The following is a 288358-nucleotide window of genomic DNA, read 5'->3' as shown; positions in this document are numbered from 1 at the left end:
TTTAGTCATAGTTTAGTATGACGTCCAAAACGTGAAAAATTTAGTCATAGTTTAGTATGACGTCCAAAACGTGAAAATTTAGTCATAGTTTAGTATGTCGTCCAAAACGTGAAAAATTTAGTCATAGTTTAGTATGACGTCCAAAACGTGAAAAATTTAGTCATAGTTTAGTATGACGTCCAAAACGTGAAAAATTTTGTCATAGTTTAGTATGACGTCCAAACGTGAAAATTTAGTCATAGTTTAAAGTATGTCGTCGAAACATGAAAATTTAGTCATAGTATAGTATGACGTGCAAAACATGAATATTTAGTCATAGTTTAGTATGTCGTCCAAAACGTGAAAAATTTAGTCATAGTTAGTATGACGTCCAAAACGTGAAAAATTTAGTCATAGTTTAGTATGTCGTCCAAAACGTGAAAATGTAGTAATAGTTTAGTATGTCGTCCAAAACGTGAAAAATTTAGTCATAGTTTAGTATGACGTCCAAAACGTGAAAATTTAGTCATAGTATAGTGTGACGTCCAAAACATGAAAATTTAGTCATAGTATAGTATGACGTCCAAACAGGAAAATTTAGTGATAGTTTAGTATGACGTCGAAAACATGAAAATTTAGTCATAGTTTAGTATGTCGTCCAAAACGTGAATAAAATGTAGTCATAGTATAGTATGACGTCAAAACATGAAAATTTTAGTCATAGTTTAGTATGTCGTCCAAACGTGATAATTTAGTCATAGTTTAGTATGACGTCCAAAACGTGAAAAATTTAGTCATAGTTTAAAGTATGTCGTCGAAAACATGAAAATTTAGTCATAGTATTGTATGACGTGCAAAACATGAATATTTAGTCATAGTTTAGTATGACGTCCAAAACGTGAAAAATTTAGTCATAGTATAGTATGACGTGCAAAACATGAATATTTAGTCATAGTTTAGTATGTCGTCCAAAACGTGAAAAATTTAGTCATAGTTTAGTATGACGTCCAAAACGTGAAAAATTTAGTCATAGTTTAGTATGACGTCCAAAACGTGAAAATTTAGTCATAGTTTAGTATGTCGTCCAAAACGTGAAAAATTTAGTCATAGTTTAGTATGACGTCCAAAACGTGAAAAATGTAGTCATAGTTTAGTATGTCGTCCAAAACGTGAAAAATTTAGTCATAGTATAGTGTGACGTCCAAAACATGAAAATTTAGTCATAGTATAGTATGACGTCCAAAACGTGAAAAATTTAGTCATAGTTTAAAGTATGTCGTCGAAAACATGAAAATTTAGTCATAGTTTAGTATGTCGTCCAAAACGTGAAAAATTTAGTCATAGTTTAGTATGACGTCCAAAACGTGAAAAATATAGTCATAGTTTAGTATGACGTCCAAAACGTGAAAAATGTAGTCATAGTTTAGTATGTCGTCCAAAACGTGAAAAATTTAGTCATAGTTTAGTATGACGTCCAAAACGTGAAAAATTTAGTCATAGTATAGTATGTCGTCCAAAACGTGAAAAATTTAGTCATAGTTTAGTATGATGTCCAAAACAGGAAAATTTAGTCATAGTTTAGTATGACGTCGAAAACAGGAAAATTTAGTCATAGTTTAGTATGACGTCGAAAACATGAAAAATTTAGTCATAGTTTAAAGTATGTCGTCGAAAACATGAAAATTTAGTCATAGTATAGTATGACGTCCAAAACATGAATATTTAGTCATAGTTTAGTATGACGTCGAAAACATGAAAATTTAGTCATAGTTTAGTATGACGTCGAAAACATGAAAATTTAGTCATAGTTTAGTATGTCGTCCAAAACGTGAAAATTTAGTCATAGTATAGTATGTCGTCCAAAACGTGAAAAATTTAGTCATAGTTTAGTATGTCGTCCAAAACGTGAAAAATTTAGTCATAGTTTAGTATGACGTCCAAAACGTGAAAAATTTAGTCATAGTTTAGTATGACGTCCAAAACGTGAAAATTTAGTCATAGTTTAGTATGTCGTCCAAAACGTGAAAAATTTAGTCATAGTTTAGTATGACGTCCAAAACGTGAAAAATTTAGTCATAGTTTAGTATGTCGTCCAAAACGTGAAAAATTTAGTCATAGTTTAGTATGACGTCCAAAACGTGAAAAATTTAGTCATAGTTTAAAGTATGTCGTCGAAAACATGAAAATTTAGTCATAGTATAGTATGACGTGCAAAACATGAATATTTAGTCATAGTTTAGTATGTCGTCCAAAACGTGAAAAATTTAGTCATAGTTTAGTATGACGTCCAAAACGTGAAAAATTTAGTCATAGTTTAGTATGTCGTCCAAAACGTGAAAAATGTAGTCATAGTTTAGTATGTCGTCCAAAACGTGAAAAATTTAGTCATAGTTTAGTATGACGTCCAAAACGTGAAAATTTAGTCATAGTATAGTGTGACGTCCAAAACATGAAAATTTAGTCATAGTATAGTATGACGTCCAAAACAGGAAAATTTAGTGATAGTTTAGTATGACGTCGAAAACATGAAAATTTAGTCATAGTTTAGTATGTCGTCCAAAACGTGAAAAATGTAGTCATAGTATAGTATGACGTCAAAAACATGAAAATTTAGTCATAGTTTAGTATGTCGTCCAAAACGTGATAATTTAGTCATAGTTTAGTATGACGTCCAAAACGTGAAAAATTTAGTCATAGTTTAAAGTATGTCGTCGAAAACATGAAAATTTAGTCATAGTATTGTATGACGTGCAAAACATGAATATTTAGTCATAGTTTAGTATGACGTCCAAAACGTGAAAAATTTAGTCATAGTATAGTATGACGTGCAAAACATGAATATTTAGTCATAGTTTAGTATGTCGTCCAAAACGTGAAAAATTTAGTCATAGTTTAGTATGACGTCCAAAACGTGAAAAATTTAGTCATAGTATAGTGTGACGTCCAAAACATGAAAATTTAGTCATAGTATAGTATGACGTCCAAAACGTGAAAAATATAGTCATAGTTTAGTATGACGTCCAAAACGTGAAAAATGTAGTCATAGTTTAGTATGTCGTCCAAAACGTGAAAAATTTAGTCATAGTTTAGTATGACGTCCAAAACGTGAAAAATTTAGTCATAGTATAGTATGTCGTCCAAAACGTGAAAAATTTAGTCATAGTTTAGTATGACGTCCAAAACGTGAAAATGTAGTCATAGTATAGTATGACGTCCAAAACGTGAAAATTTAGTCATAGTTTAGTATGAAGTCCAAAACGTGAAAATTTAGTCATAGTATAGTATGTTGTCCAAAACGTGAAAAATTTAGTCATAGTTTAGTATGACGTCCAAAACGTGAAAATTTAGTCATAGTAGTATGACGTCCAAAACGTGAAAATTTAGTCATAGTATAGTATGACGTCCAAAACGTGAAAAATTTAGTCATAGTTTAAAGTATGTCGTCGAAAACATGAAAATTTAGTCATAGTTTAGTATGTCGTCCAAAACGTGAAAAATTTAGTCATAGTTTAGTATGACGTCCAAAACGTGAAAAATATAGTCATAGTTTAGTATGACGTCCAAAACGTGAAAATTTAGTCATAGTTTAGTATGTCGTCCAAAACGTGAAAAATTTAGTCATAGTTTAGTATGACGTCCAAAACGTGAAAATTTAGTCATAGTATAGTATGACGTCCAAAACATGAAAATTTAGTCATAGTTTAGTATGTCGTCCAAAACGTGAAAATTTAGTGATAGTATAGTATGACGTCCAAAACGTGAAAATTTAGTCATAGTATAGTATGTCGTCCAAAACGTGAAAAATTTAGTCATAGTTTAGTATGACGTCCAAAACAGGAAAATAGTCATAGTTTAGTATGACGTCCAAAACAGGAAAATTTAGTCATAGTTTAGTATGACGTCGAAAACATGAAAATTTAGTCATAGTTTAGTATGTCGTCCAAAACGTGAAAAATTTAGTCATAGTTTAGTATGATGTCCAAAACAGGAAAATTTAGTCATAGTTTAGTATGACGTCGAAAACAGGAAAATTTAGTCATAGTTTAGTATGACGTCGAAAACATGAAAATTTAGTCATAGTTTAGTATGTCGTCCAAAACGTGAAAATTTAGTCATAGTTTAGTATGTCGTCCAAAACGTGAAAAATTTAGTCATAGTTTAAAGTATGTCGTCGAAAACATGAAAATTTAGTCATAGTATAGTATGACGTCCAAAACATGAATATTTAGTCATAGTTTAGTATGACGTCGAAAACATGAAAATTTAGTCATAGTTTAGTATGACGTCGAAAACATGAAAATTTAGTCATAGTTTAGTATGTCGTCCAAAACGTGAAAATTTAGTCATAGTATAGTATGTCGTCCAAAACGTGAAAAATTTAGTCATAGTTTAGTATGTCGTCCAAAACGTGAAAAATTTAGTCATAGTTTAGTATGACGTCCAAAACGTGAAAAATTTAGTCATAGTTTAGTATGACGTCCAAAACGTGAAAATTTAGTCATAGTTTTAGTATGTCGTCCAAAACGTGAAAAATTTAGTCATAGTTTAGTATGACGTCCAAAACGTGAAAAATTTAGTCATAGTTTAGCATGTCGTCCAAAACGTGAAAAATTTAGTCATAGTTTAGTATGACGTCCAAAACGTGAAAAATTTAGTCATAGTTTAAAGTATGTCGTCGAAAACATGAAAATTTAGTCATAGTATAGTATGACGTGCAAAACATGAATATTTAGTCATAGTTTAGTATGTCGTCCAAAACGTGAAAAATTTAGTCATAGTTTAGTATGACGTCCAAAACGTGAAAAATTTAGTCATAGTTTAGTATGTCGTCCAAAACGTGAAAAATGTAGTCATAGTTTAGTATGTCGTCCAAAACGTGAAAAATTTAGTCATAGTTTAGTATGACGTCCAAAACGTGAAAATTTAGTCATAGTATAGTGTGACGTCCAAAACATGAAAATTTAGTCATAGTATAGTATGACGTCCAAAACAGGAAAATTTAGTCATAGTTTAGTATGACGTCGAAAACATGAAAATTTAGTCATAGTTTAGTATGTCGTCCAAAACGTGAAAAATGTAGTCATAGTATAGTATGACGTCAAAAACATGAAAATTTAGTCATAGTTTAGTATGTCGTCCAAAACGTGATAATTTAGTCATAGTTTAGTATGACGTCCAAAACGTGAAAAATTTAGTCATAGTTTAAAGTATGTCGTCGAAAACATGAAAATTTAGTCATAGTATAGTATGACGTGCAAAACATGAATATTTAGTCATAGTTTAGTATGACGTCCAAAACGTGAAAAATTTAGTCATAGTATAGTATGACGTGCAAAACCTGAATATTTAGTCATAGTTTAGTATGTCGTCCAAAACGTGAAAAATTTAGTCATAGTTTAGTATGACGTCCAAAACGTGAAAATTTAGTCATAGTTTAGTATGTCGTCCAAAACGTGAAAAATTTAGTCATAGTTTAGTATGTCGTCCAAAACGTGAAAAATTTAGTCATAGTATAGTGTGACGTCCAAAACATGAAAATTTAGTCATAGTATAGTATGACGTCCAAAACGTGAAAAATTTAGTCATAGTTTAGTATGTCGTCCAAAACGTGAAAAATTTAGTCATAGTTTAGTATGACGTCCAAAACGTGAAAAATATAGTCATTGTTTAGTATGACGTCCAAAACGTGAAAATTTAGTCATAGTTTAGTATGTCGTCCAAAACGTGAAAAAGTTAGTCATAGTTTAGTATGACGTCCAAAACGTGAAAAATTTAGTCATAGTTTAGTATGTCGTCCAAAACGTGAAAAATTTAGTCATAGTTTAGTATGACGTCCAAAACGTGAAAAATTTAGTCATAGTATAGTATGTCGTCCAAAACGTGAAAAATTTAGTCATAGTTTAGTATGACGTCCAAAACGTGAAAATTTAGTCATAGTATAGTATGACGTCCAAAACATGAAAATTTAGTCATAGTTTAGTATGTCGTCCAAAACGTGAAAATTTAGTGATAGTATAGTATGACGTCCAAAACGTGAAAATTTAGTCATAGTATAGTATGTCGTCCAAAACGTGAAAAATTTAGTCATAGTTTAGTATGACGTCCAAAACAGGAAAATAGTCATAGTTTAGTATGACGTCAAAAACATGAAGATTTAGTCATAGTTTAGTATGACGTCGAAAACGTGAAAATTTAGTCATAGTTTAGTATGTCGTCCAAAACGTGAAAATGTAGTCATAGTATAGTATGACGTCCAAAACATGAAAATTTAGTCATAGTTTAGTATGACGTCCAAAACAAGAAAATTTAGTTATTTTAGTATGACGTCCAAAACGTGAAAATTTAGTCATTGTTTAGTATGTCGTCCAAAACGTGAAAATTTAGTTATTTTAGTATGACGTCCAAAACGTGAAAATTTAGTCATTATTTAGTATGTCGTCCAAAACGTGAAAAATTTAGTCATAGTTTAGTATGACGTCCAAAACGTGAAAAATTTAGTCATAGTATAGTATGTCGTCCAAAACGTGAAAAATTTAGTCATAGTTTAGTATGACGTCCAAAACGTGAAAATGTAGTCATAGTATAGTATGACGTCCAAAACGTGAAAATTTAGTCATAGTTTAGTATGACGTCCAAAACGTGAAAATTTAGTCATAGTATAGTATGACGTCCAAAACGTGAAAAATTTAGTCATAGTTTAGTATGACGTCCAAAACGTGAAAATTTAGTCATAGTAGTATGACGTCCAAAACGTGAAAATTTAGTCATAGTATAGTATGACGTCCAAAACGTGAAAAATTTAGTCATAGTTTAAAGTATGTCGTCGAAAACATGAAAATTTAGTCATAGTTTAGTATGTCGTCCAAAACGTGAAAAATTTAGTCATAGTTTAGTATGACGTCCAAAACGTGAAAAATATAGTCATAGTTTAGTATGACGTCCAAAACGTGAAAATTTAGTCATAGTTTAGTATGTCGTCCAAAACGTGAAAAATTTAGTCATAGTTTAGTATGACGTCCAAAACGTGAAAATTTAGTCATAGTATAGTATGACGTCCAAAACATGAAAATTTAGTCATAGTTTAGTATGTCGTCCAAAACGTGAAAATTTAGTGATAGTATAGTATGACGTCCAAAACGTGAAAATTTAGTCATAGTATAGTATGTCGTCCAAAACGTGAAAAATTTAGTCATAGTTTAGTATGACGTCCAAAACAGGAAAATAGTCATAGTTTAGTATGACGTCCAAAACAGGAAAATTTAGTCATAGTTTAGTATGACGTCGAAAACATGAAAATTTAGTCATAGTTTAGTATGTCGTCCAAAACGTGAAAAATTTAGTCATAGTTTAGTATGATGTCCAAAACAGGAAAATTTAGTCATAGTTTAGTATGACGTCGAAAACAGGAAAATTTAGTCATAGTTTAGTATGACGTCGAAAACATGAAAATTTAGTCATAGTTTAGTATGTCGTCCAAAACGTGAAAATTTAGTCATAGTTTAGTATGTCGTCCAAAACGTGAAAAATTTAGTCATAGTTTAAAGTATGTCGTCGAAAACATGAAAATTTAGTCATAGTATAGTATGACGTCCAAAACATGAATATTTAGTCATAGTTTAGTATGACGTCGAAAACATGAAAATTTAGTCATAGTTTAGTATGACGTCGAAAACATGAAAATTTAGTCATAGTTTAGTATGTCGTCCAAAACGTGAAAATTTAGTCATAGTATAGTATGTCGTCCAAAACGTGAAAAATTTAGTCATAGTTTAGCATGTCGTCCAAAACGTGAAAATTTAGTCATAGTTTAGTATGACGTCCAAAACGTGAAAAATTTAGTCATAGTTTAGTATGACGTCCAAAACGTGAAAATTTAGTCATAGTTTAGTATGTCGTCCAAAACGTGAAAAATTTAGTCATAGTTTAGTATGACGTCCAAAACGTGAAAAATTTAGTCATAGTTTAGTATGTCGTCCAAAACGTGAAAAATTTAGTCATAGTTTAGTATGACGTCCAAAACGTGAAAAATTTAGTCATAGTTTAAAGTATGTCGTCGAAAACATGAAAATTTAGTCATAGTATAGTATGACGTGCAAAACATGAATATTTAGTCATAGTTTAGTATGTCGTCCAAAACGTGAAAAATTTAGTCATAGTTTAGTATGACGTCCAAAACGTGAAAAATTTAGTCATAGTTTAGTATGTCGTCCAAAACGTGAAAAATGTAGTCATAGTTTAGTATGTCGTCCAAAACGTGAAAAATTTAGTCATAGTTTAGTATGACGTCCAAAACGTGAAAATTTAGTCATAGTATAGTGTGACGTCCAAAACATGAAAATTTAGTCATAGTATAGTATGACGTCCAAAACAGGAAAATTTAGTCATAGTTTAGTATGACGTCGAAAACATGAAAATTTAGTCATAGTTTAGTATGTCGTCCAAAACGTGAAAAATGTAGTCATAGTATAGTATGACGTCAAAAACATGAAAATTTAGTCATAGTTTAGTATGTCGTCCAAAACGTGATAATTTAGTCATAGTTTAGTATGACGTCCAAAACGTGAAAAATTTAGTCATAGTTTAAAGTATGTCGTCGAAAACATGAAAATTTAGTCATAGTATAGTATGACGTGCAAAACATGAATATTTAGTCATAGTTTAGTATGACGTCCAAAACGTGAAAAATTTAGTCATAGTATAGTATGACGTGCAAAACCTGAATATTTAGTCATAGTTTAGTATGTCGTCCAAAACGTGAAAAATTTAGTCATAGTTTAGTATGACGTCCAAAACGTGAAAATTTAGTCATAGTTTAGTATGTCGTCCAAAACGTGAAAAATTTAGTCATAGTTTAGTATGTCGTCCAAAACGTGAAAAATTTAGTCATAGTATAGTGTGACGTCCAAAACATGAAAATTTAGTCATAGTATAGTATGACGTCCAAAACGTGAAAAATTTAGTCATAGTTTAAAGTATGTCGTCGAAAACATGAAAATTTAGTCATAGTTTAGTATGTCGTCCAAAACGTGAAAAATTTAGTCATAGTTTAGTATGACGTCCAAAACGTGAAAAATATAGTCATAGTTTAGTATGACGTCCAAAACGTGAAAATTTAGTCATAGTTTAGTATGTCGTCCAAAACGTGAAAAAGTTAGTCATAGTTTAGTATGACGTCCAAAACGTGAAAAATTTAGTCATAGTTTAGTATGTCGTCCAAAACGTGAAAAATTTAGTCATAGTTTAGTATGACGTCCAAAACGTGAAAAATTTAGTCATAGTATAGTATGTCGTCCAAAACGTGAAAAATTTAGTCATAGTTTAGTATGACGTCCAAAACGTGAAAATTTAGTCATAGTATAGTATGACGTCCAAAACATGAAAATTTAGTCATAGTTTAGTATGTCGTCCAAAACGTGAAAATTTAGTGATAGTATAGTATGACGTCCAAAACGTGAAAATTTAGTCATAGTATAGTATGTCGTCCAAAACGTGAAAAATTTAGTCATAGTTTAGTATGACGTCCAAAACAGGAAAATAGTCATAGTTTAGTATGACGTCAAAAACATGAAGATTTAGTCATAGTTTAGTATGACGTCGAAAACGTGAAAATTTAGTCATAGTTTAGTATGTCGTCCAAAACGTGAAAATGTAGTCATAGTATAGTATGACGTCCAAAACATGAAAATTTAGTCATAGTTTAGTATGACGTCCAAAACAAGAAAATTTAGTTATTTTAGTATGACGTCCAAAACGTGAAAATTTAGTCATTGTTTAGTATGTCGTCCAAAACGTGAAAATTTAGTTATTTTAGTATGACGTCCAAAACGTGAAAATTTAGTCATTGTTTAGTATGTCGTCCAAAACGTGAAAAATTTAGTCATAGTATAGTATGACGTCCAAAACGTGAAAAATTTAGTCATAGTTTAGTATGACGTCGAAAACATGAAAATTTAGTCATAGTATATATATAGTATGACATCCAAAACATGAAAATTTAGTTATTTTAGTATGACGTCCAAAACATGAAAATTTAGTCATAGTTTAGTATGACGTCGAAAACATGAAATTTTAATCATAGTTTAGTGTGACGTCCAAAACGTGAAAAATGTAGTCATAGTATATAGTATGTCGTCCAAAACGTGAATATTTAGTCATTCACTAAATATGAATTTAGTAACGTCGAAAACATGACAATTTAGTCATAGTTTAGTATGACGTCGAAAACATGAAAATTTAGTCATAGTTTAGTATGACGTCCAAAACGTGAAAAATTTAGTCATAGTTTAGTATGACGTCCAAAACGTGAAAAATTTAGTCATAGTAGAGCATGTCGTCCAAAACGTGAAAAATTTAGTCATAGTATAGCATGACGTCCAAAACGTGAAAATTTAGTCATAGTATAGTAAGTCGTCCAAAACGTGAAAATTTAGTCATAGTAAATTTGAAAACTATGAATATTTAGTCATAGTTTAGTATGACGTCGAAAACATGAAAATTTAGTCATAGTTTAGTATGTCGTCCAAAACGTGAAAAATTTAGTCATAGTATAGTATGTCGTCGAAAACGTGAAAATTTAGTCATAGTTTAGTATGTCGTCCAAAACGTGAAAAATTTAGTCATAGTATAGCATGTCGTCCAAAACGTGAAAAATTTAGTCATAGTTTAGTATGTCGTCCAAAACGTGAATATTTAGTCATAGTTTAGTATGACGTCGAAAACATGAATATTTAGTCATAGTATGGTATGACGTCCAAAACGTGAAAAATTTAGTCATAGTATAGTATGACGTCCAAAACGTGAAAAATTTAGTCATAGTATAGTATGTCGTCCAAAACGTGAATATTTATTCATAGTTTAGTATGTCGTCCAAAACGTGAAAAATTTAGTCATAGTATAGTATGACGTCAAAAACATGAAAAATGTAGTCATAGTTTAGTATGTCGTCCAAAACATGAAAAATTTAGTCATAGTTTAGTATGTCGTCCAAAACATGAAAATTTAGTCATACTATAGCATGACGTCAAAAACATGAAAATTTATTCATAGTTTAGTATGTCGTGAAAAACGTGAAAATGTAGTCAGTTTAGTATGTCGTCGAAAACGTGAAAAATTTAGTCATAGTTTAGTATGACGTCCAAAATGTGAAAATTTAGTCATAGTATAGTAAGTCGTCCAAAACGTGAAAATTTAGTCATAGTAAATTTGAAAACTATGAATATTTAGTCATAGTTTAGTATGACGTCGAAAACATGAAAATTTAGTCATAGTTTAGTATGTCGTCCAAAACGTGAAAAATTTAGTCATAGTTTAGTATGATGTCGAAAACATGAAAATTTAGTCATAGTATAGTATGACGTCCAAAACCTGAAAAATTTAGTCATAGTATAGTATGTCGTCCAAAACGTGAAAAATTTAGTCATAGTTTAGTATGACGTCCAAAACGTGAAAAATTTAGTCATAGTTTAGTATGACGTCGAAAACGTGAAAATTTAGTCATAGTTTAGTATGTCGTCCAAAACGTGAAAAGTTTAGTCATAGTATAGTATGTCGTCCAAAACGTGAAAAATTTAGTCATAGTTTAGTATGTCGTCCAAAACGTGAATATTTAGTCATAGTTTAGTATGTCGTCCAAAACGTGAAAATTTAGTCATAGTAAATTTGAAAACTATGAATATTTAGTAATAGTTTAGTATGACGTCCAAAACGTGAAAATTTAGTCATAGTTTAGTATGACGTCAAAGACATGAAAATTTAGTCATAGTTTAGTATGACGTCGAAAACATGAAAATTTAGTCATAGTTTAGTATGACGTCGAAAACATGAAAATTTAGTCATAGTTTAGTATGACGTCGAAAACATGAAAAATTAGTCATAGTTTAGTATGACGTCGAAAACATGAAAATTTAGTCATAGTTTAGTATGACGTCGAAAACATGAAAAATTTAGTCATAGTATAGTATGTCGTCCAAAACGTGAAAATTTAGTCATAGTAAATTTGAAAACTATGAATATTTAGTCATAGTTTAGTATGTCGTCCAAAACATGAAAATTTAGTCATAGTATAGCATGACGTCAAAAACATGAAAATTTAGTCATAGTTTAGTAAGACGTCGAAAACGTGAAAAATTTAGTCATAGTATAGTATGTCGTCCAAAACGTGAAAAATTTAGTCATAGTTTAGTATGATGTCCAAAACGTGAAAAATTTAGTCATAGTTTAGCATGACGTCCAAAACGTGAATATTTAGTCATAGTTTAGTATGACGTCGAAAACATGAAAATTTAGTCATAGTTTAGTATGACGTCCAAAACGTGAAAAATTTAGTCATAGTTTAGCATGACGTCCAAAACGTGAAAATGTAGTCATATTTAGTATGACGTCGAAAACATGAAAATTTAGTCATAGTTTAGTATGACGTCCAAAACGTGAATATTTAGTCATAGTTTAAAGTATGACGTCGAAAACATGAAAATTTAGTCATAGTTTAGTATGACGTCGAAAACATGAAAATTTAGTCATAGTTTAGTATGACGTCGAAAACATGAAAATTTAGTCATAGTTTAGTATGACGTCGAAAACGTGAAAATTTAGTCATAGTTTAGTATGACGTCGAAAACATGAAAATTTAGTCATAGTTTAGTATGACGTCCAAAACGTGAATATTTAGTCATAGTTTAAAGTATGACGTCGAAAACATGAAAATTTAGTCATAGTTTAGTATGACGTCGAAAACATGAAAATTTAGTCATAGTTTAGTATGACGTCGAAAACATGAAAATTTAGTCATAGTTTAGTATGACGTCGAAAACATGAAAATTTAGTCATAGTTTAGTATGACGTCGAAAACATGAAAAATTAGTCATAGTTTAGTATGACGTCGAAAACATGAAAATTTAGTCATAGTTTAGTATGACGTCGAAAACATGAAAAATTTAGTCATAGTATAGTATGTCGTCCAAAACGTGAAAATTTAGTCATAGTTTAGTATGTCGTCCAAAACGTGAAAAATTTAGTCATAGTTTAGTATGTCGTCCAAAACGTGAAAAATTTAGTCATAGTATAGCATGTCGTCCAAAACGTGAATATTTATTCATAGTTTAGTATGTCGTCCAAAACGTGAAAAATTTAGTCATAGTTTAGTATGTCGTCCAAAACGTGAAAAATTTATTCATAGTTTAGTATGTCGTGAAAAACGTGAAAATGTAGTCAGTTTAGTATGTCGTCGAAAACGTGAAAAATTTAGTCATAGTTTAGTATGACGTCCAAAATGTGAAAATTTAGTCATAGTATAGTAAGTCGTCCAAAACGTGAAAATTTAGTCATAGTAAATTTGAAAACTATGAATATTTAGTCATAGTTTAGTATGACGTCGAAAACATGAAAATTTAGTCATAGTTTAGTATGTCGTCCAAAACGTGAAAAATTTAGTCATAGTTTAGTATGATGTCGAAAACATGAAAATTTAGTCATAGTATAGTATGACGTCCAAAACCTGAAAAATTTAGTCATAGTATAGTATGTCGTCGAAAACGTGAAAATTTAGTCATAGTATAGCATGTCGTCCAAAACGTGAATATTTATTCATAGTTTAGTATGTCGTCCAAAACGTGAAAAATTTAGTCATAGTTTAGTATGTCGTCCAAAACGTGAAAAATTTAGTCATAGTTTAGTATGACGTCCAAAACGTGAAAAATTTAGTCATAGTTTAGTATGACGTCGAAAACGTGAAAATTTAGTCATAGTTTAGTATGTCGTCCAAAACGTGAAAAATTTAGTCATAGTATAGTATGTCGTCCAAAACGTGAAAAATTTAGTCATAGTTTAGTATGTCGTCCAAAACGTGAATATTTAGTCATAGTTTAGTATGTCGTCCAAAACGTGAAAATTTAGTCATAGTAAATTTGAAAACTATGAATATTTAGTAATAGTTTAGTATGACGTCGAAAACATGAAAATTTAGTCATAGTTTAGTATGTCGTCCAAAACGTGAAAATTTAGTCATAGTAAATTTGAAAACTATGAATATTTAGTAATAGTTTAGTATGACGTCCAAAACGTGAAAATTTAGTCATAGTTTAGTATGACGTCAAAGACATGAAAATTTAGTCATAGTTTAGTATGACGTCGAAAACATGAAAATTTAGTCATAGTTTAGTATGACGTCGAAAACATGAAAATTTAGTCATAGTTTAGTATGACGTCGAAAACATGAAAAATTAGTCATAGTTTAGTATGACGTCGAAAACATGAAAATTTAGTCATAGTTTAGTATGTCGTCCAAAACGTGAAAAATTTTGTCATAGTTTAGTATGATGTCGAAAACATGAAAATTTAGTCATAGTATAGTATGACGTCCAAAACCTGAAAAATTTAGTCATAGTATAGTATGACGTCGAAAACGTGAAAATTTAGTCATAGTATAGCATGTCGTCCAAAACGTGAATATTTATTCATAGTTTAGTATGTCGTCCAAAACGTGAAAAATTTAGTCATAGTTTAGTATGATGTCGAAAACATGAAAATTTAGTCATAGTATAGTATGACGTCCAAAACCTGAAAAATTTAGTCATAGTATAGTATGTCGTCGAAAACGTGAAAATTTAGTCATAGTATAGCATGTCGTCCAAAACGTGAATATTTATTCATAGTTTAGTATGTCGTCCAAAACGTGAAAAATTTAGTCATAGTTTAGTATGTCGTCCAAAACGTGAAAAATTTAGTCATAGTTTAGTATGACGTCCAAAACGTGAAAAATTTAGTCATAGTTTAGTATGACGTCGAAAACGTGAAAATTTAGTCATAGTTTAGTATGTCGTCCAAAACGTGAAAAATTTAGTCATAGTATAGTATGTCGTCCAAAACGTGAAAAATTTAGTCATAGTTTAGTATGTCGTCCAAAACGTGAATATTTAGTCATAGTTTAGTATGTCGTCCAAAACGTGAAAATTTAGTCATAGTAAATTTGAAAACTATGAATATTTAGTAATAGTTTAGTATGACGTCGAAAACATGAAAATTTAGTCATAGTTTAGTATGTCGTCCAAAACGTGAAAATTTAGTCATAGTAAATTTGAAAACTATGAATATTTAGTAATAGTTTAGTATGACGTCCAAAACGTGAAAATTTAGTCATAGTTTAGTATGACGTCAAAGACATGAAAATTTAGTCATAGTTTAGTATGACGTCGAAAACATGAAAATTTAGTCATAGTTTAGTATGACGTCGAAAACATGAAAATTTAGTCATAGTTTAGTATGACGTCGAAAACATGAAAAATTAGTCATAGTTTAGTATGACGTCGAAAACATGAAAATTTAGTCATAGTTTAGTATGTCGTCCAAAACGTGAAAAATTTAGTCATAGTTTAGTATGATGTCGAAAACATGAAAATTTAGTCATAGTATAGTATGACGTCCAAAACCTGAAAAATTTAGTCATAGTATAGTATGACGTCGAAAACGTGAAAATTTAGTCATAGTTTAGTATGTCGTCCAAAACGTGAAAAATTTAGTCATAGTTTAGTATGTCGTCCAAAACGTGAAAAATTTAGTCATAGTTTAGTATGACGTCCAAAACGTGAAAAATTTAGTCATAGTTTAGTATGACGTCGAAAACGTGAAAATTTAGTCATAGTTTAGTATGTCGTCCAAAACGTGAAAAATTTAGTCATAGTATAGTATGTCGTCCAAAACGTGAAAAATTTAGTCATAGTTTAGTATGTCGTCCAAAACGTGAATATTTAGTCATAGTTTAGTATGTCGTCCAAAACGTGAAAATTTAGTCATAGTAAATTTGAAAACTATGAATATTTAGTAATAGTTTAGTATGACGTCGAAAACATGAAAATTTAGTCATAGTTTAGTATGTCGTCCAAAACGTGAAAATTTAGTCATAGTAAATTTGAAAACTATGAATATTTAGTAATAGTTTAGTATGACGTCCAAAACGTGAAAATTTAGTCATAGTTTAGTATGACGTCAAAGACATGAAAATTTAGTCATAGTTTAGTATGACGTCGAAAACATGAAAATTTAGTCATAGTTTAGTATGACGTCGAAAACATGAAAATTTAGTCATAGTTTAGTATGACGTCGAAAACATGAAAAATTAGTCATAGTTTAGTATGACGTCGAAAACATGAAAAATTTAGTCATAGTATAGTATGTCGTCCAAAACGTGAAAATTTAGTCATAGTAAATTTGAAAACTATGAATATTTAGTCATAGTTTAGTATGTCGTCCAAAACATGAAAATTTAGTCATAGTATAGCATGACGTCAAAAACATGAAAATTTAGTCATAGTTTAGTAAGACGTCGAAAACGTGAAAAATTTAGTCATAGTATAGTATGTCGTCCAAAACGTGAAAAATGTAGTCATAGTTTAGCATGACGTCCAAAACGTGAATATTTAGTCATAGTTTAGTATGACGTCGAAAACATGAAAATTTAGTCATAGTTTAGTATGACGTCAAAAACATGAAAATTTAGTCATAGTTTAGTATGACGTCGAAAACATGAAAATTTAGTCATAGTTTAGTATGACGTCGAAAACATGAAAATTTAGTCATAGTTTAGTATGACGTCGAAAACATGAAAAATTTAGTCATAGTATAGTATGTCGTCCAAAACGTGAAAATTTAGTCATAGTAAATTTGAAAACTATGAATATTTAGTCATAGTTTAGTATGACGTCGAAAACATGAAAAATTTAGTCATAGTTTAGTATGTCGTCCAAAACATGAAAATTTAGTCATAGTTTAGTAAGACGTCGAAAACGTGAAAAATTTAGTCATAGTATAGTATGTCGTCCAAAACGTGAAAAATTTAGTCATAGTTTAGTATGATGTCCAAAACGTGAAAAATTTAGTCATAGTTTAGCATGACGTCCAAAACGTGAATATTTAGTCATAGTTTAGCATGTCGTCCAAAACATGAAAATTTAGTCATAGTTTAGTATGACGTCGAACACATGAAAATTTAGTCATAGTTTAGTATGACGTCGAAAACATGAAAAATTTAGTCATAGTATAGTATGACGTCCAAAACATGAAAATTTAGTCAGAGTTTAGTGTGATAGCAAAAATATGAAAACATTTTTCATAGTATACTAAATAGGCTGAACTTATTTAGAACTTTTCCAGACATATTGACCATTTAAAGCAATTTACAGTGTAGCCACATTCAGCCTTTTGCACTCGGTCACATTATGAAAATTAAACAAAATCTAAATTCATGGTATCAATTTAACTGATTTTAAAAAAGTCTGATTTGATTCTCCAGCACAAATAAGATTTCCGACCATCAGCAGGGTCATAGATTATCATCTGCTGCAGGTTTAGGCCTGATAAAAATCGACCGGGTCTTAATCAAATGCCTCCCACGTTCCTCTGGGTTGGAGAGTCCTGCTCTGATTGGCTGAGGGCAGTCCAGGCATTAGTGCCCTTGGAGAAAACATGTCGGCGTTAATATGCGTAAAGATGCAGAGGAGTAAATGAGGGTGAAGGTTAACTGGTGTGAAATGAAGCAGCCAGACAATCACTTGCATCACTATCTGAACCTCAGGTCCTATAAAACAGACCCAGGTTAATTTACCGCCTTAAACTTTAAATATTTTACCTTTTAGATCAGTGAAAATAACATCTAAGCATTTCCAGGTCATATGAACTGTTTTTCCATCAACATTTTATGCTCATTTGAAAAGGTTGATAGAAACAGCAAAATTTGGAATAACTTTCTCAATTTTGCTAAAAGGTTTTTACAATCGCTTGTCATTTTTTAAAACTTTTTTATAAAAGTTGATATGGAGACACAGTCTAATGCAGAGAACTTTCCCATCTACTGGTGCCTTACCAGAGACATGAAACGCAGCAAAATCTCTACATCTCGTTTGTTACGTCATCATCTGTTGAAAGCGCACTTTTCACAGCCTGGTTGATTCACTTCAAATCAGTAGGAGGAACCACTCCTACTTCATATTTTCTTTTTCTGTCTCTTTTTTTGCCATATTTCAAGTTTGTTCCAAATTCAAATGAAAATAAATTTTTATTAGTCGTATCTCCATTTACTAGTTTGAAGAGAATCTACTAGGCTACGTAAAGCGAGATTCCTCAGACGTTGACGCTACGCATGGCTGTAACAAACAGGAAGTAGAGGCTGCTAACTAGCATTGAGAAAAACGGAGAACTCCAGACTTAAAGATTTCAGGAGTTTTGTGCCTCTGGTAAGGCACGACTACATTCGCTACATCAGAACTTATTCTGCAAATGTGTTTCCGTTTCCCCTTTAGTGCATTAACTTTATCGGATAAACCACTCGAGTGTAAAATGTTTTTGCGAAAATTAGAAATTATTTCAAATTTTACTGTTTCCTTAACCTTTTCTAATGCAATACTTCAAAATGGGTTTAAAAACATTGATGGAAACACAAATTAAATTTATTTAACATTTGAGTTAATACTTTGTTGAAGCGGGTGTCCATACTTTCTGTATTTACTGTTACTGCAGATACTCAGGAACATCGGTGTATCCGACGTTCTGCAGGGCTTGAAGCGTCAGGTTGAGGCTCCACAGCTCAGTCTGTCGACCAGATGTTGAGGTGAAATATCTAAAAATTCATCTCGGTTTGCCCTGCCAGCATGTTCAGGGGTGGCTCAGCAGAAAGTCACGATTTTAAATAAATAACGAAACTCATGAAGCTTTCCTTCCACCACAGGAGAAAACCTGACAGGAATTATTTCTGTTACAGTCTGGTTCCTGGTGAGCTCCGGGTTGACCGGGTTCTGAGTGGATCAGGTTTTAACTCAGATGGATCCCAGCTGGAGAAACACAACAAAGATCACTGAAGACGAACTGATCCGATCCGATCTGGATCTAGAACTTTTACTCTGATCTCCATCATGGACTCTTCACTGCTGATGGATGGATGGATGAATGAATGGATGGATGAATGGATGGATGGATGGATGGATGGATGGATGGATGAATGGATGGATGGATGGATGGATGGATGGATGGATGGATGGTCAGAAAAAACGAATGAATGGATGATTTGATATTTTAATAGGTTTAAATAAAAATAAATAATAAAATTTGATCCTTGTTTTATTGTGAATTCTGCAGAAGAAAACTTCTAATTACATTTTATTTTATTCCAGTTCATTATTTTTCTTAAACTAAAACAAATTTCTCTTTTAAGAAGTTCAGTCCAGCTCTGTGATTGGTCAGCTCTCTGCTCAGATTAATGTTGTTTTCTATGGCTCTGCTCCAGCCGGGAGGTCTCACTCTGAGCGTTTTCCGCGCTGCGTTTCCATCAGCCAAGCCTCATCTGGGGCCGCTGCCTCTCAAACGCCGATTTTACAGCCGTGTGAGCGGCGGCACGTCCTGTGTTATCATTGTGTTTTACAGGCAATCTGGCCCAGATTTACGGCGGCGCTGACCGCGGGGCTTTTATGAAGCCGGAAAGAAATGCAGCAGCTGAAGCTGCAGAGGGAGTTCAGCCGTTACCTTGTCATATTTGGCGACGATTTCGGCCCGTTCCTGATCCAGTTTCAGCGCCGCATCCTGATCAGAAGCTGCAGACAAAGAGAAAAAAAAGATAAATTACAGTCCAGAAAAACAGCTAATTCACCATAGGAGTCTGCAACTGTTTGGTCAAACTTCAGATCAAGATCTATAACAAAATACACCGGTCAGGATAAGATATTTTATTCTGTTTCGTTGCAAGAATAAAGTTGTAATACAACGAGAATGAAATACTCCAACACAAAAAATAACAAAAATTACTAAGCCACGTTCCTGTAATTAAGCAAAACGTCTTGTGGGGCGTGCCGTGGTGGCGTAGGGGTTAGCGCGACCCACATTTGGAGGCCTCAAGTCCTCGACGCGGCTGTCGCGGGTTCGACTCCCGGACCCGGCGACATTTACCGCATGTCTTCCCCCCTCTCCCTCCCCCTTTCCTGTCAGCCTACTTCATGAAAAGGGACACTAGAGCCCACAAAAAGACCCCCTGGAGGGGTTACAAAAAAAAAAAAAAAAAAAAACGTCTTGTACAGCTGACAGGAAGGATGACTGGAATAAAAGCCACATTTTTAAAGCGTTTTCTGTCATTTGTAATTTATTTTTTTAAAGTAGGAATGCATTTTTTTTCCACTCTCAATATTGTTCTCCTCGTTAGTACAGTGGTGAGTATCCCCACCTGTCACGCGGGAGACCGGGGTTCGATTCCCCGACGGGGAGTGAAGTTTGTTTCAGGTCCCTCTTGAAAATGGTTTACCTGATTAAATAAAGGAATATAATATCGATATCTGAGGCTTGGTATCGACACAGAAACTTTTTTTTCCAAACACAGACATAAATGTACTGAATTACAAATTTACTTTCTAACTCTGCACCAACTTGCCCTCTTTTTCTTACCCACATTAACAAAATCAAACACAATTGATATTTGAGGTAATAATAGAAGAAACATTCTCAAAGATCAATAAACTTTACTTTCTAATGAACATTTAACACTGGAACTGGAAGATATTTTAGATTTCCAAAATAAATAAACACAACAACTAATAAAATAAATGATAAAACCTCTGTAAACAAAATTATTCTTCAAAAAAAGGCCTAGTTGAAACCAAAACACCAGACTGAAGAACGACAGAAAAGAGAAGAACTATAAAACATGCAAATGGAAACTATTGACCTCATTTATGTGATAAATTGATTTATTGCTTATAAACTCAGAACTACAAACAAGTAAAAATAAAATGCAACAAACTGCTGGCAAAAGCAGTTAGGAATGCAAAATATAACGTTGAATAAATAACAAGGGTTAGAATTAGACTAAATAGATTTGCACTTATGGATCCGGAACATTGTCTCACAAACAATGTTTGTGAGACAACATTGTTTGTATCTGTATCGGGACCGATACAGATATCAATATCGGATCGGTCCATGAAACATGAAACATTTACAGAGAAGAAGTGAAAATAAAAATTAGGTTTAAGACTTTAATAGAAATGAAATCTGCTAAAGCCAGACATTGAGAAATCGGATCGGTTTCTGATGGATTGGTGAGCTGCAGAGTTCCTGCCTGTGGTTCTCCGTCCTCGACCCGTCGGATCGTTTTCCTGTCACGGCCGCAGAGAGTCGGCCCGACCAGCAGCTCAGAGTTTCTCAAGCACTTCCTGATCGGCGCGGCGCTAAACACGGAGGATGTTGAGTGGGGTCATGTTGTGTTGATGATGTGTTAATGGAGGCCGAGGATAAATCACGGCTTCCTGCAGGGAGACGGCGGAAAAATCTAAACCTTCAAGGTTTTATTTCTCACATCAGGCAGTAAAATTTATTTAGTTATTTAGAGATTTATTTAGAACCTGAGAAACATTAAGAAGATCCTGATGAGATTGAACGAATTTATATCAACTGAGGACGGACGGACGAAACTTTTATGTTTCATCTCGACTTGTCACGATAAACTGCTCCAGTAATTATTGCGATAAACGATAATATTGTTGTTTTGTGACATAATAAAGGAAGTTTGTTCTCACAGACCAATAAACTTAATTTAATAAAGAACCTTCTGGAACTGGGAGACATTTTAAACATCCAATATAAAACACAACAACCATAAACAATAAATAAAAACCAAACACAACCAGAACCATAAATAAAATGGATTACGAATCTCTGTAATTAAAATTTCCCGTCAAAACAATATTAATCATCAGAATGAAAACTTTCAAGCTCATTTTAATTTATGATGCCTTTAATTGCTGATTGCGACAGGCTTATTTCGCTCTCCAGAACATTTCTCTAAGCCCAGTTCTGATGTTACTGGACCACTGGTTCCTCTAACTGGACTAACTTGAACAAACTGGCTCCGGTTCTGCTCCTCCGACCCGTTTCGGACTTTTATTCGAGTTGCTCTCTGACTTCCTGTCCGGGTCTCCAGGGTCCAGCGGGAGGAAACAAACACGCTCCTTATTGAGCCGGCTGGCATTTTTATGACAGGATGGTGTGTGTGTGTGTGTGCGTGGGTGTGTGTGTGTGTGTGTGTGTGTGTGTGTGTGTGCGTGTGTGTGTGTGTGTGTGTGTGTGAGAGAGAGAGAGAGAGAGAAACGATCTGGGGCAAACAAACAAATACAGTGAAGTTTTTTCTTCTTCTTCTGGGATTCCCAGCCCTGGAGGCCTGGTGGTTCCCATGGAGACCAGACTGGAGTTTTTTTAATGTTTAAATAAGTTTTCAGGATGTTTCATCCGATGAATAATAATGAAATGTTTCCCACAGAGGCCGATACTCTGAGGTTCAGCCACTAAACTGAAACCGGACACAAATCGCTCCAGCATAAAAAAATGAAACCATGCTCAATAATTTCACAGATTTTTTCTTTCATTCATTCTGAAAATTAGCAAAATATTCCAGAAACAAAAAAATATGACCTGCAAACGTTTGCACACTAAGCTACAGTGAAGCTCAGAAATATAACGACCATTAATGTATTAGCTAAGTTACAAAAAAAATCTTTAACAGTTATTAATAAAATGGGATATTGTGAGCCAGGTAGAAAACCTTTTATTCAAACATGTGAAGAAATAATGTACAAAAGTTTTCCTTCTGAAACTTAGAAAGTTGAGAAAGTAAATATAATTTGAGGTTCGTTAAAATTTGAACATGCTAAATAGGAAAGTAAATTAAATCTAGATATGTTTCAGTTATCGGCATGAAAATGTGGATCGAATTGAATGATGATCTCAAATGATTTGCTTTTCAGAGTCTTAAAATGTAAAGTTACAGAATTATATATGTCAGCCTTTTTTTTAGTAAATTATTGGTTCGTAATGTAGAATTTAGTTTTGTCTTCATTTTTGTAATGTTGCTAATTTACCAAAATAAAGTGAATCTGAAGCATCACTTTAACGACTCACACTGATGCAACCGGCTTATCTGCAGAGGTCAGAGGTCGCAGCTGTAAGTGATCAGGATCGAGCTCCATCAGACGAGTCGATCCAAAAGTTCTGCAGCTTCAACACGTGAGTCGGGTTCTGGTTCCTCCTGAAGCGGAACTGAAAGCGTCCACAGAGAGGAAGTTCTCACGCTTCCTCTCAACCATCAGCAGGTAAATGTCACCTGAAGTAGCGGCTCGGTTCTTCAGAACCTCCACCGTCAGCTACTGTAGGAGTGACCCATCCAGATGACCAGAACCGATCGGCCGGTCCAGTCAGAACTTTTAGTTGTTAAAACTAGAACCGGATCTGGATGAGTTTAACCTGGAAGCCGAAGCGTTTCGGTTCTGCTTCTGCGTTTCAGGCAGCGTGACATTTTAAATAAAGTGGTAGGAATAGCGCCTGGTTTGGACCTCGGACCTCCACACAGAACATTCAGAACTTTCAGAGCATAACCCACTTTCTGCAGAACCAAAACGGGTCAGATGAATCAACCCAACAAAGCTTCAGCTGCTTCAGGGAACGACTTATTCATGGAGAATATCTGAATATACATTGAATTCAAGGTTTTATGCCCCCTTGAATTCAATGTAAGACTGAAAAAACTAAACAGTTCTACCGTTACGAAAGCCTTTAACTGCCAGAGCTACGAAATCAATTCAGAAACAGCATCTCTTCTCTAACATAATGAGATAAAAAAATATCTTATTATGTTTTTAAAGAGATAGAAATCACATAAAACTCGTTTTCAAAAGTTAACCTCTGGCGAGAGTCAATGTCGACCAATAACTGGCAATAACTTCGCACTTGCAAAAAAAAGTTAGCTAGCTAAACGGCTAGCAAGGGTATATTAGCAGCTAGTTAGCATTAGCTTCAACTGTCATGAGTCACAGAACACAATGACGATGTTTGAATGCAAAACCTTTTGAACGACAGAAAAATTCCTGCAATAAAGTCAAAAATACGTATAATGCCAGATTAAATAGTTCTGTCGTGACAAAATTTAGGAAGAGTAATTAAGGTATTTAAGGCTAACCTGCATTTTAAGAACATCCTGTCAGAAATAAACATTTAGTATCCAAGGTATTTACTAAAATTATTTCTTTAGTTTGCAATCAATATCTCAAGTTTCATGTATTTAACAAAAATCTGTTCCTTGGAGGCTAAAGTATTAGAACCATTTACAGAATTTGACTGGATAATTCAAACTGAAGAAAACATATTAATTAGTTTTCTGTTAATCTAAACTCTGCAAATGCTAATCTTTAGTTATTTTAATTTAGTCAGAAACATGAAATAAAACGGTGTTAAGCTTATTTGACTTTTAAAACTTCAACCTTTCAAACTCCAGACAGAGAAACCAGACAGCAGGGGATTATTATTGGTCATAATTAACCAGACTTTTCTGCTTCTTTGCTTTAGCTTCTTTCATCATAACCTCTGAGATGCTCAGTGACTAAAAGTAAACATTATCGATGGGAAATTCCTCCAACAGGTCAGATATATTGGTGCTATGCAGAATTTGAATGAAATATAATATGCCACCGGACGCAGCAGCCAAGCAGGACTTTGTTTTTGTCATTTTGCACAACCTGCTATAATTTGGTGCATCTCTACAGGGGATATTTTTCAAACTGGCAATAAAATAAGACAAATGTACAGCAGAATAACAGCAGGAAATAAAACACAATTGATGCTTTCAGAGGCAAACCAATCAGGTTTATGCTTTAGTTACTGTTTTTTTGAAATTTCAGAAAAACCAAAATATTTTAAGACTAAAATTTTTTTTTAAAAACAAACATATTTTTTTGCGTTTTGTCCAAAAGTTAGGGGGAAATGAAGCAGGAGGTTTATTGATGCGTCCTATGCAGTAATGCGAGTCTGAAGTAGTTTTAGTGAAAGAGCTAAACTAGTTTAGTGATTTAACGGTGGGAACGCAGATCCACCGTTAAATGGGAGGGAAAAAAATCAACTCACATAAAAACATAATGTTCTCATTATGTTTTTAAAACGTCCCAAAATCAATTTTAAAACATGAAAATAAAAATCTAATCAGTCAGTCGGCCTCCATTTTGTGTCTACGCGGGACGTCATCACGCAGCCAGTAGCGGAACGCACGCATGCGCATACAGCACCACAATAGAGCGACAGCTACAGAGATGAAAGAGGGAGATTCAACCGGCCCCAGCAAACATTTGGACTTATTTTAGTTTTTAGATCAGTCCAAGAAGACTGATGTTGATTAGCTTAACCGAGCTGATATCGGTGAAAATGAAGATTACTTCGTAAACATCATAAATGAACGGCGCTAAGCTACAGGCTAAGGTAGACCAATACGCTGTGATTGGTCAGAAGTTTGTTGCCATGTTTCATGCAGAAATCCGCTTCCACCATCGGTTTTGCATGAATACGGCACATTTTTAGGATTTTTCAATAATAACTAACAAAGCCTGTCAAATGGCTAAAAACTCCTGTAAGGAAATTTCAACGTCCTCGTCCACAGAGGAGGCTGTTTGTAGAAATATGGCGCTCTCTCTGTGACAGCTTCATGACAAAATGGAGAAAGGGAGTAATTCCGTCTACATGCAAAAAATAAGTTTCAACGTCTTCATTTGTCATTTTGACTTGCAAAGCAAGCATTAATGCACACCATTAAAGGGGAAATAATTGGGAACAATCGTTTTGAATTGAATCGTGATACAGTAAATAATTCCCACCACGGGGCGTGCCGTGGTGGGGTAGCGGTTAGCGCGACCCATATTTGGAGGCCTTGAGTCCTCGACGCGGCCGTCGCGGGTTCGACTCCCGACGACATTTGCCGCATGTCTTCCCCCCTCTCCTTCCCCGTTTCCTGTCAGCCTACTGTCATATAAGGGGCACTAGAGCCACAAAAGACCCTGGAGGGGTAAAAAAAAATAATTCCCACCACTAGTTTGTATCATCTCAAACAACAAGGTCTTAAAATAACAATATTCCTGAGGAACTTTTCCAGCAACCATGAGAGGAGATCTGGGCTCTTTTATTGGGATTAAAACTATAATTTAGCGTTCAGGAGGATTAAATCTGATCCAGAAACTGTCAGCTTTCACGCTTCCTCATTATCTGCATTCTGTCACCAGAGTTTTACATATGAAGGTGAAGTGTGAACACATCACACACTGCAGCACTACATCACATTTAAATTTATCATTCCCACATGCAAAAGTTTCTAAATCTGCGAGTTGAGGTCAGTTGAGATAAGATCTGCACAATGAGCCTCATTTAAAAGCAGAACATCAAACATCCTATCAGACAGATGAACTTTGACCCTGCAGGAATGCCCTGGAGCTCCTCAGGCGTTACCTCTTTTAAAGTTGTCCAGCGGGTCGTCCATACGAGCCTTGGCCCGCATCGATCCTGGTTGCGGCCGATCCGCAGAGTCAGAAACACGAACCGCCTCACGCCATCGGCGCTGAACGCCGCTCCGACACAAAGGGAGGAAGCAGCAGCGCGGGGCAGAGAGAAGTGAGATCAGAGCCGCTGCTGTCACAATGCTGCCGTTTCAGAGTCGCTCCCACTCGCTGCATTCCCCCCCACTCCCACTCCACACCACAACGAGCCGCTTTCAGAACCAAGCAGGACCGGACTGGAGATTTATCAGCTCCCAGCAGGATTAAAACATCCAGAAACTTTTCTGTTTTGCTTCTTTTTTTTCTACTGATGACAGCTGCATGATGAAGAGCTGCCGTTAAAAGCTCGTTAAGAGGCGGCGTGATGAGGCGTTTCACAGATCTGAGAGAAGGAAGGAGTTCTGCTCTAATCTGAGCTTCATCTGCTGCATCAGAGCAGCGGATCCCTCTGAACTGATCCAGGACCGCAGCTGGACCAGACGAAGGCCGGCCGGCGCAAAGATCCCTGATCCTGCTGCTGAAAGTTACTTTTTATTCCTTAAGAGGAAAAAAAGGTTAAAAACTTCAATTCTACTGCAGAAAATGCAGATTTTTTCACATCTGATACCGATATCTGTTTAGTATTGGCTGATACCAATCGATACAGAAAAGAAATGCTGAATTGACTACAAACGTTTTTTAACACAAACACACTGTAAAAACACAAAATCTTACTAAATATTTTTGGTGTAGTTTCTAGTGCAAATATCTTAGTAAACTTGAAATAAAACCAACTTAAAAGTAACTTTTCAGCAAGATATAGAGGCTTGTTTTACGTAAATAATTCCTTAATATTGAAAGAGTCCTCGGTCCATTGGCAGGTAAATTAACTGACAACAAGGGAAAATATCTTATCAGTGAAATAATAAAAATAAACAGCAACAAAATTTTCCTCAAATGATTAAGAAAGTACAGTTAGATTCTAAATCAAAAATAAAGATTACAGTCAAACGCAAAATTATTCATAAAGACATACAGTATATCAGTTTAGGGCTGCAGCTAATAATTATTTTAGTAATAGATTATTCTTATAATGAATCGGATGAAAACATTGGCACATTCTGCAGATTTTTCATTTAACCATTTTTTCCCAGTACTATTTTTTATGTTTTAATACATCTTACAAACATATTTAAATTAATTTCTATCTTCACACATTTTTTTCTATTTAATATTTATTTTTTAATGATTTGTTTTCAGTTTTTAAAACAAATAGTCTTTTCTGAATTTATTTATTAAAATATTCAGAAAGTAATGACTGGAAACTAAAGCGATGTAAATATAAATATTTTAAAACGACTGTGGAAAACATATTAAAAGAGATTTACACAGTTATTTATTATTAAAGAAGCTAAATGAAGAGGAATTGGGTGTTGTGTTCAGATTTTAGGAGAAAAATAATCATTTTATCTGTTTATGTTAAGTAAAAACAACTTTAATCTCCATTTATTGCAGGACAGAAATAAAAACTTTCACTGTTCCTCTGCAGCAAACAGATCAACTTCCTCTCAACTTTCAATTATTTCTTCTTCTTTTTGTCAGGAAAAGCAGCACAGCTAATGTTGGTGTCATTTGAGCTTTAATCTTATAATTCTGCTCACTAACAGGAAACAGGAAGTTGAAGCAGACCAGAGATTCTCTGCTACAGAAACTAAATCTGACCTAATGCCTTCAAGCATTAGATCAGAAATAAATCTGTTTTATTTAAGCTCCACACCCTGGCCTCGGTGGGGGAGGCAGCAGTTTGAGGGTCTGGACCACCGGAGGCATCAGATGGGCTGAAACCTTGTTCTTCGCCCACGTGTGACAAGGTCACAAGCTGTTGTTGCACAAAGGTCACTTAAAGAAGGTCAGGCTTCTCAGATTGGCTGCTACGTGGTGCAGTTTGGAAAGTTACACACTCAAAATTTAACAGCAATAATTTGGGTAACTTTTTTCAGACAAAAACTTGAGGGTTACATTTTTATGTTATATACGAAATATATCGCTCTAGCTAAGAGTCTAGCACCAAACCAAATATTTAGTTGGCATGGTAAATAGTTAGTTGGAAGGTAAGAATATAATTAGCAAGCTAAAGATTTAGTTAGCTCAGAGCTAAATAAGCATTTAACAAGCTCAGAGTGAAATATTAGTTCATTAACTAAATATTAAGCTAGCTCTTAGCAAACTGCACATCTAACTAGCTCAGAGCTAAATATCTAGTGAGCTTATAAATATTTAGCTAAATATTTAGCTAGCTCAGAGCTATCTAAATGCCTAACTAAATCTGAGATGGATATTTAGCCTAAGCTAAATATTTAGTTCCATAAATAGTGAGCTATCGAAATTTAAAAGCTAAATATTTAACTAGTTCAAATCAAAATATTTAGTCCCTAAGCTAAAGATTTAGCTAGCTCAGAGTAATATATTTAGTTAGCAAGTTAAATATGTAGCTTCATAAATATTTAGTGAGCTAGCTAAGTATTAAATAATTAGCTCTAAGCTAGCTAAATGATTAAGTACTTACGTAGTTTGCAGCTAAATAGTTAGGTTGCTAACTTTGGTTTGTTTATAAATTAATAAATAACATGATGAAATAAGAGCTTTGAAAAAAATTAACCCCCATTTTTTCTCTCGTGACTGGCGAAATAATCCAAATTATTGCTGTTCATTTTCAACTGCAACTTTGCAAACGGCCCCCAATGAGCTGCTGTGTTCACATTAAGCTGAGAAGCAAAATATTAACAAATTCTTTGTGTGATGTTTCATGATCTGCAGGCATCTGATGCATAATTGAATAAGTCAGGAGTAAACAGGGATCAATATAAATATAAAAGCAATCCTTGGAGAATAAACAGCAGCTCTGGCCTTAAGGAACAACAGACAAGCTGAGCAGAGATGTCAGCAGGCGGCTGCAGGGTTTCCACTGTTCCTGACCAGCATCCATATTTCATTCACACACGCCTGCTAACTCGCTTAGCGCCCAGAGATGGAGCACAACGCACCATGAAAAACGCTGCTGCAGTCAATAAATACTCCAAGCTCGGTTCTGTCCGACTGCTGCGGAAAAATGCAGAAAACAAGATGATCTGCAGAGACAAGAATAATCAAAATTTTACACATAAAACAATGATGAAACATCCAAAAACTATCAAAATGTTCAATGAGGAGGAGTTCAGACCCCGGAAACGAAGCGGTGGATTTATCTCCAGGCAACATCTCAGCAGTTTGGGAGTTTTGGGTCATTTAAAGTCATTTCCTGTTTATTTGGGATCAAAACCCCAAAATGCTGCAGTAAGGTTATTTATCAGAAATCTATGACATGCCTTCAGCTGCCAGCTCTTTCTTCAACACTTTATTGAAGTAAAAATCAAACCTCCTGTTTCTTAAACTGTTTATTTTTTATAAGATATTCATATCCACATTGTAATATTTCAGATCATTTCTGCCCCAAATTAAAACAGAACTATCTGTTTTTGATGGAAAACGTAAAAAAATCAGGCAATATTATTAATCTTATCAATTAAAGTTTTCCATCTATTACTATGATTTTCACAGTAAAAGAGAGACTGCAATGGCTGCTGCAGCGTCCTGTTTATTAGAATCATGCAGCCTGTTCTGCTAGTGAGGCTCAGATGGAAGATGATGTAACAGAGAAGGCGGGGTTTAGAAAAAGCAGCTGAAACACTTCTAATTAAACTATACGACGTTCAAAGCAATTAATTATTCACCACCACATTTCAGACATAATTTATCAAATTATCTGCAGATACTTGAACAGTAGGTTATATCCATAATTGTCATTTTGATTTTAAACTAGAGACTTCTGTCAAAAAAAAATAAATATTAAGAAAAATGCTTAGTATATTGAATGTTGAATCCTTTTGCTCTTATTGGGTAAAACAGAGGACATAAGCTGAAATAAGTTGAAGAACATGGCCGCTTCAAGAAAAAGGAAGTGGACTACAGCGCAGGGCATTCTGGGTAAATACAACCAAACCAAACAGTCTTTCATTAGCGAGAGGAATGGCTCATGATCTTTTGAAATTCTCCAACCACTAAAATCTGACGCCTCCATTTCTATATCCATTTGGAGAATAACGAAGTTTTGGAGGTTTTTGTGTCCAAGAACCTTCAGTGGTTCTTGGTGCAGCGCCCCCACAGGCCAGGAGGGGAACAGGTTTGACTCAGAGCAGATAGAAAGAACCACAGAAGCTGGAAATGGAGCAAATGTTGAAACTTTGGTCCAAAATCAAACCAAATCAACCGGACTATCAGGTGTTGCTTGTAAAGTTAACAACTCTGATTCCTTCTCTAGCTGTGAGGCCGTTAAATGTCCTGAAATGACGTTTAAAATCCATCTGCTTTCTAACAAACAACTGAGTTTGTGCTGCAGCTTGATCCTCTGCTGGATCTCCTGATCCTAAGTCCAGGTGGAGTTAATGAGGGCTGAGCTCCACTAAGCAGCAGTAAGCCTCCAACAGGGATTGTTGAGAAACGAGGCGTGCTCCCAGCAGCCTCCTTTCTCAACTTTATACAAAACAAGAGATCTGACCAGTCCGAGCACAGTGACTCTGGAGGAGCTGCAGAGGTCAGAACTCCAGATATCCAAACTTTATATCCTGTCATGATAAACAATGATGGTGGATGAAAAAACTGTGCCAAAAATGATTGTGATAAACAATATCGTTTTGAGACCATTTTTAAGTGGTAATAATTAAGATCAATAAACTTTCATTTCAGACAAACTGGAGCTTTTAAGACATTTAAATATCCAAAATAAATAAAACACATAAAATAAAGTCTCTAAACAAAATTGTTTATCTAGCCTTTGGTGGAAAGATAAATGTGAGTAAAAAAAAAAGATTATACAAATGGAAATTATTGAGTTGTTTTTAATTTGTCCTGTTAATTGATTTACTGATTATTGCAACAGGCTTACAAGTGGCAAGAAGACAAATGTCTGCCAAGTATTGATAAATTCATGCCTCACATTTTTATGTGTAAAAACAAAGAGAAAAAACTAAATTTAAATTACTGTAGAAGTTGATTTGAGTTTTTATTAGCTAAATTATCACCGTTAACAGAACTAATGGCTTTAAAAACATCCCTCTGTGTGAAATTAATCCTCATAATTTGTATTTTTCAACAATCAAACTCAATAAATGATATTTAGGACAAATAATAAGCTGTAAAAGTCGTATTGGAATCATCCGGTTTGGTTGAGTCGAGGTCACAGCGTCCCGTCAGCAGCAGCTCCATCATTTATCAAACACCAGAGAAACGCGACACAAAACCATCTACAACCCAGACGGAGACGCGTCCTGCAGCAACACGGCCGTCTCCGGGGGACAGGTCCACTTCATTCAGACAAACGACAGAGCGACGACCTCTGCAGCACAAAACGATTAATTTCACTGTTAAATCTGACCACATTCACTCACCAGGCTCTGGATTTAAATAAAACACTGATGGTGAGATCTCTCAGAGACGTTATGGAAAGAAGAAATTAGTTTTTCTCTTCACCAACAGCAGCTACCAGCTGTCTGTTCCCACAGACACAAAACAAGCTGGACAGATTTCTGTCCAGCTCCATTAAAGCCGAAGAGTCCCTGGGTGAAGCAGCGGACGGACCGGAGAAGACACGGACAATTTTAGCAGCAACCTTTTGTTTTCAAAAAACAAACTTAAATTTAGATATTCCTTCAGAGAAAAACAAAACGCCATTTAGAAAGGACAACCAGCAAGTCCGCCTTAAAGTGGCTCAAAAACAAACAGCCGCCATGTTTCCATCCAATCGTCACTTTTAAAATGTCGCAAAGACAAACGAGAAATAGTCGCATTTCCATCTGCTGGTTTGAACGAATCAACACAGAGCGAAATTTCATCAACAGATGTTAATAAACAGGAAGCAGAGAGTGCAAACTAGACCATGTTAAAAAAAAAAAGTGAATTTTGGTGCCTCTGGTAAGGCACAGAGTCACCAGTGGATGGGAAACATGTTTCCTTTTAGTGTATTAATTTGTTTTTGGTAAATCCAAAAACTTTCTCAAGAGAGCATAAAACTTTTTTTGTGAAATTGTGGAAATTATTTAGAATATTGCCGTTTTAATCGACCACAAATTAAATGCTTAAATATAAAAAAGAAAGTTACAAAAAAGAAGAAATCTAAAGAAATTAGGAAATATAAATAATTTTGGTCCCAAAATGAGAGAAATTTATGATTTGTGATTGAAAAAGGTAAATAAAATATACAAACGAGTTGAGGCGCAATGCGATGCAGGATAACTGCAAATAGCCACACAAGTTTACCGCATTTAAAATCTGTTGAATCGATTCACAAATCTTCTTATTTGTGCACCTCGAATGGAAACTGTAGCCGTTTGGTGATTAAAAACCAGCGCACACACCTCCAAATCGCGCGGCTGCCCGGTGCCTGGATGGAGACACCAGCTCCTTGACGATCTGCAGGACCTGCATGCTTATCCAGTGGGAGGAGCCATGAGGCGGCGGCTCTGGCGCCCCTCAGCCTCATCGCTCATCAGCTGGCCCGCAGCATGACTCCTCCAGGATGCTGGTTTCCAGTGAAATCAAGGCTCTCTTCCTGCTTCCTGGGTGTTGGCGTCTTCAGTATTTCCTCCACTAACCGTCCGTCATGCTGCTTCACCTGCGTTGAGCGACGCCTCGGGGCGACAGGAAGCAGCAGCGCGGCGATGCCCTCTCCGCTGCCGGCCTCGTCATGCCGCGTGCGATCCGGAGCGGAGCCGTCCTCCGCCGGCTTCTTTCTGTCCCCGGCTGGATGCTGCAGATCAAAAGGTCCTGAGCGGTGGAACTTCCCGCTGCAGCTGGCTCCTCGATCCGCTCTTCACATCCTGCAGATCCTAATTAACGAGCCTGCAGCTCTTCCCTCCTCTCCTCTCATCGTGTTTCTGCTGTGGAGCGGAAACATGAGCAGAATGCAGACGGCTGAACGAGCACGGATGATTTGTACCACCCAGGTAACGCCTTCTCGCTCCATCCTGCCTCCTTCTGCTGCTCTGATCATTTTCATCCAACAGCCATGAAATTAAAGCCGTTAAATTAGCTGTTTTTACTGGAATGAGCCTCAGGAAAAGCTGCCAGTTTTCCATCTGATCATCAGAGTTTCTGCAGAAATTGGAGCTTTTATTTCATCATTATTGCAGAAATGAGTCGATACAGATGAATTAAAGGATCATATTTGATTTGCATTTGTTAAGATAAAAATAATTCATCATTGTCAAGATAAATTTCAGTTAATGATGTTTAAAATTCCCCAAATCTGACTGTAATACCAGGATTATGATAATACATCATTCTTATCCCATTAATCTTGCATATTATTGCAAAAATTAGTCTGTCATATTAAAAATTAGGTCATATTTAATATGTAGAAATAATTTTTTCTCATGGCTATTTATTGTATCGTTTATCATTTATAATATTGTTTAAAACTGTCCGTAATGTTGGGATTGTTACTTTTATAATTATCTTGTTTGTTTGCTGAAAAGTTTCAATAAATACCAATAATTCTGAGTGTTTCTCATTATTCTTGCAGAAATGATTCTTGCTGCAGATGAATTAGAAGATCGTATTTGAATGCGACGTTTTTTCGTATCATTTATCATTTATTGTGATAAGATTTGGATTTATTGTTTTCATGATAAATTCCAATTAATTTTGTTTAAAATCCCCCAAAACTGTCTGGAATGTTAGTTTTACTATTTTCTCTACTGTTTCAATGAAAAATATCAATAAATACCAAAAGATGCAAATTATGATTAATGGGAATTACTGAGCAGATTAGTGGTTCAAATCACACTTTTTTATGTGACTGTTCTTTAACCACAATACAAAAACTTTCTTATTTCCAATTTTCAAATGTATTTGATGTTAACTTTATATGTCTAATTAATTCAATAATTTTCACAGCAAAAATGTTTTTTGAATTGAAAATATTCCTTATTTTGTTGATATACAAGCTGCACTAAAATTAATTTCTATTTTTTAAAAAGGAGAATGTAAAGCTTCATGTGTTGGATGGAGATCCTGCAGCAGCAGAAAGCGTTTCTGGTTCCAACAGCCATAAAACAATGTTCAAATGATCCAAACATGAAAACCAGGCTCAGTTTCAGTGTGACCACACACACACACACACACACACACACACACACACACACACACACACACACACACACACACACACACACACACACACACACACACACACACACACACACACACACACACTGCATGAAGCTCTGTGATAAAGTGTCAGTGTATTTGTCTCCTCCGGCTGTTCAACAGAAAACCCAATTACTGCATGGCTGGACTCTGCAGCTGCTGTTGCTACGGTTACGACCCGGCGTTGCTAGGCTGTGACCCCACTCAGCGAGGTGAAGATTGTTACAAACACGAAAGCGAGAAGCTTTTAGTGTCATTTATGAAAGCATCACATAACTGACCAGAAATGACCAGAAAATGTTTCATTTTATTTCCAAAAGAAAAAACAGGAATCTGGAGCGAAAGTTTTAATTTATCGCATATTTTCAGAAACATTCACGATAAATTCCTCAAACATCTGAGCAAATTCTGTGAAGTTATCAACAATCTTCTGGTATAAATCTATTTTTCTATGGGCGGTCCAATAGGAACGAAGATGTTAACAGGAATAAGCAATAAATCAATCACACACACAATAAATTCAAATAATAAAAAATGTATAATGTTATTCTTCCCTTTAATGTAGATGCAAAGTCGCCATTTTGATAAACGCTGCAAACATTTAACAACCAGTATGAAGTAGTTACTTTTCACTTCCTGCCACTTTTTCCTGTCTAAGCTCAATGATTATTATTCTTCTTTAAATGCAATTTTAGATTTTATAATTCACGTTTGTTTATTTTGGATTTTTAAATTGTTTTCCAGTGTGAAATGGTCTGTAGAAATTAAAGTTTTTAATAATGTAGTGTTAAATTAGTTTAAAATGGTCTCAAAATGATAATATTATCATTTATCGCAATAATTTCTGGCACAATTTATCATCCAGCTAAATGTGTGATTGTGACCAGGCTAAACGGACTTCTACTGCCCCCTAGTGGTGCGTTAAAGTCGACTCACATGAGTCAGGACTCATTCAATGAGATTCAGAATCGATATACAAAAATAATAAAACCAATCCGCAGTCTGTCGGCATCCATTTTGTAACTACGTGGCACATCGTGTAGTTGTCATGGAGACGGTACACAAACGCAAAAACTACAAAATGAAAGAGATTTAACCAGCCCAGTCTTTCAATAGATTAACCCAGAAATCATTTCTAATACTCAATTGGATTAAAAATTGATCTTGGATAAAATCGTGAGATAGTAAAATATTCCCACTGTTAGTAAAAAAATTCTCTCCCAACTCAACGTGAATATCTGGAAGTTTTCAACCAACCAGGAAAAGGTCATCGCCCTCCTCGTTAAATCAGGACTTATTGATTAAACTGATATTTTAGTGCAAATTGTCTCAAGAAAATTAAACAGAACCCTTCTGTCAACACGAAGTAGGCAAAAAGATGGATGTGAGGGAACCATCGAGCTACACCTATTTTTATCCGCCTCTTTCAAGCCTCAACAAGACAGAATCAATCAATCTGCATCTCCAGAGGATCGGCTGAAGGTCTGGATGAGAGCGGAGCGAGCAGCGGGCCTCCTGAGGCGAAATGGATCTAGTTTCGACCAGGAGAGGAAGCAGGACGGAGCCGACCAACAATCAGCAGGTCAATAAATTCTCATCAGATTTTCCTCAGCAGATTGGAAGGGGAGAGAATCCGTCGGTGTGTTTTAATCTACAGCTGGAGGTCAGGATGACGGAGGTGAGTGAAAACAGATCAAACTAGAGCCGGAACAACGTTAAAAACACAGAGGTAATTAATTACATTTCTAAAAACCATCCAGGACTCTTCAGATCTAAACTAGTTTACTGGTTTTATTGAGTTTAGGTTCAACGTCTGGATTTTTTACTTTGTTAAAAACATAAAATATTCCATTTATCTTATCTCAGAATTATTCTAACAAGTCAGGATGGATAGATGGATGGACAAATGAAAACGACGAACCATTGGATGAATCGATAGCTGGTTGGATGGACAGACAATAGTTGGATGTATAGATGGATGGATGAGCAGATGTACAGATGGGTGGATGGATGTTTAAACATCAGGAATGTTTCTTCCTGCTCTCCTCTGGATTCTAACAACTTCCTCTCCTCGCAAATGTTTCTCAAAAACAAAAAACATTTGGTTTGAGTGATGCTGACTCCCACCTGCAGGTGGCAGTGTTTCTTAATTCTACCCACTGCTGCCTCAGCCATCTTGTTAAGTTTCCGTCCGTTATCAAAATGGCGAGTACCAAAATCGAGCTATCTATGTTCTTTAATGAGTTAATATGCGTCTGCTCATGTTTTTCTTCAATATGTGGATTTTTGGATTTAATGGGGAAAAAATATTGCAAATATTCCTAAAGTAGCGCCACAAAACCCAAGATTTTGATAGTAAAAAATCAAAGAAAAAAGTGTTCAAAAGGTTCCTACAGGCACCTATTTTCCTTCCACCAAACTTTCCATGAATATGCATACAGCACTCTACGTCACCATTATGGAGCATTTCTGAATGAAATATCTTTTTTTTAATTGGGCTGATGTAATATTTGTTATTATTGCTTAATTGTGTCTCCTAATTACTCCTCAGATGATGACATGAACATCAGTGGTACTAAAAGAAAGTCCAGCTCCCTGTTGCATTCAGCCAGAACTGAAAGCTCTCGTGGTGCATTCAGGTACAGTTGGAAACCAACTGCAGTCAGTTCTGTACTGGCTGCAGGCCAATTCAAAACCAGGCTGAAAATCATTTAATATTCTGTATTTTAACTTTTCCGATTGCTAAAATCAGTAAATATCTGTTTATGTCTGCCAGAACTGATATGTTATGATTCTCATAAATATTCTTTAAAAGTTTCAATCTAAAATATTAAAATGTCTTAATAATTTAAACCATTCCACTGGTTTTATTTAGCTTTTTAGCAGAAGAATAGAGAGTCTGGATGTTTTAGTTGCACTTATTTTTGTCCTCCCTCAACCAGACAGAATCGACACGCAACAATCTGCATTTCCACAGAATCTGCTGAAGATTTCAAAATAAAAGCCTCTGGAGGAAAAATGGAAGCTTTTACGATAACAATCACGTTTCACTTCCTTCACCTTTATTTTCTGTCATATCTGAGGTGAAAAACGAACCAATCTGCTCGGCAGCCATCATTCGTAACGTCCATTAAATGTTGAAGGGAAGCTAAATGCTATCTGAAGCGCTGACTCGACGTTTCCCTCCTCACTCCGACTTTCCCGCTTCCTGTCCTGCTGTTCTGCCTGGCACACTTCCTGTTTGCCTGCCCCCGTGTCACTTCCTGCTCAAAGCAAGCAGCTTTTTTATTTCACGTTTTTCTATAATTGAGCATTGAAAAGTCGCTACATTCATCCAACACATGAATAATAAATCTAGAACTGTGAAAACAAAAACAAAGAGAAAAGCACAGCGTATATAAATGTAGAAGTTTTAAAAGAAACAAAATTATTGTGTTAATGAAACAAAACTATTGTCTTAATGAACATACAAAAGGAAAAAAGATCAGGACAGAATTTTCTGAGAATTATAACTTCATCGAGTTCCTAAATAAATTTAAACACAATCCCATTTTATTATGAATCATTTCTGAATTAAAATCTTTTTTATGTAATATATGTAGTAACGGCTTCCTACAATCTAAACATCCTGCTGTGGAGTTCCTCAGGGCCGTGCGCTCGGTCCTGTCAGTAGTTTGTAATTATTGTGCTTGTATCTCTGGCGGTACATCAGAGTGAGTTCCTCCTGCTCTGCCGTGTTTCCTGGGTGTTTTTCAGGACCAACTCGCTCTGACGCTGGAATAATTACAACACCAGCTTCAGGTCTGCAAGACGCAGCTTGTCCAACGTCTCCACACTGAGGACGGATGGATCAAACTTTCTGAGGACAGCAGATAAAAACACGGCAGAGCCGCTCGGCTCACCATGGCAACCAAATACAGAGCGACCATGAACGGCTTGCGGAGAGGAAACACGTCTCTGTTTGTGTGAAGGGTGAAGGAAACAAGCTGCAGCTCCAATCTGAGGTGTTTTTTATTATCTGTAGCAAAGTTTCAGCTTTTTACTCAAACATCTGCAGCTGAATTACCTTCAGTTTAGTTTCCCTGAATCTGCAGGGAGTTTCAGCTGTAATAAAAGCTCGATTTTATCCTTTTATGGCCTGATAACACGTTTGTTCCTCAGTCCACAGAAACCGAGACTAACACTCAAGGTCTGCTGGAAATGTAGCAAACACCGAGATTAAAGAGCAAATTCATCCAAACATTCAGCGTTACAGGAAAACTGCGCAGGCTCCTTTCACTCTTCCTTTCTTTAAAAGCTGCATCAGATGTAGAGAAAATTTAAACACTCAACAGATTCTGACTAAAATAATCCTGAATCTGAACGTTTCCTGTTAAAAAGCATCTAAATTCCCAAAGTTAGGATGATGGATCAGCAAGTGGAGTTCAGAAATTAAAATAAGCAATAAAACAATAAATGTTTGTAAATATTTATGTTACAATGCTTAAAGAGATAAAAATAAAACTGCTGTTTGTGTTATTATTTTACCAGTTTAATGGGGAATTTGCTGCTGTTACCAAATTTATCAAACAGACACACAAGATCCAATTAATCAATGACAATAATTTCTAACAACTTGAGATCATTTTAATTGCTGATAAAGATTTTTTGACATTTTGTCGATCCATTTTTGCTTTCTGAGCAGCAGTTTATTTTCTACTGCATCTTTTCAAGCCGTCACAGGTAGAAACTGAACTAGGGCTAAACCGATTGGTCGCGATTAATCGATTATTGAAATAATCGTCAGCTGATTTAGTAGATTAATCGCTAGACTCAGAAAAAGGCTGTTTAAATCAGTTCTACACTGAACTAAAGTAGCAGTTTTAGCTTCACCTGCTTTAAATTCTGTAAACAAATAAAATAAAATCCAATATTAATGAGCTTTTGCATCCATTTATTAAATTAAAAAGTAATCAATATATCAAATGTTTCTTTTCTTATTGGAAAAAAAGGATAAAATTGCTTATTTGCATCTTTTTTCTAATATATAAAATAAGCTTAAGTGGTTAAATAAAAAATCTGCTTTTTTATGTAACTACTTGATTAATGGTGAGAATAACTGATTACTACAATAATCATCAGCTGCAGCAGTACATTAAACTCATTTCTGTGACAACTCAGAGTGGAGATGGAGGTAAACAGACCACAGCCAGGACTCTAAATGGAAACAAAGTGAAACATAAACTAGAGTCACACCCGCTGCAAAACCTGCTTCTGTAAAGGAAACTAAACTTTGAGCTGCATGCCAGAACCAAAGACAACTAAATGTTTCTGTACCGAGGAGTTGGCCAACATCCCTCCAGAGATCCGACTCTTCTGGTTTCTAAGTCCCTTCCATTGAACTCTGGAACATTTCTGACTTTATTTGATTTTAGTCATGGATCCCAGGGTTTGGAGCCTCGGTTTGCTCATGGTTCAACAGGTTTGGGGTCACTGGACCAGCTTCCTTCTGCTGCCCTGATAACTCCAGCAGAGCTTCCTTCCTGTAAGACCGACCAGTCACACCTTTAGCACATCGTTTGACATCCAACGCAACGAGTGAAGCTGGAAAAACGGCATTCTTCACTTCAGACACTGGGTCAGAACCTGCAGCTTCCAGTCTTCAAACGTCACATAAAACATTTAAAGGAAAAGGAATGGTCTCTGAAATTACAATAGTGGGTACATTTCTGCTAAGCCGCTAATCCGCTAATAGCTAAGCTAGCTTTGGAAATGATTAGCGCGCTTAGCTTCCCCTAAATTATTTTTCAGGGTAAATTCTAAAGCGTTAATTCAATTAGCTGTTGTATAAACAGTTGAATAAAGTTTATCATCCTATTCATGCTCTTATTTTGAAGGTGGTGATGCTGCTGTTCTCTTTCCTGTCTTCCCATTCTCTCCTTTCTGAAGCCCTGCTGTCGATCACTGTGAACAGAATTACCAATACTCAACAAATATGAAACTGAAACTATGAGTGAAACATCTGTACCAAACAAACCGTGTAATGACAAATCCGCCCCTGTAGGGGGCGATATACGACATTGTAGCATTTGTTCCTGAGACAAAATGGGATCAACATTTTAATTGGCACGTTAGCATTAGTTTCTGCTAGATACTATGTCATTGTAGCTCGTTAATGAGGCTAGCTTTTTAGCTAACGGCGCCCACATTTGAGTAATTATAATACACATTTATTCCATTTTTCACTTCAATATTTCAGATTAAACACATTTTAATATTGAACAAAGATAACCTGAGGAAATATAAGATGTTTTGTAAAAATGTGATAAGGGAAAAATAATCTATCCACACCAAACTGGCACCGTGTGGAAAAGTATTTACCCCCTAACCTTCGTTCTGCTCTGCTATCACCAGCTAGCGGTTTCCGCTGTGCAGAAGCTCAGGCTTCAGAGGACAGATTCCTCTCAGATTGCTGCCGAGTCGTGTGGCTTTAAAGAAGAATGGGAGGAAACTCTCCGAGGAGAGATAATCAATCTGAAGGTTTATGCTCTGCGGTAAGTGAATTACATCTCCACAGCTTCTGCTTCAGAGGAATCTGTGCCACGCTGATAAAACAGCTGGCAAAACAAGGCGGTTTCTGGAAAGACCGACCACAAAAAAAGAGGTTTACTGCTGCTGCTGGGAAAACAGTTATAAAAAACCCTCTAATGTTGCTACTGTGCGCTTCAATGTGTCATCTGGTTGGAAATCTGCTCTGACCTTTAACCTGCTAATCCTCATTCAAGTTCAAATTGGCAGCAGGGAATGCTGGAGGGGATAAATCCTGGTGGAGGCCAGGAGGAACCCGCCCGACTGGTGCAGCCGCCTCTTTCCTCAGATGTTTCCCAACAGTTACCAACCTTCCTAGCAAGCAGACTTGAGTCACTCTGGGCTGAGACGTGTCAGAGGAGGCCTCCGAGTGCAGCCGTGCAAACAAAAACAAAGCAAAAATAACTGGAAACACCAGGGAGCAATTTGGAAATGATGAGGCAGCCATAACAACCACTGCTGCATAAACGCATTAGCAGCGGCGCTATTAGAGAGGAACTGTGGAGGAGTTATTTGGAGCTGCAGTGAGTAGGATGCTGAATGACAGGAGCTGCAGGGACATGTTGGGCCCTTCAGCCGACATCTACCCAACACAACAAGCACAAAAGGCTCAGCTGAGAGCAGCACACCCCCACTAAACAACCAAAACAAACCATCTGAAGCCTTAAAGGGACCCAATACACTAAATTCACATTTTGAACGTTTTTATTCTCCCAGTCGGGTCTCCACTGCTTCTAAAACAACACCAACTACAAAAACAGCTGTTTTTGGCCAATAGGTTTATGATTTCTGGTGTCTGGAAAATGAGCCGTTACCTAGCAACCAGAGTTTGGTCAGCTGGTACAATGGCTGCTGGAAAAGACAACCGTTTTGCTGTCGACTTGCCATCCAGAAACTACTTACTGCATCATTCTGTTTGGTTGTGCAGAAGGCTCTACTTCTGCTTTTCAAAGACATACGGTTGTATAATTGTGCATCTGTTTGCAGACATTTTCACATGTAGAGGACGTCATCTCTACATGACCACAGATGTTTTGTTTGTTAATATTTCCAGCATGAAATCAGGTCAAAACTTTTATTTTGCTTAATTTTCCTCGTCCTTATCCACCTGACTAAACCTATCAACAGAGTATCTATTTTTAATTACATTAACAGTGATTATTTCTTTAAATTTCACCAATAAACAAAACTAGCATCACTAACAAAAACACTAATAACAATAAACAGTAATTATATTAATAATAATATTTTCTATGAACAGTTTCAATTGGGATTTTGCTCAATTTTCAAATTATTCCACAGTTTGACTCTAATTTTATTCGAATAGTTTCGAATTTGCAGATTTTAAAACTCTGATTCACTTATTAACTTATAAATTGTCAATTAGTTTTAAACAATTTTTGAATGTTTTCTGGTAATTGTTTGTTTTTGGCTGCATAAGGAACTAGAGCTGTTTCACTATACGAATGAACTTTAATCATTTAGATTTTATAAATAGTTTTTTTCTAAATATCGATTAGTATTATTGCTCTTTTTTCTAGTATTGTAAATCTTGTACTGTAGTTTTGTAATTACTGCCCAGGTTTCGGGTTGGATTAGTGGTTTTGCGATATTTTTTGAGAGTTTGACCATATCTGATACTCCTGTGTTTTCTAGCTTTTAATCAGAGCTGCAGGTTTTTGTGGAAAGGCGTAACGACCTGTTTGGTCTGAGCGCTGCAGCGCAGCGAACGCGGCCGAGTCGAGCAGATGGAGACCAGATGAGGCTGAGCAGCAGATAATTACAGCCCACTGCAGCCAGACGCACCGGCTGACATCCGTCTGCCTCCGACAGGCAGGGAGGAAGGTGTGAGTTAGGTGAAGGACAGATCGGTGGGTCTGACCTACAAACCGTCCTCCTACTGAAGGAAACGCCTCAAAATGTCACATTAGATGATTTACAACATGCAGGAGATCAACTTCTAGCTTCATTCTGACATTTTTTAATCAACAGAAAGGAGTCCTGAGTTTAGTTTGGTTGTTTTCTGGACAGAATAACCAACAGAGCTGTCATTAACTTTCTACTGAGTCCATATAGTGATATTAAAGTACAATCCTGCACTTTTAAAGTAAAACCTAAACAGATTCAATACACATCTTTAAAGAACTTGTGTCTCTGTTGTGATCTAAAAGCATTTAAAGAGTAAAACTGATATAAACTGGTTTTATTCTACATAACTCCAACAAAACGATACGAAGCGTCTCTTCCTCATTTCTCAGGTTGTTCTTTCGAAGATGACAAAGTTCTGGTTTGATGGGACCAAAATGGAGCTTCATCAGACAAACGCTCCATCAACACCGTAAAGCACGGCGGTGGCAGCATCATGTCAGACAGAGAACATTTATTTTCCATCAGGACAACGACCCGAAGCATTTAGCTACAGCTGAGCGAAAACAAGGTGCAGGTTCTGCAGTGGCCTAGTCAAAGCCCAGACCTGTTCACAGCTGAACAGTTTAGCAGGAAAACTGAAACCAATCCAGGTGTAAACACTAAATACTGAATATTTATGCAACGACTTATTTTATGTCACATATTTTATTTAATTGTTTTTATGTTACAGAAATCAGTTTTCACTGAGTTTTCTTTGACAGAAAAATCTTTTTTTTGCTCATGATTGATTCAAAAAAGCTGAAACTTCACTGGGAGTGAAAACTTCCTACAGGCTTTGGAAGTTAAGGAATGGTTTTGGGTGAGATATGAACCAACTGGACCTCTTCAGGAACCAGATGGTTGGTTCAGTGGCGTTTCCAGAACCAGAACCAAACATGATCATAAATCCTGAACTGAAGCTGCTGGTTTCTATTCCTGCAGTGCAGAAGAATCAGAACCGGCTCCAATATGAACCTCTAACTTCTCTTCTGCTGATCCTCATAAAAACGTAGAAGCCCCGGCCAATCGGATCCGACCTCGTTAAGAGTCTCATTAGCGGCAGAGTGAGCCAGCTCTCCCCCTCTCTGTGCTGCTGGGGGGTAATTAAGGTAATTAGTTCAGGGTATCAACATCGTCAACCGTCTCCAGGCGAGTCCATCAAAGGTTGGGATGAATAATGGAGGACATGAAAGACCTTTCCTCAGATCTGCTTGCTGAGCTCATTCAGCTCACATTAAAGCAACAAAATCATCGTTGGTTTTGTTGATTTATTAATCAGCGTTTCCAGTTTCAGTCGACGCTTTATAGAAAACAAGATGAAAACAAGATGGCCGCTACTTTTTACATTTTGTCAAATTCTGACCAAAAATATTAGTGGATTTTATGAGACTTAGCAACACATGGTGTAGACGTTAAAGGGTTAATAGAGGAGCCATGCTGGGATGACTTCCTGAAGGCGGAGCTTCAGACAGAGCAGCAGTTTTTAAAGAGACAGGCGATAAATCCAGAAGTTACATTTCTTTGAAATATGTAGCATTTTTATAACAACTGAAGGTAACATAATTACTTGATCCTGCTATAAAATGGCTGCCATGTGTCTGGAAAACACACAATACTGTCCCTTTAACGGGGAAGACTAAGATGGCTGAATCAATACATGCATATTAATGGAAAGTTAAGTGGAAGGACAAAAGTTTGATTATGAAACAAAGATGATTTAAGACTTTGTTTCTGAAGCTTCTGTAAGCTGAAACATTTAATAATCTTAATCATGAAGTGATAATAGATACTGCATAGATACAGTAATAGATATCTGCTCTACTGTAATAGATACAGTGATAACAGATACTGTATACTGCAGTGATAATAGATACTGCAGCAGCAGCAGGATGATGTCAGAGGCAGCAGAACCTCCCAGAGCTGCAGTCCTGGAGGGAAACACTGAACAACTGGACCGTGACACATAAAACCAACCAGAAACAGAAAAATGTAACAGTGAAAAGCCAAAAACAGCAAAAGGAGAAACGACATGTGAAGGGTTTCCAACGCAGCGCTGAGCTGAGACCTGATGATCCGGATCGGAACCGGATGTGAACGAGTTCTGGTCTGACATTAAAAGGAAACTTTTCAACTCAAATTCCAAGAGTTGTTGGTTCTTATTAGAGAAACTATTAAAATAGAAATTAGTTTTAATACGAATCTATGACAGAAATTCCTATAGAATGAATGAATGAATGAATGAATGAATGAATGAATGAATGAACGAACAATATTTCTCTCCCAGAGAACAAGTCTATTTCATTATCAAGTTTCGTTTTCCAAAACATTTTCACTCAGAAAACTGATCATTTCCAGAACCAGAACCAACCAGAACTGGATCACTGAAACAGCTTCAGAGCCAGATTTAAACCTGAGAGCTGATCAGATATTCAGCAAGAAAAACTGCAAAGTGAGTCTCAACCAAAGTGAGCTAATAGAATAGAGTAGAACAGAATAGAATAGAGTAGAACAGAATAGAATAGAGTAGAATAGAATAGAATAGAACAGAATAGAGTAGAATAGAGTAGAATAGAACAGAGTAGAGTAGAACAGAGTAGAGTAGAATAGAACAGAATAGAGTAGAACAGAATAGAACAGAATAGAGTAGAACAGAATAGAACAGAATAGAGTAGAATAGAACAGAGTAGAGTAGAATAGAACAGAGTAGAGTAGAATAGAATAGTATAGAACAGAGTAGAACAGAGTAGAGTAGAATAGAACAGAGTAGAGTAGAATAGAATAGAAATTCTCCACAAGGAATAAATAACTGAGTATTTTTTGCATCAAAACGGTGATGAATATTTCTAGGCAGCTTCTATTAACTGTCGCTGTGTCAGAATTCACTGCTAAAAACTCAGAACAGAATAAAACCTGAACTGAAAAATGTTCTCAGATTTCCAGATTTTTGGACCAGCACCAGTCAGAGCACCAAACTGGTCCCACTTACTCATGGTGGGAGCGCGGGGGCGGGGGGCAGGACGAGGCCTGGGTGGGGCAGGTGAGGCTGATCTCCACTGGGTCCTTCTGAGAGGAACTCATGACCTGCAGAGGAACCAGAACCAGAATCATTCTGACAGCAAAATCACCAAAACTTTGATTCCTAAAGACATGAAACATCTTTAATCTGCCGTAGAACGAAGATTCAATCTGAACTTTGTGTTCAGATTTTGTGTCTGGACAGCGTTATGAGAACAAACATGGCTTCCCTCGGCTGAGTGAAGGCGAGTTTCTGGTAACGACCGCCTTCTCGGGGACAGAAATGTCGGCGGGTAAATTACCCGCTATGTGTTGGAGCCGTTAGCGGCGCGCCAATACTCCGGACCAGATTACAGTAATCTGAGGACGGCGTGTGGTGATGGGGGTAATTTGATCGCTGCAGGGAAAGGATGCAGGTGACGGAGAAACGAAGCAGATGTGAAGGACTGAAAAAATAATAAATAAATCTTTATTTAGGTTAAAAAAATATGATTTTATTCATTATATACAGTAAATGATAATAAATATTCAGTTCTAGTTAAGTTGTTATATTTTTATTTCTTATGGCCCAAACCTTAATGGGGAAGACTAACATAATAATGGAAAGTTAAGTGGAAGGAAAAAGTTCAGAAGATTGTGAAGCAAAAGTGATTTTTTGGAGAATTTGAGCTGCACTGCTGGACTATTTCAACCCGTCACAGAGTGTGGATACTGCAGAGACCTGCCACCATAACAAACTTTACTTTCCACACTTCCTGCCAGGTTGGCGTTTTCTCCAAATGTCTGATCTCACTTCTTTTTTTTAAATGACTAACAGCAACTCGTTTAAAGCCTCTCTGATCTGAACTATGAAAAATTAGGTTCAAAGTAAATGTTTATTTAGTAATATTTAGTTTGGAGCTAAATATTTAAATTGACTAGCAAAAATGCTGTTTGTAAATTAATAAATAAGTAGCTAGCTAAATATTTAGTTAGCTCCAAGCATGCTAACTCCAACTTAAAGATTTAAAACTAAATAGTTTTGAACAACATGGTGTAAACTGTGTAACTTTATAAAAGTCACCTCATCAACCAATCAGAGCAAAGTGTCTGCAGAAGAACCAAACCTGCCAGAAACCCCCAACAGAACCAGTTTCATGCTAAAAGCTTAAAATAGACTCGTGATTTCAGCCGACACAGAAAGGAGAAATATTTTAGTGAAGCGCATTCATATCCAGAATGACGACACATTTCCCCGCGTCGAGTCAAAAAGCTTCAGGTTTTATGAACTGAACTTCAAACTTCCTCAAGCTGCAATAAAACATCACAATGAAATCTTCTACAGGCTCTTAGATTAAAGGAAGGAAACGGCTTTTATACGGTTTCCTGTGAGAGGTGAAGGTCGTCCAGTCCAGCAGAAACAGAACCGCTTTGGTTCAGTGAGAGAAGTGGAGCTCCTGCTCTCACAGTGCGGGTTAGCCGTTACCGATCAGAAACCGGCCCAAACGGACGCATCGGATCAGAAACAGAGCAGCACAAACACAAACTGGCTGGATCTCCTCCAGAGTCCAGCAGGACGGTCAGCATCCGGAGCCGCAGCGAGTCAGAGGATCAACAGCCAATAAAGCCCAACGCCACGGCCGTCTGATGTCACTTAATTCATTATTTCAGTAATAATTTCATGCTAATGCGGTAAAAGATTAACTATTTCTATTAACTATTATCTGTAAAACTTTCACTTCACAAGGTGTTTGACATTCCTGATTCCCATTGTTTATTTCTCATGTTGGAGTTTTCATAAAATTATTACTTTATTCTCATATTATTTCAACTCTGTTGTATTCTGGTAATATTATGACATTGTTCTTGTAATTAAAAATTAAAAAATTTAAAAATATAGCTTGGTTCATCGTAGAGTTGACCTAAAAGTTCAAATACAAAATGAGTATGCTGATGAAAACAAATTCAGATTTTCAAAAAATTAAATCTTCAAAAACCAAAAATGTATCGCCCATCACAAACATATTCTTTCAAAACGACATTTTCCCCTAGATTAGACTCCAAATGGCTCTTGGATTAAAAACCAAACTTTAAAGCTCAGCGAATGATCCGTGATCCAGGTTGAACTGGGTCGTTTTTTTCTGCGTTTTCACCAGAAAAATGACCCAAAAACATCCAGTCACTTCAGCACAGACACCAAATCAACCTTCCTCCACGTCGACTGCAACAACAGGAAGGAAAACTAAGAATCATGGATGAATTTTCTGTCTGCAAAATACAAAACCAAGAAAAACAAACAATTTGAAGACAAAAAGTAAAATTCAGACGAGAACTTTGACAAGTTCTGGATGGAAGGTTCTGTTGCTACGAAACGGACCCTGAGAGTCTGGGAAGCCATGTGACGAACGGGCAAATCCACTGCCCTTTCAACAGGAAAACACACACACACACACACACACACACACACACACACACACACACACACACACACACACACGCACGCACACACACACACACACACACACACACACACACACACACACACACACACACACACACACACGGTCGGGTTGATTCAATTGTCTGCAGCAGCTCTGCAGACCCTGCAGCACAGATTGAAAAGCAACTGGAGGAGGAGATGAACTAATCTGCAGCGGCTGACCCCGACGACTGCCAGCTTTTTCCATTTCCTGTCCGTCACGGAGCCTCAGATGGGCTCGGCTCCGGTCCAGGGCGCCCAGAGGACGAGGGGCGTCAGGGTTTGATTACTTATTCAAGAGTAAGAGCTCAGATGAAACTGCTGCGTTTAAAACCTGATGTTTGACTGGATAATTATTCTAACAGGAATGATGACAAAAACGTATCCAAACCAACATGTCTCGTCCCGTATTTACCTCCAGATTTTGACTAGGCCTAGCCCTGTCACAATAACTACATTTTCTGGATGATAAATTGTCCCAGAGCTTATTGTGATAAACGATAATATCGTTGTTTTAAGACCATTTTTAAATAATATAATAGTAATGACATAATAAAACAAGAAAACATTCTCAAAGATAAATAAACTTTCAATTCTAATGAACATTTAAGATTTTAACATTTTAAATATCCAAATAAATAAACAAAATAACAGAAACAACAAATAAAATGGATTATTAAGTCTGTGGAAACAAAAATAATCCTTAAAAAAAGGTTTAGTTGAGACCAAAGAACCAGACTGAAGACTTTTATCAGCCAGTTTTTGACAGAAACAGAAAAATGATAAATAACGCAGACATTGTTTTAATTTATCATAAGATTAATGGATTAATTGATTTATTTCTTATTGCAACAGGGCTATTTCACTACAAAACATTCAGATGTGGATTTACTGCTGTTCTTCTGCTGATCTGTTTCTCTCTGAAACCTTTTAGCCTACTTCATGTTGTCAGACTGGAACCACTAAATCAAGTTCCTGATTTGACTGGTTTCTGGCTTTGGCTCATGTTGTAAATCAAAGTTATTTCATTGTTTTACAAGCTTCATGCAGGTTTAGGTTGGTTTCAAAAACCCTTTTTTGACATTTTCTTACTGAATAAAACAATAATTCATCCACATTTCTTTGTTTTCCTTCCTGTTGTTACAAGTCGACTGTTTTGCGTTTAAAAAAAAACACTTTAAACTAATTCTTATCTCCAGAAAATGAGGTCATTACCGAGCTAAGAGGAGTATGTTGTGTTTTCAGAGATAAGCAGCAGGAATGCAGAGATTGATAACAGATTCTCTTTGGTGAAAACAATTTCAGATCCAATCTGCAGCCAATATATCCTAATTTCTATCATTACAATAATATTTTATGCATGACTGCTTACACTTTGATGCTGATAGTTTGAAATGACTAAGTGTTTGCTTTATTTTGGTTTTTATCTGCAGCTGAACACAAACGTGTAAAAGTTGAGCTGAATATTTTTGCAGGGCTGTGTATGGAACTCTAAAATGCCACGTCGTACAAAACGCAGCAGGATTAGTTTTTTGGAAAGGTCAGATTGTTGAAAACACGCAGCGTTGTTCTCGTCAGAGCTCAAAACTGTCAGAGAATGAAGAGTAGAGGGCTGGAGTCGATCTGTTCCTCTTATCTTCATACTGTCTGTTTACAGCAGAAGCCTGACATGTTTAGCCCAACAAACTGCCTTCAGCTTTTTCTGTGACAGACAATTATTGGAAAATATGATAATGTAGCTCACTTTTAAAGTATTTCAAAAAACCCTGAAGGCAGTTTAGGAAGCGTTCACACAGGAATGTTTTAGAAACTCTCCTTAATAATGGTAAATTTATTCCTCCTGCTGTTTTTCTGACTTGACTTTCCCAGTTATGTTGATTTGATTCTCTGGCATTTTATCAAAGTTTTAAATCAGAACAGGGAAGAAGTTGATCCCTGCGATGATTCAAAGCTAGAAAATGAAAGCTGGTGAAGCAGAAAGTCTGACCCTGACACATCCATACTTGTGGTGCTGATTTCTGACATCCTGGAGAAGAAAACAATCACAGAGGCAATTAAACCTTCTTCCGGTAGATTGTTTACCTTTTAACTGCTCGGCAAACTTAAAGCTGTTTGAGCCAAGCTACAACACACACCTTGTGTTTTCAAATTGTAAATCTGCCTTAAGCCGCATTATCCTGAAGCAGAATAGGACAGAGTCAAGCTAGCAGCGATTAGGTTATTTGTCTTACCGCAGTTTTCAAAATAAAAATTTAATCCGCAAAACAAGACAAAAAGCCGCTGTGAATTATATCTTAAATCACCACATTAATTGTATTAAGTATTTTCTTTGCATATCTAGCAAAACAAATATAGCTTGTCCAAATTAAACCCTACTTCCCACACAATGTACGTTTTATTTTGAAAGAGCTCCAATCGCTACCGGCTAGCATTTCCGCAAACTTCACATACCTTGCTGCGAAAGGTAACTATCCCGTTTCGTGAAGCAGAAAACATCCCATAATGACCAACTTTATACAACCAAGTCCCGTTAAAAGCCGCCTCCGATAACCGCGGGTGATATCCGCATGAATTCCGGCTTTAAAACAAAAACAACTGCAGTCCTTGTTTCATAAAAAAAACCGCTGAAAAGCAGAAGCAGCTCGGAGCTCATCACTGGGACAGGCAGGCCAGCACAGCCAATCAGAAGCAAGAAGGGATCCGAGTGGAGGCGCTGATTGGTTGAGCACTTTGTATGGAGTCCAATGCAGGGGAGCGAATAAAAGTACAACAATTAGCCCAGTCAGGACCGGAAGTACAATTACTGTTATTTGCTATTCAAAGTCACAACTGCCTGCTGTGGACCCCTACTGTCATTTGAGAAAAATAATAATTATCATTAATTACTAACTGTCAAATGTAACATTTGGGTTTGTTTGTTTTTTGTCTTTACATTTGAATGAATCACTAAATTCTTAAAAAGAAAATAAACCAAATCAACTTCCCTAATATCTATTGTGTTATAACAGATAATTTTACATGCACGTTTTTGTAGCACATTTAGTTATATGCCTGTTATAGTAGTTATTTAAACATTATATGTATGTTTCTCTTTTTATTTTAATAAATCACTTTGGAACCATGTTTTTCCAAGTTCATTCAGATTCCTGAATTTATGAGCTTCAGTCACCACTTTAATTGGCAACTATTGCTACTTGCTAAATTTGTGGCGTAGCTACTTTTCCTTTAACATTAATTTTTAAAATAGGATAATAACTGTGTCTGCAGGAAAATTAAGAACCTTTGGTATTAAATTCAAAGGCATAAGAACTTCTGCTCTTGACACCACTTTGTTATAAATGTATATTCTGTTGTGACACCTCCAGGCGCTGCAACCATCTTCTGATGTCTATTTATTTCTCATTTTGTACTATTTATTTATTTATCTTTGTATATTATGTATATACACATAACCTGCATCTTAACTCGAGTCGAGCAAATCTCAATCTCGTTGTAATCTGTTGATGACAATGACAAATAAATCTTATCTTATCCTTAATATTCTCTCATATTGTTGAACTTTGCTCTAAATGATTTTGACATTTTTTGTACCTCTGTCATAAATCTAACAGGAAATTAAATGTCTCCTTCAGTATTCCAGGAGTTAATAATTAAATGTTTCTTGTTTAGGATGTAGTGTTGATTTCAGATAAAATTTGTGTGATATTTATTTAATCTTTTCTTGTATAATTTAGTTAATATGTATTCTTCGTTTAAGCCCAATTAGCAGCTAATTAACCAAGTTGATAAGACGTTGAGAGTACTTTTATTTTGTAGGTTGCAACCGGAAGTGTGTTAGCGTAACTCCGCTAGCTCCACGGTAGCAGTGGGGGGTTGGCTAGGTAGGCCTCGGTGAATACAAATAAGTACAAAGTTTAAATAATAACACATGAATAACATTTTCAGCACCATATTTAACCAAGCTGAATAAATCCATTCAGATCCCCGGTGGAGAGCAGAAAAGCCCCGGCGCCGCCTTCATCCCGCCCCGCAGAAGCACCACCGTCTCCTCGATGACTGACAGCCGCGTTTGGTGTCGGGGATCCGGACAAGTTTCCGCTCCGACTCCTCCTCGACCTCCCAACCCGCTCACCTTGCTTCCAACTCGAAGGCTCCGCTTGCTTCACATCGCCTGCGGGTAAAATCCCTTCTCATTCCTGGAGTGTTGGCGGTGAGGATCCATGGTCCCGTACCAGGAAGTCCGGAGCACTTCTGAAAGTCGGTGTGTGGGGGGGAAGGATCCAGGATCCCAGCCAGGTAGCAGAAAGCGCCGCCCGCCGGGCTGGTCTGATCCCAGCGGCTGGATCCTGCTGCAGTCCCACCTGCTGAAACCTCCACACCTGCTCAGCTCAACTGAAAACCTTCTCATCCCTCCCAATAAAACACTAAAGTCTCCAGTTTTCATTCCTTTTCATTCTACATCACAAGTTTTTGGATTCATTTATTTAAAAAAATGTTTTACATATAAAACATGAATAAAAACGTGTCTTTTGTTGAAAAATAAATACATAAACTATATTTTAATTAAATACTATTTGTAAATTAATTTAAAAATAATAATTTGTATGAGTATTTTTTAATTAAATATGATTATTTTGTTAACTACATACCTTTTTTGTATTAATTTATTTTTAAATTAATACTATTTGTATTATGTAACTTATTTTTATAAATAAAACATTAAGAATTTACCTTTATTAAAAAAAACAAATTTAAATCAGTTTTTTATTTTTAGATTTTTTTACATTTTAAACTTTATAGAAGTAATTTATTGAAAAAATAAAAATTAATAAGTCTTTTTTTCTATTCATTTATTTTTACATTTTTAGACATTTAGCAATGAATAACACTTTTTAAAAATAAAATGTAATTTTTAAAATTAAGTATTGTCTTCTATTAAACAATTTAATTCAAAAAAGCTTTATTAAACCCAAAGGGAAATTAAATGTTGTAACTGCTATCAATTCAACATTTCTCAAAGAGATATTGTGGATGATTTTTCCACCATTTCTTAAAGGACATAACAGAAAGAAAAACTGTAAATAATTCAGAATCACACAAATCCGTGCGTCAATTCATACAGGTTTGGAGCTAAGAAGGAACTTTGCACTGATTTGGTGTCTAGTGATTGGAGGAATCTTGTACTTTAAATCTTAAATTTGATCTCCCTGCAGATTATAGTTATTTAGAAATAAACCATCCAGAAGGGATGCAGACAGAAACTCCTCAAGCTGAACCAAAACCCTGCAGAGATTTCAAAGGGAAGCTGTGATTTTAGCCTCCAGGTGAATTTCTCCCATCAGCGGCTTAAACTTTCTTATCTCTGCATCTCTGAGCAGCCGGGCCGGTTCTGTGTTTCAGGAACCGCTGCGTCCCGGTCGCCACGTTGCTGTTTACATATCAACATCTGCAACATCTGATCTCCAGTGTCACCTGCAAGCTCTGCAGCCTGGTTTGTTCAGAGAAAACTTTAAATGTGTGGAAGGTAACAAGAAAGGCAGGAATATTTAAAGGAATTAGTTTCAAGTTGATCACTGGGTAGAAAAACTGTAAAATTTCTAAATATTTTATTGTGATTTTAGGTGAAGGGAAAGATAAACAATAATTTGAGATAAACCAATTACAATCTAATTTCATCTCATAAAAAAAACACAATCCAGAGCAAACAATTAGCTTAAAACTCACTTCATTAGTAAAGGTGCAGGTGACTGAACCTTTAAGAACATGAAAAATAACCATCTTTTGTTTTTAAATAAAGATATAACTAAATCCTGTTTAAGGTTTCATATATATTTTAGAAATATCTTTTCATGTCAAGTTGGAAACCATGTGCTTTTTTTACTTTTACTATTTACTTTTTTGTATCCTTCCTGTCTTCCCAAAAGCTTTAAGTTTTCTTATTTTAAAGCAACAAAACAAACAAAATATATACATTTAAAAAAAATAAGATAATGAAACATTTGTAACTCTAAGAGTTTAAATGAGCTGAACTAAGGGTAAAAATGACTGTTCAGATAAAGGATTGTAAAGGTCTAGTCAAAGTTCAAAAAGTCTTTTCATCACGTTGGTCAGAGTTTAAGATTCTGTGGGTGGAAAGGCAGCAAACTGAAAACCAGAAACACAGAATGACTAGAAACACTGAAAATAAACACATTAAAAATCTTTCATAGGATAAATCTGTTCTACATTCTCCAGGTTGTTGAAATACTGATATCCCATCAAAAATATAATTTTATATTCATAATTTTGAATATATGCATGTAAATGTTTATTATATGAATATTATAATTAGTTTTGTTTTCTCTCTGCAATGGACCACGGTACTGTGTCCTTAATAAAGTTTAAAGTTTAATTGAATATAAAGCTTCCTTTAGTACAATTAAGTTAGTTTTCAAGACCCGGGCATAAAAAGCCATGAAGTCATAAGGATGGTTGTCAACAAAACAAAAAAATTGTTTGCTTTATTTTTTTGTTCAGGTCTAAAGTGGAAAAATATTTCTGGAAGGCTGAAAGCGCTTACATTTCATTCCAATCTGACACAATATTAAAAATAATTGTGTTTTCTTTTGTTATTAATTAAAAAACTGTGGCCTTCAAAGAGTTAGAAAAATTGAAATGTGAATATTTGTTAATATTTTATATTTAAACAGTACAGGTGAAATATCAGACTTTAAAGTGGAATTAATGATATTTTTTATTACGTTTCTTGAATTCTGGAGTTCAGCTCAAATTATTTCAACCTTTCCAAGTGATAAAACAGAATCAATAAGCCGCTTTAACGTGTTAAAATCCATTTATAACTCACCATGATGGACTCAGAACACCTGTTAACTGGTTCAGTTCTTCTTCTTCCGTCTGTTGGCAGAGTCGCACCGCCACCTGCTGGTTAAAAGCTCGAACCGCATTTCCAACGTCCTCAACAGTCTTGGATTTTTGTCTCGTCACCTCAGCTCAGATGATTCATAAGTACTGACATATTAAACTGAACGGCATTCTGGGTATATTTAGCGGTGTAAACATGGCTTCTGTTGTAATTTAACAAACTGAATTAAATCAAATTAAAGGGATTATCAGAATAAACAGTCTGTTCTCGGGCAGACCATCGATCTAATTTAATCTGACTCTGGATTGATCTAATTTAATCTGACTCTGGATTGATCTAATTTAATCTGACTCTGGATTGATCTAATTTAATCTGACTCTGGATTGATCCGTTCGTTCACTGCACAGGTTCTCCCTTATTGAACACGTCCATCAGCTGCCAGGGAGCCAGAAGCTGAATCTCAGGAGAATAAGCTATTATTTAAAATATAATGGTTTATTGTATCCAGGGAGGATATTTTAAGGCTGAAAGGTTGATGTTTAATGTTAAACCAGGTCAATGTTTGATATGGTGAAGCAGAACAATAAACTGACCAACATGTTTCCAAGCAGGTCAGAGACTTTCTCAGAGTTCTGAGTCCAGTTTTTAGTCAAAGTTTAACTAGTTAATAAAGTTTCACATTATTTAATGTCAGGTATTTCTACTGAGGTCAGGGTTTAAATATAGAGCCTGGAAAACAGGATGAATGGATAAAAAGATGAATGTTCTCTGTGTTTGCTGTTGTTCAGTTCTTCCAGTGAATCCAGAACCTTTAATATTTGCTGGATCACAACAATCTGATCAGTAATCTGATTAATAATCTAATCTGTTTATAATCCCAACTCTCTCCACATCAGGGCATGAACCCGATTCTTTCCCCCACTTCCGCCTAAACCTAAACACCGACCGGAAGTTCTGAGCAGCTGATCTGAGCTCCCTTCAGTACCGCAGCGCCGCCGCTAGATGGCAGCATTGCATCACATGCTGTGAACTCTCGTGTTTTTGCTGCCTGCTGCCAGCGAGCTGAGTTATTACATAAGCAGAAAAATCAGCAGTATTTCACCGAACAAAGCCGGTGAGTCACTTCAGCTCTTCAAAGCAAACAGAAACGGAAATATGGAGGAAAAAAACGAGAATAAACGGCCTTCCTTTGATCACCACTATAATTTAATTACCTGCATACCGCAGAGGGGCTTTATTTGGATTTTTCGTCTTATTTTCAGATGGATTCAAAGAACAGCTTTTAAAAATGTTCTTTGTTGCTTCTGCGAGCAAAAGCAGGATGTACATGGTGACGTCATAGCAGCTAGAAAACAACAAAACTCAAATCCAATTCCTCTAATACAGAGTCGGAGTAATGATTTTAGTTATTAAACATTCATGTTTTTATTTAGTTTTGACAGGAAGAACTTGGTTATTTTCTAAATACATAAATGTCTGGATGACATTTAGCAGGTTGTAATCTTTACTCAATCAAACCACAAGTATTGCAAAGAAAACTAAAACATAAACTGATTTATTAAACATGGTTAAAATAAACTACATTATTTTCTTAATTGTTTAGTTTTGTAAGCTTCATGCTTATAAACTTTCACCTAGATGTTTTTTTTCTTTATATTTCAGTATTTTATTTTATGTTTACATTAATTTGCACATTTTTCTTTCAGATTTGGACTCAGTTGTTGCTTTAGAACCGTTTTTGTGTGGAAATAATCGGACCTGCTGGTTTCCTCTCCTGGCTCTTAACCTCCATTAGCTCAAAACCCAACACTTATTTTTTTATTTATTTATTTCCTCTTTCAGTTGGTGAATTATTTCCTCCTTTGATGAATTTGCATTATTCCATTTCCTTTCACCTGCAGAAATACGACCCGTCTGAACTCTGGTGTTTTCATTTGCAAACAGTTTCTTTTTGTTTGGAGCATCAGTTCAGCTCCGTAAATATTGGTGCGTTCGTTGTGAGAATTATTCAGTGAAAGCATCGCGAGGCTTTATGATGGCGGCTTCAGAGGGAGGAAAGGTGGCGACCAGGGAAAACATTCACAGAAAGGATTCAGTCACAAAACTTTGATTTGATGTGCAAAAGCTGGCGAATGTATTCACAAACCTTTCATTTAATTCATATTTTATTAAATTACAACAAACTTTTAGTTTTTTTAGGTGACAGACAACATAAAGAATAGTAAAAGGAAGAGAAATGTCTGAGTTTTCTGTTTTTCTTTGAAACATTATTTTTATAAGTTAATTTGTTATAAGTTTTAAGGCTACTTGTTGGTCTGTCATTAAAAAAAAATCCCTCTAAAATGTGTCAAACTTGAGGTTTGTGGGCCAAATCTGGCCCGCCGTAGTTTTTTATACGGTCCTTTAGGCTACAGATGATAAAAATTACATCTCACATAATCAATTCGCAAATCAATAAATTTGCGGATTTGTTACAAATGTTCTGCAGAAAATGTGAAAAACATTAGATTAAGCGATACTAACTCCCACCTGTAGGCGGCAGTATTTCTTACTTTTTAAGTTATCGTCATAAAGTAAAATGTAATATCAGACATAAGTGCAAAAATGACAAAATTTCTTTCAAATATTTCTAAATTAACTCGACTCTGATTTTGATTGTAAAAATTTTAAAAAATCTAAGTAATTGTGAAATCCGGGATGGATGTGAAAAAATGCTCAATATAGTATAATAATCTAATATTAATAAGAACTTATCGAATGCAGAGATGACTACTTATGAATATTTTAACCGTTTGTTAAAGAGTGCCTCCGGCCCTTTAAGAACATTCAGGACCTTAATGAAAATGAATTTGACACAAACGCTTTAAAATATGCTGAATCTAATGGCTGCAACCTGTATTTTAAAATACTTTGAGTTTTTTTTTATTCAAATAAGTAAAACTGATGTCATTAAATTAGCATTTAAATGCAAAAGTAATTAGAATATGGTTGATATTTGTGATAGTCGATCGTTGGTGGTGAACCTACCTGAAGTCCTCATGGATCCTGAAAGCAGCAGAAACTCGGCATCCTGACGCCCAGCGATGTAAAACATTCTCATCTAGATTCATTTTAAAGTTCGACTTGAATAAAGAGGAAAAATTGGAGTTTTTTTCTGCAGATATTGTCTCGTATTAAAGGCCTGTATCTGCCCAAAGGTTGGATCCACAGCTAAAAATGAAATGCAGAATCAATATTTAATAACACAGCAGGCGGGCGGAGCAGTGATGAGAAACTACTCTGCCTTTATGTGTGTGTCTGTTATGAAGACAGAATTTAAAACCGCTTTAAGCTTCTGGTTTTGTTTTTAAAGCAGGCAGGTCTGTTCAGTTTCTGCGAGTGAAAGGTGAAAACCCTTGACCTTTGACTTCTCTTTCCTCTTCCTTCTCTACTGGGGATGCAGTTGTGACGGTGAGACAGCACGGAGTGGATTGGACACAGATTGGACAGACAGTGGACACGTCTCGCCCAGGACAGCGGACAGCACAGGAAATATTTACAATATCAATAACCAATGATCCGATGCAAAGCAGATCAATGTGATGGACGTAGGAAGATTAAAAGTTACTATTTGAAGGTATATTTCAAAACTTTGGGAAATACACCAGTTTATCTAAAACATAACAGGCAGAAATCTAACAATAAACATTTATTTAAAGATGTGCAACAATTTATTTTCCGATCAGTAATTATTTTTGTAAATTTCACTTCCCAATAAAAACAATTGGGGAAATCATTGTTTTCTATTGTTTATGTGGTTGCAGAGCTGCAGCACAGCAGAGAGGGACGGAAACGGAAACTACGTTTGTTGTTTACAAGATTATATTTTTGATTTATTTATCCAAGTCTTGCTTAAATTTTCTTGAACCATATTTTATTAGCTTTGTGATATGAGTTATTTCAAGTAAAATAGATCTAGTTTGTATTCAGACAAACTAAATCACTAAACTTCTTGTTTCACAACTCAAAAGTAAAACAAAACTAAGAAACAAACTCATCAAACATTCTCAGTAAATACTGAAGGAAAAAACAATTACCTACAGGTAAGTAAGTCTGTTTAGTTTAAACGTTCACTTTTAGGTCATAGAGAAATGTTTTCTAATCTATAAAAAAATCTGACTGTGTATAAAATGGTGGATTTAATCATATAAAGGTTAATGTTTATGTCAAACTAGGCTTTAAGATAATTCTGACAACAGTGGATAAATTGCTGGTTGTTACATCGTTGTGGTTTATGCAGAAGCTTTAGCATGTTAGCTATCGTTAGCATCTTGAAAATCTTTTTAAACATAAACAGAATATTGATTTTTTACGTCAAATGCAGAATTTGTGGCTTTAAAACAACAGTGAATTTCTGTCATTATAAGCAAACCCCAGTTGCGAGTTGGAACTAGCCCCTGCTAGCTAACATTTTAGCAATCATTGACATGTTAGCTGCTTCACTAGAATATATTTACTAATAAAAAAGTTTTGAGTCAAATCAGTTTGAGGCTTTGAAACTGATCTTTCTAAACTTGTGACATAATTTGTGGTTCTAACATCATGCTGGCTAATGTTAGCCATCATGCTGGCTAATGTTAGCCATCATGCTGGCTAATGTTAGCATGCTAGTCAAGTCAATGTTTCTTTATGTAGCACATTTTCAACAACCTCATCTGACCAAAGAGCTTCACAGTAATTACATCATAGGTAGACAAATAAGATAAAAATACATTTAAACTAGAATTGGCAGTAAAATACCAAAAAAATAACACAAATAAAAACCAAGAAATATTTAATTTCAGTTGCAGCAATTTAGCAAAAAACTTGAATCAATTAATCTTTAAATTTTTTTAAATTGGTGTAGCTACTTTAGCTACATAGTCAGTGTGCTAGCTACTCGGATATCTATACTGAACAATAAATGAAAAAATGAATAATTTTTTTTGCCAAATGCAGATCAATATGACAATGTTTTTGAAACCATAGACATTACTGGTTGTACTGGTTTTAATCATCTCAGTTTAAGATGGACTCCCACTAAAATGTTCCAGCTAATGCTAGCATGTTTGGTGCTAACAGCAGTTCAGTTCAAAATCAACAATTCTTCCACTTACTGTGCATGTTTCAGAGTTTTAACGGATTTTAATGATAGAAAATATATTAAAGTTTATCCTGTTTTATAGTGCATTTCCCAAAATGACAAATTATACCTTCATGCTGAGAAAGTGAGTTGTTTTCTACGCCCATCCTAAGTTTTCTTCCATCTAGATGAACCGATACAATAACATGTTTTTTCTGACTGTCGCGCAGCAGCTTGGGCTACACAGTAATATACATGCAAACGGTTCGATGTATATTTACTATGTTTAGTGAGAACAGCATAGTGAGTTGTCATTGAGGATGGAGTCAACTTAACTATGTGGTCCAAACAGAAAACACAGAAAACAGGTGGGAGGAACGACAGAATGAGCGAGAGCAAGGAAGGAAGAGAGAGAAAGAAACGGAAGATGAAACGGTACAACATCAGACGGCCACTGGAACATAACAACACAGAGAGAGACAAGTATTAGGAAAAATGGTTTAATATAGGAGACAGAAGCAAAAAACTGCATCACACAAGAACATACGTTTACAAAAATAATTCTGACTGCTTCAGCTACACAGTTAGTTCACAGAGAAGGACAGAGAAACCGGAAAAACTCTAAACAGCTAAAAGCAAAAGGTTTCTAATTAGTTGATCTCTTTATTAAACTAATACATTAATCCACTGAAGGTGACTAAATACTTCTATTCTTTCTTTTTCTATAATTGTCTTATGGTGTAGACGACAATACAGAAGTCAAATGAAACTTACTGCTGTTGTATAGACAAACTTGCTAGAACTACTAATAAGTAAAATGAAAGGTCTGACACTCACCTACCCTCCTCTTTTGAAAAAGAAAAAAACATTAAAGTGAGGAAAAAGAAGTGAAAGAAATAAAGCCAAAGATCTTTTAGAAAATCTTATATCAAAAGCCAACGTTCTTGATGCCAGCTAGAAATCATACTCGGGGACCAGTCGGGTCAGGCCACATCACCAGGCCAGACAGCGTTTTTCTAAGATTTTTTTGTTGTATCCTTTAATCTCCAGTATAAAAAATTCCACTGGTACAAAATGCATAAGTACAATCAGTTGTAGAAATAGGAAAGCCTGCATTTTTTGTACTTTTTAAATCCCATCCAGTGACAGATTTCCAAGTGTTGTCAAACAAACATACATCACGCTTACAGGATCCACTGAAATGCATTGACTTTGGCTTCTCTCAAGACAATAACTCTGAAACTACTGAAAACCATTTTGAGTCAAAATTAACAAAAGCAACAACAGCAACAACAAAAATCTGATTTTTTTGGTAAATTTTTGTAGTTTTTTTTCTTTACAGACAACAAGCTCTGTTTTTACGCCACGGAAAGAGAACACACAAAACATTTTTCTCCTCAAAAAACTTGACATAAGCCATAATGCAAAGAAACAACAAGTTCGATTTTTTTTGTCCTTTCAGATTTCAGTATTTGATAAATAGCACTTAAGATAATTAAGAAAGAAGGAGAACAGAGAAGTGAACAGTGACGAGATAGAAAGATTACAACGAGCGTTGGCGATGACAGCCCCTGAGGTGAGCCGCTCCACAGAAACTCGGCTTCTTGTGCTTCCAAAGGCGAGATGCTTCGAGCTAACGCTGCGCCACGTCGGGCTGTGTGCAAGTTGGTGCAATTTGGCAGCGCAAAATATCATTTTTGGACTTTTACAGGTCTTTAACATCTAGCATCTGCGTTTAAATGAAAAAATACTGTGCAAGAAAGAAGTGAGAGTGAAATATGGAGTTGTACAGAGGATATAAAAAGTTTACACACCACCTTAAAATGGAAGGTTTTTCTGATTAAGAATGACCGATTTATCGGCTAACGTAGAACAATTGACTCGGAAATTTTCTTTTGTTTAGTCCGCTTTAATCAAACTCGAGTTCGAATGAGCAGGAAACTCTGCTCCACCTACAAACCTCAGTTTGGTTCAGTTGAGGTGAACTCACATGTGAACGCCAAGAGGACCAAGGAAGTCAGAATAACACAAAAATACTCGTATTACAAGATTAAAGTCACTATGAGGATAAAGTCGTAATAATATAAGAAAAGTCATTTTACAAGAATAAGGTGTAAATGAAATTGAAATAACATGAGAATATTCATATTATGAGAATAAACTAGTAATATTACCAGAAAAGAAATCATATCGCAAGACTAAAATAATATTCTAAGAATAAAGTCGTACGACAATGAAGTTGAAATTATACGCCTTGGTGCAGCGCCCCCACAGACCTGGAGGGGAACAGCTTGGTTTGACTAAAATGATGCAGTTTTGGTTCCCAGTCGAACCGAATCAATCGGACTATCAGGAGGGAAAACAACCCAGATCTGTCAGATTGGGAAGGAATCAGATTCAGGTCTGGATTCTGGCCTTTTCCTCATTATTTTGTTAATTTGGACGCTTGGAGAGTGTCGTCCTGCTAAAAACTGAAGTTGTTTGTCTTCAGCTTTCTACCAGAATACTGAAGGTTTGATATCTATTTGGGACGGGTCCTGATTCCCTCCACCTTGTCCACCCAGCGTGAGCTGAAAAAACCCCCAACATAAAACCATGACACTGTTTTTCAGTTCAACTTATGATATTTTCAAACCAAAACAAATAATCTTACATCTGTTTTGGAGCCCTCCAAGGCATTGTTGCTAAATTTGTCGAAGCTTATCCCGACTTTTTGTACCATAAATAAATAAACGATGCAGGAGATTGCTGCCAGTTGTACCATAAACAAATATCTCCACCACTTTGTTTTAAAAAGTATCGTACTCATGATGCTGTAAACATACCAAACACATAGGGGGCAGTGCAGCGCAAAGCTAAAACCAGCCAATCAGAATCCTTCAAAACAAAATGACTTCCTGTTACAGATCAAATATGGCGGCAGGAAGTTCACTTGTGTGGACAGATTGAATTACTTTCAATGACCAAAGTTGAATATAAAGACGATGTTGATTAGGAATCGTGTCAAAGAAAGTGAGGATAAATTGAGAGAATCTAAAACTTTTAGATTTAAGAAGACATAAACTGTTTTCTTACACTTTGGTTGGAGTTTCCATAAATAATAATATTTAGGTGGATTAAAGGCCAAAATGCATAAAACTGTATTAATTTTCCCAGATATCGGACGACCTGTGTTCTGGCCAAAAGGTCCGATGCGTCTAATCCGATAAATAATCGTGAGAAAGATGCGTTTTAACGGGTGTGTAAACTTTTTAGGTCCACTGCACACAAATATTCCTCTGTTGGTTCCTAAATGTTCTGGCTGTTAAATGTGTAGTTATGGCTGTTTCTTTCTCCACTTTTGACGTATGCAGCATTAAAGTTCCACAATCAGAGAAATAACATTTCGGTTTGGTGTCGAGCGTCTAATGAAAGCGGCGCTGCCTTCATCTCGGCTCCGGTTGTTTTTTCCTGTGTGGACCTGCAGACGCGACCTCTTCCTCTTAAGCCAACAAGCTTTTTATTTCCCCCGTCGCCGTTCCAATAAGATGCTCCTCCTGTTTCTAATAACCTCGGTTAGCCTGGGAGACAACAACCCGGAGAAGAGCGCGGGACGAAATGGAGGAAGCCCAAACAGATGGGGCGTTAACGGCACACAGAACTGAACCTGGACTTGGCACAACATCCTCTACCTTTATAACACTGGTGCGACTCTCCCTGGTTAAGGCGACTGGTGAGCTTCTGTAGAAAATAATGCTGCCTTTTTTTTTGTCTTTTTTGCAGACCGTAAACGAGGCTTTCAGGGAGGGGCAGTTGAATAGACTGACAACACTGTGCCATGTAAACGGCTCGACTATGTGAATGTCAATAACACACTTTGGCATCTATACATGATTTTGGCCCCTTACACGATGAGACAAAATAAATAAATAAGAGTTCAGCAGCAGATCCGGAGCGTCCCGCCTCCTTCCCGCCCGCCGGCCGGCCGACCCGACGGACGGACCGACGGCGACGTGTGCTTTTTCCTAAACAGACTGAGGCTGAATGAACGAGTCTTGCCCTGTGCTTACATCATGAAAGCGTTTCGCTCCTCGGAGGTGATAAACAGTAACGATTCGCCATCAGATACAAACGACTCTGAAAGGTTTTTGAACTTAACAATAAGGGATTAGACGGGATTTAGAGAAATAAGGCTTCGCGTACGACTCTCGCTTTAATATTTTCAGCTGGGAGAGAAAGCGCGGCGAAGCCTGACGTTTGCGTCTGAGCGCGAGAGATGCTAATAAAAACAGAGAGAACAGGAGTGCAAAGATTTGTGGTAAGGCTTTCATGACTCAAACAGCGGTACAGTGGCTAAAAATATTAAAGTGATGAGTGTGTGTGTGTGTGTGTGTGTGTATGTGTGTGTGTGTGTGTGTTGTTGTTGGGTAGCAGCGGTTGCTGAAGAGGATTTCACGCTCAGGGGCTCTCATGCACATTTAAAAAGTAAACTGTGAGGTCTGCAGGAGAGTGTTTGTGTGTCCATGTGTGCATATGTGTGTATAGATATATTTATATATATTTATATGACACATGGGCACTTTTTACATCTTTACAAAGAAAAAAGCAAACATGACATTGTCAGGCAACAAGACCACAGAATAGCAAGTTAACAAACTCTTTTTTTAAATCTATACTTTAAATATGAGGGATCCATACAAAACACTTATAATAAAATACCCATGTTATCAAATTATTTCACAAGAAATACACTGACGCGCTAGGCAGGAAGTACCTCCAGGATTTGGCACTAAACTCCACTGATCTTGTCTTTTTTTCCTTATAAGACATTTTGCTGAACAACACATCTAAATATTGTTTCCCACGAGAGAAATAAAATAATAATGACATTGATGCTTCACGAGCTGACATTTTATATATATATATATATTTATAGATATATTTATATTTATATATATTTTTAGGAATTTTATATAGCTAATTAACCAACAAGAGATTTAGCAAATAGGGACTCCTTAAAAATAAAATAAAAAAACAAATTAACTATTATAGTAATATGAAAGGCTTTGTCTATTGTTCAAGTAAACTGATTTTTTTTGTCTTCTCTTGAGAAAACATGAGACATTTAAGACCGTTAGACTTGTGATGAAACCACAACTAAACTCACAAGAAGCACCGACGTTAACGTGGGTTACAGGTATCGTAGTTTTTTTCCTCTATACATTTAAACAGTAGAAAATATAGGTAATTTCATCATGTGCATTTAAAACCACGGATTGTCTATCTGTGAGTCAGTTCAGCAAAAGGTGACACAAGTAGGTAGCATTTCTCCCCCCCAAACAGGGCAAATGTCCTTTTTTATTTTTTATTTTTTTTACCTTTAAACTACTCTAGAAAAAAGTGGTTCTATATATAGACTTTGAATGAGAAACAGAGCCACTTAAAATGGCCTTATCAAAAAACTTTACACTGCCTGAAAAATGTAAAAACCATTAGAGAGCTCTGAGAGAGTCTAATATTGATCAGACAGTTTTTATTAAAACTGTGTGGAAGTAGTCTTATTTCTCAGAGAAACTGGCACCAACTGCTTCTGGTGCTGCTTTTTTTGTTTTTCCGTCTGCAACCAGAAGCAAGATGAAGCGCCAATTCCTGTAGTGAACTTTCAAGTTTACGTTAAAATGAAAGAAGGAAAGAAAAAATCACATAAAGAATGGAAATCACTTTTTTAACCACAGGTTGTCATTTTTTTTACCTCAAAAAGAACATTTGTTCATAAAAATCTCAGTCTTTCTAGTTAAATTTCATATGAATGCAGCTTTATCTTTTTCACATTAATTTATTTTCTTACCCACGCCTCCCTAAAATCCAAATGAGGTCACATGCAAAAAACAAAAAAAAGAAAAGAAAAAGAAACACAAAACCAAAACATAAAACTGATATTTAAAAGTCCAAAAAGCTAAAAGCTGAAAAGATCAGTAGGCAGCGGTGGAGGAGAACCAGGTTATGATCAGGTGAGCTCGGAAAAGACATCAGAGAAACAATGACGGGGTAGGAGGAAGAGGACACTTTTTTTGTTTGTTTTTTTGTTTAAAGTTTTTTTGTTTGTTTTTTTTGGACGCCACGAAGACATGCTAGGCAAACGATGAACTAACAGGCATGGAGATGGGTTGTTCTAAAAGGGGGAAAGAAAAAACGGGAGAGGAGAGAGTTACACACAGAGAGCCAGAGCAGCACACCACAACAGCATCATCTTCCAAAGAAAACCAAACCAAAAGTCAACAACAAACAACAAACAAACCGGTAAACAGCAACACAACACACTGGTTTCATAAGCAGATTTAGCATTAATTTTACATTTCTTTACATACTAGAAAACTGACATTAATGTTATAGATCTACATTTACGAGCAACAACGCACATTCACACCCAAAGCCGTATCCATCACGTCCCAGATGGATGGTGTTGTTTGGGCAGCGATATTTTATTTTTTATCAATTTCCTTCTGTTTTAAAAATGTATTTTAAATTTTACAGACGGGAGGGGGGACAGACAGACAGACAGACAAAAACACGTAAAAATTAAACGTTTAAAACAACCCTAACGGAATCGAAGAGGACAAATGGAGAAGTACGGATTGTAAAACGTAACGATGGATGAAGGTCACAGAGACAGGCGGGTTGTGGGAGGGCTTATGAAATCTGTCACCATGTTTCTGCACAAAACATAAAGAAAAACAAAAACAAACACTCGCGTGAAAGGATTTTAAAAAAGGAAAAACACCGGAGAACTCCAGCAGGTTTCTCCACAGGGTCGAGTTGAGCGATGCTGTTTACTTTATCGGAGTCCAATAACTTAACGATAGGCAATAAATAAAATCATTTTTTCTTCATCTGAGGCAGTAAAAATGTTGTATAAAAATAGAACTGCTTTTTTACAAATAAAATTTACAGGCCTGTGGCTTTACTGTACTTTGAATTATTTTTTTAATCTGTCAACAAACCTCAAGTATTTTCAGATACCCGCCCCTTTAACCCATAAACTTATTTTTGTAGTACTATTATTTCCTTCCACAAATTCTGGATTTAATTTATTTTTTTTCAAATCTACATGCTGTTATAATCTGTTCACATAAAAGACCAATGTGATCCGACCCAGAAAGTAAGAACAATTTTTTTAAATTTCTGTGAAATAAGAAAAACTGTATTTGTACATAAATGACCATGTTTAGCTGGATTTTGTGTTTTTTTTGTCTTCTTGGTGGTGGTAGAGTGTAACTTTACAGTTAAGAGGCCACGAATGTTTTGCAGCCTTTGCTCCCGGGTTGCCAGCAGGCATCAAGGGGTTTTTCTGAGAAGCAGCGGCGGCCTGCAACCAACACCGTGGAGGTCAAAGGGCGAATGTGCATATTGGCGAGCGCGTTAAAAAAAGAGAAAATTTTGAAAAATGAACCCATCACAGCCTTCAAGTTCAAAACAGAAAACTAAAGAAAATTATGGTACCATGGCTCCTTTGTCTCAACTTTCCACTCAAACTAGTCTTTATAAATGTATAAATAATCAATGTAAAAGAATAAAATTAAAGTTTAAAGAAACTATTCTTTAAAAAAAACAACTTTCTTCCAAAGAGAAAGAAAAGTAGATTGCACAAAGTAATGGCAGAAATGGAAGTGTTCATGTGTGTCAAAAGCTGTAATAAATAATAATAGTTGAAGGCTTACATAGAAATCTTCAAAAATAACCAAGGAAAGTGCGTCTCCCTCAGGTGGTTGTAGGTCATCTCCCCCTACCTCCCACAATCCCTCTGCTCACCCCGACCCTCCCCCAGTCCCCAGGAGGCCATGGCTCGCTTTATTTTCAATAAACTTTTTTTAACCATTACTTTTGCTCTTTTTTAAATGGGGGGAGGGAGACTTACCCTAGCAGTGCTAACTGGGGGAGCGGACAGACCTAGTGCTAAGATCAGTAAGGTTTGCTGTCGTTCTTGGAGCGCTTCAGCTGCACCTTCAGCCGCTTCATGCCGATCTGGAAGCCGTTCATGGCCTGAATGGCTGCCTGTGCCGACACGGGATTGTCGTAGCTGACGAAGCCTGCGGGAAAAAACGGCGACATTTGATCGACGTGGCGTTGAGGCAAACAGAGAACTGAGCGTTTTGTTACATACTCTACTTCTTTCTGCCGTGTTGCAAGAACAAAATGATCAATGAAACTCTAAAAAAAGATCTTTAAAGTTTTACTAATGGGTAACGTTATCTTTATTTGTGCAGAATCCCTAAAAATTCAAGGTTTTGATACTAAAACAGTTTTCAATAGAGGCTAATTATATGCAATACTGGAAACAATCTGCTATTGTACAAACATTCCTCTTCAACAACTGAGTTCTTTAAAAACATAAATATGACTAAATATAATAGCTTTTAAATAAATCTGCACAACCTGAAGGTAATAGCTTACTTTGTTCAAAAGGAATTTGCTAGTTGTTTTGTTAGCTAACTGCTATTAGCAGTTTTGGTCAACATTTTTGAATTGAAACACTAAACAAAAGTTTAATTTATGACTGAATAAATCGATAAAACAGTTTTTCACTTCAGCTACCGCTAACCGTTACGTTCTCTTTTAACTATTTCATAAAATAGTGAGAAACCTTCGACTTTCCAAATCAAAATCTATATTCATAACGCTACAGTATGTAGTCCCTTAAAACCAAAAAACACAAAGCGGGATTGTTAAACTCTGAAATGTGTTAAACTGACTTGCTAGCATAGCTAGCTTGGATACCTAAGTCTGCACGCTGTGATAGCTAACTGGTAGCTTAGCTAGCTAGCATTTCTGTTACACTTTAGAAAGGTTAAACAAAAATTAATATTTGTGCGTTGAGTATAGCTGCAATTAAATCACATTTATTATGATTACAAACCTGTTTTCTGTGTGATGCATTATTTGGTATTAGTTAGCATCTAAATGTTGCTTATTTTGTCAATATACAATGATATACTGCTGACACTACACTGTGTGCTAGCTAACTGCTAGCACACAGTCAACTGTTTGCTTCTATAATTTCTGTTACACTTTAGAAAGCGTAAACAAAATATGCCCAGTGATTGATGATAATGATAATAATAGTTGTTTTTGTTCCTCAGTAATTGATTTATTTGGCTAACTATAGCCACCTACTGTACATTACAATGCTAATAAAAAAACAAATCAATATTCAACACTCCCATAGGATGTAACTGTAACCTTATCTAATAAAAACGTGTTTTTTCTGTGTGAAGCATTGTTTGGGTTTAATTAGCATTTAAATTTTGCTTATTTTGTTGATATAGTCTTCGATTATAATCATTGACTGATTAGCTGCCAGGTTATAAAGACAATAGAAGAACAAGTAAATGTACCAAAGCACTTGCTAAGGTTTGTCTGTTTGTCGATGAAGACTTTGGCGGAGACCACGTTTCCGAAAGGCATGAACATCTGCAGTAAATCCTGGTCTCCGAACTCCTGGGGCAGGTGGTAGATGAAGAGGTTGGCACCTTCAGGCCCTGGAGGGAAGGAAGGCGCGACAGCAAAGGTCAGGATGGGGTCACGCTGTTCACATCGAGCTCAGTGGAAACCGGCTGTCATTATAGGAACGCAGCTCAAACACAACGCTTGGCACAACGTGTGCTGGCCTTGGGTTTACCGCCGCTTCCAAACAAAACCCAGAAATGTTGAAAGCTTTTCATTTTTAATAATTGTGTTTTGGCTTGCTACAAACAAAGGATGGGGCTTTTTATTCATTCTTTCAGCTGCATGTTGTCTCTCTTAAGAGGGGTCACGGGTTCCCCAAGCCTCTTATCGATGCCAGCCTAATAGTTGTAGTAGGTCAGATCTCTCAGAAGCATTTCGTTCGCTCTCCACGGCTAAGTGAAGCCGCCATGTCTTTGTTTCCCTGAAGGGTTTTGAACTCCAGGTAAATACAGGCAGCTTCTTCACAGTTCTCGTGCTGAAAGAAGAGGGGGCACAACAAACGGCATCCAGGCTGGTGTTTGTTTTTACTACACATTTCATCATCTGATTCGTATTCAGGTCTGTTGTCAAAGGCTTTTTAAATGTAATTCCAGCTGCCAGGTTGTATTACAGGTGGCACATCGTAGAAGCACAATTTGAGATGTTTTCTTTTCCAATTTTAAAGCGGTAATTAAAAATTTATACCACAAAATGGCAATTTGGAGCAACTGGAAAAGATATTAACTGGTTGCAATGAAACAATTTTTTATCCAGAAATCTAGTCATGAAATCATAGCAGAAAATCACATTTGATATGTTTTGAACCAAAAACCATCACTGTAATAATAATGGTCAAAGTAAGATTTTTCTTAGCTTGTTACTTTTGCTTGGAAAAGAGCTAAAACTTTGTCTTTGTCAAATAAATTTAATTCTAAGTCGCCTGAAGTAAAGTTTACCACATCAGAGCAAATGAAACCTGATTAAATCACAAACAGCATTTCCTTCATGTTTAATCAGTAACGTTTCTGACAAAGAACAGAAGTAAATCCTCAAAAACAGGAAAATACCAGATTTAGATGATATTGTGTCCATTTGTTGTTGTAAACAGGAAATAAATTGTTTTCTTGTTCATAGATTGCATTATTAATTTAATAATCTTGTTTATCTTCTTCAGTGTTTGAGCCAAATGAAGTTTATTGGTATTTTGCTTAAAGCTACTTTTACAACATATTGTCAGAAAACTCATCAATGATTTCTATTTTTATTGTTTTTATTTGTGTTTTTCCTCCTGACACAGAAAGGAGCTTTTCTGATCTATAAACTGGGAACAGTTGCTAAGGCAACGCGTCAAAATTAGTTTTGGGTTGTTCTTCAACAGTTTTTCTGTTATTTACCGTTTGCTGCATTAAATGAATAATCCCAGCATTGTTTCTGCCGCGGCGGCGCGGCTACAGAGGGAAATGAATCCCCTTTTGGCCTCCAGCTTTGTGCACAAACTTTCCAGATATAAACAACATGGAAGGGGCCCATGAGTAATTCTTTCCATGTCTTCATCTTTTGTTTTAAGTGATCCCGTCTTAATGCTCTTAAAACAATCCTTTGGTAAGCTAACGGTATGCTGGCACTTTGAGCTCAAGTCGAGGCAAATAAACGATCATTTAAATACAGTAGCTCACCTTGCAGACCTGCAGGGGCAGAAAACTACAGTAGAGGCTAAATTCAGCATCTTAAACTCAGAGAAAACAAATTAAATATTCTTAATCTACTTCTCAGGGATCCCAGACTGAGGTTGTCTGCCACTGGATAAGCCCAGACTACTGACCCTCCTTCTGGCTGCCGGCGGCCCCCTGCTGCTGCAGCAGGGACTGGCTGTAGAGGGTGGGCAGCGCTGCGGCGGCGTACTGCTGGATCCCTGAGTAGGCCTGCGTCAGCGCGTCCATGGTGCCTGCCGTGCCGTTGGTGAGCCCTGCGCCGCCCAGACCTCCGTTTAGAGCCGCCATACCTGAGAGCATTTGAGCAACTTTACATAAAACCCAACAATAAAGAAAGGAGAATGCACTTACTCATTAGCGCTCCCACTGAAGGTTGTTTTATCCACACATACACACACAAACACGCACCGACAGTCACAAACGGTACCAAAAATACACACACAGTGAAGACACATCGATACCAAACACACCGAAGACGAGACGACAAAGTTCAAGTTTCAAACAGCAGAATTAGGATGAGAGCAGCTGATGACGGCCAGAGCTGCAGGAACCAGCATGCAGCAAATCCGACGCAACATCAGCGCCACAAAAAACCACCACACAAAATCACAAACATGTTGATGAAAATGTCTGACAACAGAATCTAAAACAAATTACATCAATATTTAACAATTAACTAATTCTACACATCCATAAAAAGACAAACACTCATAAATACATGAACAAAGAAATATTTTGATCTTTAAATGATAAATTACTTAATTTTTTTTTATTGTAGCTTGAAACAATTATTCTTTAACAGGAGTTTTATTTTTCTTTCTAAAAATATTAAATTACTTGGAATAAAATCTAATTTAAATCACTAATACTAAAATATACTGTGCAATGAAATAGCTTTCAGTCTTATTTAAAATAAATGCTTTTTACTTATAATTTTGTTTTAAACTCCAAAAGTGCCCAAAAGTATGGAGGAACATTCATGTCAACATTTAAGTATTATTTTGTATCCATAAAAAGACTAAAGTTTACTATTTAATCTTACTTGATATTAAAGCATAAAAAAGTGTTCAGCAATAGTCAGCATAAATATTTTTTGCATGTAATTTTGTTTTATGTTGGCCAGAAGTACGGAAATCGTGTCATTTATTAATCATTATATATCCATAAGAAGATTAAGGTTTACTTATTTAATTAACAATTTTTCCAATAAATATCTTTGACTTTGAAATAGCTCTCAATATTACTCAAAATAAATATTTTTTTTGCATGTAATTTCTTTATTTTTAAACTGTCCAAAATTACGGAAGAAAATCCATGTCATCATTTAATAATTAATGTATGTCCATAAAAAGATTAAAGTTCACTCAAAGCAATCCTGTATTTCTAGAATACTTTTATTTTAGCAACTTTTTTAAAGATGAAAAATTATCCTGAAAATTGATTAAGTCACCATCTGTTCGGCAGCCATGTTTGCTGATGTTCAGGAAACTTGGGGCAGAAAGGATGATTATCTGCTTTCCTGTGACGTCTCACTTGCATGTTGGAGGGACTGCGGCGGAGTTTAAAAAGTGAGCGAACGCAGCGGTAACACTCATTAGCTGCTTGTAGCGGCTTAATCTCGCGGCGGAGGGCAACTTGTCTGAGGAGGTCTGACACCGGCCCGGCGTCCTGTCGCCTCGCCGTCAGACACAGTGAAATAAATTATCGCCGCAGCGCTCCGGATTATAGGTCACTCATTTATTCAGGAATAATTGCACCGGTGACCTTTGCAATTCAATTAAGGTCTAGATGTGTTTAAATGAGGGCAGTTGGTGGCGGTGGGTGGATGGAAGAGGAAAGGGGCACCGAAAGGAGAGACTGGGTTAGCGGGGACAAAATGGGAAGCAAAATGGAAGCGACCCATTCGGCTAAAAGGACAGGCGTGTGTGTGTGTGTGTGTGTGTGTGTGTGTGTGTGCGTGTGTGTGTGTGTGCTGCAGTATGATTTACAGAGCGGATACAGCTACTCCAGCCGAGGAGCGGGAAAGGTCAGAGGAGAATAATGTGGTGGAAGAGGCCGGCAGTACGGGATCTCTGCTGTCATAACAGCTCTGATTAAGATCCAGACGCCACGTCTGCTCAGAGGTCAAAGGCAGGAGACACCAAGAACCGCGAAGAGCTCGATACGTACCGCCGGACCACGGACTCCAGGCGGGGAAACATCTACCTTCTCCAGATTTAACTGCATCTGATGTCCCAAAAACACCCAAAAAAGCTACTCTGGATGTTTCCTTTATTACAACACTAACTTTAGGTTCACATTCTGACTCCTGGTTTGTTAAAGGGGCCATTTTCCTGATTCAACGCCTTGAAATTGGGCCTCTGTCTCTTTAAGAACTTCTGCTCTTTCTGAAGCTCATCCAACACGGCTCCTCTATTAACCCTTTAACTAAGTTTTTACCAGCATTGCTCTGAGCAGTAGCTCCTATAATGAGCTCAGCAGTTCCACCAGCTGCTTGCTAATTGCTGCTGGCTAGTCTGAAGGAGCTGAGTGGCGGAGGCGGAGCTAGGTCCACCCAGGTGTTTTGCAACACTGCACGTTTGCAAAACAACACCACTTTGCAGTGTTTCCATTAAATAAATGAAATTAAAATCATCAATCAATAAGTTTGATTGATGATTTTGATGAGCCATTAAAAAACAGGCAAAGACAATGCTGCGCCACGAAACTCCAACTGTGAATTAATTCATCTCAAAATTTATGAGTTTTTTCTTGCAAATTTTTCACTTTGAGCTCAGAAATTTCCATGTTTTTGTCGAAAATTTCTGAATGTATTTTTAGGTAATTTACTCATTTTTAAATCGCACTGAACCCTGCATGTTAAATGGAAAAAATATTTACTTCACCATGATGCTTTGAATTACAGTTCATTTTGTGCTTTTTGACATGAAATCCGGATCTGATTACTGACATGCAGTGATCCCTCAGCAGTTATGGGGTTTAGAAAACGCAGCTGACTACAGATACTAAAAACTCGATCTACACGCTTATAACCGCCTATTTTAATATTTCAGACAACAAATGTATCATAAAATGCATTAATACGTGAAAAACATCTTATTTTTTGAATATTCTGTACAAAACAAATAAATCCGCAAATTTATTGTGAAAAACAATCTTTTTTTACAGACTGAAAACTGCTAAAATTAGCAGGTCTGATTAGCAAATCTATTTAAAACCCAGAAATAACAGCAAACACAACAGCAAAATGACACAGCGCCACCTTGTGGCAGACGTACAAAACGATCCCACTCAGCAGCAGCTGGTTCTGCTGGTTCTGCTGGGACTTCAGCACGCTTACAGCAAGCACAACCCGGGTCACAACCAGGAAGCAGATGGAGCGATGGAGGAATGGATGGATGGGTTAATGAGTGGGATGTCTGCGGCTAAGAGGAGGAAGCTTTGGCTGGAAAAAGGTTTTAATAAACCAGAGACACAGAGAGACAGCAGGAAGAACCAGAGTGGGACACATGCAAGAACTACTTGGTTCCAATATGAAGCTAGCTCAAATTCTTGAGCATATTTTGGAAATAAAGCATCTATAATCAGATTTGTCATGTTTATAAAATAAAGAGTCATTAAGTAGAGGTATGAGTCAAACCCCGTGTCTCTGCTCAGCGGTGGCGTTGCCTTCGGGTGTGGATGGCTGAAGGTTGGGGTGGAGTGGCTGATGGCAGGGTGAATACTCACTGTTGATGCTACCTGCTAGTGCATTAATGTTGTTCAGGCCAACAGTTGCGCCTGCCAGGCCCTGCAGGGTACCCAGAGAGGTCAGAGAGTTCATGGCACTGGCGTTGGAGCTGGCCGTTGTGCCTGCTGCTGGGAAACCAAAAGGTAGGAGAGAGAGCGAGAGGAAGAGGAGAACAGGAGACAAAGAAGTGCATGTGTTATATCCAACATTCAGCAGCTCTCAACAAACACAGATAGATGGTTTTAAGGTGCTACGTGTAGCATTGGAAGGTTTAATGACGTCAGACTCAGATTAGGTGGTGCATTAATGATGCTACACCAAGTGAAAATAACGATTTATCGTATAAATGTGCACTTTTTCATCCCATGTGACGCGTTCATTCAACTGAAAGTTATGAGATGCTTCATGGACGAGCCATCATGGTGCATCCATGCAAAAATTTATTCTTATTTATTTCATTTTCAGATGTTGGAGAAAGTTGCAGAAACAGAATCAAACTGTTGCAGGGCGTCCACGCATCCTTAAAAAGTCTTAAATTTGTGTATCTAAAATTAAGGTTAAAATGTCTCAAATTTCTATGTAGATATAGAATATAGATAGCTAGCTAGCTAGCTGCTTTTTGGCTCAGTCATGGGAAGTTGAAATTTATTGGCAGTTGACAGAATGATGTTCATCTTCTGTTGCAAACCCACATGAAGCTAGGAGCATTCTGTGCAAAAACACTTGGCACTACCAGGGTTACGACTGCAGAGAGCGCCAGATCATATGCAACTTTCTTTAAATTTTGTCATCATACTGGTCTAACTGGTCTAAGTGTTTAACTGGCCTATTAGCATCGTCTGACCAAGTTGCTGCGGTTGTTACCTTGTGGACCAGAAGCAGAATCGTTCAGGAACCAAGGTTCTAGATTCTGACATGGTTCTAAAAACAATCTAATAATCCAGATTAGTTAACATGGACAAAATGCTACAAGTAACACCTTTGGTAACATTTATTTTTACATAGAAAGGCAACTTTTGAACCCAATTTGAAGAATTAGACAAAAATAAAAGCCCCTTTCTATAAAGCAGACATACAACCATTGTAAAAAGAAAGTACACCCCTTTCCTGTTGCAACGTTTTACGCAGATGATTTCCTGATGTGTTCAGGATTGTTGTTCTGTTTAGGACCCAGACAAATGGACTCACATTTGTCTGAAATACTTTGTTTTGTAGAGAGGTTCATGGTTCATTCAATAACTGGATGAGCCCAAACTATCATGTCTCCACCACCGTGCTTCACAGTTCTTGTTTTCGCCAACAGATGTTGGCGAAAACAAGAACTGTGGAAACAAGAACTTTGGCCTCATCTTGTCCTTCATCCAGATGCAGCTTTGCTAACCTGCTGCCATCTTGTTTTTAGATAAAAGAAGCTTTGTCCTTCAATCCTTTGAAATACCTATACTGGTTCATTGTCATGGAGGTCATTTCTCTGACTTTGGGTGGAATCTGCTGGGACATCAACGTTTCGGATGATTGGCATATTGGGAATAATCTTCCTAAGATATTTGACCTTCTCCACTTGAAGGAGGAACTTCCCTCCGACCTAGAAAGGGTAAGCCTCCCTTTTCTAGAGAACCATTGTCCCGGTGTTGGAGTAGCTGATGCCCCCAGTGCAAGCTGTACATTTTGGCCAGAGGGAGTCAGCAGAACTATATCATCCACAAAAAGCAAAATCCGCTGATCCCCAAACCAAACCTCTGGCTGCGTCTAGAAATCCTGTCCATCTAAGTTATGAACAGGACCAGTGATAAAGGGCAGGCCTGCCGGAGTCCAACATTCAGGAGATCGGGAGTAATGCAAGATTCAATTTATTGGTCAGACTACATTCCTACCCTCAACTATGGTCACGAAATTTGGGTCATGACCAAAAGAACGAGACCCTGGATACAAGAGTCCGAAATGAATTTCCTCCACAGGACGTCGATTGGGTGAGGAGTTTAGAGTAGAGTCGCTGCTTCTCCTCATCGAAAGGATTCAGATGAGGTGGCATTTTTTCCTGATGACCCCTGATGAATTTCAGGCATGTTCCTGCAGGAAGAAGTCCAGGAGGGACCAAGTCTTTTGGCTGGACTGGAGTTGGATGTGGTGACTGAGAAGGGGGATGTTTGGGCGTCTCTCCAGAAACCTCTGAACCAGCGACCCAAGTCCTGGTTGACGAATGACAATAAATACAAATAATTTTCCTCTCTGGAGAACGTTGCACTTTGTATATTAAAGGGCTGCAACTGTTGCTAATATCTTTCCTTCCTGGCTTGGCGTGAATTAAGCACTTTAATTGGGATTTACTTAGCTGCGATTATATTTAAATCATTTTTGACCTAGTAGAAAGCAGGGGTGTACTTTCATTTTCCTGCTCTTGAATCTGCAAACCGGCAGGAACACAGCGTCCACACAGACACTTTTCATCGTTTCATTCCCGAATAATTTATATGATGGTTCCTCACACATATCTGGATTCAAATAAATTGGAAAATCCAAAAAGAAAAAGAATCACCAAGACAAATGAAGTCGACACAGGAGAAAGACATGAGGAGACACTGATATGTCAACGGTGGAGGGTGAGATGGAGGGAATGTGGTGCACAAAGCTCGCGATCTCCTTCCTTTCCAGACAAAACAAAACAGAGATTGAATCTATTCATTTACCCTTCATCTCATCAAAGCGTTGCCAACAAAGCAGGATTGCCGCTGAATGTATTAGGAGATGGTGTGGCAGAGGGAGCATTATGTCAGCACACGTTGCAAAACAAAGACGCTGGCCTGTCTCCATGCAGAACGGTCTATATTTATCAAACTAGAGTGACGTTTTCAGTTTCATTGACACATGCAGTATAGCAGCAGCACTCATTCACAGCGAGCATCTCAACCTGAGTGTGTAATATTCAAGGTTGGAGTGACATTTGGCACCAGAGAGAGAAAGAGGCGAAAAGTATGGAGAGAAGCAGCGAGACGAGGAGGAGGAGAGACAAGACAAGAACGGGCAATTGGAGCAGCGTGAGCGTTGAGGAGGAGGAAGAGTGGCGGCTGAGGGAGGAAGAGGAGGAGGAGGCTGGTTTTTCATATTCATGCTCTGCTGAGAGGGTGCTGCTGGAGCGAGGCCGAGCCGACATGAGAGGGTGGGGTGATGGAGCAGAAACAGGAAGCTTGTCAAAAAGAGGGCAGGAGCAGGAGATGAGGGCAACAAGGAGAGACGGAGGAGGAAGGAAATCTGAAGATGGTGGTGTTTAACCCGAGACAACCTGGTGCGTTCAAACCCACATGTAAGAGGCGGACGTTATCAACACGCACCCCGTCTGTCGGGGAACAACAGCCTGAGAGACATCTGGAAACACAACATGGACGTGGAAACACCTGAACCTGACAGACATTTAGGCAAACGCTCATGCACACACATCTGCAACGCCTGTATGATGGGGTGACGCCACACCACAGGATGCTGAAAGACAGGACGCCAGGAGGCCAATGACATCTACACGGCGTCCGTGTTAGGGTGAGGTGGACACACACCACGGATGAAGACCGGAGCGATGGCGATGGGTGGAGCTGATGGTTTGGCCGGCGTGCCAGGGTCGTGAAGTGACAAATGATAACAGCGGAACGCGGAGGCCGGCGTTGGGCGGCCCGCCCGAGCCGAGCGGCTGCGGCGTTACCTGGGCTGGCCAACGCTCCCAGGGAGGCGGCGCTGGAGGACAGGGGGTTTGCGGTGGAGGGGCTGGCTGAGTTTTGGGCCGCCGCCGCCGCTGCCGCTAAAGTGGCCAGGTTCTGCAACTGCAGAGCGCTCATACCTGGAGAGAGGAGCCAGAGAGGGTGGTGTCAAAGCTGGGGGACCGCCTGGGCCGGACCGGGACAGAGGTGACCACCGGAGAGCCCGTATTCCCTCTACAAATACACCTGGAAACAAGCTGCTTTCTGCTTTCTCTTCAAACAAACTACACAATCTTTGCTTCAGAGTGTGAAGGTAAACACTCCAGCAGCTGAATTCACTAATAAGTCCCAAATGGGCCTGAATCAGTAAAAGCAGCTGCTGTAGTGTTTAGTCCTGGTGTGTTTCTCCCAGGCAGAGCTGCTCTGGAGGCAGAAATAATCAGAGTGATTTAGTTCAACTTATGTTTCTCTCTTTCAACAGCACTCGATTAAAACCCTGCGGAGGGGCCTGAGAAACGCAGAGAGGAAACTAACCTTTTCTAAAACAGTTCTGCAGCTCTGTAGTCTATTATATCACTTTAAAAATTCAACTCCTGGAGGTCATTTTGCTCCAATATTTGAAGCTAAAACCAATTAAAATACCCAGCACACGGAAACACATCAAGCTCCAGGAAGATTAATCACATTTTTGAGATCATTTTAAGATTTACTCTTCATAGTTGCAGGCGTCTGAGTAACGAACACAACCATCAACATTTCTGGCCAACACCAGCTTATTTACACCAACTTTAATAAAAATTATTTTCATCTAGATTGTTTGAAATTCAAGAGGGCTCACAAATATGAATATTTGTACATAAATTCCCTAAATATCTAAAAGTTATTTACATCAAAAGAGACCGCTGGTTCTTTTGTTGGGGATGCAATTAAAAATATATGTTACTACAAAACAACTTTTTCTTGGCCAGTTTTAGTTTTGGATCTTGTTTTAAGGAGGTTAAGCAAAAATCGGGAAGATTTCCTAAAGTATACGGCTACTCTGTACAGATATAGACGTAGATAATGGAGCTGGTGCATCTTTGTCTCAAGGCCACTTTAAGCAACATTATTTTGTAAATAATGTTTTTTATTTCTTTAATTGTTTTTAATTGTTTATCAGTTTTACATAATTCCAGTAACCAAACTTGATTTTGTTTAGTAATGTAATACAGTATCAATATTTAGCTCTTCCTAATTATAAACATCTCCAAAGAATTGCTCTGTTATTAAACAGTGATTTATCTTGATGCTCTTATTTTGAAATGTAACCAGAAGTTGTGTGTTAGGGAGAAGCAAAAAGAATAAGTGTTGAAGCCGCTAACGTTGCACAATTTGCCTGCTGTTATTTTATCTCAGTGCTTAATAAGTTGTAACAGTGAGTCGGATAAATAAGCTATAAATATATATAAATATAATAATATATATTATAAAAAGAAAACGTTCAATCAGGAGAGGTTGTTGAGAAACGCCGATGATGATAGGCATCATCCAAACGATTACTTTTGATTTTGGTCCAATCAGACTCCAATAGTTCTGTGCTTCATTTTGTTCGTCCAATCAGGTGCGGCTCTGCCAAGCAGACGCCTCCTTCGTCTACCTGGTTTTTATTGCCTCTGGATTGAACATTGGGATTTTATCTCATCTGCGTTACAAAGCCGAACATCCAAGAAACTGTCCAATGACTCTACAACTGTTCCCTTTACGGCCCAATGCTTCTGGAACCGCCTGCGAACACATATGGATGTACCAGCTCCGTTACTGAGACCAAATGTTCTCCACATTGGACCACAACAAAGTTGCTTCAACCTTTTGTCGTAGTGTAAATGAAAGCAGGAATAGCACTACTCTCTCTCAGCATAATCAACGGCTCCATGCCAACAGCTGACTGATACCGAAGGGGCAATAAAACATCAGCATCTCGCTGAACATCTTCATCTCTGACAAGCAGAAGTTTCCACAGACAGGATGTCTCCAACACATGAGCTTGTTAAAGTTAAGGGTGGCACATATGAGGTGTATGTGTTGTATATACAGCCTGGGTGTATATACACTCCTATGGGAGTACGCACATGTAGAGAGACACACAAACGAGACGCAACGAAGAAAATACATCTTGTTAGACAAAGATATCCTTCACCCAGACAACCAAACTGAACGATGACAACAGATGGCTGGATTCATCACTTGGATTCACACTTCTGATTGGTAAATTAAAAGGCTTAAAAAGAGACAGAAAGGAAGAGAGAAAGAGGCTGGCGGCTTTCAGAGTCCTCGTCTTGTTTTCGGTCTCCAAGTCGCTGCAGCCGAGTGCGAGAGCTCAGAGTTTCAGGGCGGCTAATGCGACGTGTTTGCAGCACAAACGATGTGTGCGACTCCTCCACTCGTCTCTGCTGCTCGGGAACACCGCCACCGCCGCAGCCAAAACCAATTGTGTTTTCAGGGCGATTTTCTCCAATTTTCTGTCATACACCCAAAGCTGAAATGGATTTCTATTTTCAGGCGAGGCAGGAATAAAAACAGCCGTCACTCATTCTATCAAAGTCTAACAAAAACACATGCTCACAGCCGTGCTAATTCTGGCCGTGTCTTACTTATAGGAGCCAGACAATGGAGCAAATGAGCAAGAAGATGTGCAACTTTACGGCGCGAATGGTATTGATCCGCCTTTGGAACCGCATGTACCTGATTTGTTTGTAAAAAGCAACAGGAGTATTAAAGGTTCTTTTCTTTCTATTTATTGCTGCAACCTTTGATTTTCCAATCTGGTACTTCCTTCCTTCCTTTCTTTCTTTCCCTCTCCTCTGGTCTTTGTTCTAATTTATCCTCCCTTGACCTTCGTTTCTCATTGACCTTCTGAGCTGTTTTCCTCTCTTTGACCTTTCCGTTTAGCTAATGGCCTTTTCCTTCTTGTTCTTCATGGTTTTTATTGGTCTCCACTTTTAATTACGAGTTTATTTCCCCGTTTCACTCACTTTCTTAAATGATTGTCACAAAGTCCATCTAGTGTTTCTGCTTTTAGCTCCGACAGCCCAAATCTAATATCTTGATTTATCTTGGTGTCCTTTCCCTCAAGTCATTGTCCTTGGAAAACCTTTTTATTCAAAGTTCGGTTTTTGTCCTTATTAAGCACAAAAACGTGTTGAAAATATGAGATTTTATCGTATTTCTACCAAAGAAAGTCAAAGACTGAAGTTATAATCCCAGGCTTGGTTTGACCGTCGGACCCCTTCCACATTAAAAGTCAGGATATGTTCAGTTGGATTAGTTTGATCGACACAAATAAACTAAAGTTGACCAGTGAGAAACTTCATCAAAGAAAATATCAGCAAATTCAAGTTTTCAGTCATACTCCCTGTCAATCCACATTACTTTTTTCCGGTTCTGGTTCTGCTGGAGGTTTCTTCTTGTTTAAAGGAAGTTTTTCCTCTCCACTGTCGCCACATGCATGAGGGAAATCTTTTTTGAATAATAAACTAGATGGACTGAATTGTGATTGGACTGAATTCAGATCTGAAAGTTGTGGGTTGATTGCAGTGTGCCCATTAGCAAGGCACTTCAGTCTGTTACCAATCAGAAACCAATAAATCTTCCCATTTATTGGTATTTATTGGCTTTTCTCAGCAGAGTTTCCCCCAGGCTGAGTGTTTTTGTTTATTTTTAAATGTTTTTTATGCTCCAGTAACACTACAGACGGATTAATTTAGGTTTATAGTTGAACTGGGCGCACCAACTGTGCATTTTTATAACTTTTTATAACACAAAAACTTTCTGGAAGTACTTGTCGTTCAAACTGAGATTTCTAAGGTGAAGCCATTTAATTTTAATTCCATTTTTAATTTTTTAAGCATGTAGTTGACTACTGAACCATTTTCTTTTATTTTCTTCCTCTTTTTATCTTTATTTTTCCCTCCCAGACTCCATTTTCTCCTTTTCTCCGGTTTGATTTGTGACAGCAGTGACTACAAAGCAGCTTTTCTTCTGTTTCTATCTTTTTCTCTCTTCATGCAACCTTTTCTCACCCTGTTTTTCCACAGCGGCTCTTTCTTGCATTTGTCAAAGGCAATCTCCTTCGCTGAACATACACTTTCCAGACAGTCATGAGGAGAAGAGAATAAAATCTCCCGGTTGGGGAGGAATGAGGAGCAGGCGGCGACGGAGAGGCGACTCGGAGACAAACGGATCAGAGTCGGAGGATCTGGGTTGTGCAGATGGTGCGTGAGCGGCTCCATTGTGTGTGAGCACATATGTGTGGAAGGATGCGAGCGCTCCAGCCCGCCGTTGGCTGCGTCTAATTGAAAGCTCATTGGTGTAATTGAAGCCTCTCAGCTCTTCAGCTCCTCGTGTTAAAGACTGGGACCAGATGTCATTCAGCTGTCTCACATCTCCTGCCAATCACTAATGCTCCCCGTCTCTTCCTCACCAGCGCAGATGGAGCACTGACGCTTTTCTCTCCACGCTCGTTCCAAATCCTCACAGAGCCGATTTGTCAGCGCGATTTTAAGGAATACGAGACGCCGAGACGGGAAAACTGGGAGGCGGAGCGGCTTTGTGGGAGCATGGCAGAAAACTGGAGCTTCAAATCAAACTTCTGATTCAAAAGACCAAGAAAAGGTCAGACCTCACCGGGACGATGGAGAAATTCAAACTAACGTCACATAATGTCAACTTTCCAGAGATGGAAACTCATTTAATACAAATTCAATGCAAATATGCTTACAGTGGCAGGTTTTTATATATGGTAGGAAAAAAAACTGTAAGAAAGGAAGGAATAGAAAATACAGAAGGACAAGAACAGAAAGAAAAGGAATAATGAAAGAGTTAAGTTTGGGGAAAAGATGGGAATCTGTGGAGAACAAGAAATGAAAAGGAAGAGAGAAAGGAATGAGACCAAGGAGAGATAGAGAGGAAAGAAGGAAGGAAATAGAAAAGTCTGGACACAAATATTTCTCCATAATTTTCTTGAAAAACTCTGAAACCAAATCCATATTCTCCCACTTATCCCGACTGCGAAGGAATCCTGGAAAGTCGGCAGAAAATCTGCATAAAGAGGCTTTGAAGCTAAAGAGCAAAGAGGAGATGAAGAGCGCGAGTCTCCACCATCGTCTCAAAGTCTTAAGCAACTTAAAGCTTAAAAAATTTGATTTCTCAATCGTTCTGATCTGGTCTTTCTGGAAAGCTTGAGGATTATTACAAAGTGCACTTTTCCATTCTCAGCTTTTTCAACTTTCTCTCTGCAAAACACTTTGTTGCTTTGAATTGCCAATCATTTCCTCCTAAACAGCAGCGAACGCCTTCATCTTTGCTCTGAACCTGCAGAAACTCGCTCTGGTCCTCCAGTAGATGGCGCCAGCCCGCAGCGCTGCACTCATGCCACCTTTAACCATTCTTCTGCGCTCCCTTTCTCCCGTTTCTTTCTTCCTTTCTTGTGATTCATCTATCCCTGACAAAGCCTCGCCGCTGCCGCTACACGCCCTGGGCACAACTCTTTGCCTGGCCTCATTAAAAGATCAAGACAAATCTTAGCAACGGTTAATAAATCTTCAGGGCAACGAGCTCTCTTTACTCCGCCACGCGAGTTCATCTGTTATGCTCTTTGGTCCTCTTTTAGAAGTCTGTGGAAATAAATATATTACAACAAAGAGAGCAGAGCTGTGGTAAATTGTGAGCGTGTTGACGGACGACTCACCGGCCATCTGCTGGATCCCGCTGAAAGCTCCCAGGTTGCCGGAGGAGGCGGCCTGCTGCAGCAGCTGAAGGGGAGACAGACGCAGAGTGAGGCGGGCGGCAGCAAGGAAACGCCGAGAAGCGGCTGAGCTTCCCGGCTCAGCGCTCGATCAGTAAACGAGCTGCTAATATAGTCTGATCTCTCCTCAAAGCGAGCACTGTTTGCATTCCTGCACAGTTCTCCAGACAACTTGTGCATGAAAGCTCTAATCTGGCTGACTAATTAGATTCCAAAACAAATCAGGAATACTGATGGCGTCAGAAACTCAGCCTTCGAAGACTCAAATTAACAGCAAATTAACATCTTGTTTCTATTGTGGGAATTTCTTTTCAACAACGGCGGAGAGAGAGGATTCAAAGAGCAGAAAAATCTCTCAAATAAATCAATATCCAGTAAAGGAGCGCCTGTCCTCCCCCCAGCTAATCCAGAGACTCGCTGTGGTTAATTTAAAAACTGAGGCAGAATCGAAACAAGTCTCACTAAAAATGGGGGAAAAGTAGAGAAAGATGAAGAGAACGAGCTGCAGGAGAAGAAGAAATGTCCCAATCAGATGAAACTGGGGCTCGGCGATTCTCCAGGGACTCAAAACCATTTGAGATCCGTTTTCCTGAATTGATTTGAGAAAAATCCCAAAAAGGCTTAAAAAGTAGTCACTTTTTAAAAAATTAACTCTTTCAGAGCAAACAGATAAAAAGCAGCTTTCAAATGAGGATTCCACCAAATGCTTAAATCATATCCACAGTCTCACAAACCAAAGCAAACTTGATTACAGCACAGACAGAACCTGTCTGACAACACGAAGCAGGCCAGTGGGCCCTGGAGGGCCGGCATCCTGCATGTTGTACTTCCCTCCCTGGTTAACACCTGGATCAAATGATGGCTCATTAGAGGCCTAAGCAGAACATCGACCTGCTGAACAGATCGTTTCCACCTCCAGGGAGGAACTGAAACATGCAGGAGGCCGAAGCTCCAGGACTGAAGTAACCTGAAGCTGTTTCCCACCTGATACTTCGGCAGATTTGGTTCAATTTGGGATCAGAACTTCAACATCTACTCCACCTCCATCTGCTGTGGTTCTCTTTCTCTCTGCTCCGAGTCAAACCAACCAAACCCGGTCCGGTTGGTGAGGTGTGAACGCTAAGCTAACTCTGTCCTGCCTCTGAGTTCGTTTGAAGTGAACTCTGGTTCGGTTTGAATGTGAACACCAAGCGGACCGGAGACCGCTCCAAAAGCAGGAAGTGGATCACAGTGCAGGGCATTCTGGGTAAATACAACCAAAGCTAATGTGCTAGCCTAGCGCTAGCAGCAGAAATGGCTCCTGGTCTTTAGCTTAAAGAGAAATCCTCCAACACTAAAATCTGACGCCTCCATCTTGTTTCCATCTGGTGAAGAAGGAAGTTGCTCTCAGTGTCTTCAGAGGTTTTTGTGTCATTTCCTTCAGTGATTCCTTGTGCAGCGCCCCCACAGGCCAGGAGGGGAACAGGTTGGTTTGACTCAGAGCCACAGCAGCTGGAGGTGGAGCAGATGTTCTGGTTCCAGTTCCACGGCTTCTACTACCTGATTATCAGGTTGTGGGCTTAAGATGAAGCTCTCATTGGTTCTGCAGGAGGAAAATGATCCAGAAAAACCTCTAAATGGGTTTGTAGTGGCCTAGTCAAAGTCTGGCTTGAATCTGACAAAGATCCAACCTTAAGGAAGCAAAGATAAAGTCCTCCACAGTGACATTTTAGACAAACTGCTTCTTGCTTTTCCTCAATGTTTGTTTGATCATCAGACATTTCAGTGAGAAAAAGTTTGTTTTTGTCCTTGTAGAGGAAAAGTCTTTCTAACGAATCTGCTCCACTAAATGGATTCAAAACGTTGAAGCTAAGATCAGAAAACATGTTTTCAGCTCATATTTGACTTTTTCATACAAGACTTTTTAAATCCTCCCTAAACATTCCTGCTTCAGGGCGGCTGAACCACCTGCAGGAAGCTAAACACAAATAAAGATCTGCATCTGATTCCTGGTGCTGATTTGTAAGATGTGGATTGGTTGGATTAGATTAGGTTAAGCATTTGGGGATTTTTCTTTCTAAAATCTTTGATTTTAATATTTTTATGCAGAAATCTGTGAAATTCTAATAATGAGTCCAACAGTAACAATCTGAAGTCTCCAATTCATTCAAACAGAGCAACATGTAGCATATTTTATACTCAACTCCAGCTCAGTTTTCATGATTTAAAGCGCCTGCTCAGTTTTTTTTTAGACAAAGTCATCCGTGTTTAAGCCTGGTTAGGTCTCCTAAGAGTTTAAATCTAACATTACTGCTTTACTTTTACAACAAATACTGAGAGTTGAGCAGTAGATCTGCTTCAACCTTAAATCACATTCTTATTATTATTTACTTCAATGAATTGGGCTAGTAAGGATGATGATGTGCATTTTAAGGGAACACCTCAATTTCGTCTTTGACGTCATTTAAAAATCTAAAGGAATCAGGAAAACGATTTTAGACGTCCGTCCAAGTTTACATAGAAACGGAACAAGAATATTTAGATATCATCCTGTCCAAAAGATGAAGGCGGTTTGGTGGAAAACGTTTAAATCGACCCAGAAACAAAAGTTAAAGATGTTCTGGAGGATCTGCTGAAGTGAAACGAGTCGAGGCCTGAAGAGCAACGAGAAGAAGCCAGTCCAAGGAAGCTAACTTTGGTCAAACATAGTTAGCATCAAATGATCTGTAACAAAGCCAGAGATGGTCTGATGATGGAGCAAGACGGTTTACAAACCGACCCTAACCCTGAGCTCCAGGAAACTAAAACAGCTCAAATCATTTCTATAAAATAGTAAGAAAATATATTCTGGTGTTTCACAACTATGTGTATATAGTTTATAAACCTGACTGAGCTAAAGCAGGAAATATTTTAGTCTGATTAATGCCAAAAATATGTGATACTGTGCAGAGTGTGTAAATATTTGGTTTAAATAAGTTTAGTTTAGAATCAAAGCTAAATTGGCTTTAGTTATTGCATCATTAATCTGGTTATGGATGCATTTTTCCTGCTTCTTCTTTAAACACGCCTCTGCAGCGCTAACTGGTTAGCTTTAGCTTTAGCTCGGATTCAAAGAGGAAGAGTGATGAAAGTGAGGGTCAGCTGCAGGGAGGAAGAGGAAAGCAGAGGACAAAAGGAGGCAGGGAGTATTTTGGGAGAGTCTTTCTGGTCGGGGCACTGACTGTGGCTGCGCTGGCCACGGGGCTGCAGGGTGTGATGGAGGAGGAGGTGATGATGGAGGCAGGCGACGCGGCGGCGGCGACTCTTACGGCCAGGTACTGCGGGGTGAGGCCGCCCAGGCCCGTCAGGCTCCCCCAGGTGGTCGCACTGTTGAGCTGCTGCATCTGCTGCGCCAGCTGCTGCTGCAGACGCCGCTGCTCCTTGTCCTTCTGTGTGTCGGCGAACTTCACCACGATGGGAGACGAGCAGCCCTGAGGAGGAGAGAGGCAAGAACAGAAAGACTGTTACTGCTGCAAAACGATTACAGCCAAAAAAAAAACAAAAACAGCTTAAAGGTGACGCCGTAGGTTAGGACAGGTCTATGGCCTACACAAAGCATGTTCAGTACATTTTGTGCACGTCGTTCTTAGATAATGAGATTTTCCATTCAGTTTTTGGGCCTCTGCCACTTTAAATCCAAATAAGCTGCTGCTGGCCACGCCCCCAGGTTAACGTTTACACTTGCACATTAAAATGGCTGCAAACGGATTTGTACAGTCGTATATCTTTGAAAAGCAAAAGTGGAGCCTCCTGCACAGCCAACAGAAACACAGCAAGTGGTTTCTGGATGGTAAGTCACCAACAAAACTCTTGTCTTTTCCAGCAGCCATTGTACAGCAGGAAAACCAGGTGACCAAATCAGCTCCACTCTGGTTGCTAGGTAACGGGGCTGGGTTATGCTGGGGTTGCTGGGTAAAGGGCAGTGCCTCCTGATTTGTGACGTTACATTCTGGAGGTTTTTGAAACGGCTCATTTTCCAGACACCATAAAACACAAATGCTGACAAAAAACCGGCTGGGAGTTATTTTTGTTTTTGAAAACCCAAACAAAAGTACAGAAACGTGCAAAATGTGAATTTTCCACAATGTGTCCCCTTTAAGTGCTGCATGTAATAAAGGCTGTGATGTGCAGAAGCGTGTTAGCGACACAGGACACGCACGCAGTCGCTCAGGAAACTCTCCTCTAAAGCCAGCAGGGCTTTCTTCTTCTTTCCCCCACAAGGGTTCAGTTATCTCTGAGTCCAAAACGGTTTCACCAGACACTGATTTCCCGACTTCTCCAACTATTTCATCATCTTTTATGAAGTGAGACTAGATGTGCGAGTGTGTGTGTGTGTGTGTGTGTGTGTGGAGAAAGTGAGAGTGATTGGGATAACCATCAGGAGAGGGCGACAGGGCAAGAGGGAGATTCAGAAATGTGGACAATCAGGAGTAATTGTCTGAATTTCTGCTGCTGCCGGGTTGCAGAGACAAAGCCGGGCTCACAAAGGGGCCGACGCGTCGGACATGAGACGGAAACGCGCCGCGTTCTCTGATGAAAGTTACAGTAAAGCTCAAAGTGATAATCTGTTGCAACACACCATTCCTTGCGCAGTGCAATCAAAGCCTAACTAGGGGCAAATCCGTCGGAAAACAAAGGCAATCTGCCACAGGAGGATGGAAACCTTTTGATTGAAACATTTAGTTTGAGGCAGGGATCCGCGCTCGGCGAAGGAGGGAAGACATTCGGCTACTTTGCAGATGGTGGCGAGCGCTGAGTGGCGCAGAACGCCGAGTGTCTGGGACCGAGGGAGGGCAGCCGCAAATACTCGCAGCAACCAGAGCTGCCAATCTGAGATTTCATGAAAGCTTCCAGAAATTTCTTATTTCCTACAAAACGTTCTTGACCTTTCAGTTTTGCAACAGTTTCTAAAAGGTTATTTGGACTTTTCCCTCAATTCTCATCTCCCGTCAGTGCGCTGTCTGGGATTTCTCCCATTGAGCTCGATTTCTCCGGTTGGATTTCAATCAAGCCAAGCAGCAAACAGATTTTCTGCGGCGTTTTTCTTGAGCATTCTGCCTGTAGTTTGTAACTGGCAGCAGAGGAAACGAACGAAGCCGAGTTGGTCACACTTTGAAGACAAAGCAAGGAGACATTTCAGCTAATGACTCATGGAGATCCCATGGGATTTACAAACAAAAAATTAAAAATGAGAAAATGGAATTAACAGAATAAAATTATAATATTTCAAGAATAAAGTCATATTAGTAAAATATTCCTGCATGATTGCAGGAGCGGACATAACTCAATTTTTCCAAAGAATCTTTGCTTTATACAAAAAAATGTTGGTTCCTAGAACTAAATCTAAGTATATTTAATATATATTTTAAATATTCTAAGTGTTGATTAAATAAAAAAGTGAATAAATTATTTACAACACAAAGCATCTAAGAGTTTGAAATATAAACTGCTGATAAACGTAAAAACATCTTCTGAATGAATCGTTCTCATTTCATTTTCTCATTAGCTCATAAAAATTAAAATATTTAAAAAGAAAGCTTCTCCAACACAAATTTAAACTGACATTCTGGAAGTTGCTGCTGTTTTGTCCTAATTAATGAGGTGGAAGCAGAAATTTGCTCGTCTTCCCAGACGAAGAGTCGCTCATGAAACTCACCAGGAAGAAGAAGAAGAAAAAAGCAGCGTAATTACAAAGCAGCGCTGACTATCATCACCTTCCAACATGACATCAAAACTGCAGGCTGCCGTCGCTCACAGCCAAAAAAATGGCACCTTTCTTCCTGTGGCAACATTGGAACCGATAATTAACATGGCAGGATGCGGCAGAGAAATCTGGCAACATTTAGCTGCTGCAATCGGATTCTGTTTAATTTAAAGTTACTGTTTGATTTTTAACGCAGAGTCAGAATCCAGGCTCCTGTAAGGACTGTATCATTTGATTTAAATGTACACAAGTACAATATTTGTGTGAAAATGAATCCTCATTTTATTGTTTTCACACAAACTGTGAATTAAAAAAATCAGACTTCTCAGTTTTAATCTTCAACGGTTCAGAAGGATTATTTTTGTAATTACTTGACTATTCTTGAAATATTATCACTTTATTCTCATATTATTATGATTTTATTATGGAAATACAATTTATTCTTGCAGTTCAATGACTTTATTCTTGAATGCTATCACTAGCGTAGCATGTAGGCTATGCTAATGATAGCCTACATGCAGTATTTTAGCTAGCTTTAGCTTTGTAGCTCATTTTAGCTCATAAACTGCTGTGACCTTACAGTTTAGCATTAACACTCCTTAGCTGCACTGACTGAAAGTTTTCAATCCCCTTCAACAGTTTTGGAAACTTTTCTGTAGCTGATTTCAAATTATTCTGCCATTTTCACCAAAAACATTCAGCTTACAGCATTTATGCTGCGTTTTGACAGGAATTGCATTTTTTCTATTAATTCTTTGTTTTGATTGATCTCTTTTCTTAGATGAGCCAGAAGGATTGTAATTTGCCCATTTAAGTTCAAAGAAGCAGGAATTAATATTATGTTTAACCTGGAAACGGCTGCAGGTTATTTCATATTTTTGTTTTTTGAAAAACTGGACCAGCTGCCCTCATGGCTGTGTTTGCCATGAAAATACTTGTTGTAGGCTTTGTTGTTTCCAGGGACTGAAATGATCAACTTTCATTAGCAGAAAAACAGGCAAAGGTTTGAATACTTCCTGTCACTTTCGGGGTTTAAACACTGAATAACGGAACCATATCGATTTCAAATTGAATTTCTAAATTATAAACCACAGCAAGTCCCATCAGCCATCAGATTCAGACTCAAATTCCCTCAAATTTTATTCTTTGTTTGCAAATTTTCTCAAACAGTTTCAGAATCTGGATAAAAAGAATAATTGTTAGCTCTCAGGCATCAGTAAGTTATGACGCTGTTTGCATTTAGCTGCAGTTTGCAACAACCTTCACATCCCTCTTTCACCCTGAAGTGTTTCTAGTGAATAGAAGCACATCTATACTGCAGATGTGGAAACTTTCAGTGTATTAATAATCTCAGAAGTTAAGTGTTGGATTCTTTTAAAAGTCCCTGAAACAGAAAGCTGACAGACTTCATGTCTGATGGGCTAATAGCACGCCACGGCGGTGACTGGCAGGTGGGGCACGGTGGGCGAACGGTGCGACAGCCTGTCGTTTCAAATCCTACAGAAATAAGCACCTGGGTGATTGTGGCATCCAGATTTAGATTCTTGTTACTCCTGCATGGATCAGGTGAGGTACACCCTCTACAAGGTCACAAACTTTAAATCAGACTTTGTTTTTAGCTAAGCCTTTCGCTGTTTAAGGATATCTAAAGATCTTCAACTCCAAGCTTTCAGAAAAACATCCAAAGGTTGAAGGACTTCCAGTGTTTAAAAATGAACCTCATTGTTTGCAGATGATATTGTTCTTTTGATTCTGAGCGTTGGTGCGTGTTAGAACCAGAAAACATTATAATCTCTAATGAATCGGATTACCAGTGAGTCTCTAGCTATGTTTCCACCTAATTGTCCTGCTGGTTTCGAAAAAATCAAATGTTGACGCTACGAATGGCTGAGTAAACAGGACGTAGAGTTTGCAAACTAGAATGAATCTCAGAGGCTTCAGGAATGTGTTGCTGTTAAGTTGTAATTATTCTGTCATGTAAGCTAGTATTTGCGATGCTACATGCGGTCTGGAGACGTAGACAAAGAAATGCAATGCTAACACATGCTAACAGTGGAAACAGCTGATCAGGTGTGAGGTAAAAGGTCACTAGGTCAAAACTTAAACTCTTTTTCTGGAAAAGCCAAAACTGCCTCTAGCTTGTACTTTTTTTTTGGCTAACTTGAGGAAGTTATTTTAAATTTTGCTGCTTCTATCAACAATGAATTCAGTATTTGGAGACTTGATCATGATTTATGGCAGGAAACATCATTAAATGGGCAAATTAGAAATGGTTTTAGATCTAAATACAAAATGGCTACATTTCAGCTGTGGATCCATTTATCTGAAGTTTGGACTCTTCTGAAAAGATGAGCTTTAAAAAGGTATAGGGGTAATTTATTCTGAAAGTCCCGTCGCTAACATCCCATCAGCAGGTGGATCATTAAAACCTTTCTTTTAAAGAGGTGAAAGGAGCCAAAGGTCATTTTCAAAGGTCAAATGGAGGTGATGTAGTCAACTTGAACTGCCAACATGAACTGCACAAGACTCCACTGCAGAAGAAAAAACAGCAGCATCTTTAGGAATACATATAATTAGATAAATGCTGGTTGTTCTATAGTTCTTAGGATTTTTTAGACCTTTTCTGGCCTGTAAGAAATGAAAGATAGAAACGCCACGCAGATCTGGAGATAATTATCCCGTCTTTCACGTCCCGTTTTGGGTCAGGATCTGTTTACAGTGAAATTTAATCTCCTGTTCGATCCACGAGAGATTAAATATCTGAACTTTTCCCTCTCATTTATTTACCACTCAAACAGCCTTTAAATGTCAAATCGTCTCAGCTTCCTCTGCTGCCTGACGTTTCCATGAGCTCACCGTTCCAAACATACAAACATGGCGGTTGCATTTTACTTTGACAGATTAACACTAAACAGCACACAGCTGCCAAGAGAAGGAAAATAATTCATGGTTTTCAAATATTTCTGAACAGAAGCATCATCAGCCGATGTCTTTGATTTATTTCCTTTGCGCCGATTCCCTGAACCACCAAGAGCAGAAATAAGGAAGATGTTAGCGTCTGTGGCAGCGGCTCCCACTGCATGCATTAACGCATAATAACGTATATTTGTTTTTTCAATCATTAAATAGGAGGCCATCAGTATTTTTACGCTGCAAAAACACAAAACTTTACCAAATATTTCTAGTCTAGATTCTAGTGCAAATATCTTAGTAACTTTTCAGTTTCTATGGGAGATTATTTCACTTATAACACGGTAAAATGTCCTGTTACACGTGAATTAATTTAACAGTGGAACTACAGTAGAACTGAATTAATATTAAGAAATTATTGACTTAAAACAATCTCATATTTCTTGAAAAGTTACTTGTTAGTTAGTTTTCTTATTTCAAATGTACTAATTTATTTGAACCGTAGAAACTTGACACAAAATGCTTGGTAAGATGTTTCTGTAGCAGTAGGAGTTCATGTGCTTCAGCTGTTTGAGTTTTCTTTCATTTTAAGACATGCAACAACTTTTTTGTATTTGCAAACATTCTACATTTTGCAGGCTCTGTGTTGAGATAACAGCCTGAGTTTCTAAATGTTCAGGTGTCTTGGAGACCCGTGTCATAAATGTATTTTTAAAAGTGCTTTTAAAACCGTGTGAAAAGGTTAGCATAAAGTCTGGCAGAGGATGATTGGAGAGTTCTTCACGGCGCTGGATGTGCGTCGCTCCTCTCAGCAGCTAATTTAACTCGGGTAATAAATACAGACAGTTGGCAATTTCCACCAGCGCTGGCTTGTGACACGTAAATCTCCCTTCGGTGTTTTTTACCTGGGCTCTGACTCCGTTGGTTAGAAAGCCTCCCAAACACTGATTAATCTAATCCCATATTCTCCCTCTGCTGTCATCCCTCTCTCCCGTTGTCAGCGTTTAAACGTCTTCCCTCTCATGCTCCACTTGAGCTCTTGTTCAAATGCACTTGAACATTTCTGCATTTAGGTGGGAAGGAAGCAGCGCGTGATCATGTGGCCTTCATGTGTCGTGATCATAGAAATAATAATAACAGAAAATATGAAACATGTTAAATGAGCGCTAACTGGTACAAAGTATTCACTGCCTTGCAGATCACATCTAACCTCCAACACGCCTAATTCACTTTTCTTTGTTGTGGCATTTTAAAAGTTTACACATTACAAATGAATGGAAACACAGCTTTTGTTTCTTATTGCTGAGTCACGACCTCTGACCTCTGCAGTGAAGCTTGCAGAGATTTTTGTCTGGTTCACATGGCAAGATGTTAACATTTTTGACCAAAATCTGAGAAACCACACAGCGAAGAAAAATCGTATCTATAGCAGGTTTGGTTGTCATAATTTCCGAGACCAAACATGAATTCAGATTAAACAAAGATGGCCGACTGGGAGGATGTGATGGCGACAGATTCTGGATTAGAATTAACAGCCAAATGTCTGAGATGCTTCCACCTGCTTCATGTTGTCAGGCAGGAACAGTTTTAATGATTATTAGTGAAATGTAACTCACAGCAGCTATTGGCTGCATTTCCACTGGCTGTAAAATTTGCAAAATAACTTTGTTTAATGGAAATTTAAAAAACTAAAGTTTTTTATTAAAACGTTTTTGCGCTGGGATGAGATGGATGTTAGGCTTTTTAAAAATTAGTGTGTTTCACAGAACTAAAATGGAAACATTTTATTGCATCTTGAGTCACATGATCAACAACCAGATGTTGCTACTGATGGAAATGACAAAGAAGACGACAGGAAGTAGCAAAATGATGGCTTATTTACTTATTCACATGTGATTTTCTTATCTAATGTAAACAATGTAATTGTGAATATTGACAAAGTTTTGTGCATATTTGCAGTGGAAAGGCGACTAATCGCAGCTAATTCAGTTTTTCTGCTGACTGGTTGATTTGCTGTGAAACATTTAGATGCAACAAACCGTTAAAAGTCGTCGATGCAGATCAACAGAAACACAACGAGCCTCTTCTGGGTTGGTGTTCCTTTAGATGTGCCTCAGTGAATTACCCGCTTTCATTACCGCCTGACATTTAGCGCGTGCGCCGAGGCGTACCTGAATGCCACATGGTAATGAGGACGGATACGGCCGTGACAGAGCCATCAATGGCGGCAGGACTCATGACACGCGGCGCGTACGTGTTCGCCGGCAAACATCACGGTCCGGCTCCGTGTCGGGCTGCGAGGCTGCAGCAGCGCCAAGACAATAACCAAACTCCATTTACCAGACCTCATTCCCTCATTCGCACCCAAAGTAATTACTTTTAAATTGCAAAAACTGGGGAACATTAACAAACGGATGCGGCAATTTAGCTCCGCCTGAGGCTAGACAGCTTGTTTTCAAATGGAAATGAAGGTATTTTGCTATTGTCCACTGCAATATTGTCGTGTTATGGCTTGAGGCTTTATTTTTCCCTCATCCCCCCGTGTGCATGATAAAAGCGACGGTGTTTACCGGGCCCATTGTTGCGGACGACTGCTCAGAGCGAGGATAATTCTGGCTTAACGCTAACGCCTCTGTCGGAGGACAGCGTCAGGAAGACGGACGCGCCGCCGCTGCAAACACTTCGCTGATATCTGAGGTGCGACAGCACAAACGGGAAAACGGTGCCTTTCCTCGCAGGCGGAGAGCGTTTTCCCCGTGTCAGGGTCACAACACTTCAATAGCGGCCATGATTATCATGATCAGCTCTAATGAGGGCCTTCAGGGTGAGCGCCACTCGCTCCTGTTCCTTTAACACAGCCTGTTATTACCACTTTTTGTTCCTTCGCTCTGACTCACTGCAGACCCGTCTTGTAACGTGTAATTCTCTCCCAATAGCGGCCCTGTCACGCTGCCCCCGTCACCGACCTGACAAGCCCAGCGGCGGCGCCGCACAGCACAAAGGAGCGCCGGCCGGCCCGCCATTACGGGCCGCCGGGGTCGCCGGCCGGCTGACGAGGTCTACAACAATGGCGGCGGCTCGTTGTCACAGCGTGACCCGAGTCTGGCGGAGAGACTCTGGCCAGAAAAAAATGAGAAATATGGAGGCGATGTTTGATGATGGAGCCTGAAAATGATTCCAGCAGGAAAAATGCTAACGATGTTTCAACAAAACGCTAAAAATTTCACCTGATTTAAAGGACTACAAGTGTTCAGAAAATGAATTAAATATAAATAATTATGAACAGAAACTGTTTTTATAAATTAAATTAAACTTGTTTTGATTATGCCTGTTGTTAATGGTCTTTCTGCTACCACACTTTTTCCTTCCACTCAACGTTCCAATAACACAATCTGTTATTACTAATGAAACAGAACCAGGGTAACTTTGTTTCAGTTATGTCTAATGCTTGTGGACTTTTTGCTACCACCCTTTTTCCTTCCACTCAGCTTTCTATCAATAAGATCAGTCTGTGAGCGTAGAAGCTTTTGTTTTTCCAGCAGAACCAAGATGGCGTTGTTGAGGTTCTCTCTGCTGCTTGTGGACGTTTTGCTACCACACTTTATTCTTCTCCTGACATTCCTGTGTTTATTATTAACAACCATCTAATTTTTAAAAGTGAAATAACAGCTTGAATTTCACATTCAGGTTTTAAATAACGTGAATAATGTTCAGTAATAAAGAGAAAAAGATAAATACAGAAAAACACTTAAAGCATGACTCATCAAACCTGTTATTTAAAGTATGGAGGATTTTTTCTGCTGCAGAATTAGTTCAATAAACGATTCAGTGAGAAAAACTCAGCAATATTTCTCATGAGATATTTCTGAGAAATATCTCAGAAATTTACTAGGCTAACAATAAAGAAATTTGCTTCATGCAGGAAGGAAATTTCTGCCCATTTCTGTGCTGCATGAAAGGAAATGGGCAGAAAAGTCAATTTCCTGAATACATTTTGTAAACATTTTATTTCAAAGATTTAAACTTCATTTGAGTAAATCATGACTTGGATTCAGATTTTATTGTCCTGCTGTTTCATATTAGATTCTCTCTGCGACACATTGGCAGACTTATTTATGAAAATGTCAATAAACTGAATAAATAACATCAGTTTGCAGGGATCCTGGCACAACAAACTGGGAAAAAACAAAAAGAAAATACAGGAGGCGACTTTTGCTAACGGATAAATACTGATAACCCACATCAATTTTTTGAAAATTTGCTAGAAAAAATTATTAATTTTGAGTTTAATCTCAGAAACGTTCAAGAAAAGAACTTGGAAAATTTTCAGTTTTTAAAAGTCAAAAATGTGCTAGAAAAATTCAGAGCTTGAAAAGTTTAAAATTTGTTTAAAAAAAAGATTTTTTTCCTGAACTTTCAAGAAAAAACTTGGAAAATTCAGAAAAAAATATGGCTAATCAGAAATGTTGTACACAAATGTTCTCCTTTTGACTTTTCTCTAAAGTATCCCTAACACGGCGTTGTAAAGTCTCTACATGAGTCACATTTTAGTTATTGTGTTTTGCTAGCTGAAGATGCTAGCGTGCTGCAGGTGGTTTGTGAAGTCGGTGTGTTTGGCTGCAGGTTGTTGAGAAGAAGACAGAAGCTGAAGAAGAGTGGCGTACCTCCATGGTCTGAGACTGGTGCATGGCTTTGATTGCATTCTGTGCCATGGCTCTGGTGGAAAACGTGACAAACGCACAACCTGTAAGGAGGGAGGAGGGAGGGAAGGATGGAAGGACAGTGGAAGGGAGGAGGGGAAGGCAGAGGGGGGAGGAAGAGGAGGAGGAAGACAAGAAAGAACAAAAACAAGACAAAAGGGTTGGACACGTCGTTGTTATAAAAAGAAAAACAGATTGATACAGAGAACATGTCACAGGTGGACAACATCGTTTTCAGTGGCTGGAAAAACGAGCATCATGACATCACATCCTGTCCCCCCCACATGAAACATCAGAGCTGCAAGCCTTCCTCACCTCCGTCCTCTTCCTCACCTCTGAATTAGTCAAACCTGAATTCTCAGCGTCTGAAAATCTGCATTAAACCTTTTGAATTTATTTCACTGGACGCCCAAAATTTTCTCTTTTGTTCGACGGGAAGAAAGACGAAGGAGCCGCGGGACGCCAGCTGTAAAACCGCAGGGGATCGTTTTAAATCAGAGGAGAGGAGGAAGAGGAGGCGAGGCCATCTTCCTCCATGACCAGCGCAGGTTTCAGCCAATCAGCACGGCCGGTTTCATGGCGGTGAGGGAAGCGCGGCCGGTCAGGGAGCGACTAACGGAGACGATGTGAGAAAAGCTGCAGCAACATGCTAGGCTAACCATATGCTAACACAGTCAACAAACCGTGTTAGTGCAGCCAGGCCTGAGGGCAACACACACACACACACACACACGCACACACACACACACACACACACACACACACACACACACACACACACACACACACACACACACACACACACACACGCACACACACACACACACACACACACACACACACACACACACACACACACACACACACACAACACAAACAGGTCATCAAATCAAACAGCAACAGGAAACTGGGAGGAAGAAATCCAATCATCGTCATCATCAGGATGTTATCAGTTGGTAGTAACTATTTACATTCACCTGAGTAACTTTTTTGAAAAAATGTACTTTTAGGAGTATTTTTACTACGCTGTACTTTGAGTCATTTTATTCTGAAGTGTCTCTACTCTTACTTTTCTACCCACTGAATGAAAACCAACATGTTTGAAATAGAAACTCACCAGACTCAGACACACCTGCAGCTTCTGCTAAAGTTTCATCAGTTTTTAATTAAAGACATTTTTATTTTATCTGGTTTTGTAATTTTATGTTACTTATCTGTCAGTTTGGTAATTAAAATGCTAAAATTTCGACTTAGTTCTATATTTTGGTTCGTCTGATGATGTAATTATTAAATATTAAATGGATGATAATTGGATCTTTTTAACTTTTATTGAGTAAAAATATGTTGAAGTACTTGTACTTTTACTTAAGTAAAAGTTTACTCTACCCACCTTGGGTTGTGATGGTGTTTTTGTGATTAAAATTACTAATTTTGCTGCAACATTTGCAAAAAGTTGCTAATTTTTTCAAGCTTTATTTTTGCAATAATACAGTTTTACAAAAAAGTTGAAATTGCTTCACATAACCTTCCATTTCCTGTTTCTCCCTCTGATTATTCATCTTCTAGAATCTTGAAGATTTATTTTAAATTTGTGGAGGAAAACTTCTGCACAGACATGAAGGAGGATTTCTGGGTCTATTGCTGGAATTAGCAAGAGATGAACATTAATATCGTTGTTAACCAGCTGAATATGACACTGGGATGGATTCAGCAGGTATCATGTAATGTTAGCTAAACAGATATGTAATATTATCTGTCTGCAGCCGTTTCACTAAAATTATTCGGTTTGCTTGGAAGAAAACTCTGCAATGTTTTCTTTGCCTTATGGCTCTGGCTAATTGCTGGACTTTACAACTTTTCTGATTATTTTATTTCATTTCTAAGGCTGCAAGATATTCAAAATATAAATATTAAAACTTTTCCCCTTGATGCTTCAGACTCTCTGCACCGCCATCAGGTACCAACTGAATCCAAACCAGAACTAATTCCTCAGCAGATTTCAGTTTTTAGTTTTAATGAAACAAAAAAAGTCCATTTCTTTCTCCAAGCAGTTTTTAGTATAAAAGTATTTTGGGGGATTTTATTTCCCTGATTGAAGCTGGAGGAAAATATTTCATGTTTTAATTGTAAAAATCTGAAAAGTGTGGCGGGCCTGTACATTTAGAACTCTGAAGAAGAAAAACAAATAATAATGCAAAGAAGTAATCAGAACCGTTTGGTTTAAGACTGTAAAGGCGTTTTTTGTCAGTAAAAGTCGACCTTTGTCTCTGTTTTTCTTAAACAAGCTGATATTTTCCTCTCTGGATTTCATCTCACACCGCATCCTGAAATGTTTCTCTCCACTTTCTGCCCTTCCTCTGTCAGAGTTGATCACATTTCAGCCGTTAAACGTTGGGCTGCAGCAGAATCAGCAGGCGAGGCGCTGAAGGTCGCTGGATTCTGCAGCTCTGACCCACTAAACGCTCCGCCGTCCTTTTCCTGAGCTGAAAGGTTGTTTGAAAGCAGGTCACTCCATCAAATGATTCAGAGGCCTGCCTATTTTAGACAAGCATCATTTAACTGCTGCTTTTCCAGGAGGATGCTGCAGAAGTAGATCACTGCTGCACATGTGGCTCCAAACTGGTCCAAACTGGTTCAAACTGGTCACAAACACGTCAGAGGCTGAAACTTTTAGAAACGCACAGGAAAAAAATGCAGATTTATTCAGTTTTTGCTTCTTTGTCCTACATTTGTATGTCAGGCAAAACCTGATTTAATGCAGATAAAACAACTGAAGTGAAATGATCAGTTCTCATCCACAGAAATAACTTTAACAGGACCCGTCTGACAACACGAAGTAGGCCACAGGGAAACTAAGGCACAGCCTCCAACTGTCTAAAAGTTGCACAGTTTTTCATTTTTGCCTGTTTTTGCACAAATACTCCATTATTCATGTCACAGAAATGTTCTATCCTGTTAAAATTTGTATTGAAAATTCAAAATAATTTGTTTTGTGTACCTTTGCTGGTAAATTTTTTGTTGTTTTTCTTCATTTGAAACTGTTAACACTTTAGTATTGAGTAAATTTTCTATGGTAAACTCATTCGATAGCTGCAGTCAAACATGGTGGTGGCAGTATAGTGCTCTGGGGACGATTTGCTGCTCAACAAGGGAAACTTCCAGCAGAAAATTCACCCAGAGTCTGAATTTAAACATTTCTGCATCTCTGATGACTTTTCCATGCCGTTCTGTTGGCTTGGTTGGATTTTTCTCTTGTTTTCTGAAATCCTGCCGATCTGAGTTGGTTTTCTCCAACAGGAATTGCTCCCCTGCTGACGCTGGGTTCATGAATATTGGATCTGGTTCTGAATAAAAGCAACTTCCCGCCTGCTCGGTGCGCGTCTTGTTTTCTCCACAGTGCAGAGACGAGGACGAAGCCGGATCGCTAAAAATACCTTGTGGGCCGCATTCTGTCGTCAGCGGAGCGCCGCGCAGTCCTTTAATGAAAGTAGGGTAGCTCCCCAGGCCCACCATCCACTGGTGGTGTGATCCATATTTTATTAATAGCGGCGCGCTCGGCTGATTGATACTGTGGGTTTAAAGCGAGTTCTGCTAGGTGGGACCGCGGGCCGCTGAGAGTTGCCAGCTCAGAAATCCTTAAAGACCGATTTATTTCCAACCTGATTAGAGGTGTTTATTGACCGGCCAAGTTGGGCCGCCAGCGCTCCGTCTCTGACTCGTGTCAGCCGCTAAGTGGCTTATATCGGCTCGACAGAAACCAGGATTTGGCCATCAGGTTTGAAATATTCATGAGGACAAAAGAGAGGAACTGAAAAGGGGATGGAAGACAGAAACAAGGAAAGGGAGGGAAAGAAGGGAAAAGAGGACAAATCGACCGAGGAGTGGATTCTGGGACAGCCGGGGTGAATTTAAAGGTGGAGCCGTTTAGTTTGGACTCAAACAACCTTGAGACGGAAAAAATAAAACAAAATATTCGCAACGTTTAACGAGCACAGAAGAAAATACGGGAACAGCGACAGCTCATTGGACGAGAGGAGGAGAAACAGGAAGAGATTTCCATCTCAGCACACAGAAACCACAGAGGGGGAGGAGAGAGCGGGAGGATGGCTGAGGTCAGGGGTCAGGTCAGGGTGGGATGGAGTGAAAATAATAAACGGGTCATGTCGCTTTAAATGGAGCCACAGGACGGGAAGAGCAGCAGAGTATGTTGGGGCGACCAAACCAGAGCTGGTGGAGGTGGTATGATGCTGTGGGACTGTGAGGTTTCTCATGGTTTCAGCTCATACTGCACTCATCTTCCTTCACTGTGGCACCAATTAAACGAAAAACAGACAAACTTCATCAGTTTATGTTTAACTCCAGGAAGTCGTGATACAGAAAGAAAAAACTCAGTAAAGTCACTAATTTCAAACTCTTCGTTCCAGATTTGAACCATTATTTTTTATTTTATTCATTTTTTAATTGTGTTTTTTCTGTAACCCACTGGCTTCAGAGGAACAGATTCACCGATCAACATGTTTGTTTTTTGGATCTTTGACCAGTTTACTTTGCAGAACTGGTCCAGTTCCAACCATCTAAAGCCCAGTTCACACTACACGATTTTTTGCCCCGATTTCCCCCTTATGACAATCTTAGAACGTTCTGCGCTCTGAGATTGTCGCTTGCGATAATCGTAGCCGATCATCCTGCAGTGTGTGGTGTGTTACGACTGATCGGGTCCAGTTGGTAGAACGTCGGGACCGCGCCCGTCTGAAATCGGACATATTGGATTGTCTTGGCCGATTATGGCAGCATGTGGGTTTTCCCTGACTGGGAGTGAGAACACAGCTTGTTGAATGTGACAGGTAGCCAATCAGAAACCACGGATTCCCCTCCGGACTTTCCCCTCAGGTAGCCAATCAGAAACCACGGATTCCCCTCCGGACTTTCCCCTCAGGTAGCCAATCAGAAACCACGGATTCCCCTCCGGACTTTCCCCTCAGAGAGGAACCCAAACAGCAACCACGCAGCCCAGAGTCCAGCGGACATCAGAGATGATGTGTGGAAACAACATCGATGTTTATTCAACATTTCATACAAAGAATATCCACAGAAAAGACGAGGAGAGGATTTGGAGCGAAATGCTTCCGCGGTTTGATTCCGCTAATTTTTCAGCTGTTCATCGTTAACGTGACATAAATAGTTTATGACGATAAGATTATTCATTCAGGCAGGACTTGACGCCTACAGAATGTAATTCGTAAAACATTGGTTAATGCCTGGTTTTAAAATGAGTTAACTGGACTTGTAGCCATTATTTTGTGCATATTGTTCTCAATATAAAAACATAAAAACAGCAAATACTAATTAACTGATAAAGCTTAAAGAAACAATAGAAAAGAAAATAATCTAAACACACAAATGGTATAGACAAAACAACGTAACTTTTAAAACAATAGAGCCGCTGCGTGTCCCGTCTCCACGCTTATATCCAACGCCTTTTCTTTTTGTTACGTCTTTTATGTTTAAAATAAGCTCACAAACTATTGCGTCTACGTTGTCGGCCATGTTTGTTTACTCTAAATTCACGGGTGGTATAGTGGCTTTTCCTGTATTTTCGGTCTGGAATCTGAATGTTGGTGAGTAATCAGTTTGTGTGTGGTGTGTTGCTCTCGCTGTGTGGTTGGCTGAACACACACTCACGATCGGCCCAATCGAACGCGTTATACCTACGAGTTGGTCGGCTAGTTTGTGGTACCTCAAGTTTTGAAAATCGGCCGACGATTCTAAAATCGTGTCGCGTGAACTGGGCATAAGTTCAACAACAATCCACCTGCTGAAGAAGAGATGTGGCCTCTGGCACCAAGATGCTAGCAGCAGCTATCGCTATTAGCCGCTATAGCTAGCGAACTGCAGCTGCCAACAAATCCATTATGTTCTGAGCAGGAATCTGAACTTCTTATCTGATTTCTATAAAATATGGCTCACATTAGAGACAGGGCTTTCTACTCCATATCCTCCTAGACACTAGGGGGCAGAGTAGAGCACATGTGGTAACGGCTTAGAAGTAAAACGCTCAGATGTTGGCAGCAACATGGCGACTTCTGTGAGTGTGCTGGTGGTAAATTTGGACCATCTTCCCTCTAATCAGGAACTACATGGTAGAAACTTGGACTCAGCAGTTTTTGGTTTGGGAACAAACCAAACGTTTCTCTCTTCATCTGGAGGTTCACTTATAGATTTGTGGATTACAGAAAATCTACAATAAATTCAAATTTGGTCACAAGATTCTCTTTTTTAAAAGCTTTGTAACCTGTTGTTGTATGTTAGACAGCTTGGTGTTTTTTCTATCCACCTTAAAGCATTTTGACTCACCACATGGTCCAATTAAAGGAGGAGAGTAACTCTGGTAACTTCTGGGATCTTTACAGTCCAGATTTAGCCAACTTTAGAAAAAACAAACTCCTTCAACTGAATTTTGTGTTTTTGTTTGCATTTCAAATATAAAACTACATTACATTTTGACCAAAAGACAATTTCTGATTTTATTTTACTAAAAATATCAGTTTTCCTTGAATAAACAACAAAGTTATGTGACATGTTCATGAAACAAATCAGAAACTGACGGATGATTTGGACAGCAACATTTAAAGTGTCTCAAGATGGAAGTGAAGAGCTTCCTACTGGTTTCCAGCAGGGCTAAACTGGAAGGGGAAGGATGGAGATGGTGGTGAGAAAGTGGGAGGAGGAGAGGGGAGGAAGCGGGGGGGACGAGGCCGAGAAAGCAAGGAGAGAAAAAAAGAAAGTGGTGGGGAAAAGAGATATACAGCAAGAAAAGGAAGCAGCAAGTGTTGACAGTGAGGAGAAGAACCTCCAGCCGCCGCAGCAGGGTAAAGACCTGAGACAAGATGGCCGCCGTGTTACAGCTTTATAAATATGTGCAGAAAATAATGAGCAATTCTGACAAACTGCAAGGACTGTGTCTAACCAGTAGGAGGCAGCAACGTTAACAAATAAAACACAAAGAAACAGAGGACGCTAAAGATAGCGCAGGTGTTTTTATAAATGAAGCATATTTAAGCTGATTTTGTAGAAATTAGTTTAATGTTCCTAAATAAATCTGGTTTCAGTGGATCCCAACCTAATCACGGTTCACAATGTCTATTTTCATAAAGCATATCTAAAATATTAGAAATGAAATACAGATTGAGAAGCTAGGAGCAAAGCTAGTTGCTACTGGCTAGCATTTGGAAAGCAGCCAATCCGGAAGCAGCATTCAGTTTCCTTGGTGCTGATTGGTTGAAACACCAATGGCAGAAATAAGTAGGACGTAAACGTTAGCTTCTACTGCTAAAACCGTTTCCACTGAGTTTATTAAAGCGCATTAAGGCATGTTTAGTGTTTAAACTATAAAAACAGGAAGTTTATATGAATAATGGGTGACTTCTAAATTAAATTCATGGATTTTTAATCAGAGATTAAAATTCTCATTAATTACATGAGAATGGATTTACTGCATAAGCAAGCCGCACTTTTTAGATTTTTGTTGTAAGAAAAAAATCAACATTTCTGTTGATCTGTCACAAAATGTATTTATATGATTGCTGTGATGTGACATAACTCAAACATTAAACATAAAATGAGATTTTAAAGAGCAGTAAAGGTGAGCGAACAGTCTGCGCTCTGCTTCCTGACCTCCGGCAGTAACTGTGAGTCGGTTTGGAAACAAGCTGAAATTTTCTCCTCAGTTCATAAAATCATGCTCTGAATTTACTGGAGAGGAAACAATCTCACAATGTTCTCCAGATGATGAAACACATTCAGCTCAACATTCAGAACGTTTCACACAAAATGAATCCACATCGAGGGACGACTCCAAGCTTCTCACACGTTCGATTCGCTGTTGGTGAGACTAAAACTTCTGCTTCATCACGACTCGGCTGCAGATCTAATGACCAGAGGTGTTTAATTCTTCACATTTGAAAACTTTGGATAAAATGTGATTAGCTGAAGATACTGGATTGATAATTAAATCTTGGCTTGTTAGCATTTTGCAGAAGCTAGCATTGTGGAGAACATATCTGTGTTTTGTTGACAGAGCTTCATTAAAGTTGCATCAGTTCAGAAAAATCTGTGTAAATTGTGAGGAAATGAAGGAGATTACTTGGATTATTAATCCCATGTCATGTTTTTGAAGCAACTCTGAGACATTAGTGGATTTAGATAAATAAAGATAATTTAGGAGAATTTCAGTGTTCTGCTGCGTTATGACCGGGTGTGTGGCTTTCTTCATTAAATCACCTCTTGTTTTGTTTAGTACTTCATAATGAGGTGAAATAAAGTTCTGGCATCAGAACTTCAGTACCTGAGCGCCACAGCAGGTCCGATAATTACAATAACTAACTTCATCTTGGGCTCAGTATAAGAACCATCTGCAAACCTGCACTTCTTCCTTTCATCATTAAAGCTAAAGACAGATGCAAACAGGCCTGCTGCAATTATCAATCAATCAATCAATCAATCAATCAATCAATCAATCAATCAATCAATTAATTGCACGATACATTAAAACAAGCTCAATTATTTCCATTTGGGTGATTTATTGTTTTTATCATCCTGGTTTTTTGAAGGATGGTTTTGTTTACAGAGATTTCATAATTCATTTCATTTGTTTTTATTTCTTGTTTTGTTTATTTATTTGGGATATTTAAATTGTCTTCCAGTTCCAGTGTTAAAATTTAAAGTTTATTAATCTTTTAGGACATTTTCTTGCATTATTAAGCCTTAATTACTATCATATCACTTGAAAATGGTTTGAAAGCAACAATGTTACTGTTTGTTGCGATAATAAAACTTGTTACCGTTGGGAAACAGAGTTATGGGTGGAATAAAGTTGCGTTATTCAGAGATGAGTTAATGAAAATCAATCTGGTTGCTCGTCTTTGTAGTTAGCCTGATCTCCAGGATAAAAATCCCCTCAGATGTTTTTCAGTCTTTAACCTGCAAGCATTAACCTCCATGAAAGAGTTTCATAAAGACGTGGGCGGATTATTTATGTGTCTAAAACCTAGAGGATCAATCTGGTACAGATTATCACCTCAGATATGAATCTATTGTTTCTTATTTAACTTTAGTTTTTCTCAGAAGCAGTTCTCCTTCTCCGAGGCGGCCATTTTGGCGAGCTGCAGCAGCTGGAGGCCCTTCAGCTGTTTTACCAGCATGAGGAGCTTCAGGATGGAGGTGAGTCAAAGTGGCGGGTACCTCTGCTGAGCCCGTCGGGCCCCCTGAGGATCCGGCACTCCTCGATCTGGCCGAACGCGGAGAACATGACCCGGATGTCGTTCTCGTTGCACTTCTTCGACACCATGCCGATGAACAGCTTCCTGTCTTCAACAGCTGCAGGAGAAGACACAGAAACATTTACTGGGTCATTTCAGTAAATGATCAATGCTGGGTTAAATAAGTACACCCTGTTTCAGTTCTATAACACGGTCCGGTACCGTTAACGATCCAATTAAATGATCAAATCAAGCACCAAAAAACACACAAACAAACTGTCATGGAGACAGTTTATGCAGAACCGTTTGAGTCCAACTCTTCCTGACGTTTCTTCTTTCTGAAGGTCCAACAGCATCATTTCTTCAAGTTGATGTCTGGACTTTGACTAGGCCGCTTATATTCAACATGCAACCTGAAACTATTTTCTACAGAATCATCTCCCTCTTGAACTGAGTTCCTAAAGTAGTTTGGGATTTAATCCCGTCTGAGATTAAGAGCAGAAACAGTTTTAGGTTTTTAAAATCAGGTTAAATGAGGATTTCTGATGTGTGGAATAAAACCAACAAAAATCTGTATGAAGAGGAAATCAAGAAAAATCCAACATAAAACCTGAAGAAAATGTGGAAATTAGTTTACATTTAGGATAAAAGTCATGATCATTTCAGGATTAAACCAGTAGAGTCAGAAATGGCTTTCTGGTCATTTCTCTGAGCCATGACCTTTGACCTCAGGCTGCTGGGACCAGGGTCAGATAGGAAAATGCTTGGTTCCCAACAGTATGGGACCTCATAGAACTGCTTTAAATAAATGTTGAATTTTTGTTTATATCATATTTTCCGCTCAAAAGTCGTAATTTAAAAAGGATTTCTAGAAAATCTGGATAAAAAATTAGTTCCTGAATTAAAAATTGTATCATGATACTAAAAACAGGAATCAAATCGTTAGAAACTGAAAGATTTTCATCTCTGTCGACGTCCAGATCGCTCTGAACACAGCAGGAACATTTTCTTTAGGTCGTCCCGTTAATCGTTAAGTTTGTCGGAAGGAGAAATCGTTTCATCCTGTCTGACGTGTTTCCTGTCGGCAGAGCGACCGGCCTCAGGACGTTCGGAAACGGCCCGATAACCTTTCCTTTCAGAGCTGCTGATCCGTTAACGAAGAGCTTTAATTAGCCGCTCCTGGGGAATCTGTTGAAGTTAAACCAAATCTGAAGCTGACGGTAAATAATTAAAAAACTCAGAACAAAGAAAAATGTTGAAACAGAAGAAAAGTTAAAAGAAATGACAGAAAGAAAGAAAAAAGAGACTTTGTGTGTTTCATCATGCTGTGATCGATGTCTGATTATCACTTCAACCCTGAGACTCAACCTGGTGGAAGGAGCGGCGGCGGCGGCGGCATGCTGCGGGCCCACGGCGGCGACGCCTTCACTCCACATCCAGCGTAAGGTTAATCCGATTCATTTTTAATGAGGAAACTGTCAGCTCCTTCCACCAGGCCAGGCAGATAAGCGCTCGCTCGCTCGCTCTCTGGGAAATCAATAGCACACTTGTTTATTTTGCTGTTGGACTCGTTTGTGTGTTTAAGGAGAAAAAAAGAAGAAACAACAAACCGACGGGATTCGCTGTCGAGATAAGAGGCGCTTTAAGAAGCCGTGGCTGCTCTGCGGGCGGCGTGTCGGTGTGTGTGCATCACTCCAGAGGATGATTAGCACAAGTCTAACAGCAATGTAATTAATTTACTCTGCGTCGATAGAGGAGAAGGAGAGCAGATATCGTTACAATTGACTGTTTCTGCTCGGCGTTCGAGGCGTGCCGGCAGGCGGCGAGGCGATAAGCACCCATGAAGACGGAGTCAGCGTTGCATTGTGGGAGAAAGCTTCAAGAACCGCCTGCGGACCCTTCAGGGGAGGAAAAACCTGAGCCGTTTTCCTCTGTTTTTCTTACGGTTTTCCCGTTTTGCCCTCTCCCCCGCTGACTGAACTGATAAAGCTCGCCGCCGCCGTTCGTCAGCGCTAAAGCAGATCTAACAGCGGGTTTATTAAAGGTCGTTTCTGTTAAACGGATGGATACGTATCCCTCGTCAGGCTCCATATTTCACCCTTCCAGCTGCGAGCCACAGCTTTTTATTGAGTCCCTCCCTCCTCGCCCCGACAGTTATGTCTTATAAAGTCACAATTCGCCATATTTCAGTGGAGCGGATGATGGCTTTTCTAAGGATTTCTCTCTTCTCTTTTTTTGGGTCGTGCCGGCAGAACTTTGGGCTCCTGATGTGCCGCCAAAAAGCAGCGACGTCAGGTCGAAGCCTTTATTTCCAGCTCTGGCTTTATAGCTTTCATTATCACGTTCTGCTCAATTGCTCAACTTTAAGGGTCATTTCATCAAAATTACAGAAACGCACATTTACTCCACTTAGCCAGGCAGATAAATTAGATGTAATTTGCCAAAATTTCTGCTATCTGTCACTGATATTTATCATTTTCGCCTAAAAAGTTAATACAAGTCTAATTTGAGGTTCACTGTTTATCCAACCAAAGTAATCATACATCTGTTCTTGTGAAATTAATTATTATTTTGCTTTTTTAACTTTTTAAAGGATTAAAATGAGATTTTCTGTAAAGCGTCTCTGACTGAATGTTTCTTTAAATCATTTCTGTTTGCAGCTTCTGACTAATAACCTGAACTTATATTTCTTTGTTGCAAGACTTTTATTGGAGTATTGGTGTTGAATGAATGAACCTGCATTAAAATCGGACCAGGCTCCTTATGCAACGTCCCAACCAGAAGGAAAAAGTGACAAACTTTCATGTTTACATCAGTAACCTTGGAGGTTCAGCTCAGACTAATTAGAGCAACATGGGTTTTAATGTGGAGTTAAAACATTAAAATGGTGATTATGTTGGTTTATTTGACCTTTAAGGCAGAAATAACAGAAATATAAAGCTTCATTTGGCATAAACAGAGTTCAGTTCTGGGATCATTTTCATTTTTGCGTTGATGATATTATAGTTTATCTTCCATTGATCACCACAGGATGGCTCATATTTTTACCTCAAGTTTTGAAAAATTGTATTCAGATCTGCTGGAAAATATAAATAAAAATATACATTGTTTTTATGGTTTTACTTTGATTTTTGCTGATTTTTCCACACATTTATCAGAAAGTATTAGCAGAAAACGTTGCAGGACGAGTCGTCACCTTGCAAACGACTCGAACTCAGAACATCCTGCTGTGGGATTAAAATGGCCCTCTTTATTTCTGCTTCTGGTTTTATAGCTTCATTGTTATGTTCTGCTCATTTACTCAGATTTAAGGGTCATTTCATCAAAATTACAGGAGCTCACATTTATTCAGCTCAGCCATGCAGATACATTAGCGGTAATTTTCTAAAATTTCCGATCTCTGCCAATGATATCTATTATTTTTGCCCAATAAGTTCATAAAAGTCCAAATTGAGGTCTGCTGTTTCTCCAATCAAAGTAATCATCCATCTGTTCCTGTGAAGTTGGTCATTAATAATCTTTTTTTAACCTTTTGAATCATGAAAATGAAATATTTTTTCTTTCAGAGCACCTAAAAATAAGAAAGTCGCCTTCAGGCTTTTCAGAAACAAGAACTACATTTATAACTTGTAGCTTTTTTGTATTAAAGTGTCAAACATGTAGAAATGAAATGAAATAATCAGAAATGTGGGTTTGATTTTACCTCCCTCTGTTGAAGGTTTTTAATTAAATCCATGCCAAGAAAACTTTCTGTCTTCCTTCCAAGAAGCCAGACTTTTCTTTCACCTTTAAAAACATTCTTCAAAATTTCTGAAGGTCTCTGAGATTTTCTGCAGTTATTTCACTCAAATTCACACACTGACCTGCTTACATCACAGATTTGTTCATTTCTATGCAGACGACGTCCAGATTTATCTACCAGATCAGAAACTAAACGTTAAACTCAGCCTCTGTGTGACGAAAATAAATCTTAGATTAACAGTATTATTTTTCTCTAAATGACAATAAAACCGGATCATTATGTCCAGGCATCACATCCATCATCTCCTTGATATTTATTCCACTTTTCTCCACTCATCTGTTCAATATCGCCTGTTTAAAAAGTCAAGTCGGTCATGTACTGTTCACTAATCTGACCTTATTTAAGTTATGGGGCAATAATTACAAAACTGCACTGCAGGGAATATAAATACTACAGAAGAGCGATAAGAATAATCCATAAGGTTAGAAAACTTTAACACCTTTTATAAAGTCTAAATTATTAAAGTTCATTGATGTAGTGAAACTACAGAAAGCTCTAATTCTTTACAAAACCAAAAATAAACAATTACCACAAAACTAATTAGCAATTTACAGTTATGTGGAAATCAGTTTAAAATGTTACTACTGAGAAAATTGATCAGGTGAAGTTAGACAATGTCCAAACATTAAACTGCTCCAATGATCATATAAACATATGATTATTGCTGGATATGTGAGATTATTGTTGGTGTTTTTGTTTGTTTTTGGAGAAATTTAAAGAATTGATTCATCATCTACGGTAATTAACATTAAATCGACAGCATATTGTTTGAACTATATACTGATAAATACAGGTTTAGATTTTATTGTTTGTTACACATTTCTGATAATTATTGAGTCGGTAACAGATATAAAATGTTTGAAAATGAGTCATTTTCAAATAAAACATTGTTGGTAAGCTAATTATTTTGTTCTCAGTCCTACTGGTTATTTATTTTCCTTGTTTTTAAAAACCTGATTATTAATGTAATAAATATAAGATTATGTTGGTGGTTAATGAGTGGGATTATCACAAGTTTATAATTACCTCTTAAATATGTAAAACTAAAGTTTTCACCTTATGATTCATGCTGGAAGTTTTATTTAGCAGATATTCAAAAATAAACCAACCTGTGTGTTACGTTTGATTGATATTTGAAGATTGTCCAGCTGGACAATCAAAGCAGATCCATGGGTTAGAATGGCCTAGTCAAAGTACACAGCTGGGAATGTGAGGTAGAACCTGAAAACAGATGTTGTCTGGTGTGACTGAGGTGGGTTTGTTCTGCACAGAGAAACGGGTCTGGATGTGTGGATGAAGCAGCAGCCGCGGCGGGGGAGCGACACCAGTTCATCACTGGGCTAAAACGATTCAACTGGCGCTGACCTCCTTCCAAAGCACCTCAATAATTTATGACACGTATAAGAGAAAAAGATATAGACACAGAAATATCAGCATTTCCTCCTCTATCTCTCTTTCCAGTTTCTGCTTCAATCTTTTCTCTTCCCATCTTCTCTGCAAGTCAAGTGAAGCAGCTATTACCAGGCAAATTCAAAAACAGCTCCAGGTGTGTGTGTGTGTGTGTGTGTGTGTGCGCGTGTGCGTGTGTGTGTGTGTCCTTGTGGCCACTCACCATTAGATTTCTCACTGTCTGCAGGTTTCATCTGAATAGGGTGATGCATCTGTGGAAACAAAAGAGGGGCAGACAGAAGAAAAACATTAAATATCACCTTGACACATGCATAAATACAGAGCTGCAAAATGCTTCAGCTCCCTCATGTGCAAATTAAATCTGAATATCATTCAGAGGCAAATGTCAACGCAAGCAAACGCTTCGGTTTCTCATAAACACTTCAGTCCGGAGGGCAGGAGGCGTGGAATCAAACGGAGTCATGAAAGCAGCAGAGAGACGCTAAAAAGCAAAAGGAAGAAGAAGACGAGGGTCAAGGATGAGAAGATGAAGAAGGGCAAAAAGACGAAGCAAAAAAAGGAGAAAAATCAGAAAACAGGCAGAAGCTCAGAGTTACGATAACGAGAATAAAAAAGGTGAAAATCACTTCATTCACTGATTACAGAGATCAGAGTTCATCAATATGCTGCAATTATTCAGTTTAACTAATAATTCATACAATATTTATTGTTTCTATTTTATTCCCAGGAACACAGAAATCAGCTGAACAAGAACCAAATGTTTAAATTTGGTACACTCTGTTAGACTGCGGACCAGAACTCCATCATCTGCTCCACCTCCAGCTGCTGTGGTTCTGACACAAACCAACCTGTTCTCCTCCTGGCCTGTGGGGGCGCTGCACCAAGAACCACTGAAGGAAACGACACAAAAACCTCTGAAGACGCTGAGAGCAACTTCCTTCTTCACCAGATGGAAACAAGATGGAGGCGTCAGATTTTAGTGTTGGAGGATTTCTCTTTAAGCTAAAGACCAGGAGCCATTTCTGCTGCTAGCGTTGGGCTAGCACGTTAGCGTTACTTGTATTTACCCAGAATGCCCTGCGCTGTAGTCCACTTCCTGCTTTTGAAGAAGGTCTCTGGTCCGCTTGGTGTTCACATTCAAACCGAACCAGAGTTCACTTCAGCCGAACTCAGACCGAGGTTTGGAGGACCAGAGTTCAGAGTTAGCTTAGCATTCACACCTCACCAACCGAACCGAACCGGGCCGAACTTTCTATGCAAACAGACTGGAGTTGGATTAAACGGACTGAACAGGACTGGTGTGAACGCTCCCTCAGGCTTCTACATCGTAGGAACATCTACGAAAGAATATCTGGTGCAACTCAAAGTTACTTTTTGTTTTGTCTGCCCTCATTGAATGACGCCCTGGGCGGTGAGCCACATCCACCATGACTTGAAGCAGTGGTGTTCAAAGTTTAAATGTTTAGTATTTTTCTTTTTAATTAGAATAGCAAAAGCATTTTGTTTTTTATGTTTATCTGCTAAATAAATAAACTAAGCACACAATATTTTTAGACATATTTCTGCAGCCGGGTAAATGAGTAAAGTACTGTAGATTTAAAAACATTTCTATTTATCTGGCAGATTTGCCATTAAAAAAAACAAAACAAACAAACAAAAATATATATATATATACTAAAAATATATGCATATATTTTTAAAAATTTTTATTTTTTTGTGTCTTTTTAGCAACAAGAACAGGAAGTGACTCGCTCCTGCTTTATAAAATGGACGGTTTATAAAACTGCATTCTAGTAAAAACCCCTGAATGTTTCTGTTTCCTATTACTATTAAATTAAAAGGTAAAATATGTGAAAATTTGACCCCAACATTGTTTTTAAATGTGGATCTGCATCATCTAAAACAAATTTAGACTATTCTTGACCTGGGCCCATCCAGAATCATTTTGAGGGCCACAAACGGCCCGTGCGCCACACTTTGGACACCCATAACTAAAGCCTGCTCTGCTGCAGCTGCAGTCAGATGTGGAGCGTTTGGTAAAGCGGAGCAGCGGTGTGAATATGCGTTAAACCGAGCGGTTTCTGCCGGATGTGCGGAGGATAAAGACGTTTCTGTAAATACTGTCTAATGTAAACTTTCACACTCCCGTTCATCTCTGTGACGCACAAAGAGCAGTTTAATAGAGCCGCATGATGGATGTGTTTTCAGCTCGTGGCTCGTCTTTTATGAAAAAACAAGAAAACACTTTAAGCGATGAGACGGCTTTGTCACCTCGCGCGCCCGGCTGAACCCTGTCCTCTTATGTCCCGTTTTTATTCCCTCCATCTCTCTTTCCTTTATGGGAGATTATGTGGCTGTTTGATCTGCGGAGAGACGAATGACAGTGATTCTCCAAATCTAGCCCGGTATCAATCACACTCAGAGTCAAATACCAGCCGTGAGGGAGTGCGTGTGCAGGTGTGTGTGTTGGCGGTGTGTGTGTGCCCCGTCTCACCCATTACGCCCCTGGGCTCAGTCACGCTGTGACAGAGGGCTTTGATCTTCCAATTCTATCACACACCTTTATCCCAACTCTCCCCCGTCTTGCTCTCTTCCTTATCATCCTCACTCTGACATTTTTTTTCCCTTCTCACTGGCCTATTTCACACACAACGACACACACACACACACACCCACACATTAGATCCACTGATCAGTTCCACGCATCGCCTCAAGGGGGCAGTCAGCTGAAAATTTAGAGTGAAACAAATCAAAGAACAAAGAAATCTAAAGGTGGAAAAGTATTTGTCTCCTGTTTTTACCTTTTAAATGTGTTCCAGATACAATTTTAATAATCAGACAAATAATGTTTGCATCTTTTAAAGAAAATAAGCTACAACATAAATAAATTGACTAACAAAACATAGACTGTAGTTACATAAAGCAAAACAAACAATCCAACATTTCAAATTAGTGGCGCTACTTAATAATAATTTAAATCAAATTAATTACAGCGTCTGCAATTAATTACCAGATTAATCAAACCATGAATAGAAAAATAAGCAACATTTTCAATTCAGAAACATGTTTAACTGCTAACTTATTGAATAAATACACAAGAGATCAACAATAAAGACATTTATAGTTTTAAATCTGTTCTTCAACCATCAGAGATTCAGGAAGTCCTGATCATTCATGGAGAAATTTAGAAATTTGGACTATGAACGCTAACATTAGCATTAGCCACATGGTTAGCATTGAGATGCTATTTTAGGCTGGATTAGTTTCGCTGATAGGCTAACTCCATTTAGCACAAGTTGTACACAGCAATATTTTTTTCCAGTATCCAATCAGAAATGAACCCCAGTGTGATAAGAAAACCGGCTTCGTCCTCAGTGTCTGTTAGCTGATGTAGCATGTGCGCCAGTTTCACGGCTGTACCAGAAACACGCAAACACAAAGGTTCCAGCTTTACACTTTTGTATGTAAAAAAAAAAAAGAGTAAATGCTTTAAAAAATCTGTGTTGAATCCTGCAGCTATATAAAACACAACAACCCTCCTATAGTCCAAGAAGAGACGAGCTTCATCCAGGCCTGATCCAAAACTCAACAAATAAAACAAGCAAATTATTTTAATAGGATCTGTTGACAACACGAAGTAGGCCAAAATATCTAAAACTGAGATGCACTAAATATAAATATGAACCTTCCCAGGAGGCCGACCCACCAAAACTACTGTGAGAGTTCATCATCGACTCATGCAGGAGGTCCAGAAGAAAGCAAAGGTCAGAGGTCACGATTCAACAATAAGAAAGAGAAACCAGAACCACCAAAAGAACACAAAGACCCGTCTCACATTTACCAGAACACATCTCAACAATCCTCAGGACTTCTGGGAAAATCAGATCGCACAGAACAACAACTGCAGTAGAACACGGTGGTGGCAGAGTGGTGATCTGGGGGGGATCTTGATACTTGCTGTAATGGATGGAAGCATAAAGGAGAATGTCTGACCATCACATAGTGAAGCTCACTTTAGTTCTGCAGCAGAAAAATGATCCAAACAACTCCAGGTAGTCCACCTCCGAATGGCCTAATCAAAACCTTGGCTTCTGTCTGACTGAGATCCAGCATCACCAGGATGTTTATACTGGAAATCCTTCCTTTGTTTCGGAATTTAAATGAATCTGCAAAAAACTCCAGATATAAACAAATGATAACAGATGAAATATCCAGTTATTAGGTTTTGGGGGGGGGTTCAAAGTGTGGTCCGGGGGCCGTTTGTGGCCCTCGGACTGTTTTTTAGGCCCCCAGCTGCAGTTCAAGAATGACAGAAATTTGTTCATTTATTTTCTTGCAATGGCAACTATAAAGTACATAAGGTATTTTACAACCGAAACGTTTATAATAAGTAAAACTACGTCGGATGAGATTGTTTTTATTTTATTAAACAAAGCTAAATACAGGAAGCGTTATGAAGCAAAGTGACAAAAACCAAAAGAAAAAAGTTTGAAAAATTAATGCAAATGTGAAAAATGCTTCTTTAGTTTTGAACCTACAAAAACTAGTTCACTTTATGTATTTATAATTTTCTTATATTCTTGGCCTTCGAGTTCCTTTGACTCATTTTTCTTTCTCCAGCCTCTGTTTTTCGGCTCTCACTGAGCTCCGTACTTTGCAGAATGCTAGTAATCAGACAGCAGCAGCAGAGACATGGAGCTCCTGCATCAAAGAGAGAAAAAGTGACAAAGGGTCATAAAAGCTGGACAGAGAGAGCGGCGGGGCCCCCGAGGCGGCGCGGCGCCCTCTGCAGTATGAGTAGCATAAGGACAGACGCGGGGATGTGGATGGGGCTGTGTGTGCTAGCTGAGGGTTGATGCCACATCAAACGCAGGAGAGTCATGTCAAAACGAACCTGGAAGTCGCATCCAGTCAGTTTTCGTTAATCCATTTCAAAGTCTGTCCTCTGAAGGCAGAAAACAAGAAAACAGAACAACAAAAGGCAGACAGGCTCCGTGGCGCTGCCGTCATTCACTGCTGAAAAACGCCGCGCGCTGCACGCCGCCCACGCTAACCGAAGCGAGCGGCGCGCTCCTGCAGCTCAGGTACAAACAAGGAGAACGGCGCCTGGCTTTCAGGCGGCTCCTCCTCAGGTCTGTCTACCCAGAATGCCCGGCGGGCGGCGCCGCCGTCGACGTGTTTGATCTCGGTGAGCTCCCGCCGAGACCAACAAAGCAAGGCTCTCCTCCGCTATCCCACAATTCCACAGTGCTGTTTCTTCCTGCCTGGCAGGCCCGCAGCCGCAGCCTGCCATTCATTATGCGCTCAGCAGGAAGCGGCAGAACCTCAAGGTTCTCGCTGCGCGCCGGCGAACGCCGGGCCTCAAACTGCACCGGATGCTGCGCTGGCATTCTGCTGGAAAAATACAGAAAAAAATCTCTACAGCGGGGGGAAATCCACTTCCTGTTTACCTGCAGCTGCCCGAAAAACTCCAAACCAAACCAGATTCCTGACAAAATCCTTAATAGAGATGATTATAAACCCCCAGAGCTGCAGCGGTGTAGTCAGGCCACTGATGATAGAAAAACAAGAGCAAATTTACACCAAGAAGCTCAGAACATTTCTAGATAAAAGAAAAAATGTTCTGAGCTTGAAAAGTAGAAAAAAGGCTTGACAAAAATGCAGCAGATTTGTATAGCAGAGTATCAGGGCCATTGTCCATAAAAAAAACAAACAAAGAGTTTCTGCAAAATACTCAAGACAATTTTAGATTTAATCTCAGAATTTTTTTGGCGAAAAAAAGAGAAATGTAAAAGTTTAAAACGTTGATACTTTGTAAAAGATTAATCAAACATTTTCTAGAAAGAATGAAGAAATGTTGCCAAATCAAAAATTTGCTTGGAAATTCTAAGATTAATCTCAGAAATTTTCATGATTATTTTAGAACATTTCTGAGATTAATCTCAAAATATTTAGAATTTTTAGCAAATGTACAAATTTTCTCTTCGTACTTTTTAAAAACCTACAGTGGCTCTAATACGTTGAAAGCCACTGCAAGATAATTTTGCATAATGTTTTTGAAAAGAGTGGAGCGAAGGGGCGGCAGCTGTGCAGTAATTTCCTGAAGTTTGATTATAATGAAGTTAAAGTTTCTGGGAGCTTTAAGGAGCTGATTATCGGCTCGTCGTGCATCTGTGGTGCTCTTCAGCTGAAGTGTCTCCATTTGTTTTCAATCATCGTCTTGCAGGCTGCAGCATGCGCGGCGGCCAGCGCTGCAGGAAAACACGCTAAATGCATACCTTGGAAAAATCGATTAGGATTTAATTTCCATATTAATGTGCAGCCTGGTCCCAGCTCACACTGGTAATAATGAGCTGCTGAGCCGCCGTGTTGTTACTGGTTAAAACTACATGGCTGAGAATAATGGCTGCTATAAATAGCTTCATTTATCTGGATTTGTGCTGCTGCGACTCAACATTTCCTTTGAAAGAGCAAAATCTGCACTGGTGAGAAGTCTGGGATTGAATCGGATTCTTCAGGAAACGTTTCTGGTTTATTCATTTATTATTCATTATTATTTATTATTCATGGTTTATAAAACTTGCAACATTTCATCACTTCGACCTTTTTTGTCATCCTTGTTTTCAGCAGAAATTATTATGATTAATCGTTTTGACTCAAAAATCGATTTTGAATCAAACTGTGGACCCAAAAATCTGAGTAAAATTAAAATGTGGGGCAGTAAAATGCTGCCAGCTGCACCGTCCAGTGAAGCAGCATCAGAGGAACCTTCCTGGTTCTGTTGGACCGGCTGATGAACCGTCTCCGTTAAGTAGTTCTGGAAGCGCCTCACCTCCTAAATGTGAGCTGCTGCTTCTGGGCTAATGCTCACAGACGTCTTCCTGCTCGACGCCGGTGCTTGGAAAGGTCAAAGGTCACTTGGTCCAGGAGCAGGAGGAGCTGCAGCATCTGTGCGCCCGGCGCTGGCAGCAACCAAATATGAACGCAGACTTTCTCAAACACACACAGCCACCCAACGCAGAAGGCACACACACACACGCACACACGCACACACACACACACACACACACACACACACACACACACACACACACACACACACACACACACACACACACACACACACACACACACACGTTGTCGTCCATCTGCGGTGAAGGTGTGACGGAGCGCCGCTGGGTCAAAGTCAGACAGATGGCCCTCGCAGTCGGGGCTCGATATCGATGACGGAGAGCGTCCGAGCTCACACACGGAGCCGGAGCTGGAAGGGGAAAACACCCAGCAAGGCGTGGAAATCCACACGAATGACCTCCAGACAGTCATCACCGCTCAGGACGCTTCAGAAAACTCTCTGCTTCATCACGTCTCCTTCAGGACAAACACGTCCACCAAGCTGCACCTGTTCACTTCGCTAAACAGAAACATCTCCAGCAGGATGAGATTCATCACTGAACTGGAAATAATATCTGCAGAGATTTGCTCTTTTATACAAATATACACTTTCTGACAATTATTTAATAGACCAGGTTTATTCTAAGCTGTATTCAGAAACGTTCTATAAAGAAAAAAGGTTCTGGTGGGACCTGGACCGCCTTCTCCATTCATGTCGGTTCATCGCTTCACCTCCAGTTTATGAAACAAATGATGATGAATCCATCAGGTCCAAATTCAATTAAAATGTTCACATCCGATCTGCTAATTCACTGCAGTCTTAATCTAAAGTACCGGGGGGAGGAGGGGCAGCCATGTTGGATTTCTAGACAAATCTTTCCAACTTGGAGACCAGCAGATGAACAGGAATGTTTTTATTAGCGTAACTCAGCAAATAAACTGTCTGACAGGTTTTAGGAACTGGTCGATAGATTCTCAGCCCAGAAATGATGAGAAGTTTTTGTGTCGCTTGTTTGTAATCCATGTTTTCTGTTGGTTGTTGTGCTTGTTCCTCTCCTGGACACGTGAGCTTCATCAGCTGCTGCTCCATGAGGAGGAATCACTGCTTTCTGATTCACAGGAATTGCAAATTAGATTAAAAATATCCAGCGAACGTGTGTCTGCTCGGATTAAAGTGTGCGGCTGTCATGTGAGCTGATCAAAGCTTCAAAGAGACCCAGATGTTGATGTCAGAGCGAATCCTGTTGGATCGACTCAGGTCTGCTCGGCGTTCCAGTGGCCTGCTGGCTGCCGGCGCAGTTTGCTTTGGAGATTATGGATCTGGAAGTTAAAACAAATCCTGCTGCTTCCACTTCCTCTCAACACCTTCAGTCCTTTTTTTACTCTTCCTGACGCTTTTAAACCAAATGCTTTCAGCTTCTTAAGATACAGAGTCAGACGTGACAGAAAGTCCTAAACGTAGAGAAAGAAACTGGTTTAATGCTCGCTAACTTCACACCGGAAATTATAGAATATTTTATCTGACTTCAGTTCATTTATTCTCAACTGGAAATAAAATTAAAACGACTTTTAAAAACCTGGAAAAAACTTTTTTAATTACTTACAGTGCTAATAAAAAGTATTTATTTATTTCCCAGCAGGTTGACGGCCCGAAGCATTGAGCAACAAAGAAATGATTTGAAAAAACAAGGTGTAGATCGGATTGGCCTAGTCAAAGCCCAGACCTGTTCACAGCTGATCTATACCAACTTGAGTTTATCAGGGTGAATGGAAGAAAACTGCAGGATGATTGAGACAAATTCATGTGGAAATACTAAATATTTATAAAACGTTTTATTAAATATTTTTATTTAATGGTCATTATTTTCACTTTCATAATAAAAGCTTTTTTCTGTAATTTTTTGTCATAAAAGTGAAATGTTGTTGATCCTAATTGATTAATAAGTTAAAAAAGAGTAGAAATAGTTTTTATAAACTCTATAATCAAACTTCCTGCTTCGTTGAAATATGAAGTTCATTTGTTTCACTACTCAAAACAGGAAAGACCAGAAAACATCTCCTGTCCCAAAGAAATAATTTAAAAGTTCATCTTCTGTGTAAACATCTTTTAAAGAACCGAAGAAGAGACATCTGGTGGGTCACCGCATCTCCATGACAACCATTACCCACAATCCACAGGCAAACTGGCTTTTTACGTCCAGATTTACCACGTCTGGATTCTTCTGGTGCAAAGTTACAACGCACGTCGACGGCGTAAAATGCGACGTGATTTTCAGACTGCAGACATTTTGAAAACCGTCAGGATAATTCCACTCATGGCTGCGGCTCCAATCGGATCTTTCTGGTAAAAAGATCAGAATCGGTCCGTTTATGCTGCAGGGAAAAAGTCGGATTTGGGTCGAATTCGCCTGCTGTCCCAGAGGTTGGAGCTTTCTAAAGCTTTCTAAAACTCACAGTGGGATGGTGCAGAAGAGGAACATATTTTGAGAGTTTTTTCCACCAGGCCAGTAGAAGTAGAGGAACCGGACCAGAACCGGACGCCGTCCCAGATGAAGAGTGGTTTAGCAAACCGAATCGAAGCGTTCTGAACGATCGGCCTCTCCTCAGCAGCAGTTACTCTTAATTATCCCCACTTCATTTAGCTCGGTAAACAATTAACCCAACATGACTGTGAGGCCTGATTGAAGGATCTGGTATTAGCTATGACACGTCTCCTCCACCCTGACTCCGCTAAGTGTTTAACACCGTTAGCCTCCATTTACAGTCTCCTCCATCCTCTTCCTCCTGCTAATCAATACACTTAAACGGCGCCACCAACATGCAGAGGGAAGATGGGAAGTTAATTTAAAGAAGACTATTAATATTTCTGTAGTTAAAGAGGAGCGGACGCGCGTGACGTGGCGGAGGTTTGCCTTCCTGCTTGCCGTAGCGTTTGGGTTTTACTACCAATTACAGCCTTTAATTGAATTGATTTCGATAATGAGCCTCTGTAATGACACCGCTGTGGGAATGTGTGTGATGAATGAGCCGCTGCTGTTTTTTTTATGGACCTAAATAATTTGTAAAGAGGCGGACAGCGTTTACAGACGAGAACACACACACACACACACACAGACACACACACACGCTCGCTGCCGACCGGTCAGCCTTCCTAGAAACCATTTGTCCGAGCTCCAAGCCCTTCAGCCTGTTGCATAATATCCTCCAGGCTATAACACATGAATGTTTGATGGCATACAGCTCTCTACACGGAGCATTTAATATCCTTTGCTGCTGCAGTTTCATCGTTTTGACCAACCACCAACTCGCCGCTTACGCTCTGCGTAACAAACAGCCAACGACTCTCCGGCTCCCTCTGACTACAACCGTTAGCTTCTCCGACAGTAAAGCCAATTCCAACCAACCAGAGCTGATGGAAACCAATCACCTTCTTGGAAAAAAGTCGATTCTTTTTCTAATTGGTAAAATCATTCAGATCAAACTAAGTTTAATATCAGACAAATCATTCAAAACCTTTCAACAGAAAAGCTTCAACAGAAATATTTTATTTAGCATTCAGTTGCCTGTAAATCTAAAGTCCTTCAGTGTCCCACTGCACCTGAAAGCATCTCTGCAGCAGGACGGCTAAAGTTTGATCTTTACTCTATGAAGCTTTTTGAAAAAATGGGACATCAGACACAAACAGGATGAGAGTCAAAGGAACAGAGCTGTTTCCCTGAGAGAAATACACCACCACACTCCTATTGGGTCACACAAATGTTACAGAAAACACTTTACATGAAAACACTGCATGGTGTATTTATATGAAGCTTTAATGGAAATATTATTGCTTTCACTTTTGTCTTTAATTTTCTTCAATGGGTTTCAGTTGTGGTGAACCTGGAACAGCAACGGGATGATTGCACAAGTCTGCACCTCGAGGCAATTCAGACTAGATGAAGGTGAAAGAAAAACACTAAAAATCTCAGACTCAGCCGCTTTGTCTTCCCTTTAGATAAACATGTAGGTTCTGGGAGTCTGAAGCAGCATCCTGCTCTATTTCCCTCATTTAAATCTCTCCTTTGGAAAGTCATCAGATGGAAAAGCCGGCTGGGGAAAGTGGAGAGCGAGTGGGACCAATAAATATTTAAAGCAGGCAGATTGGGCATTAAATTTATTTGCCTTTCAAATGTGTTTGGTAAAACAGGGGGCTTGTTTACAGCGTGTCTGCATGACTGACCACTTGGGATTCTCTCCTCTAAAACAGCACATCTATCCCATGAAGCCAGAGATGAAATGGGCTCCTAGTCAACAAAAATGGCTCTTTAAACACTTTAAAACAAGAACCTTGAGAAATATATCAAAATAAAAGTGTTTATTTAAATGCTTCATGAATAATTTGGAGATACTTTTTAGATTAGTAACAGAATTGCCAAAAAGCCGGAGCTGCTGAAGCGTGAAGACGGCCAACAAAGATATAAATAAATAAAAACGTTGGTGCAGGATTATTAATAGAATGAAATAAAAATGACAAAATAAAGAATAAGCAAAGCTTTTCTAAGTCCTGAGCCGTTTTCTGGAGAGAGAGATCAGAATGAAAACAGCAAACAGCTCAGTTTATATTTATTTCCTTCTCTTGTTTTCAATTAGAAAAATATAATGTGGAAGAACTGATGGTTTCATGAACACAACATTCATTATTATCCCGTTTTAAAAACATGTGCAGCTTATATAGGAAGAATAAAAAATGCAAGCTGGACTCAAATTTGTAAGATAATATCTATTTCAATATTTCACCAAATCAACAGCATTTTCTAGATTTCTCTCTTTTGAATTATAATTTCTTACAAACCCAACTAATATTTTGGTAGAAAAAATAATCCTTTTGATATTACATTTACAATGCAGGAATAGTACAACTCATAAATAACAGTAGGTCAGATTATTCAGCGTTGAAGCTAAAATGTTCAACTTCATGCCAATATTAAGAGAAACACTCCACACTTTTCTCCAGGAGCAAACGCTACAATATGAAGATATTTAAACTTTAAATGGTTAGAATGAAGCCTTGTTGCTTTCACTGAAACATTATGTGAGTAAAATGAAGTTCAGAAGTTCGCGAAGTTAGACCGAAGCGTTGCGTACTTAGACCGAAGCGTTGCGTATTTAGAACGAAGCGTTGCGTATTTAGAACGAAGCGTTGCGTACTTAGAACGAAGTGTTGCGTACTTAGACCGAAGCGTTGCGTATTTAGAACGAAGCGTTGCGTACTTAGAACGAAGCGTTGCGTACTTAGAACGAAGCGTTGCGTATTTTGACCGAAGCGTTGCGTATTTAGAACGAAGCGTTGCGTATTTAGACCGAAGCGTTGCGTATTTAGAACGAAGCGTTGCGTATTTAGAACGAAGCGTTGCGTATTTAGAACGAAGCGTTGCGTATTTAGACCGAAGCGTTGCGTATTTAGAACGAAGCGTTGCGTATTTAGACCGAAGCGTTGCGTATTTAGAACGAAGCGTTGCGTATTTAGACCGAAGCGTTGCGTATTTAGAACGAAGCGTTGCGTATTTAGAACGAAGCGTTGCGTATTTAGAACGAAGCGTTGCGTATTTAGAACGAAGCGTTGCGTATTTAGACCGAAGCGTTGCGTATTTAGAACGAAGCGTTGCGTATTTAGAACGAAGCGTTGCGTATTTAGAACGAAGCGTTGCGTATTTAGACCGAAGCGTTGCGTATTTAGAACGAAGCGTTGCGTACTTAGAACGAAGCGTTGCGTATTTAGAACGAAGCGTTGCGTATTTAGAACGTAGCGTTGCGTACTTAGAACGAAGCGTTGCGTACTTAGAACGAAGCGTTGCGTATTTAGAACGAAGCGTTGCGTACTTAGAACGAAGCGTTGCGTACTTAGAACGAAGCGTTGCGTACTTAGAACGAAGCGTTGCGTATTTAGAACGAAGCGTTGCGTACTTAGAACGAAGCGTTGCGTACTTAGAACGAAGCGTTGCGTACTTAGACCGAAGCGTTGCGTACTTAGAACGAAGCGTTGCGTACTTAGAACGAAGCGTTGCGTACTTAGAACGAAGCGTTGCGTATTTTGACCGAAGCGTTGCGTATTTAGAACGAAGCGTTGCGTATTTAGAACGAAGCGTTGCGTATTTAGAACGAAGCGTTGCGTATTTAGAACGAAGCGTTGCGTACTTAGAACGTAGCGTTGCTTACTTAGAACGTAGCGTGTACGCTGTACGCCATCTATATCAGTGTCGTTCATCTTATCTTTTGTCGTTAGCGCAGCTAGCATATAGCCACCCTCCTGTCTTTTTCTGTCAGCCTCATAGTCAAATTACTTCTGAACAACACTGTTGTGTTAGCCTTGTCGGCTAAAAACGTTGCATGTCTTTTTCTGGATGTACTTGTTTTATTCCTGCAGTGCAGTTAGCTGATGTTACCTTTTAGCATTAGCTTATCAGTAGAGGGTGTAATATTTTAATATGTAATATAAAAATATTAATTTCATTGTGAATCACCCTAAATTAAACCTTAGGGATAATAAATGCCTCAGTTTTTGCTGGATTAAATATGATTTTTCACTGCTTTCAATTTGAGTTTTTATGTCACTTAGACCAGGGGGTGGAAAGGTCCAGGCCTCCAGTCGCTGTCCTGCAGGTTTTAGATGAGCCACAGGTACAAAACCTGGAATGAAATGTCTTAATCACCTCCTCCTGGTGTGGATCGGTTCTCCAGAACCTTACTGACCTAATTAACCTGTTCGGGTGCTGCAGCAGAGGCTCATCTAGAAGTTGCAGGGCAGCAGCTCCAGGACTGGAGTTTGACACCTGTGGTTTAGACAGTTTAATTCAAGGAACCGACTTAAAAATTATGAGTTAAAAAGAAAAATAAATAAATATCCTCTGGCAACAGCTGATAAAAATGCCTCCAGGGTCTGATATCAATAATCACAGCATTTCCATCAGCTCCTGCTTGATCGTTTTCTCCAGTGTCTACAATATCTCACATCCTCCAGCGTGACTTGGCTCACTCAATAAACTGTTTCCACAGTTTGGCATGATGTATGATATCTAAAATCCCACAGCGTGAGCTGAGCTTTCCACAATTTCACCATCCATTTATCTACAATCAAACAGGGGAGAAGTGAATCTTTTATTATTTGTTCTGTTTAATTAAGACTATTTAAAAAGTTTGGCTTTGATTGCTGAAGTTCGCTGGTGTCAGCGTGGCGTTTGTGACAGTAGGAGCTGTTCATTTGGACAAATGATGTGTCATCCTAACTTAGTTTGGCCTTCATCTCCTCTGACAGATCTAATAAGCACTCAGACCTGCAGCGTGAACGCAGCCAGAGTCTCCAAAGCAAGTGTTCGGGTCGGCTTCAAAGCCCGGCGCAGCGGGGGTCCTGCGACCACGGGGCCTTTCGCATGAAAGGACCGGATTTCTCACATCACTGAGACCGATAATGCACATTATCACTTACAGTCTGTTTGCAGCGCTGTCCGCTGACTTGAAATAATAACCGACTGATTAAATGACTTATGTCTTTGGACTGTAAATTGCTGCTTTTAAACCTTAACCCTGCTTGAGATCCAGCCGGCTTTGAAGGGAGGCTTTGATGTGCCTTTGGTTGGAGGAACACACACAACCTTGAGGCCTGCGTTGTGCTGCCGAAGAGTGGCTAATTATCTCGGCAGCAGAAAGGTAAGGCGAGCGGGGACCGGCGTGTGTGGTCTCAGCGCGAAGGCGGCTTTTAATGAGCCCACGCTCTGATCCGCCCACGTCAAGGACAGGATCGGCGTGATCCCCGTCCCGACACGTGACCAAGCCTCCCCGGCTTTCCGTCAGGATTTTACATCCTTGAAAAGATTCTCTCTATTTTTGCGTCGAGGACAAAAAGATGGAGGCAGAGATCCAAGAAGATGGAGAAGAAAACAAGGATAAAAGGCTGAAACGCTCCAAGCTGGAGGGCGCTCTAGAGGACACTTCCTAGATTAGCTCCCCCCTCCCATCCGGCCCGCCGTGTTCCCTCCGACCCCGCTTCAGATGGGGAACAAGCGGCCCCGGGGCCCTCTCTATGGGCGTCTGGAGCCGGGTGGGTGGTTATCAGGGGACACGGGGCATTTAGACATCTGTCAGCTGCTAATGAAAGAGTTCAATTTAGTGGAAAATCTAAAACAACCTTGTCTGACGGGCAGGCTGACAGCTTTTAACTCGCCGTGAGTGTGTGTGAGTGTGTGTGTTGGAGTGGATCAGGAGGGGGAAATTAGAAAAATAAATTAATAAAAAGGTGAAAGTAACTGCAGAGGCATATTTTCTCTGCAGATGAAAGCGGAGGATGTGTGTGTTAGAGGCAGGCAGGCCGTGCAGCAGGGGTCGGGTCTTATGGCTTTAAATCGCTCCGGGGGGCGGCGCATGAATCCCAACGATAGATGGGTTATGGAAGGGGTGTGTGTGTGTGTGTGTGTGTGTGGTGGGGATGAACACATGGCTCTCCAGGCAACACTCTGTCTCCACCCCCCTCGACCTTCATTAGCGGGTCATTAGGAGAAGTTCAGGGAAAGCTGGAAAACAGTCGGCTCCGTTTGTCTTCACACAAACACTCATTATTGTTCTACGTTTTATTTTTTTATTTTTCATACTGCGCTGCGTCGTGACGGCGCATTAACGAAGCGAGGAGAGTCCGACCCAAAGCAGACAGATGTCTAGAAAACGGCTTTATTATCTGCTAATAACGGGTCGTCAGAAGACATTAATACTGAATAGAAACAGAAAATATTTAAGTATTTATTTATTTAATGGTTTACTCATATTTTGGAAATTTTTTTCCATTCTTCCAGAAATTCATAGGTGAAGTCAGACACTAATGTTCGGCAAGTATGGAGTCCCATTCCTGACTGAGTAGCTCTGATGGTGGACATTTCTGTTTATTTGTGGGCCCATGAACGCAGCATGTGGCGTAGGCTGAGAGGAGAAGAAGAAAAGCGGGGGATGTGATGTGGAATCAAAGCACAGAAGAAGAAGAAGAGGAGGAGGGTGACAAAGAAGAACAAAAGGTGTAGAAAGTTAAATTTTTCCTTTCCTTTATTTTTACCTCAACATGCTTTTTGCAGCCATTAATAATTTCCTGTCATCATTCTAACTGAATATTTGATTATCTGTTTCATTAAATTGGTAAAATGTTTTAAACTGGTTGCTTTTCAGGGGAAAAAATATTTTTAAAGATATTCCAGGCATTTTAAACAGCATTTAAGCTGCAGGCTGGTAAAGACCAATTTAGAAACCTAAATATGTTAGCAGGCCCACAGCATGATGCCACCACCACCATGCATGGCAGCTGGTTCACAAACTGAATAAATCATGATGTGTGATTATTACTTCATGATGGAAGAAAGGTCTGCAGGCTGGTTCCTTATTTTAAGGTTTTTTTCAAGTTGGGCCTAAAGCTGCAACAATAAGACTCACAATTGGTCAAAATTACAAAAAAACATCAAAATAGGCACAAAAAAAATTTAAAAAAGGAAAAAATCCTGCAGGTTTTAAGTTTACTCAGCATTTGGAGAAATGACTAAATATTGTTTAATATCTCAGGTGTGCACACATGAAAATCATATCTGGACACATTTAAGTGCAGCGACTGGCAGCATGAAGAGCGTTCCTGCCCCAATCCAACATGGCTGCCGCTGGCCACTGCCAGAACCAGCGTCCTTTCTGCAGTTTGGGCCCTTTCCAGCTTTCCACTCTGATTGCATCTCTCCCTGTTAAGTTCTTGGGTTTGGAAAGAGCGATAGAGCGAGGGAAGGGAAGAGAGCCAACTCAAACATTGTTCCACTGGCTTTTACAAGCTCACAGAGTGGGCGAGTTAATAAGCAGGTATTGGTTTTTAACGGCGGCCCGTTTATTGCTTTGGCCTCGGGCGAGCGGCAGCGCTCCACTCCACCTTTTCCCCGTCCGTCCGTACATCAGCTCCACTAATCTCTGGCTCGGCTCTCGGCCCGCTCCGCCTGCTCGCCTTTTGTTTCCACGTTTCTCTGAGCAATTAATCCCGACTCCTCATCAAGCGCTGGCTTTTAGCCCCGCCCCCTAACCTTTTCAGCCTCGTCGAATCAGAAGCATTTATGAAAAGACGAAATCAGAAACAAAACCGCATCAATTCTGCGTTATTATGTTGCTATTGATTGTGTCTGCTGCAGGTACATGCTGCTGATCCTTGCGCTGCGGTTTATTCAATTTAAAAGCATATCTCTCAGTCAATACGGGACGATCTGACATCCGCGAGTCATTGTTGTGCGTCTCCGACATGATGAATGCGGTGCAGCTTTAATTACGGACATATTGAGCTGTTGATCAGTGTCATCTGGTCCTCAGAGGACGGCTCCCTCAAGGTTCCGCAGCACGGAGCAAAATGAGACCAAAACCCTCCAAACTGGGATTAAAAGCTTTTCATTCCTGGTTTAAACGCCGATTTCTGCGTTTGATGCTTTGTGGAAATTTCTACAAGCAGAAAGAAGAGGCGTGTGGGTCGTGTTGCCCTGCGGTTTGTCTTACAGGCGATAAAACTCTCTCTGTCCGCTCCATTAGCCTTTTAAACTGAAACTGCCTCGCAGCCAACATGTAAAAGCTGCAGAGCCTCTCCGTGCAAAGGTTACGTTGAAAATAAGATGGATTACATCAACGATTCCTGATTTTTTTCTCTGCTGATTCTCAGTTATAAAATAGAACATTAAATACAGATTACAGGTTCTGCAGATTAGGATAAATGGACCTATAATCTAGACACATTTTGCACCCCGTGTACGAAGCTGTTGCAGAAATGCTGCATCCCAGGTGAACAAATTAGCGTCATCACAGATCTTTCCTTCAAGCAGAAACAAACTCCATCAGGGTTTACACTCCTTCTGTTATTTGCAGTTTTTGCTGTTGGATTGATTTTCATTATGTAATTACATAAATCTCAACATAATACAAATTTTAATGCAATTTATTAAATGTTTGTTCCGTTGGGAACCTTTGTATTTCCATGTTTCTGGTACATCTGTAAATCTGACGCACAAACGACATCCTCCATGGATCGCTGAGTTTTAACTTCTGCTTCTAAAAACCGATCTGATTGGACGCTGCAGAAGCCTGTCATTGTGTTCAGGTTGTGCTAAAACCAGCTAGCGAAGCTGTTCAAACCCACAGGAGAAAAACTGCTTCGATTTGATGATAAAATTATATTTTAGCACAGAACTGTTATCTTGAATGTTCACTTTATGAGGGCCACATGAATATTAAAGCGAGCCAGATTTGGCCCCCAGGCCATGAGTTTGAAACATGTCCCTTAGTACATCTATTTCTGATTTGATCATAAATATGTTAAAATAGGATAGAAGAAAATATTTACCAGTTTCTGCACAAATATTTGTAACAAGACCTGAGAAATATTATGCTTTACATATTGAAGAAAATTCTAAATAAAACTGTCCAGTAAATAAATGTAGACAGTTACAGAAACAGATTCCTGGTTATGTTGGCAGGAGTACAGACAAAGGATCTGAAGGTTCAGTTTAGCTGCATCAGGATGAACATTTCCTCCGACTCTCAGCAGGTTGCAGGTTTACCTGACCGGAGCGGATAGGACGGCGTTACCGAGGCGATTTCATGTCCTGTAATCCTAAACCTGCTGCTGCCTCTGTCCTCAGGCTGCTTCTCTCCTCCAGCTGCGGATCACCGGACGGATCAACAGGCTGACTTTAACCCTCTTATTCCGCTCGCAATTAACACGCTTCCTCTGCGCACAGAAAGTGGCAGCATTCTGGCTCCATACGGGGAATTTGAGGGATTCCCAGCTTCCCTCCTGAACCGCCCGGGAGGCCGATCCAATGATCCACTGGAGGAAGCTGAAGGTTTGTAAGCGGACCAAAGTTTGCTGCTTTAGTTTGGTTTTGTGTTCACACTCACCAAACGAACCGGACTTTCAAGACTAATGGACTGGAGTTGGATAAAGCAGAATAAACTGGGTTGGTGGGAATTAACCCAAAGACATAAATATATGTCTGATGACATCAGATGATTGTTTTTCCTGTTTTTGCAGTGGCCACCCCGGACAGTGACGCCCTGAGCAGAGAGTCGTAATGCCCATCTGACCCACTGAGTCCAGTAACACTGTACAGAAGAGCAAGGAAATAAGTAGGAGAGCAGTGTGTCTTTTCTTGGTTTAACGACTTTTATATCTCATTAAAAGCCAAATAATTTCGTGTCTAAATGAGAACAGTGTAACAGTAAAACAGGATGTGTGTCATTTAGAAGCAGCTTAGTGAGAGGACGGAGACGGAGGAAGTCCCTTTATGACTTTTTAAGATGCTGTAATCTGTCAGGATTGTTTTTCCACACTGAGTGACAAACTGACACTCATTCGTTAGAACAAACTGCTGCATGCTAGCCTCTATAAGCTTGTTTTTATAGAGATGTCCTGCTGATCTCTTGTTCTGTGATCTGAACAAGAGAAACCTGAGTAAATAAAGGAAACTACTAAAAATAATCATGTTTTCTACAGTAGAGAATGAGAAGATTTTAGACGAACGACCAGCAGTCCTGGTGGAACCTCTGGATGTTAAAACTGTGCTAGAAAGTTTAATTTGCATCTCTGCAGGCCCAATAAAGAGACTACATTACATCTCTGACTCCTGTAGCTCCACCAAAACAAATCCAGCTCTTTCTAATGTTATTATCCAGCTGGGAGACACCTTCAGCTCGGCTCCGAGCTCCACGCCATTCACAGCGTGTTCCTCTGGAGGAACAATGCTTCCAAACAGGAGTATTTGTTTCCAACAAACTCCCAGCGGCGGCTTCCTTCAGCATCTGCTTCCCTGCTTATCAACAACCAGGCTTCTCACACAAACTCCCTGCGACAGGCGGCTGCTCACCTGCGCGCGCCCGGTCACTCACCGCTGCTAAATGCGGTGTGGCAGCATGGAGGTAATCTCAGCGACACACGCAGGCCGGGGGCGAGCGCGCCTCAGGGCGCTGCTGGGAGTGTGTGATTAGAGCGAAAGGTGGGAAGAGGAGAAGCCAAGACACAAATACTCACCCCTGTTAAGGTCTTTATGTTATGCAGTGCATTCTGGGCTTCAAGGGCAGCTTTCCTTGTGTAAAACGTGACAAAACAGCAGCCTGGAGAGACAGAGGAAACACAGAGAGCAGAGGGATCAGCAACAAAGAGCAGCTTCTATATTCATCTGCTTGGCATCACCTGTCGACACCTGCAGACGCTGAGTGAATGTTAACAACACAAACATCCAGCGCCGAGATGACGAGAAGGCTTCTGGATCGGTTTCAAAGCTTGATGAGTCGAGTCGAGAGGAAGTGGCTCGCGGGGAGACGCAGGAACACGAAATAAAACGCAGAGAAACGGTGCAGCAGCAGCTTCCTCCTCATTAATCCTGCAGCAATCAGAGGAAAGCTGCAGAAGGAAGCGATGCCTTCACTGACCTGATTTACTCTGTAATTACAGACATGAAGGTCAAGCCAGGAAGCAGAGAGCCTCTACAAATTCACACTTATGGCCTGTTTGTTCCTCAAGTCATAAAATAACTGATCATTTCTCTGGGCAGAAATCTGTTAAATTTATCTTCTGACATTAAATATGGACCAAATATTACAGTTTGTGAACTGAGGTTCCTTCAAAATCCCTAAAGATTCATTTGGATTAATTTTACAAAACAGTCAAATTATTTAAAATTCTGGGAAAAAAAGTTGTTAAAAATATTTTAATGATAAAAATATATTACTACCGTTATCAATATTATTATTTCTAATACTTACTATAATTATATTTTATATCATATTTTTATATTACTTTATATGTGTCTATAATGACTATAGCTACTACTACAAATTGTTATTTATAATAATAAAAATATTTCTAATAATTTCTAATAATTATTTATATCATCAATAATAAAGATTTTACAGTTTTTTAAATTATTATTCCATATTTTATTTGAAGATTAATTTCTGTACTCAGTTTTTTTTATTGTACTTTTACCTACAAAAGTCCTCAGAAGAATCTAACATGTAATTATGGAAAATTATCAGTAGGGCATTTATTAATATTCTGTTTACCTTCCATACTCCATCATGTTTGACCTGATGGATTATATTTAATCCCAAACATTAAACATCATTTCTGCAAACCTGCAAAGTGCAGCAGGTTTCTGAGTCCCTGCAGAGGAAGAGAAGAGCTGCAGTCTGGCTCTGCAGAAATCTGCACATTCATACAAAAACCCCAGGAAGAAAACATGGAGGCCAGACAGAGAGGCGTGGCTCTTCTGCAAACATCTGCTGTCTGTTGGTCTGCGTCCGAAAATCTGAAGATCCTTCTGTCTGAATCAATTCATAAAAAGATCTTAGAAGTTCTTTTGGATCCAGACTGAGGATGCGGCACAGAATACATTACACACCGAGGGTTTGAGAGTGTGTTGCATCAAACATCAGCTGGTTTTATTAGAGAGGTAAATATCCCATTATCGCGCCGCAGCCACAGGTGAGCCGCTGCCGGATCGTCGTTCTGGAGCCTCCAGTTTTTGCCATCTGTTAATTTCTGTGTTTATTTGTCCAGCGGTGAGCAGAAAGCGCTTTTGTTTAAATCTGCTGTGTTGTTTTCCTGTTGTGCTCCCGACACAAATCAAATCAGCCGGACCGAGACGGAGCCGCTGCTGGTTCTGACGGCCGGTAATGCTCGCCCTGCTGTCCAGCAGCGAGCATCTGGAGCGGGTTTCGCCTGCTGTCCCAGAGTCCCAGTGATGAGGCCGGGAGCGAAATGGATCTGGATTCCTGCAGCGTCCTGCGGGAGCAGCTGGCCCCTCGCCTGGCACCGGGGACGTGAGCTGGATGCCGCTGCACCGCGTTGTGCTGCGCCGCGCTGCGTCCGCCGCTGCATTAACATGGATAACACCGGGCTTAGTGTCTGCTTCACCTCCACAAACCCACAGTCCACCGCATGTCACTTCCTGTCGCCTTCTAATGGGACAATCAGCAAGATGAAGGAGGAATTTAGACTTAGAAGAGCATGAAAAGCAACATACACAAACAGAAGAGCTCCTCCTCCCCCACCTGTTGCTGAAAGTCATCAGTCAGCTGCGTGTGGAAGTCCAATGACAACTAAGCAAAAACCAAAAAACCCACAAGAGAAGTAGAGATATTTTCTAATAAACAATCACCAACGCTCAAATAAGACAGAAAACACAACGAGTCAGTTTTAGAGTGTGTCCTCAAGTTTTTCTTAGTTAAATATTCTTTAGGTTTTTTCATACTTTGGTTCATTTTTAGGCTGAAGTTTGTATTGTGATCATGTCTACATCGATTGGATAATAAAGACTCAACAGAAAAATGTTCAGTTATTGTTGAACAACCAACTGATTGGTGTTTTCTCCAAACTGCTGTCTGCATGTGTGGAGAGAAAAATAAGTCAATCTAACATAGAGCTGGATAATAAATATCGCGATAGATCAATAAATATTACGTCTGATAGAATATTCAATGTGTAGAATATCTCTGACTCTGATCCAGAGTGAGGGATCAGAGTCAGGTTGGTGGAATCAACTAACTCCCTCGCTCTTTGGTTGCCTAGCAACAATCTGTTGAGCAACCGACACAGGTGAAGGTTTGGCCACCGAGCTTCATAACATGGCTGAGTTCAGCTCCACAGACAAACTGTGGAATAAACAAAACATTAAAAATAATCAAGTCGAGCCTGACTGACAGGCTAAAGCTGCTCCATCATGTTTATCTGGCTCAAAAAATAATGAAATGAAGGTTAAATAGTGGCCCAGTCAAAGCCTGGACTTTAAAATGCCCGAGGTGTGTTTGGTTTAAAGTTAAGCAGGCTGTAGCCTTGGAGCCACATTAGCTGTTAGCGTAGCCTCGGCCCGCAGCATTACTACTATTATCATTCCAGTTGCACCGGTGTTCACATTTTGGCCCCCGGTGCGCCATTTGCAATTCCAATAAACAGTGTTAGCCACTAGCCACAAATTACGATTCTAGTGGCGTTTCCTGCAGAGCTGGACATGTGAGGGTTAGCTTTTGGTGTTAGCATTAGCGATTCTGGCGGCATATAGCATGCAGGGGGGCTGGCCGCCGCCGCGCGTTGAGATTCCCGAGCCGTCGCCGCGCCTTGGAGCCATGCAGCATGTGGCGGATCGTCCCAGGTGGTGGGCTGTCAGGACGGGGATCAAAGAGCAGAGGAGCGGACCTCACACACACACACATTTACACACCCGGGTGTGTCACTTCCACCTGTTTAACAGTCAGCACACTCGCTCGCAGAAAAAAAACCTGCAGTGAGTCACAGAGTGACACAGTTATCTGAGGAGCCTGTCTACAGCGACGCGTCGCATTTACACAAACACGCTTTAAAAGTGCTAAAAATGTGCTGCCGACTGGCATAAATGCTTCTTCCGGCGGTTTTTGTGAGTCTTTTCTCGCAGCACAAACATTTACTCTGAGGCAGAGAGGCTCAGAGCGCCGAGATCCGCTCTGCTTGAGTTGTTGAAGAGGGACTCTCAAAAAATACACACCAGAGACGAGCGCACACAAACTCCAGGAGAGGGTAAATCTATTACAGGCTGCTGCGTGTGTGTGTGTGTGTGTGTGTGTGTGTGTGTGTGTGTGTGTGTGTGTGTGTGTGTGTGTGTGTGTGTGTGTGTGTGAGAGAGAGAGAGAGAACAACAGGAAGAGGAGCTAAGAGGACAAGAGGAAGAAGGGCAGAGGGTGTGCACCACAGAAGAAGAAGAAGAGGGATGGGGAGGAAGAGGTTGTGAACAGAATAAAGAGCAGAGGAGGGAGATGCCGGTTCATAAATGCTTCATGGAGGCTGAAAGGCGGCCTTTGACTGAGCGAAGACCTCCCCCTCCCCAACCTGTTTCTGTCAACACATCCAGCCTCTGGAACAACAGAGCAGCAGCTACGGTGGTCCTGATGGGTCAAATTGACCTCACATGTCAGCTTTTACTTAAAATCATTCCCAAATGCAGCGCAAAGATTCACCTTCACTTCTTCCACATTTTACTGCAAACTTTAACTTATAAAACCATAAAAACAGGTTTTAATATTAAATCCTTAATATTGATTTAAAAAATCATGTAAAATAACATTAAAATGACGAATCTCATGGCGTTGAAGCTTAACAGATAATATTTAAAAAATAGTAATTTTTTAACACATTAGCATCAAATAATTACCAGTATCAGTAATTTAAATTAATCATGCTAATAGCTGTTCATTTTGAAGAAAGATCAACACGAGGTGAGCCGCTCACATCAGATCTGACATTTCAAAAGTAGATTTGCTTAATGGAAAAACGACAAATAAGAAAAAACAAAAAATTGATTAAAACTTTCGGCGTTTTATTTTGGCCGAATCCAAACTGCAGTGGAAAAACTTTTTAGTATCACGAGTCACATGAAACCATGAAGAAGAAAACGACAGGAAGTGGTAGCAGGACGATGGAGCAGCGTGTTTATCAATGACTTATTAAACTTATTCACATGATTCTAATTGTGTTTCTCATTTAATGGAAACAATGCAACTGTAAAATAGTGTATTTTGTGCACATTTATAACATTTACAACAGAAACAGCAACTGGTTCCTAAGAAGAGAGAAAATCCACAGAAATGCTGAAAAAGGTCCAGAGATCAAACATTAACATTTCCTCCAGCTTTAAGATGCATCTCACCTCCAAAACACCTGAACGAAGGAACAACAGAACGAACGACAGAACGAAGGAACGACAGAACGAAGGAACGACAGGACGAAGGAACGACAGAACGAAGGAACGACAGGACGAAGGAACGACAGGACGAAGGAACGACAGAACGAAGGAAGGAAGGAAGGAACAACAGAACGAACGACAGAACGAAGGAACGACAGAACGAAGGAACGACAGAACGAAGGAACGACAGGACGAAGGAACGACAGGACGAAGGAACGACAGAACGAAGGAACGACAGGACGAAGGAACGACAGAACGAAGGAAGGAAGGAAGGAACAACAGAACGAACGACAGAACGAAGGAACGACAGAACGAAGGAACGACAGAACGAAGGAACGACAGAACGAAGGAACGACAGGACGACAAAACGAAGGAAGGAAGGAAGGAACAACAGAACGAACGACAGAACGAAGGAACGGTTCGTTACCACCAGAGCTGAATGACTGCTGATGAGGTGATTCAGGGTTTGTTGGACTTGAACAAGCTGCTACACGAAGTGAATTCTTTGTTGTTTTCATCGTAAAGAAATTAAATACAAGTATTTACGGAGCAGAAAATAGCTTTCTGAGTTTCCTCTGCAGGCGCCGTCAGGCTTGGCTTTTATCATCACCTTCACTGAGGAGGATAAAGCTAAAAAAGAACAACATGCTCATGCAAAGGAGACAAATCAGAAAGCACTGCGCATGAATGACGTGCAGCCGCCTTTTATTTTGTCTTTTACCGACCCGAGGTGACCAAATGAAATGCAAACCTGCTATTTATACTCTGATGAGAAGCTGCACTTCCACACTGAGATAAAGAGGCAGACTTTCACAGGGCAATGCCCCTTCTAAGCAGAGATGGCAGTTTCATGGTCAGCTAATCTTGTTCCAGGATTACCATCTGCAGCGCAAATCAAAGAAAAGCAGCCAACACCGAAAGCGACAGAGGCAGAATCGAGTCAAACCGTGTCATTCCGAGAAGCAAAGCAGCAAATGTCAGAAGCTTTTTGCTCCCAGGAAACCAAATCCTGAACAAAGTAAAGCTGGAGTGTGCTCAGCATCAGATTCTGACAAGAAGATGGCGAAGCCTGAGAGGACAATCATGTGCTTTCTTGGTGGACACTTCACAGCCTGACCGACGTTCCCATCAGAAAGTATCAGAACAAGTTCTGCTCACGTCTTCTGGGTGTCAGCTTCCACTGGGTTCTGCTGAAAATAAGAAAAGACAAACTGTACGCAGTCGGTTCCTGCAGTGTGACTGAGGCTGAAAGTCCCAGCAGAGTTCTGAGGAAACGAGCCGATCCGTCAGAGACCAAGTTAAACTTTAAGTTCGAAAAGAACCAAAAACACCCAGAAGAACTTTACTCAGAAACCCAGTTACCAAACTTTGGGTTTGAGAGATTTAATTTGTTTTCCAATAAACTCGTTGGGTTTCCACAGGTCAGAGTTCAGGGCGGCCATCTTGTTTCATAAGCAGGTTTATAGTTTCAGTTTATTTGGACGTTGAATTCAAGTCAAACCTACAATAAAATTAAATATCAGAGTCAGGCTGTTTTACAGTTTTAGCAATGAGAATAAAGTTTTAATATTAGGAGAATGAAAAATATAAAACATGAAAAATAAAAAAGTAAATATCCAGGCCTTTTCTCATTGAAACAACTTTATTTCTTTATGTTCTTCTGGTCTTTATTGTGCTAATATTTTCATAACTAACATTCTCATAATGCTCTATTATACGACTCACAAAACGGATGATTGAAATAAAAAACTGTTTTTGAAAATATTTCCTATCATTTGTAATTTGTTTTCATAGTTAATTCATGAAAGACAAAAATAACCTTTAAATCCAGAGAATCGTTTCTTCTTCTGCATTTTCCGGTTGAATATTTCTAGAAATTCAGATTTGTTTTATTGATAATACCATCAGATTTTCATCTCTACATATTCTTTATAACCTTCCCTGACCACTGGAAACCATTTACTTCATGTTTTTTGCCTTAAAACATTTAAAATCAGCAGAAAACAGCCAATAAAACCAGGTGAGAAGTGGATAAGAAGCTGATGAACATCCCAGATCCCTGCGCTGATGTGTGGAACATAAATAGGTTATGATCACGTATTCAGAACGTCGCCGTGCAAAACGCTAAATCACTCCACACTGAATCCTCATTTCAGGCTGAGAGGAGAAAAGGAAAAACGTTTACAGGTTATAAAGGCCGACCTGCATGCTCTGATAACAGCCCTTTTGTTTCCTTTGTGCTGAAATAGGATGAACTCCTGCTGAAAATGATGCGGCTGAAATTGTGAAAAATCTGCTCCGAGGTAGCAATTCAAGCCGGCAGTTTAAGTGGCGATAAGTAATTGGTGTTTAGTTAAAAAAAACAGAACGAGAAAGAGAAACGCGCTCCGGATGCGTCCAGAGAATAAAACATTTCCAGCAGCTTCAGTCTTAAAGATGGAAATAATCAGAAACTCTTCAGTTTATCGCTCTGCAGTCATTTACCTCAGAATAAGACAGAATAATAATCCATATTCATGATGATGCAATAAAAACTGGAGCACAAGTTTGAATTTACAGACAATTACAGACACTTCCACTAGTATTCATTTAAATCTACTTCAGAGTCCAAACTAAACCGCCTCTGAATCTTCCAGGTACAATCGGTACGGTTCATTTAAACCACTTTGTCTTTAGGATGTTTCAGATTAATTCATGGACTTTCTCCACAGTGAAGCCCGGAAACGTTTCATTTTCCTGCTAAACGTCGAGCTGTCCAGGTTTCTGGTGAACTTTAAGGATTTTTTTAACTCGTCTACTTTGTGCAGGAAAGCAGCCCCACATCATGATGCTGCCAACACGGCTGGCAGGACGGTCAAAGTTCAGGTCTTATGTAAGTTTCTGAGATGCTAATCAGTTCCTACTGTTGTAAACACCTTGTTGCCATGGTTACGCATTATATTAACTGTCCCAACATAAAAAAACAGGCAAAAATCCTCCCAGAGGGAATAATTGTTCAAATAACAGAAAAATAAATAAATAAAATATTTACATGAATTATTAAGAAAACAAATGGCTGAACTTAAAATAAAAACTTTCCTCTGATGTTTTTGCATCTCTTACGGTTGCTGCTAATCCAACAGATTAATAATCTCTGTTACTGATGCAGATTTTCATTGAGATTGTCCTGGAAGTAAAAACTTTTCTCAAAACGAGGCTGTAATTATTCAGGCTGAGTTTATCTACAGGAAATTTAGAAGCCAGTAAGTGTTGGAAATCTTTGCCTCTGATTTATTAGAGTAATATTTGCAGGTCTCAGGGGATGAAATTATCCTGTATCCATAGTTTGAAAAATTTACATAATTTCTTATTTCTAAGTGTTAAAATCTTCTTTTTCTTATTACAGCTGCAGGTTTGAGTCTGCTGAGGCTGAATCAGCACATGGGGAAAAGCCCCGCAGGTCCAGAGGAAGGGGAGGGGGGTATTAAATGTGGGGGAAGTGCCCAGGCCCAGCGGCACCGGGGGGCATTAGGGGCCGTGGCCCCCTGGACTGGACACTGTTTTGTTATTTTTACCTGACATTTGCTAACTTCAGTTATTGCTCCAGTAGAGGCTTCTGTGTCTCTGCCTTATGTCTCCCAGTGACTCTGTTCAGCCGTTACGAAAGTTAAATCCATCGTTAACGTGTCGTAACATGTTTTTCCGAGCCGCCTTTAAACGCTACATGAGCGCTCAGATGGTTTTAAACCTGCTGTTGCTGTGCAGAACTTTGCAGTTTTTCCCCCTAAATTAACAAACTGAGCTGATTAATGCAGATAAATGATGACTAGCTAATGATAATATATCACGCTAATGTTAGCTACTAATTGTCTGCAGCTCTGAAGAGACCTCTGCACTGAACCCTGTTGAATCTGGTGGTTATTCCACCAAATATTCATTTCTGAACCTCCTGAGTTCAAACATCAGTGTTGTTGCTTCTAAATGAATATTAACTTCTTTTCTTCGCATTGTTTGAGGTCTAAACGCTCTGCATCTTTTTGTTATTTTGACCATTTCTTATTTTCTGCTAATAAATATTAAATGTTTGCTTGTTGTCAGTAGTTCATAGAGTAAAATGTTCATTTTACTTAAACATAAAGAGTAAAACCAGAAAAACTGAACATTTTGGTCAAATTTTTTGCTGTATGTTCATTAGTGAGTTTTACTGCTTAAATTCACTTGAGTAACTTTTTTTATTATACTTTATTTATATTTATATTATATATATATTTATAAAAGTAGTTTGACTGAACTTGACTTTAAATAAATAGACATCAGAGATCGGAAACCTTCGATTTCTGCAACATGTGAGCTAAAGTTTATGCAAATTTGAACATAATTACTCCAAATTTTATAGACGTCACTGTTTATTTTGTAGTAATAAACATGGTTATTTTTATCTGAACAGTTACATTATGGTTTGTTTAGTTATAATACAGTAAAACTTTGTTTATTCTGTCCCTCCACAATAAACTCTGGAGGCTGTTAGCGCTGTTAGCACCTGAGGCCGGGTGCTAACAGCGCTAACAGCCTCCGGGTGGCGCCGGTTGTGTCCCTCCCCGCTCGGCGTCCGGCCCCTGAATGTGTGTAATTTGTGAGTGACAGCGAATGATGGGGAGCGCAGTCCGGATCTGACAGAGCAATAAAGAAGAGATTTACCGATGGAGAAACACAGAGCGGATGAGTGGAAGGCTTCAAACAATGGCGCCTCTCTGACGGGCGTTTGGCCGACGTTCTAATCCTGTTAACGCGGGACTCGGTCCAACTCACAGCACTTCACAAATCTATGCAATCCACTGGTTACTTTGGCGAGGAAGCACCAGCCCCCCCACCGCAGAGACAACAAGAGGCGTTTTTCTGGGAACCAAAGCCAACGTCTGGATGACCCAAAGTGCTCCACAAAGCATCTTCACTCATAACCAAGCAGCAATCTCCCCGTCGCTGAGCCATGCAGCAGCAGAAACCGGAAAAAACCCAGATGAGCTGAAAATCCACACAGAAAAAAAAGCTCCCATTAAAACCCACCTGCAGCTGCTCTGTAATTGGGCCTGGGTAGCGACTCAAAAAGCCAACGTCTAGTTAAGGCAATATAATTGGCCGCTCTGCTTTAGGAAAGAATGAAATAAATCAGTCCCCCGTCTCAGGTCGGCCCCGTCTCAACCGAATCCATTAGAGCAGATAATTGTTTTGGACGGAGCGGCGTTCGCTCAGCGTTGCCATAGCGGAGCGGGGGGAGGCGGTTGGACGCGGAACCGGAGCCGATCGGGAATCAGAGGCTCTATTCTCTGCCTGAGTGTTTATCTGGAATCATGGCTGCAGTTTTCACCAGATTCCTGTTTTCATCTCCTTCTATACATCAGAACGACATTTAAGTCAAAGGCAGCAGGACGGCGTTCAGACCAACAGATTATTGTGCAACATTTCTGTCAAACGTTTGAGGTTCAGTCTGAGATTATTTCATCTGTTGGTTTGTTTCTGCAGGTTTTAACAACAAACTAGCTCAAACATCCGATGGGAAAGGCTGGTTGGAAAAGAAAGCAAAATTAAGGATGTCTATTTGTGATAAACTCAAACAAGCTGAACAATATTAACCTCAATTTATAAAGAGCAAACCTGAAATATTTTTTAAAAATTGTAGCTTGGGAGGATGAAGCCCCGAGATTAGAAATTAGGAATAACAGTAATATTAGCTTCTGCACTGATATGTTTCCACTGTGTGTGTTAAACATGTGAGGTGTATTTGGTGTCTGAAGTATTTATGGTTTTCAGCTTTTCGTGGTTCCAATCCTCTTTGATTCACTTTGAAATCCTTCCTCAGGAATTCAAATCAAACTGTTTTCTCATCTGTTTCTGCAATAAGTTTTTACTCTTGCTTTAGGTAGATTTTGGCTTTTCCAAAAAAGAGTTAAAGTGCTAAAGAGGAGAAGGAGTTCAGGCGTGGCGAACGTTTACCTCACGTTTCTGATCCGATGTTTCCACTGTTACGTTAAAATCACGTTTCTTTCTCTTTTTTAAGAATTGCTTGTTTGAAAAGCATCAAACGTCCAGCTGTCCCTGCAGGAGTCCCACTGGGATCCGTCCCAGGACCTCTGCTTGGTTTGAAATGATGATTTTACTGTAATTTCTCAATATGAAATTAGTACTAAAAGTTCTGATGTTCTAGTTTTAACAGCAGGAAAACAACCAGAGCTAATTTTTGGTCTAATTTTGATTATCTTTATGTTTTTATTTCTCCTTTATTGTTGACCTTTTCATTTCTCAACCACTGGAGTTTCACTGCCCAGCTCTCCGGTTTGCCTCGTTGTTTTCAAAACAACATGGTGGAGAAAATATAATCTGTGAAATTAATACTGTCTGTAGCTCCGCCCACAACCTTCACGTCATAACCTGTGATGATCTCTAAAGCCTGTCCAGTCTTATCAACTGGACAATAAATGTCATTTTAAGGCCCTGATGACACAATCTGACATGTCTGCTTGGTAAAATATGTTGATATTATTCCAAACATTCTCCAAAAATCTTAAAAATCGACTTCCTGCAATTTAGATTTTGCAGTTTCACATTAATTCCTGTAAAACTTTTTTCTCTTCTGCTGTAAAACATTCGTCACCTCCTTGTTACCTGCAGGCTGGATCTGCAGCATCCTGATATTCCCTCCATGATGTATTTGCTTTCCATGTGGCTTGCAGTTAATTTTTCATACTTCTATATTTCTGAATTATTTCCAGGTCACGCTGTGCACAAAGAATTTGGTGCAGAAAAGAGCCACTTAATGAAGACATTAAACTTATTGTGTGTGTCTCAGCAGCTCATGTGGGCTATGGTGCATCATTAAGATAAATAACATATCACATCCTCTGCCAAAACCCCGACACACACACACACACACACACACAGCAACACACCCGTCATGGAGCTTAAGGTTGTGTTTTAGCAAGAGGACCATTTTCTGTTTACCCCTCTGGCTCTCCTTGTCTCATTCTCTCTTTATCTCTCCCTGCATCTCTGTCTCTCTTTCAGCACAAAATGGCAAATTGCTCCATTTCTCACTCACTCCTCTTTCCTCCACCGCTCATCCAGTCATCTGGTTATTAACTCCAAACACATTAAACCAACACAAGCGCCACCAATATTCCCTGGCCTCTCCTCGTCGGCATAGACACACACATATACACAACAGACCTGGGATTTTACCAACAACAACGAAAAGCAGCTTCATGTTGGACCCAATTAACACTTTGGAACCAAACCGGAAAATCTGGGAGATTATTCAAAGTAACGAAGCTCACGTCCAAATCAACTCCCGCAGTTTATTAATTTTGGCTTCTAACTAACCTAAACAGGCTTAAAGAGATCAGTTAAAGTTTGTGTTTTTGGAAGCGAAGCAGCGATCCGGATATTTCTGGGTTTTAGGGAAACGACTGGCGTTTGCTGCAGGAATTTGGTTTTCCAGGCTCTCAGACACCAGATGACAAAATTAATAATGAGTGGAGGATTACACCGATCCACTGATAACCACTTAGTGGTTTGATGAGAAAAACTGTAGTTTAGCCAAAGCTTTCAGTGGGAATTAAATCCTTTAATTAATCATTTATTTACTCCTCTTCATCCAGCGTTGGTCCAGATCTGATTTAAAGTTATACTTTGCAGTTTGAGAAAACAAAGAATTTCCTCAATAAGCAGCAAATCCATTACATGTATCTAATATAATGTAGCAGAGCAGCTAGTGCAGAAAATAAAAATGTCTTTTCACTTCCTTATCCAGAAGTTTAGAAAAACATCTGGAACTTCAACATTAATGAGGTTGAGAAGGAAAACTGAACTCATGATGAGGCGCTTCTTAAAGAGAAACTTTATCAGTGCTAATCACAGCTGCTGGGAATTTGCTCTGATAGGAAGGAGAATTCAGTCGTTTTCTCGTTTCTCAGCTGCTTTTCCTTCGGTTTTAAACGCTTCATCCTTTCCACTTTATTACACATACCAGTAATCATGGACAGATCTGCTGTGATCTACTTTTATGAGCAGAATACCTTGGTTTGTACCAACATCTGGTAATAATTTCGTGTCAAATTAAAACATATTTTCGTAGAGAAACATGTTTAACACGTTATCCAATGGATTAGAGTGATTTCACACTGATGTAACTGGTGAAAACTTCAAATATATAACAATTTTAACACATTTTTATGGTGTTTTGGCTCTATAAAAACATAACAGTACAAACAGAAATCAGGCAATCATCACTGGATCAGGTCAGACCTTATTCAAACTCAGTTTCATACAAACAAACCTCCAAATGTTTCCGTTAAGCATTCAGCCAGATAAAACATGATTTAACTCATTCTACCAGGAGGACATCCGTCAAGATGAGTTAAAGTTTTTTCTGATTCTTCATTTCCTGAAAGGTTTTTACAGCTGGTCTTCCCATCCAAAACGTTTCGCCTTATACACAGGAGTCAAACTCCAGTCCTCCAGCCGCTGTCCTGCAGTTTTTAGATGTGCCACAGGTACAAAAGACTGGAATGAAACGGCTTAATGACCTCCTCCGTGTGTGGATCAGTTCTCCAGAGTTCTGCTAATGACCTAATTATTTTATTCAGGTGGTGCAGCAGAGGCTCACCTAAAAGTTGCAGGACAGCGGGCCTCCAGGACTGGAGTTTGAGACCCCTGAGTCTTTATTTATCAAAAATTTACTTTCCATTTTTTATTTGTCACTCTCAATATCCACGTATGCTTAGGAAAATGTAAATAAATTTAATGCAATCATTATTAAAGTTAAAAGGTAAAACAAAACCTGAGTTATTCAAGTAATTAATATAAGAAACTTGTATGAACATCTGTGCATCATCAGCATAGAGGTAGAAACATAAAACAGGAGAACTGAGCCCTGTGGAACTCCACGGCCAATTCAAACTAATGTTATGTTTAATAATGTTTTTTCTTGAGCTGTGTGTGTTTTTAAACTACATTTAGCTTTAAATTTTCTCTCTTCTGTTCCTGTCAGTAAAAATGAAGATGCTCAAACACAAATTAAAATTATTTGTGTGTAAAAACAAAATTAAGTGGAGGACTTAATGTCTATTAATCTAATTTATTACATTTCTGACTTCCTGACTTGTAAATAAAAAAACAATCTTGCATTAAAACTTGACAAGTATTAAATATTTTTCTTTAATGCATCATTGGAAAATACGTTGAGGTTTCATCTTTCTAACACCTGCAGCGCAGCCTCGACTTTCACACCTTAAAGCGACCGAAACGATGAACAATTTAATAGGAAGATTTATGATGAATCATTTATAAGCTCGATACTAACAAAGTTTCAGAAAAATCTTCAAAATAACAAGAGAAATCCAGAGAAACTCGTTGGAAAACAGTTTTCTTCACTGCTGCCTGATGGAAGAAAACAACATTTTCAGGTATAAAAACGACAAGCGCATAGAGACACATCTAAGTGATTTTTAAGGTTTGACACGATTATTTTCTTGGATGAAGCCTTCGCAGTGCCTGGAGAGATGTGAGCCGGCATTACGAAACAATAACTCTTCCATTCACATCAAATCTCTTGTTTATTAAGTTAGATTATATCAGATTAACTTCTGCTCGCAGAACGAAATCAGAAAAGCAGCGCTGTCATTTTCAAATCCAGCTCACAACACTAATTTCCCAGAATTTAACGAGGATTTATTTTGTTTTCCCACGATCCGGTCCAGGCGTCCTCAGAGAGACTTTATCACGTCGCGTTTGTTTCATCCGTTTGCTGCTCAGGTTCCTTTCAGGAATGACAGAAAAGGCGACTAATGAGGATGCAGACAGAACCGACACTAACGAGCTCACACCGATCCGAGCTGCTACTTTACCACGAAACAGAGACTGTGGGTCAGCGTGAGGCGAACCAGGAGGGCTCATTTGCCCCAAATGTTTTTTTCCGCCCAGCACTGTGGCTAAATTAAAGTAAACAGAGCGGAGCCGGAGAGGCCACAGTTGAAATTTCAGCAGAGAGGCGGAGGCAGATGAGGCCAAACGGCTTACCTAACCAGCAGCAGAGAATAACAAGGCCAGAAGAGCTCAATCAAAACACTTCCTCTCAACGCCTTCACCTCTCAGCAGAGAAAAGATGAGGCGCAGAGACACAGAGAATGTCATTTTGAGCAGAAGAATGAAAAGCATGATATGTGGCTCCCCACCGACGACGCGATGCTCTTGACTCATCAGCCATAAAAACAACTCATTTCAAGGGTGCTGAAGGATGGGAGGGAAGAGGCTCAACCCGGGGAGGCGGGGCCATCCGAAGGCCAGAACAAACATCCAGGCAACACGACGAGTCGGACCGGCGTTGGCTCAAATGACTCAGAGGAAGCCAGAAAATAAATCAATCAGTCGTGAGGAGCAGAGGGAGCGTCTTTAGGAAAGAGGAAACCAGATCCAGTTTGAAGCATCTTTTGAGTTTTACTGGATCTGTGTTTCCATTAACCATCGAAACATGAAGATTCAAAAAAAAATTCACTCAATTCAGAAACAACAAGTTTCTGTCCCAGGATGAGAAGGAGTTTCAGTCGTATCCAAACACTTTCTGTGAGTCACATGATCAACAACCAGATGTTACTACTGCCGGAAACGCTGAAGAAGACAACAGGAAGTGGTGGGAGGATGATGGTTTGGTTTTTTCGGACAATGTGCCGCCGGCTCCATCAGAGCTCTCACAGCATCACAGTTTAGAAAAGGTTGTTAAAATTTCCCACAATGTAGGCGGGGCTTGTCACTCCAACATCTCCTCTGATTGGCTGAATTATGATTAGAACAGTCTACATCTGTCTCTGCTGTGTTTTTAATGACTTTTTGCATCAACAAACTTATTCTCATGTGATTTTAATGTCATTTCTTGTTCAATAGAATCACTGGAATTATGATATTTAGTTTTTTCGCTGTTGGCAGAACATAAAGGGAAACTCAGCTGCTGGTAAAAACTAGTGAACCTGGATTATCTCTGACAGGATCTGAACACCTGTCGGTTGGGTTTGATCACTTTTTACCGTCTTCCTGCTGCAGAACGTCGAGCTTTACAAGCACAGGAGGAATGGAGAAAATCTTACATCAACGCCTTTAGGATTCCTGGGAGTTTTTCAAAGCAGGACTTGTTTTTTTCCATTTTCTATTAAAACTGAAGGAAACTTTTGCTTTGCTTTTCCCAAGGTAATCGTGGAATTTCATGTGCTTAATAACTTGCCTCATTTTAAAATGTATTTCCCGTCTTATTCTTATGTTTGTCTCTACGACTTGTGAGCATCTCACAGATAATTATTGCAAATTTAAGCTGAGAAAACTCCTGAAACTGTTTCAGGCTAAAAAACGCCAAAACGAAATAAATAAAAGATCTCTGGAGCTAATCATCAATGATTGATAAATGACAACAATCTCCACAAAAGAATGTATTTACAAAAGATTTCTAACCTGAACTGTTTTCTTTTCTGGAGAAAACCTAGAAATTAGTTGCAAACGTCCCATAATTTATTGCTCAAATCTAAAGTTACTTTATTTTCATAACTGATAACCACATGTTAAAAAGTTTATTCATCAATTATTTATAGCTTATTTGGACTATGATGCATATAAATAAATTTGTAATTATTCATTATTTATTAGAATGTGACATATTTGGCCCTCCGTAGCCATTGACCTTTTTTACCTTAAATTAAGTAAAAATCAAATTGGAAAACAGTTTTAATAATTTTTCTGTCATTTTTAAGCCATTTCCAGCTTCAATTTCCAGAAAGTGAGTGAAAAATCAAATGATTCATCAACCATTCATAAGAATCGTGTAAGAAATTAATCTCTGGATATTTAGCATCCAACTTTATCCCTCATATACTTAGATTTTTAAACTGATTCTGCAAAAAAAAAAGCAACTAGGAAAGTTTAAACACCAGAAACAAAAGAAGCCATGCAGGTTAGAGGTGAATAAACACGATGCTTTATGAAGAGTCGAGTCAGAAATGGGAAGTAAAAGCTGCTTGTCTTCCTGATTATTCTGGTTAGCAGTTGGACGGAGGCGTCACGTCTCTCCTCCTGTCAGTCTCTCCTCCCACTCCCCGTGTCTCATCACAAGTGTCATCAGCACCCACTCTGCCTGACGCGTGTTAATATGGCAACACCATTGTCTGCCCATTTGTTGCTGCCGTCTCTATTGTTTGCTCTCACACTTGACGAATTCATCAAAGGGAAAAAGAGAGAAAGGGAATGGGAGGGAAAATAGCAGCAAATCACGCCGTTTTCGCACAATTGACTCTGCAAGTCTGTCAGGGTGCGTCTTTGTCTTCAAATGGTCCACAAAATATGAGCTGGCTTGTGTAATTTTGCACGTATATGATGTGTTCAGCCATTAACCATCCTGGAATTGGCTCTTAAACAGCAGCCACTGAGCATCCATGAAGTGAAAGTGGTTCTGCGCCACGTTTGGATGGAAACGCTGTTTTCCCTTCAGAACCAGCAGTAAGAAGCGGTGTGTGTGTGTGTGTGTGTGTGTGTGTGTGTGTGTGTGTGTGTGTGTGTGTGCGCGTGTGTGTGTGTGTGTGTGCGCGTGTACCTTTGCTCTGTGGAGGGTTCTGGCTGCGGTCCCGGAGGATGTTGATCTGGTAAACGGCGCCGTACGGCTCAAACAGCTCCTTCAGCTCCTTCTCCGACCAGGAGCGCGGGATCTGACCCACAAACATCTTGATGGCATCCGGGTCCGGCTGGTCCGAATGCTCCAGCGCCCCGTTCATCTTCCCGGCCGTGCCGTTACTGTCGGACAAGCAGAGACACACAACGTTACATCCCAGAATGCAACAGCTGCAACATCAGGATCCTCCATGACGGCCAGAAGCTTCTGAGCCAAAACAAAACACAGAAAAGGATCACAGAGCAGATCTGAATGAATCTGTGCTTTTAGCTACAGAGCGATATTAGGTACAGACTGAGATGAAGTCAGAATATTGGTAAAATAAAGTTGCAATGTTACCAAACCAAAGGTGACAAAAATGCAAAGTTTTGATAGTTATCAATGTCTGAAGTGTAACAGACTCGGTCGTTTCAAAGTCTTTGATTTGATGCTGATGTCTAATAAAGTATTTTCTTATTTGTAAAACCAATACCAAAGCATAACTTTCACATTTTAATTTTTAATCATTATATTTGTGTAGAACTTCTCATAAAATGACTTTATTACGACCTTTAACTGGAGATATTATGACTTTACTCTCCCATCATAACAAATTTATGCCGAATCCCTAAAACGCCATTCTGGTATCGTCACAAATTTATTCTTAAATTATTAAAAGAAACAAATGATTTAAATGATCTGGAAGGAGAAATTAGATCTGGAAAAAAAGCCTTTAGCACCAGAATTTTTTATTTGTAATCTTTTTCAGAGAAACCGCCGACCACATATGGAGCAATTAAACAAAAAGTCACAGTTCCTACAGAAATAAAGCAGAACAGAAGGGAGGGGCCAGTGGTGGACTCCTGGGGTCAGAAAGCAGCTCCTCAAATTTACATAAGTTTCTGGTTTAAGTGGTAAAAACTCAAAAAGACAAAGACGGACTGCAGAATGAGAAGCTTGGTTTCAGTTTCGCTTCAGTCCGACCAGCTAACGGCTCCTTTCAGTCCCTATCAGAGCCGTCCCACATCGCTTCAGGTCAAACAGAAAGAATTAGATCAATTACCTGCCGGCTCCCTGCAGTGATTTTAAATACCGAAGCAGATCTGAGAAATGTTTCAAACTCCCACACGGTTAAAACAGAGAAAATCCTCAGGACGAAGATCTTCTGTCCTGAACCTTGGAGATCATTTGTTCTCAGGAATCTTAGAAAATGCCAAATATCTCAAATCTGCAGAACAAATCCAACAGTTTCATTTGGAGTGAAAAAGCCTCTTCACACCATAACAGGGACAGAACCAAACTAATAAAAGTCTCGGGTTCCTTCGCGGCTCCACACTGCCGGGCGAGGCGGCTTTCAATTCCGCTTTTACCGCCCGATATCCCTGAAACCGGCAATTTCTACACTCACTGACCTGACATCAGCAAACTGACTTCACTCCGATGCTAAACGTGATTTCTGCAGGCTGCAGGCGGTGCAGCGACGGATCTTCAGAGTCAATAACTCCAGTTTCATTCCTCAACCGCCAACAAAGCCACAATACAAACCTTCACCATTTCTTCTGCTGTTTCTCCATAAAAACATACGAACCGCAGAGAGAAGTGGAGATGCTTCATGAATGCACTCACAGGCCACTTTAATAGGTACACACATTCAGTTGCTTGTTAATGCAAACCATAAATCAGCCAATCACATGGCAGCAGCTGGCTGCAGCAAGGCGTGTAGAAATGCTGAGTCTGGTTTGTTTTAGTATTTCACAACCAGCCGACCTGCTGGTAGATGAGCCACAGCAGCAGGAGACACTGACTGTCTTTCCTGTCAGCTGCAAACAGGAAACTGAGGCTACAAGTCGGCCAGAACTCGACGACAACAGTTTGGAAAAACATTTCACTAAAGAATTTGGTGAAAACTACGGATCATGGAATGGACTGTTATCCTGGATTAGCTTAGCTTCTTGGCCATCGTTTAAACCCCACAGCCCAGCAGAGTGTTGTTGCTAACATCTCCAATCTTTGATAACCAGAGCGGACTCGTCTTTTCATGACGTCTTCCAGCAGGATGATGGATGTGAAATGAGGGACGACGAACAACAGCGAAAGAAAAAAACTTTTCGCCACTTGGTGTGAACCCAAGAGCCATTTTTTGTGTCACTAGCTTGACGTTTCACACGAATGAATTTCTCTGGTCACTTGCTTAGAGGAGGGTAAACATGGCCTAAAGCACCTAAAGCACCAGGCCACCAAGCTCAGATCCTGGTTTCCTGAACACAAAAACAAGCTTCATGGGCTCCATTGTCAATAGATATTGATCCAATAGAGCAGAGATTGGTTTGACATCAGTGATTTGTAGATGTTGTGTCAATGCAAACTGAAATCTCTGGGGAACAAACACAAACCTTGTTGAAGGTTTAAGAAATGGAATCCAACCAAATACAACATTTTCAAATTGCACACCTGAGCTGTCAGGTGACCAAATCAGGGAGTTCAGCCTTTTACACCTCACTAGTAATAGTTTAGACCTCTGGTTCTCCTACCAGAGTATCTTCTGGTTCTGATGACCTCAGGGCTTCATGGCAGCCATGTTGGTGGGTTTGGGTATATGGGGGATTTGGGCACAGCAGATACTTCCATGCCCCATCACTCCAGCTGCATTTCCACATCAGGGATGCATAGAAAATCCAGGTGAAGTGCTTTCACCCTTCTCCAGTACACACTAACAACACTTATCTTCACAAAACACACTTGTCCGTCCATGAGTCTGGAATGCTAACGCGAGCCGGTCCCCTTTGTTCAGATGTGTAAAGACGAAGAAAGACTCTCGGTACCGAGGCCTGATGGACTGCAGAAGGCAACAGAGCATGCACCAGGAAAGAGACTCAAATGGCTGCAAACACACACACAGAAACACACAGCCATCAAAGTCTGTGGTCTGTTTAAAATGGCAACGAACCAATTTGATGAAACCAAGTCAATAGCCATGTTGCTTTATTGCTCTACTTTCCCTTTTGTTATTCTGGGCATTAGAGAGGAATTGCATTATCTTAAGAGGGAAAAGCAAAGCCAAATCCCAGGCTTGGCCCGCTGACAACACTAATGCCACATTATAAAGCTTAGCAGGAGTAACAGAGTGAGAGCGAAGGAAGAAAGCGGGGAAAAGTAAAGAGAGATATAAAGAAAGACTGGGTGGGAAGGAAAGAAAAACACATCCAGACCTTTGAACGCGGGCCATCCATCTTTTGCAGAAAGAGCCGAGGCGCTCGGCAGAAACGCCCCATTCCTTAAACGACCTAAAGGACATGTCAAATAAAAACGCCAAGACCGGGGAGGGGAGTCAACGAGCCAAACCCGAGCTAACTGTCCTCAGGGCAATAACCGCTACCCACTAAGCTGTCCGATAAATCGTACAGGCCCCGGCGCGGAGGTAGCCGCCGGGTTGTGGCTGATGGGAGAGGAAAGGAGAGAAGGGAGGAAGGAAGGAAGGAGGAAGGGAAGGAACGAAATGGTCGCAAACTGTCGCTGTGTCCCGATCAGAAGCTGATGTTCCCAAAAGACGACTGGACCTTAGGAGCGCCGGCGGTTGCCGAGTTCAGACCGCAGAACATCATCCCTTCACCCTCTGACACACACAGCTGATGTTTCAGGAACTTAAGAGGAGACAATCCCTCTTTGTTGGCTGTTTGTGAGGCTTGCGGGGACCGAGCGAGTCCGAGGGGCCACAACACAATAGCCAGTGTCAGAGGAGCGCCTTCCTCGTCCAGGACACTGGACAACATTCACTCTGCCTGCGAACACAATAAATAGCTTCACGCCGCAAGCCGGAAGGCGTACGAATGCTCACAGAGCTATCTTGTCTAGATTGCATGCTCCATCTTCTCCCGAGGTGGTTGGAGTAGGCGACTCTTCCTAACTATGAAGGAATGAGCGCCCCTGTGGCCAAGAATGACAAGGTGTTATTGGAGGAGCTTTAGTGTGCGACTGCATGTTTGCGGAAATGTGTGAAGCTCAGCAGGAGAGTGTCCTGGGGCTCGGATTAAGTCGTTGAGTGGATCCACTGCTGCCATGGCTTCTCCATCACCCTCCCTTTTTCCCTCCTCTTCCCTACTTTTCTATCTCTCCCTCTCAATTTGAGCCAATTGTCTGCCTTAATGGCTTAAGTATTGCTTCCATCTCTCCAGTCTCCCTGCAGCATTGGGGCCACGGCTGAGGGCTGAGCTACACTCAGTGTGCTCGGTCACACTGTAAGGAAAGTGTCTGGATGGGTCTTTGAAGCAGCTGCTGAGGGCTGTTATTCCCACATCTGACGCATCAAACAGCAGGCTTGTTCAGCCGAGCTGAAGCTGCTCTCCACTGACCAGGAAACCTTTTGTTCCAGGCTCCTTAAAACAGCAACTCGGCAGCAATCCTCAGCAGTTTATACAGCGAGACACCTTCAGACTCACAAGTAATCTATGACTTTATTGGACCGGATTAGCAGGAGGAGCCAACAGGAGGTTGAAATAACCACTGAAAAATGTTCTATGACATCATGAATGCACTGAAAAACATAAATAAAGATATTTACATTCATATCAACCTGAATCTCTTTGGAAAGTCAATTGAAAAGAAATAAACCTTTACATTTAAAGTGTTATTTGTTTATCTCTCAAGAGTTAATGACAAAACCCAAAATTCAGCTTCACTAAAGATCAAACGTTTTCATAAGATATTAAATACAGAAATATTCTCTACAATCTCCTGAATACTTCTGTGTTTTTTGTTGAGATTATCTAAGATATTGCTAAGAAAATGCAGCTTTGGAAGCTGAAATACCTCAGAGAAATGCTAACTGACATGCTACTGGCTGCTCAAGCCTTTTCCTTGGTGCTGATTGGCTGAATCCCCACAATAAGGAAGGCAGTGGATGTTAGCTTCTGTGCTAGCGCTAACACTGAGTGCATTAAGGCATATTAATGTATGTTTGGTGTTTGAACAATAAATCCTAAATGACTTTGGATTTATTTCACAATTCTCTCAAGGCTGCAGTTGTCTCTGCTTATATCTTTTCAGGTTTTCCTTCCACTTAACTTTCCGTTAGTACGCTCAGAAAATGCACTGTGAACAGCTGGCTTTTCATTAATCACCTTTTAACCTGTTTTGTTGATAAAGATGCTTTTTCATTGTAGTTTTGTCAGCCATAATTGTCTAAATTAACAGAGCAGATAGTTGAAATAATAAATCAAAATGTGTCATTTCAAGCTGGATTACTGACATAAATGATCATAAACAGAATAATCACTGGTTTTATCTGCACAGTAAGGGTTTCATGACATAATCTACCAAATAATCTCAGTAAATTTTCTGAATTTCCATTCTGGTTCAACATCGAACTGGGAGTTTGTTGAGATGAACAGATCTGCGTTGATTCAGCTGCTTGGACTTTATTCTGATCCTCAGAAAAGCAGAAATCTGGATCCTACAAACCGCCAGGAGCTGCATGAGGAGTGAGGCGGATAAGCTTTCAACTTCTGGAGAGAAATCCAGACTAAAAGATAAATCCTTAAGTTACGCTGCTACTTTTTGATAAAGTCTGAAACAAAACAGTTAAAATATCTAAAAAGCCTTGATCTGGGGTACAGCAGTGTGTTTCTAGTCTGTAATCAGTTTTAAAGTGTAATGAATGCATTTGGGGGTATTTTTTTAATCTTAGGTCTTATTTTGTAAATTTTGATGTGTTTTCTGAAATTGAAAAACTGTGCAAATTATCCAATTTTGTGCAAAGATTACAAACTTCAGTTCTTATTTACTTAATCTGTAAAAACTAGTTGCCAGGGCTCCATATTTATCACCTTGCTGGAAGCTCGCATGTTTTTTTTTTTGTTTAGATATTCTTCCCGCTGTCTGAGCTGTAAATATGTACTGGGAGACATTTTGAGCAGAATTTATGATGGAGTTTTCCAAGAACTGTCCTGCAATGACCTTCATGTAAAAATACAACCTTCATGTTGCCTAGAAGTGAATTTGGAGCTGAAATAAACCAAACAGAAGAAGAAAGTGTGACTGCAACAAGCAGCAGAGAGCCTTTACCAGCTGCGATCCCCTCTGCTGGCCTGGTTCACAGCTGGAGTCCGAAAGGCAGCAGGACAGAAATGTGCAGCATCCGCCAGCGGGGAAGAGACGGAGGCAGGTAAAAGCGTGCAGATGAGCCGGGGCGAGGAGTAAGCACAGCTCAGAGCTCAGCGTGCGGCGCCCCTCAGAAAGCAGCACACGTGCGTTTACATGGATCCCACATGCGTTCACGCACGAGCTGCAGTTCAGGCTGGCTGCGCTGATCCCCCGCCGCTTCTTCCTTCTGTTTCTGCTCGAAAGCACACATCCTCTCCGACTTCCTTAACCCTGCAACTGCAGCACGCTCAGACACACGACACACACACCCCGCCTCATGCACTGACACACGGCTCGGCGGCGGGCCGGGCCGCCGCATAGCGCCGCTCCTTGGCAGCATGTTGGTGGGGTGTGTAACAGGCCAACAGGGAATCTAATCTTGTTGACAAGCAGAGTGAGAAGCGCCAGCTCCCTCTCTGGAGGCACAGTGACCAAGGTCAGCTGCTAACACCTCTACACACCTCTGTTCACCGATATGCCGTCACACAGAGACAAACACTCTGATCACTGTTATCTGGACACAAAGAGAAACACAGAAGTCATGAATCCATTAGTCCTCATAATGGATCCACACTGTCATTGGTTTCTGTTTAGTTTCTGTCAGCCTCTTTGTTAAAAAACAGAGGAACACTGACGGCATTTCCATTTCTGTGAAAAAGCATTTCCCCCCTACAAATATCTTCTTTGCAGTTTTTGAATGATGGTACCAAGAGTTTAACCCGATACAACGTAGCCAATAATACTGGGAAATCTGACGTGCATGAGGGGTCAGACACTGATGTTGGACAGCCTTATGGTGTTGAGATCAGAAATATAGCTAATCTGAAATCCACATGATGTTTGGAGAGTTCACAGTTGACTTTAAATATTTAGGAGGGAGGAACGTCCATGACTGGACTTTTTGCACCAATCAGGGTTGATTTCACTCATGCTTGTAATGTGACTGCATGGCTAGATGATGAATGTTTTACATCTGTAGCAAGGGAAGTGACCAACACCTACATGTAATGATGGGGAGGAATGACTAAATATTTTCAGATACAGTCCAACTCATAGCAAACAAAACGTAAATATTTTTGAGGCAACACAACACATGACAGAGTTCTGATAAGTTAGCAAAACTGGCTAGCTTGCTGAGAATTGAAGTAAAGGTTGAAGGAATAAAATGTATTTTTCTTTTCAGTTTTTAAATGAATACTTTGTGCTCCAAGAGGAAATGTTGCTACATTTGCCCCCCAACAGCAGAGCCGCTCCGCCTGAAAGCATGAAACGGTTTGAAAAGTGCTAATTTCCTCCAGACTTTTCTGCTGCTGTAAAAAACAAACTGCAGATACGATGATCAACTTCAGCACAACTCACAACACAAGCAGCGTCGCTTTCTCCCAGACGGCCGCGGTGGGGCTTATTCTGTCAGACAGTGAAAGGCGAATTAGTGAGCCAAACTAAACGCGTGTCAGTCAGTAGTGACTGAATTATGTGGAACACCTTCAGTCTGTAACAGACTTACAGCAGGAGCGGACCGGCTCCCAGGGGCCCCGCGCCAGCCAAACCAGGGAGTGTGTGCTGCCTGTGAATCACTTGAACTTCACAATAAACAGTTTTCCACCCACATTAGGTGCAGTTCTGGCAGGCTGCAGCACATTTCAGGTTCATTATCAATATTTCTGTGCTGCAGCTTTGATGGAGCCTGTATCTGCGAATAACTGTGACCGTCTGAAAGGCTCGGCTCGATGCGGGACCGTGTGATTGCCTCAAACGTCTACATGTGTGTGAGTGTCTATGCGTTCGTGGTTGCCATGGAGACGTGGCAGCACATGTGTCGCAGAGAAACGATCAGATAAATGTCACAGTTGCTTAATGAAGCTGCACCGGTGCCCTGACGCTCAGCTAGCTCTGCGCTAACGAGCTCCCGCACGCCGCCGCCGCTAATGAGAGGAGACACTCACACGGCGAGGGGAACGCGTCTCATTTGGCTCCTTTCTCATGTTTTAGGTCCAGGAAAGAAGATATGGATTATTGTTTTCTATGAATTAAACGGCCTATAAGATAGTTGTTAAAATCCAGTCAGCAGCTTTTATTATCGGTTTGTTTCTGCCGCTGTGTGACAAGAACACATTATGACAAATTAAAGCAAATATTTATGTTTAAAACCATTTTATTAGAGTTCTAATAAAACTCTAATAAACATTATGCTAAACATTTCTGGACCAATTCAGAGTTTTCCTTTTCTCAAAACTAATCTTGGTTGAATTGAATATAAAACAATCAGTGACGGTAAAACCAAGAATAATACATTTCCTTCAAAATGAAAAATATTTTCCATGTTATTGGACAGAATAAATCCTGAATAAAAATGATTTCAGTATTTCTCCAAGACAAAATAGATTTGAATCATTTTAATGCAGAAGAAAACCTAAAATAATTTCTCTGGTTTTACCAACCAGAAAATCTAGAATCCAATAAAAACTGAATATTTGGATATTTGTTCAAATACCAAATATATATAATATGCATTAATACATAATCTTGCCCCGGCTTACCTCTCTGAGCTTCTCCACCCATATATACCATATCGGTCTCTTAGGTCCGCAGATCAGCTGCTTTTGGAGGTACCGAGATCAAGAAGGAAGCTCAGAGGGGACAGGGCTATTTTTTGTGTAAATGCAGCTCAGGATGACGTGAAAATGATCCTTTTAACATCTTGAGAAACTATTGTGAATTTTGTTTGCTTATTTTTGTCCAAAAGTAGCATTAGCATGCTAGCATAGCAAAACATTATTAAACATTATTTTGATGGACATTATTTTGTGCTACTCAAAATAGTTCAGGTGAATGGAAAATTATATCATTTGTATTTTTTAACACCCCCAAAAAAGCCAAACAGAAAACAGTGAATTTTAAAGTGTAGTTTATAGAAGTTAGCTAAACTAGCTTGTCGCTACAGATTTGTTCCAGGATGAAAAACTGAGGAGAAACTGTGAAGGTTTCCCAACACGGTGCAGAACGACTGACCGTTTCAACCTGCAGACCAGATGATCCAGTTCAGCGCAGATCAGACAGCAGCAGCCGGAGCTTCGCTCACCACCAGGAGGACCTTATTCTGTTACCACTTAAAGCCAAGCAATGCAGCTCTGCCAAACTTCACAGACTATTTCAAAATAAGAGCATGTGTGAAAAGGCTCAGCATCATTAGTGGATCTCACGCCACGTTTAGTTTTGAGATGTTGTGATTTGGCTGGTTTAAGTTGGTCCAGATGCTAGAAAGCTTCATGACACAGCAGAGTGTCGTTCTGTCAACCAAAGTAAAACCCAACTGGGAACGAATGTTACAAAAACTGATGAAAACATGCAGAAATGTCAGTCAGGTATTTAGAAATGATGCATCTGCTGGAGCCTTGGAGAAAATGTATTCGTCTCTTTGTTCCTCAGAGACGGAGTCAGTAACTCGGTTATTTTCTATCCTTCATCTTTATAGTCTTCCTCAGTAAACACGGCTCAGTTTAATGTGTAAGTGCTTTTCAGTGACATACATTAAACAAACCTTGGAAATAGGTAAAGCTTTGAGCAGATCACTCCTGAATTCACACTATTTCTGCAGCTCAGACTCAAAACAAGCCAGAATCCAGTAGAAACATCAGCATTGAAACCATGTCTGTGATTCAGCTGCATCAAACTGCTGCAGCTGACGGCTTGTTCAGACAGACGCTGATGAGTGAAGCAGCTCCACAAGTTACTCATCGCCTCTTTACATACAAGCTGCAGCTTTTCACATCGATCCCAGGAGCCTTGAGGAAGAAGAGGGTGAAGAACATCGTCGCATGCGGAGGCGGCGGCGGCGGCGCCCTCCGGAGTGAAAGTGGTCATGAAGAGCTAAAGGTAACGATGATAAATAGATTCATGCTGATTGTGACCAATAAAGGTCAGCTGGCTTTGATTAGGACCAAATGTTCTGCAGCTTTTTCATTATTTTATACTCATTTTTCGTATTTTTGGTATTTTCGGCTTTTGCAAATTCACACTAATAAAAAAAATCAAATATGATCTGATTCCTCCAGAAACTCTGCTGCAGGTTTATATGTCCCAGTCTTTAGATTACTGTAAATTTTCACCCAAAAACCTACAAACTTTGACATTAATTTGATATTTTTCAAGAAACAAACTTCTCAGATGTCGAAACGTTATAAACTACAGAAAAAAATTAATTCTGCACAATTAAAGGCAAACATTTACAATATTAAAACTACTAATCTGATGTTTAAATATAGTTTAATTCAATCTGAAAATACAATTATTACTAGTAAACCTGTGGTTGAGCTCTCCATGATGCCATTCACAGCCATAATTAGACTTCATATTAAATTTAATGTATTCTCATTCTTAGATTATTGTAGATATGTATATTTGTTTGGTTGGTTGTTTTTTGTTTCATAGACGTTGAAGGTTTTATCTATTTAAGGTAATCTCTAACAGAATTGCGACAAAATATCTGATTTTCAGAAGAGAATATCTCAATTTTAATATCTTACATTCATGCTTTTAATGTTGGAAACTTGTCAAATTTTTCTCCTAAGCTCTTGACCTTTTGACACTATCCTGGTATTTTCTTGTAAATTTGTGAAATTAATCTCAAACTTCCTGGGTTTTTGTCAGATATGAACGACTCTGTGGACATTTTTAAACCTTTTTATCGACACCAACTTCAGAAATCTGTCTTCATGATTGACACATGACACATAAGGAACTCCTGGCTCACTGCGTCTCTGTTTAGCTGTTCCTCTCCACTGTCGCCACATGCTTGCTCTCCTAAATTAACGTTTTGCCAACTGGGAATCAATAATCTGTGAATCTGACTGTATAATGAAGTTTCTGTTTTAAACAGACAGAAACCAAACAGGCTTTGCAGAAGGAAGCTGCAGAAAAACTAATCTTAAAAATGAATATTTCTGTTCATGTTCTTCTTATAGCTGTTAGTAATTCTGATATGTTTGATCTGGTCATTAAAATTCAACCAGTATCAACATGCAGGAAGCTGACAGCTGCAAGTTGAAGAGGTCAAGAGAAAAAGAAGAAATTCTAAAAAATTATCCAATAATTTCCACACAAAATAAGACAATATTCTTACACCCAGATTATTCCTCGCCTGTGGCCTTTAGCTCTGGTATTTTCCATATTTTCACAGCTTTTTAGTCATGAATTATTCATCCAAACAAAAATCCCTGGGATCACAAAACACTTTATGACCTGAATTATCTCCATGCATGACAGCTGACTTCATCTCTGCCTCATTGTTCGGGTTGAATTCGTCTCGGTGAATCCGGTTATTTACTGTGACTTCCTAAAAGCTGAGCACTGGGAAGGAGAACTTCCTGTTTGGATCAGATCCCAGTCGGGGATCCAGTGATAACCCAGCAGCTTCTGATGCAGCGGCGGCTGAACTGCTGATGAACCTGCCTGCAGATAAAAAACGCCGCTCTGAGGTCAGACGGCGCAGATTTGACCTGGATGTGATCAGCAGTAATCTGGAACCAATATATTGATAAAAAGTTTAACTTTGAGGAAAACCTTCTCCCTACTGCTGCAACAGAGCAGGTCCCTGAATTATCTTCCTTAAATTATGCTTTCTAGCTCACATCAGCATGACTGAGAGTTTCTGTGTGTGTGCGTGTGTGTGTGTGTGTATGTGTGTGTGCGTGTGTGTGTGTGTGTGCGTGTGTGTGGTGTGTGTGTGTGTGATGGAGGGAAGGAAGGGGAAAAGGAATTAAAGCATCTTAAAGCCTCAACAGCAGATTGGTCAAATCCAGGCAGCAGCAGCAGCAAATTTCCCCCTAATCTCCTGCACACTTCCTCTCCTCTCCACCTCCTCTTCCTCTGCTCTTCCTCTTCCTCTCCTCTTGCTCTTATCGCCTCGGAGTGGGAACAAAAAGTGCGGGGTAAGAGTGGCTGGGGGCGCTGGGTGTCAGGTAGGTGGGCGCTTCCTCAGCCTCTCTTATCTGCGGTTGGGAAATAAAACTGGGTCTCTGCGCCGCTCGGACTCGTTCTCTGGTGTTTGCGATCTTAATTAGCAGCAGCTCGCCGCGCCGTGTGCGCCTGCGCGGCCGGCGCTGAAATGGCAGCGGCTCTGATTGTTTGGCATCGCTCCGCCGTGGCAGCGCTCTGCCAGAAGTCATCATCTGACTCGCCGACAGGGACGACGGCCCGTTTGATTAATGCTGCGCCACAAAGCAGCACCACAACGGTGCTGCAGCAGCAACAAGAACAACTGTTCAGGCAGCAGAGAGGTCAGAAAGACGCAAATTAAATGATAAAGCTTCCTGGTTATGAATCAAACATTTTATTTAAATTATTGGTTTATTTATATCATTGGTTGTATGGAAACTAGTCACTCGTACGATCGCTAATGAAGCTATTAGTAATCAAGTTAATGCATTTTAATGACTAATTAGGTGAAGTTTGATACTATTTGATTGAAACTCCAAAGTTTTAGTGTTTCAGTGAATAATTTGTGGTAAGTCAAAGTGAGCCATGATTGGTCAATCCGCTGACTGATTGATGATTATCTGAATAATCGGATCATAACAATTAATCGTTTCACCACAGGTCAGAGGTCAATATTCCTGCACTTGGTCCATATAAATACCAGATTATACAGGATTAGAGATTATTTAACCTCAGGGTAGTGTTATGTATGGAGATGTGTCAAACAAGAGTTTCATGAATTTCATATTTCTGGGTGTTTTGATGGTACAAAGCGTCGCCTCTGTCTGGAGCTGCTGAGTTTGTGGCATTAAAACCCCTCGGCGCGCTGATCCACGCCGGTCGTGACACCTCTACAGGGACAACGGAGCAGAAAACCACAGGGTGTGGAGGTAAAAAAACGGAGCGATAAGGTCAGCCATGTAGTCACAAAGCGAACAACACTGATTTAACAACACGCCTCCATTTATTCAACTGGCTTTAGCCCAATTCTGCCACATTGTGAGCAAACCGCTGTGCTGTTTGCAGAACGAAGGTTACAAAAGCTTTGCATCGCCTCCATTAGCATCTGGAGAGGCTGCTATTTTCACGCAGCGCAGATAAAAACAGGGAAAAGCTGCTGAAATGGTCTGTGCACCTGTTCTCTGAAGGTTTCAGACGGGCTGGGATACTTTAATCAACCATTATTACCCACACACACACACACACACACACACACACACACACACACACACACACACCCACACACACCATGCCACCTACAGAGGAAGGAGTGGTTCTGGAGAGAAACTGGCAGCAAAAGGAAGTGGAGTGGAACACGGAGGAGACAGACAGAGAGGGGAAACTGATTTATTCCCAAGCAGGGAGGGCGATGTTTGTGTTCGCTTCCAGAATGACGGGAGGAAGAAAAAGTCTTTCGCAGCCGAGAAGTTCCTCTTTCTGTGAGAAAGCACATCTGTAAGCTCTTGTTTGCTCTGTAATTTGCCTCGTAGATCATTTCACGGTGGTTGCAACTGAACGCGTTTGTGTTTTTGACCTCAGGCTCCTTTTAAAAATAAAACACAACCGAGGCGTTTTGTCCACATCTACAACACATTCCTCACACACACACCCCACACACACACACACACACGCACACACACACACACCACACACACACACACACACACACCCCGCTACCCGGCTCAGTTCATACTCTGCTCTCCTTCATGCTTTCTCTTTTGTTTTCTGTCGTTTTAAATAGTTTTTTTTGTTAGCATGTCCTAAATGCTCCAAACATTGCAGTTTCATCTAAAATATTTTGTTAAATATTTTGTGCAGAATGTGAAATTCTGTAACATGTTTGAGAAATTAAATTAAAACTTTAGTGTCAGAATTAAATCCTTCCTTTTTAGTTCAGTCTTATTTGATTTTGTATCAAACCAACCAAACCCTATGAGCAACCTGTTCCCCTCCTGGCCTGTGGGGGCGCTGCACCAAGAACAAGAAAACCTCTGAAGACGCCGAGAGCAACTTCCTTCTTCACCGAAAGGAAACTCAATGGAGGCGTCAGATTTTAGCGGTTGGAGCATTTCTCTTTAGTCTTTTGCTAACGACTCCTGCTAGCGCTAGGCTAGCACATTAGCTTTGGTTGTTTTTACCCAGAATGCCCTTCACCGTAGTCCACTTCCTGCTTTTGGAGCGGTCTCTGGTCTGCTTGGTGTTCACATATGCATTCGCACCGAACCAGAGTTCACTTCAACCAAACCCAGACGGAGGTTTGGAGGACCAGAGGTCGATTAGCGTTCACACTGAACCAGACTTTCTATGCAAACGGACTGGAGTTGAATTAAAGCGGACTGAGCAGAGCTGGTGTGAACATCTCCTTCGTTCAGTCCGGATCAGAGAGGACGCTCAGATGGGAACATTTATTTTATCGACTGATTTAGTGTAAAATTGAAAATGTCTGCACCAAGTAATCCGTCAAAATGATGGAAGGCCTTAAGATTTTTCTGATTTAAAGAAATTGATCAAAGACAGAAAGTATTCTGGTAACATGATGACCCCGGCTGCAGGTCAAACCTCTTTTTTCTCTGAACCAACAAACTTCAAGGCATCTTCTTGCCCAACATGTTTCACAAATCAGAAAGGTTGTGGTTTATTTGTTAATTAGTAAAGTTCCTGCGTTGACCTCTTTGGACCATCTGCCTCTTCTGCTTTCAGCACATTGACAATCAGTTCATAAAATGCAGCAATTCCCAGTCTGGGTTGAGAGATTCCCAGAGAATGGAGGCTCTGCCAGCCTGATGCCCACAGGTATAATGATGCAACAGAAACGCTGCTAGTGGAGTGGCTGGGTGAGATGAAGGTGGGGAAGAAGTGGATAATAGCATTAAGGGGCATTACTGTGGGTGGGGTGTTCATTTTCATTAGGTTTTATGGGTTGGAAAAACATTGTCATGCATACCAATTAGAGCTGGAACAGATGGTCCAGTGTGGTTGGATGTTTCGTCTCCTGCAGACGCTCGCGTGTGTTCGGCCCGGCAGAACCGACCGAGGCAACATCACCGGTTGAGTCAACAGGAGGGAAGAGTTCAGGCTGACAGCTGCTCCTCCGCTTCCTTCCCGTCTCCTTCCCTGCTTCCTTCCCGCTCTGCCCTCCGTCCCCGGCCGGCCCCTCCAGGGCCAAATTAAACCTTGATCAGTCTGTTCAACAGCCTCTCCGCGGAGGCAGCCATATGCTGACATATGCTGACCGGGGGGAGGAGGGAGAGGGCTCGTCTAATTATTCACATGCGTGTGTGTGTGTGTGTGTGTGTGTGTGTGTGTGCGGGTGTGTGTGTGTGTGTGTGAGCTCCGTGTCTCTGTGAGGTCCCCGATGCAAACACTGTCAAGTCAACACAAAGGTTTGACTGATGTGGCTTTCCAGGGGCCAAACGTGAGAGTTTTTCCACTGAATCTAGATGCCAGTTTTCATTTTTTGGTCCAAGTTTGCTTCTTTTCCAGAAATGTATCCATGAGAGAGCAGAGAAACCTTCTACAGAAGCAAGTAGATGCTTACACGACATACTAATAATACATTTTCCTCATAATAATGATTCAGATGAACAAGTGGCCTTCGACGCATACGTGTGGAGATTTGAGCATTGGGAGCAATTCAATTAATTCAGCAGCCAGAAACAACAACCTTCTCTGAAAACTCAATATTTCAGCACTTAAAATGTTTTGCAAATGAAAGATTTGAAGAGTTTTCTTTTATGGTGTCATAAAAGACGCATTTTAAAAGCTAATATTCTGCTACAATGAGCCAAATGGAAAGACAGAAAAAGGAGATTAATGTGAAAAATTATTAATTTATAGCAACATTTGACCCAAGATCTGCCTTAAAGAGCAGCGGGTAATAACTTATAAACATGACATTCAGAACTAATGATTATATACGTATATAAAAAGGCCATTTTCAGAAGCTGTTCAGTGTAAATATGCACAGAGATAAATGATCATATTTATCAGTAAACATAAACCGATGGATGTTCTTCACCTGAACTTTGTTGTAAATCTTGAAAATGCAAATAAAACATCATAAACTTCCAATAAGTTGATTTTGAGTAAAGTCGTTTTTGTGACTCAAAATAAATCTCAACTAGTGGAGCCAGAAAAACCAATCAGTTCTGCAACCTTTAGGCTGACAGTCCAGTGGACTCGGTTGGGATCAATCTGCTCCACCTCCAGCTGCTGTGGTTCTGACCCAAACCAACCTGTTCCCCTCCTGGCCTCTGGGGGCGCTGCACCAAGAACCACTGAAGGAAACGACACAAAAACCTCTGAAGACACTGAGAGCAACTTCCTTCTTCACCAGATGGAAACAAGATGGAGGCGTCAGATTTTAGTGTTGGAGGATTTCAAAAGACCAGGAGCCATTTCTCCTGCTAGCGCTAGCCTAGCACATTAGCTTTGATTGTTTTTACCCAGAATGCCCTGGGCTGTAGTCCACTTCCTGCTTTTTGAGCGGTCTCCGGTCCGCTTGGTGTTCACATAAGCATTTAAACCGAACCAGAGTTCACTTCAACCGAACCCAAAGGCTTGTAGGCGGATCAGAGTTCGACCAAGAAAACAAATTCACATTTCCCCAAACGAACCGGGTTTTTAAACAGACTGGAGTTGGATTAAAGCAGACTGAACAGGGATGGTGTGAACCAAGCCAAGCTCCTCCTACTGTAAACTTGTCAACTTTCTATGAAATGTAAGGACTGAGGATGTAAAGAGGTGAGGAACAAACCCAGATCAACACTTTGGACTGGATTCATCTGGATTCCTCACATAGCTGAGATCTTTGAACTGGTCAAACCATTTTATATGTCAAACCTCTGAAAATGAACTCTGTCTGTCCAGTTATCAGTGCAACCAGTCTGGATTCTCTTGCCTATAATCTAAACCAGAGATAATTGACTGCACCATTATATAACCAGTTGGACTCCATTGAATTTTCTGGGATATTGCCTGAGGTTTTGTTGAGTACAAGCTTTCAGTGCTTTGAGCCATGTTACTGCTGTAGAAGCTGCAGGTTGAGAAACAAACATTTGAAAAGCTCAGAAATAATCCCCGAACTATCGACATGGCTGGATCAGTGGAGGGCGAGTGAGAAACTATGTTTTCTTGTGCGTAAATTGAGCGAATCGGCCCTTTAACACCCTCCCAGCGGACGCAGTCCGACACTTCAAAGGCTCCTTTGTACAACTTCTCGTCTCTTCTCGCTCGGCTTTACAATCTGCAGCGGCGGAGGGGATACAGGTGCGCCTCCCCGCTTCTCAGACGTTTTCATGAGCAAAACGCGGCGGCTGCGGCGTTAGCCACGGCTCAGTGGCTCTGAATGGGGAGGCGCTAACAGGCTAGCGCTTCCCATTGATCTTTGCTGCTCACTAATAGCAGACAGTGGAGACTCTGGCTCTCCAGGGCCATTAGGATGCATGAGTGGGAACCGTGCTAAATGGGACAATACACAGAGGTGTGTACAAGGGTAAATACACTCCAGTTCATTGGCGGAGACAGATCCAGCTGCTCACATTCCTCCAGCTAACCTTGGGGTTGCATTACCCCGGGTGTTTGTCTAGCATGCGTTGTGATATACGGATTACGCGCGGCGTGACTGATGCCGCTTTATTTAGGGGCGCCGTTACATTTCCAAGCTATTATTTCAGACCTTCAGGGACAAGGCGTGGATTTGAGTGTGACAGGACACACACAGATACAAACAGAGGAGTGTTCTGGTGCATGGGCAGAACTCCATTCTGTGTCTTATCTCCTGAACAGTAAGAGGAGGAAAAATGGAGCGGCCTGTCTGCTCTCCATCCCTCTAAATGTTTAATGAAGCATCCCTCTCTGTCTCCCTCCCTCCCACTGCTGCCTCTCCAGCTCTCACCCATCATCTACTTCTGCTCACTCCATCCCTGTTTGTCTACGTCTCTCTTCCTGCAGGCGAACACACATCACACAGTTGCATTGGTCCAGGATGAGATCTGAATGCTGACGAGGGTCGAGAAACTTCGGATCCAGATTTTTCCAAATGTTTGTTTCCACTTAACTCTTGTCTTGACGCCTGAGGTTGGGCTGTTTGTGGGTCTTTGTTCTGATGAGACAGTCTGGTATGAACAGTATCCTGCAGACCACTCGCACATCACAGTCACATCTGGTGCTGTTTAGAAATCAGGATTCAGCTTTTCAAGATAAAAGCTGCTGTTTAACCTAGAGTTCAGATTGTCAAATTTTACCTACAAGTTCTTCGTCTTTATCTGTGACACCTAAAAAAACTAAGCAGACCAAAAAAAGCTGCTGCTAATGATGAACGCTGATTAAACTTTTTATTTCAGGGTCTATTATTAATTTATTGCATTTTAATTGAAACTATACTGACAAAGTAAGCAATATTTTTAATTAAAAAAATTTAGCTGCAAAATCTTTGAATAAATAAACACATGAGTTCAATAACAAATATCTTTATAGTTTTTAATCTGTTCTTTTACAATCAGCTTGGAAAAGTGTTTCAGGAAACCCTGATCATTCATGGAGCTTCTTTAGAAATGTTGGTATTAGCTACATGGTTAGCACTGAGATGCTATTTTAGGCTTTAGTAGCTGCGCTGATACGCTAACTGCTTTTAGCACAACAGTAGTCTTTTCCATGGTCCGATCAGTTTGGTTTGAAGCTGACATTAAAACCCAGCAGCTTTATGGGCCTTTAATGTTAGCAGGTGTCACTTGTGCGTCTGATTTACGGTTGTACCAGAAACACGTGAATACAAAGGTTCTGCCTTGGGATGTCCAATTTTATATCTTTAAAAAATGTGATTAATTACACCAAAATAATTGAAATGAATCTGTTAGAAGTCCCGGCCCTAGTTTTAATTGACTAATATCAACATTTTACTTTCAGGCTGAACTGCAACTGTGACTTTTCAAAGTTATCATCTAAACTACAGGATAAAGTATGCAGCCAGGATTTAAGGTCTGGTTTTGGAGACAATGGTAACTTGATTAGGAAGACCTCATCTCTTGAACTTAGCGCGCACTAGCATGGCTGACCCCTGGTTGGTCCTCAACCGGAAAGAAGTTTCTGCCTAAAGAATCTAAGATCAGAGCAACTAGAGTGATGAAAACGATGCAGGGTCATCCTGAGAGATGAGCTGATGAACTTTGGGAAGATCTCCTGCTCCTCCACGTAGAAAGGCGTCAGCTGGAGGAGTTTAGGTCACCAGGAGGAAAACCTGGGAATCTGGGAGCACGTCAACCAGTTCCTGAACCGTTTGGTGTTACTGGTGAAGAGTCCCAGACACATGGAAGCCTTTGAATCAAATCACTGGAGCTTTTGATTCTCCAAAGGAGGAATGAGTCGCTTTGGTCCAGTCATCTGCCATTCACCACTATTTGTTCCTATTAAAACTTAATCAGATGCAGATGCTGAGCTAAAGGAAATGATACAAACAGAACCAGAACCTTGAATTTACATCTCCTACTGCAGATTTAACATAATGGTCCTTTACCAATCAGCTTTATCTTTGGGGAACCAGATTTAAAATACTAAAATATCCCAGTCATATGAAGTATTACAGGCAAATACATCTAAATTCATAACTCAGATTTCTCCCGAGTGACTTGACTAAATGTCTCAGGACACACATGGAGTAACTATGAATAAAAGCAATTCACTAAAACCAAAAAGGTTTATTTTGCTCTGATTTCTCAGATTCTGATTTAGTTAGCTGCACAGAACATCCAACATGCAGAAAACTTTCCACTCCACTGCTGGGAACATCGACACAAAAAGACAAACAGCCGTATGCGAGTGTGTTATTTCCACGCGAATGTGGGTGTGATGCGAGCGAGCGCGCTCCTGACTCCCAGCCGCAGGACTTCAAATTATCCCCAGGCTCCTCCAAAGCACACTTCAGAATTTCTGTCTGCTTTCCAAACTCATTACTTCAGTAGGGCAAATCAAACAGGGCGCATTAAACGGAGCTCAGACGTAAAGAGAGTGGAGAGCACGGCAGAGACGAGCGCCTGTGTGTTAATTAGCAGGATCCTGCTCTAATTAATGGCCTCTGAGCAGCTCTGCTGGGTGAGGAGTGGAGGTCAGACACCTGAGCGGCCGCAGCGAGCCCGATGTCTTCCAGGCTATCAGATTACTCCAACCTGATGCAAACCATGCTGGCTGGCATACAGAAAGTTTCCAACATGGATGCTGTCAGAGCAATTAGAGTCCATGAATCACCAGCAGGGAGGTGATGACCTCTGACCCCCACAGGAGAGTCAGTTACTCCATCAGACTTTTAACCTGGAGACTAAATTCTTAAACTCAAATAGATTAAGAAAACTGCAGAAAATAGAAATATGCAGCTAAATAATTTTGACATAATTATACAGAATTTACAGATAAATGATGGAAAACTAATTCAGTCTCATCTGGTCTAAAACCAACAGTTTTTATTTAAATTCACATTTAGGACTGAGGCTGGCCGGAAAAATAAACGTCTTCTGAATATGGAGCAACTAATGTGCAATTAACATAACTAATATGAGTAACGTGCAAGTAATATTTTACTAAGATGCAAATAGTGTCATAATAAAAATATCAAGACAGGATTTTTCAGTAGACTGTAAAAAGATTTCTGGTTTTAAAATATATCATTTTGTCCAAAAACAAAACATTTTCTCTTCCTCAATCTTAAAACTGTAAAAACAATTTATTTGTTTAAAATCAGACTGTAGATTAGATCATTCATTAATAATCAATATTTAAAATCTATCAATATTTATTAATAACTAAATGTAAGAAGGTATGTAAATTAATAATGGATTAGTAGATGAATGTTTTCACCTTTAGTGGGATCTTTAGTGATTAAGATCATTTTAAGTGTTAGAAGAAATTCTAGATGAAAAGAAATGAGGTTTTGCACAATACTTTGGGTCTCCATAGCAACCGCTCAGGTTCGTAACGGATGTGGGAGGAATCCATGGAGAAAACGGAAACTTTCTCACCAAATTCAGCCTGAAACAGTGAAAAAGCTGCTGGTCCTTCCTGACAGCTGCAGCATCAAACACTCATTTCTATCCAGCCTGATGACAGAACAGCTAACGGCTAACAGCTAACAGCTAACCCTGTAGAACGGTGACTTCTGCACCTTGAAGGAAATCTGCAGCCAACGAGGCTCTGAAGCTTTACTTCCTACTTTCCTAGTGTGAGAATCCGAGCGATGCCGCGGCCTTTCTCTGGCGAACAAAGAGAGCATTCCCTCGCCAACAGATCAATACGCCGGATCCATTCTGGTTTGTTAAGAGTAATAGACATGGATTTGAGGAGTCGAGAGGGAGGCTAACAGGCGCTGATTTAGCCAGACTGCACTGGACCCATTTACTCCTCAGCTTCAGCTAATAGGGTTTCTGCCGCCTCTGAAGTGCTGTGTAGCGCCGTCGCAGCGCTGCATACGCCACAAGAAAAATTACCCCCATTATGTAATCTCTATAATGATTCCTACTGAGAAAGCAGAGGCTACAATGGCGGTACAGTAAATTATAATAAACACTATTACTCTTGACAGCTCCTTCTGAGTTTGAGCGTGTGTGTGTCGAGGAGGACGATGATGGAGTGTGTGTGCAGGAGTGCGTGAGCGGCAGTGAAATTAAACTGGGGCTCAGGTGAGGAGCGGAGCGGCGGGGAGGAAGTCCAACACCCTGAGGACGGCTGCACACGGAGAACAGAGGAGAACGGAGGAGAACGGAGGGAGCTGACAGCCAGCGGACGGATGAGGAGATGGATGGCATGTAATGATGAAACGGATGGAGGACGAGACAAGAGAGACGTGCGCATCAGAGGCCATTACTCATCTGCGACGCGCACACGGACTGGAAACACCACCCAAGGGTGCCGGAGGAGCGTCTGCCACCCACCGCAGCTCTCTCTCTCTCTTTCTGTCGTCCTCCTTCATCCCACCCTCCATCTGCTCCTTCGCTCCTGGTTTCCTTCTGATCAAACTGTGAAATTTGACTTTTTCCTCTCAGATTTCTCATTGACGTTTCAATAAACCATCAAAAACGTCAGAATAAAACAACAAAATGACCAAAAAACGATTCATCCCGACAGGCCTGGTTAAACGATCAGGTTAAGAGGTCAATTCTGCAAAAACAGAAGTAACAGTGATTAAAACTTAGACTGAGCTTTAAATTAGACTCTGATCCCTGAAGCATCACATCAGAAGTCTGAGTCCTGCAGCCTGACCCGTGGACTCGCCGCGCGGCAGGAAACTCCGTCTGCATCTGGCTGAATGTAGCAGCGATGCTGCAGCTCCCATAATGAGCACCCAGGGGAAATGTTGCACCGAGCTCTTCACCGGGGTCTGAACAGACTTGTGCGATGCGTCTGACGCTCCCCGGAGGCCGCAGGCACTAAACAGCCATTTCCATAACAGAATGCTCACACGCGGCATGATGGGCTCCGTCCCCAGGGTGTCAGCTACAGGCGCAGGGCAGGGGCGCCGCAGCACGGGATCAATGCAGCTGCTGAGTGACACTTTCATGTCAAGGATCTTTAATTAGACAAACATCAGGCCATCACACCCGCAGTAATCGAATGTTTCTCCAGGGAAGGTTTGAGGTTTTAAAAGCCAGCAGCTAATTTACTCAGTTATTTCAGTTTCTGACGCAACAGCAGCGATCTGCATGAAACAGAAAGGTCCAGGGAGAAACAGGGAGAAAGGTCCTATTCAAATCACCAAAATAAGCTGTTTCTGATTGAATAGATTATGAATTTTAGTCAAAATTTTAGTCTCCTGGCAGACGCTCCTCCGGCACCCTTGGGTGGTGTTTCCAGTCCGTGTGCGCGTCGCAGATGAGTAATGGCCTCTGATGCGCACGTCTCTAAATTTTGGTTAGTCAGGCTACCTGGCTAACCAAGCAGCTGGTTTTTCTTCTACTTAAACTTTATTAAGAGCAGAAAAAAATCAGGTTGTTTGTGAATACTTGAACAAAACTGAGAAAAAGATTACTGAATATTTTTGCTTATTTCTAGACGTACAAATGATCAGATTATTAGTTTTGCTTTAGGAATAATTGTTATTTCTAACAATGTATTACTGGCTGGTTAGTACAGAGCTTGACTTAACGTCCGGACGCATCCTGAAAGCAGCAGCAGTGGAGCAAAGCGCTGCAGACAGTTTTCCTATAAAACAAACTGGAATCAGCAACGTCTCTGTTGTTAAGCTGGACAGGAGCAACAACCAGAAGTGGCTCCTTCCAGCTGTTTGAAATGAGTCTGCGTTCACTAAACATCTGCTTAACATCCTGCACACACACACACACGCACACACACACACACACACACGTCTCCCAGTGCACAATGAGCCGATAGGCGGAGTGTGTGTCTGTGGAGGTTCAGATGCATCACGCCTAATCAGAGGGAGACTCATGGCGGCTAGCGCTGCATGCTAATCCTCTGCAGATGAAGACGCTAAGCTAAGAGCGAGCTGACAGCCAGGCTAATGCTAACTGCAGTGTCACTGCTCCCCCCCCTCACACACACACACAGTTGTGTGAAAGCTCCCAGGAGAACTACAAAGGGGCTATAATGTCTGCCAGTCAGTAAAGCACTTCCTCAGAGCTGCCTGCCAATCAGCAGCCAGCGCCGTACCACTCGCCATCAATCACTGCGCTCCGCCACACCCAGCGCCAGCGGGTCCAGAAACGCCTGGCGGTGCCCGCTAGCAGCGCCCGCGGCCCTAATTACAGCGATGCTGCCTCTGACCAAAACCACAACTCAAACATCGGCTTCCTGTGACACATTTCATCCCTTAACAAGGTGGCGGCGCTAATATTTAGGACCTCGGTTTGTGTCGCTCCTGAAGAAGATTTTGGTCCAAACAAACTTTGACAACTTCAGCGACAAAACAAAACGGAGGAAAAACAAACTTAAAGACCAGTGGGGACTGAAGCAGAGGAAGCTTTTAATGAGGAAGACACACATTTACAGACCAGGGATTATCAGATGCTGGAAATAAATCAGAATTTGTCTTAATGTTTTATTTTTTAAAAACGCTGATAAGTTAATTCACAAATCAACAAGTAGAGAAAAGCAGAACTTTTCTTTAGTAACTGAAGAACAGAGCAAATCAAAACTGAGAAAGACAACAGAGATTGCTTAACCTCTTGGAGCTGCTGCTTGTGAGCATAAAGTTATTTGACTAAAAGTATTCTTCTAACTGCAATTAGCTGAATCAGCAATGTTTTTCCCTAAGTGTCTGAGCCAAATGAAGAACATCTGACTGTAGCATTAGCTTGATGTGACTTTTTATGGCCAAACAATATTTTCTTTTTAAGAAAATTACGTTTACGCCTCGTTTCCCCTGAGCGGTTTGGTCTTTTGCTCTTAATAAATGACAATAAATGTGGTGAACTGTGTCTAGTTGTTAAATATTCAATCATTAAATTTCATCAGGGAGTTTCAGCTTCTTCTTTTTTAGTCTCTATTTGTAGAACAAGGTGTTTTAAAACCTAATTTCTTTTTGCTGCTGATACTGAAATGACATCAACACTCAACACATTTTATTTTGATTTTATTGATATTTTAGTTTTCCTCTCCTGCCTTGATTTGATTTGCAGAGCCTTCAGCAACATCACATGTGAAAAGCTCTGGTTATGTTGAGTTTTTTACAGTGTGTGTTTGCACAGATACAGGATGCACAAAACAAATCTACCTGCAGGTATAAATAAAGTAACTGGTCACTGAAAAACATTGAATCTTCACCGTATGAAGTCTAATTTAATTCAGACTTTGATAGTGCTATGAACCTGAGGTTTGTTTCCATGTTTTTTTTTATTTTGGACATAAAGAACATTATTTTTAGCTATAAGGCTGAACAGGACTTGAAAGGTAATGTGGTGAAATGAAGATGTTGGCCTTTAAAGGCAGATGAAGCTGCGCTTTTCTCATCATAAGAGTTAAATATGAAGATCATTTTAAGCCTCTGCTGGATTCGTCCCGCTGCTCAAACACACTTTTTGGCATTTATTGACAATAACCTTTGTAGGGTTTCTGGGTGTTGAGGTTTACAAGGTTTTGAACAGATTTTTACCTCAGGTGGCATTTTCAGGTGACAATGCTGTACAACAGCTTAAAGGACACAATTAGTGCTAACTTAGTGGCTACACAGAAATCAATGAGGCTGTCAGAGGAGGAATTTATCTGTAAAGATGCTGGATGTTCATATGAGACCAGTGAGAACAAAAAGAGACTTTGTGCTTTTATAAAAAGGGAAACTTTAGTGGTAATCCTTCTTTCCCCCTGAAAAACCGTCTCTGTTCTTGAGGACTCAGGCAGCTGTCGGCTCGCTCTGGCTCCTGCCTCTAAATGACAGAGGTAACCCTCTTATATGAGCAGCCGCCGCTAAAAGCATGTCATTTTCTCCTGCTAATGTCAAGTGTGCCCAGATGAGAAGAGGCAGGGGAGTTAATAACCGCGTTTCCTCCTCACATGCATCCACAGGGGGCTGCCGCTTACCTGAACTAAACTTTCTGCTTGAACTCAACTGTTGTGAATACCAACTAATGACAGAGTGACCCGCTCTGACTGACTACCTGAAAAGCTCTGAGTGATGATTAGCTGGGAGGGATCTGGACGCCTTGGAAGGATTTCTCCTAAAACTCTGAGAATCTTTTCTATTAACCTGGAGCTGTCCGTCTGCAGCTCCCATGCCTGTTTCACTAAGAATAGCCAGACCTTTCAATGACTTTCCCTGCTGATCTTTACATTAGCAGCCTGGTCAAACACCTGGAGAAATGTGTCGCCTGTGATTGCACAACTTACACACATTTTACTGCAATCAGAGCAGACGCAGAGGGACATTATGGTTCTACTGCAGACGGAGAATAGCCAACGACTCTAAAACGTTTTGCACTTAAAGTTAATAGACATGAAGCAAAAGATAATACATATTAATATTAAACGCTCGGTAACGTCCAAACCTCAGAAAGGAAACTGCAGTAAAGTTCTGGAAAAACAGACAGTAAGTTATTAGATCAAAATATATTTATAGTAGGGCTGTTGTAAAAGATTATTTTAGTAATCAAATAAAAAGTTAAGTAAGTGGGGAGATGTCTCTGACTATCTGTGCTACCCATCAATCCGTGCCACCGTGTGGGAATGCACACGCACACATCGACGTCACAAACTGCTTATTAACAGTAACAGTTTTATTTCTGGTTAGATTACGGTAAACTTCATTTAATTTAATCAAAGCTGGTTCTCCTTAAGCTGCTGTATGACTTCATGTTTTAAGTTTACAGGAAGGCAGCTTGTAAACAAATGGCTTTAGTTTGCAGTTGGTCTGACGAGCTGTGCTACCTGTCAGAACAACAGATTGATGGGTAGCACAGCTAGTCAGAACTTTGGTGGTAAATTTACTGCATTTTGCAACACAAATAATCAGCTGGCTGGAACATGGTGTGCGAAACAGTAAAACATAATTTTCTTCAAGGCAGATAATTTGCCTGGAGGTATTTTAATAATCGGAGTTTTTTAATCGTTTGAGTAATCATTACAGCCCTAATTTACATAAAATATTTACAACAACCTCAGCTGACAATAATTACCTCATCGACATATGATAAACTGAGAAATTAAAGTAAGTTTGATAAAAAGAAGAATAAGATTAAACTGGCAGTAAAAATACTGGGAGGTAACCTGTAGGGAAACTGGGATGTTTTACAGAAGCCAGATTTCAGTTTTTAGGCAGCCCACAAAATTCCCAAAGACGAATCTGGAAAGTTTAAGTTCTGTGAAAGTAACTTATAAGTTCTAGGAAAGTAACTTATAAGTTCTAGGAAAGTAACTTATAAGTTCTAGGAAAGTAACTTATAAGTTCTAGGAAAGTAACTTATAAGTTCTAGGAAAGTAACTTATAAGTTCTAGGAAAGTAACTTATAAGTTCTAGGAAAGTAACTTATAAGTTCTAGGAAAGTAACTTATAAGTTCTAGGAAAGTAACTCTTCAGTCCCAGGTTTACACAACACACTCCACTGTTCATGGCCTCACATTTCATTTCCAAAGTAAACATTTTTCTCTTGCTTCATCTGCCTGGACCGACGCTCCTACAGCAGGAAAATAACAAATCCACATTTTGTTTATATTGTTTATATGCATGGATTTAAATGATTCATTTTAAAATGTAGAAATACTGTATATACACATAATTAAGGATTTCAAGAACATGCCTGTCTTTGTTGAATTATTTTGAAAATACGGATGTGTTTGTTCATTTGTGATAAACTTTGCTCTTGCTGTAGCATCAAAAAATAAAAATAAAAACAATTTTGATAGATGGTTGCACATGCACATCCAAACTGTAAATAAAATACAATTTCACCCTCCAGGAATAAATAAATGATATCCTGAGCATAACAGGATATTAAATGTTTCACTTTTAATTAAAAGTCATAATAATTTCATTCTACTGACATTAGAGATTGAAAATAGTAATAACTTTGATTCACTAGCCTGGTCTATTTTTGTGAAAAAGTGTTAAAGAGGAAATTTAAAATCAGCCAATCAGAAGAGAGTGGGCTTTAAAGAGACAGGCACTTAAACAGAAGATGAGTATAATTCATATCCTGGCAGGAAGACAAAACATCTCATAATTATCTGCTGCTCTCTGTAAATGATTTACTTTCAACAAATTCATAACTTTAGAGCTTCATCAATGATCGGCTGCAGCTTCCCAACAACAGTCTGTAAGAGGCGGATAAATTCAATTATCTGAGGAGATGGAGAAGATAATCATTATTTATCAACACTGCAACAGTTTATCGTGATTCAACTCTTAATAAACCAGAGCAAACGTTGATCCTCTTTGATCGGGGATTTTCTCCTCTAACAGTTTGTTTTTAACATCCAGAGAAACAGAAAAGGCCTTAAATCCTCGTCGCTCCTGCAGGGATCCGGTGAGGACTCATTTGTGACGCTCCACATCTAATGAAGCCACGACCTGCGTGCTGATGAGTCGAAGGGATGCAGATTCCCAGCAGGGAGTCTAACTTTCAATTTATTGACAATTTCTTTAACCAGAGGAACTGAATGTTCCTCCTGATTTGGTCCTCATGCAGTCCACAGAGTGGCTGGATGCTAGCCGCTAGCTTCAACGATCTGCATGTAAACATGGCCAAAGGTCACAAAAAGCAAAATGAAACTCATTTTACTCACTGCCCGAACGCACCGTAGCGCATTATTTACACCGAGTCGTTGCTGCGATTTAAATTTAATATCGGCAGCTGCAGCTGATTGCTTCCCAAAGCTGCAAAATCCCAGCATCAAGATTTAAATTAATACGACGTGAGGTGACACTTTCCAGAGGCCGTTCTGTGATATTAAATTAGTGGCTGAATACCTGGGCTCAAAGGCTCCTTTTGCTTCAGGTATTCCGTCTAAATCAGTTTTATTTGAATGAAAGGAGTCAAGCTGTGAAGGAGGAAATCTCCTAATATTGAGATCAAATCCCTGCAGCTGCTGTCAGAGCAGAGGAAGTCTGGAAACAAAGTTAGCTTGTTTTCTACGGTTGCTTCATGCATAAACTAGCTCCAATAAACACATTAACATCAATACTCCTCATTTAAAATGAATGCTATTTAAATTTAAAAACACGCTACTTATTAAATAGAACATATTTTATAATATGCATGTCTAACTTTTTATTGTTATCTTGGTAAATACCACAAAATATCATAACAGTGATACTTTCTTGTCACCTCTCCCTACAAGAAGCCCATAGTAACTCTGGAGGAGCTGCAGAGAAGCAGCATGAATACAATAAAGTCAATGTTGATGGAAATCCAGGAGGAATCTGCTGAGAAGTAAAGCAGGTAACAGATTGATGAGTTGGTTCAGAGCCCGGCTCTGTCAGTGTGATTAAAAGTGGATCTGATCTCAGGTCAGCAGCTCTTCCCCTCTCTGCTCTTAACATTCATCCTCTCATCCTTTTGTCTCCCGTTTCCCTCCGGCTCGCTCCGCTCTCCGCCGCGCTAACACCATTAGGCTTAGCGAGGCCGGCTAGCCAGGGTTAAACACACATAACCTCACGCTTCTCCAAGGGAGAAGAGAAGGATCCATGAGACACACACACACAGCCACACACACGCCGCCACACACACAGAGATGGAGTGAGTGGAGCACAAAGAGGTCCTTGCTGCAGCTTTAAGAGCGGTGATTGCTGTAATAACGCTGCAGAGAGGAGCTGATGGATGGGTTGGGCTGGCGGGTCACTCAGGGCGCTCCTCCTTCTGGGCCGCTGTCTCGGGGTCACCATTACAGCACACACACACTGCAGCGTGTTGCAGCCAACACACACAGGTTCCACTACAATGGGAAACATTGATTTTACAATATAGACTAATGAAGCGAGCAGAACACACACACACAGCGCACACACACCTCCCCTGCTCCATTGTTCCTGCTCAAAACACACACTGTAATTGCTGATGTGAAGATAAGTGTAAATTAGCGAAGCAGCAACCAATCAGCAGCAGAGGAGACAAACAAACATGGCCGACACAAATATGATCAGATTCCCACACAGCCTTCATCGGGCCTGTCTGAGGAAGAGGATGTTTCCCCCTGAGGCAGCTTCCTCCTCCTCTGCCCGTCTCCTTGGTGACAGCTGTCATCCTGTCAGGATGATGGCAGCCTATTCTGCTCCCTGACACACACACACACACGCCCCCCCACGCTCACACACACACAAACACACACACACACACACACGGATCTGCCCAGAACCCTTCAGCAGCTCAAAAAACATCCCAAAAAACTCTGGTGCTAACCGGCTAACAGGTTAATAGGCTAACAGGCTAACAGCTAACAGGCTAACAGCTCAACTTCCTGCTAAAGAGACAGAAAACGTCAGAGAGATCAGAGAGAACGTCAGATCTGTCAGATTAAATTGTTTGACGTCAGAAACAAAAAGCTTCTGAAAGTCAATATCAGTTTCTGTCGGTGATTCTGGATGATTCGGATGGTCGGTACCGATCCGACTCAAAGTAGCTAATCAGTTTACAGGATTACAACCAGGATCCAACGGAACCAGGACCCAACGGAACCAGGACCCAAACGGAACCAGGACCCAACGGAACCAGGACCCAAACTGAACCAGGACCCAACGGAACCAGGACCCAAACAAATGGGAAAAGGAATGGGTTCATCTGGATTCCTGCAGACTGGAAACGACCCGGATTTAAGAATTATCCATCAATTGTCTATTGATCAAACTGCCAATAATCCATAATCTGTCATATTGATCCAATCACCCTGCAGGCCATCCATCCCTCCCTTCATCCCTCCATCCATCCCTCCATCCATCCATCCCTCCAGTCTGTTTCAATCTTTAAATACCATCAAACTGAACTTTTTCATTTTCTCTAAAATGATGACAGAAGGTTAGAAACCGAAACATGACTCAGCTTCCGTCTGGTTTAACGTCCCTCTCCGTTGTGCTGCAGCTCCGCCTCTTTGTGGAAAACTTGTTGACATTTTTACTGAAACGTTTATTTGTTCTTTTCTACTTTAAGTTTCAAATCTGAGGCTGTTTTCTGATCAGGTTGGTTTGTAAAAAGCTCAAATTTGTGTCAGGAGAAACTTTCTCTCTGTGCCTCCAGACTCACAATTTAAATTAAAACTCATATTATGAAAGAAAACCAAAACAATAAAACCACATAAGAATAATGAGAGGAAAGTTGATTAAAAAATTGTAAGATCTAATAAACTTTTCATTCCAACTGGAAGCAGATGCTCCGTCAGGTGCAGGCAGAGAGTTTGTCTCCTCCTCGGATCAGATTGTTCATTACATTTTCCCCGCAGCTCCATATTTCCATATCGGAGGCAGATTTTATGAACGCCGCTCCAAACAGCGGCTGACATTTCTGAGCACTTCCAGCAGCTCGGTGTGAGCAGCAGCTGCAGAAGCCGAGCGCTCGGCGTTGTTTACAAATGCAGTTATGAACCGGAGGAGGGTTCTCAACCGACGGCGCGCCGGAACGCTGGGCGGGAAAATCCTCTGACTGGTCAACGCATCACTACGTCCATGTTCTGTAACATTCACTACGCTTCAGAGAGCGTAACCATGGCAACCCAGGACCCCCTGCTGGCATAAAGAAGTTTTCAAAAATGTAAACTTTTTGATGAAAAATGTAAATTCCTCATTATTGATGTTTGAAGGAGTTTTTATTTAATTTTGAGTGACATTTTACACAAGACATTTTTGAAGATCAGTAACGTAAAAACATTAAATTAAATGCAACTATTGGTTTCTCATATTTTCTGGTTGAAGACCAGAGCTGGGTAGAAACTAGTTACATTCACTAGAGTAACATTTTTGAAAAAATGTATTTTTAAGAGTATTTTTACTATGCTGTACTTTTACTTTTGTCATTTTGCTGTGAAGTATCTCTGCTCTTTGTTGAGTCTAATTTCTGGATTCTCTACTCACTGAATAAAAACAAAAACTCAGCAGATTCAGACACACCTGCAGTTTCTGTAAAGTTTCAGAAGTATTTTAATTGAAAGAAACTGATTTAGAAACATTTTCTTTTTCTTATTTTGGTATTTTTTGTTACTTACGCAAATTATTATAATTGTGGTCCTTAAAGTAAGATTTCCACTTAACTTTATATCTTGATCCATCTGATTATATGATTTTTAAATATTAAATGATTGATAATTTGAGCAGTTAGTTGCTCTGTACTTGAGTAAATCTTTGTCTCAGACGAAGCGCTGACTCCAACCTGAATCTGGTTTTGACGCAGTCAGCAAACGCCGTTCAGGTCGGCAGACCGTGCAGAAAGCCCGCCGTCCGTCTGCTTCCTGGTCGCCTGGGAAACCCGTCCACCTTTCGGGTTTCACTCAGACAAGCCGTCGGAGTCGGGCGCGTAAAGCCAGAAGCATCAGCGCTGCACATTTTGGTGCAACTCTACACCAGGCAGACCAAACATGAAGCGCTGACACATTCTTGTCATGTACGCAGCCCCACCCACCCACACACCCACACACATACACACACACACACCCACACACACACATACACACACACACGCAGTACGCTGACCCGCTGCTGGATCACTGCACTCAGAATCGGACTTTACTCACTATTACACCCACTTTGCTCCTCTGAATCATAAATTCATACAAAACACAACCATCAGCTCTTTTTCTGCACCTAAATTATTATATAAAAAGGAAGAGTGTGTGACTTTATGCAGACACACACACATCTGAAAAACAGACTGAGGTAAACACACAAGTAGCAACCGCCTTGCAAATGGTTGCAAAATGTAACTGGCTGAACTTTACAGGAGCAACTGCAGCTTCTGAAATCCCCAGGGAGCCATCACAACACACACGCACGCACACACACACACGCACGCACACACGCACGCACGCACGCACGCACGCACGCACGCACGCACACACACACGCACACACACACACACACACACACACACGCACACGCACACACCCGGACAGCTCCCTGTGAGCCGGTGCAGCGCTGTAAGTAGTGATAACGACTCTGGATGTTGGGTGAGGAGGGACAGAGCGAGGAAGAGGAGGAGCTTTAATCTTCATCAGTTTTCATGTTATAATCTGAACATCGATAATCCAACAGATTTTCACTTTCTGCTGGCTCCATGTTTCCTGCTTTCAAGATTCCAACCACAGACAGAAATCACCTGCTGCACACTGCTGCTCAGCTGGCTGAACAATTCAACACTTTTCACCTGTAAGGTGACACGTGTTTGTTCATACCGATGTGAGTTGTTTTAATTTTATTATAACCTTTAGCTCTACACTGAAATCTGCCATAAGTTATACATCATGTATGTTACCTTAAAATTTTAACCTGCTAATCAGAAATTATCCTCTTCCTGATGTAAAATCTGAAATATTTACATGTTGATTAAAATGATTTAAAATTACAGTTTAAATATCTGTAAAGCAGCAGAGTGCAGGCTAGACCAAACAACTGAACTCCTACATAAATTATGAATTTTTGGTCCTGATTAATGACTTTTATACTCAAGAAGCAACAAATAGAGCCAACATAAAATGCACTGTAAAAAACTAAATCTAACCAAGTATTTTTGTCTAGTTTCTGGTGAAAATATCTTAAACTTAAAATGAGACCAAACTGACTAAGAAGCAGCTTTTCAGCAATATTCCAGTTTTATTTAAGGTCATAATGTGATGATAAATATTTTCTGAAGGGCCGTTTGGTTTATAGAAACATCAGAATCCATTTTATTTATGGTTTTTATTTCCTTATTATTTATTATATTTTGGATATTAAAAATGTGTGATCTGGGCTGCTCTGCAGGTTTAAGGTCTTTTTTATTTTCTCTAGCAGAAAAGGAAAGATGGAAAGTTTTGCAAAGTCCAGATTTTGTCTAATTTGAAATAATTCAGCAAAGTGATGAGCGTCTGATCAGTTTGGTTCCTGTTCCTGACGGGACCGTCTGACCCGGCTGCAGTTCATCAGTAATGGGTTGGAGAGCAGAAACTGGACCTTTCAACACCCAGAACATCCGCGGTTGTAAAGAGCTCCAGATATCGATTTATAGACAGAAAAAAACAGATTCATTCCTCTCTGCACGTCCAGCTTTTCAGCTGCTTCACAACCGACTCAACGCCTGACTGAGTGGAAACAGAACCAGGTTCAGTTCTGAGTGGAAACAGAACCAGGTTCAGTTCTGAGTGGAAACAGAACCAGGTTCAGTTCTGAGTGGACTGAGCCGAGTGTTCTGTGGGACCCGCCGCCATGGAAATGCGTCGTCATTGGGACGTCTGCTCCTGAGATCAGAAGTTCAGAACGGATCGGGAACATTCACACTAAAAACCGTCTGATTCAGGAAAAACAAACTGCAAAAACACAAAAACCTTCCAATTATTTTAGTTTAGTTTCTAATGAAAATATCTCAGTGCACATGAAATAAGACAGAACTAACGATAAGTAAGTTTTAACTTAATGATTCTTTAATATTGATGAAAAAGTACCACTTCCACTGGCAGGTTAGTTTAAGTTATAGGTGAAATAATCTGACACCAGAACCAGAACTCTGTCATCATTATTAAGAAATTATTGACATAAAGCAAACTCCTTCATCTTGCTGAAAAGTTACCTACAGGTTAGTTTTGTCTCATTGCAACTGTACTGAGATAAACTAGAGCAAAATATTTGGTAAGATTTTGTGTTTTTGCAGTGTTTAAGAAGCTGATATCCTGTAGCTGTCTGTGTTGCATCACAGCTCCAGAGGCAGAAGAACGTCAGAGTGATGATTGGTCCCAGTGATGAATGAGTGATCACTGGGTGATGAAACAATCCCAGCAGCTCCGTTTGCCTCCTGCAGACATTTTAAACATTTTTCTGCAGACAAAGTTTCTGGTAAAGCAGCCCGGCTGCTCCTTCGTCTCTCCTGAATGTCTTTCTGCGAACGTATTTGACCCACAGGGATGCCGGTGTGTTTTCCACGCTCGTAAGTGTTTAAGTGCAAGCATCTGTGTGTGTGTGCAGCTGTGTGTATGCGCCTGAGGCCGAGCGCCCTCCGCGGCGCGGCGGCATCGACCTGCGGTGGAAAACAGGCCGGCGCTCGGCCATGTAGGCCAGGAAGTCGATGGGGACATCAGAACGAGGGCAGCCGTCCAAAACGGCATCACAGCGCGCCCAGAGGCCCATCACGCCCACACACACACACACACACACACACACTGCGTACAGTACACACAAAACACTGGCCGTTTCTCAAATAGCCTTGGATTTATGGCTGCAGCTCCCTCCAGATGGTGAATCATGGGTAATCTGTCTGCGATGGCGGCTGGCCGGACAGCTCCAAACCTTCCTGGAAGTCGTCTCCGCTCCGACAGAACCGACTGAACGCATCTAGATATTAAACAGCTATGCATAAATCTGCAACGGTAGATTTAATTTCTGACCTGGCTCCCAAAACATCAGGATAAAGTTCTGCGTCAGAGATGAAGTTAAGCAGATCATCTCTGGTTACGGACTGAGCGCCAGGACGTGTTGAGTCAGGATACAAAGCAGTTAAAGGTTTCAGGATCGTCAGGGAAACGCGGCGTTGACATGGATCTCTGTTGAATCTGGACTAAAAGAATCATTTTCCTCTTCTGAGACAATAAAAACTCATCCATCCATCATCTTTACACACTGGCTCAGCTGCTGGTGTGTATCTCCAGCAGTCATTAGGAGAAAGAGACAAGGGACAGGCTGGACATGTCCCCTGTCCGTCTCTGGACAAACAGCCAGGCGCTCACAACTAAAGATAATTCAGGATGTTTTCCACCTGATAATCCGGTAGAATTGGTTCTATTGGGACCAAAACTGCAACGTTTATTCTCTTCCTCTCTGCTCTGAGTCAAACCAACCTGTTCCCCTCCTGGCCTGTGGGGGCGCTGCACCAAGAACCACTGAAGGAAACGACACAAAAACCTCTGAAGACACTGAGAGCAACTTCCTTCTTCACCAGATGGAAACAAAATGGAGGCATCAGATTTCAGAAGTTGGAGGATTTCAAAATACCACGAGCCACTTCTCCTGCTAGCGCTAAGCTAGCGCATTTGTTTTGGTTGTATTTACCCAGAATGCCCCGTGCTATAGTCCACTTCCTGCTTTTGGAGTGGTCTCCAGTCCGCTTGGCGTTCACATATGCATTCAAACAGGTTGTAGGGTCATTGGTTCCAGCAACTGAATGTAAGGAAAAGGTTTTTAGAAATGTTTCCTCTTTACCAAGACCAGGAAGAAAACCCAAACTAGAGAAAACTGGTAAAAATTATGACAGAAAGTCCAGGAAACACCAAGGAATCAAAAATGATCACCTTCAGTCTGGACTAAAGCCTGCAGCAGGAGAAAAGCTTCTCTCCAGCCCTTATTCGCTACTAACCGGATGATTTCTGGAGGCAGTTGGTTTTAATATGGGGCACACCACACTTTTCAGCTCAATTGTATGAAAATGTGGAAAAAAATCCATCTTTTTCCCAGTTATACACCAGGTTGTGTTGGAGTATCACAGAGAATCACCGTGAAACAAGAAAACCTTCCAACATTAAACCAGTAAGTAGACGATAAGTCGGGTTTGTTCAGAATTTAAAAAATCAGACATATTTCCTGCAGATGAGTGAAAACTGCAGAAATATCCCCAATATGTCTGGTTTTTGCAAAATTAATGTAATTCATCACTTAAAGTTACTTTGAGTCTAAAAAGGCGTCTGACTGCGGCTGCAGAGAGCTGCTCTAATACTTTTCTGCCAAATACAAGCATCTTGAGCACCAAGCCATCCATGTTTAAACAGTTCAATAATTCATTCAAAGAGGCTGAGCTTCACGGCATCACAGGCCTGGCCCTGGAAACGCCAAGGTGGGAACTCAGGCATGGCCGCCGTATCTCAGAAGCACCCATCAGATGACTGTTTTCAATTATACAAATTAGGCTTACATAAAAGAGGAGGGTGGCGGCACAGGGGGGAGGACAGAGGGGCGTCTCGATTGCAAACATGCAGAGAGATCACACAGTGAAATGTTCTGGGACGGCGTGTTGGAGGAAATGAGCCAAGCAGCAGAGACGGCCGTTAAGACGCGTTCCAGCTCCTGCTAATACGCTTCCAGCGGCGCCGCCGGTTCCATTCCCATCAGCCCGTTTGATCGGCGGCAGTTTGCAGGAATGAATCCATCCATCCCTCCCTCCATCCATCCCTCCATCACCTCCCGTCAGGCCGGATTCGCGCTGCTGCAGATGTTTGGTGCAGCTCAGGCTGCAGCACTGGAGCAGCTACAAACTTTTACAAGTAAATTTTTAACAATACTTTAAATATCACCTTCTTGGAAGTAAACAAAGACAAATATTTAAATAATTTGTAATTAGTTCCACTGTTTCATTTAAAATAAAACCTTTTCCCATATTAAGAGAAATAATCTACCAGTGAAACTTGTATTTTTCAACAACATTAAGGATTATTGAGTTAAAACAAGCTCCTAAATCAACCTTTTTTCTAGTGTACTAAGGTACTAATAATACTTAGTCACATTTTGTTGCCAGAATTTGCACTTAACTTTCTATTTTTGTCAGCCTGATGACATAATTTCTACATATTAAATTGGTTATGATCGAGCAGTTATTACTTGAGAAGCCTATTTATCACATTTACTTTTTTTTAAAGTAGAGCTACTTTTACCTGAGAACAAGTTTTGGTTAATTAATATTTAAATCAGAGGCAGTTGAATTAAATATTTAGGGCAGTTAGCCCCTTCTGCCCCCCCTGTAGATCCACCCCTGGGGAGAAGCCAACATTTGGTTTGCATCTGCAGAAATGTCTTCATTTTCCACCAGAAGGGAGAAACCGTGTTTTAATCTGTTTGAACATCCGTCAGCACCAGCCTGACCTCGGTTCGACGCCGCGTTGAGCGAAACGTCACAAAGCTTCGCTCTGAAAGAGAAATCCCAATCCTCCAGCTCGGATCAGCCACGCTTGTTCAGAATACAGAGGAGGACAGAAAAAGATAAACACAGCAGATCGCATTGGTTCCTGCATGCTCCACTGCGCCATTATGGCCGCCTGTTTACTCCAAACCTTCATCTAAACATGGGAAATGTGCTACATTCTGCCTGAGGTGAATGCAAAAAAGGTGAGCAAGTAATGTGGAAAACAAACAGCGTTCCTGGCTGATCTTCCTGCCCCTGAACACCCACACCATCTCCCCAGGCAGCAGAGATGCTCTCATTACATCCAGCTCACAATCTCCCAAAACACTCCACCTCTCCGCCGCCGCCGTCAGCGGCCGCAGGAACCAACTGAAGCCTGTCGGCTCAGAAACACACAACGAGGCCGGAACCGGCTGGCTGCGCTCAGGAATCACAAACCTGCATCACTTCTCTGACTGCCGAGGTTTAAAGTCACGGCATAAAAATTATGTTTCTTCTTCTTTTGCTTTACTCTGCACATCAATTTGCAACTTTCTATAAAATGTCTGGGTCATTTTGGTTTCATGACTCAAAAACTGATCATCAGGAAGTCATTGTTTCAGATTAATGATCAGAGTAAAAGTTTAAAACCAAAATAAAAGGAAATTGAAGGTGAAAAAGTTTTTTAATTAAGGGTCAAAATTGAGCATTTTTATGACTCTTCTGTAATTTGGTAACCTTATTGCTATATGAATCAATAAATTAATCAATAGTTCAATAAAATACTTTAACATGTACTTAGGTGTCCATTATGTGGCCCAAGCACCATCTGCGGCCGCTGAAAGAATTTTGTGTGGTCCAACAAAAACAACAAAATGTATTCATATTTTAATATTTATGCTTTTTGCATTTTTTTAAAGAAAATCATAGAAAACAGAACAACAAAGCAACTGAGTGAATTTAAATTAAATACAAAAAAATCTTTAAAGGATGAAAATGAATCTGTTACTTTTAATGCGGCTAACCTACAGAAGCTAACAGCTGCAACTGGATCAAAGAACGGGTCGCGGGTTTTTACATCAACATGGAGGTAAGAACACAGATCAGAACCAGTTGATAAAAACCTGAAGATGATGTTTGCATGAAGAGATTCTGTATCATCTGATCAGCCCAGGTCAGGAGGCTTAAACCCGTTTCTATCACATTTACCAACCCAGACCTTCGAACCCCAAACATCCCGCCTGGAGCCTCCCAGCCTCCACTATCGCTCACATATTACAGACATTTTTTACCATGAAATTGGCCAATTTGAAAGATACTGGATATCAGCACAAAGTATCAGCCGTCAGCAGCTTCAGACTGGAGAGGAAGCTCAGGCTGAGGTCTGGATATGACTGTTTTAAATGAAAACTGCTGAGATGCAGGGCAGATGGATCTGGGTTTAGATGATGATTGGTGGCAGCAGCAGCAGGTGGGGGAGGGGGAGAGATGCAGATTAGATCACAGTGATGGCAGCAGGAACGCTCAGGACAACGCAGGTAAACATCAAGATAATCGCAGCGTTTCTTCACCGCTGCTCTGTCATCACTTCCTGTCTCTGTCTCCACTTCCTCCCACAGAGTCCAAACGAGTCCCACTGGGTCCAACCAGGTCCAACCGAGTCCCACCAAGGCCCACCAAGTTCCAACAAGTCCCATCAAACCCGGGTCGGTACATTAGATCACTACTCTCAATCAATAAAAATGTTTTATATATCAAATATGACTTCCTGATTTAGCGCCTTGAAATAGGGCCTCTGTCTCTTTAAGAAGCTCCTGCTCTTTCTGAAGCTCCGCCTCCAGGAAGTCATCCTAACGTGGCTCCTCTGAGCAGCAGCTCCTATAATGAGAGCAGCAGTTCCACCAGCTGTTTGCTAATTGCTGCTGGCTAGTCTGAAGGAGCTGAGCCTCGAAGGCGGGGCTAAGTCCACCCAGGCGTTTTACACAGCTGAATGGTTGCCATGGAGATTAAAGGATTTCTCAAACATGTATGAAAGAATCAAAGCAACACTCCAAGTTTGTTTTTTTTACGATGTAAAGATAAAAAATATTTTTTTTATGCTACTGCTCCTTTAATGTTCTTCTCATTCTCAGAATCTTTTCTCTGATTTTCTTGCTTTGGTCTCAGCGGCTGCCAGACGAGCGATCGGCGCCAGCATGCCTGGTTGAGGCGGATCGGATCAGATGTCTGGGATGGAGCTGGCAGCATGCAGGCCGTGGGGAAGCTAACGCTAATCGGTTCTAAACTGGGCCGAATCGGGCCCAACGGACCTCAGGTAGCTGATCGGCGCCAGAACAAGAAGACTGCACAGAGTCAGAGTTTTAGGAAAAAATTACTTTTAGGAATATTTTTACTGCGCTGTACTTCTCACTTTTATTTGAGTAAAATTTCTGGATTCAAACATGGTTTAACCAAAAACTCACCAGATTTTTTTACCAAATACATTTTTACTCTCAAGTAATTTCTGCTAAATTTTTATTTTTTTTACTCGAGTGAAAATATGAGTAGTTTTACTCTTGAGTATCATTTTCTGGTCACTCACCTCTGACTGCACAAATATTCAAATGTTCCTTTAGAAATTAGAAATATTACCAAGTATTTTTTCTAGTGCAAATATTTTAGTTCCTCCAAAATAAAACAAAACTAATTTATGAGTAACTTTTCACCACGATGATGAAGCTGAACTAGAGATGAAAAAGTACTATAACGTGCAACAATGTCTCAACTCTTTGGCTTTTTAATCAATATTAATTAATTACTAACATAAAAGAAGATCATTTTTCTTGCCAAAAAATTATTGTTATATAATTTTGTTTAATTTCAAGTGAACTGAGAAACTAGACAAAATATTTTTTGCAGTGTAAGTTCCATCACACTGAGGCTGATTATCCAGGTAAATCTGAGAAACAAGATAAAAATGCATCTGGAACCGTCGGGTTGGGCTGAACCGAGCCCAGCTGACGTTCTGTTTTTGCAATAGAATTGACTGAAGGTGAGACCTGACAGCGCTGCAGCACGCGGCTGCATCAGCGGCTGCATCAGCAGACAGAGCCCAGACCAAAATGAAGAGAGTCAAAATGACAGGATGGATTTACGCAGCGCCGTTCAGGCGGGGCGGTCCGAAGGTTTGGGCCGGAAAACTCGGATTAATTCCTCATGCATGACTGCATGTTTGTTAGATTCAATTATAAGGCCGGGCCAGAGGTCCGCAGAGGGTTAATGGACTGTCCTCACACTCGCTTCCACAACTTGTTCTCATGGCCGGCAGAACAAAAGAAACCCAAATCTGTTTTCAGAAAAAAAATCTCAACCTTTTCAGGCAGAAAGAGGCAGAAATAAAACCAACGAGGTTCTGGAGTTTGAGCAGCTGGAGACACCAAACAGCAAGACTGGTTTAAACCCAGTGTCTGGAGGAGGTTTGTGCTGCCAGCAGGTGGCGCCGACCTTTTCCTGGGCTGAAAGGTCATGTGATCAGAAGATTCAGTGGCGTCTAATGTCAGCGGCGAGACGTCACATGACCCGACAGGCAGCGGTGCTTCGGCCCGCCGACCGTCAAGACCCTGAGTCCGAGCTACAGCAGGGAGAGACGGCAAACTACAGCAAATAACAGAAAACTACAACAAACTACGGCCAACTACGGCAAATAACAGCAAACTACAGTAAGGAATTATCTTCTTTTCTCACTAAAACCTGTAAAATTCCCCAACATCCACTGAAAAAGCTGCAGTTTTGGTCCGAGCAAAACGTTTCTCATGTTTCGTGAACCCAGCGAAGCAAATGCCACTTCAGGTCGAGAAACGGTTAAGAGCCTCATCAGAAACATTTTGCATCCAGGTCTGCTAACAGCTGCTCAGCTGAAGGTGGAGAAACAGTATTCCTTTCAAAATAAAAGCCATTTTTTCACAAATACAGGAAGACGAAACTTCTAGCAGCTGAACCATAAGCAAGAAGAGTAAATCAGAGCGAAGCCCCCAGTGCTGCTGATTAGAGAGGAATATTGCAAGTGAGCCTCAGCCTCTGTTCTGACGGCTCTTTTAGCCCAACAAGAGCCTCAGTCCACAAACGCTGCTCCTAATCCCAAATTCCTCTCCTTCTCCACAGTAATGAGCTCCTCTCAGACTCGAGAGTTGACAGAGGTAAAGCATTTAGCACGCTTGAATGAAGAGGAGAGAGAGAGACGGGGGGATGCAGGCCAAAAGAGAGAAATCCAGAGAGACGTGCATGAGGTAAGCTCTGCCTCTGGCGCGGCGCAGCAACACGCTGCAGCGTCCAAACGCAGCGGCTCACTGTTGACAAAGAGACGCAGAGAAGAAGAATAAACTTCCCATGAAGCGAGATGCGTTTTCTCTGCCTGTCACAACAACCCAGGGGACGCACCGTCGTCACATGGTGTGTGTTGTGTGTGTGTTTGTGTGGGCGGGCGGGCGGGCGGGCACGCTGCACTGAAATAATAACAAAAAGAAAAATAAATCATGGCTGATTCGTTCGATGAGCGCCGCTCCCAGAATAGAGACGCATGCTTCCACTTTACGCATGCAGCGGCAGCGTCTGTAGCATCAGCAGCGTCTGCAGCATCAGCAGCGTCTGCAGCATCAGCAGCGTCTGCAGCATCACCAGCATTTCAACAGGAAGCAAGCAGCCAACATGCTCCGTCATAATGTCAAAGTCAGTTCTGGCATTTCTAAATCATGAATGTCATTAAAGGGACGGTCAGTAAAACCCAACAAATAACTGTCTACATTCTTAAAGTCAAATAATATTTAACATCTTTTCACATTAGTACGTCCATCCAGGATGTTCTGCAATCAGAGTCTTTAGTTTTTAGTGCTAATTTGGAAAAATATGAAAGAAATTTAGCTAAATTTGCGTTTATGTATCAGCATACCTGCAACTTTACCACACTGTTACTAAAGAAGTGAGAAACACTGCCCCATGCAGGTGGGAGTTAGTAATTTAAAACCCAAGTTTTGAACATTTTTGTTGAATATTTGCGATAAACTGAATTATAAGTTAGCATGAAAAAGTGCAGATTTGTTGATTTTGCGTAAATTTGTGAAATTGCGAAAAACTGGAAGGACTGATGGATGGAAATCAAAATCTTACCAAGAATTTTTGGTCTAATTTTTAACCCAAATATCTTAGAGACCTTGAAATAGGACAAATATAGGAGCTTGTTTTAAGTAAATAATATTGATATTGAAGAAGAAATTCTAGTTCTGCTGGCAGATTATTTCACTTACAAGACATTTTCCCATGTTATAATCTGCCAGTTGAACTTTTACTACTGACTTAAAACAACCCCTTATATCTTGCTGAAAAGTTAATTTTGTTTTATTTCAAATGTACTGAGATATTTACAATAGAAACCATCCAAAGTACTTCTTTTTTTCTCCTTTTTGCACTTCTGATTGTGAAGCTCACAAACTCTTTAAGTTCTATTTAAATGTCTTTCTAGAGTTGGAGGGCCGCCTAAAAAGCTACGGCGGGCCATACTTGGCCCCCTGGCCTCGAGTTTGATGCAATGCATTAAGAAGTGATGGAATAAAAGTGATTAAACGTTGATGGAGGAGATTTCTCTCCACTAACAGAGACGATCATCATCGCTACAAACCGAACAGGATGAACGTCCGGAACAATAACTGCAGCAGCAGCGCCGCCGTTCCGCCTGAATGTTTCACATTCTCTGCCAGCGTCGGTTCAGATGTGTCAAACGATGCGGCCGTCTGCCGCCGCGTCGCGCCGCGCTTAAAGGTCACAACAGGAAGTGGGAGATCAGAATTCCTTTGTGTGAAGCCGCGATCGAGCTGCGTCTCCTGGATACCTTCGATTTGAGCCGGTGTCACTCCGGCAGGTTTTATCTCTGAGCTGCAGAGGAAATTCACTCTGATCCTGATTTATGAACGGATAAAATCTTCACTTAAATCTTTTCCTTCTTTAATAAAATATCTACTCTGTAAAATAAACACACCAGACATAAAGATGCAGTAAAATGTCTCCGCTTCCACTTTAAACCTACTCACCGACTTGGCTCTCTAAGGATGATTGGTTGATCAGAGTCTTAGAGGAAGTAGTCATCTATAACTTCCTGTTTCACTTGAGTTTAAATTTGACCCAACAGAGGAGGATGTTTTACAGAAAGTATTAAAATAAAAACAACAAATGTGTCATGATATTCAGAGGAAGAAGAACTTTCTATGGGGTCCTGTTAGGACCAAAATTAGATATTGCTGCAGGATGCTACATCTGTTTTGAAGCAGCTTCTAAACTGATTCATTCACCAGTAACCAACCATTCTGTAAACTATAGATTATTATTAATTTATTGTTGTTTATTTTGTTAAAGTGATACACTGATCCAGCAATATATACAGGCTAATAAAACTCCAAGAAAACTCCCTAGCATTAGCACTGGAGAGGCTAACGGCTAGCATGCCTAGCTTGCTAGTTGTACTCTTATGTACTGCCTGGAACAGAAAGTACTTTATTTAAGAAACTCTGTAATCTCACAAAGAATATCTATGGCTGCGTAGACATGCTAGTTATTAGCCTCGCTAATGCTAACACAATAAAGTAATATTCAGCTGGGAATCTTTTGTATCTTAAAAACAGTCTTAGCGCTAACATAAAAGCTAACAGCAACAGTTTTCCTTATTTGTGGTTCAGCCAATCAGCAGCAAGGAAAATAAAGGTGTTTGTTTGCAAATAGCAGCCAATAACGTGTCAGAGAGCAACGCATGGTGGTAGGTCAGATCCCAAAGATGCTTTTTCTATAACGAGGAGTCGTAATCTTTACTTAATGTCACACCAAATCAGAGCAATAGTAAAAAAGTTTAAACCTAAAACTGAGAGGACAACAAGGCAAGTCGACGTTGTACATCACAGTAATGGATGGAGAGTGATGTTCACTCACTCTTCATACCCAGTGTAGAGCACGGAGGAGGTTCTATGATGCTGCACAGCATCATAAACACTTTATGGAAAGCAAAACATTTTAAAGGAAAATCTCGGCCTAACTGGGTTTCCCAGACGAATAACGATCCAAAAACGTTTTGTAAAACTGAATAAACAATTAACTTTTTCCTGACTGAGGAAACTGCAACCAAAATATGAATAATAACATAGAAAATGGCAAAACTGCTGCAGGTGAGACATGTTGGACGGTGTGTCCTCTTTCTGTCTCCGTCCTGCTGCAGCCACGCCCCGCCACAGGTACGCCTGGCCTGATGAAGCTGCGCCGCGCGGTCGTGATACATCACCGCCTCCACCGCCGTGTCAGCCTTAGACAACTGCTCCTGAGCCCCAGCACAGAGGAGACATTCATCATCATGACAGCGCACACACACACCCACGCACACACACACACTGAGCGGGATAAAACAATGTTGCAGCTGGTGATGCGTGAAGACGACTCCATTGCTCCATATATCACACACTCTACGCGTTTCCCAGCTAAATAACAACATTATGAACAAAAACAGCAGAGAAATTAGAGTTTTTTCTCAGGCTTCTTTTTCCTTTGAGCTTCACATCAGCAGATCCAACCAGATGTGTGTCCATGTTGGACCTTCACCGCTCCTCTTCCTCGCCCTGCAGCATCACTTCCACTCTGCTCTTCGTTTTCCCTCCGCCGTGTCGCTTTCATCCTCTGGCTAACGTCTATTAAACACTTCAGTTTCATTTTTGTGTTTTAATGGCTGATTAATCAATCCTGGGTTTGATCAACTGGAAAACTATTACAGACTTTACAGATCTGACTGTATTACAGCGAGAAATGATCATTTCTATTGATTTATAGCCGTGTAAATTGCCTAATTTCATATTTTGCTGCATATTTGTACTTTTTCAGAATCGGATACTCTGATGTTATTGGAATATGAAGGATTAAATATTAACATTGATTTCCAGAACTCCACCAACCTGGATTAACCTTGTTTAGAGAATCATGTTTGGTCATTTAATCTGGATTCCTCTGTGCATCCAGTCAGATTATTGAATATGACAGTTCTCCTGAAACACTGCAGCAAACAGCTAATTCTGGACTTCCTGTGATCTTCCACATGAATTTTCCTCTAAAGTCACATTCAGGCTAAGGTCTGCATAACAATGTGAAATTTAAATTGAATGAATTATCAGCAGCATTAAGCTTCAGAGGCGTTTAAAGCCCAGCAGATATTTCTCATGAGAACCTCGTGTTGTCCGCCACAGGAGCCTTTCAGCTGTTGGCTTCGTGATTTGTGTCCTATCATGTTTGGCCGTGGGTCAGGAAGGCGCAGTGTGTGTGTGTGTGTGTGTGGGTGTGTGTGTGTGTGTGTGTGTGTGTGTGTGTGTGTGTGTGTGTGTGTGTGTGTGTGTGTGTGTTTGAGAGAGTCATAAAGACAATCCGGGGTGAGCGTTACATTTGGCTCGCCTGTGGAAATCCCAGCTTGTTTTCACTCTGGGGGAAAGTTTACAGTCGTTCTCTGGTTTCTCCTGGCCGGACGGACATTTTGTTTCCTCTGAAGGTTGCAGCTCCTGTGACGGGACCCTGAGGAACCTCGCAGCTCAGTAACACAGGGAGGTGAAAGGTCGCATGTTTCCCAGACGGACCCCAGCCTCAGTTCTGCACTTGGAGTAGCAGTGGAAAGTCCAGGCCAGAGGTCCTGCTCCAGTTTCCGCCAAACTCTGTTTCTCTGCTTCCAACAATAACTGGGAAGAAGTGTGCAAAAGTCTTCAGTCAGCCCTGATTCTTCACATCTTCCTACAAAAAACCTAAACGTCCTTTAGGATGTCTTCCCACCTGATACTCTGGTAGATTCGGTTCGATTAGGAACCAAAACTGCAAAATTTGATCATTTCATCTGCTTTGAGCAACCTGTTCCCCTCCTGGCCTGTGGGGGCGCTGCACCAAGAACCACTGAAGGAAACGACACAAAAACCTCTGAAGACACTGAGAGCAACTTCCTTCTTCACCAGATGGAAACAAGATGGAGGCGCCAGATTTTAGCGGTTGGAGGATTTTAAAAAACCACGAGCCATTTCTCCTGCTAGCGCTAAGCTAGCACGTTTGTTTTGGTTTTATTTACCCAGAATGCCCTGCAATGTAGTCCACTTCCTGCTTTTGGAGAGGTGTCCGGTCTGCTTGGCGTTTACACATGTATTCAAACCGGTTTAAGTAAACTGAAAATTTATAGAGACAATAAAAAAGCAAATGTCTTGTCATGATGAAGCTAATTTTAGCTTTAGCATGTTGTTGGATGTTTGGAAGAGGATTATCGCCACCAGAAATAAATGTAAAAAGTCAGAATTTGTTTTTTTTTCTGTGGTCTAAATCTTTTTCGGTAAATATACGATAAATGTCCATCACTAACAGATGGACAGAAAACAGAACCAATCTGGAGTTTATGTTCTTCTTTTTGTCCCGACTTTAGAAGACATGCAGCCAAATGCAGCAGACGCGTTCTCCTGTTGTCATGCTGCAACAGGAAGTGGAAGCCTGGGAGGAGAGCGACTTCACGCAGGAGAAAGGAAAGCATCTGGCATGAAAAGCAGCTCTAAAACAGAGAGGTTAAACACAATAATGCAAAGAAGTATGTCAGAAGATTACCAGGAGCACCTCTCAGCAGTGAAAAGCCTCGGTGGAGTGGCGTGTTCACATAAATACAAAGTGTCATTTCCATAAGCGCTATCTGGTTAAACCTGTCCGCCTCCTCGCCGGCTGGGTAAGAGGGCACAGATAGGCCTGTCTAATTCCAGCGACACGCATTATTTAGAAATCCTTCACTTTCCCTCAGACGCGGCCAGCAGCCGCTGATGCAAAACACATCAACGGGACGAAGAGGAGGAGGAAGAGGAAGGCGGCCCCCGCCGGGCCCGCGGCGTGAGAGACGGTGACACTGATTAATGAGAAAGCGTCTCGTCACAAGAGCTTCTGGGTAATAGACTACACGGCGAGTCAATGGAGGCGACTCGGAGGAGCAGAGTGGACCGGGCCTTTCATCCCGGAATAATACCGAAGGGATGCCGTTTTGTTTCAGGAAACAAACGGAAAACACAGCTGGGAATTTTTATCTCCCATCCTCTAATTACAGCAGCTCACTGATCCACAGCAGGCAGCGCGACTCGCCACAAACAGGAAGTCACTCGACTCCAACCCTCATGACACAGGCTTAAAAATAAAGAGCTTTACAACAATCATCAGCCAATAATCATTCGTTGTGTTCTGTGCTCTGCGCCAGGCAGTAAACTGTGATTTTAAATATTAAACTTGCTCTGATCAGGCTTTTCCAGAAAGAAAAAGGTTTTCCTGCAGGTTCTTTGATCGCTGCTTTGAGTCTGACAGAAAATGAAGGGATTACAAGATTATTCCTATTTCTGCTTCAAAGCGCATGTCGCCAACCTTTATCTGATCCTTACTGGACTCAGACAGAACCAGAGTACATGGAGCTGGCTGGTGCATTCAGATACTGATGCATTTCATCAACAGATTCCTCAGTATCAGTCCAATCGATTACCGATCGATCACCAATCAGAGCCAAAAATGAGCTAAATCCACCAAGTCAAATCAGATGATTTCTCTCTAATATTTAACATGATCCTAAATCTAAAAAAACTGATGAACCGATCACTGGCCAATACTGACCTCTGACCTGCCTGCTGATTTTTAACCTTTTTAATTCTGTAATTTCAGAGAAATAACTCTTGACATTTAATCTGCAGGTTTTTATTCGAGCTCTTAGTTTGAAATCCAATAGAAAATGGAAACTGTTTTTGAATTTAAAGATCAATCAAATCACCGATCAGAACCAATCGAAGAAAATCAATCGAACCAACTGGTTTGTCTCTGGTATTTAATGTTGCAACCATTGAACCGATCCAATATTAACTAAACTTCTAGATAAAACAAACACCGACCTGCCAATACCGATTTTTAACCTAATTCTGTAATTAACATGTTTTTATCTCAAAAATCATTCTTTTTTATTATTAAAAGATAAATCAAATCTGATCATCAATCAGAGCCTATCTCTGGAAAATGAGTCAATCCCAACACATTACAGATGGATGTAATTATTACATAACGCAACAAATGTTCAAATATCAGCATGCATGCCTCCATAAAACGAAACAGCATCATTAGTTTGGCACCATGACTCAACAATATTCTCCTAATTACTCCCATTTATGTCCATTTGGAGCCAAATAGAGCCATCACAGCTGCATTAATCCTGATGTATTCCATATCTTATCTATCATCAGTGACTTTTAATGAGTTTTTATTCCTCCCGCCCCAACTTATTGGAAGAATAAGTGAAATTAAAAAGAATAACTGGAGCCCAGTGAAGGTTTCGCTCTGCTGGGAAATAAAGGAGCATGATCCGCCAGCAAACAGGAAGCATGAGCGGAGCGGACAGAAGCGGGACATGCGGGACACATGACCGACATGTCGGGAAGAAAAGCTGCCTTTGTCCCTGCGAGCTGCAAACGCACGAGTTTAACGCAATTACAGCAAAATGCAATTAGCGGACACGGGATAGCGACGCATTCCTGCGTCCACACACACACACACACACACACACACACACACACACACACACACACACACACACACACACACACACACACACACACACACACACACACACACACACACACCAAGTGTCCAAAGTGAGGAGAAAAACACGCAGCCAGGGCGTCAACGCGCGCATGTGACACACATCTTCACTTCTGCGCTTTTTCTGATCTGATTTCCTCCAGCAGCAGCGGGGAGGGAGCGGGGAGGACGGCGGGCTTCATGCGCTCCTCCGCCGGCTGCAGAGTCCCGAACGCGTCGCTCCAAACCCGGGAGGTGGTGATGATGATGGTGGCGGTGATGGCGGATGTTCTGCATGCTCGGCTCGGCGCAGCGGACCGGAGAGGCTCATAAAGGCGGCGGCGTTAATTCCTCATAATGGCGATCATTCATCAGCATCCGGGCTGCCGCGGACCGCGAGCCGCTGCGGTCCGCACATCCACCCACCGACCACCGAGATCCGGACCGGCCGTTCATTCTGACCCGATTCAACATCTCCACACCGGACAGCCGCAAAAAAAATATTGAAATAAAAATAATAACAGGAGCAGAAAGAGAGGAGAATAACTTACATTCTGTCTCCAGGGACGAGCAGGCGGCTCTCCACCATCATATCGGGCAGAAAATCCAGGTTGTAGGCTGAAGTCATGCTGCCTGCCTGGCCGGTGTCTGCGGCGGTGTGCGCGCCTCCCCCCGGCTGTCCGTGAGAGAGAGAGAGAGCCTCCCCGGTAAGAAAGGAGCGTCGCTCTGCCCGAGCTGCGCCTGGTCGCGGAGACGGAGAGGGACAGGTGCAAGAGCCGAGGCCTCCCTAAAGGCGGTGCAGCCTCCAGCAGTTGTCACATTCTCCCCCCCCCCCTCCCTCTGCCTCTCTGGGTCCCGGTTCGGTCCGGGTCCGGTCGCTGCTGCTGGTTCCGATCCGCCTGTCCTGGATGGTGAAGCCGCTCTGCAGCAGCGCAGCTAGCGGAGCTGGAGGAGCGGATCCAGGGAGGCGTGGCGCCGCCGCAGCGCTCCTTAAATAGACTCGGCGCTGCGCGGGAAAGTATTCACACCCCTTCAACTTTCACACAGTTTCATTACCGCCTGGTTGTCCAGTGGACAACTGAAAAGTGTGGCGTGTGTTTTCTTTGGAGATGTATTTCCTTTCCGGATGATTGCATCACTTCCTTTAGTGCAGCGCAGTGAGTCCAGGCAGGGCTGGACAATATGGCGGAAAAACATATCGGCGTTTCATATCAGTCGATATTGATAAGCATCGATCAGTTTTTTGTTTTAAATATCTGAAAAGTCCAAACTGGTGGCAGAACCTTCAGGTTTAATCCTCAGTTTGTGGAAACAAGAAACTGCTGCTGCGCATGTGTTCAACAGGTTGTTGCTAGGTAACCAAAGAATGAATGGGTTGCTAGGTAACCAATGAGTGAGCTACCTAGTTGATTCCAACTTAGCTTAGCTAGCCATGAGAGGTTGAGAAGCTAAAGCCTTTCCTCTGCCTACATCTCCCAGAATGCTGTGCGGTTTTGGATCACAGCTCAGTGAAATTATTGATTTATTATTTATTGATTGGTTCCATGGAGAACACCCAGCATCATGTAAACCAGTTAAACCAGCAGCAGGTTCAAAATTAAAACTTTGAATGTCTCCAAATAATTAAACGAAACTAAAACCTGAACATGATGCTGCGTCACTGGAGCATGGTAGTGGCAGCATCATGCTGTGGGGAGGCTCTTTACAGACACTTTGAATCTGACCGAGGTTCAACGCTTTAGATATCTAGTTAATTAATATGAATAAAATAAAAAACTGTATAAAAATGTACAGACTTTTGTAAATTATACCAAACATATAATTTACAAATATTAGCAGAAATTTCTTCAAAAACAACATCTGAATAGAACAACAGGACATCCATACATGGTAGGATCACATTGTGTTGCTTTTTTATTCTTACAGGCGTTCAACACCTACAGAAACCGGCCGGCTGCCTGGTGCTGGAAGCCTGTTGAAAGGCTGTTTACATCGTTTTAAACTGAGTGGGAATAAAAACACCAAGAGGTATTTGGTTCCTTATAACACAGTAGCAGTGGAACCAGTAAACCTTTTATGGATGCAAAAGCAAAAACCACCAACTTGATGACTTTGTGTTTCAGTGTTTGATATGATGTAAAGCACTTTGAAATGCCTTGCTGCTGAAATGTGCAAATAACATTTGATTGATTGATTGATGTAAATGTGAGACTTTGTCTGCAGCTACTTGATCTCCATGTCCAGTCAATAACCTGTCAACAAATCAATTGTTAGTTTAATAGATTCTTGCTCTGAAGCTCACGCCGCGCTGCACAATCACCATTCAGAGCAAACAGAATATCGCCGCAATAAAAGCTCAGCCAGTTAGGTGATTCACACTCAGATGAGTTGACCAAATTTGGAGAGGTGCAATTACACAAGGGGATAGCTTCATAATAATCATCCAGCCCATAATTTGCTGACTGTATTTTGTGCTGTGTTAATTGTGTGGGTCCAGAACGGCTCCCTGTGGAAGTGGATGGGGCCTGAACGCACCGCGGCGCCGCAGCGACTCCTCGCTGCCCCTCTTCCCTCGCTCCCTGCAAGACGCAGAAGAAACGGAGGCACTCCAGTGAAATAATGAGCCTCTCTCATACGAAGGAAGGCGGCTCTCTGGGGAAGAGGACGAGTATCTGGGTCAATGTGGGGAAAATGTGCTCAGTCTGCACACGTAGAGCAGCTTCTCTGTGTGGAGTGGGCGGGGCTTGGAGAGTGCATGGATCCACCTGACGCTGTCCCACGGTGGAGGCGACCGGACGTTACATAACCCCATCACATGCTTCGATCGAACACAGGCATCGCCGGCGGTAACGGCAACGGAGAAGCGCCGCTCACGCCTCCAGTTTCTCCCTTCTGGGCTTCTGTAGTGCCCAGAGCAAATTACATTTAAAACAGTCATTTACCTGCCAAGAAACGCTGGATAGTCCATAAATCTCTCTGTCAACACATCTCACTGAAATTACTCTACAGCAAAGGAGCAGGGCTCTTTTGAGAAGTGATGACAGCGTGTTCCTGCTGAAAATAACCTGAAATCCACAGAAACAACAATAAGCATGACAGGAAGCGGATAAAGCAGTAGGTTAAACTAATTCAGCCGTGTCACCGCTGTTATCGCTGCGCTGCTGTCAGATAGGAAGAATTATTTATCTCCTCCCACAGATTCACATCACCTTGCATTAGTTGTAACTCAAGAAGACAGAACTCGTCTTCCAGAAGCAGATAATGTTGTTCCTCTGCAAGTCTAAACTCATATTAGATCTAGAATATTAAACACATCAGACGTCCAGCTGGAGACCAAAGACCAAAAACTCTGAACATACATCACAAATCCTCTGGAAATGCTTAAAACTGCCAAATATACATCAACATTTTCCTTCTTTCCACTCTTGCAGGTTCAACCAATCAGCACCAATTAAAATGAACAGTGCGTCCGGATTGGCTGCTGCTTTGTAAACATTAGCCGTTAGCTCATCAACTAGCATGGCGTCAACATATTCCAGCTTCCAAGATGAAGTTTCCTTCAGACGACGGAAAATTAGGACCATTAGAAAAAGTGAGGGGAACATTTCCACCAAAACTTTAAGAAAGATAAACTTTCTATAACATTTCTGAGATTATCAGATTATCAGTTTTTGTTAAAAATTTACTCCATTTTAATACCTGCACCAGTTCTAATACACCATCAAACCTTAAAGTACAGAAAGATTTTCTGCAAATAATTTTGAGTTACGTTCCACAGAAAAATACGCAAATTCTCCAGCAATCAATGGGTTAAGCAGAAAGTCCATAAAGTACACAGTGTTTCTGAAACACACACGATGTAACAGGATTAATGCCAGTAAAGATGGCCGCCACCCAGCAGCGCTTTGTTCAGGCCGTAAAGGAAACTGAATGATATTCCTGGATTGGCTGTTTAGCAAATGCCATCCAATAACTAGAATTATAATAATATTTCAAATTCCCAAACTGCTTTTTCTTTGTAATCAGCTACAAAAAACAGTACCATTAATTTTATTTAATTTTCCATAAGATGATTATTCTTGAGGGATAAAGTTTGTTTCAGTTTGTTTGATCTCCCACTGCTCAGTCCAAAGGTTTGGCTGTTGATCTAAATGGTTGTTCTTCAGTGGCAAAGTGTGTGTGTGCATGTCGGGGCGTGTGTGTGTGTGTGCGTGTGTGGGTGTGTGTGGCCATGTGTGTGTGTATGTCGGGGCGTGTGTGTGTGTGTGCGTGTGTGGGTGTGTATGGCCATGTGTGTGTGTATGTCGGGGCGTGTGTGTGTGTGTGTGTGTGTGTGCGTGCCCTGGACTCAGGAAAACCTGGATAACTGCGAGCAGAGTCGCCGCCCGGCTCCAGGTTCTGAATCGACTGCCACGCTCATATCCGTCTGGTAAACAATCAAGCAATCAAATCTCCTCATTTGCTTCTCATTCTAAACAAATCCTTCTCTCCTGTTCGCCAAACAAAACCTTCCATCCATTAATAAAACATGATGATGATGCTTTTTCAGCGCGCTGCTTCTGGAGAGAAAAACCGGCCTGTTTTTAACATGCAACCTGCACAGCTGGAGGTGAGTCTTGTTTGTTCGCTTGTTCCACGTGTTTCTGGTCCTTGGAGATAATTAGCCTTTAATGGTGCTGAAATACCCGGAGAACAAAGGAGGAAATCAAAGGAAACAGGACGAGCTGACGCCATAAAAGGCATGTTGAGCCTGAGTTTTACTGGTCAGATCCAGTCAACTCGTCTGAAACAAGCCGTTCTTTATCGCTGCCTGCTCCTCCTCGCCTCGCCTATCACTCCATCTCCCAGCCTGAGGCCTCGTGTTTCCACATCCCGCTCATGGCAAGGTCTGCCTCTGCCATCGCTCCTCTCTCTCCATCTATAGTTATTTCTGTCTTTTCTCCCCCTACGTCTCTCCATCACCTCGGGCTGAGGTGGGGGCTCAGCTGCCCGAACAATACAAATCGATCACTTAGAGAGGAGGGGGAGGAGATAAGAGGGAAACAATGAAACTGGGCCAAAAATAGCAGCTCTGACACAGAAAATTAGAACAATAAAGAAAGAGAAAGTGAAAAGCATCTTCTCCGAGTCCTGCTTGGATCTCAGGGAAGGAGAGGATGGTGCAGGAGCTTTTCACACGTGAATATTTAATGAGCGGCTCATGAATAATTCAGAGCAGCAAGCAGCTGCGTTTGAGCCTAAGTGGACGTGTGAGGAGCCGGACCCAGACAGAGCCGACTGCTGCCGCTCATCCAGCGGACGGCCGGCTGAATGAAGGCGGCCCCAGCCTCCTGCTCGCCCAGATCCTCCCTGACAGCTAACTCTGCCTCCATCACTCCGTCCCACATCAGATTTTCTCCTCTCCTGGACGCTCGATGCGTCTGTGCCTCGGTGTGTTATTAGCTGCGCTCGGCTCCGGTCAGGACATTGCGTTCCAGTTAACACGGATCCCTGCTCCACCTGTGGCGCTGCAGCCTCCTCCAAAATGCTCGCTGACCTGTTTTGCACAAATTCTGACACCACATCGACTCGGATCGCAGCTGGACTGATGAAGCAGCTTTCCTTTTATCTGAACCCAGGAGTCTCTGAATCGGGACAGGTTCCTGATTCAGCTTCAGCTGACACATATAAAGGTTTCAGTCAGGTTTGCCTTCGGTTAGTTTGGTTTTCTGTAATGTGAAGAGCTGATTTTCTGCAACTTTAGTGTAAACAAGTGTTGCAACTTGCGTTGTGTCATCACTGATAGCATGCATTAGAAGGAAACATAATCCTCCCCTCCAAAAGGTGGCGACAAACTCAAAGATCACAAATCAAACAATCAGCAGAGAGAAAAGTAAATCTGAGACAAAGCATTTACATCCTCGAACTGAAAGATACAACGATGATGAGATGGCCGTCTATTTCTTCATCAGTGTGCTTCGTTTTTAAGCAGGAAGTTAAACTGATGCAAAGAAGACTCAAACTTTAACTCAATTTAAATCTGGTTTACACACAGAAATACAACCAAGACCCGTCCAACTCGACTGTTAGCATTATTAGCAGCTAATATTTATTCCTTCCTTATGTTACCATTGGTTTTTGTTTCACAGAGAAGCTGAAAAACTGTCAGATAATTAGTTAAAATAATTCAGGTTTCTCCTTCCTTCCTGTAGCATGCTAGCTGTCAGCTACAGAGTGCTGAAGCTAATGCTCCAGACTAAGCTAACAGAAACTAGCTTAACTTCCCTTAAGATGGAAATATTTAGGTTGAAGTGATAAATAACTTAATCACAGTGTGGTCAAACGTCTGAAAATTTATGGTGCTTCTGCATTTAAGAACTCCATAACTCACAATAATCATCTGTAGATATTAGCGTTAGTAAGCTAATATTAGCAATAACATGCTAAGGTGTTAGCATGCTCGTTCAGACCACAATTAGAAAGACTATGATATGAATATGAACCAGAGCATAATCAGTGACCAGAGATGATTTCACTTTATTGTTCAACAAAGAACCAAAAATGCTGCAATATAAAAACTTTACATGAGTAAAGTAGGAGCTAATCTAAAATTATTCATACCCATGGCAGATCGAGGTTAAAGTAAAATATTAATCTAAGTTATTAATCACATTGTCAATGTATACAATATGCAGATTTTGAAGAACTGCCTCATTTGCAACAAGTCTTAGCTAATTATTTAATGCATTCAGGCTCTATTTGTGATATTTGCTTAACGCAGCATAAAAGTTTTACACTGCAAAGAGGCAGTAAAGTCATTAAGAAACTACAAATAAGTTGTTTCACTGCTAAAACAGCAGAAGCCCCAAGAAACAACTTCTAAATATAAAAGTGAAAATAGCAAAAGTAAATGTTTCCACTGGGTTGACGCATCGTCTCGGCTCCTTTGAGCTCAAAGCAAGAATTCATTACTGCTTTTTTAATAACTAACAGTCATAATCAGACTTTTCTGATTGGAAACCATATTATAGATAATCTGAGGAGGGAGTAAAGATTAGGGTGATGGCAAAGAGGCCCTCCTACATTAAAGACTTGGAGATCAACAAAAATTAATAATAATAAATCAAAAGAAACAAAAAGCTGTTCAACAATTAAAAGCTGTTAAACCAATAAACACTCAGGATTTTTTTGTAAAAAATAAATAAAAACTATTTGTCTAAAAAATGATCATCATTATACATTCAGTCACATTTTTCTCATATCAAACTTTAAATGTAAATCTGCTGTAAAGCTTAATAAACAGAACAGAACCTGAACAGAAATATTATGTAACTTTGTTTCAAGATGGCCGACTGCGTCACGCGTCCAGATGGACACACTGACAGACAGATCAAGTCCAGTCCAGTCAAACCAAAACCTCCTGACCCGTCCGCTGACCCTCACACACCGGCGGCCTGCAGAGGCCCACTGGCTGCTGGTTTTAACGGGCCGTACTGGACCGGACTGGACAGCACTCAGGTCCACTCATGTAGAAACGTCCTCAACAAAAACTCTGCTGCTGGGAGAAACTTCATATTTTTACCAGAACTGTGCAGGATGATCTGTTGGCTTGGTTAGTTACAAAATCTGAAGTTCTAGTTCCTTTTAGATCCACTTGCTCTGTTGGACCTTTAGTCCAAATCAACCACATGACAAATAACAGCGTGCTGTTTGGCCTCTTTCAGTTTATACAGCAACAAAACTGCAGGACGTTCTCCTTCTGTTGAAGAGCATTGTGTGCAATTTCTCACATCAGTCAAACAACGGAAAGTTTTTTACACGAGCCGTTTTGTGGAGAACCGCAAACGATGCAGAGATAAAACTGCAGCCACCGGTTTACAGCTTCACATGGAGCTTCACATGGAGCTTCACATGGAGCTTCACCTGGAGCTTCACCTGGAGCTTCACATGGAGCTTCACATGGATCTTCACCTGGATCTTCACATGGAGCTTCACATGGCTCTCTGTTGCTGGCAGAGACGAATAAAAGTGAAACGTTTCTGGTCTGGATCCAGTTTTTATATTTTCTCCCGCTCTGAGGTCAGAGTTTGGACGCTGGTTTGCTTTATCTGCCCAGTTTCAACCACCAGGCTGTTTGAGACAAAGTTAACGATGTTGCCCAACGCATCATGACGCTGCCACCACCGTGTTTGACAGCTGCCAGTTACAGCTGCAGCACGCTCGGCTGCGCCGCAGGTGGAGCGGACTAACTACCAAGACTAACTAACAAAGTTACAAAACTGAAACTGAGAAAACATTTTTGTTAACTGAAATAAAAACAAATGGGGAAAAACCATAACTGGAACTATATTGTGTTTGTAAAGCTAACTAAAACATACAGAAAGTTTACATTTTTTTTGTTTTTATGTTTATGAATCTATTTTTTAGCCTTTCAAACTGATGAGAAATAGATTTTTGTTTCCCACACAAGCAGGTTCCATCAGCTGTAGACAAAATGTGCAAAATGGCAACAAAAGTTGGGAGAAAACACCAATCAGTCGGTTGTTTAACAATAATTTCATAATTCTTTAGGAAACATAACTTCTGTTTCATTCACTACCCAACCGATGTATAATCACAATACTCTGATCTTTTTTAATCCCATCTTTGCCTCATCAATGTGTGTTTGGTGGATTTGGCTCATAAGGAAGAACTGGTCAAATCCCACTGGAGGTGTATGTATACATCTGAGCCTGTGTGTCTGTTATTAGAGAAAATGGTGTTTAGTTTAGTTTAGTTTAGTTTAGTTTAGTTTAGTTTAGATTAGATGAGTGAAAGGAAATCAGATTTCCTCCAGAGCAGGTGACGATCAGCCTGGACCTAAGACGCTTGGTGACGTCCGACGTCGTTCTGAATTTCGCCGCCAAGCCGCTCCAGGTTTTACACTCTGCACTGATTTGTCCTCTCAATGCAAATAATGGAGTATGGATGGATGCAGCGCGGCCACTCAGAGCGCCGTCCGCTCCACCTGCGGCGCAGCCGAGCATGCTGCAGCTGTAATTGGCCATCGCATCGATGACAGAGAAAACTCGTCCATTCATCACATCTCCCTCCTCTCTCTCTCTCTCTCGTCCCCGCTGCTGCCAACCTGGACCAATCCCCCTCCTCCTCCTCCTCCTCCTCTGCTCCTCTTCCTCATTAAACTGGGACCCAGGCAGTAGCGGTCACTGCCTCTCATTTATTTTCATTTGAAACTGGTGCAGCTCCACTGATCCTCTGGGGCTGCAGGAGAGAGAGGAGGATGGTGTCATTCTGATAACAGCCAACACACACCTCACACACACGCACACACACCCCCACCGTAATGCTTGTGCGTGTGGACGGGACACGCACACACACTCCCAAACACAAAGGCGTGTCTGTGTGTGTCTGCCTGTGAGTAGATGCACTTTCACACCCATTTCAATTCATTTCACGCACATATTCACACATTTCATGTACCTGCAAAGCGCCGCGCTGCGCTCCGCTCCTCCTCGTCTTCCAGACGCCCCCCACCCACCGGCATGCTTCTGTCTTGATTGTGTGATTTTTGAGACGGTGATGATAGCGGGGTGTGAATCAGCGGCCGGTTAACCTGCACCTATTGTCACCTGTATGATTGCCTGTATTGATCTGGTGTCTGTTGCGTCTGTGTGTGTGTGTCTGCAGGGGGCTTCCTGCAGGAGTGTGTCTGTGCATTTTATTAGACGCCCCGACGGAGCAGCCCTGCCTGACACTCGCCTGATTGAAAAGGGGCGAGGCAGATTAAATCGCCGTGGCGACGGAGACGGCGTGCGCCCGGCTGCTTGGAGACGGCGGCGGGCGTTTTGAAACCTCACGGCTCTGACCCACCAGACTGAACTGATAGAGGACTAACGGGACCATTACACAGGGACGGGTCACTGACCCAAACACACACACTCACAGGAAGAACTGGAGACCAGAAGCTCATCTGTCTCCCTGCTGCACTTCAGATTCAAATAAATCCCAACTTGGAAGGAGTTCTCCTAATAACTCACTGTCTTCAAATCAAGGAAAATGCAGCTTCTTCCCAGCAGGGGCGGATCTAAAAGGGGACATTAGGGGGGCCAAGTCTTTACCCTAAAAACTAAACTCTCTTTCTTATGTGCAGAAGCCTCTTAAAGCCTTCAAATTAAATATTAATTCACCAAAAATTGTTCTCAATTTTACTTCTCAGGTAAAAAGACTTCATATTTTTGAAGTAGCCGTCCAAGAATTTACTCACATTTTTACAAAAGAAAAAAAACTGTGAACGTTTTTCTAATAATAAGTGACTGCTCAATTATAACACCTTACCTAATATTTAGAAATTATGCCAAGCTGGTAAAAGTGAAAAGTGAAGTGAAAATTCTGGTATTTTAAAGACTAAAATATGAAAAATGATGCAATTACAAATGAACTAAATGATAAAGGTAATTTTTAACTAAAATGTATCTGTTTTCTTCCAAAACACTAAAAAGATTTTTAGTGTTTTGTGACTTTTTGTTGTCTCAAAATTACACCTGTGTGAAAATACTTTGAGTATGTTTCAATTTTAAGGACAATGCCTAGACATAATATAATAATAATAATATTTAAACAGCTTTAATCAGGTGATCTTATCAATATATTCTTCCACAACTGTGAGGATATTTATAATCTAGATGTGACCCAACATGTTGAACTTGAATGCAAAACCAAGATGGCTTCCACTCAGAGAGGTAGACTTCCTGTCAAATTGTCACGGAGATCCAACCGTCGGAGCCTCGTTAAAATGCTTCTTTCTACGTTATTCCAGAACCACATTTCACTTCTGAAGCCTGAAATAAAATCCTGGAAAAAGAAACAACTATTGTTTCTTTGTATTAAAAGCGTCACCAGGAGGTTTCAGTAAAACAGAAAAGTTACTTTGTTCTGCCTTATGAATGAGCCAAAGTCCAAATCCAGCTGCCTGAGGAAGCAGAACCAGAGCAGCACACAGGGGGGCGGGACTTCCTCTAGGCTGTGGTGCATTCAGGGACGCCTCGGAAACCAGATCGCCTAAATATCAAAACAACTCTACAGTGATGTAAACATTTTGGATTCTCAAATGTCAGCACATTTTTATAAAAGAAAAAAATCTTGATTGTTTTCAGGTAGTTTTATGGTTGTGTAATTTAATCGGGCATCAGCTACCTGTGCGTCACATTTACAGGTGTACCAGAAACATGCAAATACATTGGTTCTGGCCGGAACCTTTGTATGCAAAAAACGAACAAAAACAAAAAACTACTAATTATGTTAACATTTTTTGTGGATTAAAATCTATGTAATTATTTAATGGAGATAAAAGACAATTTATGTTTATAATAATCAATTAACTTAAAATAATTTATTATCCTGAGTGAGAAAATGGCCGCTGCTTTATCAGAGTTTGAAGAATATCAGACAGTGAGGGAAAATATCAGTTTTTTTTACACAAATCATCCAAACTTCTCATTTAACTGTTCAGTATTATACTGTACTGTGTTTTACAATGATTCATATGGAGGTGTAGAAACCTGAAATCGTATATTTTAATGTATTATATAGTTTAGACCTGTGATGATTTGAATTATGACAGTTTGTTAGATTTAATATCCAACTAAACTAAAATGATGAACTTTTCAGGAACAGAAAAATCTAAACGCTGAACTTTCCTGCCAGATGCTGCCAAAACAACTAAAACACTCCTCATCCTCCTCTATCCATCCTCTGTCCTCCTCATCTATCCGTCTTCTGTCCTCCTCATCTATCCGTCCTCTGTCCTCCTCATCTATCCGTCCTCTGTCCTCCTCATCTATCCGTCCTCTGTCCTCCTCATCTATCCGTCCTCTGTCATCCTCATCTATCCGTCCTCTGTCCTCCTCATCTATCCGTCCTCTGTCATCCTCCTCTATCCGTCTTCTGTCCTCCTCATCTATCCGTCTTCTGTCCTCCTCATCTATCCGTCCTCTGTCCTCCTCATCTATCCGTCCTCTGATGTCCCCGCCGTCTCAACCTGCCACTCACCTGCTGGAACGTTGTTCCCACAGGCTAAAGGTGTGGAAACGTTCCCTTCCTCGCCTCTCGCTCGAGGAACTGCTTGATGCAGAAAGTCACATTTTTCATCTGGAAATTGCAAATGAAGGGCATGCCTCAAAAGCAGTTTCATTTGTCACCCAATGAAGCATTCACCGATTCAGTCAGTAAATTATGGTGCAATAAATTACTACCTGCAAACATCAATGAAATATGTTGACTCGTTGCAAAACAAGTCAACCTCAGCATGACTGTTTTTCATGATCAGGTGCGCAGCAGCGGCTCGATTCTAATCTTTTATGCAACAGGAAGGGGAGTCGGCACAAAGTGGGACCGCTGGAGTTTCACCAGTTAAATTTATCCGTAATGGAAACTTTAAAAATAAAAAATGCAACATTGGGAGAAGGTGGAATGCATTTTAGATGGAGAGGAGCGAGAGGAAGCGAGCAGCTGGGGATCTATTTTGCTTTGCCATTATTATTTTCAAAGCAGGGATGCCGCTTTTCCTCCCGTTCCCGTCGCTGCCATCGCTCCTCATCACCCCCCTGCCACCTCCTCCTCACTTTTCCTCATTTTCACCAAAAGTTTGACACGCAGAAAAAAAGAGCACATATTTATCCTGACCTCCCGCTCCGCCATCATTCCACCCATTTGTGTTTAATACCTGCTAGAAATTGCACAGACTTGAATAAATAAGTAAAATAAATAACAAAGGCTTTGCTAGATGGCTGGGAAAATGTCACATCCTGCTTCGCTTGAGTGGTTGCCTTTGGTCTTAATACCAAAGGCCTCCCATCAATCTGGATCTCATCTCTCTTTCTATTAAACACAAGTGCAAGCTCACAAATCAGGTTGGCAAAGATTCCCACCGCCCTGGGGGGAATCTCTCTCAGTGCAGTTTACAGAAAGTTATATATAAGGAAGATTTTATGAGCAGAAGATGAAGAATGAGAACACTGACACAGAAATGTGCTGCAGCTCCTGAAACATCAAGGAAAAAAGTAAGAATTCATCCATATTCATGCATGTGTGGGTGGAATAATACAAAAATGTAAATAAGCTGAAAGGCAAACACAGCGACTGTTTGATGAGAGCCGTATCTAAACAAAAACAAGTGAAATGTGAATGAAGTCAAAGGTGAATGACTCCAATCTGCCACATATTCAGTTAGCAGCAGCAGAAAGCTGTCAGGACTCAATCCTGCTTTTTAAAGTCCACTGAAAAACAAACATATCTGGATCCATCAGCTACAGATTCATCTGTAAAACTCCAGTGGGTTATGTTTCAGTTCCACGGTTTGGTTTTGTAATTTCTGTCACTTCCTGGAGTGTTGTGATTGGTCCGTCACTCCCTGGTTGTTTGTGTTAACAACACATTTAGCGACTGAGTTTGAGATATAAATGCTCAACAAGACAAATTATTGTTTGTTTTCAAATATTTATGCGCTGCGATCAGTTTGACTGCTCTGTCAGATTGGGGACAGAGAAAACGCCACAGAAATGCAGCTTTTCAGGAAAACCGCATGAAAAGTCAAGATGTTACTCATCTCCATGACAACGCAGGAAAATGGGACGAAACCAGAAGAACGGGATGTTCTGCTCGACCCGACAGAACGGACTCTGAGCTGGAGGTTCCTCTGGTTAAAACCAAATATTAACAAGTATTTCTGATTTTATTTCTAGAGCAAATATCTGAGGACACTTGAAATGAGACAAAACTAAACTATGAGATAAAGGTCCACTGGCAGATTATTTCACTTTTCCATGAATATAAATGGATTTTTGACTAATAAGTAAATAAGTAAGTTCACTAGACCAAACACAATTGGAAAGATTTTGTGTTTTTGCAGTGAAGTACTGAAGCAAAGTGACATCTGGGTCAGGAGAGCTCCTGGTGTGTGTGTGTGTGTGTGTGTGTGTGTGTGTGTGTGTGTGTGTGTGTGTGTGTGTGTGTGTGTGTGTTAGCTGATGTTCTGACTGCGTCGTCCTCTGAGCTCTCTGTTTTCTCTGTTGCCTTCATGATTTACAGTTCAGTTTAGTTAATGAGTGACTGGAAAACCTGAAGTTTGAATTCAACAAAACAAAATGATTTTCTGCAGGATCATAAATACCAGCAATAATAACCGTTGAAGCTCCTCTGGTCTGTGTCTGATGTTTTAGCTAAAGTTGGGTGAAATTGTGAAAATGTGCATTTTTTGTTTTATCTCATTTCCAAGCTTTCCAGGAATGTAGGGCAGCAGACTAGCAAGGAGCTGCTGCTTCTCCCATGGGAGGAAAGTTAAACTGAAGCTTCCAGGAACAACATGCGGAAACTCTCCTGGAGACAAACTGACGGTGCGACTCCAGGATTATTATTCACAGTCTGGATTAGACCCAACCTACGGAAACTCCTCTGAAAACGAGGCTGACTTTCAGTTTAATCAGATTAAATTTGAGTTGTATTGTCCTGGTCAGACTGTGTGCGCTGCTTCTCCTGGTTATTTTCTATTTTACATTTTAAAAAGTGTAAATATTTTGAGATCATTTCAATAAAAACTGTATATTAAAAAACAACTGATAATTCAAAGTCTTAACAGTTAATTTGAAGATAAAGTTAATCTGTGGGAAAATCTGACAGATTTCTATAATTTATCTGAATTTCCTGTTGGAGTTTATGTGAGTTATGTTGTCATGGTAACCCAAATCCCATCCAATAATCTAGCATAGTCACTTACAGACTACATGACGATGACCGGATCATTTTACAACGAATGATTGTTGTAACAACGAATGAAGTTCAACTAACTTCTGCTCCAATCTGGAATAAATTCAATTAAAACTCAAGTTAATTAGTTTTTTAAGTGCTGGGACCACAATAAAATATTTAAACTGAGTTAATTTCAAGGTCTATAATTAACTACAGTTCAATAGAAAGCTATATATTGACAAAATAAGCAACATTTTCATTGAAAAATCAGTTTGAACGATCCGATTGGCCAAACACTAGCACTAGCTTTAGCAACATGTTTAGCATTAAGATGCTACTTTAGGCTTAAATAGTTTGCTGATTAGCTAAGTCCTTTTAGCTTAACATGAGCACAACAGTAGCCTTTTCCAGCGTCCAATCAGATCGCTTCGAAGCAGAAATTAAAACCCAGAGGCCGGCAGAATGAATTTGTTGTCCATCGATGTTAGCGGATGTAGCGTCAGATTTATGGCCGTACCAGAAACACGATTTATAATTTAATTAGTGCATTAAGTTCCAGCAGCTAGTTTTTTTACATTATATATTCTTCTGTTTTGCTGTACAAGTTTGATAGAAGATTGAATGATCACCAAATATAAAATCAACAAAACATGCAAAAATCTGATGAAATATTAAAATTTAACTCAAAAGTAAATCCAGTGGAAGTGGATTTAACCTCCCACTGGACAACTGGACCCAAGTGGAAAACTTCAACGTGGACCAGTCGGGTCTCCAGAGGCTCGGCCCGGTCCAGCTCGGCCCAAACGCGGTTCAGCGATCGGCGCTCCCAGAGGAGGCGCTGCCAGATCAGACTGCACATACCTGGCACATCACAGCCTCCCTGCCTCAGGAGGCTGGGCTGAAGACACGGGCAGGGAGCGCTGATTAAAAATTCATCTCTGTTTATTATGATTTATGCATGTTTCACTGAGCCAGGGACGGAAAGAGCGGAGAGGAGAACAGCTTCATTAGTGAATATTGTGCATCCATGTATGTGTGTGTGAGTGTGTGTGTGTAGCAGGTGGGGAATAGTTAAAATTATGGATCGTACGTGAGCTTCATTAGAATGTTTGGCATTCGGGCCGAAATCATCCGTCTTCACCAAACACCTGCATCTCCCTGAAAAACAACAATCCAAATCCCAAATTATGTGAAGCACTCGGCCCATCAGCATCCAAACGCACAAGACCCTCTCGCTAAGTTCTGCCTTAATTATCCATTTCCGCCTCCGTTGTTTGGAATTCAAATCAAATCTGCCTCCTGTTGCATGTTGACTCAGCGCAGAGTGACGCGGCAGCAGGAAGCGGGCCGCAACGCTACGCAGCGCTCTGATGCAATCATCGCACACATTCCCTACAAACAGCTGCTGCAGCCGCGGATCAAATGCTGCAGCCGCGGATCGGATGCTGCAGCCGCGGATCGGATGCTGCAGCCGCGGATCAAATGCTGCAGCCGCGGATCGGATGCTGCAGCCGCGGATTGGACGCTGCAGCCGCCGATTGGATGCTGCAGCAACGGCTCGATGCAAAGATCATCATTGAATATGACTGGAGCATCGACTGATGCATTAAAATCACAGCCAGCTGATTGGTTATTTGCACTGCTGACAGACCAGGTTCACTGCAAAAACACAAAACATTACCAAGTATTTTAGTCTGGTTTATAGAGCAAACATCTCAGTGTATTTGAAACTGATAAAACTAATTAAAAAGTAATTTTTCAGCAAGATATAGACATTGATTTAAGTGAACAATTCCTTAATACTGATTTTAAAATCTTCCAAACATGGGAAATGTCTTGTAAAAGGTGAAATAATTACTTAAACCAGCTTCCATATCTTGCTGAAAAATTACTTCTGAGTTAGTTTTGTCTTATGTACTAAAATACTTTGCACTAGAAACTAAACAAAAGTACTTGGTAAGATTCTTTGTTTTTGTGGTATCTTATTTTCCATGACCAAGCAATTCTATCCAGTAAAGATTCAAACCAGCAACTCTTCTGATTCTCATAATAAATATTAATAACTCCTGACTGCCTTCAGAAGTTATTAAGGGAAATGAAAATGGTTTCCTCCTAACATGTTGATTCAGATCTGCAGAGCTCCTTCAGAGCAGAATGCTGCATCCAAGGTGCACAAGAAAGCCTCATCACAGATCCTTCCTCCCAACAAGTTGTTTACATTCCTGATATTTCATGCAGTTTTCCATAGCTCTGTAAATAAACCGTGTTGTCTCTAGAGAAATGTCCTGCAGCTTTTAAAAGCATCAGAAAACTTCAAATCTGATGTTTTCCATCCAGTCAGAGCTCAAAATGTCAGAGCTCCAACAAAGGAGAGTCTAGAGAGTCTGTTGAATATATATAGTCTGTACAAGAAAACAGAAATAAATCAAAAAGCCACCTTAAGATTATTTTTGTAGATTCTAATGTTTAAAATAGATTTATATTACATTAAACCTTGTTTTCGATACCTGCTATAAAATACAAAATAATACATTTACATAAACAGCGAGTTCTGGTTGGCTGCTTCCAGCAGTGATATAAAATAAAAAATGACTTTTAGGTTTGGTTTAACGGCAGAAACACCTTGAAGGAAACCAAAAACTGATCTGAGTTTCAGGATGTTAAACACGTTCCAGATGATTTCCTAATCAAACAATTCATTTTAAATATTACACTAAGGTGTGTGAGCAACCAGAAACGGTTCTAATAGCCTTCAAGCTTTCAGCCAGACAACAGAGCGGTTTGGTTCTGTTGGGTTTTGGACTTTTTATTGTTTCTTTGTTCTGTGATTTATTTCAAATCTGGATTCTGTTTCCTCTGCATTGATCCGAGAGAATTTTACCTTTGCGTATAAAATGAAATGAATCTTTAGTAAAAATTAATCAAACTATAATTTGACCTACAACCTATAACCACAAAAATGGTCGATTTTATGTTTCTGGTGCTGCAGCAGCTGCAAAAACGTCTCCAAAAGACTCCAATCTTCTTCTTCCTTGCTCTATTGTTGTGTGGATGTAATGTTCCATTCTCCGTGCTTAGTGCCACCTGCAGGTCTGGAGAGTAAAAACTGCATTTTCATTGATCTTCCATTTATTTCTTGCAGAGGGTCAGAAGTTTCCTGTGGGAATTTGGGATGTGAAGAGATCATACAGGTTTCTTTAAACCCCTTGAGTTTATTGGTGTTATTAACTAGATGTTTTTTAACATTTGGTTGGAGAAAATTCTGATGCATCCACTGTTATGAACACACAGTGAATGTGCGGGGTAGTAGAGTGGGCTGAGAACGGAGCCCTGAGGAACTCCAGGTGGGAGTCTTCACATCAATGAGATTCTTATGAATTATTTTTGTTTTGTGGTTTTAGTTTTGTGCGATAGCAGTTCAGGTTTTTATCTTAACCTTTTTGTTTCCCAGGGTAAGCATGTTTTATGAAAATGTTGCGGATCATCCTGACCAACAGAAAATGAAACATTCCTGGTTTTAAAAGGAGGAAACATAAATTAACTTTTGGTTTCTGGCTAAGCTTAGTGATGATGTCACACTTTGAGCGCCGTGTCTCCACGCTGCGTCCTCCCTGGACATGAGCGTTGCGTCTTTGTGATTCGGAGGAGCAGAGCCAACGCTGCAGTGAGTCCGTTTTAAATTGTTTACAGTTTAATGACCGATTTGTGTTTGCTGTTCCTGCCGAGCGCGCGCTCCGCTCTCGCTCGCCCCGCCATCCTTCTCCTGCACTCTGTGTCTCCTGCTCCCTAACACGCTCCGACAGCAAAAGGTCAATGCCCATTGGCTACATGGGGGGGCATTGAGTGATGCGAAAAGGGTGGGGTTGTCATGGCAACGTGCAGGGAAGCAGGGACGCAGGATGCATTCGGTGCCAAAAAAGAAGAAGAAAAGAGCCGGAACCTGAGCGGGATGAAAAGCCTCCGACGGACGGCGGCTCGGTGGGTGGAGGCGCAGCGGACTGGGAGGCCAGAATAAACTGGGTTTTAACTGGCTGACGCTTTACCAGCCTGGCAAATGGGAAGGGTGTTGACTTGGCCAGTCATGCCAGTAAGGCAGACAGAGGGGCCTGAACACGGCGAGCTGCTCTGTTATGTCTGTGAGCCACATTCTGCTGAGCTTGGCTTCACATTAATAAAAGAGGGATTACTAAAGTCTGCAGGCTCCTCTTAGGCCCTCCACCAGCCAGCAGCACCCCTCCACCCCCTCCACCCGCTCACCCCGCTCTGCATGCCGCTCACGTCCGTCCCATTCAGAAAAAAAACACTCATCTGCCTATTCTCCTGTCTCTTCCCATTTCATTTCTCTGCCTTTAAGTAGAAGCAGAAGGAAATGCACGAAAACAGATAAATTATTTAGATTTTTTCCCAAAAGAAAAGAGAAAAAAAAATCTTGACTGTGCAGTTTGAAAGAAAAAGGGGAAAGGAAATGAGGAGGAGTGAGAAATAAAAATTACATTAGATACAAGATTCCACAATCATCCCGGTGATATGAAGAATTAATCTTATCTTCCAGCGGCACGCGCAGCCGGGACGCAGCGAGCGCCTCCAAAGGCTCCGAGATGACAACAGGACAAATTCGCCATTCCATTACGGCGCCATTCATCCATTGTGACGGCAGACACCTCGCGATAAGCAGCCGTATTGTTGCCATTGACAATGTCATTATGGGACAGTAAACAAGAGACGGCGCGGCGGGTCGGGATGAACCGGGCGGGGCGGCGAGGTCACAGAGCCAATCTGGGATGAAAGGATGCGAGACCCCAGGGGAGTGATAAGACACCTCTTCTTCTGCTCCATCCGTCTCTTCTTCCAAAGCCAAGGGCGGCCGAACGCCAAGAACAAAGCTCAGCCGCGCCGCGCCGCCGTAATCAACTCCTCTGTACTCACAATCTTCCCTGGAGGTCGTCCGCAGAAAGAGGCTTAGAAGGAGGAACGGCTCCGGGATCACGGCTGTTAAGATGGGAAATAGGTTGACATTCAGCGAGTCTCTCAGTCCGTTTTACAGACCATGAGGGGAGCAGAGCCTGCAGGTAGAGCTTCCAGCTCAACAACAACATCACCCACAGCAGATACTTCCTCCAATATTTTCATTGATTAATTCGATCAATACGACCAGATGATGTTCTGAAGAACAAGTTGAGACAAGAATCAGGCGTTATTGTTGAGGAAACTAAGAATCAAGAGATTAGTTTGGACAAATGGAGTCAAATCAGTAAATCAAGGTTTGATTGGTCCATTTAAAAAGCTGTTTAGCCAATGAAAATACTCCTGGAATAAAAGTTTCATTCATCAGAAGCTTCATGTTTGATTAGTTTAGACAAAGTCATTGGTAAAGCTGCATTCACACCAGCCAGGTTCAGTCCGCTTTAACCCGACTCCAGTCCGCTTTAACCCGACTCCAGTCCGCTTTAACCCGACTCCAGTCCGCTTTAGCCCGACTCCAGTCCGCTTTATCCCGACTCCAGTCCGCTTTAACCCGACTCCAGTCCGCTTTAACCCGACTCCAGTCCGCTTTAACCCGACTCCAGTCCGCTTTAGCCTGACTCCAGTCCGCTTTAACCCGACTCCAGTCCGCTTTAACCCGACTCCAGTCCGCTTTAGCCCGACTCCAGTCCGCTTTAGCCCGACTCCAGTCCGCTTTAACCCGACTCCAGTCCGCTTTAACCCGACTCCAGTCCGCTTTAACCCGACTCCAGTCCGCTTTAACCCGACTCCAGTCCGCTTTAACCCGACTCCAGTCCGCTTTAACCCGACTCCAGTCCGCTTTAACCCGACTCCAGTCCGCTTTAACCCGACTCCAGTCCGCTTTAGCCTGACTCCAGTCCGCTTTAACCCGACTCCAGTCCGCTTTACTCTGACTCCAGTCCGCTTTAACCCGACTCCAGTCCGCTTTACTCTGACTCCAGTCCGCTTTAACCCGACTCCAGTCCGCTTTAACCCGACTCCAGTCCGCTTTAGCCCGACTCCAGTCCGCTTTACTCTGACTCCAGTCCGCTTTAGCCTGACTCCAGTCCGCTTTAGCCTGACTCCAGTCCGCTTTAACCCGACTCCAGTCCGCTTTAACCCGACTCCAGTCCGCTTTAACCCGACTCCAGTCCGCTTTACTCTGACTCCAGTCCGCTTTAACCCGACTCCAGTCCGCTTTAGCCTGACTCCAGTCCGCTTTAGCCTGACTCCAGTCCGCTTTAACCCGACTCCAGTCCGCTTTACTCTGACTCCAGTCCGCTTTAACCCGACTCCAGTCCGCTTTAACCCGACTCCAGTCCGCTTTACTCTGACTCCAGTCCGCTTTACTCTGACTCCAGTCCGCTTTAACCTGACTCCAGTCCGCTTTAACCCGACTCCAGTCCGCTTTAGCCTGACTCCAGTCCGCTTTAACCCGACTCCAGTCCGCTTTAACCCGACTCCAGTCCGCTTTAACCCGACTCCAGTCCGCTTTACTCTGACTCCAGTCCGCTTTACTCTGACTCCAGTCCGCTTTAACCCGACTCCAGTCTGCTTTAACCCAACTCCAGTCTGCTTTAACCCAACTCCAGTCCGCTTTAACCCGACTCCAGTCCGCTTTAGCCCGACTCCATTCCGCTTTACTCTGACTCCAGTCCGCTTTAGCCCGACTCCAGTCCGCTTTAACCCAACTCCAGTCCGCTTTAACCCGACTCCAGTCCGCTTTAGCCCGACTCCAGTCCGCTTTACTCTGACTCCAGTCCACTTTAGCCCGACTCCAGTCCGCTTTACTCTTTCCATTTTTTTCCTCTCTCCTAAAGAGCACAAATAATGACAACTGTAGATTTTATCTTCTGCTGTGGTACTGATTTCTAGTATGTGAATTAATACATGTTCTGCATCTAAAATAGCCAGTTATGTTTTCAGGGATTTTCAGCTTTTTTCAGGGGGTTGTGGTTCCTAACCTTGTGAAAACTGTAGTAAATAGTTTGTAAAAAGTTACTCATTAATTGAGATAATTTAGAATTAATTCTCATTTATAACCTTTTAAAAAAAAGCAATAGAAAAACAGCATTTTGCAAACAGAAGGGGCCATAGATACAGCTGGGAGGGACACCCATCAGATTTTTAAGGTAAATCAGAAAGTGGAGTCTCATTCTGCTCTTTTTGGGGTAAATTCTTTTGGACCTCTGGTCACCGCCTGAATAATTCACTCCGTCTGGCTGCTGCTCTGCTGGAGATGTTCAGCATTAATGAAATTTTCCTGAAAAGGTAAAAGAAGAAGCAGGCTCCAACTGATTTCATCATTTTAGGAGTTTCTGTTGCAGAAAAGATGTTGCATAAAATAAATGTGAATTTATAAGGTACTTCTCTTAGCAAAATATTTTTAAATAAAGAGTTTCTTTGAATGATTTTAACCTGAAACTCCAGAAGCTGAAGCGTTAGCATTCTGGGCATGCTCCGACCCCCTCCCTGTGGGCCTGGAGCTGACAGGATTGTTCCTGTTCCATTTGCAGACATTAGCACTGGGAGATTAATTTGTCCCCTTCCATTAGGTGGGAAAGCAGCCGCCATGGCTGCTCAATTATCGCTTAACAAAAAGAAAAATACTCAAACGCACAGGAAGCATCAAAATAACAAGCATGAGCGTCGCCGCATCATGTGGATGCATTTCTGTGCGTTCGTCAGCGGCAGCAGTGGGCAGGTGTCTCTGCTTTCTGCAGCTAATTAACAGAAAACCTACTGACACTCGGCTCTGCACAGGATGACAGGAGATGGAGAGAGGGGGATGGAGGAGGACGAGATAAAGGGTGTTTCTGCGTTTTGACTTCCTGCTGCTTCCTCTTTTATGACGACTCCGACTTCATTAGCAATAATGAATATCAGCGAGGCTCCATGAAATGTTTGGATCCTTAAAAAGACAAGAAATCTGTTTAAATCCGCCTGTTTTCCGGCCGGAGTGACAGACGGCGTTCCAGCATCATTCCCACCAGTTTGGCGACTGGGATGGCCCCAGTATGGCCGCCCCAGGACTCAGACATCTGAGCATCACAGAGGAGATGTTAGCATGAAAATCTGTGACAGAAACAAAGTCTGATTGTAGATCTGTTTTTTTTCCCGTCGCGCTCCGCTGATGTGACGATGCTGCCGTGTGGTGAGACTCGCTAATTGGCTCACCTGTTTCTGCGCCATCTGGAGCCTCTCAAAAAATAAAACAGGAGAAAAAAGATCCACACCGAGTTCCCCAAACATCCCTCACACACACACACACACACACCCACACACAGAGGAATACATGCAGTACCTACATCCAGCTGAAATGTGTAAACCAGCTGAAAAACATGTAACATCAGAGTTGGGTTGTAACTACTTACATTTATTTAAGTAACTTTTTTGAAAAAAAATACTTTTAGGAGTATTTTTACTATGCTGTACTTTTTATTTTTAAGTTGAGTAAAAATATGTTGAAGTAGCGCTACTTTTACCTGAGTATAATTTTTGTTCTCTGTGCAACTTCAAGATCAAGATTCAGCCCCAAATTAGAAAATAGTAAAAATAAAATCAAACTAATATTGAGATTGTATAAAAGGTCCTGAAAAACTAAAGTATGTCAATACCTATAAAAATAAATTAAATATATGAATCACAGACGTTTTCAGTCCAGATTAACCAGTTTGTTTTCTAAATAAATATATTAATAAGCAGAACTCCATTCAATAAAAAAATATGAGAAATCAAAGAGAAAAAAGCAATAATCTCTAATTGGAGGCATCGTTTTATGGTTTTTATTGCTGTTTTTATGAGCGGTTCTAATCCTCCCGGCTCCCATCGGGTTCCAGGTCGGCGCTTCGGATCGCAGCAGGAAGTTCCTCCGGGCCGCAGCGCCTCCCCTGCCACCGGGCGCGCCACTGAGCGCGCTCACAACAACCCAGTGGCAGCAGAAGAAGAGCCGTCGTCATTAGCAACGGCTCATAATTCATGCGTTTGGATGAAAAATGGATGAGCGGCGGCCATGACACCAGCTGCTGGGAAAGTCTTCACGGCCTTTGGTTCTGTTCGGTTCTGTTCGGTTCTGTTCGGTTCTGTTCGGTTCTGTTTGGTTCTGTTCGATTCTGTTTGGTTCTGTTTGGTTCTGTTCGATTCTGTTTGGTTCTGTCCGGTTCTGTTTGGTTCTGTTTGGTTCTGTTCGGATGCTGCAGGCCGACTCGCCGCTCATGGCAAGATCTGAAATGTTCAGACTGTCAAGGTTTTGTCCTTTGCTCTTGGTAAAACATCCTCATCTCCTTCCGACTGGAAGGAAAAGATCAGTTTAACCTCAGCTGGATTCAGGCCTGGACTTTGACTAGGCCCATTCATTTCCTTTTATTTCTGACTTTGCCATCTGCATGTTCCACCAAAATGAGTTTTAGAAAAAGCCCCAAAGACTTTTTTCTGTCAACTTTAAGAAGCTGCTGAGGGAAACCATCCCCGCAGCATGATGCTGCCACCACCATGCATCATTATTGTGTGAAAAAATTGACTGAATTAGGTGAGTTCATGCGTATCATGAAAATATGAGTCATTCTTTTTGATTTCCAGGATTAAAATAATTCTGGGTTTTTTCTTATAGTTTAGTTTTATTACGTTGTGACGTTTAGTTAGTTTTTAGAGTGTTTGCTTCACATCAGTTAGAAAAGCTAATAAACAGACTAAACAACACAAAGAGCATTAAATCTCTAATTTCAGTGTTTTAGTTTTATAAACTAACGACAGTTCCAGTTATATTTTTCCTTTCTTTCAGTTGATGAACATGTTTTCTCGGTTGGCTGTAATAACCTCGGTGAGGTTTTCCCAGAGCGATCGCTCCACTCAGCCACTTCCTGTCTCATAAATATTCAGTTGTGGGAAAAACCGGGGGGCGGGGCCTGGAGCGGCGTAGCGAGGGGCCGCCGTTGTCATGTGGCAACCGGGAGGCAGTAAGGGAGCCGGCGTACCGGCACGCCGCGTTGTGTGTAATTACAGCGACTCACTGTCTGCTGAGTGGCTCTGCTCCGTAAACAGGAAGTGCGTCCCTCACACACCTGCAGAGAGGAAGCCGGGCCTTTGGAGAGCCGTCGTGTCGTGCATGATGCTATTCATCCTCTAATCAACACTTGTTTGCTGCGGCGTGTGTGTGCGTGCGTGGGGAGGGGTGTGTGTGTGTGTGTGTGTGTGTGGGGAGGTCATGTCAGAGCCAATGGAGGGTTTGCGGCTCATAATGACCGAAGCTGAAAGGCATCCGAGGAGCCGCGGCGGCTAATTATCAGCTGTGTGCCTTCAAAGAACATTATCAGGACAAAGACCTGCAATTAGACACTCTCACCCACACAATCCCCTCGCAGCCTTCATCACCCCCATTTCCGCCGTCAACTCTTCCTCCTCCCAAACTGTCTTCCTCTCCTCTCCACCCTCTTTCATTTGCTCCCTATGAGTCCCACGACCCTCTTTTCCTCCATTTTTTCATTTCCTGTCTCTCTTTTATTTATCCCCAACCTCCCAATTCCTGCCTTGCTCCTCCTCCTCGCTCCTCTTCCTCCTGGCCCAAAACAGACACTTAAATAACAAGCCGAGTGTCAGTCAAACCGCCAGAGAGCTTCATTAGAGGAGGAGAGCACACAGGATCAAATTATACGCCCAGTTCTGCTTCGTGTGAACGTGTGTGTGAACGTGTGTGTGAGGCGATTGGACGGCGGCGGTGGAGACGGAGAGGAAGCGAATGCGCTGCAGAATGACGCAGCTGTGTGTCGGATTAGAGCTGCGTCTGTTTGTTTGTGTCTGACAGTCGCAGCCTCGCCCATTTTCTCCAATCAGGCAGAGAAACAAAAGCTGAATTATTCTCACATTCTTCTCCTTTTCTTCCACGTTCCAGTTTTAGCCGCATCCGGCCGGATCCCAGGATCGGTTCTGAGCTGCTGGATCCACCGGAGCGGATCCAGGTCCGAACTCATGAATACATGAGCTCAATGTGAGAAATATTAGATAATTCTGCATAAAGATGCTAATAATGTGAATACCAATATTTCTACTTCACTCCAATCAAAATAGATTCATTGAAGCCTAAATGTTGCCGCGCTGCAGCTTTTATTTTAAAAAGTCATGAAATATTTACCACAAAAATATCACAACTGATGAAAAGATAATCAAATAACAGATAAAAAATGATGCTTCACTTCCTTTAAACATAAAAATAAAAAAACAGCCATCCTGAAGTTTTGAATAAAACACAGATTCTCCACCAGGGGGCGCAAAGCAAGAATTAAAAACTGAAACAGTTTCGCTACGTTTTCATTAAAACACTAAAACTTAACACTAAACTGATTCTACAGCTTAAAGCCTGGAGTAACACTGACCCTCCCCCCCCCTGTTGCTGAGCACTGTCAGGCAGCTGGCTGAAACTCCGTTTGGAAATATTCCTAATGCTGAAAATCCACATCAGTGATGACAAGAAATCAGCAATAAAATGTAAAAATATCAATAATTCCATCCAGAATCCGCTTCAACTGGAATGACGTCATTTAGTGATTTAATTACAAATATATAACAGAAATATGCCATAAATATTGTTTGAGTAGCTCGTAATAAAAAGAGATAAAATGTTAAATTAGAAGCAGAACAAATTAATTTCAGCTAAACTTGAAGCAAAGCATCGTTATTAGATAAACCTTTTCAGGTTTCACAAACAAAATCTGGAATATTAAAAACTATATTTGGGAAAATCAGTTATCCATATTATAATATACAATATTATAATTACCAATTCTTACATATATGGTTTAATTAGATATCGCTGGAAATTTGAGTTTCTCCGTTCAAAACTTTTAGTTTTATGATAATTTCCTTTTGACATGAATAACTGAGATATTAACCGTCACTACAGATTTAACCCCCAAATAATCTATTATTGATCTTTAAGAATAATTCTATTACAAGTATCTCCAAAAATAATTTTAAGCTTTCTTTTAAAAAGTTTATCAGCAGAAAAACAAACTAAATTTATTTAAAGTGGAAACTGAAACATCTTGGAAGGAAAAATGTGAAAACCTGAAATATTCCTTCTGAACTGTGGATCTCTGCAGAACATTTGGTCTGAACCAGTTTCAAGATTTTACATTCAGTTTTTCATTACAAAGTCTCATTTGTGTGTTAAAATATGAGTTTGATTAAAAATCTTATGTTGGATATCTTAACTATGACAATAAAAGTGCCTGATAATGTCTAAAAGTTTACGATGCATGTTGAACATGTTTTAATCACAAATACGTTGATAAAAGTTCAATATTTCATTATAAAAGATGTTTTACCACAGAGAGCAAAGGTCAAGCCAAACTAAAATCACAGAAAATGCAAACATGACCTTAATACAGCAGGAAATGATCCTGATTATCTAACAAACTAAAACCTGCATTTGGCCTTTTGGATGAAATATGAATCCATCCTGCAGGAAAAGTTGCAGCCAACATTCAAACTGACCAAAATGCTTTTCTAAAAAACTTAGAAGCAAAACTTTGTGAATCTTTTATGTCATTAAAACCACATATTCTTTAACAATCCAGACTCCTAAATGGATCTTCTCCTTTCTGCTCCATTTCCCTGCTCTAGAAATCAGTTCATAAAGACTTAAAATGTCATAAGAGAGGAAATCCATCACAGCGTTCATCCCTCTGTTTGCTGGAGTTTGGAACAGGATCGACCAATCAGACGCCTCCGTTCGCCTCACTGATGGCGCTCAGGAAGGATTCTCATCTTTCCCGTTAGCGACGCCTCAGATGAGGAATAGGTGGAGCTATTTTTGACCGGGCCTTATTTAAAGCTCCCCGCCCCGCTCTGGGTCCGGCGCTGACGGCTTCGGTTTAATGACCCTCCGCCGCGTCACACCTCGCCCTCTCCAATTTCCTCCTCTCCTGTCCAGGAGTTCAACTCATCATTCTGTCCTTCCAGACCAACAAACCCGCAACCCGCCACAGCTCTGATGCCGCCCTGCTGGACGCATGTGGCGCTGCATGCGGCGCAGAAAGAGGAGGAAAGTTTTCCTACCTTTGTATCGGTCCAGAGAGGTCACCGGCGTCCTGCCTGCAAGACAAAAGATTAGAGAAAAGATTAGAGAAACGTCTTGAAGAAAACCAGGAAACCAAAAACAGTTTCATAATATTCCCGTAAAGGAGTTCGAACCATTTAAATTTTTCTTCAAAATGATGGTAATTATTGATAAAACATTTCTAAAATTTTGCATTCAGAACATCCAGGCTGTTTCTCCCCCTGATAGTCCGGTAAACCCGGTTCAGCTGCTGCGGTTCTCTTCCTCTCTGCTCCCAGTCAAACCAACCTGTTCCCCTCCTGGCCTGTGGGGGCGCTGCACCAAGAACCACTGAAGGAAACGACAGAAAAACCTCTGGAGACACTGAGAGCAACTTTGTTCTTCACCAAATGGAAACTAAATGGAGGCGTCTGATTTTAGCGGTTGGAGGATTTCAGGCTATGAGCCATTTCTGCTGCTAGTGCTAGGTTAGCACGTTAGCTTTGGTTGTATTTACCCAGAATGCCCTGCTCTGTAGTCCATTTCCTGCTTGGTGTTCACACTCGAATCACACCAGAGTTCACTTTGGGGATTTTTAAGGCAGCTAAACGTTTCCTTCAGGTTAAAGTTGTGATAGATTTTTCTACAGCTGCTCTGCCGGTCAGCTGGATGAAAGAAGGAGTCAACATTTTTCCTTCCTTAGAGAAAAAAATCCTCTAAACTCTCCAGGACTAAGTAATACCGATATAAATTCCCAGACTGCATTGAACTCTGTGTAACGCAGGTTGTTGCATGGCTGACTGCAGATTTGCACCAGCAGATTGCCTGACTAACCTCCAATCAGCTCATCAGAAAAGTTAAAAGTAGCAAAACTACAGAAAAGTGAGAATATCAGCACTTCACCATCTATGATCAATACCAGATGGTTCTTCTACATTTCTGCTTTCGTTCGTCTATCAAAACAACAATAAATGTAGAAAATATTTTAACGTTAAAAAAAAAACGTTGCAGCAGCAGAAACAATAATTCCCTCATTACAAAAACGGTGAAACAGTTGAGCCTCAGTTTGACTTTAAGCTACTTTTAATCAAAAAGGAAACAGTTGGATGCAGATGAAGGTGGAAATCACATAGGATATTGGCAAACACACACACACCCCAACACACACACACACACACACACACACACACACACACACACACACACACACACACACACACCCACCAGGCGATCTAAATGGTAAATTGGTCGTGTGTGTCCTTGGGAACAGTTGAGAAACTTCTTCCTTCCTCTGGGTTTTCTCCAGAATTCCCTGCTGTTTCCTCTTTTTCCCTCCTTCTCTTTTTCTTTCAGCCCTTCTTCCAATTCTCTGTTCCTCTTCCACTGCATGTAAATAAATTGGTCCCCGGGCCCCACCACTACACAATGTGTGTGTGTAAGCAAGCATAGCGCTCAGTGCAGACACACACACACACACACAACCCTCCCAATCTCAGAGCAGCCCCTAATTAGCCAGAGTTTTATTGTCACAGAGGTAAATAAAGTAAAGAATGAGTTGGAGCTCTGAGTGTGGAGGTGAGGGAGGTGATGGGGGTGAACGGGTGGAGTGGGGGGGACAAAGTGCAAGTGAGTATTATGATGATGAAATGCGGCGAAAAACTCGCAGCTCCTCCTCAACATGGCGGCCAATCACCGGTCGCCGCTCTTTGCATTTCAAAGACGCACTCTTGTCTGTTTCATCTCCCCAAAAACCAGCAGAGACGATTGTCCTGTTATCCTGCAACACACACACACCACACACACACATACACCACACACCCACACACACCCACACACCACACACACTCTGCAGCCACCTCTGCTTCAGTCCATTTTCCTCCACCATGAATTATGAAAAAGAGGAAATGGAACATCAAACACACTCTGCTTGCTCTTCAACGTTTACATCGCGACACACACACACACTCCCACCCCTCCCCTCACACACACGCACACACACACACACGCACGCACACGCACACACACACGCACACACACACGCACACACACACGCACACACACACACACACACACACACACCTGAGACACACCAAACCTGCATTTCTACGTCTGCATGTTTGAATCCACCACTTTCCTAACACTTAGTCACTTATATTTTTATATCTGGAAGATAAAGCAGCAGAACTGAGTCAGATTTGATTCAACAGGATTAATGAAAACAGCAGCAGCATGTTCAGCCATGATGGAAAAGTAAGTACACCCTCGGTTAAATCAGAGCTTTAATTCACTAATTCAGTTCAGAAAAAAAAAATTCATGACACAAAATGCTATTACATCAAGAGTTTCTATTAATGTTGATAATTATGGCAATCAGCTAATAGAAAATCCAGATTTCTATATTAAACTAATTTTTGATAAACATTCAAAGTTTCTGAAAAACTGAATTCTGAGTTGTTTCATAAGTCATAAATTATCAAAATGGACAGAAAGACGTTCATAACTATAATATCATTATAAATGAAGCTGTTGGTGTGAAACGGAGATTGGAATGGGGCCCAAGATGACAATCTGCTTAAGGCCCCAAAAGGCTTTGGACCGGCTCTGTGACAGTCCTGATTTCTCTTTACATTATTTATGGTTTGAAATATCAATAATAATGTTTATGTGTAAAATTTCTCTCTCCACATCCTGGTCTTTATTTCCTGGAGTTAAATGAACCTCAGGACGTTACAGAACCGTCCTGGTCTCGACGCTCTGAGGCAATAATGGATCAAAACTCCCAAAACAAACAACAACGGTGCTGCAGCTGCTTATTTCTCCACCGAATATTCAGGATTTGTTTTTGAAAGTAAAACTGTGCTGAGTGTCTGGTACCCAGCGCTCATTAGCAGGGTTTGTTTTGGCGCCGGCGTTCCCAGGGTTGACCTGTCAGTCAAACGGCGCCGCCGCTGCTCTGGGGGTTCTGGAGACGGTCGGGAGCTTCGGGGACCAAACCGTCGGGAAGCCGTGATAATTATGACTCTTGTTTGTGGAGATGAGAAGGAAACAGGTTGTGCTGTTCTGAAACAAAACATTTCACCCATGAAGGGCTGGGGAGCGGGTCCGGACCACAGCAAGCTGACAGGGGGTCCAAAGAGAGGCCTGGGGGCCATTTGTGGCCCTCTAAGTGATTCTGAGCGGCCCTCAACCACAACACAAAAATGGCACAAACTTTTTTCCAGCTAAAGGTTGAAGGTCGATGCAAACAAATCTTAGTGACATTTTTTACACCTTTCAAAAAATATACAAGTTAAAGTCTCCAAAATATGGAACATAAAACACAGTAATAATTTAATTAAATTTAAGAGTAAATAGAAACATACGCTAAACTCCACTAAATAAAGCAAAAGTTTGTCAAGAATGAGCAACAGACGTCCTGATGCTGAAAAAAAACACAAAAAGTCCAAAGATAATAGAAAAAACATTGTGAGTTTATATGTTTGCTTTTGTTTAAATGAGGTCTAAATAGCTGGATAGTTAGTTAAATAGTTAGTTAAATAACTAGGTAGGTAACTTTACCAAAACTAGATTTTATGTTACTTCTCCCTAAGACTTCTTTATGTTATTAAAATATCACATTGTGTTAGTTGTGGAGATAAAAATGAAATAATTAGCTTCTTTTAAATAAATATACTTTTTAATTAAAAACTGTAAAGAAATGCTGTCTTTTGTGGCACTTAATTACTTTGAAGTTGACGGTTTGATCCCGTGAGGTGAAACGTTTGGACGGCGCTGCCTCTTTACGGCTTGTTTGTTTCGGATCAAACTCTGAGGAACCAATCAGATAATCAGTGGGAGAAAGTTGGACCTTTAAATGTGATTCTTAAACAAAGTGACTCAGACAATAGACATGCAGCTGCACTGAGCATAACAGGAGCCCTTTAAATGGAAACTGAAGTGTTGCACCTTTGTTAACATGGAAATGTCAGATTAGTGTTTAAAAAGCCTTTTTAAATTTCACCGTCGCTGCAGGAGCTTTCTGCCGCCACCGCCGACCCTTTCAACCCTCTTCAGCGTTTTACCCTTTTAAGGTTTTCTATTACGGCGCCGGAGTCAGAGCAGAATCTGCAGAGCTACTTAAAACAGAAACCTGGCTCTTCAGAGGGACGGTGACAAATTAGTCCAAAACAAGAAGCTTTCAGGTCCGGTTCTGGTCGTCCAGGTGGGCCAGATCTGGGTCAGCGTTGATCACAGATGGGAGAGCGGCGTCCAGGTGGAGAGCAGCCAGACTTATGCTTAGTGACAGACACACACACACACACACACACACACGCCACCGCGGGCCTGCCGGAGACGAAGAGCGGAGCTGAAACGCGACGGGCTCTCGGGGCGGCGGCGCCAGGGTCGCCACGGAGACAGCGCAGGTGGCGGGACCGGCCAGCACCACGGGCGCATTCCAGACGCCGTGATCAACAAAAGATGTGACATGAGGACGCGCAGGCTACAGCGCCACAACCAGCCGGCTGCCACGGCAACGGCAGCGAGCGTTTCCCACGTCGGAGGGATTCTGGAGATCCGAGTCCATCTGGAGAGAAGTGGCAGGCTGGAGCCTCCTGGGGGCGCTGTTACTGACTGCACACAGAGGACTGGGCTTTAACTGGGACACTTTTTCATAATTATTTGCACATGAAACAATCACTGCACTGATTTCATTTTATCAGATGACCCATTTTTTATCTTCCTTCTACATGAAGAATAAAAACTGCAACAAAGAGTGGCGTTTTGGGGTCACCAGGTTTCCATGACAACCATTAGATGCTCTCTCCACAGCAGGAGGAGCGTCTCCAGTCCCATCAGCAGCATTAAGAGTTTAGTCCTCAGGGTTTAATTTGAAGGTTTTTCTTCCTGGAGTTGATCATAAAGTTCACTATGAAGTACGGTGGAGGCCCTGTGGTGCTGCGGGCCTGGATCCCGACTCCAGGCTCTATAATGTCTCAAAGACTTTAGTTAAATCTACTTATCTCTGCTTTTTAACTTCACTTGCTGTTGTTTTCAGTTCACACAGAAGTTTTTCCATGTTGAACTTTTTGTTATATATTTTTTAACAATTTAAAAAACATTTAACTCAACTTTAATCCAACTTTTCAACTTTCTGAGACGATTTTCGTCCGATTCCCGTGAATAAAGAAAACACCAATCTTTCAAAGAACATTAGTTTGTTTCTAAAGTTCATGAAGGTTAAATGAGTAGAGACGAACATTATTTTTTATTTTATGATATTGGCAGACGTATGAATCAACTTCATTCATAAACCTTCCATTAATATTCACTAAAAATAAACTAAAAGCAGGAATTACAAAAGAAAAAGTCAACATTGGTGACACATTTGAACTGTAATAACTCTTTCTGCCGAGTTAGATGAGAAACTTTTAGACGCTTTAGTTTGAACTTTGAACCCGGTGAAGTTCCTGGAAACAGAATCATTTCATGGAGTTTCCTGCCTCCCATGTGTGAGCGACGCAGCCGGACGGACGGAGAGGAACCCACGGTTCTGCAGAACAGAATGTCCAGAACCGCGAGCCAAGAGAAACCAAAAGCCGATAAATCTCCAGAAGCGGATCTGACCGACGTTCTGAGCCGAACGAGTCGACGCAGAGCAGCAGCTCATCGGTCAGCCGGAGCCAGGTGTGATCCGGGTCACTACAAAATAAAAGCCTTTAAATGGAGTCTGAATCCTGGGTGCCATTTGGACCTGAACCAGCAGAAAATCATTTTATCACCAGATTCAGACGATTTTTCCACTTCCTGTTTATTTTTTCCAGCTGGTGTCAGCAGCCCATCTGCGAGGAGCAAACACTTCATGTTTTTATCATTTCGCTCCTCTTCACATCTCACACATGCAGCATCCCGCTTCACCAAGCGTCCCTCGCTCCCCGGCCAATCAGCGCCGCCCATCACACCTCCATAAGCGCTGCTAAATTCCTCCCAAACCCGACATTCACACCTTCACACAGGTAGACGTGTGAGGACCGCCGCCCGGATGCCTGTTGTCATGGTAACGGCTCTTTCAGATGCTGTCAGACCCAGATTGCTGGCCCGCCTCCAGTCGGTTCTGGATGTTTGGACCTGAGCGACACCGACAAGCTGCCGCGCCATGACGTTGGCGCCGTACGGAGGTTCGATCAACGGACAGACGAACGAAGTGACTCAGAGACAAATCTGCTCATGTGCAGGATGGAGAGCAACCAGGGTCCAGTCAAAGTCCAGGAACACACATCTATCCTTCACTTAGAGTCTAGAAACACACATCTATCCTTCACTTAGAATCTAGAAACACACATCTATCCTTCACTTAGAGTCTAGAAACACACATCTATCCTTCACTTAGAATCTAGAAACACACATCTATCCTTCACTTAGAGTCTAGAAACACACATCTATCCTTCACTTAGAATCTAGAAACACACATCTATCCTTCACTTAGAGTCTAGAAACACACATCTATCCTTCACTTAGAGTCTAGAAACACACATCTATCCTTCCCTTAGAATCTAGAAACACACATCTATCCTTCACTTAGAGTCTAGAAACACACATCTATCCTTCACTTAGAGTCTAGAAACACACATCTATCCTTCACTTAGAATCTAGAAACACACATCTATCCTTCATTTAGAGTCTAGAAACACACATCTATCCTTCACTTAGAGTCTAGAAACACACATCTATCCTTCACTTAGAGTCTAGAAACACACATCTATGCTTCATTTGGCATCTAAGGATGATGGTAAAGAAAAAATAGCAAATTACAGAAAAAAAACTCAAATTTTGTAGAAAAAACTCAAATTTCTACATTTAAATTTTGAGATAAATCTCAAATGTTCTAGAAAAAAGTTGAAATTTCTGCATTTGAAAAGTCACAAATTTGATAGAAAAAAGGGGAAATTTTTGAGTTTTTAAAGTTGAAAATGTTCGACCTTTGAAACAAAAATTTCTAAGTTTTTTCGCAGAAGGAAAAAACTGAAATGTAAAAAACATTTTGTTGGAAATTTGCTCTGTTTTTGTTAATCTGAAGCGGCTCCAACACGCCATCGTTTTCATTTCTCCTGACGCTCCGTCTGCGTTGTGAGGTTTAATATTGGAAAACCTTCATGTTTGGACAGAAGATTTAATATCAGTTTAGATTAAAAATCACAAACAGAAGCACATAATGAGAACATTATTGCTCAGCATTTTGAAGATTTAAATCTTATTTAATCTTCTGTTGCAGTGAGATTTGACTTTGATTTGTAGTAAGTGGAACATTGATCAACACATTTTATATTTGTTTGATGATGGATCTGATAAATGTAATGTTTATTGATGTTTTTATGATGTAAAACACTTTGAACTGAAACGTTTTATACAAATAAACTTGAGAGAAGATTACAGCAGCTTCTGAGTTTGGTGAAGGATTTAAAACGTCTCAGAATAATCAGGTCTGCTTCCAGATCTGGACCACAACATGAAAGAAGTGTCCAGAAACCCAGAAACGTTCCTGAACGCTCCTGATGCTGAAGACGTGAAGGTTCAGGTTTAACCTTCGTGTGAAGGTCAGCCTGAAGGTCAACCTGAAGGTCAACCTGAAGTTAGCCAGAGAGAACGTAGCCTAGCTTGGCTAACTTCATTTATAAACACTTTTATGAAAGTAAAACCGACCAAAAAACATCAACACGATGTGACAGAGGGTTTAGATTTGTATTTATTTACCACCTAGTTCTATAGTTGGCCATGCTTTACTTTATTATGTTTGTTTATGTTGCATATGGTTTATTTAAAGCTAACGCTACTAAACCATTAGATAAATATGAATGTTTCTTCTGTTAAAAGGTAAATTTTAGGTAAATTATTTGTTTCTTTTTTACTCACCACTGTTTGAAAATCAGATTAAACTTTAATATATGAATGTTTTTAATGGGATGCAATAAAAATATTTCAGGTAAATCATAGTTTTGGTTCTGAATCATAAAAACAACAAACACAATCAAATCCATGTTTTGGAGAATCATGCAAACTGAGTGGAATCAAAAATCAAAAGCTTTTTGATTCTTTGATTGGATATTTTGTGGACAGTCTGCAGCGGACCATTAAAACCAGTAAACGTCCGTCAGAAACAGCTGGGCGTCTTCAAAACGCTCAGCTGCCACATTTCAACAGCCTGCTAAACGGTACTTATGTCGGAGCAACAGGAACATTTTACAGTGCAAAACAACCTGAGGCCGACATGGAGAATTATTCAGCTGCTGAAGGAGAGTCTGAACTGCAGGTTATGACCATTTAATATTCGGCTCAAAATGCATAACTGCTACTCTGACCTGTAAAGATGAAGACGCTCAGATCAGAGCTGGAAAAATAAATGCTTACATTCCTGCAAAGCATTGAGATTTCCAACAAAAAGATAAACTTGAACTTGATGAAGATTTAAAATCCCAGAGTTCAGTTAAATCCCAGAGTCAGGAGAAAGAGGGTAAAACTTTCAAACGTTACGAGGATAAAGGATTATCCAGCAGGAGGCGTCATGATGCACCCAGTTCAGTTGGTAAAAACAGGAGATAAAAGTTAGAAAAACCACAAATAGATCCATGAACATTATCATTATCAGTGTTGTTTTGATCTGTTCCCGTCATTAAAATGTGATGTTGTGAACAGATAACCTCTAAACCCCGTCATGTTTTCTTTTTATCTTCTTTAGCACTTTTAGGTTTTCTGATCCGTATCGATTGTTCTGATTGGATCTCACTGGAGGATTTACTGATCAATTTCTCCTACTACTCTCCGTTTCTGCACACGTTTTGCTTTTAGCTTTATTAGTTTCTGGGCTATTGATCTACTTTTCCATAGAAAGTGATGCAGAGCGTCTGTGTTTGATTGTGTCTTTTTCCTGAAGAAATCACCCAATAATACCAACAATGTTATGAAGTTTTTTGTTTTGTTTTTTTTGTAGAAAGTTTGCTTCAATGCTAGTCTGTGTTTTGTCCTGTTTTAGTCCCCGACTGATGGATTTTATCTTTATTTGCATGAAGGTATGCATGGTGTTGATATGATGATAAGTCAGGAAGCCTCTGATGGATCTACCCCTGCCTCCATCTTGGTCATCTGACTTTATCATTTCCATAAGAAGAACATCTTGGTCCAGTGTCTAATCCGAAACAGAGAACTATGTCAGCTTCTTTTGACTTTAGGATCACACCAGTTGTGGTTAGAGCAGCTTGTCATGTTTTTACAGGTCAGGTGTAGTTCAGTTTCATGCAGCTGGAGGTGAATTTCTGCACGTTTCTGGATTAGCAGCATCATTTTGTTTTCAAGGCCAGGAAGAGTAACGAATGTTCCTCGTAGAACTGAATAACACAAACGTTGCACTCACAGTCGTTGGTTTTGTTGTGGAAACTATACGAGCTAACAAACCTTTCAGAACCAGTCAGGGTGTAAAACGGACCGGCTCTGGAGCGAGAAGTGGGCCATTAAGCTGTAAAGCTGCATGTGCTCCTGCTACAACAGGAGCCTCAATGGGCCATTTCCCTTCGCGTGTGGCCTGGAGTGTGTTAGCGGCATTCATGCACTCATGCATGAACGTGTGACATATTGAGGGCGTCTAAATGCGCCGAGAGAAACGACCTGCGTGTTAAAGGGTGAACAAAGGGAGAAGTGGCAGCAGAGGGTTAGGCCTCATTTACTTTGTCATATTCAAGGGCCATGCAGGCTGCACACACACGCCAATAAACACACACACACACACACACACACCCACACACACACACACACACACACACACACACACACACACACACACACAGCCATGCTGAGAAATGCAACCACCTAAAAGACTCCCGAGTCATCCATCAAGTCTCCTCTTCCTCATCCTCCTCTTCCTCATTAATAGCAGCAGCAGAGATCGGCTCCATTAGCTCAGACCTCCTCACACATGCAAATGAAGCGCCGTTATGGAGGCATGCGTCAGGCGCCGCCGCCGCTCCTCGACCCAGCAGGAGGGCAGGGCGGGCAGGGAGGGCTGGGTTCACGGCCGACACAACGGCGGCTAAATGGAGACCCATCAGGGTTCTGATTGGTCCGGGATGTGGAGACAGTGAGTGAGCGAGGGGGGAGAGAGAGGCCGGCGCCGTGAGACTGAACAACAGGAAGTTAGAGGAGTTACCATGACGACTGGCCAAACATTTTAAAGGTCTGGTCGTTTCACCATGAATCTCTGCTGGTTCTGATCCGGAGCCCAGACACCCGGACCGGGACCGGTTCTGGTTCTCCCCTGGACTCCCTCAGCAGCTTCAGGTGTTCCCGCAGCAGGACAGTCGTTTGGTGTGTAACGTATCAAACTACAGGAGCTTCATATCCATAATTATTGACTCGTTTTCTGAAATTTTCCCAAACTGCCGTTTCTCTTCCTGCTCCAGTCGTTATTTCACACCTTTGTGTTTTTTTTATTTTTAAGCAGTCATGAGTCACAGTGGTTGTTGCTAGGCAACCAAAGACTGAATGAGTTGCTAGGTAATGAGAGGATGAGCGAGTTAGTTGATGCCACCAAAAAGCTTTTCCTCTGCCTACATCCCCCAGAATGCTGTGCGGTTCTGGATCAGAGTTGAGTTTAATTATTGATCTTTCTATCAAGCATGTAATCTATTGATATCCATCACGTTTCTATTGCATTATTGATTTATTGGCTTTATTTTTCTTGTTCGGTGCAGTTTGCGTTCATATCAAGCTCTTTTGCAAGCAGAATATAATGTATAAATAAAGTCCTACAGCTCAACTCTCTGCTGCTCCTGGATGGGGAAGCTCTGGCCTCGTCTCCAAGGTCGCCGCTGGTTGAAGGTCGGTGGACAGGAGAGTCGGTTAATTGAGTTTTGACAGCTGAAGCTTCGTCTGCAGCAGCCAAACCAACACCGGCTCATCCATCGGTGAAAACACCAGGAAGCAGATTTTGCTGGTACCCAGAGAGGTCGTTAAATCTCTTCCTGGGAATTACCTCCTCCGATGGAATGATTATACCATAGAGACGTATGCAGTGAAGCCATTACTGACAGTTTGCTGCTGTGCAGCCCATGAGGAAGGTCCTTTTTTTGTACACTGTAGCTTTCACAGCCTTGAAGAACTGTCACACAAATTACTGTAATTATCCATCTAAATGTCTTTTCTGTTCATTTAATGACTTCATTTATTACAGTTAAAGCCAAATTGCAGTTTAAAGCCACAAGCAATGAAAAGAAGCACTTTTCTTAGGCAATCAACACTTGATAATGCTCTTTAGACTGAGATTTAAGATCCATGCACCTGAAACGCTGAATCTGGGCTGACATGCATGTAGCAGCGTTTTACTCTCATTTATCTTTTGTGTTTTAAACACAATTAGATCCTCAGCCACCTTCTGCTGTTTGCTGCTGAAATTAAAGCCCTGATGTCTGGAAGTTCATTAAAATGCTGTAGTTGTATATTGGCAGTAATCGGCTTGATTAGTCAAGTGTTGATTGTGCTAATTCTGCTCTCAGCTCCAAAAATACAATTTCACCCAACATAACATAAATAAACAGGTAAAGGCGTGCGTGGATTAATAAACATGGCACTGAATCAATTAAATTACGCAAATAAAAAGACATAAATCAGAGCATAAAGGCTTTTGTTCCCTTTAACTAAAGAGACACTTCAGGGTTTTCCTGACAATATATCCAACCCAAAATCTATATATTATCATTTATTTTCTGCTTTTAGTGCCACAAACTGTAAATAAACTGTAAAGGTGATGATGATGTGCTGATGGATGTGAAACGTAACGCAGCTGAAATGATGCTGCATCATAATTTGACTCAACTGAGTCATTTTGTTGCTAAAGCTACATGCTAACTACATTCATTTCCTCCATTGGAGAAATGAAAATGTATTAGATACATTGCAGAAACAAAGAGGAGTAAACTTCAGCCAAAAAAACTCAGACATTTTCAGATTAAACTCAGAAATATTTAAAAAAAAAGAAGAACATTTTCAGTTTCAAATGACAAAAAGAAACGTTAGACGTTTCAAACTCAGAAATGTCTTTTTTTTCTAGAAAATGTATGAGATTATTGTTTAAACTTTCTGAGATTTATCTAGCAAATGCTTGTTTTGAGTGGAAATGTCCTTTTTTAGTTTTGCGACGGCCCTAATAATCCGAACTCCAGATGGTATAAATAAATTTCCGATCAGTCCCGGTGACTCGATTGATGACGAAAGGCGGCCATATCAGATCCGCCGCCGCCGAATGAAGCCTGTGGATAAATCAATATGACCGCGGTCTGTTCATCAGATTTGGGGCGGTGGCTTAGACACTGAAATGTCAGCCTCTAATCTCTTTAATAGCGGGATATTACATTTTAATCCCAGTCTGATTCCGTGGTTCTCTTCATTAAGGCCACCTGCAGACGGCGTGGAGGAGCGAGGGGCAGGAAGAAGGTAAATACAGAGAGATCGCTATCAAAACAGAGCTGGTAATTAAGCCAGAGAGGAGGAGGAGGAGCAGAGGGTGAGGAAGGGCCGGGTTACGGAGCGTCGACGCAGCGCGGTGATTGACTGCGAGACGCGGAGGCAGTAAAGTGATGTGGATGAGGAGTGAGGACAAATTGATATGATCACAACATGTCACATTAAAGACAGGCCTGCCATCCATCAACATGATGAAAGGCCTCCTTCACTCCAACACTAACCCGCCGCCATTGATCTCAATGCTTCACTTCGCCAGCCACTAACCATTTATGATAACTATCATTATGCAGTTACGAGGACGATGACGATCTATCATAGCTCTGCAGGCCACAATGAAAAGATAACCCTTGCTAATTTGTTGCAATGACGAGCTCAAATCACGGAGGGAAATTAGCTAGAAAAGAGAATAATTTCACTCAATTTCTCTCAATTATGTCAGAAAATAATGAAAAGTGAAAGTGGATGAAGACGATGGTTGAAGGGACCTAAAGGCAGAAGCGTGGATGATGAGTTTGATTTGTTTTAGGGACGTCTCCAGAGACGCAGGCAGAGGAAAAGTAACATTGATGATAAGAGCAAATATGCTTTAAATCAGCACTGAGAAAATCACTGAATCAATATCAATTAGGCTGCAGAGAGCCCAAACGGACAACTGGCTTTGTTTTAACTAATGAAGTCTGTGGAGAATCCTATCTGTCCTGGTTCCCCACCACACACACACACACACACACACACACACACACACACACACACACACACACACACACACACACACACACACACACACACACACACACACACACACACACACACACACACACACACACACACACACACACACACACACACACACACACACACACACACACACACACCTCATTACCAACCATGGCAGTTTGGAAAAGACACAGACGTCCTGAAACTTGTCAGTCGCTCCATGATGGAGATTTAAAATGTTGGGAATGCAGATGGGTGGATAGATTTCTCTGATCTTTTGGGTTAGCTTTAGGATTTATGGACCACTGAGCTCAACAAACCATTTAAGTTTATCTATGTAGTAAAACTGTAGAAAGTATCTGATTTCCACTGAAATACCAAGAAAACGTTCTGATACTGAGAAAACCCAGGTATCAGTTGGACTTCAGGAGTTCGAAGAATCGAACCGGATCATTCTGACCAACCAGCTGAACGGTGTGTGTGTGTGTGGGGGTGTGTGTGTGTGTTGGACTCTGAGGTTTGACATTTTGATGGATTTCATAACAAATTGCAACTTAAAATAGCAGAAAAATAAAAGACTAGAACTGCACAGAGTTTCCGTTTCCAACAGCATCAAAATATGAACATAAATTTGTATTTTGATTAAAAATACAAAGATAAATCCAGAAATGGGAGGAATTGGAAAGATTTTAGCTGAGCAAATGATCAGAAATGATTACAGTTTGTCTGTGAAAACAGCTGAACACGACCAGCAACAATAACACTCTTCAGAGTGAATGAAGAGACTGAGGGAAGGTCACTCAGTTTGCTTTCTTTTGCCGCGTTTCCATTGACGACAAAATTGCGCAAATTAGAATTAAGAAAATTTGCAAAATTGAAAAATTTTCCACACATTTGTAATGAAAACACAGCTAAAGATGCTTTAAATGAGTTCATCAGAGGCGACGAACGATGCAGTTTAAAACAGCGTCTGCAAGACGGTGAGAGAGAGCGAGACTTTTAGCAGATACAAGGAAGGCTGAGCAGAATTAAACAAAACTGTTCAGTGTTTTTCTATATACTTTTTACCTCAATCCCTCGTATAAAAACTATGAACTACAAATGAGAAAATATCTTAAGTATCCTTATCACTCTCTGCAGCTTCAAATGCCATTTTTCCAGCATCAAAATATGTAAATTTATCTTTTTATCATTTTTTTAAAAAGTATAATCTTTTTGTGTTTCCGCCTCATTTTGAAATGGGAGAAAATCTCAGCTGATGTGAACTAACAGTAAGAACTCTTTGCAGATCTAAAGAATGGAAGTTGTTAAAACTTACGTTGCTACAATAATCTGGATTCAGCTGTTGCAGAGTGAAAACACACACACACACACACACACACCCCATCCGAGGCGGGCGGCATGCAGCGAGGCTCCTCTGGGTTGCCGTATCATTTTAAACATCCATCAGCTCAGCAGAGATATCATATTAGCTCCTCATCTGCATACAGCACAGACAGAATGACAAACGAGAGAGAGAGGGAGCGCTCGCTCCTCGCCTCCTTCCTGCGCCTCCTTCCACCCTCCGAACCTCGCTCTCCTCCCTCCGTCTCCTTATCCCTCTCTTCTAACCTCCTAAATTGGATCAGCGCTGCCAGCCGAGCGTGTGCAGGAGTGTGTGTGCACATTGTTGCGGTGTAATCACATCTTTTAAATGGAAAAAGGGGATGAATCTCAGGAGAAACGATGACCACTGGGCCCATATCTGACTCCTGAGCCCCCAGTCCCCCCAGTCCCCCCAGTCCCTATTGGCAGCCTTTGTATTTCAGGATACTCCATCACATTTGCTTTCACTAGGCAATCTAAGAGTCCTGAAAACTTTTCTTCCCTCAGATCCTCCGTCTAATTCTCCTCCACAACTTTCAGTCCAAACTTTTCTGCAGTTTTAACCTTTTAGCAACATTTTCTGGGTATTTTTAACACGATAATTATGATGCAAAAATAAACCCAATGAGCATTATAAGCACTCATTTGACTTTTTGAATGCTGGAAGCTAAAACAAGAATTATTTTATATTTATGCAGTGAACTGATAAATTTTCCAATAAGCTGCTTTATGAGAGAACACTTTTGGTTTAAATTGTGTAAGTTCAATAAAACATTAAAATTCCCCCCAAAATGTACAACGTTTGCGTTTAACATTTTCAATATGTGTGTGTAATGTAATTTTGATCTAAAGTGGTGATCACTGTAACCTCCTGCAGATCAGTTAATCTTTAATGCTGAGGTCTTCCAAGGCCTCTGGAGAAACCTCGTTTAAAAGCAATAAAACGATCCCAAATTAAATAATCACAGCCTGCTCCTTGTTCTGTGAAATCCCCGTCTTCAGCCGGTTCAGCCGATACATTATTGGATTTCTCTGAAGCAGCGTTGCATCCTGCCCAGAAAATAAAGGTTTTGCAGGAATTACACACAGAAAATGAGCCACTTCCTGGTGTTTTCAATAGCTACCTCTTACTTCTGAGCCATTTGTCATCACTGTTGCGCTTCATCTCTAAAATAAGAGCGCAGGAGATTCACTGGCATCATTACAAGCTTTCCAATAAGTGGTGGGCTGTTTCCCCTAAAAACAGTATTTTTGGCTCAAGGAGTCAGAGTTAATGGTGACTTTTTATCAGATTATTTTCGGTGGAAGCCTCACTGAGGCCAACGTTTGTGCCAACCTTGTCTAAATTAGTTCAATAATTTGATCCAATCATTTTCTCATCAGTATTATTACTAGTATTTCAGCACAGCTGCCTTCACATTTATTGCAGACACAAAACAAATCTTAAAAGCCATGATTACCAGCGCTGAACTGAGCTAACAAATAAATGTAAATGAAAACTTTATTATACTTCTGTTGATAAAAAAAGTTTAGGAACTTATTTAATAATTGACAACTTTCTGTTTTTCTCCGGGGATCAATATGACGTGACACACAGAAAATACTGAAAGGTTTTAAAGTGAACGTAGATTAAAAAATAAAATCTGTCACACCAGCACAAATTAAACATTTTCCTGGCTGGAACATTTGTGTTCACTTGTTTCTGGTACGTCCATAACTGTGACGCACAAGCTACATCCGCTAACAGCCATAAATTCACTTCTCTGGTCGACTGAGGGTCAATTTCTGCTTCTGAACGATCTGATTGGACGCTCAGAAACATTACTGCTGTGTTCAAGTTATGCTAAAATGAGTTAGCATATCAGTGAAGCTATTCAAGCCTAGCATCTCAATGCTAAACATGTTGCTAATGCTAATGTTAGCAACCACAGTCCACATGGTTGAAGAACCTGAAGATTAAAAACTATAAATACTTTTGTTACTCAATAATTTAGCATCAAAAATGTTTTTTGAATTGAAAATGTTTATTTTGCTAAGATTTTCAATTAATTGTTAATTACAGAACCTGCATTATTAAAAATTTGAATTGAGTTTCATGAATATTTTTTACAGATCTGATTAAGCTAATAATTAATTAATAATTAAAGCGGCAGATTAAACTTTATTAGCTTCACTTTGCCATGAAGAGTAAAGGCAGCTCTGAATATTCCACAGATTTTACTTCATATTGTTCCCATCAGATGTTTATTCATTGTTATGTTCCAGAACCAGTTGGAGATAATCTGAGCTCTGTGACTTAACCTGCTGGAAGCACAAACAACATGACAACCGTCTGTTTCATGTTCAGGAAAGAAGAGTTCAGAGTGAAGGAGGACAAGAAGTCGCGTCGCTCTTCAGCCCGACTTAAAATCCAAAACATAACAGTTCAGAAAGAAAAGGCGATATCAGAGACAACTGGAACAACGCACAGGGACACTGGAGCTCAGCGCCGCGACAACGGCTGGGAAGCCGCAACATAACGGTGGGCGCGGGGAAGGAGGGGAGTTAGAGGAAAAGAGAGGGATGAATGCAGTGGTATCCTCAGATCTGAAGGCAAATCCCCCTCGGTGTTAGTTCTGCTCGAGCGCCTGGCACTGACACATGAATATTTCATACTGTTGATGTTTAAATCCCATCATTTGTGATGTGGTGCGTGAGCGTGCGTGGAGATCCGCTGAAATGAGGGAGAAGAAGGGGTGAGATGTGTGTGTGAGAGAGAGTGTGTTGATCTATAATGCATAGTTTCAGTAAGTTCACTTGTGATATAGTCTATTGCATCTGTATTTCAGCATTATGAAAGTAGCTGAGCACCTTGAGGCTCAGATTAGCATGTTAGCTCATCCATATGCAGCGCAGGCCATGACATAGCATAACGGCCAAACAATGGAGGCGTACTGTACATAACGCTATATGCTGCTACAGGTTGCTACATGATGCTATATGCTGCTACATGATGCTACACGCTGCTATATACTGCTACAGGTTGCTACATGATGCTACACGCTGCTACATGACGCTATATGCTGCTATATACTGCTACAGGTTGCTACACGCTGCCACACGCCGCTATATGCTGATCCATCGATCCCAGTTTAGGTCATATATGTGAAAAAAGATTCTTGAACATGATCCTGACCCTCACAGTGTTTTCAGGCGAGGTCAAAAGGTCAACAGTTTCTTCATTCAGGTTTTGAGTTGATCAAAGGGAAGAAGAGACGACGGCTCCTGATCAGAGACCTGAACCAGATCCAGGATCTGTCCATCCTTCATCCATCCATCTGGTTCATCAGCCAGTCATGATGGATCTGATCCATTTCCAGCTCCAATCACCTGGAAACTCACCAGAAACTCATCTCCTAATGAAGATGATATGTTCAAGCTCAGCTTGAACTAAATTATTCTGAATCATTTTCACCAGGATGTTTTCCAAACCTCCAAACCTCCAGACTGAAGGAGGTTTTCTGAAACCTCCAGACTGAAGGAGGTTTTCTGAAACCTCCAGACTGAAGGAGGTTTTCTGAAACCTCCAGACTGAAGGAGGTTTCCTGATCAGCCCTCAGGATCTCCTTCAGGTTTTCCTTGTGTCTTTCTCCCAGCAGATCAAACCCCAGACTGATTTCCAGATGCACATTTCCCAGCTAACAGAGTGAACTCAGAAATGACTAATGGAACTAAAGCTACCTGGAAAATTAATTTACTGTTATGTTCTTCTGAAATGGTAACAGGGAGGCCGGTAACCTTTTGTTGTACCGCCGGAGGGGAAAGTAAACAATTAGAGACTCTGTGACTAATGAATTACGTGATTAACGAGTGTGTCGGAGGTAAACCTGCACTAGACTGAAACACACTCGTGAGCCTGTACATCCAAACCGTTGCACACACACAGCGGGCGCGCTTATCTACACACAGCATTCATGGCTCAAGTGAAATACTGCGCCGCTTTTCCAAATTCCTTTTCTCCCCCCACCAACTGCAAACATCCTCACCCTGCGCCGTTAAGTGAAACAGCTGGCGTATCCACTCACCGATGGGCCGATAGCGCTCGCCGTGTGTGTGGGTGTGTGTGTGTGTGGGAGGCTGCGTGGTGAGATAAGGCCGAGCTGGTTTGTGTTACAGTGACGGATAAAGACAGAGATTGGAGGAGGAACGATAGCAGAGCTCTGTGGAGGGACGGACAGAACTGTGCAAAAGACTTGAGTCAGCCGTTATCTCCACGTATTCTGGGTTCAAAGCGCCGGACTTACTTTGTGAGGTTTAAAAGCGGTTCTGACCGGCTCTTTAACCCTTTTAGGACTACCATTATAAAAGTCCGCATGAGCATCTTTTTACATTTTTGGATGCTGCAGAGTCATTATTAGGAGCACTCCAATGTTCTTTACATCTATAAAATCCTTATAAGTCCTCCTTTCCAAGTTTGTATGCCATTTATCAATAATAACTGATTAAAAATAGAAAATTTGCAAAACAATAACAAGAACTCCATCCGTTTATAATTTTTTTGACATATTTTTGTAAATATGAAGAGTTTCCTAACTTTATTTACCAAAGTTCCCAATACAAAAAAGTTGCACACAAGCCTTCTAAACCAAACACAATTTATTTGGAGTTTTTTCAAAGCTTCGTTTCAAAGTTACAGCCAATTTTCTAAAAACAATAAAACGAGGGAAAATAAAAAAAATGCTTTTATCAGTGCAATCAGAAAAAAGAAGTGCAGAAGATACATTGCACATTGGACGAGCTCCAAGACTTCGGACGCAGAGTAAAATCTTCTTACTCCGTGTCTTTCCATAATTTTTTTTTTTTGGGTGTTTGCCTTGCAAGAGCAGAGCCAAATAGCACGTGCAGGAAACGGAAATGACTTTCATGAAATCTCACCTGAAGTCATGTGACATTTCATGAAATCTCGTAGTATTTCATTCTGTCAACGTCAGAACAACACAGGAAGTGATTGGCCAGACCCGAGCTGATCTACAAATATAGGGATGGATGCCACATCATGTTTGTGGACCCATCCTTTTTACTATAAATCTGTGAACTCGTCTGCGCGCGCACAGCAACTCGGGGGGGATGTTTAGGGTCGGAAAAGGAAGCGCAATTCTTACAGTTTAATATGCAAAAAAAAAAATTGCTCTACCTTACGTGGTTCGAATTCTACCGGCATTTGAAAAATATGTATGCATCTCAGATCGCCGGCGATCTGGTAGCCCGAATCGGGTTAAACATTAATAATGTCCTGCTGATTGATTGACTAACTGATGGCACACACACCAGCAGTCCAGAAACTTTGAGAGAGAAAACAGTTGATCTGCTGTTTCTAACCCGAGTCATTCGGGCATCAACCATCTGGTTTCCACTCCCGTCTAGGATGAGACGCTTCTTCAGCAGGATTGATATTGGTGTATTTCACTTCTTTAGTTTATTTCCGCTCTAGTGTCACACCAGTTTGCATCCAGCCGCTCATTTGTACTGGGACTACTGGAACTGGCCTCCACCTCAGGTCTCACAGTTCATCACAAGTTCAGTTTGTTTTTCCAAAGTGTTGAATTTAAAACTCTCAAACTCTAAAATCTGACAGTAAGAAACTTTCCGCCTCAATAAATCACCAACGTTTACATCCAGGATGTTGAACAACAACATGGTTCATGTGAATCGCTGCAGTTGCTAGATTGTGTTTTTTAGCTGCACATTAGTAAAGGAAATGCAACTTATTGTTATGTGAAACTTATAAGAACAAGATGATTAAATGTAGAGAATTTATTGCTGACATTTCTGGTCCTTCTGAAGAAAAATGTTGGTTAAAAATGAAGACAATATTTTTTATCCATCGGGGTTGAGATCTGGATTGTGGCTGACATGAGAAGCTGGACGGATGGATTTTAACATTTTATAATTATTTATCTTCATAATTCATCAAAAGTATGGAGAAAAGCTGGAAAATTAAAGGCAGGAACTGGTGAACTGACCTGGAAAGGTTTTTTACACAAATTTAATTTGGATTTTCTTTAGTCAAATCTACAAAATAATCCTAAAATAAGTTAGGAAGTTAAATGAAAACATTTTTATATAATATTAGCAATACGTAAAAAGGGTAATACATTAACACAGTGCAGATCTATGATTAATTATTGCTTCAACTGATTAATTATTTACAGAAAAATGTGTTTAATAGGAGATTTTTTGTACAGAATCTGAACTGACTGGTTTACAGAAAAGTACAAAAGTTTCTGAGTGTTTTTTGTTTTTTTGCAAATTACAGTTTTTAGAGTAAATTATTAATAAGTTAGTTGGTTATTTCAGTAACTGAGTCAACATGATAAATGGTTTCAGACCTAACAGCAGCTTTTACTCCCTTTCTGTTCCTGCTCCTCATTTTGAGCACAAAATGCTGTCAGATGGAAGAAAACGGGTAAAAGAGCTTCTGAAACGTTTCCTGCTCCGCTGCTTTTACAGATTACACAAAACCTCCCTATGAATCTACACTCTGTTCCACCCAGAACCCAGCGGACCCAAGTCCCATCAGACGGGCCGGTAATGAAAAGCATGTAGAGCGTCAGGATCAGATGAGCGGCAGCGGCTGTCTTCTTATAAATATGCATCAAATGTCCAAAGCAACGGCTGCAGGCAGCAGAGGCATGCTGATAGATGGGAAGAGACGCAGCAGACACGTTGTGTTTGGCTTACAGTGTGTGTGTGTGTGTGTGTGTGCGTGTTAGAGAGAGAGAGATTCCCAGAGTGGTGTAATGACCCCCCAAGGGAGCAGGACCCCAGGCTGAGCCTCCCTCCTGCTGTAAGGGGGGGGCGACAGCTGCCAGCTCCTCAGGGCCGTAATTGGCTGGCTGAGAAAATATACCACACACACACACGCGCACACACACGCACACACACACACACACACACACACACGCGCACACACACACACACGTGCACACACACACGCTCATGTCCACGCACCTTTAGCTCAACCCAATCCCCAGACTGACAGTGAGGCACTGAAAAGCCACAAAGCACCTGGTCCGAGTCAGCCACAGGGTCTCCTGGCAGCGGCAGCAGGGGCATTCAGCTGGACGGGGGGGGGGGGCGAATTATTCAGTGTGACACCGCCGTAAACACACACACCCACACACACACGCCGAGTGACAGCTCCAAATCACAGACGACAGCTTGACTGGCAGGTGGGTCCGAACCGACGGAGGAGGGAAATATGAAAAATAATAAGCTGTGATATTACCCAGACGGGACGTGTGTGTGTGCAGGGGTGTGTGTAGGCGTGCATGTGTGTGTGTGTGCGGGGGGGGGACATGGCGTCACATTTTCACTCTGCGCTCAGAAACAAAACTGTTCCCTTTTTCCTCTGCAGCTTCATTTTAATATTTGGGTTTATTAAAATCACCAGAATAAATTCCACGTTAAAAAAACATAAATTATGAGAATAAAATTGTAATATTATGAGAAGTCGTACGAGAATAAAGTTGTATGAAATACATAAAAAATGGGAATAAAGATAAAATTGCACAAATAAAGTCAAAAAATTACGAGAACGAAGTGAAAATATTCGATTGTTTCAAAGTCCTGATATCGATAAAAATCTGATTCTAATGTGTCAATAATCTAATTTATTCGTTATACTTTGGTATTGGTTTTACAAATAACTTGACAAGACGCTCAACATTTGACTTCATTCTGAAAATATTGACTTTATTCTTGATTTTATTTTATTTTTGTATTTTTTTTCTAAGGCCGGCCCTAATACTCCATCATCAACTTCTGATCTTTGCAGCTTTGAGCAAACTAGAAAGGAGAGTTTTGAAAGGAGAAATTATTGATGTTAAAACATTTCTGAAAGAATATTTATGGCTTTTTCAGCTGAATACTAATTAATTTTAGCAAATATGACTCCAATATCTAATCAGAGCTTCTGATTGTGTTCAGAAAATGTTTCTTTGAACCGGCAGCATCACGCTAAAGTTTGGATCCTCTCATGAGTTAAACGCTGCTGAACACGAATAAGAACGTTAAAGTTTGAGGAGAAAAAGCATGAATTTCCCCAGAGAGATGTTTTCATACAATACCAGATGTACTTGAATGCACCACGGGGTGCAACGTTCAGGTTAATCCTCTCTGCTTGGCACAGTGTGGATCAGAAACGCCGATTTTTACGTTAAAGTTTCTTTAGTGAATAATTCTGCTGAGAAAAGTTTATTTCTTGGTCACATAATCATTCTGCTTGTGTTCAGTTTGTTCTTTACATCCAACTTAACAACAAAAGTAACGAGCTGGAGACGTTCAGCAGAACATAAATAAATATTACAAAGTAAGACAGAATACAGAGATGAGATCATCTGTTTTCGGTTTCACCTGAACGCATCACGCTCACATGTAGTTCCTCAGATTAAAGAGTGAAGCAGCGTAAAGTGAGTGCAGGATGAAGCGTCTCCTGTGGACGACAGCGGGCGGAGAAGTGGTGAAAAAGGATGAAGGCGTGAGGAGAGGAGAGGGGAGCGGCGGAAAAATTCAATATATTTTTAATCTAGCGGATGTAATCAGATTATGCGTCTGCCAGGAGCGACGTATTTCATAAGGAATAACCAGTTTGGGAGCGGGAAGGGGAAGCGCAGCGGCGGAGACGGGCACTTTGGTTGGCCGATCTACATCGACTCTGACAGATTCTAATAAATGTGCTGGGAGGCGCCGCAGAAACACAACGCCGTGTAATCACTTTATCATGACAAACCGGGATTCCGATGCTGTCCCATGTGAGCCGCGCCGGGGAAAATTCAATTAACCGTGAACGGCTCATGCTGGGGGAACGGAACCACACAGAGGGACAGAGCGCGGGAGGATTCTGGTTCTGGCTCGGTTTCGGTCTGCAGGTCCGGTTTCAGCAGCTGCGGCTCGGAGATTTGATCCCGACCGGCTAAACGAGATAAAACGTCCCGAAGCTTCAGAGAGCCAGGGTAATTAGAGACAACCCAACATCTGCTGACATGTTCAACCGCGTGTGAACAAGCAGATCCGAGGTCCAATCAGAGACCGAAACATCCAGGTTTCCATGGCAACCGCACAGAGGCGACGTGTCCGAGAGGAACGGCGGCCTCGCTAGCAGCAGGGGGAAGGAACACCAAAGTTTTTATTATAAAAAGAAACGCAATAAATTTGTTCACACAAAAAGTTATTAGAAAACATCCAGTGACAGAAAAGGAAGATGGATGTTGGGGAAACAAATGAGAAATTCAGGCCTCTTTCTCAGAATCAACTGTCCAGGATTCTGTCCAAAAAGTCCGAATACTGAGAAAAACTGTTTGAATTTTGAGAAAAAAATTTGAATGTCTTTTCTTCCTGTTGTCTTCTCTGTAGTTTCTGCCAGTAGTAACATCTGGGAACTTGTGGGAAGTTAGTGCAGTCATTTTGCTACAACAGAAAATCCACCTCATCATTGGGCAAAACCGTTTCATCAAAAACAGTTTTTTAGAAATTGGCATTAAGCAAATTAATTTTTATACTTCCAGTTTGTGCATCTGAAGGCGAGTGGAGCTGAAGCTGCTGTGATGAGGATGAACTGAGTTTATGAAAATGTTCCTCCTGAATCTAAAACCTCCTGGCCAGATGCAAACCGTTCTCCATGAAAAACACTCAGATCTTCAGAAAAGCTGTAAAGTTTTGGCTCAGTTCCTCCGTCAAAGATCAGAAGTGAACGTAAAGATCACTAAAACTTCATAACTTGTTCCTCTGCATGGCTGCAGATCATCCTTAGGTCTGATATAAAACAGATGAAAGCATCAAGTTTTCTCCTTGAAAGCATTTTGAAAGAATCGTTGTTCAGTCCTGATTAGAATGAAGGTCAGACGGGAACTGAATGCCGTCTGGACTCCAGCGGTTCATCCATCTGCATCCTCAGGTCAGCTCTGTCCTAGTCAAAGCATCTATGAGAACAAAGCTTTTCTGCAGAACTTAGACCTTCAGGTCCCGAAGACAAATTTGAATATAGAAACTTTTATAAAGTGTTTAAGTTAAGACTGTTTGTTGCACATTTATTAAATCAAAATGTAGCTGAAGGAAGAAGTCGCTCAGAGCTGGAAAAGTTTTTATCCTTTTTGCTTCATCAGAACTTTTAAACCCAAAAGTTCTGCTGGATTATTAATTTATCAAGAAATCCTAAATTTGGGCGTTTTGACCTAATTTCCAGTCTGGACTCGGTTGTGGCTCCTTTTGCATACAGATCAGCTGGTTTTGGTTCTCCAGAACTCCAGAACGGTTTGATTCACATTTTCTCAAGGTTGAGAAAAGGTTGATGCTTTTCCTTCCACTAAACTTTCAACGACCATGCACGGATATAGTGTCTTGTTGTTCATTACCTCCTTAAAAGTGATTTTTTTTAAATGTAATGTATATTCATAATGAAGCAGTGAGGAAGATGCTGGCGCTCTGATGAGCTGCAGCTGCAGGAGCAGAGGTTTGTCCTCACAGCACCCTGAGGATTAAACTAGGAAATTCAAGGAGGAAGAGCAGAAATAGTGTGAATGAAAAGCTTTGATTAAACCAGCAGAGGGAACAATTTAAAAGCAGACATCTGATGAACACAGAAAGCTGAGCTCAAAGAGCTAACCTTGATATATTTTTTATTAAATCTGAGTAGATATTTTCATTCTTGCTTTTTCCTCTCGTCTCGTTACTGAAGAAAAAAATGAACTGAACTTTATGTTGAATTAAAGAGAAACAGAGAAAACAATAACAGGTTTCATAAGGTACGACCTCGCTTAGGGAATATTTACAATATGCTGAATCACTGAGCAATAATCAATAACACAAACAACTTGAATAAAACACTTCTGCTTTCAAATATATCAAGTATGTTTATTTTTACTAAATGGTTGAAAGAAGCAGCTCAAATTAAAAACTGAAAGCCCAAAACTAACATGACATATAATCAAATCTTAATTGAATAAAGTTAATATTTTGAATAAAAAGCTAAATATTTCACTAACTTTCCCTCCTACAGTTGAGCAGGAAGCTGTTAAGGTTCATTCCAGGTCGTTTTTCTGGCAGCGCGGTTTTATTAGGCTGATGCAACGTTTCTACTAAAAGCTCGACTGAGAAGCAAACACAAAAAGTTTGACAACAAACATCAAACGTGTTTGAGTTGGAAAGGAAGAAGGATGTGAAGAGGAGTCAGTGTTCATTACGTCTGATCATATCTGCTGGTTAAATCGCCCCAGAAAGAAAAATTGGATTCTCATGCAGATCTCTGGTTGCATCTCTTCTCTGTCATTTTGAAGTCAGACGATCCACAACCAGAAGTGACATTTCTGGGAGGCTGGTGGGGATCCACAAAGCTCCCGGCGCTAATCGTCACTCCGTCACTCGTTTGACAAATGCACTTCCCTCGGCGTTTATCCCATAACTCTGTTATTGATAAGACGCCTGCCTGCCACAACGCCGCTCATTTTCAGCACATTTAGTAAAACTTTCCTGATCTGCAGGCGTCCATTTAAAGACGTTTCTTCTCCTGTGTGGGTATTTGTAAAACTGCAGCTGTTTTGACTGCAGGTAGAGAAACTAATGGTCTGAAGAGAAGGCCGGCGTGAACGGGACTGCAGGGTTTAAAAGCATCATTGCAATTATGACAGAATTAAATAAAGAAGTAAATTCTTGGATTGATTGCTCCTGGTTGCCCAACAAGGTAATAAATGTAGCGAAGCAATCCGCTCAACCATTAGCTCTGGTAGAGATTTATTTTACGTCCATGTCATGCTCTCAGTTTTCCTAGAAAACAGCCGTGTCTTGTTATGAAGTAATGGCCTTAATCAGCGCCGAGCTGAATTCCTGAACCTGGCCTTGCGGCTCCACCATCGCTGTTTGGCTTTCTCCATGGAAACAACAAAGACATCTCAAACTCACTCCAGCTTTATGACAAAACGCTGCAACGAGCCGCTGATGTTCGGGGAGGAATTAAGGCGCTATGTAAGCCCAAAACAAGAATCTGGTGATACATGAGAGGCACATTGGACCTTTCACATCTTGTTCAAGTTCAGCCTGACAGATGGTGGGCTCTGAGCTGGGGGTAACCGTGAGAACGGGCCGGCTGAGCTCAGGTTCTGACCACCAACACAAACCGGTCCAAACAAATCACACCACACTCTCACACCAGGGAGCTTTTATTTAGCTCAATGTTGCAGTTCGACAACAATCTTAACTTAAAGCAATGTGGAACAACATTACTCTGAATAGTTGGAAATATTTTGATTAATTACTTTCATAGATTTTTTTTTTTTACATATAAAAGTTCGGAGAGGAACCTTTGTACTCCATCGTTCCTGGTACATCCATAAAGCCAACACACACTACAGCCGCAAACACATAATATGTGACACACAGGAAACCTTTAGTCTTTAGAGTGGAAAAGAGAATATACATTAAAATACACATCATCCAGCACAAGTGGAAGCTAAGTTCCTAGCTGGAACCTTCGTATTCGCTTGTTTCTGGTATAGCCATAGATCTGATGCACAAGCTACATCCGCTAGTAGATAAAGTCGTGTCTCTAGCCTCACTGGGTTTTAATTTCTGCTTCAAACTGGCCTGATCTGAAGCTGGAAAAGACTATTGTTGTGTTCAAGTTGAGCTAAAAGGAGTTAGCCTACCAGCTAACCTATTCAAGGCTAAAATAGCATCTCTATGTTAAACATGCAGCTAATGCTAATGTTAGCATAAATTGTCAGGGTTTCCTGAAACACAGAATAGATAGAATAAAACTTTTCTCCAATCTGATGGTTGAAGAACAGATGAAAAGTAGAAATGTCTTGGTCTGGCATGTGAAACAATCGTTGTTTTGCCCTGCAGGGTTGTGCACATGTGCAAAACCTCCAGATGTAAACAATAACATGTTTTTAACATGTTTTAAACAAACACAGTTTTTAAGCTCATAATTTCACCAAAAATGCAGGAAAATATCCAAGTTTTCGAAAAATATCTACATTCTTCGAAGCAAGGTAAAAAGTTAGACCGTTCCTTTAGAAAGCTAACAGCTAGCGAAGAGGCAGCACTTATCTGGCATCTCATTAAAAGAACTTCCAACTACAGGAAGCCATGATGGATCCTGGCGCCTTGGCAGAATCTGAAGAATTAAAGTAAAAGCCTAAAAATGCAGAGAGTTTCTGCTCTGCTTTAGTCCTGCGGCGGTGAGCGTGTCGTTGGATTTTTTCACAGACTTAAACAGCAGGAAGAACTCTCAGCGTGAACGCATTAAGCTAACGCAGACGCATAACAAGCGACATGAACGAAGGACAGACCCTGCTCTGCTCTAATGGAGGTCAAGAGAAGGTCACCCACTGGGCTGCGGTTAACCTGGACGTCTCCTGAAACGCCTCCGCCTGCACACGGAGGGCGTTGGACTGTAAACTGTAGATTTACGAAGCTGGACGGAGGTGAAGATTTGAGCCTCAACACCTGCCGTAGCGTCCCTGACCCTGAAACAGCACATGCTGTACTTTCAGTTTTAATGTTTCTGATATAAATCTAACAAACAAAAAGATGAAGAACAGCTTGGTTTGATGAAAAAACTGGAAATATGATGAACAGAACTTTCTTTTGATGTTAGAGTAAGATAACAGAAACCTTGAATTTATGTTTTTATTCACGGAGGCAAATGATCCGTTTCCTCGCTGCACAAAGAAGGAATAAACAGTTAAGCAGGTGGTGCAGTTATTGTTGACGATAAAATTTAAAGTAAAACTGTATTTAAAAATATATACATGTTAAACTGATACTGTTTACTTTTCTCAAAACAACTGAACAGCAAAACGACAAGCAAACACCAAGACTGCTGAAGAAAAAGCAGGTTGAAGCTCATTGAAGGAGGAATTGATCCAAGATCTTTTATTGCCAATAGATGAACTGATCAGGCTGTTCAATCGATTTGACAGGCTTCAGATTATTTTCAACAACTAAACATAAAAGATATCAAAGGTATTTATTGGTTTGGTTCCAGTGGACCCTCACCAGGCTGCAGTTCAGTATTTGTGGATTTTTCTGTAACTCCAAATGATCCAGAGTTTCATTTTCCTTGGTGCTGATTGGCTGAACCAAGAGTGGAAATGAGGAAATCTGTAGTTAACAGGTTCTGCAGCAGTTATTAGTGTATTAATGCATTTTAATGTAGATTCTGTGTTAAAACAGACAGAAGTATTTTATGGAGGTTTTCAAGTACTTGTGGATTTTATGCATCTGCAGGTGAAATTTGTCCCTGAAAAAGTATTTATCTGACTTTAATGAACTCTGGAAATGATGGACGTTTATATTTTTATTGAATAGAGAGACGTAGAAATCCACCGAGATCCACAGATCAGAAATTATTTTTTATTTTTTACGATTTTGGGTTAATAATTTGAACTATTCCTAAAGAGTGAAAATATTTGCACCTGAAATGAGAGAAGTTAGTGTTTTTGTTGCGTCTCTAAGCAAAAGGCCCTAAATGCTCAGATTTATTTTCATCTTTGATAAAATGTCTGAATTCGTTGGATCCAAGTCAGTTTCACTAATTTAGAGATTTTGTCCCAACCTACAACCGTTTCTCCTGATTTAGTACCTCTGCACTGAAATAAATCAATTTATTTTTGTTGCTATTCATGTGCTTTTATAAAGCTATGATATAATCATAAAGTGCTCATATTAAGTATAATTTACCGGCATATTATCCCCTGTAGGATCTGTTTTCATCATGAACCAAACTGACATTATTTACTGGAATCAGATAAAATCATTTCCTTACAGTAACTTATGAGTAAATTACCACAGAAAAGTTTCAACTGAGGAAATGAACTGAGACTTGGTCGATGCAAAACGACCCGTAGCAAATTAAATGTCTTCATTGGCAGAAAAACACTTAAAAACAACCGGAGACGCTTCAGTAAGTACTCCAGACCACCGTGTGGCGCTGCAACACTCCAGGGGAGTAGCAGAGAACTTAGAAGAGGTTAAAAATATTGAAAAATTCCTAAAATAGAACCATAAAATCAGTGATTTTGTTTGCCAAAAGAAAGAAAAAGCAAAAACAATCGATACTAAAGGAGAAAAACTTCAGACTGAATGTGAGAGTTTAATCTGAAATCTGAAGATTGTTTTTGGTTCCAGAAGAACGACCTGCAGAGTTAACTCATCCAGCACGGCTTTAAGAGGAAGGTTATGAGATGAGCTGCTGCTCATCGATTACTCTAAATGTTCAAATATAAAAAGTCTTTAATGATGAAATATTTCTGTGAAAACATCTTCCTCCTCTTACTGCAAACTTCTCTCTTCAAGCAAAAAAAGAAACAAAATGTGAATATTTTCCACTTGGGTTATTTTGCAGAACAATTAGTCCCATTTTCCAAATACAGCATAATTGCAGATGCTTTATTAGCTTGGTATAACAGGATGAAGAGTGAGCTTTCAACTAGAAAGCTCAGTAAAGACGGCGCCAAAAAACATCAGCATTCACCTTTCCCTGGCTGCCTAATTTTGTGTGGGGCGCTAATCAAGCGCTTGTCTCTGCTCATGAATTTAGAGGGAAACCTCCAGCATTTAAATATGCATTTAATTGCGTCGGTTCTGGAAGCGTCGTTAAGTAAGAGCTGAGAAATACATTTCTTAATGCGACTTAGTGATGCCCGGCAAATCAAAGACCATCAAGCGAATTAATGAGGGTGAGCGGCGAGCGCATTAAGAGTAGAGACGAAGCGTCTCTATAAACATAAGCAGAGACAGAGGGACGGCTGGCAGTGCCAACGCTCAGCTCTCCTGCAGCACAATGCAGCCACTTTAATAGTGTCAACACACAAACACCTTCTCCTCTGCTGTGTTTCTGAAAGCCTTCTGCAGCAGCATTCCTTCGCTGATGAATAGAGCGCTGAAAGCATCTAAAGAAGAAGAAGAGGAGGCAAAACGGTGAGAGCGGAGGAAAAGGAAGAGAGGAGAAATATGAAACCTTCCTGGTTATTAAAAGCGTCTTACGAGGGCAGCGCTTCTGTCGTTAAGTAGTCTTTCAATTATTAACGAAGCCGCCGCTTTTATCCGCTGGCAGAACCGTTTCACTGATGGCCTCCTCGCCATTCCTGCATCCAAACACACACACACACACATACACACACACACACACCTGAGACAAACACATGAGGTGTTCAGCAGTGATTGTTGAGGGAGCAGGTCAGAGCTGAAAACGGCTCCATAAAACCAAACATTTCAGACCATCAGGGAGCTTTTCAGCAAGAACTGAGCCACCCGATCCCCGCGCTCAGAGAGCCGTCTCTGCTTCCTGCGTGGAGGAAGAGGCCTCTAGGGGGAGCTGCAGGTTGCGCCGGGGGCCGACCCGTTCGGGCCGATCCCCTCCCCTCAGCTGTCAAGTGCTTGTCAAGAATCAGCAATAAAGCAGAGCAGATAAGGAGAGATCGGAGATAGCTGGGATTGATTTGAGGGCAATAAGAGAGGAGCTTTTAGGATGTTATCCAGCCTCTGGTTGCTGCTCCAAATGTTCCCGGCCCCCGATGAGACGGGCTCATCGGACAGATTACCAGAACTAAAGCTGCTGGGGGAGAGATCCAAACACGGCGCTGTCAATCTGCAACCTGAGAGCAGAGCAGATTACTGCAGAGAAAGCAACGCCTCGTCTAGAAATCATCCAGGATGGAACTGGAACCGTAGAGATTTACCCAACTGGTGGTAAACTGACTGGTTTACTGGTTCTGCAATCAGAACCAGTAAACCTGGTTCTGCTTGCAGAACATCCTGGCAGGTCCGGATCGGACCAGGAGCAAGTCCTGGAATACCGGACACTTTCCACACAGCGCAGAAAAAATACAACATTTACCAAGAACCTCTGTCCAGTTTCCAGTGCAAATGAATTCACTAGAAATAACATAAAACTAAATGATTAGTCATTTTCCAGCTGCTTTAAGTTAGTTCTTCAGCTCCACTGGTGATTTCCCAGCATCCTTAGCAACATAAACAGAAAAACTGTACATGAAAATTATTCACATTTTATATTCAGGAAAAGAAATGAGATTTATATCAATAAGCTGCACAAATTAAATGTATTTTCAAATTTATTGGTTTTTAATTATGTTCTATTGAACAAAGACTGGAGAAATTAACTATAACCAGTTACATTTATTTGGAAAAAAATTACTGCTAGGAGTATTTTTACAACTCTATACTTTTTATTTTTACTTGAGTAATTTTATTATAAAGTATTTTTACTCTTACTTGAGTAAAATTTTCTTTCCACTCAAAAACAAAAATGTTTTAAACAAAACTTCACCAGACTCAGACACACACCTGCAGTTTTTGTTACGTTTTGTCTGAATTTATAATTTTTTACTAATATGCCTTATTGTCATTTTCATCAACTTGACTTTATATTTTAATGATGTCATTTTTAAATATTAAATTTGATCAGTTTGTATTTGAGTCACCTTTTTTCCAAATACTTTTTACTTTTGACTAATTTCTTGGACAGCTACTTCTTACTGTTACATGAGCATAGTTTTTGATCCTGGGGGTTTTTATGGTCATTACATTTATCTTGACAGCAACAAGTCACATCTCTAACACTGAGACATTTATGACGGTAAAAGCCGTTTGTTGGCCTGACCAGCCTGGTTCCAGCTGCCCTGCGGTTTGAGCCGCTCTCCAGCGGTTAGAGGATGTTGGACAGTGATCGGTGCTCATCCACCATGACTCTGAGTGTTTCCACTGCGGAGACGCTGCGCCGGGCGCCGGGGCGTGCCGACCAACGTCTCCTGGGACTCCTGTCCAATTACGACTCAAAATGAGCCGACGGAACGTGGAGATTGGACTGGAGCACAAAGGTGATGATGGAGGGAGGCGGAGGGGCTGGAGACGGGAGCTAAGAGCCGCGGATACGAGTAGCACTCGATGTTAATGTGTCAGGGCGGTGGGGGACCCGCTGAGGACCGACTCCACCCTCAGGCCGCCATTAAGCAGCAAAAGGTTGTAATGATGTCGGGTCCGGCAGGCGCTGCAGCAGCAGGTTAACCGTGCATGACACCATTACCCTGATCCCATAACTAAGCTGAGAATTTCAGGTTGCAATACAAATTTCATCCTCATCACATGAAAAAGTGACAAATGGAGAGATTTCAGTAAAGGTTTTAATAGACGCCGTTGCTCCGAGGGATTTCATTTAAAATGTCATGTTTGGACGACTCCACTCTGAGAGCCATTAGGCAGAAACGTGCTCGTCTATAAAACAGCTCTTCTGTGTGTGATTGCCATTTAATAGCCGGCCATACGTTCACGCTTCAGTCTGGCTTTAATGTTGCAGAGAAGCAGGAGCCCAAAGGCCTGAAACATCCAAACGCCGCGCCGCGCCGGGCCGGGCAGCGCACAGGAAATGATGTCATTATACTGGTGGTGAAGCTCAGCTGCAAGTTCAGCATGTCTGACACCAGAAACAGCAGAGAGATTATCACAATATGTCTGATTTCACCAAACCCGATGGAAGGCAGAGAAAATATGACCTGAAGATATCAATAAGTTATATTTCATTTACAAAAACATGAGAAAACGTTTTGCATAATGTTTAGAAATAAAAAAGAAGCTGGAATCTGTCAGCAATTAGAGAGAAACTCTTTCCTTCATCAGTGGAGGTCAACATCAGTGGTCTAGTTAAAACCTTAAAGGTCGTAGGCTAGAAGTTTAAAGGTCATGGGCAGATCACAAATCAGAACCAGTCAGAAGTTCACAGACCTGAACCCAGCAGGAAAAGCACAAGGCTCCACTGATGAAGGAAAATCAGCCGCAATGATGAAATGATTATTTTACCAAAACTACGACAAAAACCAAACAAGCTGCTGAAAACGAGCAGCGGGTCGGATTCTGACCAGATCATCAGGATTTCAATAAATGTTCACAAAGAAGAAACAAATATTAGCAACGCTTGTGTTGATGTTTGTCATCGAACTTTTCTTATTACACATAAATAATAAATATATGGGCATTCTGATGCAGACAGACTAGTGTAAATTTATTATGGCCAAACATTTTAAATACCTGGATGAAGATATCGCTGACAACATTCAACATATTCTGTATTGTTTAAAAATATTTTTATATTTTTACTTTCCTCTAAGGTCATTACTTTAATAAAAAAAAAAAAATATTCCCTTCTCACCCACCGCGGGTGGTTCTTATCCTCTGAGCTCGGGTCCTCTACCAGAGGCCTGGGAGCTTGAGGGTCCTGCGCAGTATCTTGGCTGTGCCAAGGACTGCACATTTCTGGACTGAGATGTCTGATGTTGTTCCTGGGATCTGTTGTAGCCATTTGGATTTTTTTTTTATTTTTTTATATAAATACACTGCTCAAAAAATAAAGGGAACACTTAAACAACACAGTATAACTCCAAGTAAATCAAACTTCTGTGAAATCAAACTGTCCACTTAGGAAGCAACACTGATTGACAATCAATTTCACCTGCTGTTGTGCAAATGGAGACAACAGGTGGAAATTATTGGCAATTAGCAAGACACACTCAATAAAGGAGTGGTTCTGCAGTTGGGACCACAGACCACTTCTCAGTACCTATGCTGTCTGGCTGATGTTTTGGTCAGTTTTGAATGTTGGTGGTGCTTTCACACTCGTGGTAGCATGAGACGGACTCCACAACCCACACAAGTGGCTCAGCTAGTGCAGCTCATCCAGGATGGCACATCAATGCGAGCTGTGGCAAGAAGGTTTGCTGTGTCTGTCAGCGTAGTGTCCAGAGGCTGGAGGCGCTACCAGGAGACAGGCCAGTACACCAGGAGACATGGAGGAGGCCGTAGGAGGGCAACGACCCAGCAGCAGGACCGCTACCTCCGCCTTTGTGCAAGAAGGAACAGGAGGAGCACTGCCAGAGCCCTGCAAAATGACCTCCAGCAGGCCGCAAATGTGCATGTGTCTGCACAAACGGTTAGAAACCGACTCCATGAGGATGGTATGAGGGCCCGACGTCCACAGATGGGGGTTGTGCTCACAGCCCAACACCGTGCAGGACGCTTGGCATTTGCCAGAGAACACCAGGATTGGCAAATTCGCCACTGGCGCCTTGTGCTCTTCACAGATGAAAGCAGGTTCACACTGAGCACATGTGACAGAGGTGACAGAGTCTGGAGACGCCGTGGAGAGCGGTCTGCTGCCTGTAACATCCTTCAGCATGACCGGTTTGGCAGTGGGTCAGTAATGGTGTGGGGTGGCATTTCTTTGGAGGGCCGCACAGCCCTCCATGTGCTCACCAGAGGTAGCCTGGCTGCCATTAGGTACCTAGATGAGATCCTCAGACCCCTTGTGAGACCATATGCTGGTGCGGTTGGCCCTGGGTTCCTCCTATGCAGGACAATGCTAGACCTCATGTGGCTGGAGTGTGTCAGCAGTTCCGGCATGATGAAGGCATTGAAGCTATGGACTGGCCAGCCCGTTCCCCAGACCTGAATCCCATTGAGCACATCTGGGACATCATGTCTCGCTCCATCCACTAATGTCACGTTGCACCACAGACTGTCCAGGAGTTGGCGGATGCTTTAGTCCAGGTCTGGGAGGAGATCCCTCAGGAGACCATCCGCCACCTCATCAGGAGCATGCCCAGGCGTTGTAGGGAGGTCATACAGGCACGTGGAGGCCACACACAATACTGAGCCTCATTTTGACTTGTTTTAAGGACATTACATTAAAGTTGGATCAGCGTGTAGTGTTATTTCACTTTAATTTTGTGTGTGGCTCCAAATCCAGGCCTCCATTGGTTAATAAATTTGATTTCCATTGATGATTTTTGTGTGATTTTGTTGTCAGCACATTCAACTTTGTACAGAACAAAGTATTCAATGAGAATATTTCTTTCATTCAGATCTAGGATGTGTTATTTGAGTGTTCCCTTTATTTTTTTTGAGCAGTATATATATATATATATAGATCTATATACATACACCCCCACACACATATATATATCCACACAAAATGAATATGTTTAGTGTGTTTAAGAAAATAAAACATAAATAAATAGAAATGTAAGCTAATTTGGCTAATTTAGCTCACATTTCTACCTGGAAGGTTTCTCTGCCGTATTAATGTGACTGATATGATTTATCCCAGCTCTGATGCTTCCATTAGATTCATATTTATTCACATAAACATTCACATGTTCTCTACTTATTTCTTCTTTTCCTTTTAATACAGAGTTTTAGTCAGACATGATTCCAAAATAAGTTCTCAAATGTTTCCTCGGAGTGAAAAAAAACACAAAAGACATCCTGACATGAAAGCAATTTCATTTCAAAGATAGAGTTGTAGTACAAGATACGAGTATCAGTGGCAATCCAAAAATAACCTGCTATCAGGTAAATCCTCTCAACGACAAAGTGGCACAGACAAGTGCTCTTCTGCTTCCTGACACAAAGAAAACACGGCTGCAGCAGCAGACAGCGAGGAACATGTTTAAAGTTTTTCTCTGCCAGTCAGCGGGGGCTTTCAGCGGCCCGTAACCACAGCAACAGCAACCCGCTCAGCATCAAACAGGAAAAACATGTCTTTGTTTACAACAGATGCTTTTTACCGAGAAGGCAACATTTGGACAGAAATGGTTCAAATTAGAATCAAACATCAGATATTTATTAGAAAGATAAGATGATATGTAGATGCTCCACCTTTAACTCAAAATCCAGCCTTTAGTTTCGTCTGTACAAAAATATCAAGTTAAGAAACAGTTTAGTTAAACGCTTTATAATCTGGTTTTGGTTTGGACCGTTTAAACGTCTCGATCTGATCTGAACTCTTCAGATATAAGTTAGAGTTTAAATGTTTTCAGAGCAGAACTATCAACCAGCTCAAGTATTTATGATCCGAGGTAAACTCCTTAAAATACGCTGGAATATTCCTTCATTCAGCATCTTAGTGCCGCTGTTCGATCATTGATCCAGAGTTTAGTAACTAAGAGTTGAATCCAAGTGAGGTTTCAATATAATAACATAAAAGATAATAATTAGAGATGTTCTGCTGAAGTGGTTTGAACTTTCAACAGAAAGTCGAGCTAAGCTAATCATTTTGTTCTTGGTAATGTGTCCATGGGTTTTTCTTGTTTTTAAAAACTGGTTTGAAATAAATAAGCAAGCATTTCTACATGAGAACACAGAAACAAGCTGCAGCTTTTACATCCTTATTTTGGCTGATGATTGTGAAGTTCCTGGAAATCCAACCAGAAATTGTGAAATGCTAAACAGTGAAAGAGAAGTTGACCATATAAAGTAAAAGTGAAAGCAGAACCGACACCAAACGCTCAAATCCTGCATGTTTCCAGGTTTTACAGAAATAATGTAGCAGCTATAAAAAGATGGCCGACCTCTCAGGGTTACATCATGCTGTCGCACCGAGTGTCTGAAGAAATGTTTTTAGGATTATGAATTATTAGTGGCGGTAGTATTTTATTTGTTGCCGGGGAAACGAGGCCTGATGAAGGTGAAGAAAGGTAGGAGAGAAGTCGTCGCTCTGGGTCTTTTGTTCATGTTGGCAAGTCGAGGAAAACATAAAACTCAAAACACCAAATACAGTCATGCTAAAAAGTAAGTACACCCCCTTCAACCTCCAGGTTTAGAAACCATCAAGTTCAAAAGTCACAACGCTCGTTATTTATGGCAAAAATCAAAAACATCCCATTCTTCTACATTTGTGTACAGGCACTGTTAGCAGCAAAAACTTGGAATAGACCGATTCTGATGAAGTTTCCACAGGCCCACAGCCTCAGGCGTCCACCGCCGTGCTTCACAGCCGACATCAGGATGTTTTATGTTTCTGTCCAGAAGTTTTGATCGTCGTTCAAAACAGCTTAGAAACATAAACCTCATCTACAATCACTTATTTTAGATTCTTTTTTCCCCACAACAGACCAGGTGGTAGCCATGGCAACAGACAAAACCCTAATCTGTTGACCTCTACTCGACCATCACTGGTTATACTGGAACTCCTCCGCCTGATGCTGGAACCTTCAAAATCAATCAATCAATCATTTCAGAAACAAGGCAGTTCAAAGATCTTTATATTATAAAACTAGATCACAGAAAACAACTGAAAGGTGGAAATTCAGCTGGAAACCATGAAACTGAAGGTTCATCCACTGGTTTCAGCTAAAACGTTTTAACTTTGGTCAGATAAAAGTTTCATCTCATCGTCTGTTTCCGGTTAAATCAGGAGGTCATGAGCTCAATGCAAAGCTTCCCATTGGTTCTGGTGGCAGCGCTCTAATCCACCTTAAATACGAAGCACGAACAGCTCTAATCCACCTTAAACACGAAGCACGAACAGTGAAGCTGCAGCTAATGAAGGTGAAGAGCTCCGACTAAATTAACGTTAGTGGTTCTGGAAGAGAAAACAAGCAAACCTGATGGGAATAAATTAATCAAACATAAGATGCAACCTGAAGAGATTTTAGTTTTTTTTTGTTTTTTTTTTACAGTAGTCGGAGATGTTTCCTCTGAGTTGTGGCGTGTGTAGAGCGCCCCCTGGCTGCAGTCTGCAGAGGTTTTCCTTCAGTCCAGACATTGGCCCTAAACAAAGATGGCCGACAAGGATCAGAAGGATAATCACTATTTCTGAAAGTAATAAAAGCTGAAATGGTCTGAAATATGGAGGGATTTCCAGTGAGAACTGAACAGAAAACGTTTGTTTCCCTCATGGATGAACTGTTTGTTTCTGTCCACTTCAGTTTAATCATGTTCAGCTTTCTGGATATTCTTGATTAAATCAGTGATCAATTAATTGAAAATTAAGTCAGTAAATTACTGAAAGTATAGCTGCTGGATCTCTGCATATTCACCAATTCCTGGATTTTTCTGAGGAACGTTTCTAAATTATTAATGGAAAATTTGGTTATTTGCAGATGTGTTTGTAGATTACATTTAAAATAGTCCAAATAAAATGCAGCTTGGAAGGATGAAGCATCTTGGACCAATGCTAGCTGACCTGCTATTGGCTGCCGTTTGAAAGCAGCCAATCAGAGCCGTTCATTTATCTTCTGTAGATGTGAGCCGCTAACTGAGCCAAAATGGCCTCCACTGTGTGTATCGATGCACATTCAGGTATGTTTGGTGTTTGAACTATTAATATAGGCAGTTATGAGAGTTTTACAGGAAGATTTGAGCTATTAATAGTTTGAGGTTGTGGTTTCTAAATGACTTCAAATTCTGACAAAACTATTTTTCTATGTTCCTTAAATGCATCAGCACTGAAACGTTTCACACGTTTTAGCTTAACAACCAATCAGCAGCGCATTTTTCTTCTAATGTAAATATTTATTAGTTCTTGAATAATAAAATTAATTCAGGTTTTTTGTGTTAAAAAGGAAATCAGACCCAACCATTCTATCCTAAACTTAAAGATTATGACTGATTTAAGTTTTAGTATTATTTAAATAATAACTTTGATCATTTATGTGTTGCCCCCTGCTGCGCGTAACAAAGAATGCAGGTTTCACTTGAATTTTGGCTTCAAGAGAAGCTACGTTTCTCTTTCTATCACGTCTTTGGTTCTTCTTCAGGTTTTAGTTCAGGTTCTGGACTTTCGGTTCCAACAGGAAAAGTTTTAATTATCTAAAAGCAGATCTATGGAAGCAAGATCTTTATATATATATATATATATATATATATATATATATATATATATATATATATATATATATTTTATTTTTTTTTTTTTTTCCTACGAAGAGTTTTTGCGGCGCTAGTGGCTTGTATTTTTTCTACAGTAGGCAGACAGGAAGGAGGGTGAGGAGAGGGGGGAGGACATGCAGCAAAGGTTGTCGGGACCGGGAGTCGAACCCGTGACGTCCGCGTCGAGGACTAAGGCCTCCAAACGTGGGGCGTGCTGACCCGCTGCGCCACCACAGCACGCCCGGAAGCAAGATCTTTGAAGAATTTAGCAACACTTCAGGATAAAGTTGTTTCCAGAAAACTTAACCTGGTCTGCAGAAACAAGACGCTAACTTTAAGGTCAAACTGTGGGAAGGCAGAAAAAGACATGACTGTTTTTTCTACTGATTGTGATTTTGTGTTTTAAACTGGAAGCTTGAGAACATGATCGGTTCTGCAGCGGCGGCTTAACGGGGGTTTCTCTGCACAACCATCTGGGTCTGGAGAAAATCAGCTCAGTCTATTACATCACACAAATATTCCTGCTAGAAGGACTCCACCCTGCAGCGCTGTTCCACTTTCAGCAGCATGTGCATCTATTTAATGGAGAGCAATAAAAAAAGACACCAAGTCCAGGCTAACTCCTGCTCTGGCTGCCAGAACCCAACATGGAGGCGTTTCTACCTGGAACCTGTCAGCTTCACTTCCTGTTCCCGCCTCGTCCTGCTCAGACGTAAACCCATCCCGGCTCCTTTCCTCGGACGTTTCTGTTTTTGATTCCCCCTTTGTTTCCTCTCTTTCGGGTCGCAGTCTGCATGGCAACACGTCCGTCACCCAGAGAGCGAGGCGGGCGCAGCGGAGCTCACAGGCCTCCCATAATTCATCAGCTGTCTGATGACGCTCATTTAGTTCAACATCTGAATCTTCAGAAAACGTTTCAGAATGCAGGACGATTAAAAAACCTGCTTCGCACTGCATAGGTTTTTATATTTAAGCAAACGAAAAGCAGCAGCATATGAGGAAGGTAAGCGTAGACAGCGATGAAGATGAGTTTGTGCGATTTGGCGCTGCTTGGCCTCGCTCTGACCTGTCGCCGTGACCCCTGCCAAACACTCACTACAATGTTCCAGCCCGTTTCTTTCTGGTTTTGGCTTCACTTCCAGCATCCATCACTCGCATACACAAAGAAATATTCCCCCTCTTTTCTTTTTCCCTCTGACTTCCCGGGCAGATCGCCAGGGTTTCGTTTCCTCTCCATCCTCATCCCGATCTCTCAACTCCATTTGGTCGCAAAGAAGAACGGATATTTTTAGTCAAACGAGATTCATTTTCCAACCTTTAGGTCAGATCTGTGTGAAGATGATTGCAGTGAGGAGCTGAGAATAAAATAAAAAGAGGAGGAAGAAATCTGCACTTGTGTCTGTTAATCCAAACGACATAAAGCGGTTGGTTGGTCGCTGGGGGAAACACTCAGGTTCAGAGCTGCTTCGTGCAATACCTCTGAGAATCAGACTATAACAAAGTAAAGCACTAAAACACAGCCGGAGGGAGTGATTAGTGTGAACGTGTGTGTGTGTTTGTGTGTACAGCGGAGTGTGAGGGAGCCACGCTCCAGGCGGTGCATTATTAAACAGATTTGTCACTTTGGACTGGCGGCGTTAGGAGCGCGCGTCGAACCTCCAGTGGAAGATCCGGGGAGAAGGTAACGCTGGGAAATAACTGAAAATGAGATGGAGATGAAAAAAAACAACAAAAAAAACAGGTGGAAAAATAGTGATAAAGAGAGAGGAGGGGGAAACAGTTACATTTCTGGAGGTTTTTCTACTTGGAAGAGGAAAGTCGGTGGGTCAAAGGTTATTAAAATGAATAAATAAATGGTCAAAATGTATAAATTATATGCAAACATGTGACCAACACCCCAGGGGCGGGGCACTGATCATTTTAGTCTGGCAAAAAAATGAAAGCAAATTATAGATCAATAGTGGAAAAGATACATTTATATGAAATAATTGTAATGATGCTGCTGAGAATGCAAAACTAAAAGCAGTACTTAGGAGGTTTTCTGCAAGATGAAAATGATATTAAAACATTTCAATCAATTAATAAATATTGAAATTAAAAGGGGGCATAAGAATTATTCTGTGAAGAGATGGATTCTTTAAGTATAAATGTTCATTAATGTCTAAGAAACTGTATGAAAAAATACAATTAATAAAAATGTTTAAATAAAATAAATTAAACTTTGCAGTGGGGGCCTTTGTGCCCGCGGCCCCCAGCAGGTGGGTACGGCACTGGGAGAGAGAGAAAGGGCAGAAACCACGCAGAGAAGATGACATTAAAAGCTGCAAACAGAGAAATCAAATGATGAAAACAGAAAAACAAAAATAAAAAAACAATTATCATCTTCACAAAAGATTAATTTTCACTAATCAACGCGACTCCGAGGGCAGCCATTACACACAGTTTAAGGCCTGAATTAAAGCACTTAATGTTGACTTGTGTCCTCACTACACGAGCAACACCTTCACACACACACACACCCACACACACCGCTGAGTGTGTTACAGTTGTGTTAGAAATCCCTGCGGCTGCTGACTGAGAAAAATACTGAAATAAATAAAAATGCAGCTTCTACATCTGCAGCGACAGGAAACAACACTTGTTTTAGTCTGAAATAACATTAAAGAGACAGAAAATGTCCTCCATCTGTGTGTGTGTGTGTGTGTGTGTGTGTGTGTGTGTGTGTGTGTGTGTGTGTGTGTGCGTGTGCGTGTGTGTGTGTGTGTGTGTGTGTGATCTGAAAGCCTGTGGAGGGCAATCTCACTTTTGGAGGAAATCAAACCAGACTAACGCTGGAACAGGCAGCGAACGCAGAGAACGGGATGAGAACAAAGAGTCCGAGAACACCGAAACCTCTCACACACACACACCCCCACACCCGCCAACACACACACGCACGCTGCAGAATGGGAAACCTGCGAACGCAGCGCTGTGGTGGATGGGGAGTGAGTCAGCACAGACGGGAATATTTCTGTTCATTTACACCTGAAGCAGACGAGCTGAAACGCAGAAACCCTCCAGGATGCAGATCAGAAAATCTTCAAACAAATTTTACTTTTAAAATAATTTATCATTTGTATTTTAAGAAAATATTTCTGTAAGGACGGTTAGAGTTTTGGTGTCTACGTTTCCTGTCTGAGCTGTGTAATCATCTCTGACTCCAGAGTTCAGAGGAGATCAGAACTCTTTCCTCCGTCGGGCCGCCCTGTCCGCCTCCGTCTCTCAGACGCTCAATGCCGGATTGTTCTTCCGCCTCAAAAGCTGCCCTGACGGCGAGCGACTAACGAACACGCCTCCCGTGTTGGACTGACGTCTACGGGCCGAACCCGGCGGCTGAGGAGGAGAAACGACTGAAGCTGTGGATGATTTGGGAATCAAACATGGAGGACGACATCGACCGGTTTATGATCTATCTAAAAACCCCGACAGAAATAGCTCGTCACATGACCGAACTTCATCATCATCCCAACCTGCGTCAAATTCTGATGCAGGCATCGTCACCCGGGGCTAAAGGTGTGGAGGACACGCTGTCCTCGCCTCCCTGGACGGGAATCAAACTCCGCCAGGAGCAGCAGGAGATTTAAAGACGTTCGTCTGAAAATTCACTGATTTGAATCAAAATAAACTCAGATTTCACTGGAGCTGAACTAAAAACTGACCCTGAGAATCCTGAGATAAACCTGGGACATGACACACACACACCCACACACACACCACAGCCGTGTTTTCATGGGGACTTTATGTTGACTTTCATCCAACATGGTGGGGTCAAAGTTCAAGCCCCAGCCGTGTGCACTGTCCATTCAGAGTGGAGCTGCAGGAGGGTGTGTGTGTGTGTGTGTGTAGGAATGTGGAGTTCATGTGCGCCTGCTTCTCCCGACTGAGGAAGAGGAGCAGACACGCCCTGCTCATCTTCCTCCCGTCATGGCCGTCAGATAATGGGTTCCTGCGTTCCCGTCCTGATTCCTGCTGGATGCCACCATGTTGGCGTTCTGTTCCTGAGCGACGACCCGGCGCTGAGCGGCTCTTTATTAAAGTGCAGTGACTTCAGAGAGCAGCGGAGGGAAACGAGTCCGATCTGGACTCACACCGTCCCACCTGTTGACGCCTGAATCTGATTATCAATCAGGGATTATCAATCAGGGATTATCAATCAAGGATTATCCAGGAGTTTGGGGTCAGATGTTTGAGAATGACATCACAACCTCCCTGTTCTTCCTTCAGACCCATTTCTATTTTGGATTGGAGGATGATGATGGTGGGATGACAAAAGAGGAGAGGAAGCATTGAAGGAGTAATGGGAGGGTCTTTTGGGGTTCGTCTCTCTCCCCCCCGCTGAGCGAGTCGGGAAAATGACTTATTTATCAAACGGGCTGAAATATTCAGATGTCCGTTTTTAAATTCATGGGCTGAGATGCTTAATGACGGCGGCAGATCCCTCACTTTGACTTTAATAGCTGTTTGACAGACATGTTTCACCTTTGACCTCATGCATTTCACAGAGGATCAGCTCTGTTCCAGGGTGTGTGTGTGTGTGTGTGTGTGTGTGTGTGTGTGTTGGACTAAACGCTGGAGATGAGATGTAATGTTGTTCAGCAGCAGCAGCCGCTGCGGCAGGCAGGCAGCCATGAGGAAATGTTTCAGGACAAATTCCTGGAGGGGCGGACTGTTTGTGGGAGCGCTGAGGGGGGGCGGGGGCTGGGGGGAGGGGGGGCTCCTGTTCCCACTTTTAGGCTGAAATGGGAGAAGTTTGGGAATGATGGAGGTGAGGGTTAATGAGATGGACAGAGCGGAAAGCAGCGCAAACCGCGCGTAATTACGCAGCGCAGCCACGACCTCGCCGCCTGCGCCCCGCGTCCCACCCTTCATTCCTCGGAGCGCCGCGCCGCGCCGCGCCTCCCCGCTGCAGCCGCGCGGCGCGGCGCTCCGCGGCTGCGGTGTGGAGAGACTCCCGGCCGCTTACCTTAACACGTTCCAGCTTTTCAGAGGGTCCAGGTCTGAAATTATAGAAACCATGGTCGGCTGGCGGGGCTGGCAGCACCGGGAGAGGGCGGGAGGAGGAGCAGCAGAAAAACCACCGAAAGAAAAAAGAGGCGCAAAGGCTATAAAGTCCGTCTGCGAATGACAGAGAAGGAAGGGATGCGAACCGTCCTGGTTGTTCAGAGGGTGATGAGCGCTGTCACTGCTCTCTCCCTCCCTCCCTCCCTCCCTCTCTCTCTCTCTCTCTCCCTTTCCCTCCCTCCCTCCCTCCCTCCCTCTCTCTCTCCCTTTCCTCCCTCCCTCTCTCTCTCTCTCCCTCCCTCCCTCCCTCTCTCTCTCTCTCCCTTTCCCTCCCTCCCTCTCTCTCTCCCTCTCCCTCTCTCTCTCTCTCTCACCCTCCCTCCCTCTCTCTCTCTCTCTCTCTCTCCCTCCCTCTCTCTCTCTCTCCCTCTCTCTCCCTCCCTCTCTCTTTCTCTCTCTCTCTCTCTCCCTCTCTCTCCCTCTCTCTCTCTCTCTCTCTCTCTCTCCGCCCCCTCCTGATCCCAGCCTGCGCGCAGCAGCCGCGGCTCAGAGCTTCCTCTGCTCCGTCCTCCAGAAGCTGGCAGCCGCTGCAGGAAACGCAGCCATGCACTGCAGCCATGCATTGGCATCAGAATGAAACCAGAAAACTGTTTCTGTGCCGTTTGGTTTTCTGTTGCTTCGGTTTGGGTTCGCGCTGTGACCCAGGAAACAGGCAGAGATCATCCGCTTCGTTCACTAATAAAATGTTCTCATTTCAAACTTCGTAGCCGAGTCCAATTGGTTTCACTACAAAATATGAAACTAAAATACATTTTTTGAGGAAAACTAGAACTCAGTTTAGTTTTTATAATGACCAACAGAGGCGGTTCTTGTGTGAACGGAGTCCTGGGCGGATAGCGGCCCCCCGTTTTGTTTCCAGATGAAGGTTTTAATAATCTCAGACTTTTCTTATTTCCTATTTTTCTTATTCTATTCTTATTTTCTTATGTTCCTAATGAATAATTCAGTCTTTATTTACTTTAGATCCCATAATAATATAAACAATAAAATGCTGATTTATTTGTGCTTCATGAATCTGAAAATCAGTTGATAAATTTTTTCAGACTTGCAACTAAAGTTGACGAATTGAAAAAAAAAAAAAAAAAACTACTATTGCAGTGGATGACCCCCTCACCATTGACTGAATATATATAAATATGCTAAATATCAATATCTTAAAAATGTCTCCACTTGAAAAATCTGAAATATTAACAATTTTATTATTAACCAACCGATTCCTGAAGCCAGGCGTATCGATATCGTCTCCAGATGACGCAAATGTTTGAATGTAAAATGATTATTTTTGTTTTTATGATCATTTAGATAATATTTGGCTGCATTTTAATATGTTCACAGAATAAAGTTTTTAGAAATCATGACTCCAGCTAAACAAAAAGCTGATGGAAGATGAAACTTTGACATGAACTGATCAGGTTTTTCTTGTCGATATCAATCTCTAGTTCTCTTTAAAATCTGATCAGCCAATTTGGATTTTTGCATTTGAAAAATTATAACACAAAAGCAAAAAAATGTTTTTGACTAACAGAATAAATCCATCCATTAACTTTGTGTAATGTCTTGTTTTTATTAAACTCATAAAAGTGAATCTAACTGATGTATTTATGGACCTAAAATGTTGGAACTTCTCAGCATTTAATTAGGTGTAAAAAAAAAAAGATTTTTCAGTATCTGGGAAGAAAATCATCCAGCAGACTGATTGGTGCATCTCCAAATTAACATCCCACCTTCTGAAACTCATTTCCTCGCTGCAAAGCAATTAAGGAATATTATATTTATTTCCTCAAACTTTTGCTGAGTGGAGCTGAAAATGACAGAAGTGTCAGAGTGACCACACTGAGCCGCGAGTCCTGCAAAATATCTCCGTGTCTGCAGAGCCGTCAGCGCTCACTTCCTGTCTGACACCGCCACATCCTGTTGATAACTGCCTTTCTTCCCTCTTTCCCTCTCTCTCCTCGACGTGGCAGCAGATGCATCATCTCTGCTGAAGAATGACAAGCAAACAGCCAAGTCCCACCTTCTCTCAGCTCCTCTCGTTTTTCTCTTTGGGGAAAGAGGAAAAGTGTCAGAGTCGAGTCTGTTTCTCATAATCGTTGGATTGTTGGAAAACTGCTGCAGTTTGTTGAGACACAATCTGAAGTTTATCAGTAAAAAATGATTTTTTTATGGAAACAATGAGCTCAGAGGCCATTTATGGGCCAGAAAAAGAGCTGAAAATTTGAGCTCAGCGTTGTTTGCTGAAGACGTAACAGTAATCCAACGCTGCAGCCCGGCGCTCAGCATCAGCAGCCATCCTGCACGGGCTTTAAATAGACCCGAATGGACATCTGCTTCACAGAGGAGGAGGAAGGCGATGGCTGACAGCATCTCTGACTCCTTCTCTTCTGTCTGTGCTCACACAGGAATTAAACGTGTACACACCCACAGATCAATGCGAACTCAGCTCTCGTCTCTGCAGTTGTAATTTGTGTGTGATAATCTCAACGGCAGGCCTGTCGCTTCCGAGCAGGAGGTGTTGCTGCACACTTACAAGTTAGCGATGTATAAAAATGTCTGTGCGCATGGAAGAGCCGGCAGGTGAGAGCTCTAAGGGGAAGTTTATTTATAATCCGTACTAATAGAGGAACCTGTTTTCACCTCGCTGCCGGTGGATTTTCCTTCTGTTCTTTTCTTACTTCCTCATTTATGCAAAGATTCTTATTCAACTCGTCTTAAAAGTCCAGAGGTAAAAGTTGAGGAAGGAGAAAAAAATCAAACTCTGGTTCGTCTACAAACATCCATCTGGGTTCAGTTAAAGTGAACTCTGGTTCGATTCAAATGCATATGTGAACGCCAAGCGGACCGGAGCCCGCTCCAAAAGCAGCAAGTGCACTACAGCGCAGGGCATTCTGGGTAAATAGAACCATAGCTAACATGCTAGCCTAGCGCTAGCAGGAGAAATGGCTCCTGGTCTTTAGCCAAAGACTAAAGAGAAATCCTCCAACGCTAAAATCTGACGCCTCCATCTTGTTTCCATCTGGTGAAGAAGGAAGTTGCTCTCAGTGTCTTCACAGGTTTTTGTGTCGTTTCATTCAGTGGTTCTTGGTGCAGCGCCCCCACAGGCCAGGAGGGGAACAGGTTGGTTTGGGTCAGAACCACAGCAGCTGGAGGTGGAGCAGATGATGAAGTTTTTATTTCCAACCAAACCGGTTCTATCAGGCTATCGAAGGAAAACATTCTTAAACTTCCTCCCTGTTAGGTTGGACATGGAAACATCGCCGTTTCTGGTTTGGGAACCTCAGAGTTTCACTCTTTGCAGATGATATTTCATCGTAAGCAGAGCTACGAACTGAGTTACACGGTGGAGCAGCTGGTCGCACTTTGCCTTGGAGCAGAACCGGGACTGGTTTAACCCAGAATGATCAAGTTCTCCTACTGCATGTCTGGGTTCTCAGCGTTCTCCCTGAGGAGCCGAAATCTGTGTGTGAAGCCATAATCATGAAGACATAATTCATGACCAGAAGAAGCAGCTTTCTCGATACGGTGGGTAAAGTTTGTTTTCTTAATTCAATTCTGAATTAAGATAAATTAGTTTATTTTGCTGTCATTTCTGTAAATCTGATGGTGAATCTGAAATCTGAGCACAAACACCAAAGAGCTGATTCTCACTAAACTCATTAGTTCCGTTAAAGTTTGTTTATTAAACCTTAACAGATCTTCCTCATGTTCTCCATCACTCAAACATTTGCTCCAATGTTTGCCATCATGCATGCAGCTCTGCAGAATAATGTTGGAACAGATCCGAGTGACTCTGAAAGAATCCTGAAATAAAAAATGTATTTGATGTAAAATGTCTTCCTTTGGCAGCCGGTTTTTATGCTCGACTTGGTATCGAGTTAAAATCTAAATAAATACGACAAACAAGACAAAGTGACATGGAGGGATTCAGTCAGTTTAGCAGGTTGGAGGCTAAATATCTTAGCAACCACCAGTAGAGGGCGTTGTCACAATAAACTGTTTTTATGTTTTAGAAAATAAAAGAAAAAAGTTTTTTTTATTTTCACCAGCAATGAAACCAATTTTCCTGTAAACGCTTTAAATCTGCAGCCTGCTGTTTAAAACCACTAAACCAATTATTAAAGATTAAAAGCAGAACACAGTGAGCCACATTCGCATCACAAAGCCCGACACACACACACACACACACACACACACACACACACACACACACACACACACACAGCCAAACAATATCAGCATGATAAACACCTTGTACATCCCCAGCGTCTTTATTTCACTAAATCAGGCACATCTGAGGACAGACCTTGAGGTTTATGTCATCATGCATATGTGATATGTATTTCAATTCTAAACAAAGTCAGTTTATCTTCAAACCTCCCACTGAATACAGATTCTCATTTTACCTCCATCCGTTTAGGAAGCTGCTGCTGGAGATGAGAGGAAGGAGCAAAACAGGCGTAGAGAAGGATGTGGATGAAATGAGTATGGAGGGATTATTTCATAAACGACAGAATTTTATTTTCTTTGTAAGTCATTTGATCCTGTCAAATATGCCTAAAGCCATACGCCCCCGCGCTCATTGTCTGAAAAACGCTCCGTTTAGGAGAATCGCTCCGGTTTCAAACAATGAGCCGAGCGGCTGGCTGAGCAAAGGGAAGACGAGATTTAAGAGGCAGAAACACCCAGGAGAACCGGGCGGTCAGGCGGTTGGTTGGTTAGTTGTTCAGTTGGTTGGTTGTTCAGTTGGTTGGGTTGGTTAGTTGTTCAGTTGGTTGGTTAGTTGTTCAGTTGGTTGGTTGGCTGGTTGTTCAGTTGGTTGGGTTGGTTAGTTGTTCAGTTGGTTGGTTAGTTGTTCAGTTGGTTGGTTGTTCAGTTGGTTGGTTGGTCATGTGGTTGTTCGGTTGGTTGTTCGGTTGGTTGTTCAGTTGGTTGTTCGGTCATGTGGTTGTTCAGTCGGTTGTTCAGTTGGTTGGTTGGTTAGTTGTTCAGTTGGTTGTTCAGTCGGTTGTTCGGTTGGTTGTTCAGTTGGTTGGTTGGTTAGTTGTTCAGTTGGTTGTTCAGTCGGTTGTTCGGTTGGTTGTTCGGTCATGTGGTTGTTCAGTTGGTTGTTCAGTCGGTTGTTCAGTTGGTTGTTCGGTCATGTGGTTGTTCAGTCGGTTGTTCAGTTGGTTGGTTGGTTAGTTGTTCAGTTGGTTGTTCAGTCGGTTGTTCGGTTGGTTGTTCGGTCATGTGGTTGTTCAGTCGGTTGTTCAGTTGGTTGGTTGGTTAGTTGTTCAGTTGGTTGTTCAGTCGGTTGTTCGGTCATGTGGTTGTTCAGTCGGTTGTTCAGTTGGTTGGTTGGTTAGTTGTTCAGTTGGTTGTTCAGTCGGTTGTTCGGTTGGTTGTTCAGTTGGTTGGTTGGTTAGTTGTTCGGTCATGTGGTTGTTCAGTTGGTTGTTCAGTCGGTTGTTCAGTTGGTTGTTCGGTCATGTGGTTGTTCAGTCGGTTGTTCAGTTGGTTGGTTGGTTAGTTGTTCAGTTGGTTGTTCGGTTGGTTGTTCGGTCATGTGGTCACGCTGCGGTCTGATGGCCTTCATAAATCTACAGCCGACATCGAAGCAGACGAAACTCTCCGTTCTCGTCTGGACACTCAACAAATCCACAAATCAACTCCATTCAAACCAGGAACTGATTTAAACTTTCTGATGGTTTAATTTTAGGCTTCTTCATCAAATCCTTTTGTACCTAAAACTCAGACATGTTTTAGCTTTTGGGCATTGTATTTTAGCCAACTATTAGTTGATATGTCCTTAATATTAACTTTGTGTTTAGAAAATCAATTTGATCCAACTTTTACTGGTTTCTGATCCAAATGTGTTTTTTAAAGGTCTACAAAAACAACAACTTATTTTATTTCAGTAAATTTATTTAAAAAGTTAAATTCATATTTTAGCTTTGCTACATACAAAATGGTCTATTTCAAGTCTTTTTCTCTTCTTTCAATAACTAACTCCCATAATGGCAGTAAATCTCAAAAACTTGTTGCTGTTTGTTTACAGCATTTACATCCCAGCATAAAAATGAAAAGTTGAGTGGAAGGAAAATGTCTGGCCATCAGAGGAAGATCATTTCCTCTTCTGTAAAATCCTGCGTTAACGCTGTTTAACACTTTGACATGAGCCATATGGGCTGCTGCCCAGGGCGCCATCAGGTCATCAAAAAGCTAGAAAACATCTTGAGGACTTCAGGGAGAACATCATGTGGACTGACAGGACACAGCTGTTCCCAATGTGTGTGTCCCTTTACATCTGAACATGGTAGCTGCAGTCAAACATGGTGGTGGCAGCATGATGGTCTGGGCTGCTGATGAAACTGATGGAACCAGAGTGATCCAGAAGGAAAACATCTAACTGGTTCAAAACAAACCTGAACCTTGAAGAGTCCTAGTCAAAGTCCAGATGTAATCCAGGCAAGAAAACCAGTTGAAACTTTTTGATTTGAATATTTGAGTGATGACTTCCTGTTCCGACTTTTGTTTAGTTTATTAGTCACCAAAACATGAAACTCAATTTATTTATTCCTGGTGTGAGGAAAACGCTGTGGGTTGTTTCCTGAGTGTGTGTGTGTTCAGAGGGTGTGTTCCTGTTCAGAGGGTGTGTGTGTTCAGAGGGTGTGTTCCTGTTCAGAGTGTGTGTGTGTGTGTTCAGAGTGTGTGTGTGTTCAGAGTGTGTGTGTGTTCAGAGTGTGTGTGTGTGTGTGTGTTCAGAGTGTGTGTGTGTGTGTGTGTGTGTGTGTTCAGAGTGTGTGTTCCTGTTCAGTGTGTGAGGTGTTTTCAGGTGAACTGAGTCACGCAGACAGAAATAAAGTCAGTTTTTATCTGTGAACAAACTAAACTTTCTTCCCTTAACAATCAGAAACTAATCGGACCCAAACATCTTCGTCTTGGTCCGTAATGCCAGTGAAATTATCCTCGGCCTCTCAGCCAAACCTGGCAGCTCCGTCTGCGTGTTTTTTGGGAGGCCTGACGAACGGAGCGCTCGGAGCGAACGGAAAGCCGGAGAAACGCTTGGCAGCGAAAAGTCCGAGAGAAAACGCAGAGAATGAGCGATTGAACCGGAGTGGGAGAGCGAGTGGGCTGTGGAGAGAGAAAAGAGGAAGAGGAGGAGGAGGAGGAGGATATATTTAGAGCCGCTCCTAATCAACTTCTCCGTCGGTTTGTGTCTGTGGGGGAGAGAGAGAGAAGTTCAGCGGTGGAAATCAATATGAGCCCACTCACTGAGCAGAGAGACGGCTTCTACTCTTCATCTACTCTTCATCACTTCATCTGATTCATCAGCAACAGCAACTTTAAACATTACAGCAGAGGGGCCCAAAGAGCGGCCTGCGGGCCATTTGTGACCCTTGGAATAACTTTATGTGGCCCCTGATTGGTGCTGATGAAAATGTGATTTTTTTAGGATGAGTTTTATAAATATTGTTAGTTTATGAATCACTGAACAGATTAAAAATCTGCTGCTGGATCAACCTGCTGGTCCTGGTTCTGATTCTGCTCTGCATCCAGAACCAAACATGGAGAAGCAGCATTCAGCTTCTATGAACCGCAGATCTGGAACAAACTTCCAGAAAACTGAAAAACATCCGAAACCCTGAGTTCCTTTAAACCCAGACTCAAACCAGCCGGTTGGTTTTAGTCTGGGTTTTTAGCTTTAGACACTAACAGCATTGATTAGCAGGAGCTAATCATTAAAACATTAATCAATATATTTGATGCTTATTGATGATTTTAACACTTTACAAATGTAACGCTTCAGTTGTTGACTGTCTGCTGTTTTCTTTCAACCTTTGACATTTTCTGTTATTTTAGTGTAAAGCTCCATGAGCCGCCTTGCTGCTGAAATGTTCTTCGAAAAATAACTTGAAAATAATGGATGGATGTAAAACTATTTGCCTGCAACGTGAGCAGAAGGTTTCAGTGAAACTCATTACTGGTCTCTTTTGATGCCAACATCAGATTTTCACATGAAATCGAGGAAAAATCGCTTAAAACTTTGAGTTTTAATGGATTGTAAATTGCAGCTTTACTGTGATGCATATTTTTCTGAGATATCGATAGATATGACTAAAGGTCAAAACTGCACCGGCAGTAATGAAGCTAAGCTACTGGCATCATAGGGGCTCCAGCTAGCATACAGCAGCCATACGTTAGCTTCTTCCTGCACAACACCTCTCATTAGCCGACCATCGATCCGGCTCTGTGTAGCCCACACGGAGAGAAAAGGCAATTAGAGGACTGAGCAAATGATTGTGTGAACCGCTGATCGATAGGTAATCATCACCTGAGAAGGACAGGGGGTCGGGGGGAGCGAAGGGGCCAAAGGGTGAGTTTGGGGTGAAACCGCGCTGAGGACAAAACCAAATAAACAAGAGGAGAAGCAGGAGAGGGTTGGAGAAGGAAATCTGGTGTCCATGTTGCTTTAAAATAATCAGGAAAAATCAAATAAAGAAGGAATTTAACTCCAAGTTGGAAAACTTTTCTAGATTTCCTGAAGTCGGGAGTAAAAATGAGCAAAAGCAAGCAGGAATAAATTTATTTTACAGCTTCACTGTGGTTCTGTTTCAGGTTTCTCATCTGCATTGTAGCAGCCGGTGTCCCTCAGGGATCAATCCCAATAAACTGTAACTCTATTTTAATATTACTAAAAGTAAATATGAACATTTCCAGTCATGTTCGACCCTGGCTCCTAACATTCCTGTGTTCACATTTAAAATAAAATGAGGAAGTTTCATTTGTTTAGTATGTTTAGATTGGAAATAAATAAAAACAGCAAACGAGCCAGAAACATTGAACAAACAAAAAAAGTGTTTACAGTGAATTATGTTCCAGTTATTTGGGATTTCCTCTGATTTAAAGAACTCAGTGTTTCGGTTGTTTTGCAGTTTTCTGCATAGACGCTGAGTTTCTATGGATCTCGCTGAAACATTCATTAAATCCTGAAAATGTTCTTCAGGTGGCAGAAGGCCAACTTTCTAATTGTCTTTATGTGATGCTGAAGGTTCAGGTCAGAGGTCATTATGATCTCTAGCTTCCAGCCGGAAGAACTGAAGCTGCTCGTTGACTCTAGATCTATAACTAGATTGTTCCTCTACAGGTTTTAGCATAAATAAATATTGCCTCCTTTTTAACCTTTTTTCTAAATATAAATCATATTTTATCCAACCCGTTCTTCCTCCTGCCGTTCAGTCTGTTGTCCTGGTGATTTCTGCCTCTTTCAGGACATTAATATCTCTGCAGTTGAACCATTTCCCTTCAGGTGTTGCTTCTGGCTGCAGGTAATTAAACTGGTCTGATTCCTGAAACCAGTGCAATGGTTTTTTAGTGAAGCGTTTAAGGAGCAGCTTAAACTTGAGCAGAACATCTGAAGTCTTTACAGGATGTAATTAGTGTGTTTTACTCCTGCTTTATGCCTCACCTTTAGTACCTGCTGCTGTTGGCTTTGGCATTTGTTAACTACATAAAGTAATAACCTAAAGCATGGCCCGTTGTCTCTTTAGCTCTCATTTTCCTCATAATTGATTGCCATATAGACTGAAATGTCCATTTAAAGGTCAGAGGATGAACTTGTGACACTTTTCCTCATTTATTAAGTGTTTTCAGCTGTAATCATTTCATAAAAACTGCAGGAATCAGCTGTTATTGAAAGCCACGTCGTCGGTGAATTAACTAAAAAAAGAGGCGTGTGGGAGGTGATTTTTTCCATTAGTCTGTCCCTGAAAGCAGCTTTTAAAGACAGAAAGTCGGAACATTTTTGTAGTGAAACATAAAAACTGTTTCTTCTCTGCGTGTTCGTTGGTTCCAGAGTTAAATGTTGCGTTTTGTCACGTGTGCAGGAGGTTATGAAAGTTTTGGACATACTTTAGCAGGAAGTACCCGCACTTTCACTTCCTTTCTGGCGCAGCAGATAGAGGTGGCCTCATTGCTGCCTGCATGAATCCCATATATTTTTTCCCACTCCTCTCCTTTGGTTTCTTTCTCTGCGTTTCATTGTGTCTCACTCCCACTCTCTCTAACCCTTCTCTGTCCCAGCGTCTCCATTTCATGCACTTCGCCCAATTTCCTCTCCATCTCTTTTCTCTGTGTGAATAGCATAAAAAGCATTATGCACCACACTGATTCACTCATATCATGAATAAAATAATGATACCACTAGCAAAGGGTCTAAAACAGGCATTGACATGTTTTTATAAAGACAGGTATCACTAGTTTTCAGAACCGAGCCACCAGTGACTCATTTTTCTGGATTTTAAAATCAACAGCCTGCAGATCTTTTCCTCCAAACTGCATTAACCACATTTTAAATTTATCTTTCTCAAAAAATATGCACAGATCCCAATACTGCCATGAAGAATTGTGTATAAATCTGTTGGAGATGTAACCGGTCCGAATATTTAATCACGGTTCCAGAGGTGAAAATGATCATAAAACCAACATGTTTCCAGTGGATATCACAGAATTGACCACCTGTAACGTAGAACTAAGTCTACTGAGAAGCATTTGTGTTTCTAAAAGGGAAAAACAATCTGGGAGTCGTAAACATACGAGGGAAAGAAACTCAATTTTTCTGGGAATGAAGCCAAAAAGTAGCAGATATATGAGAAAAGCAGGGGACCGATAACTGAACCCTGTGGGACTCCATGATGAGGTGAAGCAGCAAAAGACACAAAATCACAACATTTTAATTTAGTAAAACAGGATTTGAACCACTGACACCCATCAAATGCTCAAAAGGAGCTGAGTTAAATCTAAACACGCAATAACAACCTGATCAGCTCCTGAAAACAGCATTAAAGCTCTTAAACTTCAGATTTTGTTCTGGCTTTAAATCCAGATAGAAAACATCTAAAATATCATGTTCTACTGAAAAGGATTATTAGCTACCTTTTTATGACAATTTTTAATCCTGCAAATACTGAAAACAATAAGATCCAAGAAACTCAGTGGAGAAATAAAATTTACATGTTTTAATTTCTTTAAAAACTAGAGGATCATCAGAAATATTATGCAGGACTAAAGTTTAGATGCAACAGACAAAAAAAGTTCCCAAAGAAAACGAAATGCAAGTGACAGTAGAAATCTGTTCACGGTTCAGTCTGCACAGATTTCTCAGTGTAAAGTCAAAACCAACCGGCTAACGTCTTAGCCGCTGCTTTCTGGCTGTAAATCCTCCTGACGCTGCTGCTCCCAGTCCTCCCATTAACCTGACGGTTAACCAAACATTCATGTTTGGTTAACCGGGACATGGAAATCTAAATCCCATCCAACTAAGGATGTCTTGGCTTATTGAGTCAGTAAATCTCAAAGTCCAACATCGAAAGCTTTGGCTGCCGTCCACATTTAACTAAAAGGACCAGAAATGACTCGCTCCGGTCCAAAGTGCGCCATAAAGTTCAGTTCACTGATGCCAAACTGGCTTTAGAGATTCCTCCATAAAACTGACAACTGGAACTAATGTAGACAATAACCAGTTGACCGTTTCCATATGTTCAGAGTCTGCCAGAAGTTTCTCCATTCGGCTCATTCAACAGGGAAATTTATTCAAGTGCTTTGCCAGCCTGTGGAGGGAGAAATATTCTCTCCCCAAACTACAGAGATTGTGATTAGAGGGAAATTTAGAAACATGTGCAGCTGAAAAAATGATGGTTCCCATAAAGATGTTCCACATGCTCGTTCTGATGGTCGTGATTATAAACTAATCTGATTTACCCAGGAAAGAAAACATCTGATTGTCGAAAACCTCGACTAAACTGCTTAGACCGGTTTGAAATACTCAAGTCCAAAGCTTTTGATGCAGAAATAAGTTAGTTATAGAACATGATGAAGAGCGAGGAGTACCCGGAGAAAACACCCAGATGCACAGGGAGACCGGCAGACTGAGCAGTTTGTGGTTTTTAATCTGTTGTTCTGGGAGGAAAAACAGCAGATATGGTTTTTAGAGCAGCTTGTTTTCTTCACAACATTCCCTTCATCTCAACTAACATCTGGATCCAGATGAAAAGTCCAGACATCTGGTGAACACGAACTCATCAGAAAACTGCAGAATATTTTCTGGCTCTGGGATTTAATCTGCTCTGCTGTTCAATGACAGAGAAAAGTTTTCATGTGTCTGGTAATTAATACTGAACCAACACAGCAAACCAAATATATAAAAAGCTACTAAACTACTGGGATAAATTAATGTTCATAAATAGAATCTTAATTACCAGCAGAATCTCAAAATGTCTCAAAATAACATTTTTCTCATTTTCTACTTAAATCAAAAAACAAAGACAATCTGACAGAAAACTGGGATTTTAGTTCCAACCGTTTCCAAAGAACCTTTTTATCATCTGAAAAACTGCATAAAAGCACCAAGAAAAAATGACAAAAATCTGGATTGTTGTTTCTTGGCATTAGATTGTCGGCATGTTTTTCACTGGAAAAAAGGCAAGAAAGCATTCTTAGTCCAAGTGGGAATCTTTTACCATCTCTCGCTCAGATTCCACGTTTTGGGCCATGATTTAATTCAAAACAATTATTTCATGAAGAATCGTACAAAAGTACTTAATTTCTCACATTTATTCAACATAAATATGCTGAATAAACGTTCCTTAAAATTATTCATGCCTGCTGCAGATACAAGAACCAGATACTGGAATCGAAATATAAACAATGCTGTTGATATTCACATAAAACATAAAACAAACTTCTGACCAGACGCCCACTAGCCTCTCTTAGCGTCAGTTAGCGTTAGTTAGCTCCGTTAGCACCAGTTAGTGTCAGTTAGTGTCAGTTAGCGTCAGTTAGCTCCGTTAGTGTCAGCTAGCACCAGTAAGCGTCAGTTAGCGCCGTTAGCGTCAGTTAGCTCTGTTAGCGCCAGTTAGTGTCAGTTAGCGTCAGTTAGCTCTGTTAGCGCCAGTTAGTGTCAGTTAGCGTCAGTTAGCTCCGTTAGCGTCAGCTAGCACCAGTTAGCGTCAGTTAGCTCCGTTAGCGTCAGCTAGCAGTTAGCGTCAGTTAGCGCCGTTAGCGGTGTCCATGAAGTTCTCAATCTTCATTTCGTGAACCTTGAACTCGGTGAGGTTCATGTCAAGCTTCCTGGGAATTCGGTAAAAACCAAAATGAATCAGAATGTTTTCCTTCAAGGAAGACGGGCCGATTGAATCTCGTTCATTTTCTAGTTTGTTTTGTACGACATCAGAACACCAAGCGTCGTTACAAAATGGCGGCAGATTTGTGTTATTTATGTAAATCCATATTGGCACACCTTTAATTATTAAAACTTAAAATCTCCTTTAATATTCAGCCTCATCTGACTAAAATAATCACTTCATCCTCTGACCCTGGAATATTTCTCATGTTAGTTTATTTTGACCTAAATCTCATCAGATAACCTGCAGAGCTCGTATAACTCACAGCTTCAGTATAAATGCTCGAAGAAATGTGAGTCAAAGCCCAACATGTCTCGGCTGCAGAAGTGTTTGCACCCTGTGGCCCCTGCATTGATCCGGCAGCTCCCATCGGTCTGGGGAATCCTGCCGCTAAACAACTTCTGACGGGAAATTTCTCTCTGCCTAGGATGCCCTGGTCATTTGTACCGAAAGGTCAGAGGGCAGGTGAAGCAGCAGCCAATTAAAGCTCTGCAGATTTGACACAAAGAGGACACGATCTCAGGCTCATCTGGGCGCATTGCTCCAGGGGCCGCTGGGGGCCGTTGGCTTCCAGCCGCGCTATGCCTGGATGTTGTTTACTTCCTGCTCCGCTCTGCTTTTTTATCCAGGTTGTTGCTTGAATATACGGCGACTGACATGTTTGGATGTCAGCCGCTGCTGCGGAGGCGCCGCTTCACACACGCAGTCCTCGCTTTGCAGGGGGGCAAAGGTCACCGCGAGTCGGCACACTTCATTTCCCAGGCTGCCGTGGGGCTGGGCGAGGGCACGGTGCTATGTTGTTCACCGGCTTGATGAAACCGGTCCGCCACGCTCTGAGTGTGTGTGTGTGCTCCCTGTGGGAGAGGTGGCGGGTCAGAGATGGGTGTGTGTGTGTATCAGAGTGTGTTATGTGTGTGTGTATCAGAGTGTGTTATGTGTGTGTGTATCAGAGTGTGTTATGTTTTCTCCAGCTCAGGATGACTGGCTGACAAGTCAAAGGCTCACCAGCGTCTGCAGCGAAGCGACGGACGGATCCGTCTCATGATGTGGACAGGAAGTGTGTGTATGTCCAGGAAGACAAACCGATGATGCTGTTCAAACCGCTGGACCTGCTGTCATGTCTGGTTTCAAAATATTCAAATAAATCCAGTCAGGATGAACTAAACATTTTAAATCTGATGTTTTCCATCCAGTCTGAGTTGGAGACGTTGAAACAGAGACGAACCCAGACAGAGGAGGTTCCACGAGGAACTGGACATAAACTCAAACCAAACTGCACAAAGTTGAGGAGGAACATGATAAAAATCTGATGGAAATCCAGAGGTTTAAAAGGGAGAAGCAAAAGCAAAGGAGGAGGATTAGCAGAGCAGCTAACAGCTGCTGATGCCACCCTGGACATGATGACATCATCTCTGATGTTTGGACATGGAGCTGGTAGTCATCACACCGTCACACAGCAACAGTCTTCAGTCAGAGGCCTCAACAGGTTCACTTCAACACTGACTGCTACTGGAAATCCTCCCTCCATTATGAAGAAACATTTATTTTTAGCTCTAATAGAGTCACCATAACTGCTCAAACTGATCTTGACTTTATGCTCTGTTATCAATCTAAATGTGATTTATTACATCCATCAGAGTGGAGCTGATATAATAAACGGAGCAGCAAACAAACGCGGCGACGCGAGGGGAACTTCCTGCCAACACTCATCACCGGGGTGGACGAGCGTGAGCTGCTTCCACACACACACACACACCCACACACACACCTGCTGCAGCAGGGCAGAGCAGCAGGGAAGCCGATTTCATCAGATCATCCAAACATGTTAGCAGTGAAGTTTGAGCGACGCCCCAGAGAGCGAAGCGATCATCTGGTTCTCATTGCAGAGGAATCCTCGGCCCCCCGCCCGTCCCGTCTCTCTGCTCAGCCTCCTAAAACAAACAAACCGGATCAAAAACAAACACGCAACATCACAAATTACACTCAGTTCTTTCTACACGGATGGTGTATTCTCCTGGAGTCAGGCTCATGTTTCCACGCGGCGCCGCTCCTGCCCCTCGGGTGTGAAAACTCTCCGTTTACGACCAACACACTCCGACTTCAACGTAAACTGATTTAAAAGTTGAGATGAAATGAACCCAAGCTGCGGTTTCCCTCTCTCTCTGGGGTTTCTCTCTCTCAACTCATCTTTTCACATGATTGTGCAACAAATGCCTGGAAGATTTTCCAGAAACTGGTTGGGAAGGAAAACACAATCTGGATGGATGTGTTGAATTTTAAAACAGTTCTTTGGTTCAGATTCTCCTGGAGTTTATAAAGTAAACCTGCTGGATTAAATCCAGCCGTTTATTTAGTTACTGGCTGAATTCATTACATTTTTTACACAAAATCCTCCAACTCAATGTTTACACTCAATTACTACACTCTGCACAAAACACAATTTAGAAAAAAACTTTTTTGATGAAGTTTTGGCTCTAGGAACAAATAATTTACTTTAAAAAACTGAATTGGAAATATTTATTTCACATCAAACAACTCATGATCAACAACCAGATGATGCTACTGGCAAAAACTACAAAGAAGACGACGACAGGAAGTGGTTGGACGATGACGGTGCTGCACGTTTTCTAAAAACTGATCACATGTAATTTTAGTGAAGTTTCTTATGGAATGGAAACAACTGCAATTCGACATCAGAATATGGACAAAGTTTTGTGACAGAATGGCAACTTGTGATGCAGCTGCAGGATGCAACACGCCTGGTTTACCGTTTATCAGGGCCGTGTATTGTAGACAGGAAAAAAGGAGTAAATTTCAGCCAAAGAAATCTCTGAAATTTTCCAGAAAAAATTGGAAATTTTAAAATTTCTGAGAAATTTGCTATGGAGAAAAAAAGGAAAAACTTCTGAGAAAAATTCTCAATTTTTTCTAGCAAATTCTTTAACTTTTCAAACCCAGAAATTTCCAACATTTTTGAAGATAATTTCTGACATAAATTAAAAAATTTCAGAGTTTCTTGGTGGATTTAAATCTGAGCATCTGGGAGGAGGAGGAAGATGAAGATCTATCAGAACCTCTGGGTCAGAACTGCATACATGCATCAACAGATCTTTAATTCTGCTCACATTAGCAGCATTCTTCTCCTGATAACACACACACACGCCCACACACCAGGTTGCTCCTAAACAAGGAGTGTGTGTGTGAATAAATCAGCGACGTGTCCAGCTGGTTCTGGGGAATCAGAGTCGTGTAAATTTCTCTGAATGGCGGCGCGGCCGGATCATCTGGAGCCTCTTGCCTCTAAGCTGATACATGTGTTTACCCAGCATTTAAATCTGGGCAGCAAAGCCTCTTCCTCCTCTTCCTCCAGTCCAGCAGCAGGCGGATCTGATCCGACATCAAAGACAAGAGGAAGAGCAGCGATCCGTTCAAACCTTTTTAACTTCATATCCTCCACACACTCTCAGGGATCTGCTGGAGATTTCTCAACATTTCCAGCGCGGCGAAGAGGCTCGTGTTGCATTTAAAGTTCACAGGCAGGCGGAGGGAGGGAGGCGGACATGTTTCTGGATGTTCAGGCCTGTCGCCGCTCTGCTGAGCGAGGTCATGAGGAAGAGGTGAAGAGTACAGCTGTCTGTTTCTTCAAAGAAAGCTTCTCCAGCCCCAGTTCTTCTCGAAAGCTGCAGCTTTTCAATCAGCTCTTCCTCACCACTTCCTGTTCCCTGGGCTGTTTTTCCTTATGCATGCGCACGCATACCGCCCCTTATTGGATTTACAGATGAAAATAGAGAGAAAAGCAGGGGGAATATTGCCAGCTAACAGTTGTGACATGGGTGTGTTCTGGTCTGAGGTCAGACCCAGAGCAGCATGAAGCAGGAAGCAGCTCCGGGCGCCTGATCCGGAGTCAGTTCATCTAATATTAATGCTGGATGTGGCGTTCCTGGGAGCGCAGCCCGACCCCAATACAATTACAAGCAATAAACAGCAGCTCTGCTTTAATCACAAGAGCAACGTTTACATGATTAA

General features: G+C 40.7%; 1 protein-coding gene and 2 long non-coding RNA genes across 21 annotated transcripts; 1 reads left to right on the top strand and 2 right to left on the bottom strand.

Annotated features, from left to right (window-relative positions):
* Nucleotides 1–19484: 19484 nt before the first annotated feature.
* LOC111611808 lies at nt 19485–52922 on the bottom strand. Its single transcript, XR_002754240.1, has 3 exons — nt 52607–52922; nt 45988–46082; nt 19485–19550 (listed from the first exon to the last, which is right to left on the bottom strand). It is a non-coding gene; the product is annotated as an uncharacterized LOC111611808 (long non-coding RNA).
* LOC111611809 lies at nt 52298–52910 on the top strand. Its single transcript, XR_002754241.1, has 2 exons — nt 52298–52355; nt 52455–52910. It is a non-coding gene; the product is annotated as an uncharacterized LOC111611809 (long non-coding RNA).
* A 7999-nt stretch (nt 52923–60921) lies between the features above and the next one.
* On the bottom strand, nt 60922–271220 carry celf2 (CUGBP Elav-like family member 2). Of its 19 annotated transcripts, XM_023350406.1 has the most exons (15): nt 271078–271220; nt 226832–226867; nt 149838–150034; nt 132553–132635; nt 112813–112861; nt 107382–107516; nt 98106–98185; nt 88097–88258; nt 84753–84816; nt 79033–79167; nt 75341–75469; nt 71722–71919; nt 69809–69952; nt 68332–68503; nt 60922–66588 (listed from the first exon to the last, which is right to left on the bottom strand). In XM_023350406.1, the coding sequence occupies exons 1-14, from the start codon at nt 271128–271130 to the stop codon at nt 68376–68378; spliced, it is 1593 nt and encodes a 530-aa protein (XP_023206174.1). In that variant the 5' UTR covers nt 271131–271220; the 3' UTR covers nt 60922–66588; nt 68332–68375. The 19 variants fall into 19 exon arrangements, with proteins under 19 accessions (XP_023206174.1, XP_023206173.1, XP_023206178.1 ...); XM_023350405.1 differs by having other exon boundaries at nt 60922–68503; XM_023350410.1 differs by having other exon boundaries at nt 60922–68503; nt 71722–71901.
* Between the last annotated feature and the right edge of the window lie 17138 nt (nt 271221–288358).

Source organism: Xiphophorus maculatus, chromosome 17 (genome assembly GCF_002775205.1).
Source record: "Xiphophorus maculatus strain JP 163 A chromosome 17, X_maculatus-5.0-male, whole genome shotgun sequence".
NCBI lineage: Eukaryota > Metazoa > Chordata > Actinopteri > Cyprinodontiformes > Poeciliidae > Xiphophorus > Xiphophorus maculatus.
Note: the sequence above shows the minus strand (reverse complement) of the source record. Positions and strands in the feature narration are given on the sequence as shown.

Excerpts from the sequence above, each read along its gene's own strand:
- celf2 (XM_023350405.1), bottom strand. The coding sequence starts at position 271,130 with ATGGTTTCTATAATTTCAGACCTGGACCCTCTGAAAAGCTGGAACGTG. Across the intron at positions 150,035-226,831 it reads CTCTCTGGACCGATACAAAG|TAACGGCACGGCCGGGAAGA; the intron begins GTAGGAAAACTT and ends CTTGTCCGACAG. Across the intron at positions 107,517-112,812 it reads AGACAGTGAGAAATCTAATG|CTGTTGAAGACAGGAAGCTG; the intron begins GTGAGTGGCCAC and ends CTTCTCCTGCAG.